This window comes from Schistocerca cancellata, chromosome 3, assembly GCF_023864275.1.
Source record: "Schistocerca cancellata isolate TAMUIC-IGC-003103 chromosome 3, iqSchCanc2.1, whole genome shotgun sequence".
NCBI classification, from domain to species: Eukaryota; Metazoa; Arthropoda; class Insecta; order Orthoptera; family Acrididae; genus Schistocerca; species Schistocerca cancellata.
Window position 1 is genome coordinate 297,068,473 of NC_064628.1, and position 288,358 is coordinate 297,356,830.

Consider the following 288,358-nt stretch of genomic DNA (forward strand, 5'->3'; position numbering starts at 1 on the left):
ATCAAACCTAGATGTGGACTTGATTTTTTGTGTGGCACTGCAAAGAAGTCTGTCATAAAGAGTTCAGAGCAAAGAACCACAGAGAATGAAGTCAATAAAACTGTTCAAAAACTAAAAAATAAAAAGTCAGTAGGCTTAGAGGAAGTACCAATGTATGTACTAAAACATTGCATAAAGATTATACAAGTCCCTTAACAAATATAATAAATGAATCCTTCACATCAGGGACATTTCCAGAGCAGTTAAAACAGGCAGGAGTTGTACCTTTGCTTAAGAAAGGTAATGCAGAAGACATTTAAAATTACTTGCCCACTTCCCTGCTGTCACCATTCTCAAAAATAATACAAGCAATTATGAAAGACAGATTAATGAATTACCTGAATAAATACAATCTTTTAGGCGAATCACAGTTTGGTTTCCAAAGTGGCAAAAGTACGGAGTCAGCCATAGTAGAATTCACAAAAGTTGTACTTGATGCTCTTGATAAAGATGAGTGTGTCACAGGCATATTTTTGGATCTTTCTAAGGCCTTTGATACAGTCAACCACAAGATCCTATTAAATAAATTAGAAGTGTTAGGAATAAGATGGGTAGCTAATGACTAGTTTCGATCATACTTAGCAGATAGGGTACAAAAAGTAGAGACACATACTTCAAATAGATCTAAACATTTAGTAAAACACTTCTCAGAACCAAAATACATTAATATATGGGTTCCGCAAGGCAGCATATTAGGGCCAATACTATTCCTGATATACATCAATGACTTTCCCAGTAGTGTTACTCATGGTGAAAAAAATTCTCTTTGCTGATGATAGCAATATTATACTCACTAAGAAAACAGGACAACTCCTCCTACAACAGCAAATGAAACTCTCAAGGAAGTTTACAATTGGTCAATAAGCAATAAAGTGACATTGAGCATAAATAAAACTAAAGCCACAAATTTCAGTTTGAAGAGGGAAAATGACAATGTTAAATTAAATTTAGATGGCACCTCTACAGACTGTGTAACAAATACAAAATTTCTAGGAATGAATATTGATTCTCAGTTGAAGTGGTGTGAACACACAAAGGTACTTGCAAACAGAATGTCATCAGCATGTTATGCCCTTAGAATCCTATCGTCAGTGTGTAACATGCAGTGTCTTTTAGTTACATACTATTCATATGTACACTCAGTTCTTAGCAATGGCATTCTGTTTTGGGGAACAAATTCACAAAATATAAACACAATTTTCAAACTCTGGAAAAGAGTCATAAGAATAATAACAAAAAATAGTAGTCAAGTTCATTGTAAAGATCTGTTCAAAACATTGGGGATTTTAACTGCACCATGTGAATACATTTACTGATCAGTTGAAAACATCAAAAATAACATTGGTAATTACTGCACAAACAGCTGTGTCCATGACCATGGAACAAGAGCTAGACTCAACTTACATTTACCTAGAAAAAATAAACATAACATTCAAAACAGTGTTTTCTACCAAGGAATAAAACTGTACAATAAACTACCAAAAGAGATTAGAGAAATTGCAAAAATACATTTATTTAAAAAGGCAGGGTGTGGGTTCCTGTAGTCATGTCCTAGTTCATGAACCACGGGCAACGTATGAGTGGCCAAGTAAGTGGTCCCGAGAGTCGGAATACCAATTACTTTGGAATAAGGTTGGGCATCTCGGACATATTCTGAGTCGTGGTCACCTTTGTGCTCATACGACAAAGACTACCAAATCCACCGGTTAGTCCCTCAACCGTTAGGGGTAAAACTCAATGGGACCCGGGGCAAGTAAGGCTAGAAACCTGCTTCCCTGGTACTTTAAATATGATGCTGGCAACAATCAGAGCAAAATGCCTCAGACCTTTGGAGGTGACGGAGTCCCACCTCTAACTGACAAACCAGGGACTCCTAAGATACGACTTGGTGAACAAATGGTAATGAGATGGGGAGCTATTAATATCAATGGGGGCTACTCTGGGAAGAAGGTAGAGCTGGCAGAGGCTGCAAGTAAGATGGGGCTGGACATTTTAGCTGTTAGTGACATTCGGGTAAGGGGTGAGAAAGAAGAGGAAGTGGGAGAATACAAGGTCTACCTGTCAGGAGTCAAAGCAGGAATAGCACAATGGGGTGTAGGGCTTTACATCAGGAAAGAAATGGAACCCAGTGTAGTTGCAATAAGGTATGTAAACGAACGACTGATGTGGATAGATTTGACAGTGTCTAGCAAGAAAATTAGGATTGTGTAAGTATATTCGCATTGTGAAGAGACAGATCAAGATAAGATGGATAGTTTTTATGAGGCACTCAGTGATGTAGTTGTTAGAGTAAAGGACAAGGACAGTGTTCTGTTCATGGGTGATTTTAATGCCAGGATTGGAAATCGAACAGAAGGGTATGAAATTTGGAGAGGATATGGAGGGCAACAGGAACGGGAAACAACTCTTGGATTTCTGTGCCAGTATGGGCTTAGTAATCACAAACTCCTTTTTTAAACATAAGAACATTCACCGGTATACTTGGGAAGGCAGGGGAACCAGATCTGTCATTGACTATATAATAACAGATCAGGAGTTCAGGAAGGCTGTGAGGGACACACGTGTATTGAGGGGATTCTTTGATGACACTGATCATTATTTAATCTGCTGTGAAATTGGGATTGTGAGGCCGAAAGTGCAGGAGGTCAGGTCCACATGTAGGAGGATAAGAGTGGAGAAAGTTCAAGATAAGGAAATCAGGCACAAGTACATAACAGTGATCTCAGAAAGGTACCAGTTAGTTGAATGTAGTCAATTACAGTCATTGGAAAAGGAATGGACAAGGTACAAGGACACAGTACTAGAAGTGGCTACAGAATGTCTTGGAACAGTAGTGTGTAAAAGTAGGATGAAGCAAACAGCTTGGTGGAATGACACAGTCAAGGCAGCCTGTAAAAGGAAAAAGAAGGCGTATCAAAAATGGCTACATACTAGAACTCAGGTAGACAGAGAAAGTTATGTTGAAGAAAGAAACAAAGCCAAACAGATAATTGCAGCATCCAAGAAAAAATCTTGGGAAGACTTTGGAAACAGGTTGGAGACTATGGGTCAAGCTGCTGGAAAACCATTCTGGAGTGTAATTAGCAGTTTTTGAAAGGGAAGTAAGAAGGAAATGACAAGTATTTTGGACAGGTCAGGAAAACTGCTCGTGAATCCTGTGGATTCCTTGGGCAAATGGAGGGAATATTTTGAAGAGTTGCTCAATGTAGGTGAAAATACTATTAGTAATGTTTCAGATTTCGAGGTACAATGGAAATAGGATCACACTTGAGGAAGTGGAGAAAATGGTCAGTAGATTGCAGTGCAATAAAGCAGCTGGGATGGATGAAATTAAGTCGGAACTCATCAAATACAGTGGAATGTCAGGTCTTAAATGGCTACACAGGATAATTGAAATGGCCTGGGAGTCGGGACAGGTTCCATCAGACTGGACAAAAGCAGTAATCACACCAATCTTTAAACATGGAAACAGAAAAGATTGTAACAACTATAGAGGTATCTCTTTAATCAGCGTTGTGGGTAAAATCTTCTCAGGTATTGTTGAAAGGAAAGTGCGAGTATTAATGAGGACCAATTGGATGGAAATCAGTGTGGGTTTAGGCCTCTTAGAGGTTGTCAGGACCAGATCTTTAGCTTACGGCAAATAATGGAGAAGTGCTATGAGTGGAACAGGGAATTGTATCTATGCTTTATAGATCTAGAAAAGGCATATGACCGGGTTCCTAGGAGGAAGTTATTGTCTGTTCTACGAGATTATGGAATAGGAGGCAAACTTTTGCAAGCAATTAAAGGTTTTTACATGGATAGTTAGGCAGCAGTTAGAGTGGACGGTAAATTGAGTTCATGGTTCAGAGTAGTTTCAGGGGTAAGACAAGGCTGCAACCTGTCTCCACTGTTGTTCATATTATTCATGGATCACATTTTGAATACAATAGACTGGCTGGGTGAGATTAAGATATGTGAACACAAAATAAGCAGTCTTGCATACGCGGATGACTTAGTTGTGATGGCAGATTCGATTGTAAGTTTGCAAAGTAATATTTCAGAGCTAGATCAGAAATGTAAGGACTATGGTATGAAGATTAGCATCTCCAAAACGAAAGTAATGTCAGTGGGAAAGAAATATAAACGGATTGACTGCCAAATAGGAGGAACAAAGTTAGAACAGGTGGACGGTTTCAAGTACTTAGGATGCATATTCTCACAGGATGGCAACATAGTGAAAGAACTGGAAGCGAGGTGTAGCAAAGCTAATGCAGTGAGTGCTCAGCTACGATCTACTCTCTTTTGCAAGAAGGAAGTCAGTACCAAGACTAAGTTATCTGTGCACCATTCAATCTTTCGACCAACTTTGTTGTATGGGAGCGAAAGCTAGGTGGATTCAGGTTACCGTATCAACAAGGTTGAGGTTATGGATATGAAAGTAGCTAGGATGATTGCAGGTACTAGTAGATGGTAACAATGGCAGGAGGGTGTCCACAATGATGAAATCAAAGAAAAACTGGGAATGAACTCTATAGAGGTAGCAGTCAGGGCAAACAGGCTTAGATGGTGGGGTCATGTTACATGCATGGGAGAAGCAAGGTTACCCAAGAGACTCATGGGTTCAGCAGTAGAGGGTAGGAGGAGTCGGGGCAGACCAAGGAGAAGGTACCTGGATTCGGTTAAGAATGATTTTTAAGTAATAGGTTTTACATCAGAAGAGGCACCAATGTTAGCATTGAATAGGGGATCATGGAGGAATTTTATATGGGGGCTATGCTCCAGACTGAACGCTGAAAGGCATAATCAGTCTTAAATGATGATGATGATGAGCTAAAAAGTACCTGTTACGCAATACATTTTATACATTGAAGGATTACTTTGATAAAACAGGGGAGGGGTTCGGAAAAAAAAGTTATACAAATAAATAATAGTAATGATTATAAAAGATCCAACATTCCACATACCACCTTCACACTATGTTTTTTCCCTTCTTTTTCCCTTTTCTATAAATACTTACCCCCCAAGCTATGCATAGCACAACACTAACACCTCTTCCTCTTTCTGAGCTCAACATTTCACTCATTGTAGAGGGATGCTGACTCATTTTTTCAGGATAGCAAATGGAAGTTATGGTACAGAAAATGGCCCAGAGATCACCACATGTGTGTGTGTGTGTGTGTGTGTTACGAAACAATGTGTGCATAGCGTGTGCAGTGACTGATGCTGAGATATGAGTGAACAATGCGGCATTACATTATTTAATAAGTTATTTGTAAGAAAAGTATTGTATACCAGGAGTAAAACTAATGACTGTCTCTACCTAGAACTCTGTAAATGTATGTGTATACGAATTAGCTTATTTTAAATTCGTCTACACTTGTAAACACTTTGACATGTCCAATACCCTTGTAAAAAGAGATCTACGGATGAATAAAGCTACTACTACTACTACTACTACTACTACATTACTCATTGCGGCAATGAGTCTCAACAGCGTGTCACGTACATATATACACCAATGATTCACATAAAATAGTTACACTGGTTGCAAACATTTTACTTACATCACTATGTGCTCCCATCATTGCTATGAGATGTCACTCCAAATGTTAATTCAAAATGCAACACATAACATGCTTCCACGCAACATTCCTGGCATGTGCAGCTTACATCACCTACGTTATACGAAAGTAATGATATTCACTTACTTGATTTTGTTCTCTGAGTTTTATTTCTAGCCTTAAATAAAATACACTATGCCAGAAAGTCATATGGCCTGAGGTGCTTAACGCTATGAGTGCAGCTGGGTCACTTATCTATAATAAAATATTATCTAAAAAAAGATGCACAAATATTGATTGGATTTCTCGTTGTGCAAAGAGTGGCAACTTGATTTAAGTTAAATGTTCATAAATGTAAAATTGTACACTTCATAAAATGAAAAAAATATAGTATTCTATGATTTGACACAAAAACCTGGGTGTCACAATTGTAGGGATAGGAAATGGAATGATAACATAGGGTCAGTCATAGGTAAAGCAGGTGGAAGACCTCAGTACACTGGCAGCTTGCTGGGAAAAAAATCTGTGAGTCTACATAGAAAACTTCTTGTGTATGCCATCTTAGAATATTGCTTAAATGTATGGGATAAATAAGGGAGATACGGAATATATGCAAATAAGGGTGGCATGAATGGTCACAAACTTGTTTGACTCATGAGAGAGAGCATCAAGGAAATGTAATCCTGAAGTGGCCGGCCCTTGAAGACGGACACCAGTTATCCTGAGAACGTCTACTTCAAAGTTTCGAGAAACAGTACTATGTAAGGACTCTAGAAAGATTCTGTCCCATAAGCATTGCTCCCATTGGAGTCATGAAGACAAGATTGGACTATTTACAGCACAGACCATGGAATTTAAGCAGTCAATCTTCCTACGTTTCAAACTCAATTGGAATGGGAAGAAACTCTATCATGTGGTACCACACTAAGTACCCTCTGCCATGCACTTTGGCTCTGGGCACATTTCCTGATAGAATTAAATATTCTGCAGTAATACTCATCAGCAAAACTGGAAGTAAGCACACAACCTCCACTGAAAGGACCATTTCATGACTTCTGTTTTTCAAAATTTTTTGAGAAACTGGGCTGTGAGAGAACACTGACACACTTTCCTGTGCAGTATTAACTACCTTCCATGTCACTTTCATACAATGTACTCCACAAACAAAGCCACACAAAACCTCATAAATGAAGTACTTGTAGAACTAAACAAGAAAAATCACTGTATGTCTTTCTTCAGGATTTTGAAGCATTGGCTTGTCCGAATTTGCAACTATCGTTATATTCTCTTGGTACTGAAAACATTGTCTTTACATTTGCTTGTATTCAAATGGTAAAACCATAAAATCCCTGAATTTAGTGATCCATAGTTTAACTGCATTGGTCCAGCATCACAGTCCATTGTCTGTGATATTACCACACTTGGTGATGCGTGTTGTATTCATGTGTGTGAAGTTTTTCCTTCATTATGAGCAAACAGTTTCTTGTTCAGTAAATACAACAGCTGCAGCTGCTGAAAGAACTGTTGCTTGCTTCAGGCAATCAGAGGAGCCACGTAAAATTTTTTTAAACATTTCCCGGTGTGTTGCAAGTCAAGTGGAATCACTGACCCAAATGGCTGAGTGGCTTGCTCTAGTCATTAAGTAGAAAACTTGTGATATGGTTTCAGTTTTGTGCCCCTTAGTTAACACTACTACCTTGTCTTTTATGTGATCTGTGACTTGTTGGCTAGCTGTAATAGCCAAATGTCTCACAGGCTTGAATTTAAATAAATTCTAAGCAATAGGATCAATCATACGCATTATAAGACCACAGACTAGCAAGACCTTTCCCAAAATTGTCATTTTTCATGCAAATCATATAACAAATATTATTCTGAATCATTAACTTGAACCATCAGCCTGTCTAGAGACCAACAGGAAAGTGTGATCCAAGCCTCTCGGCTCCTCTGACCTGTGCCTTATTGAAAAGCTTCAGATTGCCATGGTACAACAAGCATCTGAGGAAACAAGGGATGTAGTTGCCTTGTTTTATAGTCAGTGATGCACCCAACAATCAACATATGGCACAAATCTTCCTTATTCATCTCAGAGCCCACCATAATGTAGTACATAGGCAACATATGGTAGGTTACGGCATCACTACCCCATAAAATCACATGAACAACAAAATGACAGATATCAAAATTAAGTGTCCATGGTATACAAAAAGCTACTGAAATTGCTCAACAGAAGAAAGGCCATTGGACTTGATGGGACACCAGTACAATTCTACAGACTATGTGAAAGTAGTTGCTACTCTTCTACCAACAATGTACCACAAGTCACTACTGGACTAGAACTGTCTCCAGTGATGAGTCCTGCTAAGAAATTTGAGCTCCGATGACCAGAAGTGTCTGGAGACATCCCAGACAGCAGGGGGAAACCAATCTTACTGTCGTCCTTGCATGGCCTGACAGCAAGAAGTGGTGGTGTGTGGTGACATTTCATTTCATAGCATGACCCCTTTGGTTGTCATCTGCACCATTCTTACAGCACAGCAATACAGCCCATTCTGTTGCCCTTCATGGCAAGCTATCCTGGGCCTACAGTTCAGCAAGATAATGCTCACCTGCACATAGCAAAAATTTCTAGTGATTGTCATTGCGCTTGCCAAACTCTACTTTCACCAGCAATGTCACCAAATCTCTCCCCACTTGAGAACATTTCAAGCCTTACGGTCAAGGCTCTCCAACCAGCTCAGGATTTTGATGATTTAACACACCAACTGGGCAGAAATTTGCATGATATCCCTCAGCATGACATCCAACTCTATCTATCAATGCCAAACTAAATAACTGTTCACATAAGGCTAGAGGTCAACCAATGCCTTATTGACTTGCTCAATTTGTGAAACTCTTTTTCTTGAATAAATCAAACAATTTTTCTGAAATTATAATTATTTGAGTGTCTGTGCATGTACATCACATCCAATGATTTCCAACCCATTTGGATAATTCCTTTGTGGTGCTTGATTTTTTACATGGGCATTAAACATGGCTCAAAATTCTACAATAGATAGCTTTCAGAGATATATGCTTGTAGTTATGTGCATCCTTTCGACAACCCATCTTGAAAATGAGTATGACCTGCATCACTCTTCCAGTGACCTACGGTACACTGCTGCTAGAAGAGTAGCAATTTCTTTCATGCACTCTGTAGAATCATACTGGTGTCCCATCATGTGCAGTGCACTTTGTTCTGTTGAGCAATTTCAGTTGCTTTTTGTGTCTTGTGGTCTCTTATTTCAATATCTGTCTTTTGTTGTTCATGTGACTTCATGAGATAGTGATACCTGAACCTCTCACATATTGTCCGTGTAAGGCAAGATGATGGTCTCTCAGATGAATTAGGAAGATTTGTGCCTATGGACTGTTGACTGCAACACGGAGTATAAAACGAATCAGTAACATCACAAAATAAGAGTTGTGTGATTAGATTGAACAGTTTCTAGTAAACAGAACACAGTAAGTCATTGTCAACCAACAGAGAGAAATATTCAGATGTGAAAGTAACTTCGTGTGTACTCCGAGTGAGTGTTATGCTACTATAACTTTTCTTAGTATGTATAAATGATCTATTGAATAACATCAGAATTTCCATGAGGCTTTTTGCCGATGATGCTGTTGTGTACAGAGAAGTCACAATGCTAGGAAACTGTACTAAAATGCAGGAAGACCTGCAGTGAATCAGTGTTTGGTGCAGGGATTGGCAGTTGACCCTCAATGTAAACAGATGTAGTGTACTGTGCATAAATAGGCAGAAAGACCATTATTGTATGACTATACAATTGCAGAACCAGCAGTGGAAGCAGTTATATGTCTGTAATATATCTAGGAGTTCGTATATCAACTGGATGAATATGGAATCATCATCATCATCATCATCATCATCATTTAAGACTGATTATGCCTTTCAGCGTTCAGTCTGGAGCATAGCCCCCCTTATACATTTCCTCCATGATCCCCTTTTCAGTGCTAACATTGATGCCTCTTCTGATGTTGAACCTATTACTTCAAAATCATTCTTAACCGAATCCAGGTACCTTCTCCTCAGTCTGCCCTGACTCCTCCTACCCTCTACTGCTGAATCCATGAGTCTCTTGGGTAACCTTGCTTCTCCCATGCGTGTAACATGACCCCACCACCTAAGCCTGTTTGCCCTGACTGCTACCTCTATAGAGTTCATTCCCAGTTTTTCTTTGATTTCCTCATTGTGGACACCCTCCTGCCATTGTTCCCATCTGCTAGTACCTGCAATCATCCTAGCTACTTTCATATCCATAACCTCAACCTTGTTGATAAGGTAACCTGAATCCACCCAGCTTTCGCTCCCATACAACAAAGTTGGTCGAAAGATTGAACGGTGCACAGATAACTTAGTCTTGGTACTGACTTCCTTCTTGCAGAAGAGAGTAGATCGTAGCTGAGCGCACACTACATTAGCTTTGCTACACCTCGCTTCCAGTTCTTTCACTATGTTGCCATCCTGTGAGAATATGCATCCTAAGTACTTGAAACCGTCCACCTGTTCTAACTTTGTTCCTCCTATTTGGCACTCAATCCGTTTACATTTCTTTCCCACTGACATTACTTTCGTTTTGGAGATGCTAATCTTCATACCATAGTCCTTACATTTCTGATCTAGCTCTGAAATATTACTTTGCAAACTTTCAATCGAATCTGCCATCACAACTAAGTCATCCGCATATGCAAGACTGCTTATTTTGTGTTCACATACCTTAATCTCACCCAGCCAGTCTATTGTATTCAACATATGATCCATGAATAATATGAACAACAGTGGAGACAGGTTGCAGCCTTGTCTTACCCCTGAAACTACTCTGAACCATGAACTCAATTTACCGTCAACTCTAACTGCTGCCTGACTATCCATGTAAAGACATTTAATTGCTTGCAAAAGTTTGCCTCCTATTCCATAATCTTGTAGAACAGACAATAACTTCCTCCTAGGAACCCGGACATATGCCTTTTCTAGATCTATAAAGCATAGATGCAATTCCCTGTTCCACTCATAACACTTCTCCATTATTTGCCGTAAGCTAAAGATCTGGTCCTGACAACCTCTAAGAGGCCTAAACCCACACTGATTTTCATCCAATTGGTCCTCAACTAATACTCGCACTTTCCTTTCAACAATACCTGAGAAGATTTTACCCAACCAGTCCCGACTCCCAGGCCATTTCAATTATCCTGTGTAGCCATTTAAGACCTGACATTCCACTGTATTTGATGAGTTCCAACTTAATTTCATCCACCCCAGCCGGTTTATTGCACTGCAATCTATTGACCATTTTTTCCACTTCCTCAAATGTGATCCTATTTCCATCATCATTCCTATCCCATTCTACCTCGAAATCTGAAACATTACTGATCGCATTTTCACCTACATTCAGCAACTCTTCAAAATATTCCCTCCATCTGCCCAAGGCATCCGCAGGATTCACCAGCAGTTTTCCTGACCTGTCCAAAATACTTGTCATTTCCTTCTTACCTCCCTTTCGAAGACTGCTAATTACACTCCAGAATGGTTTTCCAGCAGCTTGACCCATAGTCTCCAACCTGTTTCCAAAGTCTTCCCACGATTTCTTCTTGGATGCTGCAATTATCTGTTTGGCTTTGTTTCTTTCTTCAACATAACTTTCTCTGTCTACCTGGGTTCTGGTATGTAGCCATTTTTGATACGCCTTCTTTTTCCTTTTACAGGCTGCCTTGACTGTATCATTCCACCAAGCTGTTTGCTTCATCCTGCTTTTACACACTACTGTTCCAAGACATTCTTTAGCCACTTCTAGTACTGTGTCCCTGTACCTTGTCCATTCCTTTTCCAATGACTGTAATTGGCTACATTCAACTAACTGGTACCTTTCTGAGATCGTTGTTATGTACTTGTGCCTGATTTCCTTATCCTGAAGTTTCTCCACTCTTAGCCTCCTACATATGGACCTGACCTCCTGCACTTTCGGCCTCACAATCCCGTGTGTCCCTCACAGCCTTCCTGAATATGGAATAGCCACATAAAATTAATCACAGGTAAGACTGATACCAGACTGATATTCACTGAAAGAAATATTGGCAAGTGGAGTCCATACAATGGAGGTAGTTTGAAAGTCCTTTTTAGATGCAGGTTTGGACTATCATCCTCCCGAATGCGAGTTGAGTGTACCAACCACTCTGCCACCTCGCTTGGTATTCTTAGTAGTAAATGAAGCGGTACCTACTAACATTTGTTGGCTTATAATACAGGTTATTTGTGACACATAAGTGTTGATAGAAGCTGTTTGTATTAATTTTCTTTTATTTATTCAAAATTTTTTGCCTGTCCAGTTTCACTTATTGGCATTAAAATGCAACATCTGCTTAGTCTCTTGTTATAAGCTCACATTTACAACACCTTGTTTGTTGGCTTATGTCTAGCAAGGTAAACATTGCACTTTGCACCATCCATGGTATTGTCACTGCATATATGTAAGCACAAGAAACCTTCTAACAACATGTGAAAGTAATTGGCAGTAATGTCTGAAACTGGTTTGACAAAAATTTAAATAAATAAAAGAACAGTAATATAGCTTTTGTCAACACTTATATATAAAAAATTGCTATCACATATTTCAAAGAGGCACAGCACCCAAGCATCAAAATTTTTAATTTAGAAGCTTTTATAGCATTCAGGTTTATAATTGATGAGCAAATTGACCTGGTGCCTTTGGTTGTCCTTTTGCACACTTGAACAAATTGTACATGCATTTCCAAAAACTGTTTCAGTTGTGTTAGGGCTGTGCTACGTATTTCAAAGCTCATATTGCATTAAAACCTTCCGTACAGCCCCATGAGCACGCCAAATTCCATGAGCTTTCCAGGTCACTATCAAAGCTGAACTCAACATCCTCCAGGAATCAGTTGTTACCACCCTCATTTTTTCTAGTCTGTGGACAGAACTTATGGTGCTTGTTCACAAATCTTGTGGGTAAATATGAATCTCAAGCAGCTTAAAAATGACTGACTACAAATCAATTTGCAACTGAGCATTCAGTTTTGCATCTGGAGACGTTACTAGTGAAACTATCTGGTGACCAATAATTTTCCAAAACTGGTAAGTGCCACTGTACAGTAACCACCAGATACACAGATATGACAGATTTTGTTGCTGAACACACCATCTGTATGTAACAGAAAAATCTTAAACCTTTTGGTGCTTCTAGTACATCAGCCATATTTCAGCAACATCTGAAACATTTAACCATAGTTGTCACTTATTGTGCAAATTAAGTGGATGACACTTCTGTCACAGTGTCCACTCAAGAGCAGCACCCAAAGACCTTAGTGTTGTTTAACAGGGCCTACAACAGAAAAACAAATTACGCTTCCAACCCCACAAATGAAAATTTTCAAGTCTACTATTAAGAGTTCGGCTGGATATTAAGTTGAGGCTGCCCTATATCTGCTTCAGACAATATGAAGGCCACCATTAACTTACCTGCACCTACAAACCAGAATTCAGTCAGTTCCTTGAAAAATTCTTTATGGTATTAAATTCATCCTTAAACTGGCTCTAATTACATACCTAATCAACAGACTTTGGAAAAGGAGGATCAAATTCAAATAATCCAAAGCCAATATTTCAAAACTGAAAAATGCAATTGATACTAGTACTACTGTTACCAAGTCACATTTATTATCAACACAGAAGTTAACACAGAATATAGGGCTTTAAATGCACCAAGTATTTATGTTACATCAGAAATATTTTACGACAAACTTTTATCAGTCTTCAAAACAGGATACACACTATACATCTTAACCTATCATTATTTTTAAAACTATTGATACAATCTTAGTACACATTACAACACAAAATGTCATATGCACTTTATATTATCAAAGAAAACAAGCTTGGAAGTACAGGTGATAATGGCACACATTTCTTTTAATGAATATCATTACTTCCAGTAATGGAGTACACCAGTATTTGTACCTGTAAGATTCTGTCTAAATAGCTCATGAATTTATCAGCTGTTAAATATATCTTCATTCAGTATGGAAAGGTAAACTATATTTCACAGCACAAAGTCACTCTCGGAATGAATTCCAAATTTGACTGTGATTGCAGATGAAAGAAAACTAACAATTAAAAAGAACACAGAATACCATTTAATCGTGAATTCACATGATTATGATGTTTATGTCTCTACAATAGTTTAAATAAAGCTTCAGCATCATGAGTTTTGTCAGTAATTAGTATGTTATCAGCAGTATCTAGTAGTTTCCTTATTTCCCATGTGAAAAAACATCAAAGTCTAAAATATTTCTTATTTACACAATAACTTGCATCCTTGCATCCTAATGACTCTATTCAAGTGACATTACAATCCTTTATTTTGAAAACTGTAGCAATTTATGCTGTAAGAAATTTATTCTAAGTAATTCGTGGCAATAATGGCATTTTCTCTATGAAGAAAATAGACACATTTGCATTATAAAATGAGAATCAAGGTATTAGAACATACCAAATATTAGGCCCATTTTAGTTTTAGCAGGTACAGAATTTCGGTATCTTGTTTAGAAAAATATCATGTATGGAATGATTCACTTGATATGATTCTTGTTGCAATATGCAAACTAAAGACTTCACAAAACTTCTTTTACATCAGTGTGAACTGTTTAACAGTAAACAAGTAAAAACTTTGTAAAGTAAGATATATAACACTGAAATACAACTTGCAGGAATCTCTAAAATATAACAATTTGGCAAGAAGCAGGAACTAAATTAGTTACAGAATAAATAATTGTAACACAGTACATCATTGCACATAACTCTTTGTTTTGAAAGACTTAACAGAAACAATAATACCCTAACAGTAGCGTTTTCAAGTAGCTCTTATCTGTAGTTAAATAATACTTTCATAAAAAGTAAAGTTCCTGCAAAATGATTAGGCCACAATAATATAGTTAACACGCATGCTGTAGTGGGCCAGCATGAGGCATGATTGCATGCAACTTACACTTGCTAACATGCACATCCACACATTAACAGCCTTAATTTCTCTGCTATACACAGGAGCTTGTACACACAACTAATGAAGCCTATGGGAACATATTCCCTATCTTTTATCCCACTTCCATAGCTATTTTGAGGTGCATTGTGTTAAATGGCGAATAAAAAGCCAACATCAGGGCTTTTTCATGGGCATGTGGGTAGGAAGAATGATAAGTTAACTGATGATTAGTTACTGGTTGTACTGAAAAACACTAGTAATGAGGTTATAAATATTATCAGAAAAATAAAGCTGGAATCTTGTGAATGCAGACACTTGGCACTGAGATGACTGTGTGCACTTGCACACTTCAGTTATGTGTATTTTGTAAAGTTGTGGAACTGACAGATGTGAGCCAAAAGAGAGAGTGTGTGTGTGTGTGTGTGTCCGAAAGCACAAGAATGAACACCATTTTGATCTTTTAGCCAATAAAAAAGAAACAGAGGAATTAAAGTCATTAGCTGCCAGTGGGCATTGATTTGTATCAATAGGAAAAGATGAAAATTTGTGTTGGGCTGGGATTTGACCCTCGGTCTCCTCCTTACAAGGCAGATGTGCTGACCTCTAGACTATCTGAACACAGTGGTTATGATAACCGCACACCACACACACACACACAAAACAAAGATGATGTGACTTACCAAACGAAAGTGCTGGCAGGTCGATATACACACAAACAAACACAAACATACACACAAAATTCTAGCTTTCGCAACCAACGGTTGCCTCGTCAGGAACGAGGGAAGGAGAGGGAAAGACAAAAGGATATGGGTTTTAAGGGAGAGGGTAAGGAGTCATTCCAATCCCGGGAGCAGAAAGAGCCTGAGGGTAGGGAAGGTGGTTTGGGGATCCTACCCCTGTAACCGCCCCCGGTGTAAAACCTGTCCCATGCACCCTCCCACCACCACCTATTCCAGTCCTGTAACCCGGAAGGTGTACACGATCAAAGGCAGAGCCACGTGTGAAAGCACCCACGTGATTTACCAACTGACCTGCCTACACTGTGAAGCTTTCTATGTGGGAATGACCAGCAACAAACTGTCCATTCGCATGAATGGACACAGGCAGACAGTGTTTGTTGGTAATGAGGATCACCCTGTGTCTAAACATGCCTTGGTGCACGGCCAGCACATCTTGGCACAGTGTTACACCGTCCGGGTTATCTGGATACTTCCCACTAACACCAAACTGTCAGAACTCCGGAGATGGGAACTTGCCCTTCAGCATATCCTCTATTCTCGCTATCCGCCAGGCCTCAATCTCCGCTAATTTCTAATTTCAATCTGCCGCCGCTCATACCTCACCTGTCTTTCAACATCATCTTTGCCTCTGTACTTCCGTCCCGACTGACATCTCTGCCCAAACTCTTTGCCTTTACAAATGTCTGCTTGTGTCTGTGTATATGCGGATGGATATGTGTGTGTGTGCGAGTGTATACCTGTCCTTTTTTCCCCCCTAAGGTAAGTCTTTCTGCTCCCGGGATTGGAATGACTCCTTACCCTCTCCCTTAAAACCCATATCCTTTTGTCTTTCCCTCTCCTTCCCTCTTTCCTGACGAGGCAACCGTTGGTTGCGAAAGCTAGAATTTTGTGTGAATGTTTGTGTTTGTTTGTGTGTCTATCGACCTGCCAGCGCTTTTGTTTGGTAAGTCTCATCATCTTTCTTTTTAAATATATTTTTCCCACGTGGAATGTTTCCCTCTATTTTTTTTATATATATATATATATATATATATATATATATATATATATATATATATATATATATATATATATATATATAGACACACACATTGAGCTCAAAATCGGTGAGATGCTGTGAGTAATTAGGCTAATGAGCGCGGACTCTACATTAGCAGTGCATGGTGTAAGTTGAGAACTTGGTTCTGGTGGTAGGCATGCTAGGGTATTCCATGCAGCTGTGATGACCACTGTGTGCAAATGGTATAGTGGTCATTGCAACTGCCTAGTAAGCAGGAGACGTGGGTTTGAATCCTACTCTGGCACAAATTTTCAACTTGCCCACTGGCAGATCACATCTTCAATTCCTTTGAGTCTTGATGCAGGCAATAATGGTGGTAATATTGATGATGATCAAAAACCAGTAATATCAAAAATAAACAAACTAAGTGATATTGGAGTAGAAAACTACATACAATGCAAAATTACCTGTTTACAAAATATGAATATTTGCATTTTCATCTTACTGCTAATACAGAAATATATTTCTTTATGTTGCTGCTTAAAAATGAGATGTTCAAGCATGTACTTGAGGGATCGAAGGACAATGTACAGAGTATCTTACTAAGCAGACATACAGAGGCCTCAGGATTTCACTTGAAATCTGTTACCATAGATGAAGCACCTGTCTCCTTGGGAATTTCATTACATACAGTAATACAAAACAGGTCTAAATATGAGGCTCACAAAAGGAAGATTTATTATCTGGAAATATAGGAATAATAATCAACATCAACAGACAGACATATGATCATTTTATGGTTATTATATTTTGACAAAAATTCAGCACCTGGACATCCAAGACCACATGATAAAATGTACCAAGCATAGTGTATCAAACCTCCCTCCCTTTTTTTTTTCTACAGCAAGCTGTCTCAGGCGTATTACACAGGAAGAGATCTATATTTTACACGAGTCCTTGATTCTCTGGAGGAGAGCATATCATTTAGAAAATGCATAAGAAACAAAATACATCCATGTGCCATCAAGAAGCCTTGCCAAATAAGTGAACTGTGTTTATGGGATGCCTGATGGTGTGGGAATCTTTTTGTATTTGTTGAATGAGAAGCTGTATGCTGACCATTACATCCATTTTGATAATTATTACCACAGCTTCTATCTAAAGCACCTTTGAAATTGAAAACACTTCACAACAGGACTGTTAAATCAAATTAACAAAGGATATAAGGTTAGGATTAAGGTTCTTTCAATAACAAAATCATTAGAGACAGGGCACAAGTTCTGACTGGACAAAAATGGAAAATAAATCAGCATTGTCCTCTTCAAATGAAGCAGCTCAGCACTTGCCTTAATGTATTTAGGGGAATAAAAGACCTAAATCTAGGTCAGACACAGATTTGACCCTACTCTCCCAAGTCCAAAGTCTTGCCTACTATATTCCTTGTCTGGTCTTAAATAAAAAGGACACTTGAATAGAAGCAATATCTGCAAAACTGAGATAAGGAAATGCTCCTTATCAACTTTCACAAGTTGTCACAATTTATGAATAGAGTGGTAAAAATACTGAATACATGCCAGCAAATCATTTAATAGCCACTGTCAGTTATGTCATCTGCACTGTCAGGTGGAAACAGCAGGTGATGTATTATTTATGTAACAAAAGAGTGTTCAGAAGTATCAAAACTTATTCTTTCACATAACTGTCAGTCCAAATTACAGTTTTCATATAAAACAGGATAAATATAACAAATAAATTATTTCCAGTCATGGGAATCAAAGAGGTATATAAAAGAGCCCTCAAGAACAAATAAACAATGCAAAAGTGAGAAACAACTGATGGGAAAAGATGCACAATCACAACAAGATCTAAGATATGTACATGATGAGATAAACATACAGAAACAAATTATCTGTGCAGAAAGTGCCCACATAAACATGCATTCTGCTTAAAGTACTGTGGCATTGCACTTGATTAGCAAATATTTCATATTATAATGGGATTTCTTTTATATGTGGATGAAGATTCTTTCCTCCACACACAAAATGTTTGACTATTTCTTCAGTAAACATTAAATAATTTTTTTAAATGCTTTGGATGGTTTACACTTACTCTGTGTCAAAGGGATACATGCTTTTCTTGTTTGAACTGGTAATAAAAGTATTAAATCAAAGATGTTGTTGAAATCACATGACATAATGTGACTCTTATAAGCTTCTTCAGATAGCATGCAGGCTTTATTGCGCAATCCCATGAGGCAGATGATTGTAAATGTTTCTGTATCTAGTCTCTCCTTGAGTTAAGAAATTATATTAGCAGTTAATAATATCAGCACAGAACATGAACTTCCAGACTTTGACATAATTATGATTTCATTTGTGCCGAAAGTTAATAAGTAGCATGCAGGCATACTGAAAGAAGACTATTATATCAGAGGCAATCTTCAGATGTAGGAAAACACACACAAACACAAACACACACACACACACACACACACACACACACACACGAACACACACACAAACACACACACGCACACATATTCACGAAAGTAGCCAAAGTCATCTTTGGGCATAAGGTTTCACGTGGCTCTAGTCTTTTTTCAATGTGCCTGTCTCCTTCTGTATGCGGTCACTAGCAATCTACCTTATTTCATACCATTGTTATTCCACACAGTATTTTACATTGTTTGAAAAGTTAATAAGTGTCAGCCACATGAGCTCACAGCTCACATTGATAAGCTACTCTGCTATCTACTCCATCTTATAAAAACAAGGTACACTAAAAGTGCATCAACAAAACTTTTTGGTGTATCCGAAGAGCAACCAAATCATGCCTAGTGAAATATGTCCCAATTAGTTGCTAAAAAACATAAACTGTTACACTTTTACTAAAATTCCTGTACATAGTCTTAAAAAGTATTGAATCTGACAATAAAACACTCATGAACTGTTCTTGATTTCCCCTGCTTCTATAAGTCTTCTCACTCTTCCAGGTTTAAAATTTGGCAACAATTAAAGCTTGTTTTGACATTCATAGCTGAAAACAAGTATACAGCTACAAAAAGTTCATTAAGGATCACATCTTTTTTTTGGCTAATTAGTCTGGATTGGAAATCTACTGAAAAAAAATGAGATGGGTATAACAGTTGAGTAGACACATATAAACCGCTAAATGCAGACCTGTTTTGCAGCATATAGTCAGTCTTGGAATTTACATTAGAACTAGGGTGGGAAAAAGTAAAATAGTACATGCTGCACACTAGACTGATCAATGTTAAGTACAGTAAAAACATAATTGCATATATCACAGATTACTGGCAGCATTGCAAGTAATATTTGGCCACATACTGGAAGGCATAGGTTGCTTTCTATAAAATACCAAGTATTGCGTCACAAGGCATTATTGTTATTTCATTTCGGAACAGCATGCACATGCTTGGTAGAGCCTAATGTTACCAATAGACTTTGGAGATTTCCTGAAGGTAGTGACAGTGGTGTTTTGATACAAATAATCAATAACTTTTATTAGCCCAAAAGTGAGTAATTATATACCTTCTAGGTTTTTAAACTCAGTTACATGGTAAGTTAACATCAAACTGGTCTTGTTCTTCATACAGAACTACTTTTCATATAGTCACTCTGGTCCTGATGATACTATTTAAGAATTGAAGTCTGATTTACCTTTCTTCTTTCTGTCTGGGAATTTAACACATTTTTAACTGAATTCTCCTTTTCAGCATAAAAATTATCCTGTAGAGCTAGACACACTGTTGTGAAATATGCCATAATCAGAGAGCTGTTGACATTTTTGAAAACTCTTCTGCAGAAATAGTGTGTACAGAACAAACAGAAGTTAGTTTTGTCCTTCAGAACTTTCATTATACACTCAATTTTTTGTTTATCTGTTTGATGGCACTATTTTGTTATTTGAGTTATTTTTAAAATATTGTACCATCATTAGAAATTGATGAGTAACATTATTTTTTCTTTGTAACACATCATTACCCATCCATCACAATCCAATCCATATACGTAATATGCTAAAATTAAATTACTAAGCAACAAAACATGAGATCAGGTGGAGCTTAATTTCAGCTGGAATGTGCTGTAACTGCGAAAAACACACACACACACACACACACACACACACACACACACACAGTTTTAGGGATTATAACATATTCTTTCACTTCTCTACAGCAAACTGTATGCTGCATAAAAATGATGAGGTAAAGCTGTACAAAAGTGGTGGTGTAGGCATTTATATTAGGAATAACATTCAGTGTGAAAATATACATTGGGTTGATTAACTTGCTGAAGAGATGGTCTTTGAACCAAAATCAGTAAATATAAATCTAAGCGAAAACAGCTTAAGAGTCATTTCTTGTGTAGATCACCAATGATGATGCAGGTGAATTCTTCTGTCATTTAGAAGAACTTCTGGATAAACTATCAACAAACAAAAGACAGGTTATAAGATAAGGAGATGTGACTACAGACTCTTTAAACTATTATGAAAATTATCTTAGGTATTCTGTCTTGTTACCGTACTGTAACCATATTCATGTAAATTCAGTACTAACCAGAATTAGATCACTATCCACAAAGATTAATACAGATTACAATATAGTTCCACGTCATGACTTACTGATTTATAAAAGAAAAATTGACCACATTTCCAACAGAGAGTGGGGCTATTTCTATGAAATATTTAATCATAGATTTAATATGTCCAATGGTAAAAAAGGGAAATAAAATGTACAAAGAATCTTAAAATTCCTCCAGTAATCCACAAACAAAAAGAAAACATGAAACACCTAATATATGCTATTAACGGATATGAAATTGTAGTAGTTCTTAAAAGCGCTAAAGCAGCAGAAAAAACATACAGGGAGTCCCTGAAGACTCTGGAAGTGCACTACTGCACTATTATGCTGAACAGATAAGTGAATCCAATAATGTTAGTTCAAGATTGTGGAGTATAGTCCGCAAAGAATATGGAAACAGGGACCATCCAGGTTGCAGTAATATAGCACTAGGAGAAAATGGAATGTTAGTGAGTGAGCCAAAGACAATATGTGAGGCTTTCTTAGAACATTTTAGTAAGTTATGCAAAGAAGAAACTGATGAATCAGCACTACAAATAAACTCAGTGAACATAAGTAATTCCTTTTGTTCTGAGAACCATAACAGAATGTGAGGCAAAGAAAACAATTTCAAAATAAAAACATCTGTTGGCTAGGATTACTATATACTCTACACTGCTTAAAGAATGAAGAAATGAATGAATAAAACTACTAACACATTCAATAAACTGTTCAGTTGGCCAGGAGATATTTCCTGACACTTTAAAAATTACTGAGATATGACATGTGTATAAAAAGGGAGCAACCATTGACATATACAATCACAGGCCAATTTCATTGACTTCAATGCTTCACAAGTTACTTGAAAGATAATTTCAGACCACATGAAATCTTTCTTATGTTAATACATCCCCCTAAACAACTTGCAGCATGTGTTTCAAAAAGAGCAGTTTGTAATAACAGATAGGATAAAGGAAACAAAGTTATTGGCACTTATCTTGATTTTTTTTTAAGGCCTCTGATTCTGTCCATCATCAAAATGGAAACTTAAGGTATGAGAATAGTAGCACTAAAGTTCTTATGTTTTTATTTCCAAGATAAAACCATTGTGCCAAACTATGTTACAGTATAAGAATGAAGCTAACATCCTAACAGGAAAAACAGCAGACAAGACTCAACTGTGGAGTCCTCAGGGAAGTGTTCTTGGGTCAGTTTTATTTCTTTTATACATTAATGATGTAAAAAAAGCTGCAAAACTCAAAGCAAGTGAAGGAAACTTATGATATAGTGTTTATTAGCTGGATCCATATTGAGCAACTAGCATTCCACAACAATAAAGAAAACTTCGAGCTGATCAGAGAATATCTTATCATGAAGAAACTTATACGGAATAAGGGAAAGATTGATGTGATGAAGTTCTTGTTACAGTATCTCTAATCTCAAGTGGACATAAATAATGAATCACTGTCCACAGCTGAAGCATTCGATAAAAATAAATTTTTTGGAATTGTTGTTGATGATCATCTTACAGCAAAAGAGTGTATCAGTCACATCTGTAACAATCTGTTTACTAAAATGCCTCCCAAATATAATAACTCCTCCTGTTGTTAACACTTTCACCACTATGTGTGTGGTGTCACCGCCAGACACCACACTTGCTAGGTGGTAGCCTTTAAATCGGCCGCGGTCCGCTAGTATACGTCAGACCCGCGTGTCGCCACTGTCAGTGATTGCAGACCGAGCGCCGCCACACGGCAGGTCTAGAGAGATGTCCTAGCACTCGCCCCAGTGGTACAGCCGACTTTGCTAGCGATGCTACACTGACAAATACGCTCTCATTTGCCGAGACGATGGTTAGCATAGCCTTCAGCTACATCATTTGCTACGACCTAGCAAGGCGCCATTACCAGTTTATATTGAGATTGTTATTAATGTACAGTCAGACCGATGTACACCCATTATGGATTAAAGTTAAGTATTACATCAACTACATACTTTATTTGCTACCATAAATTCCTTTACTTGTTCCAGACCTCACGCCAGTCTGCGTGAGCTTAAAAGCGTGCATTTCAGCCTCCTCTAGCAACACGGTGTTGGCTCTTCTGCCAACACATCAATGTGCATCATATTTGAAGTACATGGTTTTTTCCGTTTTCACCATGTGTATCATATTCTATCACATTAGGGTTTATGACTATTTCCCTGTGGTGCATACACGGTCACATTTGTATTGAAATCAAATGGGTGTTACATTATAATGGCCAGTGATAAAAGTATTGTGATGGTTTTGTAGTGGCAGCAATGGATGACAGGCAATTGTTACCTGTTTACGATGTAGTGTAGCTACTTGTTTAGCATTGTGTAGTGCTTGTTTTCAGTAAGATTTTGTGGATGTGAAAAATGAATTCATAAGAGGAGAGAATCTGAAAATGGTTGGAGGAATTGAGTTTACCTAATGAATCACTGTTTGGAAGTGGTAGTGGTTCCGACCCAGATTACTGTGTTCATTCCTTAAGCGAGAGTAATAGTGAAGATGAAGTAATTCCTTTGAAGAAACAAAAGATACATGTGCAAGGTATGAATAATAGGTCTACAAATGGAGAAAACAAAGTTTCATCTTCCACTGACAAAGACAAGTTTTGTTTTTTTCTGGTATCTGTGGAATAAGCAATCTGTCTACAAATATTTCTCCCTTTGACATCTGAATTTTTTTTCTTGATGAAGAAATGTGCAATTTCATAGTTAATGAAACAAACCGTTATGCTGAGCAAAAGATTATTAGTGGAATAGCTGCAGGAACATTATGACAATCATCGAGACTGACTTTACGGAGTGATACCAGTGTTGATGATTTGAGGAAATTTATGGGGCTTATGTTGTGGAGGGGCTTGATCATAAGCCAAGAATGGAGGATTATTGGTGCCGGAATCTACTTTACAAAAACCATGTGTATTCTATTATGTCCCGAAATATGTCTGATTTGTCCCTCAGTTGCATACAATTTTTGTGAAAATGAAAACATAGATGAACATGACAAGGTGTTCAAAATTAGGAAGCTTGTGAATCGTCTGAACACAAAATTCCAGGAAGCTTTCAATTCCAGGTGAAGCCTTTTGTATCAATGAAACAATGGTTCCACAGTTCATGGAAGGTTATAATTTTGCTATTACACTTCTGGAAAATGTTTTAAATACGGAATGAAATTATACAAAGTTTGTGCTGTAGGTGGATATACTTGGAATGTTAAAGTGTATTTTGGAAAAAAGTTCATGTTATAGACATAACAACAGCACCTGTTTTAGAGTTAATGGATTCACTTTTGAATTCTGGAAGGACCCTCTTTGTAGATAACTTTTACACTTCTATGAAGTTGCTGCACCTTCTTCTAAAAAAAAAAAAAAAAATAAAATAAAAAAAAACCATCTGGTGGGAGCACACTGCACAAAAAGAAGGGGAAATAAAAAAACCAAACAAAAAGTTGAAGAACGGGGAAATGGTGATTGCTGAAAGCAATTCAAAGGTTGTTGGAAAGTGATGTGACAAGAGGGACATTATTTTTTTTGACAACCAAACACAAATCTGAGCTTGTGGCAGTGATTGATGATGTTCGGGAGACGTCAACTGATGGCAATCACAAACTAGTTGAAACTCCAGTGAGAAGATGTTGTAACAGCTGTTACCACAAACTCTCCAAAGCAGGTGGGCGAAAGCATGCTATCAAAATAGCAAACAGATGTCACTGAAATGCCAAATTTGTCCTCAGAGTTTCATGTGCATGGACTGTTGTTTTTTCTTTTCTTTTTTTTTTTTTTTTTTTTTTTTTGCAATGCACAAATCTGTAAAAATATAAGTTTTTTATTTTGATAATTAAAGCAATTATACAACAGCTAGTTGGAAATTTTATTTTCCAATAATAGCCTATTACTCAGATATATGAGTGTGCATCAGGAGTGATGCAGATGGCAATATAAAGCTTCTAGTTGCATCATAAGTTTAAAATGGGCCATGTGCATCATCACACCAAATTTATCAGGTTAAAACAGATTTTTTACAATTTCATGCATGATGAGATATATTAACTTCAATGTTTTAAAGCAACGTGTAGAAAAAGTAATGGCTCAAATGAAACCAAAATGTTGTCGGCGATAAAAGAGTTAAACAAAAATTATATGGATTAATCTGCTCACATTTGCAATATTGGACTCAAATTTTGAGTGGACCACACAATTCTACAGGGAAAGGTACTCAGGCTTTAGAAGAGAGAGGTTTGGATAAATCCTAGAATAAGAAAATTTCAATCCCATAGGAATTACATCATCAAGTAAAATTTACTGGCTGTGTGCTCACTGGATGTCCTTAATACAATTATGTTTGTTAAAAAGAATGATGAAATAAGTGTAATTAATAGAACCATTCATAATTACAGTACAAAAACTAAATGTGATTGATTTCTTTTAAGGGCAAACTGAAACAGTCATAAATACACATAGTTTATACTTACTCAAAGATTTCTGAACTCCATTATTCATAGCACTACTTTTGTATATTGCAATATATTAGTTGTGGCTCTAATGTCCCACTTGATGTATATATTCATTATATATACAGCATGATATCACTGTTGTAAATGCACAAAAAAATTACAATGTCCATGCCTGTAAAGTTATTATGGACAAATAAAGATGATGATTATTATATGAGAAATATATATACAAAAATAGCAAATTAACAAACCACAAGTGTTCACACTAAAAGCAAAAAAGATGTTCCACCATTACCCTGTTTGTAATTCATTGTTAACATTTAATTAACATTCTTACACTTTTTTATTATTATTATCATCATCATAATCATTTTGAATAGTGGTTTAGGTCAGAAAAATTCAGAAGTCTATAAAACTCTTGATGATGACATAATAAATTTCTCTGAAAGCCTTCCCACTTTACAAAAAATATACTTGTATAGAAACTTTCTGGGTTCCTAAATTCTTCAACCACTTGAAGTAAGTCTGTGAAGAAGCTATTACTGCCTTTTAAAACCATGTATTACAAAGCTTCCTTGACAAAAGAAGAGTGCAATGTTATTAAGAGTTCACTTGTGTTTTTCATGACTAGCACTCATAATGAGTTGAATTTATTAAAAGTCAGCCTTTTTCACAGTTATTAGACTGCTGCTATTTTATTTGGTTAAATTAAATGCTCCATGACAGCAGTGACATTTCTATCTATGACAGCGATTAAACCACCAACGGGGAACTTATTTTACTTATTCATTTATTTAGTTATTTACATATTTAGCAAAAAGTATAGGTGATTTCATTGTGTAAATCTCAGAGATGATGGCACTTTATGAAGATTTTAAATTCAGTTTTTCTTGTTTTTCCTGTCTGAGAAGTAGATTTAGATTTTTAAAAACATAGTAATGCTGCTCATTAACATCTCATAAAAGCAACAAACTGACACACTGAGCTCTGAGTGACCAACTGAGCTCTAAGTAACCAATAAGTGACCAATTCTGTTAAATATTCTGTCCGAAGAAATACCTATGATAAAATTAAGGGAAAAATGATAAAATTCTTTACGCTAAGAACTACACCATAGTAACGATATTTTTGCTGCTGATGAAGAGCAAGCTGTAGTTAAACAGAACAAAAACCTACAGAAGTCAATGTTTCTGTAACCTTACATACATGCATTAATTTCTGATAAAGAATCTCTATTCTAAAAATGCGAGTTTGTCTTTAAAAGTTGGATGTCACTGGTACCAATGTTTTACTTCATTTTGAATAGTACTTCAAAATGAGTATCCTATAGTCTCTATGTTCTATATGTTTACTTTCTACAAAAGTTAAATAACTGGTAAATCAGGAGAAACAATAAAAAGTGTAGACTGTCACAAAAAAAATTTTGAAAATTCTTGTTGATGAGACCAGTGCAAAGCTTGTCTTTTTTCTAAAAATTCAGGTGGATTAATAACCATCCTCATCATAATTTTTGCCCTAGCACTATGTAACTCCATTCAATCTGCAATGAAATCATGCATAGACCTCCACATTGTTGTAAAAACTATCTGATCTGTTTAAAAAGCACGGTGATTGGCACTTATTGCAAAGGCAATTAAAAATAAATTTTAGCTTAGTAAAGACACTCTCATCAAGCATAAGCGCTTAATGTCGACAAAACATTTAGTGGCTAGCACAGCAAAACAACACAAATAAATGTACCCCATTATTCAGCCACAAAGTTGAGAAATAATAAATATACCAGTTCACAATCCTTTTAGTTCTTGAGAATTAAGACAATTTTCCTTCTTTTTTTCGTGACAAAGATGTGTGTGAAAGTTTAATGTATCTTCCATTCATTTGATTTTTTCTTAGAAAACTCATGCACTTGCATGCACATAAACAACAACAACAACAACAACAATCACACACACACACACACACACACACACACACACACACACACACACACACAAAACATCAGTCTTTCAGACACATACAGTTATCCAGTTATCAGTTTGCCTAAGATACCTGTGTCCTGGAACACACCAACATCTACAGCCAAAATAGTTCCAATGATTCATCAAGTGAGGAAAATAGAGTAAAATATTCACTTAATCATAACTATTGACTGGTGGCTATTGTTGCTGTACACATTTATAATGATTGTTCAGTGATCACTTTCCTCATCTTGGATAGCTTTGTCTAAACAGGCATCTGTTGCAAGGGAGGAGCTACTTGGCACATCTTCCTTAGTGCTTTTATTTTGTACAGGGAGCATTCTGAAATCCACACAGCAGTTTATTTCAGTATTTTGTTTCTCTAGTTGATAACTGAAAGGTATGATTTGCCCTCGGTCATGTGGAGACTGAGGTCTACAGTTACTGTCCGTTTCATTGGAAACATTTGATGATGATGTTATATTTGCCGTGATAGGTTCTTCTTCAACCTGACCCATTACAATTTTCTCTTTACCAGCTAAACAGGGCTCCTCACTATAAGAGCCAAAATTATTGTTTCTCTCCACATGAACCTCCTCAGGGAATCTCCTATGCATGCTAGTGCATGTTTCAGCCACAACTTCAGCCTCTGAGTTAGAATTCCTGACTGTTTCTAGTTCAGTCTTTGCTTCTGAAAACATATCACTTGCATTATTAATTGAACTGTTCACTACATCTTCAGGGGCACAATTGCTGGGCATAGAGGCTGCTTCATCAACTTTTTGACTTTGGTTCTCAGCTCTTATAGGATCTGGAGTTCTGCTGGAGGTCTCATTTTTCACTTTTGGAATATCTATCACTCGTGATGAGCACAGTGGACAACTGTCTTGTACGTAAAGCCATTTTCTTAAACAAGATGGGTGGAAGAGGTGCTGACATGGTGTGACACAGGCAGAAGTCATCTCAATGTAGCAAACTGGACAAACATCATGAGCACGCGCTGCCAGCTGTTCACAAGTCGCCACTGGCAACCCTCCCACACGACGTGACGCTTCCCTGCGGAGCAGGAAACTCTGCCAGCCTGACTGTAACCTCAGATACACATTGTAGTAGCAGTGCACCAGCAATACAGAACTGTTTACCCATGACCAAGGCTGGCCATCCGTTGTCATCAGTACTGATTCATGGAAGCCTAGAACAAAATTAAATTACTTTCACTAAATCCATACTGTATACTATTTTTGTCATTTACTGTTTAATTTTGTATGCCTGCTTCTGTTAAGTGTGAAATCTGGAGACAGCATGAAAGAGTAAACAACATACACAATACAAATCACTAAACATCATGCTACAATCTTCACTGCTAATTCCATTAACTTGTTAACCACTGAGTATGTACTATTTCTGGAAGATGGGTAAATATAAGAAAAACAAAACAATAAACAGAGGAAGTAGAAAAATACAAATTATTCCTCTCTGTAGAAACTGAGTGAACCTTACACGAGAAATATAAGTGGGATAGAGGATCAATGGGAATACATGTAGAAAACTAAAATAAATAATTAAACATGAAATGATTTATTCTTTCTGTCATTCAAAGACATCTATTAAATGACCAGAAAAATGTTGTATAGTGACTGTGAGGAGTACTATTTTGGTCTGAACATAAGCTGCACCCTTAGTTCTGAGTGGAGCGGGCAACGTAGGGGGCAGGGAGAGGAAGACGGAAACACTCTCACATTATTCATTTGTAAAATCTGTTCACAATTTTTTAAATGTAGTACCACAGATAAATGACACAGAAATACTTGCCTGCTAATCACAGTCTTTATTGATGTTACTTTTAGCTTCACTACCTACATTTGCTTCGTCACTGTCACTATTTCTACAACTACACACTGTTAAAAACTTCGAAATGCATGGCAAAGAATATTTCCCATTGTACCACTTATTAGGACTTCTCCCCCATTTCATTCATATTTGAAATGTTGGAAGAATAATTGCTTAAATGATTCTATGTGCACTGTAATCAGCGTTATCTTCGAGGTCCGCAAGAGAACAATACATAGGAGGTGGTTGTATATTTATAGATTTCTCACGTAAAGCTAGGTCTTGAAATTTTGTATGTAGGCTTTCATAGGATTGTTTGCATCTATCTTCAACAGTACGATAGTTTTTTTCAGTCATTCTTTGTAGTATACATTCAATATCCCCTGTTTGCCATATCTGGTAGAGGCCACACATTTAATCAATATTCTAGGATGGGCAACATGAGTGATTTGTAAGCTCTCTCTTTCGTACACTGATTGCATTTCCTTACTCTTGTACCAATGAGCCAAAGGCTCTCACCTGCATTACTCATGACTAAGCCTATGCCATCATTTTATTTGGTATCTCTACAAATTAGTACACCCAGATACTTGGATGAGTATAGTTCTTTCTGTTTTGTGCAGCGTCCAGTTTCACATTTCCGAATATTTAGATCAAGTTGCCAATCTTTGCACTAATTTGGAATCTCATTAATATCTGACTGAATATTTGTGCAACTTTTTCAGACAATACACAACTGTGATATTTGCATAAAGTTTGAGGTTACTATTAATATTGTCTGCAGCGTCACTAAGACCCAATATGAACAGTAATTGTTGTATTACCCTGTGACATCCATGAAGTTACTTCTACAAATGTCGATGACACTCTGTACAGAATAACATAATGATTCCTTGCTACCAAGGAATCCTCAATCCAGTCACAAATTTCGCTTGACATGCCCCATATGGTCTTACTTCCAATAACAATCATGGGCTGAGGTACTGGGTCAAGCGCTTTTCAGAGATCAAGAAGCACTGCAACTGCCTGTTACCTTGATCCATTGTTTTTGATGTCACGTGATAAAAGTATAAGTTGGGTTTTGCATAACCAACGTTTTTGGAATTCACGCTGGTCGACATGGAGAAGGTCGTCCTGTCTGAGTTATCATATTTGAGCTCAGAATCTGTTCAAAGATTCTACAACAAATGGATATCAAGGAAAAACTGGACAGCATTTTCCTGGACTACTTCTGTCATCATTCTCATAGACATGTATGAGTTGTGATTTCTTCCATCTCAAGGGCACAGTTTTTAATTCATGGGCTCTAAATATTTAATGGGGAAAAGAGGTAAAATGTTTGTGGAAATTGATAAGATCTCTATTAGGCCCTAGAAATTTATTCAGTTTGATCGATTTCAGCTATATCTCAACACCATTGACACCAATATGTGTGACTCATCTTTGTAGTGGTGTGACAAACTGGGACAAGACTCCTCAATTTTCCTTTGTAAAACAGATGTCAATTTCTGCTTTTGTGTTGCCACCCTCAATCTTAGTTCCCGTGTCATTCATGATTGCTTGGACACTTAACTTTGGTGCCACTGACAACCTTCATACTAGAATATGTTAGGGTTTTGTGAGTGAACTTTCAATGATGTTCTGCTATTGTACTCAGTGAAGGCTTTACTCATTGCTCTATTGACAGCCAATGTGTTTTATTTCGCATTTTTTTATCTATAGACCTACACTTTGTTTCACATCTGTTGTGCAGTAGTTTCTGTTTCCTTAGAAGTTTTGTTCAATACTGTATATCAAGTTTCTTATTGAGATGTAAAAATACTGCTTTTTTACCTAGTATACTGAACATATAAATGTTCTTACTTGTTTTAACTGTCCTTGATAACCACTGTTGCTATGACTGCTTCATGGTCCCTAATGTCAGTTTCAATGTGGACATCTTCCTAGACATCAGATGTATTTGTTGCCATTAGATCAAATACATATCCCTCATGAGTGGGCTTCTGGGTAGTTTTCAAGATCTCATCAAGCCCACCACTTACCCAAATGTAATTATTGCAATTGACTGTTGGAAGATTAAAGTCCTCTCCAATGGAAACCGTGTGGTTGGGAATGTACTTCCCTGCAAACAAATTTTGGCTTACATCCAGAGGTGAGTCTGTTCTTCTAAAACTGTCATTATCTAGATTAGATAGTCACCTAGTCTAAAACAAATCTAGTTTGCACCTCACACATAGTCAGCTAGATAGCAGCCTCTGAACTGCAGAGCACACCAGACCCATTTGGACAGACCCTGTAGTTTTCAACCCTATGACTGAAGTACAGGAAGTCATGGGCTTGCTTGTCAGAGAAAGTTCTAAATCTCTGGTTCAGGCCTTTCACTTGATTCACAAAGAATCCTTTGAGTGCGGGGTAGCAAGTCTAGCCCTTGCAAGACCATGCACTTAAGAAAGGGAGGAGAACATCTCCAACTTCTTGCAGTACAATAAATAACTTTCCAGCCAATTTACCATCCAGATTAATCATTGACATAATCGTGTATGAATGTGTTAAGGCATTGTTGTTAGTTGATTTTGATACAACTCTCTTGGTACGTCTAATTTCCACAGTTCCTTTTGTATGCATTTCCTCTTCGAAACCTAACTGATCAGAGTTGAAAACAATTTCCTTACTGAACAATACGTTTGTTTATCTCATCTACAAATTTTTGGGCTGATTCCATGGCTTGTTGTTTTTTGTCTAATTGAAGCTTTGCTTGAAATTTTGTTATCTTATGTTTTCCAATTCTGTAGCATTGTTCGAAGTTATGCAACCATCCACTGCTCTCCTTGAAATCAAAGTAATCTTTGTCATGCACAATTTGATGTGCATAATGTAGTAGGTCACTAACACGCACATCCTGTAAATTGTATCGAGTGTCCTTGTAACACACACACACACACACACACACACACACCAGTTTTTGTAACAAGTGTGCACTGTTCTCCCTTGAACATCCACAGTTTTTGTTATAAACTACACAGTGATATTTTTGTGGACAATTCAAAATCTGTTCACAACTGTTTTTTCACTACACTGTGGATAATCTTCCAAGTATGTAATTATGTTTAGTACCCATTCCTTGGACAGCGATTGTCCTTTACTACATTTCACACTGGAAACAGCATCTGTGGCTTCTTGTCCAACGACGATGATGAACTACACGGTTCAACATGTGCTTCAGTACTACTTTCGTTTGTTAAGAACATATCGTCATCATTGTACTCCTCATATACAGTGTCCACACCTTCGAGCACATACGGCACCACATGTTCCACTCACTCACCTCGCAGAAATGTTAATATTTCGTCTACCACTTCTTTCTCACTCTGCAACATTCCTTTGGTTTTTTCTGACAAAACATCAACTTCAGCAACTGTTGTTGTAGCTATAATGCAATTTTTGCTTTGTTTATCACTGCCATTGTTCTGCACTGTATCAAACACCAGTAGCACTGAAGCACTGTTTTGAGTCACTTGCCGACTAAGCAGTTCAACTATGTTCACCATTGGATACTTGCAGTCCAACACCCTGTTGACATTAGCAGCCAGTGTTGTGACTGCATGGTAGACAATATGTGGGATGTCGAATGCCCGTAAACATCACTGCCTTTTGTGACCTCGCACTCAAGGGGTTCCTTGTCAGACCCAGGTTGCCATGATCCGTTCTGGGGAGAATGCTGCAGATTGTGTCCTTCGTTAATATCACTGGCCAAGGCTGATCTTCACCATCTTCTCTGCCACAGTTGTTGGAATGAACCAGTTACGATCTTGGAGATCAGATGACAGGCACCATTTGTTCCTATGTGCTGCACAATCTGCAGTTGGTTGTACCTGGTTCACTCAATGACTGCAAAATAGCCTGTTCAGCATTTTGAATGAAGCCTCCAGGCATACACACTGAATGTGCAATATGTCTGTTCCCATCCTCACTGCCTTTCGCCAATATATGTTGTCCTTGCTTCCTTTCAAGGCACAAGATATCTGATCAAATGAACATCTGCAATTGAGGAAAATACTTATAGAATAAAGGTCCGCTGCAGTTGCCAGTAATTTCTTGATTTATTCCAAGACTGGTTTCAAAGCATGAAGTTTAATCTTCAGGTGCCACCAACAGTTATGGGAACATAAATGTGTGGTGGTTGGGCCAGTCAGTCATGAGGGGTCACACCAATGGCAAACAAATGCATGGGAGCATAGGACCAGCAACCAGAGTGCCTGCCTGGACAGCATGACACAAAAGTCATGCATAAAAAAAAATGCATGGGAGCATGGAACGAGCAACCACCTGGACAGCTTGACATAGAAGTCGTTCTGACATGGGTGTGACCTCCATGACTGACTGGCCCAACCACCAAACATTTATGCTCCCACAATTATTTTGTGGCACATGAAGGTGAAGCTTTATGATTCAAAACTGGTCATGGAAAACATTAAGAAATTACTGCCAACTGAAGAGGTTTTTTTATTTTATAGGTCCTTTAAAGGCAGCACTTTTAAAACCTTTTGTTGATCAAATCAGGTCATATTGTGCACCATAGGAAGAAACCATTCACGCTGAAGGCTGACCACTGACAATCTTGCCTGATGGAGTGAATGTGTGATCCCCTTCTAAGACCCAATTGTAACAGTGTTTTTAGAGATGGTCTTTAAGTGCTGGTTTATGACAAAAACAAGCATCGGCAGTTTCAGAGCCATATCTCAAGTTAGTATGTTCTCAATTATATTCCTTTCTCCAGGTGTGAAGTGACCTTTAAGTGTCTCCAACTTTAACACATCTCTCTGACTGACTGGTGCACCAGTTATACAATTCCAAACAGTAACTAAGCAAAAGATAAAGGTTAGCTAAAGAAACACCCTGAGGAAGGCCACCAGCAGCAGTGCTTCACCAGGAAAGAGGGAAGGAGAGGAAAAGACGAAAGGATGTGGGTTTTAATGGAGAGGGTAAGGAGTCATTCCAATCCCGGGAGCAGAAAGACTTACCTTAGGGGGAAAAAAGAACAGGTACACACTCACGCGCACACACACACATATCCATCCGCACATATACAGACACAGGCAGACATATGTAAATTCCATTAAAATATATATTGAAAAATATAGCCTATGTGTATTTGGATGTTTATTAGAGCTTCGTGTAAAAATCTCAAAGACAACTGGTTGAGTACTTTTCAAGATTTTTGGTAGTAACTTATTGAATATAATGGGAATCTGTGGATGGAACAACAGATGAAGTAAGGGAAAGACAACCAGTCACCTATAGCAGGTTGATGTGTGATGCAAAAACACACATAACAGGAAACAGCGTTCACTGGCTTTCAAACTCAGGCTTTTTTTGCAGCACACACATTCACACATGAAGCTACACAGACACCCAAAAGTGGCTGCAGTAGTGTGTTTGGGTGCGTGTGTAAATGTGTGTACTTTCCAGTGGAGGAGGGGGGGGGGGCAGAGTTTGAAAGCTAGTGGACACTATTTTCTGTTATGTGTATCTATGGATCAAACATCTGTTTGCTGTAGGGGAGTGGTTGCCTTTCTTTTATTTTACATTTAGTTTGACATCAAGTGTTATAATACCTTCATAGTTTTGACACTTTTATTCAGAGGTTCTCTCTTGACTACAGAATTTATGATGTGAGCAGGGGAGCATGTATGTGGGCTTGATATGTATTATGTGCAATGTCGAACTAAAATGTGATGAAAATAATGTCATGTAAAGTTATATTGTTATATCATTTTATCTAAATGATCCTAATGGTTCTGTTTTCAAGGAGGTAGGTGGGAATCTGTACATTATCTTATTTCATTTTATTGTAGCAAATTGTGTATAACAACTATTAAAATTGTAGTACTGAACAATTTATATTTTGATAGTTTTAGTTGTGATTGGTGTGCAGAAAATAAAGCGAAAATAATCCTTCATTTTTTCCCTTGCAAATATTTATCTTAATATTGTAGATAGCATAGGCATAGACCACGTTTAGGGCATGTCCATCCGCACAGGGTTTTTCTTTGACTTATTTGCCATGAGGTGTCACTGTGCACAGTACAGTGCTACCTGACAATAGTAAATGGCATAGTTGTGTTTTAGTGTTCTTATAGTACCGAATATCATGTGTGCAGCTTTTAAGCCCAGTAATGTGGTAAACCACTTTATTACATGTTGTTTCCAACTACTGCCTATGTAATATTTTTACTTGTACTACATGTTTAGTTTTTATTTACAATATTGTGTATCAGGCCAATCATGGACTGCCTATAAACATGACTGTAACCCACATCATATGTATTTAATGGGTTAAATACTGTAACTGCTGTTTTTATTCTGTTTTAAGACAGACTTTATCCTGGTAAAAACAACTTATGGTTGCTTTGTAATCGGTATTCTAATTTTCTGATTTCTATGCAGTAACTTGAGAACTGCTGCAAAGCTGAAATGTTATAGTACACAAAATAAAAATAAAATGGAAATAAATAACAGCCGATACAGGAAACTTATTTCTTTCAAGGAAAAAAATCTGGTAAATAACTGCATCAGAATCAATGATGACAAAATGAAACAAAATAAATGGAACAGATGAAGAGTTTGTTGCTAATCTTACCAAAAATCTCAGTAATTGGCAGTTTCAGTTATGTCTACTGATAAAACACCAACATACTATAAGCAAACCCTGCAGTTATATGCATAGAGCACATTAGACATTTCACAAAATAAATAAAAATAAAAATTAAAAAAGGAAAGAAAGAAAGAAAGAAATCAGCTGATACTTAATATTTTCACATAGTTAATGGCACACAAAATTCCTCTCTAAATAGAATTACTTTACATTTAAAACTATGTTTTACAATACAGAAAAAATAGTGTTTTATGTGACATACACAGCACATGGCAGTAAATTGCAGTAGTTTACTGGAAAATGCATTTTTGCATGCTGCAAAATAATTTTTATTTTATTTATGTACCCTGACACATTTTGTCCTTTTAACAAGACATAAATGAAATAAAAAAGCTTAATGTGAAAAAAGTCATTTTTTAGTACTCTACTGCAATTTACATACAGCTGCTGCAAAAAGTGACCACCAATCAAAATTTTCATGAAAGTAGTTTATACAATATTGAAAAAAAAAAAAAATAGCTATTAAGTTAATGAAAGAAACATAAATACCTGCTCCAACTACAAGAACTGCAACAAGAAACTCCAATACTCTTGTAACAGCTCTAGCATAGTAAACAAGATCATCCAATGCTTCCCATGAAGAATCTTTGTACAGGTTATCAAACATGAATAAACAATAAACAACGATTGATCCTGCAACCTGTAAAAAAAAATATTTTTAGTGAGAGTAAGTTAAAGTATTATTGAAATAAAGCTACAAGTGCAATTTTTGTGGAAAATCTTGATTTCTCAAGGAATTTTTAATGATTAAGTGTAGATACCCAACTGTTCATTAACTGAAACTAATGTACGAGTCACTTTTTTTTAACAAAGTCTCTGTGAGACTCTGCTTTGAAAAGCGATTTGTTGTGAAGTCTTCACATTTGGATGAGTAACACAGAGCACTGTCTTAATTGCATTATCAGTCATTCAACATATGAAATCTCTCATACTGACCATGATATTTCAGTCTAGCAGTTCTATTTTCCTTTTCTTGACTGCAAGTGTAATACGCACATAAAAATTTGTAAAGTAGATTCTATTATTACTATGGATATATTTGAACAGATTTGGTTTCTTGGTTGGCAATGAATATTTTTCATTAGCTATAAACCACTTCTTTATTAAAACTAAATCTTTCAATCAAACAATCGACAATGCTCAAGTATCTATATGTAATGACAAAGAGCATAATTAGATGCAATGATAACAAATATGGACTTTGAAGATGAAAGACCGAGAAAGGCTGGAGGCGTTTGAGATGTGGACATGGCGGAGAATGGAAAGGGTAAGTTTGGTGGACAGAGTAAAAAATGAAGAGGTACTGAGAAGAATGGGAGAGAAAAGACAGTTATTAGATGTAATAAAAATAAGGAAAAGAAATTGGATTGGTCATATATTAAGACAGAATGATGGACTGATAAAAACAGTTTTAGAAAGTTATGTAGAAGGGAAAAGGAAGCGAGGAAGGAAGAGATTTCAGATACTGGATGACATGATGGATGGTACAACATACAGCAGCCTTAAGAACGAAGCAAAGGATCGCAGAAAATGGAGAGGTGATGGACCTGCTAATATAGTAGAAAACTGATGATGATGATGATGATGATCACAAACCAAAAAAGTCATCATGTATGTCCATGAAACATTCAGCACACAACCTATGCTTATGACAACTGACGTGACAATTCACATCAAACCAATGTTATACATTAATTACATCAAAATTACACAATTCAGTAGCAGATTAATACATTAGGCAAAATATTTTCATTGCTAAATGCAAGTCAGACTTAAGTTGCATATACAATAGCAATACAAGGTAGATCTCTGGGAGGGGATTCGAGAAGTAGAATATCAAATTTATGAAAAAGAAAGTACAGATGAATGTAGAGGAATATATAACCTATGAAAAAGGAAGTACAGATAAATGTTGAATACATAATGTCTCTGTTGCTTGGTTTCCTTCCTTCCTATGCTTTATATCTTACTATTCAAATTTTTTGTCAACACCAGAGACAAACCTTGTATGACTATATCCACAGAAATCATCTTTGGAATGACTTCTACAATCACTTACACTCTTTTTCCGATTAAGTAGAATATGCCACTTCTGTCAGGTCTTGTGCTCCACATTAACAAAATTTTGTGTACCAAATAAATCACATACTTCCCCTGTATTCCATAATTTCAGTAACTTATAGTTAATGCATAAAATTGATCTAGATACAAAAAATCATGTTTAAACTGGTTACCTGTTATTAATGCCATTCTTTAGAAGTACATTTATGCAAACAATGTCGTGTCCATGTATGAAAGGTTCAGAATAAAAGATTAACCATTTGATTTAGGTACATTGTTTTCAAGCTTTAGGTATCTATATATACAGCCAAACTCTGAAAACTGTGAGAACTGTATGGGAACGTATGTCATACTGTATCAGTCATTAGGGCTTTTTCCCAAGCCATTTACCTATGGAGGGCAGGAAGAATGATTGGTTAAATTCCTCTGCACACAGTAATTAGTGTAATCTTGTTTTCACAATCTCCATGGGAGTGACATGTAGGGGGTTGTAAAATATTCCTAGGTTCATAATTATACGTTGGTTCTAGAAACTTTAGGTGTAGGGTTTCACAGTGTAGATTGTGTGTATCTTGTGTGTATCTTCAAGTGGCTGCCAGTTCAGTTTGTTCAGCATTTTCACGGCACTCTCCAAAGGGTCAAACAAACTTTTAACCATCCATGCTGCCCTTATTTATATCCATTCAGTATCCCCCGTCACTCTTATCTGGTACAGATCCCACACACTAGAGCAATATTCCAGGACGGGGCACACAAGCTGTCACGAAGCAAGCTGGGATATTTTTACTTCCCCTCTAGTTTTGCCGTCTGCCTTTTTAAAATTTATTTTTTCAATTTTAACTATTACCATTAACATACGTAAGTTCTACTCTGCATTTTCATAAAAGAGAAAGGATGGCTCTCAGTTTTAAAGAATGTAACACCAGATCTAATTTTCTGCTTAATTTTATGTATGTAATGGATTTTCTAATTTATTTTGAATATTCCTAGTTAGTATCTTTTGTTATAGGATGAAATCAGTAATCATTTCATAACTTAAATTCTATTGTTGACATATAAACAAATTAAATTTTGTAATAATTGTAAACATTTGGAAGATGAAATGCTAGTATTCTTAAAGTATCTATTTGGCTCTAGTTGAAAACATGTTAGCAAAACCAGCCCTTCATTAATTCCAAAGTAACTAATGGTTTTGTCAAAAGTATTGTTTACATAACCACATAAGTTAATTTCATCATTTAAACAAATAATTCAGTTTAGCTCTTGTAACAGAAGAAACTGTTAAAAAGATGTAACTTAATTTAAAGAGTTAAGTTTAAATTGTAATTTCTGTAAATTAAACTTCGAACAATGTGTAGTTTCAGCACCTATTACTGTGATGATATACAAGGGCCTGAATTTTGGTCATGGTGACAGTCAGTCCACGCCCAAGTTTCAGACGAAGAACCTGTGTTGGTTAGAACAACAACAATGCATCAACTTAGCAGTGTAATAAGTGTTACACAATTAGGCCGTGTGTTAAAACAGTGACAATGTCTGCTCCATGCATACCTTTCTACTCTTCAAGAACTGTGAACTTTGTGGTTAGGCTTTTACTGCTCTTAGATGTTCAACAGGAAGCTATTTTAGCAGTATGTGGATGTTCGCCTGCAACCTATTAATGAGGCTTATCGAAAGTTAAACAATAGTGCATTGGCCAGATATAACTGTGTATTATTCAGGGGTTGCGAAAAGTGAAAGTAAAAGTAAAATACTGTGAAATGCAACTTTGCATCTGTTGCCTACATCATTCAAAGCAGTCAGTGTTTACTTCCAAACCCCATTTTTCAGCCAGTGTTCCAACACAGTACCTTGACACTAAGGACAATCAACAAGCAAAGAAATAAACAAATCTGGTGAACCATTACAAAACGTTGTGTTTGCAGTCTCCTTTCATAGATTAACTGGATTTCCCTAATATTCTACAGCCAATGAAGTGTTTAAATGAACCATTATGCTACATTATGTCAATTAACTCATTACAGTGATTGACTGTAAGAATAAAATGTAACTATGTACAAGACTTGGTTCGCTAATCCTATGAAACTTTAAAAATGTGTGTGACATGAAATTTATCATTAGTATTGATTTTATATCATGATATATATTGATTTGTTTCCTGTAACTTTAACACATAAATCTCTTGTACCCTCAGTTTTCACAGAGGTGATACTTAGAAAGACTGTAATACATTTACACTTGTCACAACTGTGTAACTCAGTAATTATTGTACATTGACTTTCCACTTAGTTATGGATTTTTCCCAAGTTTTGGTGCTTAGTAATTTGTTTCTGGACATTAAAATGGCTGTGAAAGTAGGCATATTCTTCTTTGCTCATTTTATGAGTTTAATCCTATCCCCTGCCACATGAATTTATTGTCCGATTTTACTAGCTTTTTCCAATATAAATTGTTTAATAAAATCGAATTCCCATGTTTGAGACACTTCAAATCTATAGTTTCTATTTTCAGGTACAGAACTTGAATTAGATTTAGCAGTGTCAGGGCCACTCTGATATTTTAATTTCGTCCAGTGCACAAGTCCAGAAACAGAAGAACATGCATAAAGTTTCTGGCATTTTCAAGAAAAGGAAGAAAAATTCATTGCAAGTACAAATTTAATTTATCAAAGGCCTTCGACACTATTGGCCACAATATTCCACTGCTCAGACTCAAAGCTGTACAGGTGTTTCTGTGCCTGCTGTTGAAATTATCTGATAGAATTCAAACAGTTCACTTCAACAACCAATATTCTATTTTCATGCCTGTTAACTAAGGTGTCTCTTCAAGGGTCATCTTCGCCCCACTTTTGTTCATATTATATGTGAATGACATACCAAGCAATATAATATGTTGTTGTTGTTGTTGTGGTCTTCAGTCCTGAGACTGGTTTGATGCAGCTCTCCATGCTACTCTATCCTGTGCAAGCTTCTTCATCTCCCAGTACCTACTGCAACCTACATCCTTCTGAATCTGCTTAGTGTATTCATCTCTTGGTCTCCCTCTACGATTTTTACCCTCTACACTGCCCTCCAATACTAAATTGGTGATCCCTTGATGCCTCAGAACATGTCCTACCAACCGATCCCTTCTTCTGGTCAAGTTGTGCCACAAACTTCTCTTCTCCCCAATCCTATTCAATACTTCCTCATTAGTTATGTGATCTACCCATCTAATCTTCAGCATTCTTCTGTAGCACCACATTTCGAAAGCTTCTATTCTCTTCTTGTCTAAACTATTTATCGTCCATGTTTCACTTCCATACGTGGCTACACTCCATACAACTACTATCAGAAACGACTTCCTGACACTTAAATCTATACTCGATGTTAACAAATTTCTCTTCTTCAGAAACTCTTTCCTTGCCATTGTCAGTCTACATTTTATATCCTCTCTACTTCGACCATCATCAGTTATTTTGTTCCCAAAATAGCAAAACTCTTTTACTACTTTAAGTGTCTCATTTCCTAATCTAATTCCCTCAGCATCACTCGACTTAATTCGACTACATTCCATTATCCTCATTTTGAAGTTTTTATTTCTTCTCCATGGATTTTAATATCTACTCCAAATTTTTCTTTTTCATATAATATACGATTCATCAAACTGTTAAGAAATGATGTGAAATCTCCTACTCACCATTGCACTCATATCATAGCTGTTTGTGAAAAGCTGGTCTAAAAAAGTACCCCCTCTCTCTCTCCATCTCTCAAAGTGGGTGGGGGGAAGCACCACGAAGGAATTATCAGAATGAGATGAAAATTGGTAGATGTTATGTACATGTAAAAAACAACAGATGCAGTTATTTGGCTTGGGATTGATTGACAGAGTTGTTGGATGTCCTCCTGAGGGATGTCACGCTAATTTCTGTCCAATTGGCGCATTATTTCATTAAAATTCTGAGCTGGTTGGAGGGCTCTGCCCATAATGTCTTAAACATTCTCAACTAGCGAAAGATACGGCCACCTTTCTGAGCAAGGTAGGATTTGGCAAGCATGATGACAAACAGTAGAAACCCTTGCTGTGTGTGGATGGGCAACATCTCTCAAACTGGTCCTGCTATGAAATGTAATGGCAAGCCACACCATCACTCCTGGCTATTGGGCCATATGGTGGGCAACAGTGGGCTTGGTAACCTCCTGATGTCCAGGGTGTCTCCAGACATGTCGCTGCTGGCCAATGGGATTCAGTTCAAAGCAGGACTCATCACTAAAGAAAATTCTACTCCGGTCAATGAGATTCCAGGCTGAATGTGCCTGACACCAATGCAAACGGTCTTGTTGGTGTACAGAGGTCAGTGGTAGCTGATGCAGGGGGTGCCGTGAGCTCAGCCCCCTTCCTGTGAACTGTCTATTAATGGTCCTTGGGGTCACTGAAGCACCAGTGCCATGTCAGATCAATGATAATGAGGAATCTGGCACTCTGAATGCCTCTCTGACAATTGCTCGATCCTCATGTTTGGTTGTTCCTGTAGGTCAACCACTTGTTTCTTGATGCTGTGTTTGGCCATAATTCACCCGTTACTGGCAACATCATCAGATAGTGGCAACACTCAGATTCAAATGTCGAGATTATGCCCTGGTATTGACAGTCCTCTTTTTCCTATCCTTGCCAGCTGTGTGGTGAAACTGTGCTGCAACATCACACTTTCATCCATTGGCCACTGAAGTTTACTATTTTGCATTTCCTGTCAATACCTGTATGAATATCAATTTCTGACCAATTTGTATAACTCCTTCATGGAGGGCTGCCTTTTTTTCTCGGAGTGCACATAATGGAAGAAGGTTATAACATATTTTACAGAATTTTTTAATCAAAACTACAGTTAGGAGGCCATTTTGAAATGTGGGCCATTTTCACAAACTGGGAACTGGGATCACGAGACAAGGTGGCTTGTAAGTTCGCAAACACTACAACATTTTCATTCATAAATCATTTTTATTTACTGGAATTTTGCATGCAAATATTTTACAAATCAATAATAAAAGTGATTAGGAAGTGTTACACCCCCCCCCCCCCTTCCCACCCAACATCACAAGTTTTACCATCTTAATTTTTGTTTCACATAATGCATATTTTCATACTTTTAAATAGAAAAAAAAATTCAGAAGGGCATTTTCCCTGTCTTGCTAGTTCTCATGCTTTTTCAATAAAACAGCTTTGACTGTTGCATCAAATGGCTAAAGTACTCCTAATTTTAGCTGGTAGTAGAACTGTGACTGTTGTGTCATGGCAACAGTTTTATAATTGTTCTCACTCTGAGCTTTCTAAATTAATATTTCTGGCATATCAGATGGAAATCTTATTTGTTTCCTAACATCAAGAGTTCACATAAAATAGTAATTAACTCTTTCTTGTTTCCCCTTACAAATTTTCATAAAAAGCACTGACAGATCAATGTTTCAGAAAAACTTCAAATCATCCAGTCCTTTCCTACGACATACACACTTGCTTTATAAATCATTATGGAAAACAAACGTTCTGTAGATTTTATGTCAGTAGAGATACGTTAGAAGAAAAGCAGTAGTAGTAAAGCTATTGTTTTAATAGACATGTCAAGGAATAGTCAAACTGATATTGAACTACTGAAGCTAAGAAGTGTCTGTGAAAATACTGACAGTGTTCATTCTTCTCTTGAAATGTTCTATTTGGGAACATTTGAAGATGGACAAAGAAGTTGTTGTGACCCTTTTAACGAGCATGTTAAGAAATCTAAAATTTTTGGAACATTGTCCAGGAAACAGCGAACTATTAATATTAATATTTATTTAGTAAACGCCAGTACAGACAAGCCTCCTCCACACCAGGGATTCCTACTACCACCAAGGAATTTTGATCTGTCGCTTATTTCTGTAGTAGATCGAAATCAGTCATCCACAAATGAAAAGTAACACCTGTATGTGACCACAAGGGTGTTTACTAAATAAAATGCTAGGAAATCATTGAAAGTTGTTTCTTTAGCAATGGCAAAGAAATGAAAAAGTCTTGGACTCATCAAAGGTACTAAGTTTTGTATAACATCCCATAAGGCCATTTTATCTCCTACGTCATATAGCTTGCAAGGGATGGCTCCTTATGAAGTTGACAATCCAAGATGTACACCAGCCTGATCTACAGCTTCTGTGAATATTTAATGAAAGTTGTGAATTACTTGAAATTTTACCAATTAACCTATTAACTGCTATCAACATATGTATCAGTGCACAGTCGTCATGCTTCCAGTGCTAATGCCGTATATACGCAACAGGAGCAGAGCATGCCACGAGTGCTGAAGGTGGATATAAACATTTCGAGGTTTTTTTTTAAGTAAATGCTAGCACCATGGTAACACATGACTTGTAGAATTCCAAACAGTTTGGAGGATTACTAGTGGGTCCTCGATGTGACTCAGATGGCACAAGTGGCACTTTGTTGCCTCATGGCTTGCTTTGTATTGTTTCACTGAGTTTGAAAATTTATAAGCGTGTGGTGTGTTTCTCTTTCTTCATCTGAAACTGAAGACACCATGCCTCTTGATTCTTATCCATCAACATCTCAAGGGCAGGAAAGATTTTTCTTGTTGCATACCTTTGCTTTGCTGAAGTACAACTTACAGCAATATTGAAGATGAAAATGATGTGCCCCTGGCAAAGAAAGCCAAGCTTGTGGACAAATTTCAGTGGTATAGGAAGAAGCTGACTCCCAGGGTTTATGATTTTGATGCACTGCTTTCAGGTGTGACTATTACATTTCCAGAAGCCCTTAGTGTGCTACAAGTGTTTCACACATTGTTCACAAATGAATTATTGTAGACAAGGATAATACTTACTACACTGTTCAGGCTAATATGCTTTATGAGAAGTTTCCTGGCAGCAACTCTTCTTATGGCAACAACTAAAACACTGAAGTATTCTGAATAATGGTTAAATGATCCACTCCTCAAAACTCTGATTACTGATGAAATAAGATCTCGAAACAGATATATATTGTTAGTCTGAATGCTGCATATTTTGCAATCACAATGTTCCTGTTCAAGATGATAGGCTGTAGAAAATGAGCTCAGTTGTTTCATACGTGAAAGGGAAGTCAGAAGAGCACTCATTCCACTCCAAAAAGTTTCATGTTGTTCAAGAGACTCTTAGCTTTCAAACAGTACATTCCATCTAAAGAATCAGGGCTATAATATAGAGTGTGACCTAATAAAAATCACATCTGCAATGGGCGATACATAACTTTTTTTATGCGGTATAATCAGCCCCAATTGATTAGTTCTGTCAGAAGGGTCAATATGGAGTTAGATCAGCTGCTTCAGACAGCTGCTTTGTTAGTCATGGGTTTGGTTCCTATTGATACTATTGGTAGGTAGGACTTCACGACTTCACAAGGCATCTCAATAGCTTTGGGGGGGGGGATGATGCTAAAACTCATGGGAGTACCTCTTTTTTAGGCTAAGACCAGTGTCCAGTGATTCAATGTAGAATGAAATTAAGCTTAATGAAAAGCTCAGACAGGCAGGTACAAGAGATGTTAAAATATCACAAGATTCTCATAAAAGTACAGTAGAAAAATAATGTAGGTATTTTACATCAAAATATCAGGGGATTAAAAACTAAGCAATTGAGCTTCTCACTTGTTTAGAAGATTTAGAAACTGAGGGTGGACTGCATGTACGAAGCCTCTCTGATCATCATATAGTCACAGATACGGAAATGGTAAATGTAAGTGGATATAAGATTTCAGCACACGTAAGTAGAGACACTATGGAGAGGAGTTGCCAAGTATGTTAAAATTTATCATAGTGTGAAAAATTTAGAAACTAAAAAACTTTGTGTAGAGCAACATACAAAAGCATGTGCTTGTGATTTTAAACTAAATAATGGTGCTTTTATAATTGTAGGTGTGTACACATTCCCCCTGGGAAATATTCAGCTTTCTAAACAAACATGAATTCTTTGTTGTTTTATCTGACGGACAGAGGGCAGCAAATTATTGTTTGTGAGGATTTCAATGTACATTTTCTGAAAGAGTCTGACACAAAGAACAACCTTGAAGTATTACTTGTTTCTTTCAATTTGACATCAGTTACTGATTTTCTTACTCGGATCGTACAGGAAAGCAGCACACTGATAGAAAATGTTTTTATAGCCCAAGATAAATTCAATCAAATAAAAGCTTTTCCCACTAAGAATGGTCTTTCTGATTATGATGCACAGTTAGTTACAGAATCTGACATAACTCCATACAGTAATGTGAAACAGTCCCCCAAAATAGTGCACTGAATTACCAATTTAATAACTGCAATATTTCATCATACCTTTGTGGGTACATTTGCAAATAGTTTCCCTAAGAAAACAGTGAAACATAATTGTAAGAAACAGTTTTAAAATGCTGTCGCTAACTAAAGGGATAAAAATATCATTTAAACAGAAAAGGGAAATGTACCTTATAGCTAGAAGGAGTAATGATCCAGATACAACCAAACATTATAAAAACTACTGCACTGTATTATGAAGAAAAAGTATTAAATAATCCACAAGTATATGCATAATGTTTAACATTAGCATCTCTGATAATAAAATTAAAACAATTTGGAATATTCTTAAAAAGGGAAACAGGGCAACCAAGAGCACATGAAGACTGTATCCCTATCAGACTCCATGAAAAGTTTGTGAACAAAAACTCAGAAGTAGAAAATATTTTTAATAATAATTTTTGAGTGTTTGGAGGAAGTAGAAACCAGCTGTCCATTAGAAAATGCAAGGCTGTATATGGAAGAGGAAATACCTAAGCAATTTGATAAAATGAAATTCAACCCACCTCTCTTACTGAAACTAGGAAAATAATAAATTCACTCACACATAAAAGCTTGCATGGAACTGGGGGCATTTTCAACAAAGTACTAAAAGCTTGTTCTTAAAAGAGAAGTAGGATTCTCAGCCAGATATGTAGTAGCTCACTGAAAAAGAGCATTTTTCTGGATACACTGAAATATGCTACTGTTAAACCATTGCATAAAGTGAGGGATAGATCCGATGTGAACAATTATCACCCAATATCATTTCTGACAGCTTCACCAAAATTCTTGAAAAAGTAATGTATTCAGGAGTAGCATCATGTATTTGTAAAAATGGGGTACCAACAAATTGTCAATTTGGTTTTCAGAAAGGTTTTTCCAACAGACAATACTACATATGCTTTCACTGATCATATATTAAGGCACTGAATAACCAAACATCACCCACTGGGATTTTTTGTGATCTCTCAAAGGCTTTTGACTGTGTAAATCATGATTTTTTTCTAGATAAGTTGAAGTATTGTTGTCAGAGTGGGACAGTGCACAAATGGTTTAATTCATATTTAATTGGAAGAATGCAGAAAGTTGAAATTAACAGTACAGACAGTCTGCAATAATCAGCAGATTCCTCTAACTGGGGAGGTATCAAGAACTGTGTCCCACAGGGTTCAGTCTTGGGTTCCTTATTGTTCTTAATAAACATTAATGGGTTGCCACTATATTCATAAAGATGCAAAGCTATTTCTTTTTGTAGATGATACAAGTACAGTAATCATGCCCAACAAAAAAGAATTAGCTGAGGAAATTGTAAATAATATCTTTCAGAAAATTATTAAGTTGTCCTCTGCAAATGGACTCTCATTAAATTTTAAGAAAACACAGTATATACCGTTTTGTACAGAAACATAGACTTTGGATAGAAGTGTGTTGTTAAGGTAAAATATTCCAAATTACTGGGTATGTGCACTGATGAGAAACTGAATCTGAAGGAGCACATTGATGATCTGCTGAAACATTTGAGTTCAGCTACTTACACTATTAGGGTTATTGCAAATTTTGGTGATAAATACACGACTAAGCTATCCTACTATGCCTATTTTCATTCACTACTTTCATAGGGGATTATATTTTGGGGCATAGCATTAAAAGTCTGACAGATAGCCAACCAGCACTTAAAAACAAATTAAAAGAATTTCAGAAAGAGAACTCCTTCCACTCAACAGTGGAATTTTTAGATGTGAAGTAGTAATTGTGAGGGAAAAAAGAAAGAATCAAAGAAAAAAAATTATATCATATAAAGAAACTTTATGTTAAACTAACACGTTCCATGTCATTATGAAATATGTAGTGCAATGTAGGTCAAAAGACACTGATGGTTTTGATGTACCGGGCGATCAAAAAGTCACTATAAATTTGAAAACTGAATAAATCACGGAATAATGTAGATAGAGAGGTACAAATTGACACACATGCTTGGAATGACATGGGGTTTTATTAGAACCAAAAACAAATACAAAAGTTCACAAAATTTCCGACAGATGGCGCTTCATCTGATCAGAATAGCAATAATTACCATAACAAAGTAAGACAAAGCAAAGATGATGTTCTTTACAGGAAATGCTCAATATGTCCACCATCATTCCTCAACAATAGCTGTAGTCGAGGAATAATGTTGTGAAAGCACTGTAAAGCATGTCCGGAGTTATTGTGAGGCACTGGCGTCGGGTGTTGTCTTTCAGCATCCCTAGAGATGTCTGTCGATCACGATACACTTGCGACTTCAGGTAATCCCAAAGCCAATAATCGCACGGACTGAGGTCTGGGGACCTGGGAGGCCATGCATGACGAAAGTGGCGGCTGAGCACACGATCATCACCAAACAACGTGCGCAAGACATCTTTCATGCGTATAGCAATTTTTATTTTATTTTTTGTTCTAATAAAACCCCATATCATTCCAAGCATGTGTGTCAATTTTTACCTCTCTATCTACATTATTCCGTGGTTTATTAAGGTTTCAAATTTATACTGACTTTTTGATCACCCTGTATGACAGAGACCTATGTGTGCTTTTGACATGCCATATGGCTGGAATGAAATTCAATCAGCTGGGAAATTGGACAACCAAACCAACACCAAAAAATTTAAACCAAAACACTAGAATGGTGCAAAAACTCCTTTTTTCACTCCTTAGGCATATGCTTGCTAAAATACCACATTATTTACAAGGTACAAACCAGAAAGGTTATTTCAATCACTACATTTCATCTCATCATCATTCGTGAGATTTTAGAGAGGTATCACTAAGAGAGGTAAGCACAAGGAGATTGTCGATCAGATAAGGAAAACCATTGCAGCTTCGAGAAAGCATTGTTGAAACATCAGTGAAACAGCATGTGCCTGAAGTAGGTGCATCATAAACAATATGATGTGGGACGTGTGTTGTGGCTTTTCTCAGAATATATCACACACACAAAAAAAAAGAAGAAAAATCCTGAAAGGTGCTTCTGTGCTTTTGTTATCTAGCTTTAGGAACTTTGCCAATAAAGAATACTCAAAGTACACTTTATTTTAAGAATTTACTCATCACAATAAATACAGAAGATCCTGCAATGATAACAGCTCAGTGCAGCAGGCACTGCAATTCTCAGTGCCATATTGTGTCCAGCAGGGCAGGCATTGCTGTGTGGAGAGGCTTGGCCTCATGGATGTGTGCACTGTTATGGTACACTCAGCAGTGAAAGGTTAAGGTGGCCACAAGAATACAAGACAGGCATCCAGAATACCTTTGGTCCAAGTCCCATTAGCATTAAAATTCGAGCAAACAGCATTGGAATGCTACATGATCCAGTGGAAAATGTGTTTTATGAACAAAGACGTGCTGAATGCACAGACTGTAACAGTTTAATCGAAATACTTAATGAGAAACTTGGCAGAAGTTGTGTTACAGGAGGACTGCAAATACTTTTTGTAGAACCAACTTCGTGCAGGAAAAACTACAATGGACCAATGGGCTGCCATCGTCAGGTGAATATTCTGGTACACTGAGTTACCAACAGAATCAGCAGCTCCTTTATGTACCATGGATGGCCCACCATGCATTTGCGAACAGCAGCACTGCTACCAGAGAAAATTGGATTCCATGTCTAGCTTTAAGTGAAGAACTTATCCCTGTTAATAACATTATCAGCTTATTGAATCTCAATGGATTCCTTCAGAGCGCATTCACAGAAACAGGAAACAGGAGCAATCGTTTATGCCTTATTATACAATATCTTATGTCCCTCATGAACACAATGTTCTGCAACCGCAGCTTTCTCTGGCTGGAGAAAACGAGTGTGACAGTGCAATTCTACACATTGGTCCTGAATACCACAGATAGTTCGACGAATATGAAGTATCTCACAAAGACAAGGAATTTTGTGTACTTTGGGTTTTCTTAGTCCCAAGTCATCCTTTACTGATCCAAGAAGGCTGTAATCTTAGCCAGTGTAGTGATGTGAGCCAGGCAAATGCCCAGTGGGTGGGACATTTATAAATGGGCATTTGCCCGAAAATTTGCCCAAAGCAGTTTTAAATGCCGAAACTCTGGGCATTTATAAAAAAAGCACTTTTTAAAGTTTTTGCTGCTAGAATGATGCATAATGTTCCAGTTAAAATAAGGGAATGATACTCCTGATATTAAAAGTTAGTAAATGTTTATACTTTGCTTTATTACTATGAATAAAAGGAAATATACATTAAAAGTTAGTAAATGTTTATACTTTGCTTTATTACTATGAATAAAAGGAAATATACATATTATAAAGTGTGTGTGTGCGCGCACGCGCACACACACACACATGCACACACACACACACACACACACACACACACACACTAACGTAAAAGAGATTTAATAACAAAGAAGTCAACTGGTGGTGTTCAATTCTGATGCTAGTCGATTCCTACAGAACCCACGATTCTTGGAATTATGGGATCGGAATCGATATGTGACATATTCCTAACTAAAATCATTATGGATGACTTTTTTTACTGTAATTCCAGTTATTTTAAGTAAATGTTAGTGCTACTGCTATTATTGCAAATAAGTAGTAGATGAAATTCTGAGTGAGTGATTTATAATTTCAAGTAAATCATGTCATTCTTTGGGTTATTTAGGTACTTGGATTTGGCATTACTGGTCTGACTGTCTGAAAGTCATTCATGTCTATGTGGTTGACTGAGCAGCAACACAACCTTGTCTTTTTGTTATTTACAGTTTTATAGGCAAAAGTCTATTGAACAGTTCCAAGAAGGTTAAGAAAAAAGGACTTGTTTGGAAGTTTTTCAGTTTAAATGGGAAAAGAGTACCTTGCAAATATTGTTAAGCAATGCAAACAGTCAAAAAATGGGAACGCATATCAAGAAGTGTTCCAAGTGCCCCCAGAATTTGAAAAAAGTACTTGAGTTAGGTACAGTGATGGACAAAAACTATTTTTTTTCAGTAGCATAGTATAAGTAGAAATATTACCAACAGGCTAGCTACTTAATATGAACTATACTTTATTTCAAAAATTACTTCTTTACTGAGTATCATCTTCCTTTTTGATTATGTACTATCCCCAGAATTGATTTCATTAAAGATGTAAAAAGTTATGTTTATAGTCCAATTTATTTCCCCTAATACCCCTCCCCTAATTCTCAAGCAGCTTTCTCAACTTGGTTACCCAACCACTGATGAAGCTGTGTTTGAAAACCCCTTTTTCAATACAAAATTTCAGCTTAAATTTTTTATATCTTTTTTTAATCCATTAATCTTTAAAATGCATAAATGTCTGGGCATTTATGACTGCTGGGCATTTGTCCAGGCATTTATTGTGGGGCATTTGCCCCCTGACTTATAATACCCAGGCATTTTACACCAATAAGCCGGTGGCATAAATACACTTTAAATGTTGTATCTTCTATAAATTTTTGAAATTTTCAAGCAGGTGAAAAGGCAACTGATTTATAAGTATCCTCTGAGGATTTCCCTGTAGTCCAAACTGAACAGCAATATTTCTTGGTCAGTGTAACCATTCTGCTTGAAAACAACTTTAGGATCGATTGTATTCACCATACATGGCCCTCAGTAACTTCTTTCTATTCGTGAGGCTGAAGAGAACCTTGAAAGGACATCCTTTTGCCACCACTGATGAAGTAACAACAGAATCGCTCAAGGAGCTGAACAAAATAACAGAAAGTGATTTGCAGAAGTGCTCCAAAGATAGTAAAATAGGCTAGCACAAGTGTATTATATGTGACAGAGGATTACTTTTGAGGTGAGAATGCTAATGTTGATGAACAAACAAAGATTATTTACGAAAACCAAAAGTTCCCATCACTTTCTGATCACACCACATACACCTGAAAATGACAGCCACCTGGTCTGCTGAAATAGTGTGTCAAGATGAGTAAATTACCTGGCAGCATACTCGAGAAGATTATCACAAGATGAGGTTTTGTCAAAAGCTATAAAGTGGGAAACTGAATAGCTAAGAATGTGGAAAGACATCTCCAGTTTTTTCACTATGATGACAATAGAAGTATAATTTCTTTTACTATATGAGATTGTCTACCTGTCCTTTCAGAAAATGTCAAAGAGTGTATAAGACAAAAAAAAAAATTCACTTTGCATAATCTGAACGATAAGTTCTTTATCCTTCCGATAAGACTACTTTTACTAAGTTTTGCGAACTCTGTCCACTAGAATGTGTTACTGTAAACAGTTAGGGGATGCATAAGATATGTGTATGCATGTATCACCAAAATGTAAAACTGATGATGCATGTTGCACATGTAAAACAACCATACACAGAACTTTTACAGAAACTTGTCTGCAATCTGGAAAATGAAGAGTGCATGTTGCATTGCTGTTATTAGTGTCCTCAAGAATATGAACTGCTTAATCTTTTAGTGGAGCTGGAATCCTCAGATGATGCGGAAAATTTTATTTTCAAGCAATGGATTCAAACTGATTGATCTACACTGGCCACTTTAATGAAGACAATTAGTGAGGTTGTTGAGTACATCTCACCCAAAAACTTTGAAACTTATCACAACATATTAGATATCAAAACCTCACCTTGCTACTTAAAATCAACCAAGGAAATGTCATCATGCATCATTAAAGTGAATTTTGCAGGAAACTATACATGTTTCCTTCAGAATGCTGCACAAGAGTCATAGTGGTGGAAAATTCAAATTACTCTTCATCGTTTTGTTGTGTGCTATAAAACAGAGGATTCGATAAAGTTAATGTCATTGTGTTATACACGTGATTGCTTGTAGCATGATACAAAACACATTCTATATTTTCCAGAAATATATACTGGAAGAAATGCCACACATGCAACATGTCATTTACTTCAGTCATGGCAGTTCTGCACATCATAAAAACTTTAAGAACTTTGTAAATTTGTGCCATCACAAGCAAGGTCAAGGAGTAACTGTGGAATGGAAATTTTTTGTCACTAGTCATGGCAAAAATGAACATGATGGAGTTGAGGGAAATGTTAAACATTTAGCCACAACAGCAAATTTACAGCATCCATATAACAATCACATTTTGAGTCCAAAAGATCTGTTTATATTTGCCAAAACTCATACTACAGGAATGCCAACATTTTATGTTATGAACAAGGATATAACAAGAATCACAAATATGTTACAAAAATGAGATGAAACTGGTTCTAGCATTCCTGGGACAAGAGTTAATCATTTATTTCAAACCACTGAATGAAAGTAAGTTGCTGATAAAGTGTTTTTCATCATCCACTAAATTCATACAAGTTGGTTCAAACCAAGACATTTATCTCCATTAAAAAAGAAACTTTCTTGCAGCTATCTTCAATAAGCTAAGGTGTTATGTGACTGGAGGCTTTCCCGGTGCATTTGTTGTTTCCAGGGCTCCAGCCCAGTCCCACGAAATTTCTGCGAATAACCTTTCCGCCATCATCAGGTGGTGACTTCAATGACTGCATCCAGCTGGACACCCAAGAGCCCTGGAAACAAGCTAAAGTGGCTTGGAAAAATTGTGGAGATCAATTAAGAACCCAGATGAAAAGGCTAAATTCATGAGACCAAACAGACTTCCCTCACTTTATTCAGGGCCACTTCATGCCTATGTTTGCTGGATCCCCTATGAAAATATTTTAATGAGTTTGATTGCTCCTAGTGCAAGTACAAGGCCTCAGTGCTTAAATACTTTTGGAACAGACACAATATTCCCCAGCGAAAACTTATTTAAAAGAATGAACACTTTTAGAATGTTATGGACATATTTTATGTGAACTGAGTCATTCACTGTACACTTGATAAAAGTCACAAAATAAAACAAGTATTTGTTTTCTTTCTGACAGAGCTGGCGGTCATGTTTTCATGAGATGTGCTTGCTTGTGTGAATGAATGGTGTGTGTTTCTCTTTTTCCAATGAAGGCTGAAGCCTAAAGCTTATGCGTAAGTATCTTTTAATTGTGACTTTATGCAACTTAGCATGTTATATCTTGAGGTTAAGTAGCAATCTATATTTTCTTACAAAGAGAAGTATATGTTAGGACTGCTGAGTGCTGAAACAAAGATATTTTCACAGTGACACAGAAAGGGTAGCCACTACATGAATTATTTTCACTACTGTTTTTCAATGTTTTGTTCATTTAACTAGAATTTTCCCAGCAGCTCTGCCTACATATGCATTTGACTCATACACCAAACACACCTCCTCCTCACCCCTTGGTTCCGCCTCTTTCTCCGTAAGTCTGTTCACCTTATCCTCTCCTGTCTATGCCTCTTCAACTCCTCCTCCCCATCTTTGTCCATTTCCTCCCACCCTCTTTCAGATCATATATCCCCCCCCTCTCCTTCCCTCCTTCTGACTACAGCCTCTTCCCTTCTCTCTTTGCATCTCTGCCTCTTTCTGTTCCTTTCCCACATGCCCACAACCCTGCCATCTACACCTACCAGCTGCTTAAAGCTCCTCCCCCTCCACCCTGCTCTCTGCCCATTTCCCCTCCCCCTCGATCTGTCCATTCTCTCCTATATCTGTACCAACCTGTCCCCAACCGTACTCATCAGCATGTGTAGCCCCTGCAATACTTTTCAATAAAGCAGAATACAGCTCCAACAAATGCCTGTCGTGTAGGGCAGGATACATTTCAGAGCTTGAAAATCATTTATTTGCCCCTGATGTACAGGCCACCCTGTAAAGCAGGTCAATAAAGTAGAACGATACTACTACAACACAACACACCTGTCATGCAGGGAAGTCAACATGTTGGGGTCTGGAAAAGTTTCTTGTCCCTGACATGTAGGCTGCCCTGGAAACCACGTTGATTTTCCAGGTTGATATTGTTCCCATGCACCCGTGGACTAGGAGTAGCACCTTTGATTAGTAATAAAAATGTCCTTGGTCCTGGCTTTGAAACCTGCCACTGCTTAAATTCTGATCAATAATCAGCATTGGTGGCTGAAGACTTCAGGTGTAAGAAGTCACCCTCATTCTGAAAGTGGCCTTATCAAAGAGAGTGGAGGAGCAGACAGGTTCAGGGCACTCTCGTCCTTGGGGTGGGCAACTGCCCCTAAAGGCGGAAGAATCAGCAATGATCAACGGCATGAGGATGCAGAACACAATGGAAACTACTGCATTAAATACACATAATATGTATCCACAGGTCGTGTGGCCTGCAACTGAAAAAGTGTCATGATGATCTCTCCATTGGCAAAAGATTCCGGACTGGTCACTCATTTGGACCTCTAGGGGGAGACTGCCAAGAGGGAGGTCACCACGAGAAGAAGACTGAATAACCAGTGAAAGGATTATGTTCTATGAGTCGAGGCATGGAATGTCAGAAGCTTGAATGTGATAGGGAAGCTAGAAAATCTGAAAAGGGAAATGCAAAGGCTCAGTCTCAGAGATATAGTAGGGCTCAGTGAAGTGAAATTGAAAGAAGACAAGGATGTCTGGTCAGATGAGTATAGGGTAATATCAACCGCACCAGAAAATGGTACAATGGGAGGAGAATTCATTATGAATGAGGACGTAGGAGAGAGAGTGTGATACTGTGAACAGTTCAGTGATAGGGTTGTTCTTATCACAGTCAACGGAAAACCAACACGAACAACAATAGTTCAGGTACACATGTCAAAGTCACAAGCTGAATATGAAGAGACAGAGAAAGTATATGAGGGTATTGAAAGGAGAAAACAGTACATAAAGGGAGATGAAAATCTAACACGAGGGACTGGAATGCAGTTGTAGGGGAAGGAGTAGAAGAAAAGGTTGCCGGAGAATAAGGGCTTGGAACAAAGAACGAGAGAGGTGTGAGGTAACAGGTGAGTCATCACGCCCTGAAAATATTCTAAGTTTGGAGGAAGCAGTTGCCGCACGAGCCATTTGGAGGGCACGGGCCGCTCGGCAGGCTGATGACATGGTGCCAGACGCTGGCCGAAGCAAGAGGGGTCCAGCGGCCGTGTGGCTGGGAATTCCATGTTGACACTGTGACGAGGATGGTGCTTTGTGTCGATGAAGGAGATTTCTATGCTAGGAGTGCCAAAGAGGGTGGACTTCATGAAACCTTAATGGCAGGCATTTCACAGTTCATATAGAAATTAATAGTAGCCAGAGGAATCAAGATACCTCAAAAAGGAACATCTACATTACCATTATTTGCACGACAATTCTGACGGTGTAATCAGATTTTCAATATCTTTATTAGTTTAAAGTTTAATACCTGACTGTAAATTATACAAGTAACACCCAGCAACGAATTTCCAAAATATAAATGCTTCATCCGATTTTGTCAATCGCCATGTCTTTAGAAAGCTATTAGTGTAAACCTAAATTGGTATGAATTACAGGCATGTAACTTTAATAGACATGAGTTATAGGAGGTCAAAGTGGCCGATTACTATCGATCGCGTCAGGCCATAAGTACTCCACAGTCACATGAAAAAAACGGTAGCAGCATGCTTATAAATTTATTTATTCATCTATGTCTTTGTTTATATCCGATATACACTATTCATGAAATTGGAAGCACGAGGTAGTTATGAGCAGTGTGGCAGTTCTGGAGAGTACGGCACAGGACGGGAGGTGCTGGACGCGACTGTGTGGCAGATGCATGGTCGCGAGAGAGACTTGGAGTGTGGAGCGGCTTGTGCGTGGTCGCGAGAGATTGAAATACTTCGGCGTGTGGACTTGTGAACTTCCGAGGCTTCTACAGTGAAGACGTAGTGTGCATTTAGAAGTGAATATCTTGTGAGCTATGTTGTTGTTCATAACTAATTATGTGCAGTAGGAATCTATTGTTTCCCTGTTATTCACCTTATATTTTATTTAATTGCTGGACCATCGACACCAGTAAGTGTTCTGCAAAAATACACAGCACTCTCAAAAGTACTTCTACTATCGTACTCATCATTCAAAGCCTTTAACATACTACCTGCAGATTTTATTTAATTGCAATCTTTCATCTATAAATTTATATGTTACATTCATAATTCGCAACTGCCAAGTGATAGGAACCTTCGACCATTTGATTCATGTGTATATTCATATTGTGTACTGTAGACTCAGCAGTATTTGGCCTGTAATGCAGCAACTGCGTATCCCAGCCCCTAGACAACAAAACCAGCCAAAACTTTCAATATTACAATTCTGAGTCGGAGGGTACGTAGTTGAGGGCCATCACATCTTTCATTATTATATTCTGAAAGCCCACAGAGGAGAGAGACTAATTATTTCAGCTGGTAATAGCAATAAATCTGTTCCAAGAAGTACAACAGGAGGAGGTATACTTGGAAAAGGCCAGGTGATATGGGAAGATTTTAGTCAGATTACATCATGATCAGACAGATTCTGAAATCAGATACTGGACTGTACAGCACTCCCAGCAGCAGATATAGACTCAGATCACAATTTAATATGATGTGGAGTTTTGGCCAAAGTTTAAGAGACCTGTCGGGAAGAATCAATACACTACGAAGTGGGATAAGGAAGTATTAAATAATGACAATATAAACTCAAAGTTCTCTACTGGTGTAGATACAACAATTAGGAATAGCTCAGTAGGCAGTACAGTGGAAGAGGCATGGACGTCTCTAAAAATTGAAATCATGGAAGTTGGAAAGAATAAAATAGGTACAAAGATGGTAACTGCGAAGAAACTATGGGCAACAGAAGAAATACTTCAGTTGATCTATGAAAGAAGGAAGTACAAAAATGTTCAGGGAAATTCATGAATACGGAAATATAAGTCACTGAGGAATGAAATAAACAGGAAGTGCAGGGAAGCTAAGATGAAATGGCTGCATGAAAAATGTGAAGACATCAGAAAAAAAAAAAAAAAAAGAAATTGTTGGAAGACTGATTCAGCATACAGGAAATGCAAAATAACCTTCAGTGAAATTAAAAGCAACATTAAGAGTGCAACAGGAATTTCACTGTTAAATACAGAGGAGTGAGCAGATAGGTGAAAAGAGTACATTGAAATGATAATTAAATCAAGACCCTATGCTGTCGATAAATCTCAATCTGTGCTGATTAAGGTAGTATCATCCACATAGTAGATAACTTACTCACACCCAACATAAGATGGCAAATCATTAATTGCAACAATGAAGAAGAAAGGACCAAGGACAGACCCCTGAGGTACACCAGATGTGACATTATTCATAGAAGAGTGTTTGTTTTGAATTTACACAAATTTTTTCCTATTTTGTATATAAGAGTTGATTTTCTAACTCTGTATTATTTATACCATAATACTTTAGTCTGGCTAGTAGGATGTCGAAGGGGATACAATCGAACGTCTTACTCAGATCACAATGCTGCTAATGTCTGATTAACTATTTCAAGGACTGCAGAGATGGTATTTTTCACTTGTTGAAAACTGTGCCCCCACCATACCCCACACATGCTCAACTGGAGACAAGTCTGGAGATCATGCTGGCCAGGGAAGTCACTGCACATGTTGTAGAGAACTTCATGTGCAGTATGTGGGTCAGCATTATCATTTTGGAACAACACATCACCTTCCTGTTGCAACAATCGAAAAAGAACAGGTCTAACAACATTCTGCATGTACCAAGTGCTGGTAAGCATTCCCTCCAGAAACACCAAAGGTTAATGACAGTTCTACCTTATTGCACCACAGACCATAAGGGCTGTGGTGTGGCCACTGTGTCTTCGGCGAATGTGCTCTACAAGATAGTGCTCACCAGGTCTATGTCGTACATGCAAATGACCATCATTTGCATATGGGCAGAATCTGCTTTCATCACTGAAGACCATGGCGGGTCATTCCATTTTCCAAGTGATCCTCTGACTGTACAGTTGAGCCGTGCACATCTCATGTCAAGATGGCGGCGATTGAGAAGTTTAGTGAATTTGTGCCTCCAGTTATTTCGAATTTTCAAATGTTATCCAGCATCAATAGCAAGAAGATAATCAACAAAAGTGCTTTGCAAAGTTTCAAGTCTAGTGCCACGCAAAAAACCTGCAGTGAAAAATCATCCAAATCAAAATGTAAGTGTGTAACATGTGAATTCCATCCTGACAAAGCAAAACTAGTTGAAACTATTAATTCATTGCAAGAAATTGTGCGCAGATCCTTGGCAGAAAACAGAGTGTTAGCTGATAGACTCAAATGTCTTGAAAATGATCATGGAAAACTAAAAACCGCCGAGCAGGGTGTAAGTGAATTCGACAGAAATAAAGTGTACACAGTAACCGATGATTCCGTTGCCATTTCAAGTTTTCCAACACATTCTGGGTGTACCGGTAACGCAAACCATAGCGAAATCATTTCGTCGTCTTTAGTAATAAATTCTCCTGCTGTGCTCCAAACGGTAGGCCTATCTACAAAAGATCAAATCGTGCACCATCTGAAAGAAAAGCCTGTTATTAAGCAAAATGTGGAACCTACACAACAGAGTCCGTGTAAAATAAAGTGTGCAGATATCGTAAATAGTGTTTCTTCTTCAGTAATAGCTCAAAAAAACAAATTCGATATCCTACTACAAAACGATGGTCATTGTGAAAAAAAAACTTCTGCTGCATACAATAAATTTGCTCCCAAGACTGCAAAGTTAACACAGGTTCATAGTTATCAAAAAAGGTTACCGAATATCCAAAAACAGAATATATCTACACAGCAAAAACACATTTCAAAACCTTCTACCCCCAAAACTGTGATGAACAAAAAAATTTGTGTGCTTGGTGACAGTCATGGACGTGGAATTTCAGCACTATTGAAAGACAAATGTAATTTAATGGTAACAGGTTTTGTGAAGCCAGGAGCGCAGTTTTGTGAGGTAAATAAAGTAACAAACTCTACTGATGTATCTCACTTAAGTAATTGTGATTTTGTCGTGCTTCTAGGTGGTTCAAACGATATATATAGGAATGAAACAAAAGGGTTTGCAAAAGAAATGAAGGAATGCTTAAACAACCTATTACATACAAATGTACTCGTTGTTAACATTCCTCATCGTTATGATTTGCCTTCCTGGTCCTGTGTCAACCAAGAAATTTGCATTGCAAACAAACTGATATCAGAAATATGTTCTACATTTCATAACGTAGAGATGATTGATACATACAATTTAGGAAGAAGATTTCATACATCTCATGGACTACATTTAAATATGTTAGGAAAAGACCAAATAGTAGAAAAACTCCGAAATCATATCCTGAAGAAATCAGCTCCAAGTATCAAGATCGCCAAACAACCACAAATTACAAAATGGTTTAGGCCAAAAACAGAAGCTTTGATGGAAGCAGAACTGTGTCAACCACTCAAAACCATCTCTGCTACTGAAAACTGCGTGCAAGAAGCCACACACAAAAATAAAATCTCGGCAAATATTTAGGGTAAGTGCTGTGTCAGAAATACCTTTAGAAAAGAAATTAATTAAACCCTTAACTGAAAAGTCACAAAGTCCATCATTTCTTGTATTACACCATAATGTCCAGTCATTCAGAAATAAGATTCAAATGCTGGAAGTGTTACTTCAGTCTCAAATAAATCCAGATGTAATATGTATTACCGAACACTGGCTGTCTAAAGAAGAAATTCAGTCAACCTCTATTCCAAGGTACTCATTAACAAGCTTCTATTGTAGGAATTTCTCCACACATGGCGGTACTGCTATATTTGTAAAGGACCAGATAAAATTCAGTGAGGTAGGCCTAATGAACAGATTGCATTATCTGAAGATAAGGAATTTGAGCTTTCTATGGTTAAGCTGCCTGAACTAAACTATATAATTATAAATATAATAGAGGGAAACATTCCACGTGGGAAAAATATATCTAAAAAGAAAGATGATGAGACTTACCAAACAAAAGCGCTGGCAGGTCGATAGACGAAAGGATGATTCGTCTTTCCCCCTCCTTCCCTCTTTCCTGACGAAGCAGCCGTTGGTTGCGAAAGCTAGAATTTTGTGTGTATGTTTGTGTTTGTTTGTGTGTCTATCGACCTGCCAGCGCTTTTGTTTGGTAAGTCTCATCATCTTTCTTTTTAGATATATATAATTATAAATGTATACAGAGCACCAAGTAGTAATATTCCAAATTTTATGCCCAAATTAGAAGTCCTGCTGAATAGTGTCAGCTCATTAAATATGAGAATAATACTTTGTGGTGATTTTAACATTTATTTATCAAAAAACAGTAATGCTAAACTTGATTTGTTAAACATTACCAAATCCTTTAATATGATCCCCACAATACACTCTCCAACAAGATCAACAGAGCATACTGATTCAATAATTGATCAAATCTTCATAACTGATACTTGTTACAAATTCACTGGCGAAGTACTGAGCATGGGATACAGTGACCATGATGCTCAGCTACTGAGCGTTGACATGGAAAATAGTAAAATCAGCCCCAAAAAAGTATTTCAAAGAAGAAACTTTTCAGATGGCAATATTAGGATTTTTAACTTCCTATTAGCTAAGGAAAATTGGGACAGTGTTTACATGCAAACAACTGTTGATAATATGTTCTTAAGCTTCCATAACACCTTCCTTTATTACTTTAATACAGCATTTCCTTTTGAAACAAAAACTTCAAGCAATCAAAATAGAAAGTCGTGGGTAACAAAAGGAATCAAAATTTCTAGTGAGAGAAACAGATTTCTCCAATATTGCTCCAAAAAATACATAGTCACTGAAGAATTTTCTGACTATTGTAAAGCCTACAAAAAAACTTCTCTTAGAGTGATTAGACAGGCAAAACTTTTATGGAATGACAATTTCATAAGAAACTCTTCAAACAAAATGAAAGCTATGTGGAAAGTTATTAAAAAAGAAACTTGTAGTTCAACACCTAAAAAGGAAAACATTTCTCTAACACTTAATGACTCTAAGGTCACAAATCCATACACAGTTGTAAACAAGTTCAATGAATATTTCACCTCACTAGCAGAAGATCTCATTCAGGCAAACTGCAAGGTATCGTTCTTCAGTTCCACCAATACGTCAAACAGCACTAATGCTACAATGTTTGTTTATGAAACAAACCCTGATGAAATTATGAACATAATAAAATTGTTATGCAATAAAATCTCTAGTGGCTATGATGAAGTACCTGACCTCATAGTAAAGGTGTGTGCTCCCCATATAGTAAAGCCATTATCAACCATCTACAACCAATCATTAAAAACTGGCATTTTTCCAGATTCTCTCAAAATAGCTAAAGTCTCACCATTACTAAAAAAAGGTTCCCATGATTTAGTATCCAATTATAGACCATTATCCATATTAAGCATCTTTTCAAAAATCCTGGAAAAACTTTATGAAAGGCTTATAAATTTCATAAAAAACCACGCACCAATCAGCATTCAACAACATGGTTTTAGTGAATCTTTATCCACACAGACAGCAATTTTTGAACTGTTGGACCAAATACTGAAATCAATTGACCAACATAATATAGCTGCAGGTATAAGAGGTGTGGCTCACAACTGGCTATTCTCTTACCTACAAAACCGCAGACAGAAGGTATCACTTCAATACGATATTAATGTACAGAATAAAATAAATAACACAGTTTTCCTCTTGGAGGAAAGAACAATAAGATATGGTGTTCCCCAGGGTTCTATTCTAGGGCCATTACTTTTCCTCATTTACATAGATGATCTTGTTGAACGTATGAGCCCACAAAAAACTATCCTGTTTGCTGATGATACAACCATAGTGTTGACTGGATCTAGCCCTGAATCCCTTCAAACAATATCTGATAACTCTATGAAAAAACTTTGAGTGGTTTAACAAAAATGGCCTAATTGTTAATAGTGGGAAAACTGTATGTATCAACTTCCATCTAATTCCCACATCCAGTCAAAAAACTATCCAAGTAAAGTTAAATAATGATAAAATTGAAAATGTAAATGCAAGGTAATTTTTGGGTCTATGGGTCCAACAAAATTTAAAATGGGACACATATATAAACAACTTATCAAAGAAACTCTCATTATTGTGCTGTGAACTAAGAATACTAAAATCTACTACAAGTAAATCCACACTAATGCAAGCATACCATGCGCAGTTCCACTCATTGCTCTGCTATGGAATCATCTTTTGGGGAAATTCAACTCACAGCACAAATATATTTAAACTACAAAAAAGAGCACTGAGGATAATCTGTGGCCTCAAAAAGCTGGAATCCTGTAAATGTCAATTTATAAAACTTAATGTTCTAAGCATCCCATCCCTATTCATTCAAGAAACAATCCTATTCACCAGGGAATACCTCTCAAGAGCAGGCAAATTAATCCAAAACAATGATATACACGCTCATTATACCAGAGGGCAATCTAATATCCATCAAATTTTTTCAAGGACATCATCATACCAAAAATATATAACTCATCTGGGTGTCGTATTACACAATAAAATTCCAGAACAAATAAAAACTGCTCCAGATCCAATATTTAAAAATAAACTAAAGGCATTTCTGACAAAGCACTGTTTCTATTCAGTACAAGAATTCCTGGAAATGAAAAATTATAAAGTTCCTTTGTAAAATACTGTGATTAGAGTAAAACATTCTGTAGGCAAAATAATAACCTAATTTCTACTATACACAACTATGTTTCAGTTTCACTTCCCAAAATTTTTCAACTCGCTTTTTGAATGTACAAGTACACATCCTATTGGTATTAAAACTTAATTGTCTGTGAAATCTCAATGTTACTTTCATGTTTAATGTAGTTTTTAAATGACATTGTCCTTCTGTTGTGTTTCCAGTTGACATTTTCACTATTCTGTAATCTCAGTGATTATTTGTGTAAATTTAAAGTAGCACTACATTGCCTACATGTTTCTTAGTTCCCCATGTAAATTGTTTGTATTCTCTGTATGTGAAGTTACTATATTCATCAATGAAGAATTTTGTGTACATTTTTTTAAATGATATTTGTTAAGAAAAATGACTTGTCCTATATCACGTGTACTTTGTACAATATGTGATCCACAGGATAAATAAATAAATACAAATACAAATACAGATACTATGGCATGAGTGGAGGACAGGCTAAAGTTGCGCATGCCTGTAGTCCCACTGCTAATAACTGATTCACAACAGTTTGCATTGACATGTCTGGGCTTACAAGCTGTCTTTCCTGTGCTGTGATAGCTGTACAATCTGCCACTGCAATCCTGGAAGGTTTCCATTTTGCGTAGATGTCCAGAACATCATCTGCGGGTGTGAGAAAGTTCATGTGACTACTGATATGAGCATCACTGTACTATGACAATTCTCTGAAAGGACCATCTTGTCAGTCCATAATCTGACCTATTTCAAACTCACTCAGTTAGCTGTAGGAAGCACTAGTGAGTCTCCTTAGCATGACTGCCTGCTTGCTTCATATGTTTGCACCACACTGAGCCTTCTAGCTGTGAGCATTCCCTATTAAAGGGTAGACACAGTAGGCACTCTGGTAGCTATGCCACTACGCTATCTATTGTGGATAAAACCATGTTGAAACCATTATCAGTACATCTGCTACTGCCGGGTGCCATATGCCACCATTTAATCACAATCAATGTCATCTTGCCAGGTGTACTAATTTTTTTCTGAAATATATGTGTAATACAGATAAGAAATTTTTGGAATAACAATTATAATGATGACATTTGAACAATGTAGTACATAGCTGGCAACAGAAAATAAAGATAGTCTGTTGACTAGCAATCACTGTTTCGGTTTGTGCAGGATGTAATATGCAATGTTATGTTAGTATTTCAACAATGTTTAATTCAAAAGAAATAATATTCAATTAGAACTGTTCAAGCATGAAGAGTTTCTACAGTTGGAATATTTCATAATCTTTACAGAACTGTATGTGAAATGGTGGTCTGGCAGGCAGTAGTTCTTTTGACTAAAGAGATCAGACACATGGTACAGCTAATGGGGAAGCAGGCACAGCACATATTGTGGTCTTTTGGTTGTTGTGCTCAGTCGGGTAAAATGTTAAGAACTTGAGCAGCCTGTGGGCTTAGTGTGTGTTAAAGTACTAGCATGGGGTGCAGCTAGATTGAACATATTCATTTCAGTGCATCGTTTTGCAACTTGATCACGTGTATTCATTATGAGTTAATACAGACTTTGCATAATGAACGTTGTTGGTCATGAACTGGTATACAGAAAAACTTGAGTGAACTACTGAATGTGGGAATTTGTTCAGGTTAATGTTCTGGTGCACTGCACAATGGCACTGGCACACGTTAAACTTTGCCTGTGCATGTTCTCCTTGGTTTAACTGCAATGCTATTATATATAATGTTTAAAAAATCTATTCACCAAGTGACAGCAGGAGAACACACATATAAAAGGCATTAAAGTTGCCAAGCTTTTGGAGCCAGTGGCTCCTTCTACTGTCAGAATGGTTGCAGGGGAATAAAGAGGGTTGAAAGAAAGAGACTGATGAGGTTTAGTGAAAGGGTTAGAGTTTGGAAAAGTCACCCAGAATCCGAGGTCAGGTGAGACTGACTAGATGGGATGACAAGGAAAGATTGATTTTTGGGGATTGCACTGGATGAGTTTGGAAAATTGAGAACTTAGAGCTATGCAGATGGGAACTGGTGCTACATGTCCTTGGTTCTCGCCACCCACCTGGCCTTAATTTAACTTAATTTCTTTGGTCTCAGCATTTCTTCGCACTAACTATTCCTTTCTTTTGTTTTCTACATCCCTTTTGTTTTCTACATCTTTCAGTTTCTGAGCTGCATATTTTTCATTGACCTCCCTCCCTCCCACCTCCACCAAATACAATACACTTAGCTTTTTGCTCTTATTAATTCATGCATGATGTTTCGGCAGTAATCTCTTTCTTGCATATTACCCAATTTTCCACCTTTAAGCTCTTAGGTTTTCAAAATTCATCCAGTGTAGTGCCCGGTCAATCAGTCTTTGCTTCTCATCCTGTCTGGTAAATCTCCACTGACCTGGGTTCAGGGTGACTTTTCCAAACTCCGTCCCTTTTCCTAAACTTCATCAGTCCTTTTTCTTCATCCCTCTTCCTTCTCCTTCAACCCTTCCGCTAGAAGAAGGAGCCACTGGCTCTGAAAGCTTGCAGATTTAATACATTTTATAAGTGTGTTCTCCTGCCACCGCTTGGTGAGTGGATTTTCTTATCTATCCATTTACATTATATTTTCTGAAATTGAATATTTCCATTGATTTACATACAATATTTGTTTCACAGCATACATATAGGCTCTGTACGGCCACCATTCGATATGTCTTGTTTCTTGAGCTACATAGAATTGTGAAAGAAATTTATAACATTGTCAGGGTACATCCTTGTCCTAACAGACTATTTACATATCATCTTATTTAACATTTTTCACAAACATCTGTAGGGAAACAAGATGTCTTAGGAGCCTTAAGTGTTCCAAGTTCTGTCAATAATAGCAAAGATGCTTCTACCTCACTCAAAGTAGATATACACTCCTGGAAATTGAAATAAGAACACCGTGAATTCATTGTCCCAGGAAGGGGAAACTTTATTGACACATTCCTGGGGTCAGATACATCACATGATCACACTGACAGAACCACAGGCACATAGACACAGGCAACAGAGCATGCACAATGTCGGCACTAGTACAGTGTATATCCACCTTTCGCAGCAATGCAGGCTGCTATTCTCCCATGGAGACGATCATAGAGATGCTGGATGTAGTCCTGTGGAACGGCTTGCCATGCCATTTCCACCTGGCGCCTCAGTTGGACCAGCGTTCGTGCTGGACGTGCAGACCGTGTGAGACGACGCTTCATCCAGTCCCAAACATGCTCAATGGGGGACAGATCCGGAGATCTTGCTGGCCAGGGTAGTTGACTTACACCTTCTAGAGCACGTTGGGTGGCACGGAATACATGCGGACGTGCATTGTCCTGTTGGAACAGCAAGTTCCCTTGCCGGTCTAGGAATGGTAGAACGATGGGTTCGATGACGGTTTGGATGTACCGTGCACTATTCAGTGTCCCCTCGACGATCACCAGTGGTGTACGGCCAGTGTAGGAGATCGCTCCCCACACCATGATGCCGGGTGTTGGCCCTGTGTGCCTCGGTCGTATGCAGTCCTGATTGTGGCGCTCACCTGCACGGCGCCAAACACGCATACGACCATCATTGGCACCAAGGCAGAAGCGACTCTCATCGCTGAAGACGACACGTCTCCATTCGTCCCTCCATTCACGCCTGTCGCGACACCACTGGAGGCGGGCTGCACGATGTTGGGGCGTGAGCGGAAGACGGCCTAACGGTGTGCGGGACCGTAGCCCAGCTTCATGGAGACGGTTGCGAATGGTCCTCGCCGATACCCCAGGAGCAACAGTGTCCCTGATTTGCTGGGAAGTGGCGGTGCGGTCCCCTACGGCACTGCGTAGGATCCTACGGTCTTGGCGTGCATCCGTGCGTCGCTGCGGTCCAGTCCCAGGTCGACGGGCACGTGCACCTTCCGCCGACCACTGGCGACAACATCGATGTACTGTGGAGACCTCACGCCCCACGTGTTGAGCAATTCGGCGGTACGTCCACCCGGCCTCCCGCATGCCCACTATACGACCTCGCTCAAAGTCCGTCAACTGCACATACGGTTCATGTCCACGCCGCGGCATGCTACCAGTGTTAAAGACTGCGATGGAGCTCCTTATGCCACGGCAAACTGGCTGACACTGACGGCGGCGGTGCACAAATGCTGCGCAGCTAGTGCCATTCGACGGCCAACACCGCGGTTCCTGGTGTGTCCGCTGTGCCGTGCGTGTGATCTTTGCTTGCACAGCCCTCTCGCAGTGTCCGGAGCAAGTATGGTGGGTCTGACACACCGGTGTCAATGTGTTCTTTTTTCCATTTCCAGGAGTGTAGTTTCTGTCTATCAACACAGAAAAAAGTCAGGAATTAATTATTGCCTACAACAGCAGGACCACCTTAGAGAATGTACCCACAATGTTTCTTGGCACTGTTCTGCACAATAATTTTGATGTGATACGCACAAGTAAATTATTTAGCGCCAAAAATGTCTAAGGTAATCTTTATGATCACAAAGTTACAAACAATAGTAGATGAGAGGATTTTGCTTCCTATCTATTACACTTATATTAATTCTCATTTGAGATATAGGACGTATTGTGGGGAAATAACTGTTATTCTAAATGAAACAATCCATAGTTCAGGAAAGAATAATGATAATATATGTGTAAAGAGATTGCTACACACCATATAGAGAAGGCGCTGAGTTGCAAACAGGCACAATGAAAAGACTCCAGACAAATAAGTCCTCCTTCAGAAATAGGAAAACACACACACACACACACACACACACACACACACACGTTCACACAAGTGCAACTCAGACACTCATGGCCACTGTCTCTGATCACTGTAGCCTGACTAAACTCCTTGTAAATGTTTGTTTATAGCTGAGAAAAGAGCTGTCAAACTGATCTGCAAAATCCTAGCTAGAACCCACTGTAGAGATTCATTTATTACATTTAGCATTATGACATTAGCTTTCATGTAAATTTTTCAATGTCTCATATATATTTAGAAAAACTTGTCTAGGTTTCCTCTAAATTCAAACAATGGAAAATCCAGGAAGGAATGTAACAGTATTATGAGAAGGAAAGTTGCTACTCACCATATAGCGGAAATGCTGAGTCACAGATAGGCACAACAAAAAGATTGTAGCAAATAAAGCTTTTGGCCAGTAAGGCCTTCATCAGCAATAGATCACACACACACACACACACACACACACACACACACACACACTTGCAGAAACACAACTCACACACAACTACAGTCTCAGGCAACTGAAACCACACTGTGAGCAGCAGCACCAGTGCATAATGGGAGTGGCAACTGGGTGGGAGGTAAAGAGGAGGCTGGTGCGGGGAGGGGAAGGATAGCATTGTAGAGGTGGCAGATAGTGAAATGCTGCTGGTTAGACTGTGGGCAGGGGAGAGGTAGGGGGGGGGGGGAGGATAGTGGAAAACGAGAGGAATAAAAAGACTTGCTGTGGTGGTGGAATGACAGCTGTGTAGTGCTGTAATGGGAACAGGGAAGGGGCTGGATGGGTGAGGACAGTAACTAAAGAAGGTTGAGGCCAGGAGGGTTACGGGAATGTAGGTTGTATTGCAGCTTTCTGGATGTCATAACCACATAGAATGCAGCACATTGGTTGCGGCTTAGCTTGTAGATCACACAACTGGTTTCACAAGTAGCCCTGCCATTGATTAGGTGAAGTTTGAGACCAGACTGGAGTAGGTGGTGGTGAGAGGATGTACGGGTCAGGTCTTCCATCTAGGTCTATTATCCTTCCCACCCCTCCCACAGTGGTATTCCGCCGTCCGCCATCCACCGAACCTACACAATATGTTCATCCATCCTTACACAACCCCTGCTGCCAACCCCTTACTTCATGTCTCATACCTGTGTAATAGACCTGGAGGCAAGACCTGTCCCATACATCCTCCCACCACCATCTACTCAAGTCCAGTCACAGATATCACCTATCCCATCAAAGGCAGGGCTAATTGTGAAACCAGTCATGTGATCTACAAGGTAAGCTGAAACCAGTGTGCTGCATTCTAGATGGACAAGCTATCTGTCCGCATGAATGGCCACCAACAAACTGTGGCCAAGAAACAAGTGACAAGTGGACCACCCTGTTGTTGAGCACGCTGCCAAACATGACATCCTTCATTTCAAACGGTTCAAATGGCTCTGAGCACTATGGGACTTAACTTCTATGGTCATCAGTCCCCTAGAACTTAGAACTACTTAAACCTAACTAACCTAAGGACAGCACACAACACCCAGCCATCACGAGGCAGAGAAAATCCCTGACCCCGCCGGGAATCGAACCTGGGAACCCGGGCGTGGGAAGCAAGAACGCTACCGCACGACCACGAGATGCGGGCTCCTTCATTTCCATGACTGCTTCACAGCCTGTACCATATGGATCCTTTCCACCAACACCAATTTTTCTGAATTGCACAAATGGGAACTCTCCCTGCAATACATCCTACATTCCCATAACTCACTTGGTCTCAACCTTTGTTAGCCAGTGTCCTCCAACCTCCAGCCCCTTCCCTGTTCCCATTCCAGCACCACACAGCCGTAATTTCACCATCACACCCAGTCGTTTTACTTCTTTTCTGCTACTTCCCCCCCCCCCCCCCCCGTCCCCCGCTCCCCACCTCACCCAGCCCACGGTCTAACCTGCAGCACTTCACTGTCCGCCACCCCTACCGTACTACCGCCCCTCCCCCCTTCCCGCCCCAGACTTCTACTTTCCCCACCCAGTCGCCACTCCCATAATGCAATCGTGTTGCTGCTCACAGCGTGGTTTCAGTTTCCTGATACTGCAGTCGTGTGTGTGTGTGTGTGTGTGTGTGTGTGTGTTTGGTCGTCTATTGTTGACAATGGCCTTACTGGCCGAAAGTTTTATTTGTGATAGTCTTTTTGTTGTGTCTATCTGCAACTCAACATCTCTGCTATATGGTGAGCAGCAACTTTCTTTCTCCTAATATTCCCTCTAAATTCTGATGCCCACAGCTATAATGCACAACACTGTAAAAATACTTCTGTTTTTGCAATAAATCTCTAAACAGCAGCAAACTCTCACTAGGTAGGTTATTTAAAAAGCTTCTTAAGTCAGTTACAGTGTCTGGAGCGCATGGAGTTTAGGAAATCTTTAATGAATTTGTTAACTGGGAGACTTCTCTAAATTCCACATGGGAAAAATATATCTAAAAACAAAGATGATGTGACTTACCAAACGAAAGCGCTGGCACGTCGATAGACACACAAACAAACACAAACATACACACAAAATTCTAGCTTTCGCAACCAGCGGTTGCTTCATCAGGAAAGAGGGAAGGAGAGAGAAAGACGAAAGGATGTGGGTTTTAAGGGAGAGGGTAAGGAGTCATTCCAATCCCGGGAGCGGCAAGACTTACCTTAGGGGGAAAAAAGGATGGGTATATACTCGCGCACACACACACATATCCATCCACACATATGCAGACACACAGACAAGCCCAAACTCTTTGCCTCTGCATATGTCTGCTTGTGTCTGTATATGTGTGGATGGATATGTGTGTGTGTGCGCAATTGTATACCCGTCCTTTTTTCCCCCTAAGGTAAGTCTTTCCACTCCCGGGATTGGAATGACTCCTTACCCTCTCCCTTAAAACCCACATCCTTTCGTCTTTCCCTCTCCTTTCCTCTTTCTGGACGAAGCAACCGCTGGTTGCGAAAGCTAGAATTTTGTGTGTATGTTTTTGTGTCTATCGACGCACCAGTGCTTTCGTTTGGTAAGTCACATCATCTTTGTTTTTTATATATATATATATATATATATATATATATATATATATATATATATATATATATATATATATATATACAAGATGATGTGACTTACCAAATGAAAGTGCTGGCAGGTCGACAGACACACAAACGAACACAAACATACACACAAAATTCAAGCTTTCGCAACAAACTGTTGCCTCATCAGGAAAGAGGGAAGGAGAGGGAAAGACGAAAGGATGTGGGTTTTAAGGGAGAGGGTAAGGAGTCATTCCAGTCCCGGGAGCGGAAAGACTTACCTTAGGGGGAAAAAAGGACGGGTATACACTCGCACACACACACATATCCATCCACACATATACAGACACAAGCAGACATATTTAAAGACAACTCTTTGTCTTTAAATATGTCTGCTTGTGTCTGTATATATGTGGATGGATATGTGTGTGTGTGCGCGCGCGAGTGTATACCCGTCCTTTTTTCCCCCTAAGGTAAGTCTTTCCGCTCCCGGGACTGGAATGACTCCTTACCCTCTCCCTTAAAACCCACATCCTTTCGTCTTTCCCTCTCCTTCCCTCTTTCCTGATGAGGCAACAGTTTGTTGCGAAAGCTTGAATTTTGTGTGTATGTTTGTGTTCGTTTGTGTGTCTGCCGGCCTGCCAGCACTTTCATTTGGTAAGTCACATCATCTTTGTTTTTAGATATATTTTTCCTACATGGAATGTTTCCTTCTATTATATATATATATATATATATATATATATATATATATATATATATATATATATATATATATATACAAAAACAAAGATGATGTGACTTACCAAATGAAAGTGCTGGCAGGTCGACAGACACACAAACGAACACAAACATACACACAAAATTCAAGCTTTCGCAACAAACTGTTGCCTCATCAGGAAAGAGGGAAGGAGAGGGAAAGACGAAAGGATGTGGGTTTTAAGGGAGAGGGTAAGGAGTCATTCCAGTCCCGGGAGCGGAAAGACTTACCTTAGGGGGAAAAAAGGACGGGTACACACTCGCACACACACACATATCCATCCACACATCTACAGTCACAAGCAGACATATTAAAAGACAAAGAGTTTGGGCAGAGATGTCAGTCGAGGCAGAAGTGCAGAGGCAAAGATGTTGTTGAATGATAGGTGAGGTATGAGTGGCGGCAACTTGAAATTAGCGGAGATTGAGGCCTGGTGGATAAGAGAGGATATATTGAAGAGCAAGTTCCCATCTCCGGAGTTCGGATAGGTTGGTATTAGTAGGAAGTATATATATATATATATATATATATATATATACTGTGCTTAGAGAAGTCTCCCAGAGTATAAAAACAATTTTCAGCTAAAAAATTGAGCGATGGGACAAAGCATCTCTGAGGTAGCAATGAAGTGGGCATTTTCCCCTACAACCACTTAACAAGTGTACAGTGAACATCAGAACCCTGTAAAACATAAAATCTTCAACATCTTTGTGGCCAGAATAGATCCTGCAAGAACGGGACCAATGATGACTGAACAGAATTGTTCAATGTGACAGACATGCAACCCTTTCACAAACTGCTGCAGATTTCAATGCTGGCCCATCAACAGGTGTCAGCATGTGAACCATTCAACGAAACATGATCAATATGAGCTTTTGGAGCCAAAGGCCCACTTGTGTAGCCTCGATGACTGCATGACACAAAGCTTTACGCCTTCCCTGGGCCCATCAACACTGACATTGGACTGTTGATGACTGGAAAGATATTGCCTGGTTGGACCAGTCTCATTTCAAATTGCATCGAGCAGATGGACCTGTATGGCTGTGGAGACAACCTCATGAACCATGGACCCTGTATGTTAGCAGGGGACTGTTCAAGCTGCTGGAAGCTCCGTAATGGTGTGGGGAATGTGCAGTTGGAGTGATATGGGCCCTTTGACATGTCTAGATATGACTCTGACAGGTGACATGTATGTAAGAATCCTGTCTTATCACCTGCATCCATTCATGTCCATTGGGAATTCCTAAGGACTTGGGCAATTCCAGCTTGACAATGCGACATCCCGCACGTCCAGAATTGCTGCAGGGTGGCTCCAGTAACAATCTTCTGAGTTTAAACACTTCTGCTGGCCACCAAACTCCCCAGACATGAACATTATTGAGCATATTTGGCATGCCTTGCAATATGCTGTTCAGAAGAGACCTCTATCCCCTCGTACTCTTATGGATTTATAGACAGCCCTGCAGGATTCGTGGTGTCAGTTCCTTCCAGCACTACTTCAGACATTATTCAAGACCATGCCATGTCATGTTGCACCACTTCTGTGTTCTCATGGGGGCCCTAAGCGATATTAGGCAGGTGTGCCAGTTTCTTTGGCTCTTCAGTGTACATTTGCCTTTTTTCATTCTATAGTCTATAATATGTTGTAGAGTCAATATAGCCTCACTTGCTTCTCTGTTTGTCCAGAACCCAATGTGGGTTGCTTATTCACTGAAGTATTTTTCAACCATGACTTATTAAACTGATGGTTTGGTAATACACCTGGAGGCATCTGCTTTCTTTCATATTAAAATTTTACAGTTTTGTGTGTATGATGCTAATTCCTCAGTCACTGAAGCTAACTGTGACTTTTCTTTGATATCAGGTCTGTCTTTGTAACCAAACAGGACATTTTTAAATTTTAGTGATATGGAATATGGAGAAGGTACCTGGATTCGGTTAAGAATGATTTTGAAGTAATAGGTTTAACATCAGAAGAGGCACCAATGTTAGCACTGAATAGGGGATCATGGAGGAACTGTATAAGGGGGGCTATGCTCCAGACTGAATGCTGAAAGGCATAATCAGTCTTAAATGATGATGATGATGATGATGATGATGATGATGATGAAGATGATGATGGAATATGGTTCCTTACTTTCTGATGATGATGGAATATGGTTCATTACTTTCTGAAGCTTCCTCACTGGTAGTTTTCTGTGATGATATGTCAGATATCTGATGTGGTGTATCTGTCAGTAAAAGGGAGAATAGAGTGTAACATCCCATTGATGGCACGGTCATAGAGATGGAGCACAACCTCAGACTAAGAAAGGATGGGAACGGAAATCAGCCATACCAATTTCAAAGAAACCATCCTGGCATTTGCGTGCAGTGATTTAGGGAAATCAAAGAGAATCTAAATTTTGATGGCCAAACATAGATTTTAACCATTATCATCCTGAATAGGAGTCCATTGTGTTTGTGGTTCACTGTTGTAGTCTATAGGCTGTTTCCTTCAGTGCTTAAACATGTATGTCAAAGTACTGTATCTCTATAGCTACTAGTTCATATTTGTTTCTCATACATGCTCATGCTCATGCTCATGCTCACATGTGAATTAGTGAGAGATAGTGAAATGTGCATGTAAATTTAAAAACAATTTGCTGGGCCCTGCACACAAACTGGAAGCAGAGTCAGTGTAAAATAGATGTAACAAGTTCGTAGGAAGTTATCACTGAGAATGCTTCAAAAATATACTAACAAAAATGCATATAGCTAGTGTTTAAAAGTGTTTCATTTAGTCATGAAAATGAATCTCACATAAAAGGAATTACTGTTCACATTGTATCCACTCACTGAAAGACTCTCAGTGATAAGTTTGAAAATATCTCAATTTTTTTTTTTAAACAGTCATTCTTGTTAGATAATTAAAGCAATTAACAAGCACTACTTTTGAAGTATTACAACCAGAACTGCTATATTTAATTGATCTTGTTTCATAAATATCTGTCAACAGAGAGATTCTACTTTCCTTTATTGGAATTTTTAATTTCTAATACTTAGCCAACACAGGTGTCACCTGTATGCTACTTACAAATGTGTGTTCTTATATTTATAACCAGACTATTCAGTCATTATTTTTTTAGATCCCATTAGGAAGATAACCTTCGGGCATGTTGAACAAGTCAAATCATACTTTATCACAATGATTCAGATGTTAGCAACTCCAATAAACTACTAGAACCATTTGAGTTTACTGAAGCAAGGGTACATAGTGAAATTGACAATAAAATCACTGCCTCCTGAAAATGTTGTCTCCTTAGTTATAATAGAAAGCTGTTGTTTACCTCATTTTGCTACCTACATAATTACAAGATCATACTAATATTTATTTTCATTGCAACCCGAGTCTAAAAATCCAGGACTGTTTACAACAAAAATTTCTACTTCTTTTGCAAGTAATAGGAATTTTCAGTTCTTGAATCTGAGGATTCTAAATTTCTTGCTTTATATGAGATGAGAGCTAGTGCAAGATTTCAGAAACACATTTTCAATTTCTGATAAGAAACCAAAGCATAGATGGGAACTGCATAGTCTCAATAAAAGACAGAAGATTACAGTTGAGCTGAAATTGATTTCTATTATTAGCAATAGATTAAGGGTAAATTCACTGAGATGTGGGTGCAAGAGTTTCAACAGCTTTGAAGTTGACTGCAATAGATGTGAGGTTATCTAATTTACAAAGCATTCTTGATATTCTATTTTGTTGAGTGAACACTTTTTTTTTACTTTAGCTACAGTGCCTCAAAAAGATAATCCTGCAAGACAAAAAGGGAGTGATGACATGCAAAATTAAGTTAGTACCCTGTTCTTCGGGGTCAACAGAACACACTACACTGTATTATCAGTACAAACACGGTGAATTGAATGCACTACTGTGTCGCCTTTACAAACTGCTTACACTTCAGCAAGCTAGATTCTGCCCTGGTAAAAGCTGCACAGGTCAATTACTCGGTCTTACACAGTTCATAGAAGATTGTTTTGAAGCCTGTAAGGTGACAGAAGAAATATTTGTGGACTTGACAGCATTATATGACACTGACAACCATCAGTTGCTATTAAACAAGGTCTGCAACCTAATCAAGGATTTCAGCCTCACCAGGCTCATCGCCATCTTCTGCAGAACCAAAGATTCTTCATTGACCTCCATGGACAGAATAGCCAATGGATGTTACAGAAATATGGCCTTCTCCAGGGAAGTGTGTTGGCTCCAGTTATGTTCAATATATACACTAAGGACAACCCATAGTCCCCATCTGCAGGCATTTCTTGTATGCTTATGATCTTGCTCTGGCAACCCAAAGCACAAACTTCGATTTAATAGAAATCACCCTGAAGAGTGCTCTTGAAGATCTGTCAAAATACTGCAGAATAAACTAGCTTAAACCCAATCCATCAAACACACAAGTGTGCGCTATCCATTTGAGAAACAGAGATCCACCTGTAAGTTACAAGACTGCTCTGTGATAAGTATGAAAATATCTCAAAATGGTCAGGGGTTAAATTGGAACACTCTGACACTCCAAAATACCATGGAATAACATGATGTCCAACATTCAAAAAACACTGCATGGATTTCAAATAAAAGATCTCCCCCAGGAACAACCTACTAAGAAAACAGGCTGGACCACAGTGAGGCAGTCAAGCTGAAACCATCTGAACTGCTGCATTGGCATTGTGCTACTCCACTGCAGGCTATGCCTGCACTGTCTGGTATAGGCCAACACATGCCAAACAGGTGGACATTGCCCTAAACAACACATGCAGAATTACAACAGGCTGCTTGACATCAACTTTAGTTGAATGGCTCTACCCCACTTGTGAATCGCGCCATCTCCTGTTTGTGGAGAAATAGCAGCGAACAGGGAAAGAACGAAACTGGACCAAGAAAAATGTGCATCCCATGCATAGACAACAACCCTACCCACAATAACTAAGGTCAAGGAAAAGTTTCCTCAGAACATCGAAGAAACTAACAACCCTGATGAAGTCAGGCTGCAACTATGGAGGGCAGAGACATCTCAACCCCCTGGTTGGAAAAGATTTCCAGAATCTTTACCCCCTGGGCATGATGAGAATAGGCCAACCTGAAAGTTCTTCAATAGGCTGAGGTCAGGAGTGGACAGATAATGGGTTAACCTGACAAAATTGGGATAAATTGAAGAAAACAAAACCCAATGTGACTGCAGGGAAGAACAAACTGTTCAACATATGCTTCGGTGTCAACTGTGTCCAGCCACCTGCACCTCCACCAGGCAATGGAAAATGCACTGGAAGTGGCCAAATTTTGGTCAAAGATTATGTAAACTGTGCTGATCTTTCAAAAATTGTATAAATTGTGTTTTATGTATGTTTGTGACATGGGAATAATAATGGTGAATTGAACTGATTGATTACTTTTATTTGAGTGAAATAGCACATTAGTAGCCTTTGTGAGATAAAGACTCAAACTGTCAGCTGTGAAACAGTTGTGGCATAGTTGGACCCTTGATTAGTATGATTGTGTCATAAGCAAACTTTGCAGTTTCAGTAGACTGATTTAAAGTCCCTCAAATAAATGCCAGTTGTTTTGGTAACCAACATCCATTCTCCATTTTCTATTTCCCTATCATGAGTTTAGTTTCATTTGAAGAGATTGTAGGGAATTAAATGCACCCACAAAAGATGTTTTTCTTATGTACATTTTTCTCTGCAGATGCCTCTACTACACATGTCAGTCATTGACTAATTACAAAGATAGCATGGGGATGGTCCTATTAAATCAACGCAGGATTTAAATGCTCTGCTACAGATGCTGCCATAGCCCAACATATTACCACTAATTAATGATATAATTTATGTATGGGTTGTAATTTTGGAATAATGTCTGCCAGAGTAAATGTAAAGCGATTGTGTTAGCTTATTTGTTATCATGTGCAATGCCACTATGAGGAAGTAATCACAGAAATGTCCAATGATTTCAATGTCATCATTTCTGCCACAGCTACTGAGAACTTGGTTTCATTTGTCTCACAATTTTTTATTTAAGATAAGATACTTTATTGTCACATAACATGTTCTTATACAACCATTCGACTGAGAACATTGGTGACTCGTCAGTCTTTAACTTAAGTTGTTACAGTATTTTATATACTACAGGGAATACGTCATACATACATTGCTTATTATAATAAAAATACAACATTATATTTTAAATCTTTTCGTAAATCATCGAATCATTACTATAGCCTTCACACACCTATATGGAGTATGGATGTACAGAACGGGATACAAACCGCCATATAATTCTATATATAAACATAAATATAAAGTGAACGTGTATACTTTGTATCTATATGGCTTCGAAAGTATACCATTTGTACTTGCACCTTTACTCCCTATTCCTATTTATAAATTCTTCTAAACTATAATATTGCTTTTTATTCATTTAGAACTTCTTCTAGACTATATTAACGTTTGCTTTTTAGGTATGTGCCAATGGTCCCCAATGTGGATTCACCAAATATTGACCTTATCTTATTTCTGATCTTCAGAGCCATGTAATATGGAGTATTTTCATATACTGTGAGTCATTTTTTTCGATGTTCAAAGATTCTCCACAATTTCATACACTTCTAGAGATAACACAGCTTTAGCTCTTATTTCAGACATGATATTTTTTAATTCCTAATTTCATACACTTATTTTCCCTACATGTGAGTAACTCCACCTTTATTTGTTCCAGGAGGGAAAAGACTCACTAATATGAAAGAATATATTTGTGAAGAAGTTAAATTTTCATGAATACAGTGTGCCCCCTTTCCAGTTCTGTAAGTTTACTGTAAACAAGTCATTGATTATATTTCTGTTATGATTTACACATATCAAAAAAAGTTTTGCATCACCTCAATTCCAAAACCTGTACAGGAAGTTGAAATAGAGATCAACATAAACATCATTTCCGCCCTTTTTAATGCTCATGAAAACCACACATTGCATGTTGTACCAGCATACAGCGAGACCTTCAGAGGTGGTGGTCCAGACTGCTGTACATACCGGTACCTCTAATACCCAGTAGCATGTCCTCTTGCCTGTATTCGTCATGGCATACTATCCACTAGTTCATCAAGCCACTTTTGGTCCAGATTGTCCCATTCCTCAACCGTGATTTGGCTTGGATCCCTCAGAGTGGTTGGTGGGTCATGTTGTCTATAAATAGCCCTTTTCAATCTGTCCCAGCCATTTTTGATAGGGTTCAAGTCTGGAGAACATGCTGGCCACTCCATTCGAGTGATGTCATTATCATGAAGGAAGTCATTCACAAAATGTGCACAATGGGGGTGCGAACTGTCATCCATGGAGATGAATGCCTCGCCAATATGCTGCCAATATGGTTGCACTATCAGTCGAAGGATGGCATTCTCGTATCTTATAGCCAGTACAGTGCCTTCCATGACCACTAGCAGCATACTTTGACCCCACATAATGCCACCCCAAAAAAGCAGGTAGCCTCCACCTTGCTGCACTCGCTGGACAGTGTGTGTAAGGCATTCAGCCTGACCAGGTTGCCTCCAAACACGTCTTCAATGATTTTCTGGTTGAAGGCATATGCGACACTCATCCCTGAAGAGAAACTGATGCCAATCCCGAGAGGTCCATTCGGCATATTGTTTGGCCCATCTGTACCACACTGCATGGTGTTGTGGTTGCAAAGATGGACCTCGCCATGGATGTCGGGAGTGAAGTTGCGCATCATGCAGCCTATTGCGCACAGTTTGAGTCATAACTCGACGTCCTGAGGCTGCACGAAAAGCATTATTCAACATGGTGGTGTTGCTGCCACAATCCGTAGGTAGCAGTCATCCACTGCAGTAGTAGCCCTTGGGCGGCCTGAACGAGGCATGTCATCAACAGTTCCTGTCTCTCTGTATCTCCTCCATGTCCGAACAGCATCGCTTTGGTTCACTCTGAGACACCAAGACACCTCCCTTGTTGAGAGCCCTTTCTGGCACAAAGTAACAATATGGATGTGATCGAACCATGGTATTGACCATCTAGGCATGGTTGAACTGCAGACAACACGAGCCATGTACCTCCTTCCTGGTGGAATGACTGGAACTGATCGGCTGTCAGACCCCCTCTGTCTAATAGGCACTGCTCATGCATGCTTGTTTACATCTTTGGGCAGGTTTAGTGACGTCTCTGAACAGTCAAAGGGACTGTGTCTGTGATACAATATTCACAGTCAATGTCTATATTCAGGAGTTCTGGGAACCGCGGTGATGCTAAACATTTTTTGATTTGTGTATTATTCTTTCATGATCCGAATCTAAATTCTTGGCATGTTTTATTGTCAGTGTTTGAACATCAGGAGCAGATAAATCATAAGCTTGGGCTGTAAATTTAAATCACTGAAGATATTTGGATCTAAAGATAAGTTCTCAATGGCACTTGCACTATGGACCTTCAATTCTCAGTTTGAGATATACTGTGGGAAATATTATAACGTTGGCTGTCAATTATTCTTGGTGTCCTTGATCATACCTATCAGATGCAAAAACTATATTTCAAGTCCCTACAAATAATGACACCCTATTTAATTTTGTGTTACCTTATTAACATGCTTCCTCTAAATGCTTGATGAAACTTAATTTTTTTTTTCTGCTACTTGAATATAAAATGCCAGTATTACTGCTTCTCAAGTCACTGTTGTGACACAGCACTGAAAACATCATTCATATTTACCAACCTTTACATCACAGAATTTAACATTATTTTTTGTAAATACAATCCACTTCCAATACCTATTTTACTGGTTCTGCAGCAGTATGATATTAGCTGAGTTGTTATTTCATAATACATAGCTTACAGCAATGGCCCATATTAATGCAAATACATTACATCATGTAACAACAGGAATCAAACCCAAATTCCATGTATTGAGAACTACCAACTGACAAAACTAATTTTAATTTAATATGAAAAGTACTTGCCTGCACAGAAGTAAGAGCACATGTGGAGACAACAACAAGTGCCCAGAAGTCAACCTTGAAGAGAGAGCACAAAAAGTACGTCATGTACAATGGAAATGTTAAAAGGAAAAGGCAGAGGAATAAAAGACGGATGTGCCGAAACTTTGACACATTTCTCGATGCACAAAGACGCATTAGCAAGGGCTCTGTCATTTCATGCATTGACTGGATGAGGGAGCCCAACACAATGAAAAGCACCACAGACATGGCTCCAACTCGCTGTGGCATTGCCAAACGAGTCATTCCTGTCTGTAGAGAAAGCAGTGCCATAGTAATGCCTTCACCTACTCCAGCACGTGGATGCTCACGAATTAAACCTGAATCCCATTTCCCTGCAACAAAACATCAATTTTAGGAACACATAATGTGCACAAAAAACTAGTGTGCTTTCTGCTTTTTTCATATCTATTGGAAAATGAACAAAGCTAAGGTATCAGTACAATAATATTTTCAATACTGTACATGCCAGGCTTTAGATAATGGAAAAGTTAATGAATGCTTCTAAACCAACAATACTCTTTATTGATCTTTCTGTGTAGTAATGACTTGCTGTTTTTACTCAAAAAACTATCATGAATGTCTTTGCAAATCTGTTAAATTGATCTAATAAACTTCAGTTGATCTCATAAATGTAGCATAAAATAAGTGGACATTTATATTGTTTTGTTCTGCAAAAACCTACCACAACATTGCAAAAACATGAAAAGTAGACCATCCATTAGTATACAAATTCCTGATCAATTCTGATGAAGAGTTATAACATAAAATCTTCATAAATATTTTACATGACAAGTAGACTCACAGTGAAAAGAAAAGTAGAAGATTTTTGTTATGCTAAATTACATGACTCATTCTTTACTTTTTAAGATTCAAACTAACTTTCAGCAGGTAATGCGTTTCAGCAGGTAACGCGGTGTCTGTATTCATTTTTGCTAATTTTGTAAGTGTCTTAATCTCTGTGTGGCTCATGACAGCCCTTATTTTATTGGTTCTGCATACAGACAAACATAAATAGTAACTCAGTGCTGAAGTTCTACATAATATTATCAGGCATATTATATTACTCAAATTATTTTAGAAATAACATCTTAGAAAGGCATAAAACAAGGGAAGCAACTTTTTCTCTGAATGTAGCATTTAACATAAAAGTGCTCTTTCATTAATTTATCAGTAAAATTTCTGACATTCTCTTATTTTTTGTCATTTTCTTTCATAAAGCATGTCATTTGCAGAACTGGAATATGAAATATAATTAATAACATTGTAACACAAAGGTTCCTAAAAAGTAATATTCGTAACAGATTATTTATTTTATCATAAGTGGTAATATTTTGAACCATTCTGCTATAGCAACAGCAAAACAAGTTTCCTAAACTGTCCAAAGTTCACAAGCAATGCATTACAAAAAGCAAATGTTGATGCATGAAACAATCAGGATGCGATTATCACACAGGGCAACTGGACTTCCTAATCATTCACTATGTAGTGACTGTAAATAGCAGCTCTAACTCCTCCACCTGTCAGCCATGAGGTTCAGGTTTCTGAATGCACACACAATGCAGTGCCAATAAAATTCATGTCAGCTCTATCTAGGGCATGGGAGGAATGTAATGACCAAACAAATAGTATACTGTTGCTGCAGCCCACTTTATGCCGCCAGCTCCTTCATTCATACATATTGGTGGACACTGATATTTATGAGGTTTATGATTTGAGTAGCAACCAGCCACAAAAGGTTTAAAACATTTTTGTTTATGGTTTGAGTTAAATAAACGTTTTTAAACCATACTTTTGGCTAGTTGCTGCTTAAATTGTAGACTTTATAACCATAGTACTACCACATTTCAACTTTTGACAAGACTACATACTGATGTTTACTTTGAACCAATATGGGATCTAAAACAGGCAATGCAGAACAAGAGCTATGGGACATTCAGTTCAAGAATTAAGTTAAACCCAACAATATTCATCCACATAAACAATGTACAAAACAATTCAGATGTTTTACTGTTTGACCATTTATCCCACAGTCCCAAACTGTTTCCCATGAATGTCTGGTCTTTATAACATATGACACAGGCCCTCTTCTACAGTTTCACAAAGATAAAATAACACATTCTTCATGTGTTGGTTCTTGTTCCACGCAACAGAGCTCTAAAACACAAATTGCAAAAGTGGACCTGAAGGAATGATGAGCATCACAATTTTTGTGGGGCATATGTTAACAATTGGTTTAATGATTACTTTATCTACATCTACATCCATACTCCGCAAGCCACCTGACGGTGTGTGGCGGAGGGTACCTTGAGTACTTCTATCGCTTCTCCCTTCTATTCCGGTCTCGTATTGCTCGTGGAAAGAAGGATTGTCAGTATGCCTCTGTGTGGGCTCTAATCTCTCTGGTTTTATCCTCATGGTCTCTTTGCGAGTTATATGTAGGAGGGAGCAATATACTGCTTGACTCCTCGGTGAAGGTATGTTCTCGAAACTTCAACAAAATCCCATACCGAGCTACTGAGCGTCTCTTCTGCAGATTCTTCCACTGGAATTTATCTGTCATCTCCGTAACGCTTTCACGATTACTAAATGATCCTGTAACAAAGTGCGCTGCTCTCCGTTAGATCTTCTCTCTCTCTTCTATCAACCCTATCTGGTATGGATCCCACACTGCTGAGCAGTATTCAAGCAGTGGGAGAACAAGCGTACTGTAACCTACTTCCTTTGTTTTCAGATTGCATTTCCTTATGATTCTTCCAATAAATCTAATCTGTTCTAATAAATGATCTTTTAGTTTATTACTAAGGCAATTTATTCCTTTGGCTACAAAACTGATCTGCCATATCTTCCCAGTAATTATGTTGCACTTTTCAAAAGTGTAACCTTTGATAACTGCTATTTCCTCAGGTACTTTCCTATTCTTCTGAAGTAACACTGGCTACACTAAAATTTTAACCGTGTTTCAAATGTTTCAGTTTTAATTCTACTTTTTTATATTCTAAATAAATTATTCTTATATCTAACATGTGCATAGCCTTTTTTTATACTCTTTATTTTCCCTTTACAGTTACCAAAGTTGAAAAGTTGGAGTCAACAGCAAAAATGTATTACCACTCCTGCTGCTTATCCCTCCTGTTACGTTTTCAAGAGTGTATTAGTTAACACAGAAAGTCTGACCATAAGTACTGTGCAACTGGAAGAGTACAATAACTGACATGGTACAAATGTCAATAGAATGGGCTGTAAGATAATCGTGCTCTGCAACTGTCATGTCATAATAATGTAGCTCAACTCATTATTCTGGTTTGCCATCATTAGTTCATGGCACAGTTATTTACTGATCCCCGCATCAATTGTTTGTTACAGCAAACCAATCCATATAAAATAGGCATTCATATATCTTGAAATAAGTTAGATTAACTGAAAAATAGGGGTTAAGTCATGCAAGAATCTTACAAATCTTTTTTTCTGAATTTTCATTTCTCATAAATTCCAGTCTGTGGATAAAAAGTTTGTAAGTCATTGTTGTATACTACTGCCAATTAGGAAGAACAAATTTTTTATACTAATAGAAATACATTTAAATTTCTGCTCTGTTCTTCTTCTTCTTCTTCTTCTTCTTCTTCAGAAGAGACTACAGCCTTGAACTGCCAGGTCCTGGATGGTTTTTATTTCATTTGCTCAATACTCAAATTAAGATCGTAGTGGGGCAATATTTACTTCAAATCTCACCATATAGCGGAGATGCTGAGTCACTATAGACACAATGAAAAGATATTTTCATTGAGTCTATCGCGACTCAGCATTTCCGCTATATGGTGAGTAGCAACTTTCCTTCTCTGGTATTGTTACATTCCATCCTGGATTTTCCATTGTTTGATTTACTTCTAATCTGGTGGAAGAAATTAAATGTTGTCATGATGATGATGATGATGATGATGATGATAATTATTATTATTATTATTATTCAGAACCATATAACAGTGAAACTGTCAGAAAAAAAGCATGTACCTTGCAAAAGGTGGGGTAGAAGATTTTATTTTTTTAACTCGCTCATATTGTTGGAAAGGTTAGAAAACCAAGTTTTGCCAACAAAATTTCTCTTGGGAAAACTTTCTGCAGTCAAAAAACTTCGAAAATTTTTTGGACTATTTTCAGTTTTTTCAAAATATCTCAGTTTCATTTGCTCCTATCACTTTGATGTCAATTTTATTTTTAAAGAGCACAAAATTCTCTACAAATTTGATTCTTACCATTTTTTTCTACTCCCAGTATCTGAGGCACTACAGTGTATCAAAAAATACTAGTTTTTCAAATTTCGAGCAAAGTGGCAGATTACCTAATTTTTGAACACTGTTATTTCAGTTTCTATTTGTGTAGTATAAACATATTACTCATCATGTTATTCATTGGAATTTACTATCTCACTCTGCTGCAGGGCCAGGACAAACAGCATCATATTCAGTAACTACGAACACATTCACGTCGGACTGCGTGAAGTTTATTTGTGTTAACAATATGTAATATGATTGCAAGCAGGTGCCGTACATTTTCTACAGTTGGTTGACGTTAATGATCAGTTATAAGAAAAATTATGTAGGAATTGTTTTTTAGCAGACAAAAGCATATTTATTCTTTGGTGGGCGGAAGGCGATTATCTCTGGTGATTGTTCACAGTGCGCTGACAGCTATTAGCACACAACAATAAGAGTCCTACAGTTTGGAGTCGCTTCCATTCATTTATATGTTGTGGTGCTGAAAATGAGTATGTCTGACATGAATTTGTGTTTCATTTGCGAAAAAACTGGTGGACGCAATGTGAAAAAGAAAGGACTGAGCACACTTATTGATTGTAGTGCTAAATGCAGGGAGTCTGCTCACACCTGTTTTTTGAAAACGCTCAGTGAAGTGATGGTGCATGAAGCATGCTACAAGAAGTACATTAATGAGAGAATGATAGCAGCTAGCCTTCGACATCCTCAGGAACCAACAGGCACTCTACGTCGGTCGCAGGAAAAAGGTCAGTTCAATTTCAAAGAGAAATGCTTCTTATGTGCAAAAGGGAATTCTGATGACTTTTTAACCAAGCAGTTAAGATTGCCATATGCCAAACGAAATTTTGTTTACAAAGTAATGAAATAGGAAGTGCAATCGACAGTATTAAAACAGGCTATACGACGTGGTGATGAATTTGGTCAACAAGTGATACAGCGGATTCAAAATGTAAATGATTTGGTTGCTGCAGATGGGTGGTACCACAGATTTTGCTACAGAAAGTTCTTTCAGCGTGTTTCAGCTACTGGACAGAAACGAGGTTACTGACCTGCAACACAAGTAGATGAAGGCATGGAGGCTATATTTGCCTACCTGGAAACCAATATGGAAGAACGTCAGTTTTCTACGGACCATCTGTTAGAGCAAACACCCACATCACCTCCTCCTGATATTCGAACTGTCAAGGCTCGCCTCTCCCAGAAATATGGTGACGATGTGGTGATAGCTGAAACAGCTTCAAAGCCAGCAGTTGTATGTTTCAAGAATGTTGGGCACCAACTACTCAGTGAAAATTGGTACACCAAAAGAAATTCAGATCCTCAGCAAGAAAGACTACGAATTGTCAAAGCAGCTGCAAATATCATATTAGACGATATAAGATCAGTAGTGTACGATGTAAAACAGTACCCTCCCTCTGATAATTTTTTATGTGATGTAGAATCTGTCATACCAGAACCTGTGAGACTGCTCTTTGAAACTATAATTTTGGAACACAAGCGATCTCCCAGAAAATGGGAGAAAATGTGTGTTTCTCTTGCTCATGCACTCATAAGTGCTGCGAGGCCACATTCATTTATTTCATCACTTTTGACTGCTATTAGTGCATACTTGTGGCATACTTGTACCGGAAGTTTGGCTCAAAACATCTCATCCAGGTTTTGTCTTTCCTTGACTTTGCAGCATCTTGTACAGAAGCTGCCCTATTGGAAGTGTATTCAATCCTTCAGCTTGACAACGAAAGACAACGAAGTGACACATTTTGCCAATTTGTGTTTGATAATGCAGATTTCAATGTAAACAGTGCTTTGCATGTTCAATAAACCACATGCTACCCATGAAGAAATAATAACAGCGGGAGAACAGGTTACTATCGCATTGTATAGTGGAGGTGTCAGTAGTTCCCACACACTAGACCATTTGCGATACCAACTATTCGCCAAGTCTGACACAAAAAGCAAACTGAATCTTGCACAGTTGCCTCCTACAAAAGATGATGCACAACATCATTCATTGCGGACTTACCAACAAGTCCAAAGTTGGATGGGAAACTGGAAACCTCCTGAGAAATGGGGCTGGAATCACAGTGACCACGGTCCAATGCCCGTTATAATGAGCCAAGATCCAGCACCTGAAGCACTTCTTCACATTGTTTCATGCTCATGCGAGCTGAACTGTGGCGGAGCGTGCTCCTGCAGAAAAGCGGGTTTGAAATGTTCTTCAATTTGCAAGAAATGTATTGGGGTCACCTGTGAAAACGTGCCAAAATTTTTATATGAAGACAGTGAAGAAGATGTTATGGATGATGTTGAGGAAACTGCTGATGAAATCAACGAACTTGCTGAGGCTGACTCGCTGTTTAAAGAAGAGGTCAATGTGGTGTCACCGCCAGACACCACACTTGCTAGGTGGTAGCCTTTAAATCAGCCGCGGTCCGTTAGTATATGTCGGACCCGCGTGTTGCCACTATCAGTGATTGCAGACCGAGCGCCGCTACACAGCAGGTCTAGAGAGACTTCCTAGCACTCGCCCCAGTTGTACAGCCAACTTTGCTAGCGATGGTTCACTGACAAATTACGCTCTCATTTGCCGAGACGATAGTTAGCATAGCCTTCAGCTACTTCATTTGCTACGACCTAACAAGGTGCCATTATCAGTTACTATTGATGCTGTAAAACATGTACCGTCAAGAGCGATGTTCACCAATTATGGATTAAAGTTAAGTATTCTACCAGTTACCTCCTTTTTTCTGAAGTCTAAAATCCCTGTCCTGTTCCAGACCTCACGCCAGCCTGCGTGAGCTTAAACGCGTGCCTTTTGGCTTCCTCCTAGTGGATTGGCTGTCTTGCCAGTCCACAACAGTCAATCTGGGATCAACTCTAGGTACAGACCCTGAATCCGGAACTCAAGGTATTTCTGGTGACACTGAGGAACCTGGCCCATCAAAACATTGGAAGTGATGCTCATATCTGTCTCAAGTGCGCTAATGTGCGATATTACAAGTATTACACACCAAGAACTGTCAACATTTTTTAGTAACTGACAATGCATTTTAACTGTTATAAAGCTACTTATTTTTAATGTCAACTGTGTAGCTCTTATACACAAGAATAATTACCTACCTAGTTAGATTGCCTATTGCAGTTTCCTGAGACAATTTATTTTGTGTGTGTGTGTGTGTGTGTGTGTGTGTGTGTGTGTGTGTGTCTGTGTCTCTTAATGATGTATTTTTATATTTATAGTTTTACAAATACCAGGGCTGAGGTGGCCCATAGTGAACTTCAGGTAGTGATGTAAGAATCACAATAGTTGGGTGCCCAGCAATCCTCATTTTTCATACAGAGAAATTGAATACCTGAAAGTGAGGTGGTAAATTCCAACATATAGCATGGTGTATAATGTATTTATACTACACAAACAGAAACTGAAAAAAATAGTGTTCAAAAATAAGGTATCTTGCTACTATGCTCAAAATTTGAAAAATTGGTATTTTTTTAGGCACTGTAGCACCTTAGATATTGGGAGTAGAAAAAATGGCAAGAATCAAATTTATAGAGAATTTTGTGCTCTTTAAAAAGGAAAATAGGCGTTAAAGTGATAGGAGCAAAAAAACTGAGATATTTTGAAAAAACTGAAAAAAGTCCCAAATTTTCCAAGTTTTTTGACTGCAGAAAGTTTTCCCAAGCGAAATTTTGTTGGCAAACCTCGGTTTTCTAATCTTTCCAACAATATGAACAAGTTGAAAAAATAAACTCTTCTAACCCACCTTTTGCAAGGTATATCTGCTATTTGACTGGACTAATAAATACAATCCTCAGAATAATATTGTTTCAGGACAGCATACAGATTATTCTTCTGAATATATCAGAACAAGAATATTGAATTTTATAATTTCTAAACTAAAGTTCTGAATTAAACAATGAATTTTACATTTAAATACATTTTACATTTTTTAATACATAAGAAACAGTGTTACAATTCTTTTCAATTACCATTAAATTGCTTGTGAATTACCAAATGCTATGAGCCTAAAATACTTACAAAGCATTTACATCTACATCTATACTCAGAAAACCAACTTATGGTATGTGGTGGAGAGCACTTCTTGTACCAGTGTTACTTTCCCCTTTTTCCTGTACCAGTCACATATAGTTTAAGGGAACAATGATTGCTGGAAAGCCTTCATGTGGGCTCCAATCCCTCTAATTAAATCTTGATGATCTTTTCAGGAGATATACGTAGGAGGATGTGCTCTTTAAGTGAAGACCAGATGGCGCACGAGGACACACTGTCTACTGTAAAGTGACACAGACTTGTACTTGGATGCCTCCATCTGTCACATCTCTTCACAACAAGAATGTGTCTTCATCAGCACACTAGTGCATAGAGCATGCAAAATCTCGGACCATGACAGACTAGCAGATGAACTGCAGCTTTTACAGGCTCTGTTCCATACAAGCAGTTACACAACTGCCAGATACAACATGCCTTAAGATGGAAGAAGCAAAGAGTACAGCCTGCTGAATATTAAGATAAAGCATTTGCAACAACTCTTATTCCATACATCGGTAACACACCAGCAAAAATCAGAGTAATACTCTAAAAACAAGACATCAAGTGTGTGTTCCGCCCAACAGACACGACGAAAACCGTATTGGGATTAGTCAAGTATGACTTAGCACTCCCAAAGCCAGGAGTCTATTTCATCCCTCACCAATGTGAAAAATGTATGAGGCCAGTCTATCTCAACAGCACAGGAGAGATGCTCTGAGCACAAACATCACACTGAAGATGTTCAGCCAACAAAGTCTGCTGTCACAGAACACTGCATCTCCCATGGACATACCACAAATTATGAGGACACCAAGTTGTTGCAACAATACACCTTCTGGGATGGTGTTCTCAAAGAAGCTGAGGAGATTGAACTACGTGATGGACTTATACGGATGGCAGCTTCAATTAAGGAAGGCCTGGGACCCAGCATTGAGCACAATCAAAGGACAGCTGCAATCTATGTGGAGGACACTTCTCTCATGCCAACTGAAGAGGATGAAGAATCACTGTTGCCATGCCAACAGAGACCTGCATTTGGCACCTGCTGCAGAGCTACTGATGTCATAGATCAATGCTCAACGTCATGCTAACCCCCACCATTGCACCAGGTCTGCACCCGGAGGCGATTGGCTGGAAATGGTGGAAAGGGAGAGGGGAGGGTAGGGGCAGAAAATAAAGACAGCACCCAGCAGTTACCACTCAGTCATCAGAATTGCCTGAAGATGGCGAAGAAGTCGGCTTGCCGAAATATCACACCTTTTGGACGACACAACACTGAATACCTGAGAACTATTCAAGATTTCCCTATGCTAGGAAAACCTAAAATCACAGAATACATTGACTGGCTCTTCTATGAATGTATGCTCTTGGAAATTTAACAATAAACGATACTGTGACACAGAATGCCTGTTTTGTAGCATCTGCCACTGGAATTGGATGGGCATTACCACACTTTCGCACTTATTAAATGAGCCTGTAATAAAACTTGCTGCTCTTCTTTGGTTCTTCTATATTTCCTCCATCAGACCTATGATAAAGATCCCATACTGATTAGCAATATTCAATTATGGGTCTAACAAGTGTTTGGTAAGCTACTTCCTATGCTGATGGGTTACTTTTCCTGAGGATTCTTTCAATGACTCATGGTCTGGTATCTGCCTTACTTATGATTAATTTTATGTGGCTGTTCCACTACAAATTGCTCTGTATGCATACTCTTATATATTCTATGAAAATAAAGTAACTGCTCCCAGTGATTTTTCTACAATTTTGTAAATGTACAATAAAATGTTTTTGCCTATGTATTCTGTATGTATGTTATTGTATGTTATATCTGTTTACGCTGAATGTCAGTTGCCATTCCTTGCACTAAGCGCTAATCCTCTGCAGTTCTTCCTACATTTCTATTTATTTTTCATGAAATCAAGGAACACCCACAGAATAAAATCGATTTTCTATTGAAATTCTTTTAAGTTGGTGTTTTACTTTGGTGACAGGTTGCACAGTGATTTTTTAGGTAGTGCATTGGCTAATTTCATCCCAGAATGAAGTGCATTTTTTTCATCTAATGCTGTTAAGTGACAAACTATGGATACTGCAAAAAGATGGGAATTTAAGGAGATGGGACCTGGATAAAGTGAAAGAACCAGGGGTTGCTGAGCATTTCAGATGGAGCATTAGGGAATAACTGACAAGAACAGGGGAAAGGAATACAGTAGAAGAATAGATAGCTTTGAGAGCAAAATAGTGAAGGAAGCAGAGGACCAAGTATGTAAAAAGATGAGGGCTACTATAAATCTTTGGGTAAAACAAGAGATATTGAATTTAATAAATGAAAGGAGAAAATATAACAATTCAATAAATGAGACGGGTAAAATGGAATATGAATGTCTAAAAAATGAGACTGACAGGAAGTGCGCAATGGTTAAGCAGGAATGGCTAGAGGATACAAGTAAGGACGTAGAAGCATGTATCACTAGTGGTAAGATGGATGCAAGAAAGTTAAAGAGACTTTTAGAGAAAAGAGAACCACCCATATGAATATCAACAGCTCAGATGAAAAACCAGTCCTAAGCAAAGAAGGGGAAGCAGAAAGGTGGAAGGAGCATAGAGAGAGTATGTACAAGGAAGATTTACTTGAGGCCAGTATTATGGAAATGGAAGAGGACGTAGATGAAGGTAAGAAGGGAGATATGATACTGCATGGAGAATTTGACAAAGCACTGAAAGACTTTACAAGCCCCAGGAATAGAAACATACCATTAAAGCTATATGTAGCCTTGGAAGAGCCTGCCATGAAAATCTCTTCCATCTGGTGAACAAGATGTATGAGACAGGTGAAATAACTGTAGACTTCAAGAAGAATTTATTAATTCCAATTCCAAATCAAGCAGATGCTGAGAGGTGTAAAACTACCTATCAGTTTAATAAGTCAGAGTTGCAAAATACTAACACGCATCATTTACAGAAGAATGGAAAAACAGTAGAAGCTGACCTCGGGGAATATCAGTATGGATTCTGGACAAATGTAGGAATACGTGAGGCAATACTGACTCTACAACTTCTCCAAAGATAGGTTACAGAAAGAGAAACCTATGTTTATAGCATTTGTAGGCTTAGAGGATGCTTTTGACAATGTTGACTGGAATACTCTCTTTCAAATTCTAAAGGTGGCAGAAGTAAAATACAAGAAGCAAAATGAAGTTATTAAGAGTCAAGGGGCATGAAAGGGAAGCAGTGGTTGAGAAGGGAGTGAGGCAGGACTGCAGCCTATCCCGATGTTACTCAATCTGTAAATACAAAAGGAAAATTTGGAGCAGGAATTGCAGTGCAGGGAGAAGGACTTTGAAGTGCAGTTGAATGGAATGGGCAGTGTCTTGAAAGGGGGATATAAAATAAACATCAACGAAAGGAAAATGAGGATAATGGAATGTAGTCAAATTAAATCAGGTGATGCTGAGGGAATTAGATCGGGAAACAAGACCCTTAAAGCAGCAGATGAGTTTTGTTATTTGGGAAGCAAAATAACTGATGATAGTCGAAGTAGGGAGGATATAAAATGTGGACTGGCAATGGCAAGGAAAGCATTTATGAAGAAGAGAAATTTGTTAACATTGAATAAAGATTTGAGTGCCATGAAGTCCTTTATGAAAGTATTTGTATAAAGCATACCCATGTATGGAAGTGAAACATGGACGATAAACAGTTTAGACAAGAAGAGCATACAAGCTTTTAAGATGTGGTGCTACAGAAGAACGCTTAAGATCAGATGGTTGATCACATAACTAAGGAGGAGGTACTGAACAGAATTGGGGAGAAGGCAAATTTGTGGTACAACCTGACTACAAGAAGGGATCAATTGGTAGGACACATCTAAGGCATCAAGGGATCACCAATTTAATACTGGACAGAACTGTATGGGGGTGGGGGAGGACGGGGTGATAAAAATCATAGAGGGAGACCAAGAGATGAATACAGTAAGCAGATACATAAGGATGTAGATTGCAGTAGTTACTCAGTCAGGTTTGCACAGGATAGAGCTGCATGGAGAGCTCCATCAAACCAGTCTTTGTATTGAAGGCAAGCGCGCGCGCGCACACACACACACACACACACACACACACACACACACACACACACACACACTTGTAAAGGTAAGCTCACCTAATTTTGGAAGCAGGTTTTGATGAAATTCTCTTTCTAGGTTTGGCATTCAGAAATAATTCTGGCAGCTTTTGTCTGCAGTGTTAGTAATGAGTAGAGACTGGGTTACATGCATTTGAATGTTGCATATGCATTTGCATGTTTGGCTCCTTTTCAGTAGTTACTGCATATTTTAACTAAAAACTAGTGACACTGCAAATTTTTGCTCTATGTTTACCATATTTTAAAAATTTAGATGGGCAGTCTCTAGCTCGATCTAGTTTTCATATCTCACACATTGACCATGACCGAAAACTGCATGCAATCACTAACCGAGAGGCCACTGCATAGTGAAATCATTACAGAAGATGAACAGGAACAGGAAGAGGGAGTCACAGCTCCTGCGCCCACTCCCCTGGTTAACCCATCTGTTGTCATACCGTACGCATTTCAACAATCATATTAAACTATGCAAGCTTTTTGTCACATGTCCATTGTTTCAGTTTATCTTTCTATTTACTTGTACACAGTTGAACATGTTTACGATGTGTATTACTCCACATGGCAAGAGAAGAGCTCTGGCAGTTGATGCGGCCTTGGTGCATGAGCTTCGCGCATCCACGATGGCCAATCAGATTTTGAGCTTTTGTTTATATTACCATGGCAAAGACCCAGTGTTGCCGTAGTGCTGGGTGGCCGCTGCTTTCAGTCAATTGTACCACATGCTGCATTCAGGTTTGTGTGTATATGTGTGCATTCCGCTACTTCTGTGAGTACCTTGCCTTGTGTAGAAGTGTAAAAGTGTGTATATGCATGTATAAGTGGAAAATGGCTGCCTGTTGTGCAGAGAAGAGGGCTTTCAGGAAAGGAACTACGCTGAAATCCCAAGCATGCAAATTTTTATACAGATTGGGTGTTTACTTTAAAAGGGAAAGGTACAGTGGTGGGCCTTTGATATTGGTAAGTAAAGTGGTTGGCAGAATGGCAGAAGCATTGAACATCTCTACAGCAACAGAAAAGATAACCACAAATGATAAAGAGGCTGCCAATTCAGCTGTGGGCCCTGTTATTGTGATGCCTGGAAAGTCAAGGAAGAGATCATGATGTGTGGCTGAAACAGACAACTTTGACAAAAGTGCTATCAGGCAACACATATTCGCATACTACAGCATGAAGAAGTATCCGACACTGAAAAACTTGATCACATCACTGTCTGACAGTTGTTTGTTCATAGACAGAACGACAAGTCTCTCCATTGTTTTGAAAAAAAATTGGCTTCCATTGGAAAAAGTTCTCAGGATGAAAGGTATTAATGGTATGCAGAGACATTGTAGCAAGGAGATATTGTTTCCTGCGCAAGTTGCTACCAATGAATCCAGGAAATGTAATACGGACTAATGAAACATGGGTCAACATGTGTCATGCATGTTCCATGGCATGGACAGATGACACGCGCCACAGAACTATGAGTGTGCCAACTGGTAAGGGAGGGCGACTACTTATAGTTCATGCTGGCTCTATGAACGGTTTTATGTTGGGTGCTATGATGATGTTTCGATAAAAAAACTGTCAACTACCATGAGGAGATGAATGCAGATACATTCAAAGACTGGTTTGTTACTCGGCTGCTACCAACAGTAAGCTCTGGTAGTGTTTTTGTAATGGACAACGTGCCATACCGTTCTGTACAATTAAATAACACATGAACGGCTGCTCGCAAGAAGAGAGAAAATAGTCAGCTGGTTGAAAGATAGTAAAAAAAGTTTCGAATAGACCAGCATGTCAAGACAAGTCTTCATACCACAGGAATGCAGAAGGAAGGACCATGACAACAACTTCTGACAACAGCAAGTTGCAGTAGCAGGGATTTGTCCAAAGGTAACCAAAAAAAGTCAGTTTAACATGGATCTATGTGAAGCATTCATTGCAAGCAATATTCCTCTTCACAAGTTTACAAAAACTATCTTCAAAGGCTTCCTGTGCAAATATTGTTTAAATCAAAATATACCAGATGAATCAACATTGTGTAAAAATTACATACTGACAATTTACGTAAATGTTCTGGAAAAAAATATGCAATGAACTTAAGGATGGCATTATCTGGATTTCAGTTGACAAAACTGCAGACACTTGTGGCCATTACATTGCAAATTTAATTATTGGTGCTTTAAAAGAAGAGCCTTCTTCTTCCTATTTCGCAGCCTGTGAAGAACTCCAAAAAATTAATCATTCTGTGAACACCAGATTTGTGAATGAGGGTACTAGAAAAATATTTCCAGAATCTTCTGCAGATGAAAGGGTGTTTGTATATCCTACATCCTACACGATCAAAGCAGGAAAAGCCCTCCCAGTATTTTATCCCAACTTGATTCGTGTGACATGCTTTTTCATGGAGTACATTGCCTTGTTGAAGAAGTATGTTCCACATTTGTGAATGTAAATAAACTGATTTCATCCACGAAGAAAGTGTTTCTAAAGGCTCCTGCTCGCATCAAGATCTAAAAAGAAAAACTACCCAAATGTGCCTGTACCCCCCAAACCAGTGGTAACTCATTGGGGTACATGGGTCGAAGCTGTGTTATTTTACAATGAATATTTTGAGGCCATTAGAGGGGTAGTAAATGGCTTCCATAGTACAGAGGCTTTGGCAGTTTGTCAAAGAAGCTTTCAATGATTCCTCTATTAAAAAAGACATAGCTCTGATTAGCACACATTTTTCCCACATACCTGCAAGTATTAAAAAGCTTGAGATTCAAGGTTTGGTGGTAATGAATCTATTCAGTTAATGAATAAAACTATTCCAGTGGACTGCACATTGCCAGAGGTATTCCTAAGGAAACGTAAAGGAAAGTCTGAAAACATTGTAAACAATAACCCAAGCTTTGAACCCTTGATCCAAATTGATAGTTTTATTAATGGGATGGGTGAACTTTTACCAGAAACGATAAGTGCCAACATAGCATTCAAATTCAAATACTGCCCAGTTATTTCAGTTGATGTAGAATGGTCCTTTCCTGCTCATAAAAATGTTTTGAGTGATGGAAGACACAATCTTACTACCAAACATCTAGAACAGTACATGGTTGTTTATGTTTACAATAGACAAAAAATGTAAAATAAATTGTAAATCGTGCTTTGATCCTATTGTATTAACTAACAGTTAATGCTGTTCAAAAAATTCATGATTGTATGTTGTTTTTTTGAACAACAGGTTACAGAGTTTTTGAGCATGCCCTTCTGCATGCGATGTATCTCGAAGTTGGTCCTGTACATATTTACTGTTTCTTCAACTCTCTCGCATCGCATCCACTTATTACCGACAACAATAGCAAAGAAAAACAATTCCTGAACAGGGTATGGGTCCACATTTTGAAAATTTTTAGAAAATAATCCCAGAAAGGTCCCCTTCCTAACCTCAACCATGAAGTATTCAGGAAATGATATCAGCATTCTAAATGTGCCAATTTTTCACGTGGACGTCACTCTTCCTTGTAACTGATATGCACAGGTTCGACTGAGATATAATGCATGCAGTAACTACCATGCTTTTCTGTTATTTGATCTTGCATATTTCGACACTTTTCATGCATTTTTCATGCATATTTGCATGTGCATTTTAAGGTTTTATTATGCATATAATCCAGTCTCTAATAATAAATTTATGTTATTTTGTGTTGTTGCATCCCATACTTCTGCGGCGTAGTTCAAGTTAGATGAGAACAATTAATTATACAGTTTTTAGCATATATATATCATTGCAATATTTGTTACACATGTTTATGACAAATACGCTTTTAGACAGCTTACAGGCTAAGGAATCTATATGCATGTTCCACTTCACATTGTCTTGGACTTTGATTCCCAAGAATTTTGGTCACTTTCCCCTTTTTTACTATGCTTTGCCTATGTGTGATTTCTAAATTCCACTGTGGAAGTCTTTGAAACACTTAGAACTAGATAGCTTTCACTTAAGTGACTATTTCTACAGTGCTGTAAAATACTATGGGTCACACATCTATGAATACCCACAAAAGATCAATATCAATATTCTGCAGATTTAGCAATTATCAAACTGAGACAGAAAAGAAAAATAATGTTGAGAAACACCTTAAATCAGAGGAGCACTCTGTCCACAGGGGGTAAAATGCTGCTGCTTCTCAGCAGAAACGATCATTTGTTGAAAACTTAAATTCAGCCAGAAGAAGGAAAGACCATTCCAGACAAAAACTGTTCAGATTTTTGCAAAAGCATAGAATCCAGTCAAAAAGCTCCCTAATGACTACTTTCTTAACAGCAGTTTCAAAGTAGTAATGCTTTGTCTTCATTCAAGTACAATGACAACCTTTTTAATTTGTACGCCTCATTATTTAAAAATCCAATTTTTGCCAAAAGCAGATGCGAATTTTTCCAAAAATAGGTGCTATGTTTTCAAGTCCTGTTGCACAGCACCTCTAGACTGTTGTAAGCTTTGTAAATGCACATAATTGATATATTTTCTGCATACAATTAGAGGAGCAGTACTTTGTATCATAACAATCAAATCCTTTAAATACTCTTTCTATGGCAGTTACTGTTTTGTCTATTAACTGTGCTGAAGCTACTGAAGTTTACTTGTTTTTCATAACGCCGTTCTGACTTTTGAATATTAGATCGTGTTGACTCAAGAATGTCATTGGTCAAGTGAAAATAACGTTCTCAATTACATTGGTAAAGGCATGTAAGATTGAAATGGGTCCACAGCTTTCAATGTTACATTTATCATCTTTCTTCTAAACTGGGATTACATGTGCTGTTTTTAGGTTGTTTGGGAAGCTACCAGAAGCAATTACATCATTTGCTGCTGTTAGTACCTGCTTGCTGTTTGCAGAGCCAAATATATGCTCTGCGTAACTGGAATGACCTTGTATCTGTACAAAAGATTGCTGAAGTGGTCATTGAGGAGTTTTCCAACAGAAGAATTGTGCTTTTTAAAAACATTTGCAACTGATATTGGCACTGATGACATTCCCTTTAAAATGGTTGGTAAGATCACTAGCTGATTTTTTCTTACAGTCTGTGAGGCTATTCATAGCTTCTAAACAACTATGCTAGTGTTAATTGCATTCCTTAATGTTGTAGCTACATATTTCTTTCTATTTTCTAATAGCGGATCTCTGTAATAATCAGGATAGTTCTTAAATTCTACCATTAGTCTGTGATTATTGCCATCCTTTAGTGTAGCACATTGGAAAAATTGCTTTTCCTTTGTTCTTTCCACTTCTTGATTTATCTAGTTACCTTCTTTTTTTTCCCTCCCTTTTAATTTACTGGTGAGGCAAAGTGACATGCTGACACAACAATAAAAGTCTGATTGGGTTGTTTTCAGACAGGAGACCTGGCAGTGAGGTCATCGGTCTCATTAGGGAAAAACGGGGAAGGAAGTCGGCCATGCCCTTTCAAAGGAACCATTTGCCTGAAGTGATTTAGGGAAGTCACGGAAAACCTAAATCAGGATTGCCAGACACAGCATTGAACCGTTGTCCTCCCAAATGAGAGTCCAGTGTGCTAACCACTGCACCACCTTGCTCGGTAATAAAAGTCTAAGGCAAAGTGACTCAAAGTAATGCAGCTGTTCTCATACCATTGTAAGTTTCCTAGCATACTGCTGATATTTTCAACACTGTTGTCACTGGTGATTCTTTTTGTCACACTTTTTTCCCTTAATGCTACTGAAGTAATGATTTCAGTTTCTGTCAGTAGCTGAACAGAATGTTGGACAGAGATGACAGGCTTCAGAGCTGATGTTATGTATGAGGTTTGTCCGAAAAATACGTATAAAAGTTGAATAATGTCTTCATGTTCAATGGCTCTGAGCACTATGGGACTTAACTGTCTTCATGTTACAAGTTGCAGTCACCGCCAGGTGGGACTACTGCTGTAATCAATCCCATCAACGCTCAATTCGAGTCAGAGCACTCTGCATGAAGGTGGGAGTGTGCGGCAGCTTGTTGACAGTTACCCTTTTTCAACTGCCGTCGGCATCGGGCTCTCTATGAGGAACAGCATGTCAACATCAAGTTTCTTGCAAAGCCAAGCAAGAATGGCTGTGAGATTTTTGAGTGTCTGAAACAGGTTTACAGAGACAATTCTCTGAAGGAACCAACCGTGAACAAGTGGTTAAAAAGGTTCTGGGATGGCCGAGAAGAAGTGAACGATGACCCTCGCCCAGGACGCCCGTCGACATCAAGTTCCGATGCAAATGTTGAACGATTTCAGGCTTGTGTTCTTAAAGACCGCAGATTGACAGTCAGAATGATTGCTGACGAGCTGTCAATCCCCAAAATAATCGTTCACAAAATCCTGGCACAAAAACTTGAAATGAAGAAATTGTGTGCAAAAATCATACCGAAGCGCTTGATGCCAGAACAGAACGCAAAGAGGGTTGAGTGCTGTGAGGATTGGTTGGAAGCAGAGGAACAAGGGGACTTTCTCAACATCACTGGAGACGAGTCCTGGTTTTACAAATTCGATGTGGAGCTCGAATCTCAAAGCAAGGAATGAAAACTAGCAGGAGAATCAAGAACAAAAAAGTTGTGAAAATCAAGGTCCAATGTGAAGACAATGTTGATTGTTTTCTTTGATTCTAGGGGCATTGTTCACAAGAACTTTGTCCCTCCCGGCCAGAGAGAGAACGGAAATTTTTACGTTGAAGTTCTGACACGTCTCAGTGCTCGTGTGGCCCGAGTTTGACCGGAGTTGGCAAAAGGGGGCAGGTGGATCCTTCATCACGACAATGCGCCTGCTCACACGTCGCTCGTTGTGCGTGAGTTTTTGGCCCGAAGTTCAATCACCGTGACAGACCACCCACCTTATTCACTCTATTTAGCCCCGTGTGACTTCTTCATGTTCCCGAAATGCAAAATGGTGCTTCGGGGGTGGCACTTGGGAGATGTGGAAGCCATCAAGGTGGAAACGACACTGCAACTGAACAACATCACAACTGAAGACTTTCAGCAATGTTATCAACAGTGGAAACGGCGTTGGCAGAAGTGTATCGCATCTCAGGGCGAGCACTTTGAAGGAGACCATATTGTAATACCTGAATAATTGTAAAATAAAGTTATTATTCAACTTTTATACGTATTTTCCGGACAAACCTTGTATGTACTGTAAGTAACACACATTAAATTAAAATGTCAGTGCACGATTTGCTGCTACTGACCTCTCTCGTGGGCTCGTTCATCAGAAAAGTAAAATTAAACTGATCTAGTACTAGAATTAGGGTTGTTATTTTGTTTCAGTGTGGAGTCTGTAGTGTTATGCCACAAATAACTGAGTGCAGAAGAGTAAAATTAAAACACTTGCCACAGACAATATAAAACAATGCGATAAGCAGGTCAGACCACATGCAGACCGAATGATATTAACTGAGAGCTGCTTGCTGATACAACAGGAACTTCCATTACAAGAATGGGCACTTGCCACATAGCAGGTGCAGCCAAGGAAAATCTCACTAACCCAGCAAGAAGGCAGGACCACTGCAGCATTAGTGGTCCAGTTATTTTATGTCCTACTGTGGCTTATGAGACCAAAACCAATGCTACAGTAACACTAGGATGGCCCACGACTGAATAAATACTCATCATTTTTAGTCACAGGGATCACAGTCTGCCACCAGCCTGCAGTCCAAAGGCGGAATCTACATCAGTCTACGAATCTTTGTGGTTCAACTAGTCGTACGCTCCGAACTCTGCTGCCACTAGCTGCAGCTGTGTTGCTGGTGCCAAGTCTGATGCCATAGAATTAATGCTATCCAACCAGCAGGCCACATGGGGGCCTATTTCAGCTGCTCCTACCCTTGTGGTCTAAGCTTGAGCCCAGGGCTGTGCAGCCATTCAACTGCCATCGCCTCTGCAACCAAATTCCTTGCTGCCTGCCTCTGCTTGTGTGGGCAATCACCACCACTGCTGGAAGCTCTCATCCATCTTGGAACTATGATATTTTCTGCACACATCTGCATGCTATGTCCTAGGCTTCCAGGCAATCTCTAGTCTGCATTGATCTTGTTGACTGCTGACTATATTGTTAGTAAAAATGGCCAGGTCATCTGCAAAGGCCAAGCAGTCAATATACACCCCATATGTTTTGGCCCTTTTGTTTTCTTTTGTTCAAGGCCATGGTAAATATAACCGGGGTGTGGATACAAATCTGAAGGTGCCATTATCTGAAAATTCATGAAACCAGAGGAATGTGCAGGCTTGTCACAGTTTAAAGGGAACGATAAAGAATATTATTTATGGCCAGTGAGATGCCAGTATTGTAATTTAGCAGGCCATGAATTACCAGTATGTAAACATATGGTACATGTTAATGTTATGGATGTGAAACACATCAGTGCTCAGAGTCTCGATGGGCTACAGCCCATCATAGGAATTAGTGTCATTTTCTTGTACATCTGCCCTGCTGTTTGTGGTAAATGTCCTCGCATTATGGTGTAGTTTAAGTACAGGGTGTTTATAAATGAATAGCAGGGTTTTGACACTTTATAATATTTATTATATTAAACTTACAGTTATAAATGATATGTCAAATGAAAGATCAACTCAAACAGTTTTACCAAGAACCTTATAAATGGTCAATGTGGGCACCATTTGTCACACAGGACACATCAAGTCTATAGCCGAGTTCTTCCCAAACGTTGATAAGTGTGTCTTCAGTGACTGTAGCAACAGCTGCTTCAATCTAGTTTCTTAATTCAGCGAGGTCTGCTGGTAGCGGAGGCACGTACACATGATTCTTGACGAATCCCCACAGGAAAAAGGAAAAAATCGCATGGCATTAGGTCGGGTGAACATGGAGGCCATGCAAAACAAGCCCTGTCACTGGGCCCCTTGCAGCCTATCAAGCGCTTAGGTACAGTGAAGTTCAACCTGTCTAGTGGATTGTGGCAGAAACACTGCATGCTGCACATGTGGAATGGTGCCAAACACAACTGTTTGAGTTGCTCTTTCATTTGACATATCATTTATAACTGTAAGTTTAATGTAATAAATACTATAAAGCATTAAAACCCCGATATATTGTATTTCATTGTTAGGCAGCAGTTACACAAATGGCAGAAACACAAGCAATGACAAAGTAGCCAAAGGTAGGTGGTCACTCATGGTAGATAGTGAGTGTAGTGAAGTCACAATGGTATTGGGTAATAGCTTTGGTCAGATTCCTGTTCTTCCTATGGATCCTACTGCCACTAGTCTAGTGACTTCTTTTCAGGTCAACTGACTGACGATGAGTCAGAATATTGAGAATCTGGTACCAGTTGCTAGTCAGGGTAATTGGCCAGATGGTGTAGATTTGCATATGGATTAGTTACAATTAGTAGGTGACATAAATGCGTACATCATGTATTATGAGGGGTTAAAAGAGATGTATATTTAGTCTCGTGTGTGCTTTGGTAGTTTAGTTTTGAATCTCTGCGTGTTAATCAAATTTATCAGACACAGTTCTCTACAGTAGAGTTTTATAGCGCATGTTTATAGTCATTTGTTTATCTCCGTAGTGTAATTTTCCATCATCTTTAGTATGGATGGGGACTGTGACTGCTTTGTGCATATGTGAGCTGAGTTGATGACACTTCACTCTCGGCTCCAGGTTGTGTTGGCCTCTATTACAGAACTTGAGGCTGCAATGGATGGGCATCACTGTTGTGGACCAGCCATGGGGATCCAACAGACATCCATTCAACCCATGAGTCCGTCGATCGGTCCACACCAGTGGCCAACCTAGTTACTTCTTGCACTGAGGTAGACACCTCACCCGTGGTCAAGTGGGAGGTTCCCTCAGAGCATGGCACGCTGTGGCTTACTTGGGCACTGAATGTAAGGTCTCCCCAGTTAGTCTGACAAAAAAGTTCCAGGTGCTATCTGTGGCTGACAATGCCCCCTCAATCCGATGCAGTTGCTTGTTCTGTTTCAGAGGAAACCTCTTAGCCTGCAGGATACAGACAGTCACAGAGGATGGGATTATTGGTAGCTGGGAGCTAGTATGTTATGCATGTTATGGGGACCCTTAGGGACACGACTTCCAAAGGGGAAAGAAGGCCAATGTGCACTCAATGTGCATACAGGGTGGAGTCATTCCAGACATGGAACAGGTCCTTCTGGATGCCATGAAGAGAACAGGGTGCATCCAACTGCAGATTTTGGTTCATGTTGCTTTGGATTGGAACAGATTCTCTCTGGTTTAGAGCGGCTATCAGATGTGGTAAAGGCTGCCAGTCTTGCTTACAAGATGAAAGCATGGCTCACCATTTACAGCATAGTTGACAGGACCAACCGTGGATCTCTGGTACAGAGCCAAGTGGAGGGTCTGAATCAGAATTTCAAAAGCTGGTAGAAAATCCAAAGAGCTTCTGATCGTTTGTAAAGTATGCTAGCAGCAAGACATACCAATGCCTTCTCTGCATGACAGCAAAGGAAATACTGTCGATGACAGTGCTGCTAAAGCAGAATTACTAAACATGAGCCTCCTAAAACTCCTTTACCAAAGAAGATGAAGTAAATAGTCGAGAATTCGAATCTAGAACAGCTGCTGACATGAGCAACTTAGAAGTAGATATCCTCGCAATAGTGAAGCAACTTAAACCACTTAATAACAGCAAGTCTCCCGGTCCAGACTGAATACCAATTACCTTCCTTCCAATGCAATAGATCCATACTTAACAATTATATATAACCACTCACTCAACAGAAGATTCGTACCCAAAGACTGGAAAGTTGCACAGGTCACACCAATATACAAGAAAGGTAGTAGGAATAATCCACTAAATTACATGACCATACCATTAATGTTGAAATGCAGGAGGATTTTGGAACACGTACTGTGTTCAAACATTATGAATTGTCTCGAAGAGAACGGTCTATTGACACACAGTCAACACTGGTTTAGCTAACGCAGTGCTTGTGGAACACAACTAGCCCTTTACTTACATGAAGAAATGAGTGCTACTGACAAAAAATTTCATATTGATTCTGTATTTCTAGATTTCCAGAAGGCTTTTGACACCATATCTCAAAAGCGGCTTGTAATCAAATTGTGTGCTTATGGAATATAGTCTCAGTTGCGTGACTGGATTCTTGATTTTCTGTCAGAGGGGTCACAGTTCGTAGTAACTGACAGAAAGCCATCAAGTAAAACAAGTGGTTTCTGGCATTCCCCAAGGTAGTGTTACAGATGATTTAGGAGATAATCTGAGCAGCCATCTTAGGTTGTTTGCAGATGACACTGCCATTTACCACCTAGTAAGATCAAACCCAATTGCAAAATGATTTTGATAATATATCTGTATGGTGCAAAAGTTGACAATTGACCCTAAATAATGAAAGGTGTGATGTCGTCCACATGAGTGCTAGAAGAAATAGTGTTTAAAGGCTGTAAATTCAACGAATTACCTAGGAATTACAATTACAAACAACTCAAATTGGAAAGAACACAGACAATGTTGTAGGAAACATGAACCAGAGACTGCGTTTTATTGGCAGAACACTTAAAAGATACAACAGATCTATTAAAGAGACTGCCTACACTATGTTTGTTCATTCTTTTTTGGAGTACTGCTGCATGATGTGGGGTCCTTACCAGATAGGATTAACAGAGTACATCAAGGAATGTTTACAGAAGGGCAGTACATTTTGTGTTACCAAGAAACATGGGGGAGAGTGTCATGGACATGATTCAGGGTTTGGGGTAGACATCATTAAAACAAAGACTTTTCTCCTTGCAGTGGGAACTTCTCATGAAATTTCAATCACCAACTCTCCTCTGAATGTGAAAATACTTTGTTGAGCCATGTAGATGGAGATGTGGACATACAATTGAACTTAAGAATGGACTCAGTCAGCATTACCGCAAATAGAATAGTGCTAGATCCTTCAGGGAACAATGTAGTGCGATGCCTCAGAAACAAAACATGCTGGTTGATGCATTCTTGGATATAATTATGAAAATCAATTCAAAATCTTATGTATTAATGCAAAATTAAAAGGCAGATAAAATTATTTGTCGTGATGCAGGACACAAGTGCTAGATGTGTTTTTGAGCTGACTTCTACCCAATATGTGAAGGAGAATATGGACTGAAAATCCAAAGGATTTGGCTGCTGCCATTAGGGTTGCTACATAGCCTGAAAATGTGGACATAACAACTGAGGTGAAGGTAAATGAAGTATTTTTTACCTCAGAGATAAAACGGTATGTATGCCAACATATGGGTCACATTACAAAATATTGCCGCCAAACACAATGTTATGAATGTGGAGTGATGGTCAGCTGACTATCAAAATAGAAGACAAATTGAACAGTACCATGACAAGCATTTATTAAAAGGCAACAGGAATGTCTCTACCGCTGGATGGCATTCTCAGTATAACAATATGCTACAAAATCATATGCAGAGGTGGAGTGCTGCTTGGTACACAATGGTAAACAGAAATTAACATATGTGTTTTGTGGGCACACGGAAACACTTGTTGGCAACCAGTCTGGACCTCCTGGGTAGAGAAAGACCGAAGTCCACAAAATACAGGTTACATGGAACAGGTGACAATGATGTTGCACAACAGGGGTCAGCACTGCTCAATTTCTGTATGAGAGTAAGGAATTTCCATGAACATACAGGAACACTGCAAAGAGTCTGCTGGGATACTGCAAAATCCTACAGCTGGATCCTCTGAATAAGAATCATACAAAAATTGATCTTTTGCAGCATACCATCAACCTCAGTCAGCTGTTGTTCCTGCTGAAAATGACAGCTGCAAGTGATACATTGTCACAAGATTGGGCTGCAGATTCCTTGACTTGCGCCATAGGGTGGTGGGGTTTCGGGTTCCGCTGGATAGGTCAGGAGTCCACTACACGCAGCAAGCGGCTACACGGGTAGCAGGGGTTGTGTGGTGTGGATTGGGCGGTTTTTTAGGTTAGATGGCCTCTGGCAAGTACAGAAAGGGCAACAGCCTCAACGGGTGCGGGGCAAAGTCAGGACATGCGGGGACCAAGCAGCAATCGGTATTGTAAACTGTCGAAGCTGCGTTGGTAAAGTACCAGAACTTCAAGCGCTGATAGAAAGCACTGAAGCTGAAATCGTTATAGGTACAGAAAGCTGTCTGAAGTCAGAGATAAATTCTGCCGAAATTTTTACAAAGGCACAGACAGTGTTTAGAAAGGATAGATTGCATGCGACCGGTGGTGGACAGGAAAAACCCACCGTGGTTCAACAACAAAATTAGGAAACTACTGCGAAAGCAAAGAGACTTTCACTCCAAGTTTAAATGCAGCCAAAACCTCTCAGACAAACAGAACCTAAACGATGTCAAAGTTAGCGTAAGGAGGGCTATGCGTGAAGCGTTCAGTGAATTCTAAAGTAAAATTCTATGTACCGACTTGACAGAAAATCCTAGGAAGTACTGGTCTTACGTTAAATCAGTAAGTGGTTTGAAACAGCATATCCAGACACTCCGGGATGATGATGGCATTGAAACAGAGGATGACACGCATAAAGCTGAAATACTAAACACCTTTTTCCAAAGCTGTTTCACAGAGGAAGACCACACTGCAGTTCCTTCTCTAAATCCTCGCACAAACGAAAAAATGGCTGACATCGAAATAAGTTTCCCAGGAATAGAAAAGCAACTGGAATCACTCAACAGAGGAAAGCCCACTGGACCTGATGGGATACCAATTCGATTCTACACAGAGTACGCGAAAGAACTTGCTCCCCTTCTAACAGCCGTGTACCGCAAGTCTCTAGTGGAACGGAAGGTTCCAAATGATTGGAAAAGAGCACAGGTAGTCCCAGTCTTCAAGAAGGGTCGTTGAGCAGATGTGCAAAACTATAGACCTATATCTCTGACGTCGATCTGTTGTAGAATTTTAGAACATGTTTTTTGCTCGAGTATCATGTCGTTTTTGGAAACCCAGAATCTACTCTGTAGGAATCAACATGGATTCCGGAAACAGCGATCGTGTGAGACCCAACTCGCTTTATTTGTTCATGAGACCCAGAAAATATTAGATACAGGCTCCCAGGTAGATGCTATTTTCCTTGACTTCCGGAAGGCGTTCGATACAGTTCCACACTGCCGCCTGATAAACAAAGTAAGAGCCTACGGAATATCAGACCAGCTGTGTGGCTGGATTGAAGAGTTTTTGGCAAACAGAACACAGCATGTTGTTATCAATGGAGAGACATCTACAGACGTTAAAGTAATCTCTGGCGTGCCACAGGGGAGTGTTATGGGACCATTGCTTTTCACAATATATATAAATGACCTAGTAGATAGTGTCGGAAGTTCCATGCGGCTTTTCGCGGATGATGCTGTAGTATACAGAGAAGTTGCAGCATTAGAAAATTGTAGCAAAATGCAGGAAGATCTGCAGTGGATAGGCACTTGGTTCAGGGAGTGGCAACTGACCCTTAACATAGACAAATGTAATGTATTGCGAATACATAGAAAGAAGGATCCTTTATTGTATGATTATATGATAGCGGAACAAACACTGGTAGCAGTTACTTCTGTAAAATATCTGGGAGTATGCGTGCGGAACGATTTGAAGTGGAATGATCATATAAAATTAATTGTTGGTAAGGCGAGTACCAGGTTGAGATTCATTGGGAGAGTCCTTAGAAAATGTAGTCCATCAACAAAGGAAGTGGCTTACAAAACACTCGTTCGACCTATACTTGAGTATTGCTCATCAGTGTGGGATCCGTACCAGATCGGGTTGACGAAGGAGATAGAGAAGATCCAAAGAAGAGCGGCGCGTTTTGTCACAGGGTTATTTGGTAACCGTGATAGCGTTACGGAGATGTTTAGCAAACTCAAGTGGCAGACTCTGCAAGAGAGGCGCTCTGCACCGCGGTGTAGCTTGCTCGCCAGGCTTCGAGAGGGTGCGTATCTGGATGAGGTATTGAATATATTGCTTCCCCCTACTTATACCTCCCGAGGAGATCACGAATGTAAAATTAGAGAGATTCGAGCGCGCACGGAGGCTTTCAGACAGTCGTTCCTCCCGCAAACCATACGCGACTGGAACATAAAAGGGAGGTAATGACAGTGGCACGTGAAGTGCCCTCCGCCACACACCGTTGGGTGGCTTGCGGAGTATAAATGTAGATGTAGATGTAGAAGATTCATCAATCATTTCAAGGTGAAACCAAAAAAACTGATACACATTCATTAACTCTAACAATACCAATGGGAAGGTACTTTATACCCACCCACTGTAAATGTTGTAATCTAGTCATGTACTTTATATTTGAAAATTCTGAAGAAAATATTTATTGTTTCTGATAAAATTTTTAATTTTTTTCAGTTAAACTTAATAAAAAAAATGAAGTCTGATGTGTAATAGTAAATGCATCTTTTCAAAACATGTCATATTCAATTGTTTCAGGTTCTGGGCCCAAATTAGATATTAGTACCCTTTAACAAATATTTTGTTAATAAGAGTTATAATGAATCCTCCTCCTCTAACATTACCTTTTTTCTATAGAAATAACCAGTACCAGGATTAATCTCGAATCTTGTGTAGGTGAACATTATCTCGCCTGTTTCACTAAAAGAATTCATATGATTCTATACACAATGTATTATATTTCAGGCTAAAAAGAATAAAAAGAAATTAATGTGTTACAATCAATATGTACTAACAGTTAAAATTACTCTTCTTTTAAGAATAATTGAAATTACAAAATTTCTGGCATACTTAAAATTCATGTTATTAATTGCACAAAAAAAGATATAATTTGGTAAAAATTCTTTTCCTGTTGAGAAAGTTTGTAAATTCTTTTGCTTTGAAAACTCTTTGGAAATTGTGAGTACCACAGAAAGTAACTAGTAGTGGGCATGCCTCAGATGGAAGTAGACGTTTTTATACGTTTGTCACCAACAGTGTAATTCTTGTTTTTTTGAATGTGGGAATTATAAAATTCGTGTGATTTAGAAGAATGGGATAAAATAAAAAGATATTCATAGCAATGGGCAACTCTTCATCAGTTATTTCATCTTCAAGAACCTGCAACATCAAATCAAAATTTTCAGCAGCAAGAATATACTCCTAGACACAACAATATTTTGAGCCAGCAACAACAACGAGATAATCAAGATAAGTAAAAAGGTTCTTCTTTTGTGATGTTACTCTTCTCAAACATTTCAAAATTTTTGCAAAGAATGGGAACTTCAATGGCGATGTGTGGGTGGGTATGATTACAGAGTCAACAACATTTAACGAAATTTACATTTAAATTGTTTTGTGATAAGCATAAAGTACTTCCCCACTGTAGTCTATGTTATGGAAAAGACCTTGGGTTTGCTACGGTTAAAGCGCAATTTGCATGATGAAGTATTGAAACATACAGGGAAATTAATCTTTGGTACTGACCTTTCAAAAAATGTGCTGCGTGTGATATTGATTTTAGAATAAAATGATGAATTGGATACTCCACATTGTTTTCTTCATAGAAACATGGTATACATGTAGGAAATAGATGGAAATTATGTGGTTCCAGTCCGTGTTGCCACGTATCATCGGGATTGTCTTGAATTTCCAGTTGAAAACCCAACTCCCAATTAAACCTTGTTGGGATAGGTAAAAGTTTTACCACACAAAAATGGACAATCTTTCATATAATATTATGTCTCCCCTTTAAATGGTTCATTATAGGTTTAAAATTGAGATTTAAAATTCTCCTTTTCGGTCAAGTCAGAGAGTTAAGTTGGCAAATCTGACTAAACAGTCATTGTTTTCGAGTGGCAAGTCAGAAGTCAATTGTAACAGTGCTTAAAGTCATTCTCTGTAAGAACAACTAAGTAGTGTTGTGCAGTTTCCTTCATGAAACATTTTTACAAATATGGATTTCTCATCAGACAGCAAAACAAAAGAAGTGTTGGTGCCAAAAAAGAAACAAAAGTTGAAAATTAAACTCAAGAATGAATAGTGTAAAGTTAACTCTTGGCTTCAAAAAGGTAAAGATGACGAAAATGTTCATTGTACTGTATACCCCTCATATCTCAGAGTTTCACGTGGAGGAGAAAATTGCATTAAAAACATGCAAACAATGCAACACAAAGAACTTCTCTTCAACAATTGGCCTCAAAAACCATTCATGGGAGTGTAAGATGAGAAAAAGTAATAACAGCTGCAGAAGCATCCTTTGTGTTTCACTCAGTTAAGCCCAGCCATAGTTAGGTTTCTGGAGATTGCGCCAGCAGTTTGTTCCTGCAGTTGTTTTAAAATTCAAAAATATCTGACAAATATTCATGTGGATGCACAAAGGCAATGAAAATGATTTCATAAGTATTCAAAAGAGTGAACAATCAAGCAGCTGGACAACTATGTTTATTATTCTGTTTCTTTGGATCCATCCAACAAAGGACATATCTTTCCACTGGCAGTACGTTATTTTTTGTGTGAAGAAGGAGTATGTACAAAACCTCTCATTTTGTAGCTGTGATAGTGATACATCTGACTCAATTGTGATAGGAATTAAAAATGAGTTTACCAAAGCACCTATGCTGCTGAAGAATATCAGCAGTTTTTTGACTGAAAATGCCTCTTTTAATTTTGTGAAGAATAAAAGTGTGTATGTCGAGCTGTGCAAAGAAAATCCAAACTTGATTGCAGCAGCATGTAACTGTCATCTTTTGAACAACACTGAAGCAAGCAGCAAATGCGCTTTGAACTGCAACCAATTGTTATTAAGATATGTAAAGAATACCATCTGTCTGCTAAAAGAGTCAGTGAGCTAAAGGAATTTTTTGCTTGGATGGACATTGAACTGCAAGAGATTTTAAAACACCAACCCACTGGCTATCTCTCACTCCAGCTGTAGAGCAATAGTGAAAAACTTTGAATAAATCCAATTATCCATATCAGTAACAATGTGATGCTCAGACAGGCATAGTATATCTATTTCATCCTCAGCTTCTAAATCTTCTAAACAAACCAGAAGCTCATCTATTTTATTCTTTAAACTCCCAATATTTTGATGAAATATACGTACATAATTTCTAATTATACTTTTATGAGAACCTTTCCTTATCCTAACATTTGCAGTACTCTCCTGTCTGAGTTTCTCATTGTGCTTAGGCCTAGTTGCTATACCAGTGGTCACATGGTGTTCAGAGAGGCAGATTATATCAACTGGGTTGGGTGACTTTAATTCGTCAATGCAATTACCTAGGACTGAGATACAACTTGGTGGAGATAAAATTTCTGGTGATTGGTGAAAATTTATAATTGACAGCTGTGATTGGTGATCCAATGTGCTAGAATTGTGCTGTTTAACTTCTTTCCTAAACTGAAGATTTGTTTCAATCCTGACCTCTCGTAGAACTTGACATCTTTCTGTCTTATCTATCCTAAAAAAGGTGCTGCTCCAACACCTGTAACCACTGGTATTTTACCATTCATGGCAGTGCCTCCCCCCCTTAAATTTCCTGCTATTACCCCAGCCAGTTTCCCCTTCCCTTTCCTGTTGAGATGTAGGTCGTGCCTGGTATAGTCCCACCTACTGAGAGAATCAACAGGAACCACACCAATATGAGCCCCTGCACCCGACCCAAGCAGCCGTTCCAACTCCAAATTAACTCTCCCAACAGAAGAGTTCAAATGAGGCCGGTCATGGCGTCTCAGGACAGATACCAATTCAACATTGGTGTGTCTCGATGCCGACGCAATCTTTACCAGGTCACACTCTATACTGTACCCACGATCTCTGTCGATGCTGTTCCCTGGCCCTCCCACAATAACCACGGTGTCTTCCCTGGTAAATCCTTTACAGAGTGAACCTAAATCCTCTGTCACCTGATCCAGACTAGCACTTAGTTTGAAAAAATTTGTGACCTGGTATTCTGGTCCTAATTCCTCCTGCAGAAGTTGGCCTACACCTCTGGCATGAGAACTGCCTAACAACAAAACTTTCTTCCTTTTCGATGGCTTTCCTACATTCTTTTTCAATTTCCTGTTGAAAGTTTGTTGTGTCCTGTCTACACCTACCTCTGCTTGAGGCTCATCATTCTCTAACTGAAGCAACAGGTCAAACTTATTTTTGATATTCACCACAAAACTGTCAGACTTAGTTCTAGGCCTGTTCCTTCTGCTACCTGTTGCCACTTCCCACCTCTCTTTGCCCTTCTCCCTCCTTAACCTGTCCAGATCTTCCCTAGCCTGATCTAGCTCAGCCTGAAGGGCAGCAATTTTCCCCTCCTGTTCCACTATCTTCCTATCTCTGCTGCAAATCCTACATAACCACTGATGAGCCTGATCCACTTTCCCGACACCCACGCCACTGCAGTCCCCCCAGTGAAAAAAACCACTGCATCCATCACACCAAATCCCGGAACTAACAATTCTACGGCAAGTCAGGCACTTCTCACTCATGGCAAAAATAATACTTTAGCTAGAATAAATCAATTAAATTACCGAAAATCAAAAAAGACGTAACAAGAATTAAGCCTATTCACAAATGTATATAAGCAAGTTTCTGATTTAAAATTCCGCTGATTTTCTGAGATCTGTATTAAAACAATGAAGGTATACGCTATTTATTTTAAATTTCACTCGATGGAATGAAAAAAGGACAATTAAACGAGATACTTTAACTTTGATTCTCCAAAAACGTTACGAGAATTAGGCCTATAAACAAATGTATATAAGCAAGTTCCTGATATAAAGTTACGCTGTTTTTCTGAAATCTGTATTGAAACAATGAAGTTATACGCTATTTACAGTAGTTTACTTATTTGTTACCGAGAAATTAGTTAAATTACCGTGCAACAAGAAACAAACACGTTTACAAAATTTAAGCGTAAGCGCGACTTCGCGAAGTTACGATCTTTTCGTGTTTTCTGAAAAAATACGCAAAGAAAAGTCAAACCTTTAACGGCAAGACTAAATGATACACTAATGCATGTATTTAATTTGTTGTCGGCGTTAAACTAAATTATATTCCTGTCTAAATCACTTAACTTTCTGGAAATGGTTTCTGGCGTCACTTACTCGGTGGCCATCTTGGAAGTCCGTCTGAACAGCTTTCGCATCCTGCAACTACCCTCCCGACCTGGTACGGAAGCAAATAACCAGAGCCACTTCTTCACCCCCTCAAACCCAGAACCTCCCACAGAAGAACCACAAAAGTGCCCCACTTGTGACAGGATACTTTCTGGGACTGGATCAGACTGTGAATGTGGCTCTCCAGCAGGGATATGACTTCCTCAAATCCTGCCCTGAAATGAGATCCATCCTTCATGAAATCCTCCCCACTCCACCAAGAGTGTCTTTCCGCCGTCCACCTAACCTTCGTAACCTCTTAGTTCATCCCTATGAAATCCCCAAACCAACTTCCCTACCCTCTGGCTCCTACCCTTGTAACTTCCCTACCCTCCTAACGCAGTCCCTCAGCCACATACTCCCGACGATCAAGTACCACAGTCGTGGAACCCTTGTCCGCCGGAAGAATGACGATGGATTGGTCAGCCTTCAGATCACGCATAGCTTGGGCTTCAGCAGTGGTGATGTTGGGAGTAGGATTGAGGTTTTTTAAGAAGGATTGAGAGGCAAGGCTGGAAGTCAGAAATTCCTGGAAGGTTTGGAGAGGGTGATTTTGAGGAAGAGGAGGTGGGTCCCGCTGTGACGGAGGACGGAACTGTTCCAGGCAGGGTTCAATTTGGATAGTGTCTTGGGGAGTTGGATCATTAGGGGTAGGATTAGGATCGTTTTTCTTTGTGGCAAAGTGATACTTCCAGCAGAGAGTACGAGTGTAGGACAGTAAATCTTTGACGAGGGCTGTTTGGTTGAATCTGGGAGTGGGGCTGAAGGTGAGGCCTTTGGATAGGACAGAGGTTTCGGATTGGGAGAGAGGTTTGGAGGAAAGGTTAACTACTGAATTAGGGTGTTGTGGTACCAGATTGTGTTGATTGGAATTTTGAGGTTTTGGAGGGAGTGGAGCTGGAAGTGGGAGATTGAGTAGATGGGAGAGACTGGGTTTGTGTGCAATGAGAGGAGGTTGAGGTTTGCTGGAAAGGTTGTGAAGGGCGAGTGAGTTGCCTTTCTGGAGGTGGGAAACCAGGAGATTGGATAGTTTTTTGAGGTGAAAGGTGGCATGCTGTTCTAATTTGCGGTTGGCCTGTAGGAGGATGCTCTGAACAGCCGGTGTGGATGTGGGAGAGGAAAGATTAAGGACTTTTATTAAGGATAGGAGTTGACAGCTGTGTTCATTGGCTGAGTTGATGTGTAGGCGAATGATTAGATGGGTGAGGGCAATGGATTGTTCAGTTTGGAACTGGTATAGGGACTGATGGAAAGAAGGGTTGCAGCCAGAGGTGGGAACTTTAAGTGTGAGGCCTTTGGGGGTAATGCCAAATGTCAGACAAGCCTGAGAAAATAAAATATGCGAGCGTAATCTGGCTAGGGTGAAGGCATGTTTGCGGAGGGAATGTAAATAAAACTTAATGGGGTCGTTGTGGGGGTGTTGTGAGGGTGACATGGTATTAGAAGGTGGAAAGTGTAACATGAGGTTGAAATGAAAATGAAAATAACTGGAGAAAGTAACTGGAGATCTGTTGTGAAAAAAGGCGAAAAAGTGTTGGTTAAAGCTGGGCTATGTTAATCCTGTGGTGAACTTGGGTTGGTAGACAACGATGTGCACAGAGGTTAGGTGGTTGTGTTGCCGCCAAAACACGTTAAACGATGGAGAAATTCGGGAAAATTTCATAAAAACTGCGTGTAAATGTATTAAAAGGAATGGTTTTGTGGTGGCAGATTATGAAAATGAGGCTAACAATTGTCTGGCGTAGAAATAATGACGTTAAAACCCGTGGGAAGCGGCTAAAAATTATCACTGATGTGCGAAAAACAGAAATGGAAATAAAGCAAAAGTTATCAGAACTAGACGAAATGGTTGTTTAATGGGTGAAAGGAACTGTTTGTGGACTAGAAGCGGTGGATTTTATAGCAGCGGTAGTGTTGAAAGCGGAAAAAAATTTTTTTTTTTTTTTTTTTTTTTTTGCTTATGGTTTGGAAGTGGGTGATGTATTGTTGAGTATATATAGGCGGGATAAAATTGTATAGTGGATTACGGTAAAAAGGAGAAGGTCAGTACAAAGTGAAACTACTGGCAAAAACAAAAAGAGAAAATAAGACGACAGAAAAGATTTCGAAATGCAACAGTGACAATAACAAACGTTATTGTTGAGTTCAAATTAATTATATGAATATAATAGAAGGAAACATTCCACGTGGGAAAAAATATGTATCTAAAAACAAAGATGATGTGACTTACCAAACGAAAGCGCTGGCATGTCGATAGACACACAAACATACACACAAAATTCTAGCTTTCGCAACCAACGGTTGCCTTGTCAGGAAAGAGGGAAGGAGAGGGAAAGACGAAAGGATTTGGTTTTTAAGGGAGAGGGTAAGGAGTCATTCCAATCCCAGGAGCAGAAAGACTTACCTTAGGGGGGAAAAAGGACGCGCACACACACACACACACACACACACACACACACACACACACACACACACATCCATCCACACATTTACAGACACAAGCAGACATATACAGAGGTAAAGAGTTTGGGCAGAGATGTCAGTCGAGGCGGAAGTGCAGAGGCAAAGATGTTAATCCTACTCCCAACATCACCACTGCTGAAGCCCAGGCTATCCGTGATCTGAAGGCTGACCGGTCCATCGTCATTCTTCCGGCGGACAAGGGTTCCATGACCGTGGTACTTGATCGTCGGGAGTATGTGGCGTCAGCTTTCAGAAAACACCACATACAAAGTTTGCCAAGGTAATCCCATTCCTGATATCCAGGCGGAGCTTCAAGGAATCCTCAGAACCTTAGGCCCCCTACAAAACCTTTCGCCTGACTCCATCAACCTCCTGACCCCACCGACACCCCGCACCCCTACCTTCTACATTCTTCCTAAAATTCACAAACCCAATCATCCCGGCCGCCCCATTGTAGCTGGTTACCAAGCCCCCACAGAACGTATCTCTGCCTACGTAGATCAACACCTTCAACCCATTACATGCAGTCTCCCATCCTTCATCAAAGACACCAACCACTTTCTCGAATGCCTGGAATCCTTACCCAATCCGTTACCCCCAGAAACCATCCTTGTAACCATTGATGCCACTTCCTTATACACAAATATCCCGCACGTCCAGGGCCTTGCTGCGATGGAGCACTTCCTTTCACGCCGATCACCTGCCACCCTACCTAAAACCTCTTTCCTCATTACCTTAGCCAGCTTCATCCTGACCCACAACTTCTTCACTTTTGAAGACCAGACATACCAACAATTAAAGGGAACAGCCATGGGTACCAGGATGGCCCCCTCGTACACCAACCTATTCATGGGTCGCTTAGAGGAAGCCTTCTTGGTTACCCAGGCCAGCCAACCCAAAGTTTGGTACAGATTTATTGATGACATCTTCATGATCTGGACTCACAGTGAAGAAGAACTCCAGAATTTCCTCTCCAACCTCAACTCCTTTGGTTCCATCAGATTCACCTGGTCCTACTCCAAATCCCATGCCACTTCCCTTGATGTTGACCTCCACCTGTCCAATGGCCAGCTTCACACATCCGTCCACGTCAAACCCACCAACAAGCAACAGTACCTCCATTATGACAGCTGCCACCCATTCCACATCAAACGGTCCCTTCCCTACAGCCTAGGTCTTCGTGGCAAACGAATCTGCTCCAGTCCAGAATCCCTGAACCATTACACCAACAACCTGACAACAGCTTTCGCATCCCGCAACTACCCTCCCGACCTGGTACAAAAGCAAATAACCAGAGCCTATTCCTCATCCTCTCAAACCCAGAACCTCCCACAGAACCACCACAAAAGTGCCCCACTTGTGACAGGATACTTTCCGGGACTGGATCAGACTGTGAATGTGGCTCTCCAGCAGGGATATGACTTCCTCAAATCCTGCCCTGAAATGAGATCCATCCTTCATGAAATCCTCCCCACTCCACCAAGAGTGTCTTTCCGCCGTCCACCTAACCTTCGTAACCTCTTAGTTAATCCCTATGAAATCCACAAACCACCTTCCCTACCCTCTGGCTCCTACCCTTGTAACTGCCCCCGGTGTAAAACCTGTCCCATGCACCCTCCCACCACCACCTACTCCAGTCCTGTAACCCGGAAGGTGTACACGATCAAAGGCAGAGCCACGTGTGAAAGCACCCACGTGATCTACCAACTGACCTGCCTACACTGTGACGCATTCTATGTGGGAATGACCAGCAACAAACTGTCCATTTGCATGAATGGACACAGGCAGACAGTGTTTGTTGGTAATGAGGATCACCCTGTGGCTAAACATGCCTTGGTGCATGGCCAGCATTTCTTGGCACAGTGTTACACCGTCCGGGTTATCTGGATACTTCCCACTAACACCAACCCATCCGAACTTCGGAGATGGGAACTTGCTCTTCAATATATCCTCTCTTCCCATTATCCACCAGGCCTCAATCTCCGCTAATTTCAAGTTGCCGCCACTCATACCTCACCTGTCATTCAACAACATCCTTGCCTCTGCACTTCCGCCTCGACTGACATCTCTGCCCAAACTCTTTGCCTTTTAATATGTCTGCTTGTGTCTGTATATGTGTGGATGGATATGTGTGTGTGTGTGTGTGTGTGTGTGTGTGTGTGTGTGTGTGTGTGTGTGTCTCTCTCTCTCTCTCTCTCTCTCTCTCTCTCTCTCTCTCTCCCGGGATTGGAATGACTCCTTACCCTCTCCCTTAAAACCCAAATCCTTTCGTCTTTCCCTCTCCTTCCCTCTTTCCTGATGAGGCAACCGTTGGTTGCGAAAGCTTGAATTTTGTGTGTATGTTTGTGTTTGTTTGTGTGTCTATCGACCTGCCAGCACTTTTGTTTGGTAAGTCTCATCATCTTTCTTTATATATATATATATATATATATATATTCTTCCCCTAAAGATCTCAAGGAGCATGTGCAATGACCGTAGGAAATGTTTAAGAGATTGTGTTATTTAATGTTAAGTATTGAAAAGTGTCTTTTCACATCCACAGAGATAAACCATCTAGATCATACGATTAGCCAAGATGCCATGAGACTGACCCAAGGCTGATATGTGCTGTCTGTGATCTCTTACTGCCACAAACAACAAACCAATGTAAATCACTTTTAGGATTGTTAATTATGATAGGAAATCCATCAAAGGCTTTGGTGAAATAGCCAGAGCGTTTACTCATTTGTTAAAAATAGGTGTGAAATATCAGTGGCCAATCAACTATCAGAGTAAGTTTGATACATTGGGGCATTAACGACTAGCCCAGTATTAATATTTCCATATTACAAGGAGGAATTTATTCTATCCTGTAATCCCAACGATCAGGTGATTAGATTTATTCTAAGTCAGATTACAGATGGTAAGGCACACCCAATAGTGTATGCACCGAGCCAGTTGAACAATGCTGAACAGAAATACTCACATGGAGAAAGAGATGTTGAGTGTTAAGTAAGGCATTACCTATTACCATTGTTACTTCTATGGTAGGAAATTCAAAGTTATAATACACCATATGGTAACGGTTACTAACAAGGAGAGATCACCAGTGGTGTGATCGACTTTTTCAAATTATCTGTACACTGATCTAGGTTAAGAGACCACGTATCACACATTGCAGCCATTCAGCCCGGTAGGTCCTTGTTTGTGAGTAGTTGATGAAAAAAACACGAGATTTTGAGTGTCATTCAGTAACATTGAAAAAGCTGCATAATACTGTCTGTTTGTGTGGTATAATGAATAGGATAATACCTTCATATTCAGAAGGTTGTGGGTTCGAATCTCCTCAATTGCACTAAATTTTCCTTATTTTTAAATCTTTATTGAAATGACTTCGATCATCATTTTTATTCAGTTAACTGATTTACAAATATGATTTTTAAATTCCATTCTTTTGTTGCATAATTTTAATCATAGCATCAACTTCTTCATTTCCTCTTATTTTTCTTCCTATCATTCTTCCTCCACTCGAATACTTTGCTCATGTGCTTTTAATTAATTTTCTGTATTAGTTTCAATTTAATTCCTTTGTTTTATCACCCTGTTTTTTGTCCACATTATTGTGTTCATTATAACAACTTCTCATTTTGCTTTAATTTAATTTCACTTATAAACCTGTTTTTAGTTTAAATCGTCAACTGCGTTATTTTGTCGGTAGTGCAATAGGGTTGTTTTACAAGCAACCTCCACGACACTGTGTCATGTGCTAATGCCAGAATTTGGGGGGGGGGGGGGGGGGGGGGGGTGACTTAAATGGTAACTTTTTCTCAGTATTAGTCTTACAAAACAGTGATAATAGTAATGATCTTTTACAAATATTTTAGCGTCATGACCAAAACACAACTGAACACATTTGTCTTTACCATCATAAAACTGAATTTCCCCTCTCAGGAGGTTACTACTCCCAGGCTTAATTACTACAACACTTATTAATTCTGAAAATCTTATTCAGTGAAGCGAAAAATAAAAAGAGCTGGTTGGCATTCTTTGCATCTAATAATCAGAATGATTAATCAAGCTTTAATGTTAAGTGTATAATGTGCAATAGCTTGAAAGAAATTACAGCAAAAAACCCTTTTTACACTTTTCAGTGGACTGACCCATAAAAATGGAAAATGTAGAAAAGAGTAAAATGCAAAAAAACATACAAAACACACCACGTAAAAATGAATAAATTACTCTTATTGTCATTCCTTTATATTGCACAACATATAAAATTAAAACAATTTAAATTCTGTCTATTTAAAAAAATCTGAAATCATTGTTTTTATTTCTTTCTAACAGCAATTAGCTCTATTTGTCTCTCTCCATAGCATACAAAGCATCAGCCACAAAGGCAATAGCTGAGCGCTGAACATACAAATGTGCGCAAATGTTTCCCTCTTCATTCCGACTATGTCCAATGTTGAAAATAAAAAATGGAAACAAAAGTCACTCATGAAACCACATACAACATATATTCATGTTGTAATGTGAAATATATTGATAAAAATTATGAAGTTATGGTAAATAAAATGCTAAAGTTGGCAGTCTTCATAAATAGAGAACAACAGGCACGAAATCTACAGTTTGTTGCAGACAAGGAGGTCACTTGGCTCAGGGATGTCCTGGGTGAGAAAGAGAGTGGAAATTATAGTCATGTTATGGAGCATCTTGAGGAGGAATTTTTTGTCTGACCAAGTCATACCAACCTAAAACTGCATGCCTAGTACGGATTAGTGTATTTCACATGGAAACAATGATTCGTGAAGAGTTGACCAGCTTCAAAAGTGGTGTTTATTTGCATAAATTAAATTAAAGCTGTTGTAATACAATGCAATGATCAGAAGGAAGGTTGCTCCTAGTGACACTATTGTCAGATTGTGATTCACATTAATGTAGTGACGCAGCACATTTTCCCATGCTTCCAAACACTGTGAACTTAAAATATCGACAGCCGTGACCCAACAAGTTGACGACAAAAATCTTGCTTACCACACTAATACTATGTTTCATGATCAATAACTTTGCATATTATCCTTATAATATTGCATCAGATTATTTGAGGACAGGGGGGTAAGCTTAAAGAGGTGCGTACTTGTGTTGAAGAATTAAAGGTGAGCAAACCACTTTAATCTGCCTCTCTGAACATGGTGTGACCACTGTTACAGATACGTTACATGTTACAGGATTCAAGTTAGCATTTTACTTCTGTAGGAGAAAAAAAATGGAGAAAGGAGAAATTGCCACATTTGCAAGTACGGAAACTGTTTTAATTTCAAGACTACTGATATCAAAATATTTCGCTCAGAGCAGTACTTAGAAGCTTATGCAATAAAAGCAGTATTTCATAATAAGTCCTTTATAATGGTAAATATATACAAGGCACCTTCAGGAAACTTTAATTTCTTCATAAAAAATATCTGTAAGCTCTGTTGTCCTATCTCACAGTAAAAAACAAGAAAATAGTGCTTCCTGGTGATTTTATTGTGGATTTATTAAAAAGCTCTGTCGGTGAACAATTATTGCAATCAGTAACACTGTTATTCTGTTTAATTCATGCTGTGAACTTTGCAACTAGGTTGTGTAAATGCTCTGAAATTGCTATTGATAACATCTTAGTAGACAAATCTAGGGAAGAAAGTCACATCACAAAATCAATAGTAAATGGGCTAGATGATCATGACATGCAGCATCTGATGTTACATGCTGAAACTTGTCAGGATACAAAATATATTAAATCTGGGTACAAGAGGGTTATAAATCAGTCGAAATTGAGAACTGTACGAGATTGCTCAAAGACCTGAACTGGATAGATGTTTACAATACTTCTGACTCAAATAAAAAAAATGTATTAATTAATAAAGTTACTTCCTCTTTTGAAAATTGTTTTCCCCTAGAGGTAACTCAAATCAAACAGAAGTCTAAAAATGAACCATAGATTACAAAAGGAATAAAGGTATCACATTGGACAAAAAGGAAGCTGTATAGACTGTATGGGAACAGCTCTGATGTTAGCATTGTAATGCATTGCAAATAATACTGCAAAATACTGAAGCAGGTAACCCAAAAATCTAAGCAGCTTTACTATGAGAAAAAGATAATTATATCAAGCAACAAAATAACAACTATATGGGATATAGTGACGTCAGAGATGGGTTGGGTCACAAAGGAAGAGAAACAAATAGTCCTGAACACACAGTTCTAAAAATAAATGAGACATTGGTAACAAGTGCCTGTAGTGTTGCAAATCTCTTAAACAACTATTTTGTTTCTGTTACTGACTGGGTAGTGTTATCAGGTTCAAAAAACAGTGAATTGAAATTTCTGAAATCAGCCTCTACAGGTAACTTCAGTAAAATGAAAATTACACTCTCCCAAAGTAGTAGCATCTATCATAACATCCTTAAAATCAAAGTATTCTAGTGGTTATAGTGACATATCGATGAAGTTAATAAAAGATTATTCACATGAGCTGAGTTCTATCTTAAGTTATTTGTGTAATCTATCTCTCATCGTAGGAACATTGCCAGGCTGACTAAAATATGCTGAGGTTAAGCCTCTTTAGAAGAATGGGAATTAAGAGATACTGTCAAACTATCGGCCAATTTCACTTTTGCTGTTTTTCTGTTTTTACCTAAAAATATTTGAAAACATTGTGTTCAAACATCTTCTTAAGCATCTGACTGCAAATAATATATTGTCCAAGTCACAGTTGCTTAAGGATTCAGATATAGAGAAGGCTATTTGCACATATAGTGAGTATATACTTCATTCATTAGATTACAGATTAGAGGTTACTGGCATTTTCTGTGGCCTGTCAAATACCTTTGACTATGTGAATCATAGCAGTCTCTTATGTAAATTAGAATATTATGGTGTCACTGACAGTGCTGCAAAATGGTCCAGGTCTTACCAAACTGAAATGAAACAAAGCATGTCATTGCAAAATACCTGTGGAGTACGCAGTCTTCATCTGACAGAATTAATTACAAGTGGTGTTCCTCAAGGTTCCATCTTGGGACCATTGTTTTCTCTGCTGTACATTAATGACTTGTCCGTTACACCGCCAGATGTTAAATTTGTCTTTGTTTGCATATGATATGAACGTTGAAATAAATAGTAATTCAAGTACAGAGTTAGAAATGGTTGCTCATCAAATTTTCATTGACATTAATAAACATTTTAAAGCTAATTCACTGTCATTAAACTTTGACCTTCCAAATGCAGTTCAGCACCTGTAAGAGATTTCCTTCCAGCATGTGTATAACACATGAAGACATGTGGACAGAAGAGACTGACAGTGTTAAATTTCTGGGATTACAGCTTAATACATTCAATTCGGAAGAACATACCACAGAACTGCCAATGCACCTAAACAGGTATCATTTGTAATGTTAATGATGTCAGATATACGAGATACAAAAAAGCTTGCATACCTTGCTTACTTTCATTTTACTATGCCATATGGAATCATATGTTTGGTGTAACTCGTCAAACCAGGAAAAAGCTTTTAAGAGTACAGAAGCATATAATAAGACTAATTTGTCGTGTAAATTCAAGATCATCGTTGATAAACCTGTTAAAGGAACTGAGAAGACTAAACATTGCTTCTCAGTATATTTATTCCTTAATGAACTTTGACACAAATAATATGTGTCTATATCCAACCAATAGCTCAATATACGAGGTGTGATTGGGAAGTTTTAAGAATGGGTCTGCTACTGCTTACTGGTTTGGCGGGCAGGTACACAGAGGGTAGGGAGTGAATCATTGCCTTGTCCTTGAATGCCCTCTGACAGGAAACAGCATTTCCTTTATTCAGTTTGTTGTGGCAGCTGGTTGAGTGCGAGTCTGTTAGGGCTTGTTGCTGGATTCCGTTTGCGTGAATATGGACATAAAACGAACGAAAATGTTGTGAAAGTTCACGACTTAGTGCGCTCTGATCATAAACTTACAATTACGAAGATGGCTGATGAACTTAATTTAAGTTTCTATGCAGTTAACTCAATTTTAACTGAAGTTTGGTTTCAGATAAAGCTCAGTTTAAAAAGAGTTTGAAAGACTTCTTGATACGCAACTGAAGTGTCCGCAAAATACATTCCAACAGTGTTGTCAAGTGACCAGAGACAATACTGACTTGAAGTGTGCCAAGGGCTGATTAATTGGACTAAAAATGACCCAGATTTGTTAAATAGAGTAATTACAAGTGACGAATCATGGGTATACGGATATGATCCTGAAGCAAAAGTGCAGTCTTCGCAGTGGAAGACTCCAGGTTCACCATGACTGAAAAAAGCACGGCAAAGGCGGTCAAAGGTGAAGACAATGTTGTTGATTTATTTCGATTCTACCAGCACTGTGCATCATAAATTTACCCGTGAAGGACAGACAATTACCAGGAATACTAAAAATGTGTCCTTGAGCGTTTGCGTGAAAAGGTGTGGAAGAAAAGGCCTGCATTGTGGAAAGACAGGAGTTGGGTGCTACATCATGACAATGCTCCAGCTCATTGTGCCTTCTCCATCGTTGAATTTTTGACCAAATTCAAAATTCCTGTGCTTCTACAACAATCATATTCCTGATTTGGCCCCTGCGCATTTCTACCTGGTTCGTAAACTGAAATTTTCACTGAAAGGGAAGCGATTTGACTCGACTGAAGACATACAGGCAAATATGGAGAGCGTCCTTAACACACTACAGGGAAAAAAATTCCAGGAATGTTTCCAAAGGTGGAAACACCGTGGGAGTCCGAGTGTTCAGTCAGAAGGTGACTATTTTGAAGGAGATGCATCCCAGTAGCATGCAAGTACCACCATTGTACAATTACAAGCCCATTCTTAAAACTTTCGAATCACACCTCGTATAGTATCAATGCTAGGAATAAGATCAATGTAAATGAAGACCAAAAATCACTCACCTTGGTCCAAAAAGGAGTCCAACATTCAGAAATATGCATTTTCTGTAAATTGCCAGCAACCATTAAAAACTTGGTTTCAGATAAAGCACAGTTTAAAAAGAGTTTGAAAGACTTTTTGATACGCAACTCCTTCTACTCTATAGATGAATATGTTAACAAGGACTGTTAGACTAGCTTAAGTAAAAATGTCTGTTATATTTCAGTTTCGACAGCACTTGGTCACAACATTGAAGGTTGGGGTTCTGTGTATGATAAACTTATGAAAAGTTTCATTCTGACAGTGTATTAATTCTGTAATTATTAGCAGTTTCAGTTTACTGTAATGTGTTCACATATTTTGACAATCTCCTGAAAATGATCGGGGAGGTTAGGATTATATTCAAATGTTCTATGCTTTTATGTTATACTTTCTGAAATGTTCCACACCCATGAGATTCATCTCATTTTGGGCTTATGGGATGAAAACTGAATCTGATCTAATCTAAACTGTTTTTTCTGCTTTGTTGCAAAGCTGACTTTGAGCAGGAAAACAATGCAATTTTGCAGAAATCTGTATGAAAATCAATGTTAAAGGTCTTGATAATATCTAAGAAAACTTAAAATGTAGGAAATGCTGTAACATGATAGTCATAATGGCAGGAAAGCATTGTACTGAGAGAACAGGACGTTTGTTGGGGCTGACAAAAATTAACACAAAAATGGAAGAAAAGGAAAATGCTGGAACTTCAAAGCAGGGTTTTACTGTAATTGCATAGAATCCACTTAAAATATGCAAAATATCAATTTTGTGTTTACATCAAATTATGCACAGGACAAGATTGCCAAAACAATCTTTGTGCGAACAGACAGGTGCTGCCTCTGGATATTACTACTGTGAAGAGAATCAGTACAGTCCTGTGACAGATAGTATTGTTTAGTTACCTTTCTTACTTACAAAAATATGTGGTGTCACATGAAAGTGGTCACAAATACAAGTAACATTCTTCACTATTATGTCACTCATATTCCATGTGATATGCTGTGTTGGACATGCACTTAATTTTTGACACATGGATCTAATAGATCCCAGATCTTCTGCTCATAATCTTTGGTCTTCATTACAATGGTCGCATTTCCCTTATTGGTAGGCAGTACCAATACAGTCTTGTTGGTATTAAGATTCTTAATAGCTTGTACTTCTCCTTTCTTCAGATCACAAGCTGATGGATTTGCTCGGTGCAGTATCCTGTCTGTTTCAGTGCATATTTCCTTGGCTCTTTCACAAGGAAGGGTCTGAATGGCTGATTCAGTATTAGCAATGATGTCCTCAATAGATATAGTTCTCAGGGATGACAGTGAAAGTCCATCCTTTTGAAGAACAGATATTTCCTCCTTAGTCAATTGTTCTTCAGCAATGTCGGCCAATGTGAGTGGCATGTCGGGAATCAACTTGTCTGGCATCTTGCAAACTTTTTCTTCTGTCACTCTGTGCAGCACTCTCTGCTCCAGCATCACATGGGGAAGACTGACACAAACATAGAGGACTCAGGATATTTCATTGAGAAGCTGAACAAACTAAAACTTTCACCAAACAACAACATGGTCAGCTCTGATGTAGTTTCTTTGTTTATGAAAGTGCTGCTCAGTGACTCTCTGGAGCATATCAGTTCCATTTTTCCACAAGGCATCACAAAGCTCTTTCATGCATGTCTCACCATGAACTATTTCACATGGAATGGCAATTTCTACAAACAGCTCACAGTCGCAGTTTCGAATCCTGCCTCGGGCATGGATGTGTGTGATGTCCTTAGGTTAGTTAGGTTTAAGTAGTTCTCAGTTCTAGGGGGCTGATGACCTTAGAAGTTAAGTCACATAGTGCTCAGAGCCATTTGAACCATTTTTACAAACAGCTCAAAGACATCGCCATGGGTAGTCCTCTTAGTCCAGTAGAGGCAAACTTCTTCATGAAACATTTCGAAGCAAAGGCACTGGACTTGACACCTTGTAAACCTAAGGTGTGGTACAGATATGTCGATCATATGTCGATGATATGTCGATGATACTTTCGTTGTATGGAGCCACGATGAAGAATAGCTCAGTGACTTCCTAAGACACTTGAACAGCCTTCATGCCAACACAAAATTTACCACAAAAGTAGAAAAGGACAAAAAAATACCATTTCTAGATGAGCTAGTCACAAGGGATGGCGAAAACTGGGATACAGCATGTATCGAAAACCGACACACATGGACCGATACCTGCACAAACTATCAAACCACCACCCGAGTCAGAAAATAGGCATGATTAATACACTTGTAATGTCAGCTAGACAAATATGTGAGCTGCAGCACATCAGATGCCAAATGCAACACCTGGAAAGTTTTCTGAGGATCAATGGATACTCCACATGTTATATTAGAAGTATAACAGAGCCAAACACTCAACGAAGTGACAAATAAGAAAAAGAAATGTCTAGTATGGCCTTTCTGCTATACACTCCCAGAGTGACAGACAGAATCAGATGCATATTGTGCAAACATGGCATAAATACTATTTTCAAACCAACAAAGAAGATCAAAGAGTGTCTTAGATCAGCAAAGCCGAAAAGGGCCCCATTTGAAATGTTGGGAATATATCGCATACAACATGCATGTAGAAAAGTTAATGTTGGAATGGCTGGACAATCAAACAGCACCAGGATCACAGAACATAAGCAACATTGCAGGTTGGGGCAGGTGGAGAGATTGGTCATGGGGGTAGCACGCACTGGGGAGGCAACCACGTAGTAAAATTCACTGACACAGAAGTTCTGGCTGCAGAGAAGAACTATCACACCTGCTTGTTCAGAGAAGCTATAGAAATACACAAACACAAGAATAGCTTCAACACAAAAGAAGAAAGCCTCATGGCAAGTGGATCCTGGCTTCCCATGCTGCAGTGAACAACCATTGCAGGTGGCAAGAGAACCGCGCCAGAAATGACCACAGAGAAGCCCTTTGATGTTGGCACACATGGTTCTTATAGTCTGCGAATCTACCAGCAATGGAGAGTGAAACTTTGACAATTCCCACCACTTGTACTAGCAAAATGTCAGAAAAATCATCAGACAAATGTCAGCTGAAGAACCAAAGACAGAAGCCAATGGCCAGTTTGTCAGCAGCTGCTCTCATCACTAAACATAGCTTTGTGGCACTGATTGTTCTAGTTCCCACTATCATGAATGGACTTCAAGATAAGATGCAGGAGGAAACCTTCCTTGTAACCCAGCTTCCAACAAGCTGTTCTAAATGCTCCTAGGTGACACTCTGAGTACAACATTTTTCGTAACTTGCAACACCTTCAATGTGTGCTCATTTGATGCAAATATAAATTGGTGTGCAGCTGCTGTCCAACTATAATATTGGAAGCTTGTGCACTTTCCTGAGATTGATGGTATTAGCTTTCAAATATAGCTAATAACTTCATCCAATTTTTGAATAACATCATTCAACAAGACAATCCTGTTTTGGTTTCATTTGCTTGAGACTGCAGACCTACGTGCGAGTTGCATTTGCATGTGTGTGTGTGTGTGTGTGTGTGTGTGTGTGTGTGTGTGTGTGTGTGTGTGTGTATTGTTGACAAAAGCCTTAATGGCTGAAAGCTCTAATTGTGGGAATCTTTTTGTTGTGCCTATCGCGACTCAGCATCTCCACTATATGATGAGTAGCAACTTTCAACATATTCATGAAGAGGCAAAGTTAGTTCTCTTTGCTGATGATACAAGTATAGTAATCACACCTGACAAACAAGACTTAACTGATGAAATTGTCAATACTGTCTTTCAGAAAATTACTAAATGGTTCGTTGTAAACAGACTCTCACTGAATTTTGATAAGACACAGTACATACAGTTCCGTACAGTGAATGGTATGATGCCATTAATAAATATAGACCTTAATCAGAAGCATATATCTAAGGTAGAATATTCCAAATTTTTAGGTGTGGCCACTGATGAGAGATTAAATTGGAAGAAACACATTGATGATCTGCTGAAACGTTTGAGTTCAGCTACTTATGCAATAAGGGTCATTGCAAATTTTGGTGATAAACATCTTAGTAAATTAGCTTACTACGCCTATTTTCACTCGTTGCTTTCATATGGCATCATATTTTGGGGTAATTCATCACTGAGGAATAAAGTATTTATTGCACAAAAGCGTGTAATCAGAATAATAGCTGGAGTCCACCCAAGATCATCCTGCAGACATTTATTTAAGGATCTAGGGATATTCACAGTAGCTTCTCAGTATATATACTCTCTTATGAAATTTGTTGTTAACAACCAAACCCAATTCAAAAGTAATAGCAGTGTGCATAACTACAATACTAGGAGAAAGCATGATCTTCACTATTCAAGATTAAATCTAACTTTGGCACAGAAAGGGGTGAATTATACTGGCACTAAAGTCTTTGGTCACTTACCAAATAGTATCAAAAGTCTGACAGATAACCAACAAGTATTTAAGAAGAAATTAAAAGAATTTCTGAATGACAACTCCTTCTATTCCATAGAGGAATTTTTAGATATAAATTAAAATAAAACAAAAAAATATTAATAAAAAATAAAAAATAAAAAAATAAATAAAAAACACAAAAAATGAAAAAGTTGTTATATTAACTTAAGTATGTTGTTAAATTAACTTAATTATGTCATGTATTGGAAAATTTGACTCGTTCCACATCATTACGAAACATCGTATTCATGATCCATGGAACTAGTATTAATCTAATCTAATCTAATCTAATCTTCCTTCTCTAATATTGTTACAATCCTGTTTCCAGTAGATATACTATGTAACTCCATTAAAATTCAGTTAATTGCACTAATTGTGCTCACTGAGGCAATCCTAAATGCTTACAATGTATATTAACCACATATGAAACAACAGATAACAGATCAGTATTTTGCCAAGTCAAAACTGCTATTATATGCACATTACCTATACTGCCCACAGCATAGCACTTTGAATTATTGTCTTTACTGCCATGTTCCAATGCCCCACATACTACTAGTGTCTTTGTCATTTCTTTAGTGATGTATTTTTACCTTTTGTTTTACTATGTTTAATGTCATATATGGTGCATGATATGTAACACAGAAGTATGTTTCATATTCCAGTAATCTCATTAATTCATTCACCCATGAAGTCCCATACATACTATCATTAAGTTATACATTATACATTAAGCTATACATTAACAGGCGGCTACTTCTGTAAAGTATACTAATAATGAATCAGTGTTTAATAATTTGAAGCCATATTGAACATTAATCAACCACAGCTGTTTCAAAAACACGAAAAGGTTTTTAAGTACTGCTACCAGTCACAAATTTGTTGACTGCTAAATTATTTATTTAGAGCCATGTTTCAAGGTGATACATATCACCAGGCTATAGCAGCATTACAAAGACATTTAACATAAGTGTATACAGACATTAAAGCCTTTTTCTTTTCTTTTCTTTTTTTTTTTTTTTTTGCATGACTGCTGTGATCAACCTGCAGAGAGTGAAGGATAACCTGATAAGAGGCACCTCGTACTATGTGATCCTCCTCTCTCTCCACAGAATGATCACAACAGTCATGTAAAGAAACCTTAATGTCTGTACACATGTTAAATGTTTTTGAAATGCCCCTATAGTCTGATGATGAGGTATTACCTTGAAACATGTTGCTAAATAAATAATTTAGTAGTCAACAAAATGACAACTGGTAGTGGTATCTGGAAACCTTTTCATATCATTAGTGTTAATCTACTCACACTGATTATTATGAAACGTTACAATACATAATTATGTATCTTAAGAAAAAAAAATACTTTGAACGAAGTTCTGTGCCTCCCCTTAAACCACTCAGCTTCTGATTTCAACTACATACTAAACATTTATGTATTTCAACATGAATAAAGGAGCTAGATATGGTGACACTATCTGCACAATGCTTCTCAATTTGATCTTCGAAGTAACTGTACAAAAACTGTGAAGCAACTATACAAAAACTGTAAATATCTGGACACATGGGTGTAAGAATCACAATGTTGGCTGCATATGTTGACTTTGCAGTTATTAGTAGATGAAGGATGTCATTGTGTAGAGTATTGGTGGCAATGAAAGAGGCCGCACAGCATAGGGGACTGGAAACTAATGAATATAAAACTAAATATATGAAATTCCATAGAACAGGGGATAATAAGCTGGATAATTTGTCAGCAAACTGGTTTTAATTTTCAGCATTTAAGGAATTTTGAATACCTAGTGGCTAACTTTGATAAAGTCAATTCCATGTCCACTGAAACAAAAGGCCGCATTTTGAATGTTAATAAGTATTATCATACATTTAAATAGCTTATGACATCTCGGATGGTAAACCGACAGCTCAAAATCACAATATATAAGGTTCTGATTAGGCCATGGTTATTTATGAATGTGAAGCAAAGACGCTAACCAGGACTGACGAACAACTCAGAGTATTTGAATGAGGAATACTATGGAAAATTTCTTGAGGGATCCAAAATAATGATGGTACCTGGGAAGCAAGGACAAGTTATTTAATATATTATCTCATACAAGGAGCTGATATTTTAGGGCAAATTAAAAGTAAAAGAACAGTTCGGTTGGGAAATATCCTAAGGATGGAGGACACAAGAACTACACAGAAGGTCTTCCAATGGAAAACAACACAAAGAACATGTAAGCAATGACTGGACAACGTGGAAGAAAACATCAGAGACTAGGAATCGGAGGATGGAGAGCAAAAGTAAACGAGTGGGCAGAATGGAAGAAAATTGTTAAGCAGGTAAAGACCTACACAGGGCTTTCAAGCCATAAAAAGGAGACTATCCATTTATATATCTAAAAACAAAGATGGGATGGAGGACACAAGAACTACACAGAAGGTCTTCCAATGGAAAACAGCACAAAGAATATGTAAGCGATGACTGGACAATGTGGAAGAAAACATCAGAGACTAGGAATCGAAGGATGGAGAGCAAAAGTAAACGAGTGGGCAGAATGGAAGAAAATTGTTAAGCAGGTAAAGACCCACACAGGGCTTTCAAGCCATAAAAAGGAGACTATCCATTTATATATCTAAAAGCAAAGATGGGATGGAGGACACAAGAACTACACAGAAGGTCTTCCAATGGAAAACAACACAAAGGACATGTAAGCGATGACTGGACAACGTGGAAGAAAACATCAGAGACTAGGAATCGGAGGATGGAGAGCAAAAGTAAACGAGTGGGCAGAATGGAAGAAAATTGTTAAGCAGGTAAAGACCCACACAGGGCTTTCAAGCCATAAGAAGGAGACTATCCATTTATATATCTAAAAACAAAGATGGGATGGAGGACACAAGAACTACACAGAAGGTCTTCCAATGGAAAACAACACAAAGAACATGTAAGCGATGACTGGACAACGTGGAAGAAAACATCAGAGACTAGGAATCGGAGGATGGAGAGCAAAAGTAAACGAGTGGGCAGAATGGAAGAAAATTGTTAAGCAGGTAAAGACCCACACAGGGCTTTCAAGCCATAAGAAGGAGACTATCCATTTATATATCTAAAAACAAAGATGATGTAACTTACCAAACGAAAGCGTTGGTATGTTGATAGACACACAAACAAACAAACACAAACACAAAATTTATGTACATATGTCCATTTATGTACATATAAAGATTTCCGTGACTATTACAGTTGTCTATGCACTAGAAAAGTTAAAAATCTGTGTGATACAAATGTTAGTGTTAACTAGAAGTTTTATCTCAGAGTTAAAATATTCTTATAAATTGCAGGAAGACTGGATAACAAGGTACTATTTTTAATTATTTATTTATTTGTACTTCTGGAGATAAGAGAAGAAAAAAATTACTCACCTTGAGCAAAAACATTTGTAAACAACAAAACAAAACGTGCTATGTATGTCACTGCAATGCAGCTAGCTGCCAGACTGAACGGAGATGCACAGACTTCTGACACTGCATATAACAACATCAAATACCACTCCTGTTCCAGCAATAAGGCACCCCTTGGGCTGCCACCAATTGCCTAAAAAAGATAAAGGTTCTGTCACAAGCATATTTACTGAAAAGAATTTGGGAAAAAAATCATTTAATATGCTTATTGTATGAATCTAATTTCTATATGCTTCTCTCGTCAATAAATCAGGTGTTATACATAATATCACGAAACTGAATATTCAGCACCTGCATCAAGAAAATCTATATTGCTGTCAGTGAACACTAAATTGATTTTGGTATTGAAGAAGCCAACTGCAGCTAATAAAATATAATCTCTCCAGTTAAATTAGGAATGGGTGTCACTGTAGTCTGAATATGAAACTGACACAAATATAAGTTATGATACTTCCTGACAACTTAAAACTGTATGACAGCCCAAGATTATAACTCTTAATCACATTTATTGTGAGCAAAGTATCAATGAGGCATCAAGGAATGAATCATGGCCCACCTAACAGTGTTAACAACTCACTACCTCTCTCCTAGTTCTCTAACTCCTGAAAAGCTCACTAGCCTGCCTTCCTGAACTAGCACTCCCAAATGAAAGGATGTAGTTGGGAATGTACTTTTTAGCACACTCATAATTGTACACAATTTATTTCTTGAGTTAATCATTTTTCAATCCATCATCAGCAGGAAGTTTTTTGGTTCTATGTAATCAAATTAGCACAACATGCCAGATAGCTTTATTCATGAAAAGTATTCATGCTTGAAAGCTCAGTTCAGTGATACTAACTTGGTACCACATTTTCACTAAACATGCTTTAGTTGACTTTGTTTCTCCAATTTATGATTGATCAGAAGCATTGTGAAGTTTACCATTCAATCTAATTTTAAAGACCTGTGTAAATCACTTTTTACCTGATAAGTCTCAGCTGGTCATTTACAAACAACTTGTGTGGTATATCCGAGTCACATAGTATACTCTGTTGTATAAAAAATCTTAACGAAATAGTGGGCTAATCTGTTATATGAAATGAATTGGTTGTCATTCTTGAGTAGCATGAAGTTGTTTTGACAGCTGCTTAATGACACAAAGCGGACATAGGCAAATGTACTGGGTAAAATACGATAAATAAAATATTAGAGTTACTGCAAGTCTATAAATAACTATTCGCTCTCATACACACTGCTCAATTTTCATAAATGTCTACTCTCTATATAACAGCTGCTCACTTTGTGCTACACTGAAAATGGCATGTCAATGGCAGGTCTATGAACATCTCACAGACAGGACTACTGCTAAGGAGAACTTAATGTATGATGTCTGATCACTTTAACTACACAGCCTATTACTTTTCATGCTCAATGAAACATATGTCAAGAGCCCACTAATGTTAAAGATGTGAATAAATGTCAACTGCAACATCAATCACAGAAACTGGAAAAATGACATACTTTTAATGGAGAAATCCTACTGATACTTATAATGCAATTATCCCAGAAGCTAGAAAGCAAAACATACAACTAGATAAAAACTGTAGCCCAAACCACAGCAAAATTATTCTTATCACCTGGACCTTGAGCTCATGTTGGTTCTTCCTGGTCAATGGCAGATAAACTGAACAGTGGTTCAAGATATGTTCAAGGCATTTGTTAAAGTCAACGAACTGCACCATTAGACCTGAAACTAGCCCTCTAATGTTGAGCCAGATTGGAAGTGTGAATCAGAAATCATTTATAATATGACTGTAGACTTTTCTGGCACATACAGGTGATGAAATCTTCTCTGGCTTTCACGTGGGTGACTGCATTGAAAATCCATGATGTTTTGATGAGTGTCACTCTCATTATCTTCCAGCAATGTGTAGAAAGTGTGCAGGGGTCCCTTATATATACCTGAGTGGTGGCCATCTCTCCTCACTCCTTATTTGAGACATGGGGTTCAGTGATATATGCTAAGAGAGAGACAGGCCACCGTTTGACTCTCAATGCTGAATGCATTGAGAGTCTTGCCCAGGCCTGTGAAGTGTCAACTGCTGGGGGCGTTCTTGGCATACAGCTGCTAGTGCTTTGTCCCATGCCAAATTTAGTTGATAGCTCTCCTGCCTGTTGGTGTGATTGTCATGGAATGTTATCTCAAATGATTCATTGATGATGCTCTACCAAAAGTCACCAGCTTAGCTCAATATTTTTATTTTAAATTCGATGTACGTCCCTCTTCAGACTGTGTTCTGCCACTGCTGATGTATCTTAATGCTTTATTTTCTTTAAAATCAGAAACATCTAGTGGGTATGATGAAATATCAACAAAGTTAATTAAAGAATGTGATTCTGAGCTAAGTAACATATTAAGCTATCTGTGTAACCAGCCATTTATCAGTGGAATATTTCCTGAATGGTTGAAATATGCTCAAGTTAAGCCACTATTTAAGAAGGGAGATAAAGAAATAGCATCAAATTTCCATCCAATTTCACTGTTGCCAGCATTCTCAAAATTTTAGAAAAAGTGATGTACAATCGGCTTTATAACCATCTTATCTCAAATAACATACTGTCAAAGTCACAGTTTGGATTTATAAAGGGTTCTGATATTGAGAATCACAATATCCTTTTAAATAAATTAGAATATTATTGTGTAACAGAAAATGCAGTAAAATGGTTCAAATCATATATCTCTGGCAGGAAACATAGGGTGTTATTAGGAAAGAGACATGTATCAAGGTATCAGGCATCATCCAACTGGGGACTAATTACATGTGGGGTCCCACAATGTTCCATTTTGGGGCCTTTACTTATTCTTGTGTATATCAATGACCTTTCATCAGGAACATTACCAGATGACAAGTTTGTTTTGTTTGCCGATGATACAAACATTCCAATAAATTGCAAATCAAGTGTAGTCTTAGAAAGATCACCTAATAAAATATTTGTGGATATTAATCACTGGTTCCTAGCCAATTCTTTGTCACTAAACTTTGAAAAAACACACTACATGCAGTTCAGAACTTGTAAGAGGTGTCCCACGAGTATATGCTTAACATACGATGATAAGAAGACAGAAGAAGTGGACAGTGTTAAATTCTTGAGATGACAGCTTGATGATAAATTCAACTGGGAGGAGCACACCACAGAACTGCTGAAGTGTCTTAACAAATCTCTATTTGCAATGCGAATTGTGTCAGACATAGGGGATATAAATGAAAAAGCTGGCATACTATGCTTAGTTTCACTCCACAATGTCATATGGGATTATTTTTTGGGGTAATTCATTAAGCCAAGCTAAAGTTTTCCGGGCACAAAAACGTGCAGTAAGAGTTATATGTGATGTGAACTCAAGAACATCCTGCAGAAACTTGTTTAGGGAACTAGGGATACTAGCTACTGCTTCCCAATATATTTATTCCTTAATTAAATTTGTCATTAAAAATATATCATTTTTTCAAACCAACAGCTCAATTCATGGAATCAATACTAGAAATAAGAATAATCTTCCCAAGGATTTAAAGTCACTTAGTCTTGAACAAAAAGGTGTGCATTATTCAGGAACACAAATTTTCAATAACTTGCCAGCAGCAGCTTAACAACCAATGAAATTCAGTTTAAGAGAAGCCTAAAGGATTTATTGGTGGCCAACTCCTTTTACTTCATTGATGAATTTCTCAGTAAAACCAACTGATTTGCGTACATATATTGCAGTAATGCGTTCATTGTGTGTGTGTGTGTGTGTGTGTGTGTGTGTGTGTGTGTGTGTAAGTATAATCTAACTTCTGCACCATTTCAGTGCAGTAATGCGTTCATTGTAAATAAGTAATATAGTAGTTGTATTACACGTTTATTACCTTATAAATAAATAAATAAAATTTTATTTTAAATTCAGTGCATTAGTATTTGTAAAATGACTCTTTCATATAGCGTTCATTAAAAAAGGACAATCATTCCACTTGGGACCTGTGGAATGGTACATTAGCTTACTTGTTTTAGTTGCAAATATTTGTCATGTATTGTTGTTTTTCTGACATGTTCTACATCCTGGATGACCACCTCACTACGGATCAAATGGAATGAAAGTAAATCTAATCTAGTCTAATGCCCCAGACATACGTAGCTAACGTGTTCCATGTAGCATTCCAAGATGGATGCAGCCCTGTGCTCGCCCGATGTACTGACAGCCACACTCACAAGGAATGCTAAAAAGAAAGATGATGAGACTTACCAAACAAAAGCGCTGGCAGGTCGATAGACACACAAACAAACACAAACATACACACAAAATTCAAGCTTTCGCAACCAACGGTTGCCTCATCAGGAAAGAGGGAAGGAGAGGGAAAGACGAAAGGATTTGGGTTTTAAGGGAGAGGGTAAGGAGTCATTCCAATCCCGGGAGCGGAAAGACTTACCTTAGGGGGAAAAAATGACAGGTATACACACACACACACACACACACACACACACACACACATATCCATCCATATATATATATATATATATATATATATATATGCAGATGGATATGTGTGTGTGTGTGCGCGCGCGAGTGTATACCCGTCCTTTTTTCCCCCTAAGGTAAGTCTTTCCACTCCCGGGACTGGAATGACTCCTTACCCTCTCCCTTAAAACCCACATCCTTTCGTCTTTCCCTCTCCTTCCCTCTTTCCTGATGAGGCAACAGTTTGTTGTGAAAGCTTGAATTTTGTGTGTATGTTTGTGTTCGTTTGTGTGTCTGTCGACCTGCCAGCACTTTCATTTGGTAAGTCACATCATCTTTGTTTTTAGGTATATTTTTCCTATGTGGAATGTTTCCTTCTATTAACTATATATATATATATATATATATATATATATATATATATAAAGAAAGATGATGAGACTTACCAAACAAAAGCGCTGGCAGGTCGATAGACACACAAACAAACACAAACATACACACAAAATCTAGCTTTCGCAACCAACGGTTGCCTCGTCAGGAAAGAGGGAAGGAGAAGGAAAGACAAAAGGATATGGGTTTTAAGGGAGAGGGTAAGGAGTCATTCCAATCCCGGGAGCGGAAAGACTTACCTTAGGGGGAAAAAAGGACAGGTATACACTCGCACACACACACATATCCATCCATACATACAAGACACAAGCAGACATTTGTAAAGGCAAAGAGTTTGAGCAGAGATGTCAGTCGGGACGGAAGTATAGAGGCAAAGATGATGTTGAAAGACAGGTGAGGTATGAGCGGCGGCAGATTGAAATTAGGAATTAGCGGAGATTGAGGCCTGGCGGATAGCGAGAAGAGAGGATATGCTGAAGGGCAAGTTCCCATCTCCGGAGTTCTGACAGGTTGGTGTTAGTGGGAAGTATCCAGATAACCCGGACGGTGTAACACTGTGCCAAGACGTGCTGGCCGTGCACCAAGGCATGTTTAGCCACAGGGTGATCCTCATTACCAACAAACACTGTCTGCCTGTGTCCATTCATGCGAATGGACAGTTTGTTGCTGGTCATTCCCACATAGAACGCTTCACAGTGTAGGCAGGTCAGTTGGTAAATCACGTGGGTGCTTTCACACGTGGCTCTGCCTTTGATCGTGTACACCTTCCGGGTTACAGGACTGGAATAGGTGGTGGTGGGAGGGTGCATGGGACAGGTTTTACACCGGGGACGGTTACAGGGGTAGGAGCCAGAGGGTAGGGAAGGTGGTTTGGGGATTTCATAGGGATGAACTAAGAGGTTACGAAGGTTGGGTGGACGGCGGAAAGACACTCTTGGTGGAGTGGGGAGGATTTCATGAAGGATGGATCTCATTTCAGGGCAGGATTTGAGGAAGTCGTATCCCTGCTGGAGAGCCACATTCAGAATCTGATCCAGTCCCGGAAAGTATCCTGTCACAAGTGGGGCACTTTTGGGGTTCTTCTGTGGAGGGTTCCGGGTTTGAGGAGATGAGGAAGTGGCTCTGGTTATTTGCTTCTGTACAAGGTCGGGAGGGTAGTTACGGGATGCAAAAGCTGTTTTCAGGTTGTTGGTGTAATGGTTCAAGGATTCCGGACTGGAGCAGATTCGTTTGCCACGAAGACCTAGGCTGTAGGGAAGGGACCGTTTGATGTGGAATGGGTGGCAGCTGTCGTAATGGAGGTACTGTTGCTTGTTGGTGGGTTTGATGTGGACGGACGTGTGAAGCTGGCCATTGGACAGGTGGAGGTCAACGTCAAGGAAAGTGGCATGGGATTTAGAGTAGGGCCAGGTGAATCCGATGGAACCAAAGGAGTTGAGGTTGGAGAGGAAATTCTGGAGTTCTTCTTCACTGTGAGACCAGATCATGAAAATGTCATCAATAAATCTGTACCAAACTTTGGGTTGGCAGGCCTGGGTAACCAAGAAGGCTTCCTCTAAGCGACCCATGAATAGGTTGGCGTACGAGGGGGCCATCCTGGTACCCATGGCTGTTCCCTTTAATTGTTGGTATGTCTGGCCTTCAAAAGTGAAGAAGTTGTGGGTCAGGATGAAGCTGGCTAAGGTAATGAGGAAAGAGGTTTTAGGTAGGGCGGCAGGTGATCGGCGTGAAAGGAAGTGCTCCATCGCAGCGAGGCCCTGGACATGCAGAATATTTGTGTATAAGGAAGTGGCATCAATGGTTACAAGGATGGTTTCCGGGGGTAACAGACTGGGTAGGGATTCCAGGCGTTCGAGAAAGTGGTTGGTGTCTTTGATGAAGGATGGGAGACTGCATGTAATGGGTTGAAGGTGTTGATCTACGTAGGCAGAGATGCGTTCTGTGGGGGCTTGGTAACCAGCTACAATGGGACGGCCGGGATGATTGGGTTTGTGAATTTTGGGAAGAAGGTAGAAGGTAGGGGTGCGGGGTGTTGGTGGGGTCAGGAGGTTGATGGAGTCAGGTGAAAGGTTTTGTAGGGGGCCTAAGGTTCTGAGGATTCCTTGAAGCTCCGCCTGGACATCAGGAATGGGATTACCATGGCAAACTTTGTAAGTGGTGTTGTCTGAAAGCTGACGCAGTCCCTCAGCCACATACTCCCGACGATCAAGTACCACAGTCGTGGAACCCTTGTCCGCCGGAAGAATGACGATGGATTGGTCAGCCTTCAGATCACGCATAGCTTGGGCTTCAGCAGTGGTGATGTTGGGAGTAGGATTGTTGCTTCATTTCCATAATCTGCCACCACCAAACCACCCTTTTAATACATCCTCACGTAGTTTTTTCGAAATTTTCCCGTATTTCTCCACCCTTTAACGTGTTTTGGCGGCACTAACCTTTATGCACATCATTATCTACCTACACAAGTTCACCACAGGATCAACATAGCCCAGATCTAACCAACCCTTTTTCGCCTTTTTTCACACCAGATCTCCATTTGCTTTCTAGTTTTACCTTTATCTCTCCCCATATATTTTTATATTTATTTTCATTTTCATTTCAGCCTCGTGTTCCACTTTCCACCTTCTAGTACCATGTCACCCTCACAACACCTCCACAACGACCCCATTAAGTTTTATTTACATTCCCTCCGCAAACATGTCTTCGCCCTAGCCAGATTACACTCCCATATTTTATTTTCTTGGGCTTGTCTGACATTTGGCATCACCCCCAAAGGCCTCACACTTAAAGTTCCCATCTCTGGCTGCAACCCTTCTTTCCATCAGTCCCTATACCAGTTCCAAACCGAACAATCCATTGCCCTCACCCACCTAATCCTTCACCTACACATCCACTCAGCCAATCAACACACCCATCAACTCCTGTCCCTAATAAAAGTCCTCAATCTTTCCTCTCCCACATCCACACCAGTTGTTCAGAGCATCCTCCTACAGGCCAACCGCAAATTAGAAAAACATGCCACCCTCCACCTTAAAAAACTATCCAATCTCCTGGTTTCCCACCTCTGGAAAGGCAACTCACTCACCCTTCACAACCTTTCCAGCAAACCTCAACCTCCTCTCATTGCACACAAACCCAGTCTCTCCCATCTACTCAATCTCCCACTTCCAGCTACACTCCCTCCAAAACCTCAAAATTCTAATCAACACACTCTGGAACCACAACACCCCAATTCAGTAGTTAACCTCTCCTCCAAACCTCTCTCCCAATCCGAAACCTCTGTCCTATCCAAAGGCCTCACCTTCAGCCCCACTCCCAGATTTAACCAAACAGCCCTTGTCAAACATTTACTGTCCTACACCCGTACTCTCTGCTGGAAATATCACTTTGCCACGAAGAAAAATGATCCTAATCCTACTCCTAATGATCCAACTCCCCAAGATACTATCCAAATTGAACCATGCCTGGAACAGTTCCGTCCTCCGTCACAGTGGGACCCACCTCCTCTTCCTCAAAATCACCCTCTCCAAACCTTCCAGGAATTTCTGACTTCCAGCCTTGCCTCTCAATCCTTCTTAAAAAACCTCAATCCTACTCCCAACATCACCACTGCTGAAGCCCAAGCTATGCGTGATCTGAAGGCTGACCAATCCATCGTCATTCTTCCGGCGGACAAGGGTTCCACGACTGTGGTACTTGATCGTCGGGAGTATGTGGCTGAGGGACTGCGTCAGCTTTCAGACAACACCACTTACAAAGTTTGCCATGGTAACCCCATTCCTGATGTCCAGGCGGAGCTTCAAGGAATCCTCAGAACCTTAGGCCCCCTACAAAACCTTTCACCTGACTCCATCAACCTCCTGACCCCACCAACACCCCGCACCCCTACCTTCTACCTTCTTCCCAAAATTCACAAACCCAATCATCCCGGCCGTCCCATTGTAGCTGGTTACCAAGCCCCCACAGAACGCATCTCTGCCTACGTAGATCAACACCTTCAACCCATTACATGCAGTCTCCCATCCTTCATCAAAGACACCAACCACTTTCTCGAACGCCTGGAATCCCTACCCAGTCTGTTACCCCCGGAAACCATCCTTGTAACCATTGATGCCACTTCCTTATACACAAATATTCTGCATGTCCAGGGCCTCGCTGCGATGGAGCACTTCCTTTCACGCCGATCACCTGCCGCCCTACCTAAAACCTCTTTCCTCATTACCTTAGCCAGCTTCATCCTGACCCACAACTTCTTCACTTTTGAAGGCCAGACATACCAACAATTAAAGGGAACAGCCATGGGTACCAGGATGGCCCCCTCGTACGCCAACCTATTCATGGGTCGCTTAGAGGAAGCCTTCTTGGTTACCCAGGCCTGCCAACCCAAAGTTTGGTACAGATTTATTGATGACATTTTCATGATCTGGTCTCACAGTGAAGAAGAACTCCAGAATTTCCTCTCCAACCTCAACTCCTTTGGTTCCATCGGATTCACCTGGCCCTACTCTAAATCCCATGCCACTTTCCTTGACGTTGACCTCCACCTGTCCAATGGCCAGCTTCACACGTCCGTCCACATCAAACCCACCAACAAGCAACAGTACCTCCATTACGACAGCTGCCACCCATTCCACATCAAACGGTCCCTTCCCTACAGCCTAGGTCTTCGTGGCAAACGAATCTGCTCCAGTCCGGAATCCTTGAACCATTACACCAACAACCTGAAAACAGCTTTTGCATCCCGTAACTACCCTCCCGACCTTGTACAGAAGCAAATAACCAGAGCCACTTCCTCATCTCCTCAAACCCGGAACCCTCCACAGAAGAACCCCAAAAGTGCCCCACTTGTGACAGGATACTTTCCGGGACTGGATCAGATTCTGAATGTGGCTCTCCAGCAGGGATACGACTTCCTCAAATCCTGCCCTGAAATGAGATCCATCCTTCATGAAATCCTCCCCACTCCACCAAGAGTGTCTTTCCGCCGTCCACCCAACCTTCGTAACCTCTTAGTTCATCCCTATGAAATCCCCAAACCACCTTCCCTACCCTCTGGCTCCTACCCCTGTAACCGTCCCCGGTGTAAAACCTCTCCCATGCACCCTCCCACCACCACCTATTCCAGTCCTGTAACCCGGAAGGTGTACACGATCAAAGGCAGAGCCACGTGTGAAAGCACCCACGTGATTTACCAACTGACCTGCCTACACTGTGAAGCGTTCTATGTGGGAATGACCAGCAACAAACTGTCCATTCGCATGAATGGACACAGGCAGACAGTGTTTGTTGGTAATGAGGATCACCCTGTGGCTAAACATGCCTTGGTGCACGGCCAGCACATCTTGGCACAGTGTTACACCGTCCGGGTTATCTGGATACTTCCCACTAACACCAACCTGTCAGAACTCCGGAGATGGGAACTTGCCCTTCAGCATATCCTCTCTTCTCGCTATCCGCCAGGCCTCAATCTCCGCTAATTCCTAATTTCAATCTGCCGCCGCTCATACCTCACCTGTCTTTCAACATCATCTTTGCCTCTATACTTCCGTCCCGACTGACATCTCTGCTCAAACTCTTTGCCTTTACAAATGTCTGCTTGTGTCTTGTATGTATGGATGGATATGTGTGTGTGTGCGAGTGTATACCTGTCCTTTTTTCCCCCTAAGGTAAGTCTTTCCGCTCCCGGGATTGGAATGACTCCTTACCCTCTCCCTTAAAACCCATATCCTTTTGTCTTTCCTTCTCCTTCCCTCTTTCCTGACGAGGCAACCGTTGGTTGCGAAAGCTAGATTTTGTGTGTATGTTTGTGTTTGTTTGTGTGTCTATCGACCTGCCAGCGCTTTTGTTTGGTAAGTCTCATCATCTTTCTTTTTAAATATATTTTTCCCACGTGGAATGTTTCCCTCTATTATATATATATATATATATATATATATATATATATATATATATATATACCTAAAAACAAAGATGATGTGACTTGCCAAATGAAAGTGCTGGCAGGTCGACAGACACACAAACGAACACAAACACACACACAAAATTCAAGCTTTCGCAACAAACTGTTGCCTCATCAGGAAAGAGGGAAGGAGAGGGAAAGACGAAAGGATGTGGGTTTTAAGGGAGAGGGTAAGGAGTCATTCCAGTCCCGGGAGCGGAAAGACTTACCTTAGGGGGAAAAAAGGACGGGTATACACTCGCACACACACACACATATCCATCCACACATATACAGACACAAGCAGACATATTTAAAGACAAAGAGTTTGTCTTTAAATATGTCTGCTTGTGTCTGTATATGTGTGGATGGATATGTGTGTGTGTGCGCGAGTGTATACCCGTCCTTTTTTCCCCCTAAGGTAAGTCTTTCCGCTCCCGGGACTGGAATGACTCCTTACCCTCTCCCTTAAAACCCACATCCTTTCGTCTTTCCCTCTTCTTCCCTCTTTCCTGATAAGGCAACAGTTTGTTGCGAAAGCTTGAATTTTGTGTGTATGTTTGTGTTCGTTTGTGTGTCTGTCGACCTGCCAGCACTTTCATTTGGCAAGTCACATCATCTTTGTTTTTAGGTATATTTTTCCTATGTGGAATGTTTCCTTCTATTATAACCATATATATATATATATATATATATATATATATATACATACACACACACACACACACACACACACACACACACACACACACACACACACAGGATATTTGCAGTTGCAGCTTGGTAGCTTGTCCTTTACCAAGCCAAGTATATCTTTTGTTTACCATGGTGCTCAAAAGATGGCCTAAATGTTCTCACAATTTTGACTGAGGGAGGCCAAATATAGCGGATAAAGGTGAGTTTCTCTTCCTCTTTTTCTACCTGTTTATTTCCTCCTTCTTTGCAGATCACTGTACCATTTGATCTCTTCACTGTACTCGTTTTGGAGGAACACGTGTCTAAGAGATTGCAGTTTATCTGGGAAGCTTTCCTTTGTCACAGATGGTACATGCTCTGTGTATGCAGTTATTAGAACAGCATAAGGCTGCATCAACGACAGCTCATTACATAAAGGTACAAATTTGTGTGTTAGGAACCAAGCGAGGTGGAACAGTGGTTGGCAGACTGGACTCACATTCGACAGGACGACAGTTCAAACGCACATCCTGCCTTTCAGATTTAGGTTTTATGTGATTTCTCTAATCACTCCAGGCAAATGCCGGGATGGAAAGGGCAAGGCCAATTTCCTTCCCTGTCCTTGACACAATCCAAGCCTTTGCTCCATCTGTAATGACCTCAATGTCGATGGGGCATTAACCCAATCTTCCATTCTTCTGTCCTGTGTGCCAGGAACTCATTCAGAGTCTCTCTACCATGTTCCCACAGAACAAAGGTGTCATCTACCTAACAACAGAAGTGTTTGGGTTTGAGCCATGAAGTTTTTTTAGTGCTCCACATACAGATTCACAATCCTGGGGGCATGTGGATAGCCCATGGCTACTCAACTTGTTCACAGAACTCCTCACCACATGTGAAGTAGGTTGTGGTGAGTACCTGCCCAAATGATTTCAATGTTTGGGCCTCAAAATGATCTGCTAAGAGTTCCAAGGTGTTGAAGTGAGGCCATTCCATTTAACTAATCTTGACCTCCCTGATCAAACATCTCAAATTTCATTGAAATTTTATGTGTACATTCACACATGTCCCCAATGAACACTGGTAAAGTTCAACACTCATTGAAGCAATACTGGCTGAGATACAGTCGTTGCCTGATTCTGTGTGCTACTCTAGGCAGAGCAAGTGTGAATTTCTGGTGATTTTGAGCTGTTATTTCTTGGGCAATATTTTGTTGAAAGAAATGAAATGGCCATATTCTACAACTTTCTGCACTCTCTTCAGAGTAATAATGATCAGAATTTTACCAACAATGTTCAGCCAGAAAGGTTCAGGCGAAATTGCAAAATATAAATGTTATAACTTCCAGTTGAACAAATATATTTCAAGGACAACACAATACATGAAAGTCACAGATCAAGTAAACAGAGTAAGACGTGTGTCACTTTAACAGTCAAATCGTAACTGAGTCAGAGTCTAGCGGCCGCTGGCTGGCTGGCCGCTTAGGCGGCGCTGCTGCTGTATGGCTGGCAGATAGTGCCGCACGTAGAGGACGCGCGTAACCGCACGGCGGCACTTTGAAAGATCAGCAAGTCACAACACTTTTCCCCCCTTTGAAGTTTTTGCACAGGTCTTGATGGAGGTGGCCTGTAGATTGCCAACGTCCATAGGTGTTGTTTGACTGGCCATAAAGTCTCGAGGAGGAGGCTTCCCGTATGGATGGAAGTGTCCCCGATGATAACGGGTTGAGATGACAGGAGATGTGGGGGGTGAATCTGCTGGGGCCCCGTGCACCAATCTGCCCGTTGCGGCAAGTCCAGGAGACATGGGCAATGTGCCTGCGTCCATAGGAGAAGGAGGCGAGTAGAGTTGCTCTGACAGATGATGGTCATCTGGTTCCTGCATGGGCACGTCTCCTGGTGGCGTCAGTTCTTGTGCTGGCACCGATATGATGGTGAGAGGACTGTGTTGCGAGTAATGAGAGATTCCAGTATCCCGAGCATCAGGTAGAGCCGAAGGTGGTGTAGCGGCATCTGGAACAGGCGTTGCCGGCACATGAGGCCGTAGCTGGTCCGAATGATGCACTGCAACACCCGTGTCCATCTGGATTTCATACAGGCGTAGGCCATGGTGTCTTAAGATGCGGCCAGGACTCCATTTTGGCTGCCTGCCATATCCCCATACCCATACAAGGTCGCCGGCGGTGAACCGGCCTAGCGAAGGCACCCGCGGCCATGAGGTGGAAGGCCACAGAAGATGAAGGAGCATGCGGGGCTGTAGTTCACGTAAGAGCTCAGCCGGTCTGTGGTCGCCCATGGGGATGAAACAGTAAGAAGCCAGAAATTGGAGAAGCGCAGCAGAAGTCAGGAATTTCCTCACCTGAGCCTTAAATGTGCGGACCAGTCGTTCAGCCTCACCGTTTGACTGTGGATAGAACGGAGGTGCCGTGACATGCATGAAGGGAACAAAAATCCGCAAAATCAGAAGAGGCAAATTGCGGACCATTATCAATAACAAGAGTAGAGGGAAGGCCTTCCAAAGAGAAAATGCGAGCTAGAGCACTGGTGGTTGCCGCGGCGGTAGGCGACGTGAAATGGACAATGAAAGGAAAGTTAGAGTAGGCGTCAATAACAAGAAGCCAATAAGTACCTAAAAAAGGTCCCGTGAAGTCAGCATGAATACGCTCCCAGGGCTTCTCAGACTAAGGCCACGGTGACAAAAATGACTTCAGGGCTGCGGCCTGTGACGCACAAGGGCCGCAGGCAGTGACCATGTGTGCAATTTCAGAGTCGATGCCGGGCCAGTACACATGACGGCGCGCCAGAGATTTTGTGCAAGAGATACCCCAGTGCCCTTGGTGAAGGAGGCGCAAGACCGAAGCACGCAAAGACGCAGATACCACAACATGTGCCGAAGCATTTTCGGTGGAAAGGAGGATAACACCATCCCTAGCCGTGAGGAGGTAACGCAAAGCGCAGTAGTTCTGCAATGGATCAGAAGTCTTAGCGGATGGACAATCTGGCCAACCCGTCTGAATACAGCGCAAAACCCAGGAGAGGGTAGGGTCAGAATGCGTAGCAGCCGCCAGCCAGTCCCCGGTGATGGGGAACCCGTCCACAACCCGCTGCTCGGCAGCATCCAGGTGGAAACACTAAAGTTCGTTCCTATCGAATGCCAGATCAGGAGCCAAGGGAAGGCCGTCAGCCGGAAATGAATCTCATAATTGAAACGAGACAAGTAAAGAGCCCAATGCTGGATGTGGTGTGCAGCCTTGTCGCGAAGTGACGTTGATGGATGAAACAAGGAAACAAGTGATTTGTGATGCGTAACAAGATGAAATTTGGATCCATAGAGAAAAGACACCAAACTTATGAAGAGCATAAATAATGGCCAAAGCTGTTTTTCAATTTGAGAATACTTTTGTTGGGCAACCGTGAGTGTTTTGGAGCCATAAGCAATGGGTTGTTCAGAACCGTCAGAACAACGGTGCGCAAGGACTGCACCAACCCCATATTGAGAGGCGTCCGTTGCAAGAACAAGATGTTGGCCAGGTCAATAAGTAGCCAGGCACAGGGCCTGTTTCAGCACAGTCTTCAATTTCTGGAAAGCCGCATTGCATGACGCGGACCAGTGAAAAGGCACATTTTTATGCAACAGGCGATGCAACGGCTGAGCCACCGAAGCAACAGACAGTAAAAACCTGTGATAGTATGCTATTTTCCCCAAGAAGGCCTGCAGTTCCTTAACAGATGTAGGGCGAGGAAGGGCATCAATCGCAGTGACAGTTTGCTGAAGCAGACAAATAGCATCCCGAGAGAGTTGAAACCCCAAGTATGTGATAGATGCCTGAAAAAATTTTGATTTCTGAAGATTTCACTTAAGACCGGCAGTCTTTAACACATGAAAAAGTATGCAGAGATTCTGAAGCTGTTCTTCAGTGGTGGAGCCAGTGACAACAATGTCGTCCATGTAATTTATACACCCAGGGACAGTGAGCAATAAATGTTCCAAGAATCGCTGAAAGAGAGCAGGGGCGCTGGCAACCGTGAATGGCAATCGTTGGTATTGATAGAGACTGAAAGGCGTGTTAAGGACCAGAAACTGCAGGGAAGCAGCGTCGAGAGGAAGTTGATTATAAGCTTCTGACAGGTCAAGTTTAGAAAAATACTGGCCTCCAGCAAGTTTAGTGAAAAATTCTTCAGGTCGAGGCATAGGGTAAGTGTCGATAAGGCATTGAGCATTTACAGTGGCTTTGAAATCACCACAGAGATGAATATCACCATTTGGCTTAGCAACGACAACGACAGGAGAGAATCACTCACTGGAAGTGACAGGAAGCAAGACCCCTGATGCAGTGAGACGATCCAGCTCCCATTTGACCTGATCACGAAGGGCCACAGGAATGGACTAAGCCCATAAAAACTTAGGCCGAGCAGTGGGTTTGAGAGTGATGTGAGCTTCAAAGTCGTTAGCACAGCCTAACCCAGGACAAAAAAGGGATGAAAATGTCGTCGACAAGGAATCCAATTGAGCATAAGGAATAGCATCAGAGACGATATTGACAGAGTCATCTATGGAGAACCCAAAAACGCGAAAGGCATCAAAACCAAAAAGATTCTCTGTGTTACTACTGTCGACCACAAATATGAGAACAGTGCGAACAACAGATTTGTAAGATACCTCAGCATCAAATTCTCTGAAGAGAGAAATCTTCTGTTTATTGTAAGTCCGTAATTGCCTAGTGACAGGTGACAGGATTGGGGAACCCAACTGAAGATATGTCTGAGAACTGATGATAGTGGCAGCAGAACCAGTATCCACCTGCATGCGAACATCTCGACCAAGTATTTGGACAGTGAGGAATAACTTCCCTGAAAGGGAAGAAGTACAATTGACAGACAACACAGAATCAGAATCAGCGCCATGTTCATGAACATCATGTATGCGGTCGGATTTGCACACAGATGACACATGACCATTTTTTTTGCATTTGTGACATACGCCCCAACGTTGTGGACAATCCTCTCGTGAATGTTTCGTAAAACACCGCAGACATGAAGGAAGTTGCCTTGGGTTTTGCTGCAATTTCTTAGAGGTTTGTTTACGGTTAGGCCGCGGCTGCGCTTGGGAGCATACTGTGGCCATGTCGGCTGGCGGGGACACGCCACACGCTTCGTCAACAGCGCACAGAAGTTGTATTTCCCTGACGTTACCCCATGCCTTTATTTGCGCTCCAGCGACGCAAGAAATTTCGAAAGACTGGGCGATGGATAGGACTTCATCTAGAGTCAGATTTGCCAACTGAAGGGCATGTTGCCTAACTTCTTTGTCAGGTGTCGACCGGATAATAGCATCCCATACCATGGAATCTGCGTAGGATTCTTTGTGAACTTCAGTAACAAATTGACACTTCCTACTGAGGCCGTGAAGTTCAGCAGGCCAAGCGTGATAGGGTTGATTCGGTTGTTTTTGACAACGATAAAAGGCAATATGAGAGGCTACCACATGCATATGCTTTTGAAAATAGACGGACAGAAATGAGCACATTTCAGCAAAGGACAGAGATACAGGATCTTTCAAAGGAGCCAATTGCGACAACAACCGATACATTTGAGGTGAAATCCATGAAAGGAACAGAGACTTACATGTTTGTTCATACACGACATGAAATGCCAAGAAGTGCTGTCGAAGACGTTTTTCGTAATCAGACCAGTCTTCCGCTGTCTCGTCGTAAGGAGGAAAAGGATGTAGAGACAACGACGAGAGGCGCCCTGCATTTGATGCTGTGACGAAATCACGAATTGCATTTGTGAGAAGCATTTGCTGTTCTATGAGACCTTGCAATAGTTGCTCTAAAGTAGCCATGGAAACACGTGGGTCAACGATGAAAAAGAAAAATTCACTACCTCGTCGCCAATTGTTATAACTTCCAGTTGAACAAATATATTTCAAGGACAACACAATACATGAAAGTCACAGATCAAGTAAACAGAGTAAGACGTGTGTCACTTTAACAGTCAAATCATAACTGAGTCCGAGTCTAGCGGCCGCTGGCTGGCTGGCCGCTTAAGAGGCGCTGCTGCTGCGTGGCTGGCAGACAGTGCCGCATGTAGAGGATGCGCGTAACTGCGCGGCGGCACTTTGAAAGATCGGCGAGTCACAACAATAAGGTTTTTCAGTATAAAATATCATTCACATGCAGCTTTCTAAATTGCAGGAAAATCAGTTCAAACCTGATTTCCATAAAAATTTCAGAATAGGTCACAGTCAATTTTCTAAAAGAAAATTTGTTTTCTGTGACTAATTTCAAACTAATCACAATTGGAAAGAGCATGTGGTCAAGCATCCAGAAAATCATTTTGAATTTTCCAATATGCGCTAACAATAACTGAAAATGACCGACAAGTTTGAGGGAATGGCCATGGCAACAGGCTATACCGCAGAAACCTGTTGCCCATGTTACACTGTGGTTTCCATTTTAAACTGACAAGTAATATCTCAAAATATTGTGTTGGTCCATGGTGATATTGTCACTACCTGTCCAAAATATGAACTGGCAACCCAATCGGTATAGGAGTCAAGCATACAAGCCACGAGTGTGTTTCTTTATCCAGGTTCTCAAGCCTGTAAATTGGTTTCTTAATTTATATTCATAAGCCAGGTGGTGTCACCTGTCTGCTTCAAAGCCATTTGCTAAGTACTTTATCTCCGATCTTCAAATCTATTGGGGTATCTTACATTGGTGACAAGCAAGAAGTAATATCAAATTTGATTTTAAACTTCTCAACAATGTAGTTTACATTATTTGAAATTTTTTAGCTAGTTTCTCCTGTACACTGTCTGGGAATTAATACTATCATACAGATGATGATACTGAAGGAAAAGAGGGCAAGGAAATGAGGTACCCAACAACTAGCCTGTCTTTTGGCCCAATAAAATGAAAAAGCTGGGCCTTGAGGATGTATAAATTTTATCAGAGCATCATTTTGTTCCGCTGATATGTCAATGTTGCCAACCCACTTTATCACATATACAAGCAATGTAATGGCCAAGTAACAACTCCAGTTTGGTTGCAAAAGTTTAATAGATCTTTTGGCATCAATGTTTGATTTGTTGATGGCCTCTGTAGGCTTGCATAAGTAGCCAATTGCTTGGTTGTGCCACCAATCCCATCAAACAGAGTTTTTCCATGGCTGGTGCCCAAAAATGTTCTATTCCATATAAATGTTAAAATCATTTTCTTATAATTTTTATATTGTGAGTCAGCAAAAAGTCAATCCATTTTCAAATGAACACATGTGCATGTACCATATCATTACCTAAAAAATGCAACAATGAACAATTTACAGCATTCCTCCATTAACATAATAAGCTACAAAAGGTTGTAATGTAGCTTGCAAATTTTCCCAATGACACCCATAACCAGCATCTTGCACAACAAACTAAGAATTTTAATAAGTCTTCAGTACATAAATTAGGAAACCAAATTACAGGCTTGGAAATCTGGATGAAAAAACCCATTGATATCTGGTACTGCACGGCCCCAATGCTGACTGGGTTACTGGTTCGTGACCCTGAATGGATAGTGAGAATGGTACCATGGATCAACACAATATAGTGAGATATTACTTGTCATTTTAAAAATAGAAGCCACATGTAATGTAACATAGGGATGAGTTCATCTCAAATCAAACAGGTCATGTCAATTTGTGGTCATGAATTTTTCTGTAAAAAATATATATTAGACCTCTATATCATATGTGTTAAGAAATAAGCTATTTTTGTTTTACCTTAATTTTTGTAAATGGTACAGCCCTCTGAAAAATGTATATTTTGTAAGTAACTCTTAAAACAGTAGAGTGGAAAAAACCCTGATAAACCAAAAGTACTGGAGACATGGCACACGTTTCGTGTCTAAGCTCCCTCTTAATGTGTTGAAATTTAGTTGACACCCACACATTTATGGGCTTCCTTTAAATTACAAATTTCAGGTGAAAGTATGAAATTTAAGTTAATTTTTCCACTTAAAAAAATCTAATTTGGAAAGTCACAGAACACTATCTTTTCTGTCGCATTACCAGATACTACTGATGTTAATATAAACAGTATCTTTTCTGCTCCAGCTATATGTATTATGTAAATATTTATTATTAAAAATGTAAAAAATTGTATTCACAAGTTTTAAATTATTTACTCAAAAACCTACACCTGAAAACTTTTGAGAATTACACAAAATATTGTTTATTTAATATGTTAGTAGTCAATGCAAACTCAGTGAGCAATATTTTTCTGTGTAAAGTGTTAAAAATTTTTCAACATCCTGCACATTTCGCATCACTGAATTTATAGTGTAAAATATGCATGCTGGTAACACTGTTTCCAGTTCTCTTCTGTTTCTAATAAATGAGTGCAAACTTGCAGATAAACAATTCTGCATCAAACTTTGTACTTGGTTTAAAATTTTTGTTAGATACAATGTCAGTGAGGAAACACAGTAGTGAAAAGAATGAGGTGTGTGGACTACGAAAACAGACACAAGAAGGCAGTGTTTAAGAAAAGTGAAAAGCACTTCACAGTTGTTAGAAATCTGTCAGAGGTATCTTGGTCCTCAAGTAAAGGTATTAGCATCACATCCATTGTGCATGGATTGCTGTACTCACTACAAGAAGAGATTTAGTGACAACCCACCTAAACGATCACATCACAGAATGTGAAACTGAAGCAGACAGTGCAGATGTTTATATTCCTGGGTGTGAAGTTGTTGATGTGTTGAATGTTAGCATTTCTGCTGTAGCCCCAACTATATCTCCCCTTAAATATCCAGGGAAGGTAAGAAGCACAAGAAGAAAACAGTATGTAAAAAGGAAAGTGGAAGAAATCGAAACAAGTTTTACACAAGCAACATCTTCAAAACTTTGTGAAGTGTATAATGTACATGCAATTTGTGCAGCACCTGAGGATAGTGATATGTGCACGAAATGTGATGTGCGGTTTCAAAACCTAAATACTGCTATCTCAGTAGCCACCTATACTGAGAAGGTACAGTTACTCACACTGATACCAGGTAACTACTATATGCAGCAGTTACAGAAATACATACTCACTTCCTCACATTATTTGATTTGAAAAGCTCATAAAATAATAAATGAGAAAGGTATTTGGGCATGCCCAGTTTCTTTCTGTGGGCATCTGTAGCAAGATGATACACGTACTGTTGCTCTGGATGATGACAAAGATTACAACAGGCAAAATCCTAACCAGGCTGATGCTATCTCTGTTAGTAAAAATAGTGAAAAAGTTAAAAAGGTAAAAAGATATATGACAAGATCAACAGGAGAAGCAAATCTCCTAATGAAAATAGAGAACCTGAATTTAAAAGTTGGTCTCACAAAATTCTACTACTTACGACCAAATTGAGTAAAACACCAGCCAGTGAAGGAAGTATGCACATGTATTTACTGCACAATTTGAAACTTGTTTGTTTCAACATAAGCAATGTCACAGGAAAGAAGTACATAGAGATGGACCTGATGCTTTTGTCTGTATGTCAAGAGTTGCAAGATAAATGTTGATTGCAGGAGTGTGCAATGTGTTCTGGTACTGAAGTGATGACTCTTGAAGCAGGACACCTTCAGGATACTGACACTGATGTAACCTGTGGATTGTGGTAGGGAGGAGAGTTGGTGAAGAAGACAGTAGAGGCAGAGAAACTGGTTACAGAGATTAGACATTGGGTCATGAAATGAGTAGCTCACCATCAAATCCAGAGGATTCAGATATAGATCATGGCAGAAGTAAAATCAGGCACATCCCAGAATATTGACACATTAGTTCTTCATTTCAACTTTGCTGAGAACTGGTCTTTTGCTTTTGAGAACAAAATTCAAAGTTCCCAATGGCACAGTTCACATTATCAATATTCACATGTGTTGCTCACTTCCTTGGAACATTACGCTGTTTTGCTATTGTCAATGATGATCTCATTCATGACAGTGCACATCCATGCTATGCTGTCAGCATGATAATTGATGACATACCCTCCAGAGGCCATGCATTTCCTAAACATGCGTATGTGACTGATGGTGCAGCATCTCATTTTAAAAACCACTTTCAGCTTTATGAGCTTGGTCAACACTGTAGTAAAGAAATTAAGACAAAAAATAGATATTTTCAGCAACAAGCCATGGAAAACGTGCATGTGACAGGGTAGAAGACCTCTGTACCCATCTTGCAACAAGAATCTCCAGCATGAAGCTATTCATGCAATAAGAGATACTACTGAATTTGTACACACCATACCAACATTAGTAACAAACATGAAACTCTTAATTCTAAATGAAAGTACATTATGGAAATTCCATTTAAAAAAGAGAGAAAGTGGTCTGCTATGAAGCCTGTGGTAGGAATTCAATCCAGTCACTACTGGGTTGCATCCCAGAGTGGCATATACATTGTAAGGAAGGTTCTCAACGAAATGCAGCCTATTACTGTGCGTGAAATGCAGAGGCCACAGTACACATTAGAAGACTTTGTAGTGAGCAACTTCATTTCTTGTGTGTATGACAATCACTGGTGGGTGGGACAGATAATAAGTGTCTCTCATGAGCTGTAAGATATAACCATCTCCTTTATGACTCCTCATGGTCTTGCTAATGCTTTCAAGTGGCCATCATCAAAAGATCAGTGTGCAGATCCCATTTCCCAAGTACTGCTCTTGTTGGATCATCCTTGTCCATGTGCAAATTCAGCTTGGCTATACAAGTTCCATGAGAAGCAGATGAAAAAAATAAAAAACAAATGAACTCTTTTCAACAGTGCAGTGTTGATTGTTACACTGTAGGCAATTTCAATTCATGGAAAGTCATAAGAAGTAAAATCATGACAGAAGACAATAATAACTATTGAATAATATAACAAGAAAAACAGGTATAAGTATTCCATATATCTCATTTTTGTTATAAAATGCTTTCAAACAAAACTATGAATTGCTTTTCCACTCATTTATAATGTTGTAAAGTAATTATTTTGGTTAATAAATACCAGTTTTGCATGACATTTACTTAAAATCAGTGATCAATTTAAATATTTAGTCCATGATTTTCTGACCTTGGGAGTAGAGCTAGGCCTACTCATAAAATTTCTCACATTTTGTACAGACAAGTATTGCTCACTCTGATTGTACTGTCCCTAAGCACAATGACCAACTAACGTATGATGAAACTTTTAGAACATTTAGGATGGGGGTTTTGGAGAAAATTGTTTCTAAAATAACCAAATAATTTCAGATTCTTTCACCTTTATGTACAAATATTTTGACAGTTTAAGAATTTCATGCATTAATGTCATAGCTGACAGTTAGCAGTCCTTCCACTTTATCATTTCTCAAGACAGTTAACATCCTGTGACTTTTCATATTTTAAAAACATATTTTTGAAATTTGCAAAAGTTATAAATTTTTATAGTTTATTTTTCCAAAAAAAAAAATGAAAAAAAAAAAAAAACAGAAGTGAGTATGTATTGATCACGTCACATAGTATTGGGAACAAAGTATTTACTGAAAATAAATTCAGATTTCTGTCACTTTTGGTTTCTTTATTCCAATTTTTCAATTTTTACTTTAGTTATTACATTTTCACAAATAACTCTCCTTTAGAAAGGTCTATAGCATTTTAACAAATCATCAGAAAATCAAAATACTGCAAAATACTGTAGTTTTGGAGAAGAATCATGTGGAACTTCAACATATATTTTTTTCAGCAAACTTTTAAATGGTGATATGACATGTTCACTCCTGATCTGTATGATTTGAGATGAAATCACCCATAGACAACAACCAGTTGCTGCAGTGTAGCCTGTTGCCAAGTTACATTCCTCCAAATCTGCCCATCATTTTCAGGTACTGTTAGTGCATGCTGGAAAATTGAATGTGATTTTCTGGGTGCTTGACCACATGCTTTTTCCAACTGTGATTACTTTGGAAACAGTCATAGAAAACAAATTTTCTTAAAGCAAACTGAATGAGATCTGTTTTTGTAATTTTTACAGAAATAAAGTTTAAACTGATTTTGCATGAAACTGAGAAGCAACTGATGTTTTATACTGGAAAACCTTAAGCTGCTAAATTGTTGCATCCAAAGTGTCATGTTTATCATGCCTTTAATCTATGATATATAAGAAGCCAACTTTAAAACTTTATTAACAACTACTGCTTGAGTGATTTTTTTTTTTTTTTTTTTTGGGGGGGGGGGGCATATAGTACATGTTATTTTGAATGAGACTGCTTTTGAAGCTTTAATTTAAAAAAATGGTATTTACAAAAGAAGTGTCACATAAAGACTATTTACACCATTTCACAAAAATCACCCCTTTTTCAACAAATTTGTTGATTATTGGAAAAGAGTAGGTGGATGTATTTTATATTCTACATTGTTGTGTTACCGGACTATTTCGTATGAAGTTTTATGTTCAGTGCATCTTTACTCTACAGGATATAAGAATTGGAATTTTACATTTTTTTCATGCTGCAATTTTTGCACCCAACTTTAATTCAAATAATGTAGCATTGCTAGCTGCATTGGATAATCAAATACACCTTGTTTTGTTGTTCAAACCATGATCTTTCTAATGAGCCTAGTTTGGAGAGCTTTATAGATCACAGTTTTCCGCAAAATCAAGTCTAAAATACCAAATATTTTACATTTTTCCAAAATCAATGTTGCACTTAAAATTATTCAGTTTTGAGGGTGGTATAAAAATTAAACTTATTATTTCAGAACTTTGTGTTGTTAGGTTCATGCCAAGTTTCTTGTTTGTCATCCTTTTAGTCCCCGGTTCATGATGCCTAACTTCGACATTTTCTCGGGTGCTGATTTTTTTGGGTGATTTTACATAAAATTTTCTGGCTGAATATCACTTGTAAAATAATTTTCACTATTATTTTATAAGAGAATGCATGAAGTTGTACAAGATGGCCAAATTTTCTATAAAAAAATATTGCCTGAGATATAACAGCTCAAAACCGTCAGAAATTCATGCTCACTCTACACAGGTCATGCATGATGTCAAACAAATGACTATGTCTCAGCCAGTATTGCTTCGATTAACATTAATCTTCACCAATGTTCACTGCAGACATGTGTAAATGTTCACATAAAATTTCATTGAAATCTGTGAATGACAAGTATGAAAATGTTGGAAATTAGGCGATTTCACATGGAATGACATGGGGTCTCTAGTGGAAAGACATGTCACATCGAAGCCCAGAAGCAGATCATCCTTCGTGCAGCTAATCTCTTTCAGTAAGGCTAAGAATTTGGCTGAGTTCTTCACATGATGGTTTTAGTGCCCCCAAGGATTTCAGCAGTGAAGCTAGATATATGGCCACTCCATACAGCATGTAGGGGCATTAACAGCATTCGCTACAGGACACATTGGTACACACTTCTTCATGAATTTTATGCAGTCCTTACAAGCATGGCCCAATGGCCTTGCCACAGTGGTAACATGGTTCTCATCATAACACCAAAGTTAAGTGCTTGGCTACCATTTGGGTGGGTGACCATCCGGGTTTGCCGAGCACTGTTGGCATGCGAGGTGCACTCAGCCCTTGTGAAGCCATTTGAGGGGCTAATTGATTGAGAAGAACATGCTCCAGTCACAAAAACTGACAACAGCCGGGAGAGCAGTGTGCTGATCACATGCCCCTTCATATAAACATCCTGTGAAGCCTGTCAGCTGAGGATGACACAGTGGTCTGTCAGTTCTGTTGGGGCTTCTGAGGCCTGTTTGGACAGAGTTACAAGCATGGACGTGCTGGAGCCTTTGGATGGAACCACTTCATATCTCTTCTCATTAAAGCTGACTCGTGGAGGAAAGCTCCTGTTTATATTGTCATCTTTGGTGCTGGGTCTCACTTAGTTTCTGATGGTAGTGATCAGCAAACAATCTTTCCTTTGTCAGCAGATAAGAGTGCCGTGTTCTCTCTCTTACCAGTCTTATTGCAATCCATTTTGTTGATCTCATATTTGGTTTCAAAAGTTGGGATTCCAAGCACATTACTGAAATAGGACATTATTATTGATGCCAAAGGAGGAATCCATGTCCTGCCATCAGAGATGGTGAAGTAAATAATGTGGGAAATTCAGGATCATAGATAAATCCGACTTTCAAAACCAAATATGGCAGCAGCAGAATGGAGAACACCAACATTACTAATGATAACACAATAGTCCTACCAGCTGACAAGGGAGATATGAGAGTACTATTGTGTGCTGATGACTACCACCAGAAAATTAGCACACTCTGACTTTTCAGCATTTCCCACTGGAGCTGTTGGAAATACACTTCTCGGGTTTGCAGCAGGATAACACTGCCCAAGTCCCACAATATTTCATCAATGCAACTGTTCAAAATTTTCAGGTTGCGGTAGTTTGCTGTTGCCAAACTGCTGCAAGCTGCAAGGGATGACAATCATGTGGCAGTATCTAAATTTATCTGGCCAGAATCAGGAAATGTGTGTGCAAGGTGAATTACATCTTTATGACGCACTGTGTCTGGCTGTGAATCAGAGGTTCTTGTTTCTCTTGTTTTAATTTATTGGCAGTTAGTGCTGGATTACAAGCAGTGCTTAGTTGAAAACCTGGATCCCTGTTGATAGACTTGTCTCCCAGAGGAATATGTGCTGCCTCCTTAAAAATACAATCACAGAACCATGATACTGGTGATACAACTTCACTCTTCTCATAAAACATGAGACGCCCTGTATTCAGAGAGTGCTCTGTTACTGCTAATTTATTACGTTGGCTCAGATGTGTGTGACAATGGTGTTCATCACAAAAATTTTTACACCATTAGACATGTCCATTCACTATAAGATTTCCATTGGAATGGGATCATATATATGACATTCTTTCTAAGGTCAGGATTACCTTTGACAAAACCAACGAATTCCTCAATTTTGCTGGTGGATGAAAACCACAATTGATATCATGTCTCTTAAGGCTTATTTCTATTCTTGACGACATGATCAAAAGACAAGATACAAAGTGAGGTTTACATACACCAGCAAAATTGAGGAATTTGGTCAGAGACATTCTTGGCCTTAGACAGCATGTCGTATATAATGTCCTATACCAATGTGGGAAATCTTACACTGGGCAGATATATTGGTTGAAATGTGCACGAATGTTATGCTAAACACCACTGTAAAGCAAGCTGGGCCAACCTGGTAAATCAGTGCGAGCGGAGCATTGTCTGAACATGAGGCATTGCATGTTTAGTGATAAGACTGAAGTTTTATCCTCAGTATCATCATTCTGGAGTCATGTTTTTAAGGAAGCTATATGTATTCTTAAGGCAGACAATATTATCAAGAGGAATGTCGGCTTTCAAATAAGCCCAGCCTGGAATCCAACACTGACTGCCATTAAATTAAAACAGAAGAAATAAGAACCTCTGATTCATGACCAGATGCAGCACAGTGTAGGGCAGCACAGTCACTGCCTACTTTGCACGTGCCAAAGCCCTCTCTTTGGCTTCTGGTAGGGGGTTACTACAAGTGCTGCTTTCATCCAACTGTGAGTGCCATACAGCACACGCTTATTTCCTGCTCCCGGCCTGATAAATTTCAATGCTGCCACATGATTATCATCAGTATTGTCCTGCAGCAGTGACAACAGCAACAACCACCACCTGAAGATGTCGAACAATTATACCCATGAAATATTGTGGCACTTGCACAATATTATCCAGCAGTAAGACCAAGAAGTGTATTTGCAATTGGCACTCTCATACAGGATCTCTCATACAGGATCCAGCCTACAGCATGCTGCAGCCGGATTCAACACCAAAGACGATAAGAAAAACAAAAGCTTTGCTTCATGAGTCAGCTGTAAAGAAAAAAAGATAAGCACCAGCTCTATTGACATGCACTAGCACTTTTATGGACTGCCTAAAATTCATTCCTATAGTAAACACAATTAATGCACCCACATATGGAGTGGCCAAGTAACTAGCCTAACTTCTGAACCCCATAGTGGGACAATCCAGTCATTACATTAAGAACTCGGCCGAATTCATGGCCCTGCTGAAAGAGGTGTGGCTGCAGAAGGATGATCTGTGCTGAGCTTCAATGTAACATCTCTTTTCACGTGCATACCACTTCAAGGCAGCTCGGTACACTTACCAGATAAATTTGAGCCCCAAACAGTGAACCTATTTGCACATATACTCACCGCAAGCTACTTCACATGTAGTGGAGAATTCTATAAACAAGTTGATGGAGTAGGCATGGGTTCACCACATGGCGCTGGGATTGCCAGTCCCTATACAGAACACTTAGAGGAGATGGCACTAAAACTGTGTGACTCACACTGAAAAACTTCTTCCATTGGGTGGATGACACCTTCGTCATGTGGGAGCAGGGCGGAGAGGCCCTGAATGAGTTCCTAGACCACCAGCACATCCATCAAAACACAGTTCTCAATGGAGCTAGAACAGAATGGAGTCTTCCATTTTTTGAAATCCTAATGAAGAAAAGCAGACAGTGCCCTTGGACATGCAGTCCACAGAAGAAGATCCACACAGATATGTACCTTCATGCAACAAGCTGTTGTCACTGGCACAGCAGTACATTGTTCCAACAACTCTAGATACAGGGCATGTGCCATCTGTGACAAAGGCAGCCTCCCAGCAGAGCTGCAATGCCTTAGACACGTGTTCCACCAAAAGAGCAGACTAGACATGCATTGACGAAATCATATGATACAGCCATCTGCAAAGAAGGGGGAGAGAAACTGGTAAAGAACGAGGAGGAGAAACTCACCTTCATCCCCTACAACAGACCTCCCTAAATCAAAATTGCAAAAATCCTTGGAAAAAAAACATCAAGGCCATTTTTGACTGCCACAAGAAATGAAAGATGTGCTTGACTTGATACAGGGTAAACTACAATCATAAAGACCCAGTACATACAGCATCCCCTGTGAGTGTGGCTGCCAGTTCAAAGAGCAAACACAGCACTCAATCTTGCAATGCTGCATGGAACATGTTAGCTGCATATATCTGTGGCATAAAGATACATTATCAGAGGCAGAAGATAGCCTCAGTGAGGACAGTGACTTTTAGGAGAGCATCACCAAAGAAACTGCATGACAGTCTCATCAACAGGGACAAGGGATCATAACTAAGTTCGGCATGGAATTCTGCACTATTAGCTATACGCCAATAATTTAACGCTTCATGAGTCAGAGCAACACTGAATGCACTGAGAGTTGAATGGCAGTTCACACCTGCACAACAGGATGCCGACACCTGTGCCTGGAGAAAGGGGTGGGGAGAGCCAGTCGCCGCTCGGGTATATTTATATAGCATGCCCCACACAATCTTGACATTCATCAGAAAATGGTGAGAGTAACACTCATCAAAACATCATGGAATTTCTACACAGCCACTTGGAAGGAAGCCTGAGGAGATTTCATCAGTGGGCAGCAATGACAATGTGATTTGAATAAAGGACCTTAACAATGTAGGATGATTGTGTGACTTTACAATACAAATAGCCATATCATAAGAGTAACCACATCAGAGCGAGTAGACCAACATGTGGTTCCTGAAGCGGACCATTTAAGCAGTCACAGAGGCACCAGTCTGTATGACTGACTGAGATGCCCTAGTGACATTAGGTGACATGGCCTTGCTGCATTGGCACTGCTAACGGCCAAAAGCAAGGGGAAGCTACAGCTATTATATTTGCTGAGGACACGCGGGTCTCCTGTATGGATTAATGATGATGCCATGTTCTAGGATAAAATATTCTGGGGGTAAAATAGTTTCCCATTCAGATCCCTGGCCAGGGACCACTCATGACATGTTATCAAGAGAAACAAAACTGGCATTCTACAGGTCAGAGCACGGAATATTGGATCCCTTAATGATGTCGGTAGTTTGAGAATTTAGAAAGAGAGAGAGAGAGATATGCTGAAGTCAGATATAATGGGATTATATCCACTATTCTGTGAAGTCCTCTTCATCTCTGTATAACCACTGCAACATACATCTACTTGAATCTGTTTCCAATAGTCCAGCCTTGGTCTCCCCCTACAGTCAACAGTTGTTCCACCTACACTTACTTCCACAGCCGAACTGACTACTGTCGATGCCTTCTTATAGATAAGCCAAGCCACAAATTTCTTTTCTGTTTTTTTCCCCCCAATTTGATTCAGTACCTTCTCATCGTTATTCAATCTAGCCATCTGTGCTGCAGCCTTCTTCTACAGCACCACATTTCAAAAGCTTCTATCCCCTTATTCCATGTACTGTTCATGCTTCACTTCCTTAAAAGGCTACACTTTATATAAATACCTCCAGAAAATACTTCCTGACTTTTAAATTTATATTCAAAGTAAGCAAATTTCTCTTTTACTGATATGTTTTTCTCGCTTTCCTTGTCTGCATTTTATATCCTCACAATAGTACCACATTTCAAAAGCTTCTACCCTCTTCTTGTATGCACTGCTTAATTCCTCCTTGAGTTCCTTTACTACTTGTTCAATGTGCAGACGGAGTACCACTGAAGAGAGGCTATAATGCCATCTCTCTCGTTTCTTAACTGCTTCTTCCCTGGAAGGGAAGGCAGGCTGCCTTCTGTCCAAACTGCAGATACAATTTTCCGGAAACCCAAAATTATCTTCCCTGAGATCGCTTTTACCAACTTTTTCAACTGTTCTGTAAATAATTCATGTCAGTATTCTGCCACCATGACTTAATAAAAAGTGTTTGATAATATTCACACCTGTCAGAACCAGAGTTCTTTGGAACAGGAATTATTACACTCTTCTAGAAATGTGAGGGTAATTATTTCTTCACGAAAGGTGTCAATACTGTTTACTGCCCACACAATGAGTCTCAATTAACCAAGTCTCAAATGCAAAACACTTAAAATGGGTTCATGACGCAAGTGCCAATTTCAAAATCTACTAAGTGTGAAGTACATCCTGTAGTGGAATGAGGAGAGAATTTTCTGGACTTCATTCTAATCTTTGATGAGACTTGGACAGTTCACCCCACACATAAAAATAAATGTCAATCAATGGATGGCTTCATACACATTCAGCAAATAATGATGGAAAAGTATTTAAAAGTTCAGTTTCATACTGAGGAATGATAACAGCCACTTTTCCTGGCAGAAGTCTATTCCTAATCGAATTTTTGTCTGTAGAAGTTACTATCAATATTGATATTTTCTGTGAAACACTTCATTCAACTGTTGAAAATAAAGAGGAAGGCACTCAGGAAATGTGCAGTGCTACATCTGACATACAATCCATAATATGCATAGTGTAAGAACTCTACACTGAACTTTGGCCGTATATCTACCCCCTTCAGCAAAATAAATCGGCAGTGGCTAAGCATCACATTTCCACTGTCAAATGTCAACAGATCAAACACAGAAAAATTATATACAACTAAAAATAATATTTATATGGCTACATTGTGACTATATACATTTTGACTATATACATTTTTTAATAGAAAGAGTTCTCAAGGAGAAACATCTTTAACTCTGAAAACACTTCTGATATCTGTCATACATTTTACTTCAACATCGGTGGATTCTTGAAAGCTGCATATTTCACCCCTTTCTACACCAAAGTTAGATTCATTAAAGGGCAATACAGGTCTTTTTTCCATTAAGCATATGGACTTGTGAATATTTCTATTACTCTCAAACTTAGATGGATTGTTTGATAACAAATTTCATAAATGCACTACAAGGCTGTTGTTGATACTCCCAGCTGCTTAAACAGATAGATGCAGGATGTTCGTATGTGAACTCCACCCGTAACTCTTAATCATGTCCTTTTGTGTAATGAATACTTTTGGACCAAGCAAATAATTACCACAGAATATTATCACATAAGGAATCAATAAATGAAAGTATGCAAAATATGTTAACTTACTGATTCCTATATCCCTAAAGTCAGCAATTATTCTTATGGTAAAAGTCGATGAACCTTAACATTTTACCAGGTTTTCATTAATATGCATACCTAAAAAATTTAATAATTTTCAATGCTCTTTACTATTTCTTGTTGATATAATAGGTTAATTGGAGGCGAGATATTTTTGACAGTACAAAACTGGATGAACTATGTTTTGTCAATGACTAAACCTAGTCCATTTGTGCAAAAACAATCAGTAACTTTCACAAATATATCATTTACTATTTTGTCTGTTGACCCCAGTTAACCCTGATTCTTTGAAGAATTCAATTCCCATGTATAAAATAGTTTCAAAATTCCAATTATTTCACAAATGAGTCAATATGGTAATATTTGACATTTAGCACATAAGTGAAAAAAAGTTCAGAAAATGTATAAAAATTATGTTTAAAGTTTGCTGGATGTTGCCAACTGCTCTTATTATCAAACAATACATGGGTACATTCTGGATAATTTGTGCTCAGTTTTAGCATAATGCAGATGAATCCTGAGCTTGCTTATGTTTCATGTACCACTCATTCATTACAAACAGATCTCAAGATAACTCATTTTTTCTACATGCTATCTGCAGATGTCATTTGCTGTGATATATTTTGATTATTTCACCTATTTAGGTGTTTGCACCAACAGTCAATGTATCAAACTTGGGGCCTTCATGTACTTTTCACTTATTTTACATTTTTATTGTATTTGGATATTTCAAATAGTTACTATTTTTGTCCTGAATTTCCTCCTTTTTTTTGAGATGATCCTGTTCAGAAAACTGAGGGAAATTAATGGATCTGAAGTACTTTCAGAGGTTTTTGAATGTGTGAAGATGGTTATTCGGATATTCCTAGTGAGAACAAAAATCCTGATGACTATGTGAATGAATGCCTTTATGGTTCTGAGGACAATTCCACTGAAAGTGAAACTAAAGAAGTGTAGTGGCAGTGTTATCAAGTGATTCTGACCATAATGATGAAGGCAATTCTGTTCTTGTGACTGATTCGTTGTGTCTTAATGTTCTTGATTCTCACTTGGGCACTGACTATGCCAGTTCTTGAGTGAGACTCTAAGGACATCTTCAGTTTGTTAAGCAAAATTTAGTTTTTCACGCACCCACCGTTTTTGACTTCATATCTCCTGAACTATGTGTCATAGAATGATATAATTTTGCAGATACATTCCGTGTGTTATGAGTACAGTTAGTAGTGAAGTAGTAATAAATTAAAACATGTCTGATGCGATAGTTTTACCTCATGAACAGTGAAAATACAGTAAGCGATAAACTCTTTTCCTTTCAGCATTTTGTGGAGGGTGTGTGAGAAAGAGTTCCACAACGGTTTGAAATTGTGAGTAAAATTCGTTCCAAGCCACCAAGCGGTCAGTCTCAAATAGTAGATGAATATAGCCTGAGTATTTGCGCATTGTAAGTTATGCTGTCTCAAGACATATACACAGTTTGTAACTCTAATATTTGTCTTACTATGTTGAACCATTCACATAAGATTATACCTCTAAATAAGGAGATTACATCAGGATTCTAAATTTTTGAAAATAAAATTTTTTTTGTCCCTGGAAGCTGTTAGTAAGTAACCTGCAACTAGGACTGGATTCCATAGCCCGGGATAGTCGTTTAGTTGGCTTCACGATGATACTTGTATCGTCTGCAAAAAGGGATAATTCAGCCTCTTGATTCAAATACAATGGAATATCATTAACATGAAGCAAGGAAAGTGGTGGGTCAATGATTGACCCCAGTGGGAGTCCCACTGTAATTTCTGCCTATGCAGATGATGTGGCATCCCTCTGTGTATTACTCAAACATCCTAAGATGACTCAACATTCTGTTTCTTAAATAAGAACTAAACGAGACATTTGTTGAAGTACATATTCTGTAAAAGCTTAACTTCTATAATAGAAGTTTGTGATTGACACCTCTATGTCAATATACATACCGTGCAATGCACTGTACGGTGAGTGGCAGAGGATACCCTGTATCACTACTAGTCATATTTCCTGTTCCATTCACAAATAGAGCAATGGGGAAACAACTGTTTACATGCCTCTGTACCAGCCCTAATGTCTCTTACATTACATTCATGTCTGTAATGCGCAATGTGCTTTAGCACCAGTCAGTTTTAAATACTGGTTCTCTAAATTTTGTCAATAGTGTTCCTCGAAAAGAATGTCGCCTGCCCCCAGGGATTCCCATTTGAGTTCCCAAAACATCTCTGCAACACTTGCATGTTATTTGGATCTACTAGTAACAAATCTAGCAGCACACCTCTGAACTACTTTGCTGTCTTCCTGGTACAGCTCCCAAACACACACGCTGTACTCAGGAACAGGTCAGTCCTAGACCTGGTCTCCTTTACAGATGAACTACACTTTCCTGAAGTTCTCCCAATAAACCAAACTCAATCATTAGCTTTCCCTAATACAATCCTTAGTTGCTCGTTCCATTTTGCATCACTTTGCAAGGTTACATCTAGATATTTAATCAACTAACGCTGTATTTGAACACTACAGGTTTGTTTTTCTCACTCATCTGCATTAACTTATATTTTTCTACATTTAGAGCTAGCTATCAGAGAGAAAATGGAGAAAGAGGGAAAGTATGAAATGATGTATAGACTGGCTAGTGAGATTAATTTTTGAATGTAAAAGAAAGAGGAATAACATGGAAATAGAAAGAGTGGATCGTACTCTAGCAGAAGACCCACAGGAGGTTTTGAACAGATGGCAAGAATATATTGAATGTCTGTATAAGGGGGATGAAATGCAAAGCGAAATTAAGGTTGAAGAGGAGCAACATGTGCTGGAAGATGAAGAGGGATTCACCATCTTGGAAGCAGAAGTAGAAAGGGCACTGAAGGAGATGAAGAATAGGAAGGCACATGGAAATGATGATTTGCCAGCAGAACAGTTGAAGAGTCTGGGAAACAAGGCAAGAAAAGAAATAGTCTACCTCTGTAGCGAGATACATGACAAAGGGGAATGGCCTGAGGACTTCGTTGCAACAGTTATGATACCAATAGAGAGAAAGAGAAATACTAAAAGATGTGAAGAGCATTGGACCATCAGTCTAATTTCTCATGCAGCTTAAGTCTTGCTGATTGTGTTGAATAGAAGGCTATATGGCAAGCTGGATAGAGGGATTGCAGAGGAGCAGTTTGGGTTTAGAAGAGGAAAAGGGACAAGAGATGCTATTGGCCTGTTGAGAACTATAGGGGAAAGATATATGGAAAAAGGTACAGAAATCTTTGCTGGTTTTATAGATTTAGAAAAGGCTTTTGAAAGAGTTCAATGGAACAAGCTGATGGATATTTTGAAGAGGAAAGGAGTAGATTGGAAAGAGAGATGACTGATACAGAATCTATATTTACACTGGAAAGTAAGGATAAGGACTGGAAATGAAATGTCAGAAGGAAGCAGCATTGGACGAGGTGTCAGACAAAGTTGTTGCCTTTCCCCACTGTTGTTCAATGCGTACCTTGAAGAGATTATTGTGAAAGGCTTAGATGGAAAAAGAGGAATATGTATTGGTGGAAAGAGAATAGAATGTATAAGATTTGCTGATAACATGGCATTAGTGGCAGAAAGTGAGCAGGCAGTGAATAAGATGCTGAAAGACCTGAATGAAGCTTGTGTGGAATATGGGATGCAAATAAACACAGTAAAAACAAAGAGTACGGTCAGCAGTACAAGACTATTAAAATAGGACAATCTACCATTAGCCAAGTAAGTGCATTTAAATATCTTGTAAGCACAATAACTGAAGACTTGAGATGTCACCCGGAGGTGAAAACTCGAATTGCCACAGCAAAGGAGGCATTCAACAGAAAGAGGAGACTTTTATGTGACAAATTAGATAAAGGTCTAACGAAAAGGCTTGGCAAATGTTTTGTCTGGAGTGTGGCACTATATGGGGGAGAAACATGGATGCTGAGACAAGAGGATGAAAAAAGGTTAGAAGCATTTGAGATGTGGATGTGGAGGAGAATGGAGAGAATAAGCTGGATGGAAAGAGTGAGTAATGAAAGAGTATTGGAAAGGGTTGGCAAGAGAAGATGTCTGCTGAAGGTTGTATGAGAAAGGAAACAGAACTGGTTGGGACATTCATTGAGAAGGAAGTGCTTGCTAGCAGATGCTTTGGAAGGATTGGTTTGTGGGTGAAGACTGAGAGGCAGAAGGAGATACAAGATGATAGATGACATAAAGGGAAGAGGAAATTATGCAGACTTGAAGAGGATGGCAGAAGATTGGACAGCCTGGAGAACTACCATGTGAAAACCTGCCTTTTGGCAGAACACTGTTGATGATGATGATGATGTCATTCTTCACACCAAATAGAAATTTTAACTAAGTCGTCTTGTAACCTCCTACAGTCGTTCAACTTTGTCACCTTCCCATGCACTACCGAATCAACAGCAAACAGCTGCTCACCCTGTCCACCATATCATTTATGCATACAGAAAATAAGAGTGGTCCTATCAAACTTTCCTGGGGCACCCCTCACTATACCCTTGTCTCTGATGAACATACTGCTGAACACTCACCATCTTACACAATAAGTCTCCAAGCCACTCACATATCTGCGAATCTATTCCATATGTTCATACCTTCATGAACAGTCTGCAGTGGAGCACCATGTAAAATGCTTTTAGGAAATCTAGGAATATGGAATCTGCCTGTTCCCTTTCATGGAATATCATGTGGTAAAAGGTCAACTTGCATTTCACATAAGCGATGCTATCTAAAACTATGCTGATTTGCGGACAGAGGTTTTTATGTCTCAAAGAAATTTATTATATTAGAACTGAGAATATGTTCAAGAATTCTGCAGCAAACCAATGTCAAGGATAATGGTCTGTAATTTTGCAGGTCCACTACTTTGCACACCTTATGTACGGGTGACACCTACACTTTTTTCCAGTCATTTAGAACTTTGTGTTGCGTGGGAGATTCATGACAAATGCAAGTTAAGAGGCCAGCCAATGCTGTAGAGCACTCTTTGTAAAACTGAATTGAGTTTCCATCTGGTCCAGGTGTCTTATTTGTTTTCAACTCTTTCAGTTGTTTCGCTACACCAGGATGCTTATTACTATGTGTATGGAATGGTCAAATGACGGTATGTTTGTATGATACTCCTGCATAAATGATTTTTTAAATGTGAAATTTAAAACTTCGATTTTCAGAACAGAAGAATGGCATATTTCATTCTTTTGTGAAAACACCCTGAGTTAATGATGCATTACGTAAGTCACTAGGAATGTTGCATATTATAGGATCATAAATTTTTTAGTTGTTATTGGAGGTATATCCACCCCATATGAACTTCAACTTTTGGAGTCATGATGACCTTCCGTATTTCAGATGGAAATGTGAGATCAATTTTTATTTCTCTAAATTTCCTCCGCATTGCTTCTTCTGTATACTTTTTTGCTTTCTCTTCTGAACTATTTTTATCAATTTTCTCACCTATTTTTAAAATCTAATTAAAAATATCTGTTATACATGAACTGTATTTTGTAGTGTTGCCACTCTGTTTAACAGAAATCGTGTTATCTTGCATGCCATTTGTAATCCATTTTCTGAAACATAAATTCCAAAACAAGATATCACTGTGAATTAGCATTATGACAGCTTTATATCTCTCTGTATAACCTCATCATCCTACACCTCACTGTACTGTGGGTGTATCTTCATCACCAGCAAAGCTTTCAAAAAAAGTGAATTGTTTGTTGGCAAAGTAAGTGCATTTATCCTCTGTTGTCCATTGCTCAGACTACTAAGACTAATGTGAAGCTATATATAACACATCCCACAATAGAAACAACTGCTACCGTCAGTTCTTATTTACACCATTTTTGTATTTTATGTAAAACTTTTAAAAATAAACAACCCTTTCAGATTCTGAACATGACTTCATTTATTTGCAGTCGGATAAGCTATCCATTGCACCACTGAATGCATGCTGGATGCACCATCTCGGCTGAGTGTCTTCTACTGAAGAAATCAGCACTAAGTTTTGCCAAGAATAATTTTATTGTACTTTGAATCATAGCTCTTGACTGACAATCAACAATCTATTTATAATATATGAACAGATTTGCAAAGGTTCTTCAAATACTTAGTTTTGGGCAAGTTTAATGATGTTGCAGGCAGCAGGGAAAAGAATGCCCTTCACTGAATATATTGCCGCTCTAAATGGGTGGAGCATAATGCATCAACTTTTGCAAGGCTTCCATTATCAGTGTTCACAAAATTCCTTTCTATTGTTACTTGTAACTGTGTTTTCCATCACTAAATAGCTAAACTGTCTGCAGAAAAAGTATGTACAAATCTCGTGATTTCAGCTAATGCTCCTTTATCTCCTATAATAAATGCTATTTAATTGTTAACCAATCAGAACAACAACAATCTGAACTGTATTTTTAACACAGGAAAATAATGAGGTAATAAGTTTGCCCAACTTACCTGTGGGTTGCAGTAATTGTAGAGCTGCACCACAACAAGCAAACACCAGAAAATGAACAGCTGCTGCATTAGATAATACTGCTGCCACACAATTACAGGGACATAAAAGACACGTCCCCCAAAAACTACAAAACGATAGAGATGGACAAAATGTGCAAACAAATCTGGAAGTTTCACAAGTACATAACTAAGAAACCATACTCCAATAGTAATATTTGCACAGAAGTGAAGTGTAGGGAGACAATATACTGGTGCCCCCACAATTCGGGCTGATGGTGGCAGAGTATAGGCAGCTAGTAGGGTGCGATGGCTGTTCCCTTCCAAGTCCAACAGTGATGTTATGGCTGCCGACACACATATGTGGAACAGCAGTGCTTCAAAATTCCGTGTGGAAGTGCCAGTTTCAGCTTCATTTCCAGGTTCTGACGTCTCCTTAATCACATAGTGAAGTGAATAAGCTTTAGAGACAGCAAGCAATGTTGCACTCAAGAGATGCATATAAAATGTGATTAGGTGCTCCATTGGTAGTGTTATCATGATCAGTGCCACAAACACAACTGTAAATAAGAAACATAAGTGTAAGTATTTCAACATTTCATAAATGAAATGTATTTGAAGCCTTACTAGTATTAATTTCTCAGGAAAATTATCTACAGCCAGTGTAATGTAAGCTTAAAAATTTTCAGTCTTACATGGGAAATTTAAGTGAAGGAAGGATAGTGCTCACTTTACTATATGCTTTGCACAGCTTTACATCAACTTAATAGTATTTAATTTCCATCATTAGTCCCTGGATAGTGAATTTACTAACAAGGGAACCTCCCCATCGCACCCCCCTCAGATTTAGTTATATGTTGGCACAGTGGATAGGCCTCGAAAAACGGAACACAGATCAGTCGAGAAAACAGGAAGAAGTTGTGTGGAACTATGAAAAAAATAAGCAAAATATACAAACTGAGTAGCCCATGCGCAAGATAGGCAACATTAAGGATAGTCTCAGCCCAGGAACGCCGTGGTCCCGTGGTTAGCGTGAGTAGCTGCGGAACGAGAGGTCCTTGGTTCAAGTCTTCCCTCGAGTGACAACATTACTTTATTTATTTTCGCAAAGTTTTGATCTGTCCGTTCGTTCACTGACGTCTCTGTTCACTGTAATGAGTTAAGTGTCTGTGTTTTGTGACCGCACCGCAAAACTGTGCGATTAGTAGACGAAAGGACGTGCCTCTCCAATGGGAACCGAAAACATTTGATCGCAAGGTCATAGGTCAACCGATTCCTCCACAGGAAAACACGTCTGATATATTCTATACGACACTGGTGACAGCATGTGCGTCACATGACAGGAATATGTTGTCGAATGGCGAATGGATAAAAAGATTCTTCTACCATGCCCGATTTAGGATTTCTTGTGGATGTGATAATCACTCCCAAAAAAGTGATGAAAACATAATGGACGAACAGATAATAATTGTCTGAAAAAAAAAATTAAAATTTTTCACTAGAGGGCAGACCTGAACCAAGGACCTCTGGTTCCACAGCTGCTCACGCTAACCACGGGGCCACAGCTCTCCTGAGCCTACACACTCCTTGATGTTGCCTATCTTGCACATGGACTACTCAGTTTGTATATTTTACTTATTTTTTCATAGTTCCACACAACTTCTTCCTGTTTTCTAGATTGCTCTGTGTTCAGCTTTTCAAGGCCTATCCACTGTGCAACTTATAACTAAATCTGAGGGGGGTGCGATGGGGAGGTTCCCTTGTAAGTAATGAAAGGAGTACCACATTATAAACCAAGTCTATGATATTAATGGAACCTTCTCTCACTTCTTCACTGAATAATTTCATGTTTGAGGTTGAAAAAACAGCAAAATTAATTGTTCCACTTACAATTAGAGGAACAAAATGCGCAGTTACTTGCTTTACAACTTTTAAAACTCTATGATGATATCAGCAGTAAATAGATACTATTGATAAATGAAATGATCCAAATCTGCACTACATAAGAAGACATTAATACGTTTTTATTATAAAAGAAAAGGTCATGCCTTTCCCATATTTATACACACTGTATCATTTTGATAAGCACCTTTTCTCTTTTCTACAAACTTAAATGATATAAAATGCTGCTAATCATAATTACAAGAAAAGTATACAAATAAGAGCTTATGTAGCAGTCTAAAACACAGCTGTATGTGGATACCAGTGCTCCCAGTTGGTGCACATTGACAGGGCAGAATGATACGTATATAGCTTCTTTTCTGTGTTTACTTCATAGATTCTTACTTAAATTGCGTGTGAGTTTTGTATAGGAGGTGTAATTTCGAGTTTTAGTTACTGTAATCGTAAGTTCAGGCAGATTGTAGCGCAGTCATTAGGCATTTGTACAGGTTAGTTCATACATTCTTTGCATGTTTCCCTTGCATTATCTAGGCATGGACTAGTGTTTCAGTAACTGTTGTTCAACATCGATTAGAATGGACAGGGACTGTGACTGCTGTGTTCGGATGAGGGCTGAGTTGGCATCCCTTCGCTCACAGCTGCAGGCGGCGCTGACTTCAGTCGCGCAGCTTGAGACTGTTGCCAATGGGTACCACTGTGGGGAGCCAGACTTGGGTATCACGGGGATGTCAACCTCGTCCCGCCTGTCCCCAGATTGGTCTGCTGCTGTGGTTGCCCCGGTTGCTGCCCACAGTTGGGCTCAGCCCTTGCCTGTGGTTGATTGGGAGGTCGTTCCAAGGCGTGGCAGGCAGCGAAAGATGTCTCCGGAGGCTGATCAGAAAGCCTCCCCGGTGTGTCTGACAAACAGGTTTCAGGTACTGTCTCTGGCTGAGCCAGATGCAGTTGCCTGCCCTGTTTCAGAGGATGATTCTCAGCCTTCAAGGTCTGGGCAATCACAGAGGGTGGGCTTATTGGTAGTTGGGAGCTCCAATGTTAGGCGCGTAATGGGGCCCCTTAGGGATATGGCGGCTAAGGAGGGGAAGAAATCCAGTGTACACTCCGTGTGCATGCCGGGTGGAGTCATTCCTGATGATATGGAAAGGGTCCTTCCGGATGCCATGAAGAGCACAGGGTGCAGCCAGCTGCAGGTGGTGGCACATGTCAGCACTAATGACTTGTGTCGCTTTGGATCTGAGGAAATTCTCTCTGGATTCCAGTGGCTATCTGATTTGGTGAAGGCTGCCGGTCTTGCTTACGAGATGAAGGCAGAGCTCACCATCTGCAGCATCGTTGACAGAACCGACTGCGGACCTTTTGTGCAGAGCCGGGTGGAGGGTCTGAATCAGAGGCTCAGACGGTTTTGCAACCGTGTTGGCTGCAGATTCCTTGACTTGCTCCACAGGGTGGTGGGGTTTTGGGTTCCGCTGAATAGGTCAGGAGTTCACTACACTCAGCTGGTGGCTACACGGGTAGCGGAGGCTGTGTGGCGTGGACTGGGCGGTTTTTTAGGTTAGAAGGCCTCGGGAAAGTACGGAGTGGGCTGCAATCTCAAAGGGTGCATGGCAAATACAGGACGTGCTTGGATCAAGGAACAGTCGGAATTGTAAATTGTTGTAGTTGTACTGGGAAAGTCCCTGAGCTTCAAGCGCTAATAGAAAGCACAGAAGCTGAAATCGTTATAGGTACAGAAAGCTGGCTAAAGCCTGAAATAAGTTGTGCAGATAATTTTTACGAAGACTCAGATGGTGTTCAGGAAAGATAGATAAGGCAAAATTGGTGGTGGAGTGTTTGTGTCTGTCAGTAGTGGTTTATTTTGTAGTGAAGTTGAAGTAGATACTTCGTGCGAATTGGTATGGGTTGAGGTTATACTTAACAGCCGAACTAAGTTAATAATTGGCTCCTTCTACCGACCCCCAGACTCCGATGATGTAGCTGCTAAACAGTTCTGAGAAAAATTGAGTCTCGTAACAAATAAATACCCCACTCATACGGTTATAGTTGGTGGGGACTTCCATCTTCCCTCGATATGTTGGCAAAAATACTTGTTAAAAACCGGTGGTAGGCAGAAAACATCTTCCAAGATTGTCCTAAATGCTTTCTCCGAAAATTATTTCGAGCAGTTAGTCCACGAACCCATGCGAATTGTAAATGGTTGCGAAAACACACTTGACCTCTCAGCCACAAACAATCCAGAGCTAATAGAGAGCATCATGACTGATACAGGGATTAGTGATCACAAGGTCGTTGTAGCTAGGCTCAATACCGTTTCTTCCAAATCCACCAGAAACAAACGTAAAATAATTTTATTTAAAAAAGCAGATAAAGTGTCACTAGAAGCCTTCCTAAGAGACAATCTCCATTCCTTCCGAACTGACTATGCAAATGTAGACGAGATGTGGCTCAAATTCAAAGATATAGTAGCAACAGCAATTGAGAGATTCATACCTCATAAATTGGTAAGAGATGGAACAGATCCCCCGTGGTACACAAAACAGGTTCGAACACTGTTGCAGAGGCAACGGAAAAAGCATGCGAAGTCCAGAAGAACGCGAAATCCCGAAGATTGTCTAAAATTTACAGACGCGCGAAATTTGGCACAGACTTCAATGCGAGATGCCTTTAATAGGTTCCACAACGAAACATTGTCTCGAAATTTGGTAGAAGATCCGAAGAAATTCTGGTCGTATTTAAGTACACAAGTGGCAAGACGCAGTCAATACCTTCGCTGCGCAGTGCCGATGGTACTGTTATCGACCACTGTGCCGCTAAAGCGGAGTTATTGAACGCAGTTTTCCGAAATTCCTTCACCAGGGAAGATGACTGGAATATTCAAGAATTTGAAACACGAACAGCTGCTAGCATGAGTTTCTTAGAAGTAGATACCTTAGGGGTTGCGAAGCAACTCAAATCGCTTGATACGGGCAAGTCTTCAGGTCCAGATTGTATACCGATTAGGTTCCTTTCAGATTACACTGATACAATAGCTCCCTATTTAGCAATCATATACAACCGCTCGCTCACCGATAGTACCTGTACCTACAGATTGGAAAATTGCGAAGGTCGCACCAGTGTTTAAGAAGGGTAGTAGGAGTAATCCATTGAATTACAGACCTATACCATTGACGTCGGTTTGCAGTAGGGTTTTAGAGTATATACTGTATTCAAACATTATGAATCACCTCGAAGGGAACGATCTATTGATACATAATCAGCATGGTTTCAGAAAACATCGTTCTTGTGCAACGCAGCTAGCTCTTTATTCGCACAAAGTAAAGGCCGCTATCGACAGGGAATCTCAAGTTGATTCCGTATTTCTAGATTTCCGGGAAGCTTTTGACACCGTTCCTCACAAGCAACTTCTAATCAAGCTGCGGGCCTATGGGGTATTGTCTCAGTTGTGCGACTGGATTAGGGATTTCCTGTCAGGAAGGTCGCAGTTCATAGTAATAGATGGCAAATCATCGAGTAAAACTGAAGTGATATCAGGTGTTCCCCAGGGAAGCATCCTGGGACCTCTGCTGTTTCTGATCTATATAAAGGACCTGGGTGACAATCTGAGCAGTTCTCTTAGGTTGTTTGCAGATGATGCTGTAATTTACCGTCTAGTAAGGTCATCCAAAGACTATAGTTCAATTCTTATATCTTGGCGGTTCGTGCATGCCCGCCCAGACGCGGGAGAATGCTGTGTTGCCAGTTGTACGCGCCAAGAGAAGCAGCGCCATAGCATAGTTCGCAAACTTACGTTTAGGGGGGAGCGTGCAGTTTAAGAAGTAATGCCACCACGGCCGCATTAACCCTTTTGCTGCTACAGAGATGTGCTCCCCGCTTTCAGCGATAAGCGTGATTTTGTCATCATTGCACTGCTCGCCTGCGCAGACACATGGTGTTTCGACTGCTTTGACACAATTTATCATTCGATTTCACAAAAACTATTTGGCCCAAAAATTTGATTTTTACACATCTTCTTGACTGATACCTTCCTCCCATAAATGACTTAATTTTGTTTCGAGGAGGAGGAGGAGGAGGATATTAGTGTTTAACGTCCCGTCGACAACGAGGTCATTAGAGACGGAGCGCAAGCTCGGGTGAGGGAAGGATGGGGAAGGAAATCGGCCGTGCCCTTTCAAAGGAACCATCCCGGCATTTGCCTGAAGCGATTTATGGAAATCATGGAAAACCTAAATCAGGATGGCCGGAGACGGGATTGAACCGTCGTCCTCCCGAATGCGAGTCCAGTGTGCTAACCACTGCGCCACCTCGCTCGGTTTTTGTTTCGATGTTCAAAGCAGTTATTGTACAGCAATAGATGTAGTAAACCATTGCACGAAATTTTGAAGAGTTTGCGGAGGTAAAAGTCCATAGTGTATACTTTCTGTATGGTCGATTTTAGTTGCCACTAGAAATTTCAAAAAATTACATTCAAATGAATAAAATTCATGAAGTAAGACACTTCGATATTGTTTTTAAAATAAAGAAAATATAAAGAGCCGATCAAGGTTTGAACTCAGAACCTTTCACTTAGCAGCCATACACTTTAACCATTTTTTTTTTTTTTTTTTTTAATCTCATTTTGTTCATTTTCGTTCGTTGTATCTGCTCGGGGTGGACGTCGCAAGACATCCATTTCAGTTCGTCATTGTTCCATTAACTCAGTTTTTTTTATTACAGAGGGCAGCTAACCCTCTGACCGAACACGCTGAGTTACCGTGCCGGCTTACCGCTGTTCTTTATTGCAAAAAAGTGGTTAGTGAGAATGATACAAATACCTTTCCTTGCTATCGCCTGAATTAGGAGGCTTATTGCTTGTTTGGTTTAATTAATTAATAGAATATGAACCAATTGGTATAAAGAATGCTTTTTCCAAATTTTCTATAAAAGAAAGTTTGCTATCAAGACACTGACTTTGTTCAATTACATTATTTATGACTGAACGTTTCTAAAACTGAAGACACTCGTCCGTACTCTGCACTGCAGTTGAGCACTGGCAACGTCGTTCTCTTTCATTGGCTGACTGTGTTTTGTGACGTCAGATGCGCAGAACAAACCTAAACTCGGCCGCCGTCAAAAATGACGCGCACTTTAGTATCAGTTGCAAAGCGATTTAGAAAAGATTGCTGTATGGTGTGGCAGGTGGCAGTTGACGCTAAATAACGAAAAGTGTGACGTGATCCACAAGAGTTCCAAAAGAAATCCGTTGGAATTCGATTACTCGATAAATAGTACAATTATCAAGGCTGCCAATTCAACTAAGTGCCTGGGTGTTAAAATTACGAACAACTTAAGTTGGAAAGACCACATAGATAATATCATGGGGAAGGCGAGCCAAAGGTTGCGTTTCATTGGCAGGACACTTACAAGATACAACAAGTCCACTAAAGAGACAGCTTACACTACACTCGTTCGTCCTCTGTTAGAATATTGCTGCGCGGTGTGGGATTCTTACCAGGTGGGATTGACGGAGGACATCGAAAGGGTGCAAGAAAGGGCAGGTCATTTTGTATTATCACGTAATAGGGGGGAGAGTGTGGCAGATATGATACGCGAATTGGGATGGAAGTCATTAAAGCAAAGACATTTTTCGTTGCGGCGAGATCTATTTACGAAATTTCAGTCACCAACGATCTCTTCCGAATGCGAAAATATTTTGTTGAGCTCAACCTACATACGTAAGAAAGATCATCAAAATAAAACAAGAGAAATCAGAGCTCGAACAGAAATGTTTAGGTGTTCGTTTTTCCCACGCGCTGTTCGGGAGTGGAATGGTAGAGAGATAGTATGATTGTGGTTTGATGAACCCTCTGCCAAGCACTTGAATGTGAATTGCAGAGTAATCATGCAGATGTAGATGTAGATGTGTGAAAATCTCTTGCCAACATCGTTGGCGATGATTGCATGCTGAGCTGCCACTTCCATCATGTTTGGGCTCCCAGGTCCTCTGACCTCAATCCGTGTGATTACTGATTGTGGAGTTACCAGAAGTTGCAAGTCTACTGCAATCATCTGGCTTTATCAGGCGTTCTAAAGGACAACATCCGATGGTAATATCTCACATACCAATTGATATGCTGTACAGTGCTGTTCATAACATTGTCCCTCAATGACTGATTGCTGCCATGTTGAACATTTGCTATAAATAACATCATCCAAAAATCAATTGTTATGCTAGTTACTGATTTTTTTGTTATATGTAGAGCATAACATGCCCATACCAACATAGTCTGGATATGCTGATTCTGTGTAAAATGGATGTCTTGGTTCTAGCTTTCTTCTTCACCACCTCTGCAATAGCTGGGGAGAAAAACAAAGGTCAATCACTGAAGATGACCCTGTAGATGTAGGAAAGAGTGTCTTTTCATGTCTGGTGAGATGACAAGACACTCTCTCAGTGGATGACTCGCTCAATAATTTGACTCTGGGAGTGAGTGGTAGCCTAGCCCCAAAGCACAATCTGTGCACTAAAGTCTCCCTTGATAAGGAATGAGTGGGGAGCAATCTGTTGGTCACTTTGGCTTCCACTGTAACTTCTTGTGTGGCCTTGATAAGAGGGAAAGGAGAGGAGTGGCATCTGTAATCAACAAAAACAGCCCTTCCATCCCCAGCCCTGTCTCAAGCAACATCATCCTTGTGTAGGGGTGTGGCTCCTTAACACAGGTGTTCTGGTGACTTTAAAATGAGTTTTTTTATAAACAGATGTGAAACTCTCTCTCTCTCTCTCTCTCTCTCTCTCTCTCTCTCTGGCCAGGAACTGTAATTCTTCCAAATGCATCGGCATTCATTTATATTCCGCTGCAACAGAGAAGTCCCTGGGGGAACCACTGATTAGTGATGGTTGTACTTGTTGTTATCCCTCAGTGGTGGTGATTTACCCGAGAGATCAGGGGGGACATTTGACAGTGCCTGGCTCTCCAGTACCTCCATGCACGTATCAGTATTCTTAACAGTAAAATCACCATTGGAAAGAGAGAGCTCACTGATACAACAGTTTAACTGCCACTTTCTTTGATTTAAAATAACTATTGTGTGCCTTTTTCCTCACGTAATGGGAGGAGTTGCTTGTATAGATAGAGAGGACGGCTTAATGGGTTCCTGACAGTGTGCAATAGTACTAGGCTGAGGTTCCAAGAGTGTGGTCGATGGCTTCCGAATGATTTCAGCTTCAAGTGTAACTTTTCCCCCCCACAGGTACACTGGCATGTGCATGTACTCATACTTGAGTCTGTAGGGGCTAGCTGATGGTACACCTGTACGTCAGGAGTAGATCTGAACTGAAGTTGCTCCACAGGGATCCCATGAGTGACTACGGAAACAAATATTGACCCAGATAGAGCTCCACATGCCTAAGTAAGCTTTATACAATGGGGGCAGCAGGTGCCCCAGAGGTTACATCACTAGAGATTGTTTTAACTCAAAAGCCATTCATCTCATCAGCATGTAGCAAACCTTGAGGTTAAGTTGTTCCTCCCCCCCCCCCTCCCCTTCCGTTCAATAGAGGTGTGTACCCTCCTTAAAGTCCAGTGAAGCCAAAACCATCTTTCCCCAAAACACACAATGATCCACCACTGGGCCTAGCAATGGTGCCTGAAGAATGCAGAGTTAGAAGAGGTATGGTAGCAATGACCAGTCTCCCAGATAGGGAAACCCGGGGTCTTGTACCCATACTCAACAACTGCTGGCATAGCTCCCTGAGAAAAACAGAGCCCTCCCTTCCCTAAGTTGTCAGACGCTTTTTGTCAAACCCTTCTGCTGCGGCCTTTCCAGCTTGGGTGACCTCGCCAGTAGCTATGGTACCACCAGCATAGCCCTCAACGTTGTTGAGGCACACAAATCCTCCCGCCCAGCACTAAAGGTGTCTTCGATAAGGCAGTTTCCTCCAGAAGGACCTAAAAGAATAATGTGTTCATTAATTTTAAAACTAATTATGAATACATATCCTGTAAACTGTCCATGTTGGGGACACCCAGCTCCTAAAACATCACGAGGCTCCCTAAAACTCGACCCAGGGCAAGCAGAGTTTGAGCCCTATAATACTTATGGGTGTTGAAGTCTCCCAGTAGGAAAATGAATGAGGGAGTTGTTCTATAAGATCAGTCTGAGCCTCAGGAACTATTGCCTTTTGTGGTGATCAGTACGGAGAGCATATAGTAATCCTCTGACCGACAAGAATTTCAGCTGTAACTGCTTGCAGGTCAGTAACCAAGGACACAATAGAGGAGCGGTGTTTGTCACATGCAAACATGTTTACCCTTCTTTGGCCCTTTCCTCCCATCATGCCATCTTTGTGGTGGACAGTAAAACCTCATAGCATATGACTGTCAGTCAAGTTTAAAATGTGTTTCCTGTAAACAAAACCATAGGGGATTTTCTTATGCTACAAGTTTTACTTTCTCCACAAGTGTACTGAACCCACTGATGTACTATTATACTATGGCAAACATTATGTTTGCGAGGCTCATCTTTCACCATTTCGATCCACAAGTGTGAGGATTCTGCCATGTTTGGAGGTTTAGTGAAGGGGCTAATAGTTGTCCCAAGCACATTTTGTATATCGCTGTCTCAGAAGTGTAATTATTAGAAACACCAAACAAAATGAGATCCACACGGTCTGATAGTTAATAGCCTGTCTTTTTCTGTGGTTGATGATTCCCCTTTGGTTTGTTTGTCAGAGGAGACTTCAGAGGAACATTCATGGCACTGAAGACTGCCTTTTGAGGTGTTGAAAGCTCTATAACGTCAGCAACCATGGTGTTCTCTGATTATCTGGAGGGAGTTAAATAGTATTCACAATAACAGCAGCTTACAACTGCTCTTACACAAGTATTGGTGCTGGCACTATTTACTTCCATTTGAAGAAGCATCAGCTTTCTGAATAGGCTTTTTGAGACCTGAAGCAAATGAAGTGGCGAGAGTGGGAGGTCGTATTGCTTTATAGATCTTTTATGTCTCACCAAACAAAATACATGCTGTTGTTTTAAGCTCATGTTTGGTATGCCCACCAGAATGTATGATGAGTTGTTTGTGGCCGAAATTCTGAGTGATCCATGACTCCACTGAAAGCAGTGAGACAGTTGGTACCATTGGGCATTGCCTCCAGTGTCGTAGCTCCCCTGTTGTGACCAAAGCGGACTCCGAAAACAATCAAATGCTAGCATTAGCCCAGATCTGGTTTATTCAGCCTCCACTTGCATTGCACAAGTATTCTCAACTCTCCATTCTGTCACACTCTTACCATTTCTGTTTTGTTCCTGACTGAGCTTTAAGACTCTCTGATCACCAGTAAAGTTGACATCTGGTGTTTTTTGTGGGTGCAATACATCATGGTATGCTGCACTTATGCCAAAAAGTTTTTTGTTAATGCTATCCTCTCATTATGCAAGTTACAACATCCTTTATCTTCCTTCCTTCCTTCAAGGTAGACAAGGTAGTTTCTATTCCACACAGGGTGATCCCCAGAGCAATTACTGTACTTGCAGGATGAACAAATGACCCCTTCGTGGGCAGCTCTAGCCTACCACATTTGCTGCAAGTAGCTTCTCCCTTACAAAGGATCAGAGTCAATTGGGTAGGCTATGTGAGGTCTCATCTTAAAGTGAATGAAAGCTACTTTGATGAACTCTGGAGATGGTGTGCTGCTAAATGGAACAATAAAGGCATCTATTTTTACCAGTTCGTCAGCCTCCATAGTTGAGGGTCAGCTGACTTATAGGCAGGGGACCCATCTTCGATTCCTGATACTGCCAGGAATTTTTCCTTGTTGGGAGGACTGGAATAGCGACCACTCAGCCTGATAAGGCCAACTGAGGGCTACTTGAATGAGAAGTAGCGCCACAATATGTGCTAACCCAACAATGGCTGTAAGAGCAATGTGCTGAACCCACAACCCTCCAGACAGCATCGGTCATGGCATGACTGAGGATGATACTGCAGTTAGTCAGGACTGATTGGCCCCTCTGCGGCCAGAATGGCAGCGCTTTTCTTTCTACCAGTTTGCTGTCTACCCTTTTCATAATATTTTGTATGTCAATCACACCTTCTTGAGCCCACGTATCTGTCAGTTGTTCTTTGGGAATATCTACAATACCCTTTCATGACAAAAAATCTTTGCTGTAGTTCAAGGAGTTGTGTGGCTCTGTTTTGACGTCACTTTACCCAATGCATTTAGCTGCCTGGAAGTCTGTTGCTTGCTGGGAACTAGATATTCCAACCAATACCGTTCCATTTCTCAATGGCTTCACAGACTATAAGGTGCCTCCACACAACCAGAATGAAGAAAGGTGAAACTTTCTCGAAGGTTTTCTTTCTAACTATTAAAAATACATTCTATCTAGCAGCATGAACTGAAGTTTTCTGAATAATCCTTGCTTCAGGAGGACTGGCTACATGAGCCTTCTTGTTGGGTGGGGTGTTGATATCCACTAGCAGTACACTCATTCACATAGGAGTTCAGTTGGAAAAGTTCAATGGTTCCACTTTGGGCACACAAGCAGCTAGCGAATTAAGGGTCTACCCAAACTGAGCTCCACTTGGCTGGGTAAGCCTTGTACTTCTGAGGTTCAGCAGGTTCTCCAGAGGTTGTCCACAAACAGATGTTCTGCCTCAGCTGCTAAAAGTCTTAACAGCATGAAGCACACTTTGAGATTGGAGTTTTTATTTTCTTAGGTGTTTATGTTGTCCTCATGGTCCAGGCAGTTAAACCAAGATCCCCGGTCACTGTGGCACACAATGTTCCACCACTGTGCTGCATGAAGGTCACTGTAGTATGCCAAGGCCTCATGGTTAAAGAGGAATTGCTGCACTCACCAGTCCCGACCTCAGAAAACATGAGCTCATCAAACACACACACGGCCAATGATGGCTGATCTACCTGAGGTGCTTGCCAATTAGAATGATGCAGGGGGACACATATGGCTTTATCAAGGATACCATGGATACAGCAGACATTACACCCTTTTTCCATATGTCAACTGTGACATTCTGGTGACAGAAGGGTAGATCATTCTGGAAGGCTGCCTTCCTCTACTGGAATCTATGCTCAAGTTATGAGATGAAATGTCTGGACAGCTATTCAAAACATCCTACATTGTGGCCCCATTGGTCCAAGACTGCCAAGAAGCAGTAACAGACACAACCCCAACTACTACTGCTTTGAGAAAATATCTACGAGGGGCATTTGAAAAGTCCATGCAAAGTCCGAGAATGGCACCACCAGCACGTATTGAGGTCATGTTTAGTTAGTAGCATCTTTGGAAAGAACGCACACCAAGTTTCAGCCATATTGGTCTATTTCTTTGCGTTTGGCATTTGTGTCAATCAAGGAAGTCGGGTAACTGTCAAAAAATGGATGAAAAAGAATTTTGTGTGATGATGAAGCATTACTTTATGAAAGACAAAACACCTCAGGAGACTAAGAGAAGCTTTACAAACACTGCAGTGACTCTGCACCTTCAATTAGAACAGTTTATAAGTGGTCACCATCTGGGCACAAGTGATGCTGAATGTTCTGGATGCCCTGTGGAGGTTACGACTTCAGAAATCATTGATAAAATCCATGATATGGTGATGGATGACAGAAGAGTTAAGGTGCGTGAGATTGCTAGTGCTGTGGGCATCTCAAATGAATGGGTACATAATATTTGGTGTAAACATTTGGACATGAGAAAGCTATCTGCAAGATGGGTTCCATGAATTCTCATGCTTGACCAAAAACGGAATCATGTGAAGTGTTGCAAGGATGTTTTTCAGCTGTTCAGGAAGAATTCGCAGGACTTTAAGCATTGTTTTGTCACTGTGGATGAAACATGGATACATTACTATACTCCTGAGACCAAACAACAATCTAAACAATAGGTTACCAAGGGAGAATCTGCAGCAAAAAAAGATGAAGACCATTCCTTCAGCCGGAATGGTTATGGCGACCGTCTTTTGGGATTCACAAGGAATAATCCTCATCGACCATCTGGAAAAGGGTAAAACTATTACAGGTGCATGTTATTCATCGTTATTGGACCGTTTGAAAACTGAGCTGCAAGAAAAACGCCGGTGATTAGATTGCAAAAAAGTACTTTTCCATCATGACAATGCACCAGCGGACACCTCAACAGTTGTTGTCATAAAATTAATGGAAATAGGATTCCAACTTGTTCACATCCCCCCTATTCTCCAGACTTGGCTCCCTCGGACTACTATTTGTTCCCCAATTTGAAGAAATGGCTGGCAGGACAAAGATTTTATTCAAACGAAGAGGTTATTGCAGCAACTAATAGCTATTTTGCAGACTTGGACAATTCCTATTATTCGGAAGGGACCAATAAATTGAAACAGCATTGGACGAAGTGTATAAGTCTAAAAGGAGACTATGTCGAAAAATAAAAAAGGTTTTCCCCAAACATGTGAGTAGCTTTTATTTTTGCACGGACTTTTTAAACACCCCTCATATTGGAGTCCCTGCTAAAAACAGATGACTCCTTATGAAGAAGGCAGCACTGTCTCTGTGCCAGAGTGACTATTTTGACCACTCAGTTCAAAAAGAATGGTTTTGCAGTAGTCGTAAGAACTAAAAATGTCAAGGAGAATGGCACTGCTGTGGTGGATCATGTAGCGGCTCAAGTATAGAAAGCTGAAACACAAGTGAAGAAGAAGAAGACCTAGACTTTCCCATGGAACAGAAAAGCAAAACTAGTTAGCATCAGAGAGATTTACTAAAGCACAATTGGATGTGTTTGTCTACTTGTTCAAAATATACAGGAATAGAAGAGAAATCTAATCCACTAGCTTTTTGGAAGAAGTACCAGAAGTCCAAGTCATCTTTGTCCAATGCTGCTTTAAAGATCGGTTAGTTAGTTAGCACTCTGTCTTCAGGCGACAAGTGGCCCACCGGGACCATCCAACCGCTGTGTCCTTCTCAGCTGAGGATGTGGATAGGAGGGTCGTGTGGTCAGCACACTGTTCTCCCAGTCGTTACAATAGTTTTCTTTGAACAGAGCCACTACTATTCAGTTGAATAGCTTCTCAATTGGCATCATGAGGCTGAGTGCACCCTGAAAAATGGCAACAGCTCATGGCGACCCGGATGGTGACCCATCCAAGTGTCGGCTACGGCCAACAGCACTTAACTTCGGTGATCTGACGGGAACCGGTGTATCCACTGCTGCAAGGCCATTGCCGCTTTAAAGTACAGGATGTACATAAAGTCCAGGAACACTTTCAATTATTTACTGCACAAGAGCCAAACATTGTACAGACATCATACATATGTCATTTTGAAGAGAAACCCTGAAAGTTCTTTTTTTTATGTATACCACCACAGCTTAGTTTGGTAATTTGCCGATAGTCAGCTCTAGTCGCCAAACATGGCGAGTTCAGGTGTGGAGCGAGCTTTCTGTGTGTTGGAGTTTGACAAAAACAAGTGTACTACAGCTGCTCAAAGGATGTTTAGAAACATATTTGATAAGAAGCCACTAACAAAGAAGGCCATTTACCACTGGCACAACAAATTTGTTATGACAGGTTGTTTGTGCCCAGCAAAGAGAAGTAAATGTCCCAGTGCGAGTGAAGTGAATGTGGAGTGCATACAGAGACATTTATAAGGAGTCCAAAGAAATCAGCGTGTCATGCATCCCGTGAACTCGAAATGGCTCCAATGACAGTGTGGGAAGTGCTGCGACAGAAGCTGTCTATGAAACCATTCAAATTGGAGCTAGTGCAGAAGCTCAATGACAACAACAAGGACAAGTACTTTTAGTTTTGTTTGCAGTTGCAACAACTGAATGAGGATGGGGATGCCATTGTGGATCGCTTAATTTTTAGCGACAAAGCCACTTTTCACACTAATGGGAAAGTGAACAGGCATAATTGTCAAATCTGGGGTACAAAGCATCCACATGAATGATTTGAACTTGAGCGTGATACCCGAAAGGTAAATGTTTTTTGTGCCTTGTCACGTCAAAAACTGTATGGGCCATTCTTCTTCACCAAGATCACTGTCACTGGATATTCCTCCTTGGACATGTTGCAGCAATGGTTGATGCCTCAAATGCAATCAGAATCTCCGTCCATCTTTCAGCAGGATGGGGCTCCACCCCATTTTCATCGTGAAGTCACTCCATGTGACTTTTTTCTGTGGGGTCACATTAAAGATCTGGTGTATGTGCTGCCTCTACCCATGTGAAGTAGCAGAGTTCCAGGAGAGAATATGGGAAGGGACTGCCACAGTCAACGATGCCATGCCCATGCTGGGACGGGTATGGCAAGAATTCGATTACCGTATTGACGTCTGCTGGATCATTCATAGTTTGCATATCAAATGTTTGTAAAAAAAATAAATAAATAAATAAATAAATAAAAAATAAAAAAAAAAACTTTCAGAGTTTCTCTTCAAAATGCAATACGTATGACATCTGTACAATGTTGAGTTTTTGTACAATAAATAGTTGAAAGTGTTCCCAGACTTTATATACACCCTGTATTTGTGTGCTCCGGCCACTTTGATTCCTAAAAGAGTGTTTTTACAAAGGCCTGACAAGTCCACACAAAGGGGAGGAACTGGTTGTAAATGAAGAACATGAACAAGATATTGTTTTAAATGCTTAGCAGAAGTATACTGTTAAAATAAAAAATCTGTAGTATCACCACATGGCATCTATGATTTGGTTAACTTTGTTAAGACTTCTATTGTAAATGAAATGTGGTTAACACTAGAACCACGACTTCTTAATTCTTTCGTTTGCCACTTTACGCCTTGTTGCCTAAAGTGCTGAACTTCTATGACTTTTATGAAATAAAGTAACTAGCAATTATGCTTAATTTTGCAAACCTTAAGAGAGAAATATGAAGATTCACCTAGAACTGAAGATGGATCAGTTTTGGGCCCTCTACTACAGTCGCTGTTACAATCGCATTTTTCGATTAGTTTCAGCTCATTGTTAGGTTGTGTTTGGTCAAGAATCACAAAGCGCCCTTTTAACTCACTGCCTGATGGTCTGATGGCTTTGCAGTTTTCCAGCAGGGGAGGAGAGGGATTGCAGGTTGAAACACGTTTGACCATGTACATAAGTATTGCGCAGGCAGTGCTTTGTTTCATGAAATATGGTTTTAGTAGAGCATTCTAACCATGTAAATAGTGCTTGCAACATACAAATTTATTATAGCCAAACATCTATGAACAGAAGAGGACATTTTAAATGCGCTAAATGAGATTTTGGATCAAGTCTTAGAGTATGAGCCACTGGAGTCTTCATCTGAGGAAGAATTACCATCACCTGTAGTTCTGGCGTGAGATGATGATGTTACTCCCGAGGATGTTCTACTAAATACCAAAGAGAAAGGTATGTATATTTATGTGCTTGTTTTTATAATAATTATTGCTCATGATGTGCTGCATTAACATGAATTCCAATTACAACACTGATGTTTATACATTGTTCCTTTCTTGAGTTTTTACAAGTCTTACATCACATTTGTGAAGGTGTGTTTTTGTTCTAATATTCCACAATATATTGAACATAAATACATGTTGCAATACTAATTACTACTATTACAAGAACAGCTGTAAAAAAGGCTTTCTTACAGGTAGAGATATTGTAGCACCAGATGGAACAACCTGGAAAGTGGGAGTTACAGGTGACTGTTCGACTGGCAGATATGGACAACAGAGTTTTTTCAAAGACCATGCATGACCAACTCCCCATGCAAAACGAAATGTGAATGAGACCTCCTACAATGCTTGGCATCTTATGATAGTGGAAAAAGTTTTGAGACACTTTGTACAAAGCACTGAGACCGAAGCACGTCGAAAACTGGGTTCAGATGATTGAACTATGTTTAAGAACTGGAAGCTTTTACAGCTATACTGTAGGTCCATGGTGCTATACAAGCAAAGATCTTGTGGTCATCAAAGTGGGGAAATAATTTTGTGAAGTCAACAGTGGCTTATGACAGATTCAGAGAGATAATGTGTTACGTCAGATTTGACATTAGATCCACAAGATCAGAACAACTGAAAGAAGACAAGTTTGCTTTGCTATCAGAAGTCTGGTATGAGTTCATTACAAATGCACAATGTAGCAACATACAGGATCCATATATAACAATTGATGAACAGGTTTGTCTTCCAAAGTGCTGTTGCAGATTCACACAGTTCATGACCTCAAAACTGGACAAATATGGGCAAAAGTAATGGATGGCAGTAGCTAAAGACACCAAATATATTGCGAATGCTTTTCCTTATCTAGGAGAGCGTGACACAAGGCTGAATGGTGAGCGTATTGGTGATTTTGTTGTGAAAAAATTTATGTAACCTTACCTCAGTAAAGGAAGAAATGTGACATGTGACAATTTTTCCACCTCCTTGGCTCCGTCTGACACCTTGGAAGCAAATGCTACAAGTCTACTGGGTACCATACCTCAATCTCACAGGGAATGTCCAGTCTTTATGAAGAAGGAGAAAGAAGTGTTAAGCAGCACAGTATTGTTGAAAAAGAATGATACCACAATGACAGTTTATCAGGGAAAAGGCAACAAGAATGTCCTGATTCTCAGCACTACACATCCTTACATTCAACTTGAAGACTGTTTGAAAAAGAAGCCAGTTACAGTTACATTTTATAATGGCTCTAAATATGAAGTATATATTGTCGACCACATGGCTCTCAAATACTCTGTCAAAGCACCATTGAGATGTTGGCCTGGTCTCACATTTTACAACTTGCTGGATTTGGCTGTGATAAATGCTTGGGTATTGTACAATGCTCTAAACAAGGAACACAGAGACTTCATACCACAGCTAGAGAAGGAGCCCGCTGAGAAGTATGCAACAACCAGGAAGACTAGTACCTCCCTCACACCTGAAGATATTCCTGAGACACACAAGAAGCGAACATGTTGCCATGTGAAGTCTAACTGTTAAGGAAAACTGTCTGCAATAAATGTGCATCAAAAGATTATTATTTGTGCTCATTATGTGATGGTAGCTAATAAAGTCACCTAGCAAATGTATGTAAGTTTTTTAAAATAATAAATGATAATTTGTGAAGAGCTATTTTATTTTTGTTGACTGCATAATAAAATTTCCAGCAGTTCAAAAACAGATTCATTAGTAGTAGCAATAACCCATCAACCCAGCCACAGTTCAAGGTATATCCAAATATCAGTGATTCTAGTGTTAAATAATATTTTGCACTTTCATAAAAAAATCAGTATCCATACAAACATTTTGTGCTGTATGAAATAAACCAAAACTGCTTAAAAACCTAATGACACCAATTTCTAACGTACCCCTTACCCAGTTAACTGACATGTATTGAACAAGTTCACTCACAGCTTATTAGAAAAAGGATACATTATGTTGTAACACAATTCAGCTGAATAATTTTGATATGTAATTTTAAGAGGGTGTCGTGGTAGCTGCGTATTGTGTCTGCATGCTGTGTGCCAAACTTGGTATGCTGAGGGCTGTCTCAGTTTCATTCCCCCTTTGTTTTGAGTCAGTTCTGCCAGTCAACCTGAGTGTGCTTTTTAAGTGGTTTCCCCACACTCATCTAGGCTTATACTGAGATGGTTAACCACTTCCTTCTCAGTTACAGGGCACAACATGTAAACATATCTAAATAACAACACTAATTTGCAGTGACAGCTCAACACATGTAACCCTATGTTGCACCACCCAGATTTTTATGTTTCAATTGTTGTATGCGTGTCGTTCAATAAGTAATGCCCATATTATTTTTTTTTTTTAAAAAGCCATTAATATACACAGACAAACATCCTTGTTCGTGCTTCACAATTGATGTTTTTTTCTGTGGGACCAGTGAAGTTCCAATCCATTCTGGCAGATGGTAGAGCTGTAGTACAACATCAAAATGGCTTCTACACACAACTCACGTTACAAGCAGTGTGCCATTATTGAGTTCTTGTGCGCAGAAAAAGAAACCATGATGAACATTAATAAATGTTTGTGTGCAGTGTATGGTGATGCTGCAGTTGATAAGATTACATTTGGGTGATGGGTAAAGAAAGTTACAGCCTCAGGAAATGCAGAAACAGAGCTCCACAATCAGCCATGCTCGGGATGTCCTGTCACAGCCACTGTTCCAGACATGCTGAATTGTGAGGATACCATTATTTGTGCTGACCGGCATATCACAGCTTGGCAATTGTCTCTACAGTTGTTGGTCAGCATTGGAAGTGCATCCGCAATGATCGAGGCTCTCGGATATTCAAAGAGGTGCTCACAATGGGTTCCACAAATGCTCACAGCAGACCACAAGATTAAAAGAAAGGCCATTTCGTCTGATTTGTTGGAGTGTTTTGTGACCAACGGAGAGGCTTTTCTGTCATGGATCGTTACGGGGGATGAAAGCTCTTTGCACCACTTTGTGCTGGAAACAAGTCCAGGGAGTGGCATCATCCTCATTAACCACAAAAGAAGAAATTCAAGGCAACCTCTTCTGCCAGAAAAGTCATGGTGACAGCCATCTGGGACTGTGATGGATGTGATGCCAAGAGGGTCAACCATCAATTAGAGTCATATGTGAAGACTCTGAATAAACTCGAGAAAAATTTACGACATGTTCGATCGGACAAGAGTCCACCAGAGATCTTGCTCCAACATGATAATGCGTCTCCACACAAAAGTCTGAGAATCCGAGAACACATTGCCAAATTGGGTTGGACACTGATGCCTCATTCACCCTACAGTCCAGATCTGGCATCCTCGGACTTGCATCTCTTTGGGGTGCTTAAAGATTCTCTACGGGGAACACACTTTGAAGATTGTGGGAGTGTCAATCATGCAATGAAAACATGGCTAAACCTAAAGGACAAGAACTTTTACCAGCACAGAAAACATGTTCTTCCACAATGTTGGCATACGGCCATACAATGTGATGGAGACTACATAGAAAAACAGGACATGGAAGAGACATATTGATGTATATTGTCACCAAATTCTGACTCTTAACAATAAATATGTTCTGAGAAAAAAATGTGGGGCATTACTTATTGAATAACCCTCGTAAAAAGTTTGGAATTTATAAATGTATGTTGTTCTTTAATGCAACTTAAAAGGCAACAAATAATAAGACAAGTGATTCTGATTTACCAGTAAGTCTGATGAAAACAAAGAAGCATATAAATGTAAACATGAATGAAAGGAAAAATATAACTGGATAAAAAATTATCATCAAGGTAAACTCAATTGACACACAAAATCTGCAAGGATGATTCATATTCCAAAGCTATATTAATTTAAGAAATCCAAGGAAAATTAATGAACAATGATGAAAAAATACTTCCAACAAGTGGTAGTACATGATTGCAAAATCAGTGATTAAGTGCCCAAACAATTAAAAATTGTATCCTATATACTATCTTTTCAAATCACCTCAGTGTTTATCGAAAGAGGATTGTTGGTGAAATGTAAAGAGCTGAGGAAGGAGAGAGCTTCAATAATTTTAAATAAAGGAGGTTCATTATTTAACATAAATTTACCATGTAGCATCAGTTATAAACTTTTCGAACCAACTTAAAATAGATATTTTTTGCCAGAAGTATGAAAAATTTGTACTTAAATAAATACACACATTTTGAAAATGCTTCATTTGCTAGAAATAAGCCATTTATTTGCCTTTTCTTGAAATAAGAAATGTTATTTGTCTGTATAAAATCTGGCAACGCTAGCCATGACTCACGTATAACCAAAAAGGTTGAACAGCATGTCAGTGGAAACACTCCTACCCAAAGACAAAGTGAAAACATTCAAACAATTGATGAAACAGTCTCGAAAAGGATAGCTGCAGCTGAAGCCAGACTACAAGCAGCAACGCATGATGGGAGAGGCAACCAGGTGGGGGTAAGGAGAAAGATGGGGTGGGGAGTGGGAGGGATAGCAGGGTAGGGCTCAGGGGCCAGTAAACTGCAGTTAGTGGGGGGCGTGCTGGGACGAGGTGGAGAGAGGGTAGGCAAGCTAGAGTGCAGTCCAGAGGTTGGATGGTGGGTGGCAGAGACGTGGGAGGGGGGCGGCGGGGGGGGGGGGGGGGGGGCAGCGGAAAAAGAAAGAAGGAAAAAGATTGGGTTTGTTGGTGGAACAGAAGGCTATTTAGTGCTGGAATGGGAACAGGGTGGACTGATGAGGACAATGATGGATGAAGACTGAGGCCATGAGGGTTATGGGAATGTAAGATATATTGCAGGGAGAGATCTCACCTGTGTAATTTAGAAAAGCTGCTGTTGGTGGGAAGAATCCAGATGGCACAGTCTGTGAAGTGGTCACTGAAATGAAGAACGTTGTGTTGGGCAGCATGCTCAGCACAAGGTGGTCCAGTTGTTTCTTGGCCACAGTCTGTTGGAGGCCAGCCATACAAATCAAATCAAATCAATGCAGCACAGTGGTTGCACCCTTGTAGATCACATGACTTGTTTCACAGGTAGCCCTGCCTTTGATGGGATAGGTAATGTTTGTGACCGGACTAGTGTAGGTGGTGGTGGGAGGATGTATGAGACAGGTCTTGCATCTAGGTCTATTAAAGGGATATGAGCCATGAGGAAGAGTTTGGGAGCAGGGGTTGTGCAGGGATGGATGAGGACATTGTGTAGGTCCGGTGGGCAATGGAATACCATTGCTGGAGCGGTAGGAAAGATAGCGGATAGAACATTTCTCATTTCAAGACACAATGAGAGGTAGTCAAAATCCTAGCAGAGAATGCAATTCAGTTGCTCCAGCCCTGGGTGGTACTGAGTCACCAGGCGAATGCTCCTCTGTGGCTGGATGGCAGAACTTTGGGAGGTGGACGGTGACAAGAAAGATAAGGCATGGAAGATCTGTTTTTGTACAAGGCTGGGAGGGTAATTACAATCTGTGAAGACCTCAGTGAGACATTCAGTATATTTTGAGTGGGACTGCTCATCACTGAAAATACAATGGCCATTATGGTTAGGCCATATAGAAGGAACTTCTTGGTATGGAGTAGGTGGCAGCTGTCAAAGTAGAGGTACTGCAGGTGGTGGGTAGGTTCGATATGGACAGAGGTACTGATGTAGCCATCTTTGAGGTGGAAGTCAATAACGAGGAAGATGGCTTTTTGGACTGACTAGGACCAGGTGATGCGAATGGGGGAGAAGGTGTTGAGGTTCTGGAGGAATATGGATAGGGTGTCCTCACCCATGATCCAGATCACAAAGGTGTCATCAATCACCTGAGTGTCTCATCACAAACCTTTAACATTTCCAACTATGTCATTAAATTACACTCTGGGTATTATACATAACTCATATTTCACGAGAGTTTTTAACAATTACTTTGCAGTACAAAATCAGTGATATAAAGCCTTATAAAATCTACTTAGACAATGCTCTTATTATGCCAGCAAATTCATGGGTCTGAAATGCTCCCTACAAAATACCAATTCTTGAAAAACAGTCCATTAAACCATTAGCATCCAGTGTCTTAGTTACAGAACAGTTGTTTTACATTGTTGAATCATGCAATAATGAATGCTGCATAATCTCTGTAAGTATTCATTGCTGCCTCCATACTTTCAACTACAACTACAGTCCATTTGGAGACCAAGTTTCTTGTTGTTGTTGTGGTCTTCAGTCCTGAGACTGGTTTGATGCAGCTCTCCATGCTACTCTATCCTGTGCAAGCTTCTTCATCTCCCAGTATCTACTGCAACCTACATCCTTCTGAATCTGCTTAGTGTATTCATCTCTTGGTCTCCCTCTACGATTTTTACCCTCCACGCTGCCCTCCAATGCTAAATTTGTGATCCCTTGATGCCTCAAAACATGTCCTACTATCCGATCCCTTCTTCTAGTCAATTTGTGCCACAAACTTCTCTTCTCCCCAATCCTATTCAATACCTCCTCATTAGTTACGTGATCTACCCACCTTATCTTCAGCATTCTTCTGTAGCACCACATTTCGAAAGCTTCTATTCTCTTCTTGTCCAAACTAGTTATCGTCCATGTTTCACTTCCATACATGGCTACACTCCATACAAATACTTTCAGAAACGACTTTCTGACACTTAAATCTATACTCGATGTTAACAAATTCCTCTTCTTGAGAAACGCTTTCCTTGCCACTGCCAGTCTACATTTTATATCCTCTCTACTTCGACCATCATCAGTTATTTTACTCCCCAAATAGCAAAACTCCTTTACTACTTTAAGTGTCTCATTTCCTAATCTAATTCCCTCAGCATCACCCGACTTAATTTGACTACATTCCATTATCCTCGTTTTGCTTTTGTTGATGTTCATCGTATATCCTCCTTTCAAGACACTGTCCATTCCGTTCAACTGCTCTTCCAAGTCCTTTGCTGTCTCTGACAGAATTACAATGTCATCGGCGAACCTCAAAGTTTTTACTTCTTCTCCATGAATTTTAATACCTACTCCGAATTTTTCTTTTGTTCCCTTTACTGCTTGCTCAATATACAGATTGAATAACATCGGGGAGAGGCTACAACCCTGTCTTACTCCTTTCCCAACCACTGCTTCCCTTTCATGCCCCTCGACTCTTATAACTGCCATCTGGTTTCTGTACAAACTGTAAATAGCCTTTCGCTCCCTGTATTTTACCCCTGCCACCTTCAGAATTTGAAAGAGAGTATTCCAATTAACATTGTCAAAAGCTTTCTCTAAGTCTACAAATGCTAGAAACGTAGGTTTGCCTTTTCTTAATCTTTCTTCTAAGATAAGTCGTAAGGTCAGTATTGCCTCACGTGTTCCAACATTTCTACGGAATCCAAACTGATCTTCCCCGAGGTCGGCTTCTACCAGTTTTTCCATTCGTCTGTAAAGAATTCGCGTTAGTATTTTGCAGCTGTGACTTATTAAACTGATAGTTCGGTAATTTTCACATCTGTCAGCACCTGCTTTCTTTGGGATTGGAATTATTATATTCTTCTTGAAGTCTGAGGGTATTTCGCCTGTCTCTGTCTCACCAGATGGTAGAGTTTTTTCATGACTGGCTCTCCCGAGGCCATCAGTAGTTCAAATGGAATGTTGTCTACTCCCGGGGCCTTGTTTCGACTCAGGTCTTTCAGTGCTCTATCAAACTCTTCACGCAGTATCTTATCTCCCATTTCGTCTTCATCTACATCCTCTTCCATTTCCATAATATTGTCCTCAAGTACATCGCCCTTGTATAAACCCTCTATATACTCCTTCCACCTTTCTGCTTTCCCTTCTTTGCTTAGAACTGGGTTGCCATCTGAGCTCTTGATATTCATACAAGTGGTTCTCTTCTCTCCAAAGGTCTCTTTAATTTTCCTGTAGGCAGTATCTATCTTACCCCTAGTGAGACAAGCCTCTACATCCTTACATTTGTCCTCTAGCCATCCCTGCTTAGCCATTTTGCACTTCCTGTCGATCTCATTTTTGAGACGTTTGTATTCCTTTTTGCCTGCTTCATTTACTGCATTTTTATATTTTCTCCTTTCATCAATTAAATTCAATATTTCTTCTGTTACCCAAGGATTTCTATTAGCCCTCGTCTTTTTACCTACTTGATCCTCTGCTGCCTTCACTACTTCATCCCTCAGAGCTACCCATTCTTCTTCTACTGTATTTCTTTCCCCCATTCCTGTCAATTGTTCCCTTATGCTCTCCCTGAAACTCTCTACAACCTCTGGTTCTTTCAGTTTATCCAGGTCCCATCTCCTTAAATTCCCACCTTTTTGCAGTTTCTTCAGTTTCAATCTGCAGTTCATAACCAATAGATTGTGGTCAGAATCCACATCTGCCCCAGGAAATGTCTTACAATTTAAAACCTGGTTCCTAAATCTCTGACTTACCATTATATAATCTATCTGATACCTTTTAGTATCTCCAGGATTCTTCCAGGTATACAACCTTCTTTTATGATTCTTGAACCAAGTGTTGGCTATGATTAAGTTATGCTATGTGCAAAATTCTACAAGGCGGCTTCCTCTTTCATTCCTTCCCCCCAATCCATATTCACCTACTATGTTTCCTTCTCTCCCTTTTCCTACTGACGAATTCCAGTCACCCATGACTATTAAATTTTCGTCTCCCTTCACTACCTGAATAATTTCTTTTATCTCGTCATACATTTCATCTATTTCTTCATCATCTGCAGAGGTAGTTGGCATATAAACTTGTACTACTGTAGTAGGCATGGGCTTTGTGTCTATCTTGGCCACAATAATGCGTTCACTATGCTGTTTGTAGTAGCTAACCCGCACTCCTATTTTTTTATTCATTATTAAACCTACTCCTGCATTACCCCTATTTGATTTTGTATTTATAACCCTGTAATCACCTGACCAAAAGTCTTGTTCCTCCTGCCACTGAACTTCACTAATTCCCACTATATCTAACTTTAACCTATCCATTTCCCTTTTTAAATTTTCTAACCTACCTGCCCGATTAAGGGATCTGACATTCCACGCTCCGATCCGTAGAACGCCAGTTTTCTTTCTCCTGATAACGACGTCCTCCTGAGTAGTCCCCGCCCGGAGATCCGAATGGGGGACTATTTTACCTCCGGAATATTTTACCCAAGAGGACGCCATCATCAGTCTGTATTTATATATCTTTATGTCAACATTTGTGAATTTTTGCCCGTGCACATGATTTGCTTTCTGTTTCACTGGTAGTCTTACAAGAAGGGTAAGTAAATTAGCTTACTTAGTAGTTGAATGTTGAAAGTCTATTTATGCTAGCTGTATAAAATACCAGATGAAAACCTGTAATCTTGTACCAAAAACTTTGAGTTGCAAATGATGTCCTACAACTAGCATGCTGGGCTGTTATTATACCTATGACCAGTTTCCTTTTCTTTCAGGAATTCTAATATGTACTGGCAAAAAACATTCAAATCAGCTGAGGAGGCTGTGGAATACTTGTTTTCTGAGAAGATAGAGGCAGATGTGGTTGCATTACCACTTAGTGTCAATGAACTAACAAATGAGTGTAGTTTTGATGATGATGAAACAGGATGTCCTATGGTGCAAGATATTCCAGGGACAGTAGAAATCAATGTGCTGGAGGACAACAACATTCCCAGCTATTCTACATCATCTTCATCTAGTGCCACCAAGGAAACTAAAGTTCAGTCCCAACTGCAGAATCATTTCTCTAAAACGAAGAAGAGTGAACCAACAGCAATACAGTCTAGGACATACCATAATTACAGTTTTGGCAATGGAGGTAGCCTGGCACAAACTAACCATGAAAATATTGTCAAAGCTCTACAAGGTTATATGCCACAGGCCATTTTTGACGAGTTGCTTACTTCTGAGTTGTGAAATAGCACTATGAAAGAAAAACAAGCCACAGTATTATACCTTAGTTGACGAACTGAAAGTTTTTATTGATTTCTTAATTTTATCTGGATACCACACATTGTGCAGCCAGAGAGATTAATTATTGGTCTGAAGATGATGATCTCATGGTGCCCTTGTAAAAAGTGGCATACCACATAAAAAAATAACTTTAACTAAAAGTAATGTATCATTTTGTACATAATAATTAAGCAAATGATAACAAAAGTGGTTAATTTTTGGTGCAAATCTCTCAATTTCTAAAAGAGAAACCCATTAGGTTTCAGCATAAATTTTGGGCTTTGTGTGGAAGTGGTGGCTGTTGATATAAATTTGGTCTGTATTGTGGGAAGATGTCTCTGAAGATTCTTAACCTTTGGGAAATCAAGTCGTGAGAAAAATGCTATAATGTGTCGCTGACCCAAACAGATGTAATATGTATTTTGATAACTTTTTTTGGTTCATATTATCTGCTTGTAGAACTAAAACAGTTAGAGTTCCATGCCACAGGAGTAGTAAGACAAAACAGGACTGCTCATTGCCCTTTCAAATCAGATAAAATCTTAACATAGAAAGACTGAAGAAGTTATGATTCCCATTTCAACACAACCAACCAAATCACCATGGTAAAGTGGAATGACAACCCCTGTGTCTAACTGGCAACAAATTTTGATCTAATCAAGCTTCTGGTTTCAGTTTCTAGATAACAAAAAGGACAAAATGAAAAGCAGCTCATCAAACAGCCTTATTTTGTGAGTCAGTATAACAAATATAGGGGCAACAGCATAGACCACCATGACTGGCTTCTGGAGAAACATACGATTGCAGTTCCTGGGAAAAAAGATGGTATTGGCTACTTTTCATTATAATTGTTAACATGGCTATTGTAAACACATATGTCCTCTACAACAATGTATCTCAGGGATCCAAAGCATCAAGGATATGATTGGCTGGTTTAAAAGAAGGGGAAGGGCCCAAACTACAAAGTCATCAGTCCCTTGTTCTTAATAAAACAATGCCAAAACTGTGAGAATAAAACATCCGAGACTTATAACACAAAACACAAAGAATGGGAAAGGCAATGAACACTAAAAGGAACAAAAGAGGATAAGAAAACAACTGAGAGATGCAAGAAACAGTTCGAAGAGAGTAAAACAAGGAAACAGATTACAGTGGCTGGCCGACCACGGAAATAAAAAGGAAAAGCCAGCCACTCTGCAACACATTAAAACCTCCACCCTAAAAGCACTATGGTGGAGGACATATAGGGACAAAGGGCATGCGCTAAAACTCAGATTGAATGATAAAACACTCACTCACAGATGAAACATAAAACCAAATCAGCCAATGAGATGTTGCCTGCTAAAATCAATGATAACGAGTCCGGCAACCGAAGATGAAGTCGCAGGGCAGCCAAAGAAGGAGAGAGCAGAAGAATATGGGTCACTGTCAACCGGGCACCACACCAACACTGAGGTGGGTCTTTACGGTGCAGGAGGTAGCTGTGGGTCACCCAGGCTTGGCCAATGCGGAACTGGCAGAGAACCACGGAGTCCCTGCGAGAGGCCCTCATCGAGGACTTCCACACATTCATGGACCCCTTAATGGCTCGCAGTTTGTTGTGCATACTGAGATTTTGCCATTCCGTCTCCCAAAGCTGAAAAACCTTGCAGCATAATAATGAATGCAGATCAGTAGTGGCGATGCCCATCTCCAGAAGTGGTTACTGTGTAGCCTGTTTGGCAAGCCTGTCAGCAAGTTCATTTCCTGGGATTCTGATGTGACCAGGGGTGCAGACGAACACCATTGAACCACTGGACCGTTCCAGGGCATAGATAGATGGACTCCTGGATGGATACTACCAATGGATGACGAGGGTAGCACTGGTTGATAGTTTTCAGGCTGCTCAAGGAGTCAGCACACAAAAGAAAAGACTCCCCAGGGCATGAACGGAGATGCTGAAGTGCACGAGAAATGGCCACCAGCTCTGCAGTGAATAAACTGCAGCCATCGGGCTGTCGGTGTAAAGCACTTCAGAGCCCCCGAACACGTCGAGAGTAAGTGACAGTGGAGAGCCGCAGGGTGAACGGAGTCCTTAGGGCCATGTGAAAGGTCAAGACAAAGCTGTGGCCGAGACGTACACCATGGAGGTGTACGTGAATGGACCTCGAGGAGAGGTGGTACAGGCAAGGACTCCAGTTCACACAGAAGTGATGCTCAGGAGAACTAAGAATGTGTGCTACGTAACTGGTGAGCAGTTGTGCATGTCTGATCTGTAATGGATGGACCCTAGCCTCCACCAGTACGCTGGTCACTGGACTCGTCCTAAAAGCTCCTGTCACTAGTCGAGACCCGCAGTGGTACACAGAGTTGAGTAAATGCAACGCTAAGGGCGCAGCTGAACCATAAACCACACTCCCATAGTTAATTCAGGATTGGACAAGGGCTCTGTAGAGCCACAGCAGTGTAGAGAGATCTGCACCCCAATTGGTGCTGCTCAGGCAACGGAAGGCACTGAGGTGCTGCCAGCACATCTGCTTAAGCTGACGAAGATGAGGAAGCCAAGTCAATCGAGCATCGAAAACCAGTCCTAATAATCAATATGTCTCCACTACAGTGAGTGGACCATCATGAAGGTAAAGTTCTGGGTCTGGATGAACAGTACGACGCCGACAGAAGTGCATGACACACAACTTTGTGGCTGAAAACTGGATGCCATGGGCTAGAGCCCATGACTGTGTCTTGTGGATGGCTCCCTGTAGGCGATGCTCAGCAACACCAGCACTGGAGCAGCAGTATGAAACGCAGAAGTCATCTGCATACAGAGAAGGTGACACTAAAAATAGAGAGCCACTCAATACAGAGCCCTGTGGGACTCCATTCTCCTGGATATGGATGGAACTATGGGAGGCACCAACTTGGACATGGAAAGTACTGAGCGAGAGGAAGTTTTGGATAAAAATCAGGAGTGGGCCCCGGAGACTCCATTCATACAATGTGGCAAGGACATAATATCACCAGGTCGTGTCATACGCTTTTCATAAATAAAAAAAGACAGCAACCAGGTGTTGGCGTCTGGAAAAGGCTGTTCGGATGGCAGACTCGAGGGACACAAGATTATCAGTGGTAGAGCAACCCTGGTGGACGCCGCCCTGACATGGAGCCAGTAGGCAACGTGAATCCAGGACCCGACCCAACCCAACCGCCGACATACCATACCTTCCAGCAGCTTAGAAAGAACGTTGGTGAGGCTGATGGGCTGATAGCTATCCACATCAAGCGAGTTTTTGCCAGGTTTGGGCACCGAAATGATGGTGCACTCCTGCCACTGTGATGAAAAGATGCCATCGCACCATATCAGGTTGAAGATGATTAGGAGATGTCGCTTGTAGTCAGATGAGAGATGTTTAATCATTTGGATGTGGATGCGATCAGGCTCAGGAGCTGAATCGGGGCAATGTGCAAGGGCACTGAGGGGCTCCCACTCTGTAAATGGGGTGTTATAAGATTCACTGCAGCATTAAGTGAATGAGAGGATATTCCCTTCCAGCCGCTGTCTGAGAGTGCGAAAGGCTGGGAGGGGTAATTCTCCTATGCAGAGGCTCGAGCATAGTGCTCAGCGAAGTGCACGGCGATTGTGTTTGTGCGGTAAATAACACACCATTTATGGTAACACTGGGAAAACCTGTCGGGGTCTGGTACCTAAAAAGACATTTGATCTCTGTCCAGACTTGGGAAGGCGATGTATGGCATCCAATGGTCGAGACGTATCTCTCCCAACGCTCCTGCTTCCGTCATTTGGTAAGTTGGCGAACACGGGCGCGGAGCCATTTAAAGTCTATGAGGTGCTCCAGGGCAGGGTGCTGCTTACGCCACTTCAGAGCTCACTGACACTCCTTAATTGCTTCAGCCACTTCCAGCACCCTACTTCGTGCACCCTACAAAGCAAGGGATCGCATTTTCTGCCACAGAAACAATTGTTGCAGCCACCTGCTCAACCATCAAATCGATGTTACCGTGTGGGGTAGATTCAACGGTGACAGCAGAGGTGAAAGTTTCTCAGTCTGCCTTGTTCAAAGCCCATCTGGGCTGGCATCCATGGGCCTGAGGCTGGGGCAGCGACAGGAAGATGGGGAAGTGGTCACTACCACACAGGTCGTCATGTGCTCTCCAGTGGATAGATGGGAGAAGTCCTGGACTGCAAAGTGATAAAACAATGACCGAGTAACTACCATGAGCCACATTGAAATGTGTGGTGGCCCCAGTATTTAAGAGGCAGAGGTCAAATTGAGACAGTAAAGTTTTGACATCTCTGCCTCGGCCAGTAAGCACGGTGTCACACCACAAGGGGTTATGGGCTTTAAATTTCTCCCAAAAGTAGGAAAGGTGTACAGAGTTGATCAATCAGTGCAGCTAATACATTCAGGGGTATTGCATGATCTGGAGGAAGATATACATTGCAGTTATTTCCTGCGTCATCCTTATTCTGACAGCCACAGCTTCAAGAGGGGTTTGAAGGGGCACAGGTTCATTACAGACTGAGTTTAGGACATAAACGCAAACTCCACCTGACACTCAATTATAGTCGCTATGGTTCCTGTAACATCCCTTACAGCTGCGGAGGGGCCAGTGTCCGCATTGCCAGGAACCGGGTTTCCTGGAGGGCAATACAGATAGCAGGTGTAAAGCTTAACAGTTGCCATAGCTCAGCCAGGCGGTGGAAAAAACCACCGCAATTTTACTAGAGGATGATGTCATCTTGAGACTGGGAAGGCATGGAACATTCAATGAGGTAGTTTACACCTCAGATTCACCAGCTGTCACTGATTTATTGCCTGAGCAGTCTATAACCATTGCGTCTGAGGGTCTGGCGAGATCTAGGTCCTCAGCAGATGCCAAAATCTCCATCCCATCCTCAGGCACAGAGCTTGTAGGTAGCAGTGGTGTGGGTGCCACTGCAATTTCCTTGGTCTTAGGGGGTTTTCTTTTTGGATTTCTCTCAGTGCCCCTTGGGTTTCCCTAGCTGGGAGGACTTCACTGGCTCAGTCACCGGGACTGAGGATGAGCGTGATGCCCTGCAATCGTCTGCTTTCGGGCTCTTCAGCTGCTGGCAGGTGTCATTTTTCCCACTAGCAGAACCCTGGGAAGGGAGTGACCCAAGGAACCCCTTCCTAGCGAGAGAAGCCGAAGAAGACTTATGCTTCTCTGGCTTAGAAGTGGGGATGGGCATCTCTGATGGTTGGGGGGGGGGGGGGGGGTGTTGCTCCTGAAGTAGGTGGTGCAGGAGCAACAGTGAGGGAAATACCCCCCACCATCAAGGGGGCAAGTGTGGTCTTCTGGCTCTGAGAGGTGACTGGGATTGGAGCTGATGATGCCAGAACTGCTGTAGTGGCAGCATAAGATGATGTCATATGCACAGGATGCAGGCATTCAAATTTTTTTTTAGCTTGAATGTAGGTCAGTCAGTCCAGGGTCTTGTACTCCATGATTTTCCTTTCTTTCTGGAGAATCCTGCAGTCTGGTGAGCAAGGCAAATGGTGCTCTCCACGGTTGACACAGATGGGATACGGGGCACATGGAGTATTGGGATGTGATGGACATCCGCAATCCCGACATGTGATGCTGTAAGTACAGCAGGAATACATATGGCCGAACTTCCAGCACTTAAAGCACCACATTGGGGGAGGTATATAGGGCTTTACATCACAGCCGTATAGAATCACCTTGACCTTGTCAGGCAATGTACCACCCTCAAACGCCAAGATGAAGAAACCGGTGGCAACCTGATTATCCTTCGGACCCTGGTGGACACACCGGACAAAATGTGCACCTTGTCGCTCTAAATGGTGCGCAGCTCATCATTAGACTGCAAAAGAAGGTCCCTGTGAAATATAATACCATGGACCATATCCAAGCTCTTATTGGGCGTAATGGTTACAGAAACGTCCCCTAGCTTGTCCCAAGTGAGTAATCCCCATGACTGGGCTGTGGATGCTGTTTTGATCAAGACTGACCCAGATCTCATTTTGGACAAGCCCTCCACCTCCCCAAACTTGTCCTCTAAATGCTCAACAAAAAACTGAGGCTTCATTGTCATGAAAGATTTCCCATCAGCTCTCGAACATACAAGGTACCGGGGCGAATAGGATCTGCTGCCATACTTAGCCTGACCTTCCTCCCATGGTGTCGTCAGGGAGGGGAATGATTTGGGGTAGTACTTCTGTGCGTTGAATTGAGCTTGTGAATGCTTAGAGATTGCTGGTGTTTCACCACCAGCAAGAGATGATGGACTACGCTCCATCGCGTGTCATCCGCCCTGATGCCACCCACTCCGACCAGGGGCCCTCCCCACGGGCACCACCCAGCCGCAGCAAAGGCCACCTTGCAGGTTGGCCATTGCCAGGAGTCCTGATGCCCCAGGGGGATGGGCATCTACCCCTTGGCATACATGGTGAGTTAACGGTGCAGGCATCAGCTGAGCAATCCATGTGTGGTCAGGAGGCTACAACCAACAGGGTACATGGTGGCCCCACCACAACAGACTGGCTACCATGCTGGATATCTGGTGCAAAGAAGTCCATGGTCATCGTCGGTGGAGAAAGCAATACTGCATAGTGCATGGTGGAAAACGGACCCAGAAAGGTGTCCTTGCCGAAGAGATGGAAAATGGGCAGGACTGCAATGTGACGGCGAGAAAATGGGCTAAAGATCTCAATACACAATGCACCATGTAAGGCGCCCTTCCCCAATTGGCTCGCTCTTTGGGAAAATTTTGAAGAATGGAGGTCAAACCCTACAGGGGACCATCACATAAAGGCCACAATGTGTGAAACTCCTTTTAGTTGCCTCTTACAACAGGCAGGAATAACTCAGGCCTATTCTAACCCCCAGATCCGCAGGGGAGCATCAAGGATATCTGAAGATATATTGCCACCTCAAATTCAAAAATCAGGCAGAATGCAGGAAGAAGCACCGACAGATGAATATCACTGCAGACCTCCAGGAAGAAAGTTTTGGATTCTGTGCAACTGGATGGGAGAGGCCACATTATTGGATAAAGAGAAAAGCTCAGAAGATGTCCACTCCAAAATTGTTCAAGGAAGCCTCTAACATTCTGTACTAAATGTTTGTTTTGTTTTGTTTTTAGGGCACAAAAACTTCTAGGGTCATACGCACCCATGTCAGAACTGTACAACACAAGGACAAAGAGAGGAGTTAAAAGTGACTACACATTAATCCCAATCGACAGAAGAGAAGGCAGCTAAAAACAGGAATGTGGAGAAATGTCTATAAGATATGTCATAAATAAACCAATGCCCTGAACTAATTAAATAAGCTTCACCATATTTCTACAATGGATAAAAAGTAAAATGTGGTTGACAGTCCGAGCACCATTTGCTAAAACAGCCGATAACTCAGACAGCAAATACAAACGAGAACCTAAGTGCTTAAGGAAAGGCCATTCTGTCAGAAATGGTGAACCATCACAGATGGCAATGAGCACAAAGTTGTGGGGGAGCACCATTTAAAAAATGGTGATGGCTAAAAATACAGTGCCCAATACACAACCTAGCTAAAATGATCTCCTCATGATGAGAAGGCTGAGAAGAGGCTGTCCAAGCCGCTGGGAAAGGCTTACAACCCCGGAGCCTGTTCCCATGAAGGAAAGACCTGTGATGATGCCAAAGTGAATCCACCTGCTGACAGATGGCAACAAAGAGATCATCAGAAGGAATTAAGAACTAGCAGGCTGAGGTACGAGGACTGCAGCCTTGGCAGCAGCATCAGTGGCCTCATTTCCTGTCAGACTGATGTAACCAGGAGCCCACATAAAATATCACTGTGGCTCCATTATGAGTGAGCAAGTGATAGCTGAACTGGACCCTTTCACTAAGGGATGGACAGTGTACAGCACATAGGGGCTTCAAAGGGCACTGAGTGATTTAGAGCAGATTATGCAATTGAAAAGCCTGTGTCGCCGGATGTCCTCAATGGGCTGATACAGAGCGAAGAGCTCTATAGTACTCGTAAATACTGAGCAGTATTCTGGAAGCCAATACTGAAAAACATTGGTGCCAATGAAGAAGGCACATCTGATAATACGGTCAGTCTGAGAGCCATCAATGTACACAAAGGTACTACGCGGAGTTCCATGCAAAGGTCGTGAAACTGAACGCGGCAGTGAGGCTGGAGCAGTGTCCTTAGAAAGCAAATGAAGACCGAGGCGGTGAAGGGTTCACATCCATCAGAGCATGAAGTTAAGAAGCTGGAGCAAGAGCCAAAAGTTAACTCCAGGAGGTAACAGAGAAGAGGGGTGGGCCCTCTACTGGTGATCAAAGGAGTCATAGAAGAATGAGGCTTGTATGGGTTGCCACACATGGCAGACAAATGCATGCATATTTGCTGAGGAGAAAGTCACGGTGGTAGGGCACTGCTACTTTGGCATCATCTGCATACACTCTCAATGGGGCTGTGTACAAGGTGCCAGTGGCCAAATGGATGCCACAATGACGGATAGTTTTGAGATGGCGTAAGAGGGACAGATGTGCAAATGCATAAACGAAACACCCATAGTCTAGTTTTTAACGGACAAGAGGCTGGTACAAATGGAGGAGTATGGTTTGATCTGCTCCCCAGGAAGTACCACTGAGGACACATAGGACATAGAGGGACCTCGTACAGCAGGCTATCAGTTAAGACACATGGGAGGACCAAGAAAGTTTCCTATCGAGCAGGAGCCCCAGGAATTTCACAGTTTCAACAAACAGAAGAGCAACAGGCCCAAGATGTAAAGATGGTGGAAGAAACCAATTTTGCCTTCGGAAATTCACACAAATTGTTCTGTCAGTGGAAAAATGAAAGCCACTGTCTATGCTCCACGAGTAAAGACAATCGAGACATCACTGAAGATGCTGCTCAATGAGACAAGTCTTTGGAGAACTGTGATGGATGGCAAAATCATTAATGAAAAGAGAGCCTGAGATGCCCAGTGGGAGCCAGGCCATTATAGGGTAAATGACGATAGCAAAGAGAGGGACGTTTAGTGCGGAATCCTGAGGGATACCATTCTCCTGGATAAAGGTGGCTGGCAAGGCAGAACCCACATGTACCTCAAAACCCCAGTCTTTTAAAAATTCCTGAAGGAAATGGAGCATGTGGCCATGGAAGCCCCACGTGTAGAAAGTACAGAGGATACAAGTCCTCCAACAGGTGTTGCAGGCTTTCTCTAAATCAAAGAAACATGGCCACCATCTGGAATTTCCTCAGAAAATCATTCATGACATGGGTGGACAAAGTGACATAATGGTCAATTACAGAATGGCACGCTTGAAATCCACATTGTGGAGTGGTTAGTAAACTGCGAGACTTGAGCCACCATACCAGCCAGGCGTAAATCGTACGTTCCATCACCTCGTAAACAGAGCTGGTGAGAGAAATGGGGCGGTAGCTCAAAGGAAGATGTTTGTCCTTACCGAGCTTAGGTATGGGTATGACAGTGGCTTCACGCCAGTGTCTGGGAAATGTGCCCAGATGTGGTTGTACGTATGAAGCAGAAAGTGCTTGCATGCAAGAGAAAGGTGCTGCTACATCTGAATGTATCATCTGGCCATGGGGCAGAAGATTGGGATGATGTGAGAGCATGATCTAGCTCCCTCATAGTAAAGGCGACATTGTAGCACTCTCAATTCTGAGAAGAAAACAGTATCGCCTGAGCCCCCTCTGCTCACTTCTAATGGAGGAAGGCAGGGTGATAGTGAGAGGAGCTCAAAATCTCCACATAATGGTGGCTAAGTTGTTGGAAATAGCAATAGCACTATGAGATCATCTGCTACTGTCAAGCCGGAGATTGGATAATGGATCTTGGTTCAGAGAGCCATTAGAGGTTGGACCACACGATGGAAGAGGGAGCTGAACTATTGAAAGAACTAGTGAATGAAATCCAGCTGCCTTTTTTGCTATCCCGAAGGACACAAAGAGACTGTGCATGCAAACATTTATAATGAACGTAGTTTGTCATTGTAGGTTGATGTTAAAAACGCAGAGAGCATGTCTCCACATGCAAAATGCATCATGCCACGTCTCAGCCCACCATGGGACATGGTGTGGTAAAGAGGAATTGTGAGGAATGGAACATTCTGCGGCAGTAAGGATAACATTTGTAAGGTATTGTACCTGATCGTCAGAACTGGAAAAATGTTGTTCGTTGAAGGTCGCCAGTAAGCTGCCATTTGAATGTGCACGTAGGTGGGGTGGGTGTCAGAAAATGGGGAGCACACAGGAAATGGTCACTTGATCATTTGTCAGAGAAAATGAACCACTCAAGACGATGGACAAGCTGGGCTGTGCAAAAGGACAGGTCCAAATCGGAATAGGTGTGTGTGCAGTCTGAAAGGAACATGGGTGCTCCCGTGTTAAGGCAGGAGGAGGTTAAGTTGACTGAGAAGGTCAGTCACGAGGGCTCCTCTTGGACAGATTCTGGGAGAACCTGTCTGGGAAGGTCAAAACAGACTGGGAAGTAATGTGAGAGTTCAAAGCGGTCATGAGGCTGCAATTTTGTTTCCTGGAGGATGAGAACAAGCAGACTCTGCTATTATAAGAGCAGCCATAAATCCTCTGATTGAAGCCCACAAACATTCCATTGAAGGAGAGTCATATTGAGGAAAGGGGAGAAGGGAAAAAATGAAGGGGTGTCACCTTGGCGGCTTCCGAGTGCCAGCCTTCGAACACTCAATGCTACAGGGTGCAGAGGCTGCAGGATCTTGCTCCATGAGATCTGCAGAGGTCTCAGCATTCTCCCTCTGTCGATCTGCGGAGCCCAGGGCAGAAAAACATCTGGCAGTGCGCACCAACAACACGGAGGTTGGCCAGGTGAGGGTATCACATGGTGACACCATCAAAATGGAACTCTGAGTTGGTGAAGGACAAGACTATTTGCCTTTGGTTGACTTCTTGGAGCCTTTTCTGTTAGCAGAGAAAGACTCAGATGTTTGTTGGCTGGAGGGGAATAGGAAGTCTTCGCAGGAGTATTCCTTCTGTCCACTCCGCACTGCTGGTTGCATAGCAGGTGACTTCAGCCTGTGAGGTGAAAGTTTGGTGGCTTGTTGCACAGCTGGATGAGGAGACAGCAATGCTACCGTGACACTGGGCGATTTCACAAATGCAGTGCTGAATTTCAGGTCACATGTTTGCGTGGCCATGTCCTTCGTGGAGTGAGATGTAGCAAGAACTGTACTGTAAGTTCCAGATGGTAGAATACAGTGTCTGCAACTAGCCAATAACTTGTGAGTGACCAGGCAAAGCACTATTTCCTTTACCCACATCTCCTGGACAGCCTGCTCATTGAGAGACATTGGACAATCTTGAGAGGAGGCAGCATGGTCGCCATTGAGTTGATACAGCAGGGAGAAGAAGACAGACAGTCACCCTTGTGAGCATCCCTACCACAGGTTACACATTTGGCCGGTGTCAATAGGACTTTCGAGTGTGATTGAAACAATGACACTCGTAGCACTGCATCGGGTTCAGAATGTATGGTCAGACTGTAATAACTTCATAGCCTGCTTTGATCTTGGATGGAAGCACCACTCTATCAAAAGGGCAAAAAAGAGCACATGTGGGCATTAAGGATGCATCTACCTTTTTCATCACCTGACGGACTGCAAAGACACCCTGATCAAAGAGATACGTTTGGATTTCTGCCTCAGTCACACCAATGAGCAGCCTATTGTAAATAACACTGCAGGAAATGCAGGAAGCTCCAAAAGCAAAGTGCCATTGTGTAAATCAGAGCAGGATTTCACAGGGCCAGTAACTACACCAACACCTTTCTGAATAAGTAACGGATTTATCATTGCAGAGAACTGACTGTCTTCAGTATGTGAAACCACATGGAACCATGGTGCAGCTGGAAGAGTCTTCCAATTGGGGCTGCATTCTGTTTATGTTTAGTAGACACTGACTGTGAAAATGAAGACTGGCTCATTGTGAGAAAAATCACCATGGCTGCCAGCATCTCCAATGGTGCGCTCCTTCCTACTGGGGGGCCCCTTCAGAGGAGGCCTCACCTGCCTTATGTTATTGTTCACACCTCAGGTGATACCTGCCGAACGGGTGACACGGGGGCCAATCGGCAATTTGGGTAGGTAGTAGCTCAGGCAATCACCCCCCTCCCCCCCCCAGGGCCTGGACTGTATCAGGGGGTGCATGCGAACCCTACCTGTTGACCCGAGGCTGGGAATTCCGTAATTACACAGTCGCCTGTTATGCATCAGATGCTTGGGCCGGCCTTCAGGAGCGTACAAGGAGGAACAAGAAAAAGAGGAACTCAAATGCCAAAGCGGAGGAAGGATAGGAGAAGATGACCAAGAACGGGGAAAAAAAGGAATGAAAAACAATGGTGAGCCTGTTCAGATGTCAGCTCACGAAAATGTGGAACACATTCCAAAAAACATCACAGACATGTTTCCCAAGAGAAGAGAAAAGGAGTAGCAAGAGGACAGACATGCAACATGGAAGGGAAAAATGATGTAAAGACTGGGAGCCCGTGGTAGCCAAGCACAAATCCGCCAAAGAGTGGCGAGCCTCCTGGGGGTACGTACTAAATGTGATTTAACTTTATGTACTCCTTGTTTTCCAAAATTTCATAACCAACCAGACTTCCCACACAGTTGACTGGTTGTAACTGTACCATCTCACTAGTTACTAATTTCTATGAATACTTGCTTTTGCAACACTTAGATCAATAATAACGAGATTCAACATTTTTAGTAAGTGTAACTCACTAGGCCTGGTAGGTTCTACAGACTAACCTTCATAGATAATCACAATTACCCTTGTACAGCAAGTTATGAGTGGCATGTCTCCATTTAGAGTCTAACTACAGAAAACCATAAATTATTTCTCACAATCTTTCAAGAGTGCTGAATTTATGTTTAATTTGAGCATTTAAATAAATCTTTCCCACTTTGAAATTCAGTGTTTTGTTTCTAATCTATCTCCTTAAAAAATAAAGTGTACACAAATTGTAAAACAGGAAAGAAAAGCTGAAGAAAGATTGTTTTCTTTATTGGACACTGCATGTGGTCAACGTCCTATTTATAGGACAGTGATTAATTTTATTTCTGTCTGAAGGAATCATTTTAAACTTCAGCTACTTGTTATTTTAGACCCTTCAAACACTTCCTTAAATTTTTTTAAAGAATCACACTAAAAAAAAAAAAGAATTCACTGCTAATGGGTTAACAGCAAAAAGGGATTTCATCACATGAATAATTTAAGCCATTAATTTCAAGAAGATCAAAATGACAGACTGGTACTCACCATACAGCAGAAATGTTGAGTTGGAAATAGGCATAACAAAAGACTGTCAAACACGTAAGCTTTCGGCCATAAAGGCCTTCATCAGAATTTAACAACGCACACACTCAAGCAAATGCAACTCCTGCATGTATTTTTGTGTGTGTGTGTGTGTGTGTGTGTGTGTGTGTGTAATTCTGATGAAGGATTATTGGCCAAAACCTTACTTGTTGAGAGTCTTTCGTTGTACCTAACTGCGACTCTACATTTACATTATGTGGTGAGAAGCAATCTGTCCTTTTCAAAATATTGCCATTATTCCATCATGGATTTTCCATTGTTAGTTTAATCTATTAATTTGGCAGCGAATATGGAATAGCTATTACGCTAACATCAGGCACAAAGATAAAAGTGCGTGGGTGTGAAAATTTTGTAGGATCAAAGATTTTAAACTATTTCAGTTGGCTTCCAAAGATGACAACTGTCATGATACTCCGAAAAATTCACAGCCACACATATTTCTCTTTATACTTGACAATGTTGGAACAGACAAAAACTGGTTCGTAAAATAAAATTATGAATACTGTAGAAAATTACACCAGCATTGTGCGTGTTTTCTTTCATAATGTATATCAGCTTTGTTTGCAATACATAGAGCAGCTATACCTGTGAACCACATTTTCTGTTTAGGATATTGCATTCCTTCTGGCTTTGACTGCAAAGGTACTCCCAATTACAGAAAATGCTTTATGAATTATTCTGTGTTTATGTCATTTATATAGATGAATAAGATAAATTCAAACAATGGAATATACAGGATGGAATAACAACAATATTATGAAAAGGACAGATTGCTACTCACCGCATGGAGGAGACGCCGAGTTGAGTTGCAGGCAGGTACCACAGAAAAAGGCCTTTTGGGTGAAAGCAAATTTGTTGTGCCTGTCTGCAACTCAGAGTCTCCTCTACAAGATAAGTAGCAATCTATCCTTTTCATAAAATTGTTGATGAGTAAGGTAAGTTGTGTGTTGATATGTGTTGCCAGTTTTTAAGAATATACTGTACTCACAATACAATACAATACAATACAATACAATACAATAAGTACATATTGCTCAAAAAGTGTCTGACCATGTGCAGTTGTCAGTAAAAAAGGTAAATACATCAATAACATTGTTTAAGGAGTGGGTGTTCCAAACCTAAGTATATACATGAGAAGCATGTTATAAAAAGGGATTGACACATGACTCTCACAGTGCAGGTGAGCTCTGTGGTTTCTCTTTTATCTAGCAATTTGATGTCTTGTGAGGCTTCCTTAGGACAATGCAAATATTTACACACACATGCAGCTATGTAATGTATACATCACAATGGGCCACTTACATGTCATGAATGAAATTATGCAACAAACCACTGGTTCTACATATACACATAAAAATGTAAATGTGGCGAGTTTCAGCATATTTGGAAATTTATAATTGAAAACTAAATGAGGTATGACTATTTTTTTTTTCAAAAAACTATCCTTAGCGGTCTTAGAAGAACTCTTCAGAGATCTGAACTGGGGATGAGAAGAAGTACTGTGTGTTGCCCATCATTTTTGCTTGTGAGACTGTACTAGCCCATAAAATGCAAAAATTAATGCTGGAACTTAACATAGTTAAAACATAGCTTAATGGAACTGTATAAATTTAAAATATGTCTGAAAGTATAGTTACAAAAAATAGTTTTTGCCCTGCTCAAGAGTTCATGTCACAGAAATGATTACAAATAAATACTCAGCTGACCAATAACAAAGTAGCCAAAGCTAGTTCACTTTATGTTGATACAAAACACACTACACATCTAGCTTGAAAAATTATTCCATGTAATATAAAAACCAAGCTGTATAATTTCTCTCGTTTGAATGAGGTTCTTTCTGATTCTTTAATCTTGCCTTGTGTAATTCAGCAATATATAGCATATGTATGTACCTATATTCCGAGTTTCCCACATGAATGCTTTTTTTACCCCTTACTCTTATCTTATGTACCTCTGTATAAAAAATGCATTTGTAAAATTATGACATCCATACAAAGAAATTTGTCTATGGATCAATGAATAAAAATAAATAAGCAATAGACGGGAGTAGGTGGCAAATATATCCATGCACATCAGCAAGGAAGCTTTTGCTGAAAACTAAGAGGAAAGGAATAACTGAAGAGGAGTAGTGGATGGTGGGTAGGTGACTACAGAAAACATTCAGACTCAAAATGGATACATGTCACTACAGACTAGCCTATAATGCACATAAACATCTAGAGGAAGCCTTTATCAGACATGGAAAATGACTGATGACCACGACAACTCAGTAATATTTATTTTAGGCAACAGATCATCTAATAGAAAATGAGCTTTATTACTAATTAAGAACGTTTGAATTTCTGATACAAACTGTGTACCGTAATGGTCTGCACTTGCACAGTGGCAAAATTGTAATGCTAATGAACAGCAACTCATGGATTTTTCACTAGTCCTTGACTCACTTTATACCCCTGTGGGTCCTCGGTATTGATGGATAGCAGCAGTGTTTGTAGCTTGTGCAGTTTTCAATGATTTTGATTCACAAAGCATTTCCCTAACAGATTACTTGCACTGCCCACGTCAAAAGGGCTTTATACACATTTTTAAATCTTAAAAATGTGCGAGACGTAAATGACGCAAATTTGCAGTGTCGACACTGTAGGTTCATGGGTTTTATGTTGCACAATAAATGTTCAAGGCGTCAATGGAAACATTGTAGTCAATTATAGGGTTACATATGGTAACACTGGTGTCCACACCAACAGTTTTAGGCATGCTTATATTCATCTGGAATAGCTGTATATTCTCAAAAATAAGGAATGCTTACTCAAAATATGAGCGGCCCTTGGGATTGCCACGATGAAAGTCTGCTCTTCATCTTCAGTATCCTGCGTCATCTGGTAATATGAGTCCAATAGAAACAATCCTGGCAAACGCAGTATTATACATATTGCTATCTCCACTTGCTCGTCTTGAATCATATTTCTCAGACGTAGCATCATCCCGCTGGAATATTAAGCAGCTGTTTATTTACTTGCAGAACTTCCACCGGTTAATACCGACATATTAAGTCCAGTTTATAATTCACCTTCGAGATAATTTGCCGATTGCAAATGTGTAATAATTACTTTATAGAAGGTTAGTTCGCATAATTTCAAAATAGAAATGCAATGCCGAAAAGCAATACCGGCTGTCATTTACGAGCCAAGTGCTGGGTATCTCAGCCGTCTCTTTGCAACTGTTAACCTTGTATAACATATTACTTCAGTAATCACACATAAGAACTGAGCTAACTCGGTAACTCATTTTAAATGGAAGCATGTGCTATTCAAACTACTGTAATTCCTAATCACATAACCTCCACACAAATAACACGCATTATCTGTTAACTCAGTAAACGTGCCAGTGTCTAACAAGTAGCCTCGATTTGTAGCATTAACGCGGTTTATTGCTTCACAACTGATCAAATTCCATATTGACTCTATATTACAGCTGAATTCCTACTCAAATACAGTGCTATGCTCGCCATGCGCTTAGCATTTTTTTAGTGTTGTCAGTTTACTAATCTCTCTCTCTCTACTGGGACAGTCATTTGTTTAAGTTCTGTTGATCAACCGGCATTGCCAAGGTTGCACATGCAATTACGAACGCGGACCAACGCGTTTTCACCTCAGTTTGTTGCGTAGACCGTGTGTGTTGCGTTGCACATGCACTTACGAACGCGGGCCAACGCGTTTTCGCCTCAGTTCGTTGCGTAGACCGTGTGTGTTGCGATATGCCGTAGCGACTGACAGGAGGTATTTGACAGTCGTTTGCAAATGTGGACGATTTTTTAAAATCTTTCGTGTGGCTGGTACCCGTTCAGAACTTGCTGCCAGGGTGACTTAATGTTAACTCAATAATTGTTTTACAACACTACGTGCTAAGTTTTCAGAAAACTCCCAGTAAAGAAGTCCATAAATATTTGCAAAAATGCTTCGTAGGTGTTGTCTATGAAATTTTTGTGATTGTGAAGTGTTTTCCTGATGAGATGTCGTATAATTAGTGTTGCGTTGCTACAATTAACAGCCGTCTGTTTTAACTTCGATGATGGGTTGGATACAATACTGCTCTCAGGTAAATATTTACCCTTTGCTTTACATTCCAGATTCTCAGTAGGAAATGATCACTATTACAGAATAAAGCTATTAGCAATACCGCAACAATGAACGCAAAACAGATATGACAGTTCGCATTGTTTTGGTACTTTTCAGGTTCCAGGGAATAATTGCTGTAAACAGATCATATTTAAGGTAAACCTTCAAGATGCCATCTGAATTTAGTTAAGTTCTCTCCCAGCATAACAGGGGCAAGCATAGATGTAGCCCTTGACAGATTTAATGCTTCCGTAGTTTGTAGCAACATTAGACAAGTGCATTGCTTACGAAGAAATTGTATTAGCTGAGTATTGCAGTTATAAACTTACTTGTGCTTCTTAGAATACATGTTTTATTGACATTTAACCTGCAAATTTTAGGTGCTTCATACATGAAGGAATCCTGAAATGACAGTATGCAGCATGATGTTAAAATGCTTTTGGAATTTCGTCTCAAAGGTGATCCCTCCGTGGCTGTACTCATCAGACTTCTTCCTTTGTTCATTTGGTGGTTCTGTTCACATGTCTAGTTCATATACTTGCAAAAGTAACACTCTGTGTCTCACAATGAAAAGTGACAGATTTCTGAATGTCATTATCTTTTTGTTCATTATAACATGCATAAATGAGGCAAACCATGTTTCTAGTCGATGTATCAATGTTACTATTTGTTTTCATAACTTGAAATACATATATTTTGATGCACATAATTATTTCAGTACTGTTGAAATGATTTCTCTTCGTCATATCTGACTCCCACTCCCTTTCCTGTGTGCCATCCATTTTCTTATTCCTCGGTAAGTGTGGCTTAGTAGGCTAAAGTTACATATTGGACCCCCTCCCCCCCTTTGAAATCTTGGTTGTTGTAACAGATTGACCTGTAACAGCCAGAGGTCTAGGTCAGGTTGTGGTAATAGATTGACCAGCAGCATATTGAAAAGTGCAAGTGGAGTCCAATATGTTACTTGTACTGGATTAGTGCACTTGGCTTAAAGCCTCCTGCCATATCATTAATGTCAGAATTGCTACTACCATTACCATGTAATCTGCTCATTATAATTTCATTTCTGCTCATTATAATTTCATTCTGCCTTTTGTTTGTGGGCTTTATTTATTCCAGTTTCTTGCAATCAACAGAAATGTTCATGCATCATAGTTTGCCACCATTAAAAGTGAAAATACATTTATTGCCATTGACAGTGAAGTGTGCAAACAAATCTGAACCATTGAATGTTGCAGTAATTTTGTTGTATTTCACATTGAAGCACACACCATACTCTAAGCAATTAGTCTGTGTCTTCAGACATGGAAAAGAACAGTTGAATATACTGCTTTATTACCTAGCTTAACTAGTGTGTGTGGCTCTTGTCTATGAGAGATTTATTTGCTAATTTCAAGTAGTGGGGAAAGATATTAAGCTGTGCAGTGAAGATATAAAGGACTTTTTTTATATACCTTAACGATGTGATTGATTTAAAAGAGACTGTGCTGTTGAAGGTACAATAAGTGGGTATATTTCTGTCACCTTTAAGTCGTGAGGCAGTACTCTAGACGTACAAAGATTCTGATAGAAACACATTTAGCCCTTTGAGATAGGCATGTTCAACATAATATCATATTAGACAGTGGTTATTCCTTTGAAGAATAAGTGCCTTAAATGAAATGCTGTTGGACAGAAATAGTAGAGATCCCACATTATTTGTGTTCAGCATAATACCTGATATTGAACATTGGTTATTCCAAACACCATAATTAACATAATGCACTTTCAGTCATGATGATTCAGTTACATGGAAAGTATTAGGCCTATATACTTATTTCCATTGTTTTGTGGTGAACGTAGAGCAAGCAAGGTCACTTGCAGTTAGAACCTATTAACATGAAGGATCTAAGATATGAGCCATTGGCATTTTCTTTTAAGTGTGATGTATGTTATATAGATAGCATCTGGTATGTTTTTGTTTGTGTTACAGATTTTGATTGTATGTTTCATGTGTAATGTGTTAATTTCATAGATTTAGTGGACAGATGATCCATTGAGGAAACAGTGTCTCAAATTGTATTCGATACTATGCCTACACAGGTTGTATTTATGTTTTTATGTGATTGCAGTGACAAATTTAACTATAGGGTAATGTATCCTCTGGTGTAGGTTAAGTTGGAAGATTATTCTTTGGCTGTGAGGAGGCAAAGCAAACAAATATGTCATAAATCCTGTTGCTTTATGGGCCTACATTGTGCATTCGATGGTTACAGTTACATGTCTGATAAAAACCCTTATTTTCTCATTGTAATCTGGTACATAGACATTTTTAACATGTTTGATGTCATCAATAACAAGAACATTCCTGGCCAAAAGACCCTTATTTCCATGGAGTCTCACTAGTTTTCTGATTTTATTACGATATTACATGTTGTGAATGATGTCAGCTGTTGCTTGTTTCTTAAAGCTTGTATCTCTGCTATGTTAATGGTGTTATAAGTCTGTTGGCATGGTATTGCATGGTTAATTAATCCCAACATCAAATGTTTAGCAAGTAAGTAATCATTTCATTTAAAATATAGTTAGGCCTACATAGTGGAAATCAGCTGTAGTTAATTTTTCAATGTTGACCTAGTTCCTCAGCTTGAAAAAGTATCGAGTCTATTAATTTAACAGTGTCAGTAATCTTAATTCATAATTATTGGCAGTACAATTTTTTATGAACCATTCTTACACCATCAGTCTATTATGTTCAAGCCATATTGTACACATAAAAGGGTAAAGTTGTCATTACCCCAGAGGTTGACTTGACCCCACATTGCTTTACTATCCTATTGGAAGTGGTTTACCATTGCCTTCCTCCAATCTTTGAACAGATTTACTCACTCAGTCACAGGTGGGCCCACAGTTAAATATGGACTCCAAACCATCACATAGTTTAAATTAACAAAAACTACCAGAGTTGAAAGAAGTCATCCGTATATATATATATATATATATATATATATATATATATATATATATATATATATATATATATAAGCTTTGTTAGAACACAGAACTGAAACTCACTCAAAAACTTACAATGTTGTGAGGAGTGAGAAAAAATTATTTCTATATGTAAATGGTGGAAGGGAATGGGGGTTTACTACTGCGGGACCTGTGTGGTGTCTTCCCTTTCATAGGAACAGACATCATGCATTCATATTAAAAAAAAAAAAAAAAAAAATATTTTGTTGATTGCTTATTCAGCACAAGGTTATCACTCACATTCCTTTAGGGCCAAAATTATCCAGAGGGATCGATGGTCCTCAGTTGAGAATTTTGACATAAAGAACCAACAGTGAGAAGTAAATATTTGAAGTGGTATAAGGTTTTGAATGAGTAGTGTGTTGAGGCACATATTTATGAACTGGTTGTCTTTCATTACAAATAATTCACTGCTACATTAGTGGTGGTGGGACTTGAAGAACAGTACACAATTAATTATGATGTGCCCTGGGTATAGGCCTGCGGTTCAAGATACATGATTGGTTGTTGGAGATGGAGTATTATTTGTTGCAGGAACTTGCAGACATACATTAAATGTATGTGTAGCAGAATGTTGTGTGCAGAACACTGAAAGAATGTACAGAGAAAAGTTTAGCAACAAGCAACAGCCTAATTTATCATTAAGAGCAGAAATTTTTGAGAAACTGAATTCATCAAGTGACAGAGCTGGCCAAGATTATATACAAATAATTCTTTACACAAGAGATTATGCCAAAATGGGTTTAAATGGGAGCAAATTCATCAATAATCACCCATGAACTTGCATGTGAAATGCACACTTTGAAGAATACAGGGGAGAGTACTTCTAGAGCAGCAGTCTCACAAGTCATAAATAGTGTCAATAAAAAGCTGAATAATTATTTCTGACCAGTAGTTCCTTATCACAAAAATACACTGTTCAGGGTCTTCTTGCCATCTTCATAAGTTTGTCTTTAAAAGTTTGAGAAACCCTAAATGAAAAGAACTAATCATAACTTCACATTGCCCAGTGATGGGGCAGCAACTAGCTGTGACCTTTCCAATGGAACCATCCTTGGCTTTATCTTAGGTGATTTAACTGTGCATAATGTGAATCTGAATGATTCTATAGTGATGAAACACGCTCCCTTTTAATGTGAGTCCTTAATGCTGTGCTGCCTTATTCCATTGTTTTTCCCATGTGGTAGCAAGCATGTTTATCATACCTGCACCTAATGACTGAGTAATTTACAGCATAAACAAATTAAACTCATATTTACATTGTAAATTTTTCTTTCTTAAATTTATACGTACAACTGTCCCCCAACCCCACATTGGCTAGAAATGTGTTAGTCTTCCTTTATCAGACTCACCTTGCTGAGTAGCAGCTTTTAAGATTGCTGCAACCACAGTAGAAGTGAGCTGCAGACATACTCTTGTGTGGAGTACAGTTACTATCAGTATTTAAACACACTCCCCAGGTTTCACAAGTCTTACTTGCAGGTATGAGTTTGTTTCACTTATTCAACATGTGGAGTGCCTGTGACGGTTCCACCTGCTCGTTTGTTGTCCACGGTGTCGTCGTACTACGTTGCTCCACTGGCTGAAAAATGGGTTGTGGATTCAGACACTGACCACTGTAAATTATGTAGCAGATAGGTGCACAGTTGTGTTTCACAGTACTTTAATTTCACTGTTCACAACTCCCCAATAATACACAGTTATATGGCCAGTGCACTATTGTTTAAACTTTCATAAGCCTCATTAATAGTTTGCAGGAGAAACTCCACATACTGCTACAATAGTTTGCTGTTGAACAACTATGAGTAGTTAAACCTATCCACAAAGTTCACAGTTCTTGAAGAATAAACAGGTATTTATGGAGCAGACAATGTCACTGTCACTATTGGTGTAATGCGTATTTCACTGTTAAATTGATCATTGTTGTCGTTCTAACCAACACAGGTTCCTCATTTGAAAATCGTCCGTGGACTGACTGTCTCGTGACCAAAAATCGGGCCCTTATATATCATCACAATAATAGGTGCTGAAACTACTCATTGTTCGAAGTTAAATTTACAGAAATTACAATTAAAACTTAACTCATTACATTAACTGAATACATCAAAACATTGGTTCTTTTGAACAGTTTCTTCTGCTACAAGGGTTAAGACAAATTATTTGTGTAAATGATGAAATTAATATAGTATATGGTTATGTAAACAATACTTTTGACAGAACAGTTAACTACTTTGGAATTAATGAAGGACTGGTTTTGCTAACACGTTTTCGACTAGAGCCAAATAAATAGTTTAAGAATACTAGCATTTCGTCTTCCAAATGCTTCCAATTATTACAGAATTTATACTTGTTTATATGTCAACAGTAGAATTTAAGTTATGAAACAATCACTGATTTCACCCTATAACAAACTATATTTTAACTAGGAATAGTCAAAATAAATTAGAAAATCAATTACATACTTAAAACTAAGTACAGAATCAGGTCTGGTGTTATGTTCTTTAAAACTAAGGGCCAATGTTTCTCTTTTATGAAAATACAGATTATCTTCATGTATGTTAATGGTAATTAGTTAAAATTGAAATAATAAATGTAAGGAGGCAAATGACAAAACAAGAGGGGAATTAAAATTATCACAGCTTGCTTTGTCACCTGCCCTACAGTGATTTTTTTTGGGAGGTACTGTTATTATTCATAATTATGATGTGATGCATCTAGAGCTCTTTACTGTAGAGAAATGACTGGACATGTACACACAGGGAGGCAATGAAAGTGCAGATGGTGCTTCTTTATTGGCTGCTGTGATAGTAACTAGATACCTACCAGTTGAGTATTTTGTAAATTGTTACACATTCAAGACAGACATAAGTGTGTCCAAGTGTGAAACCAAGGATGGTGCATAAGCAGTTCCCCAAAGCAAGATTGATTACAGCAACACATCCTCTCTGGTATCACATGTTGGCACAGTATTTGACACCAGCTGTGCAGTATGAGTGGTAGGCATGGATTTTCCTGAAGATTGTTTTAAGTAGCTTGTCAGCAGCCATATATTCTAGTTAGGATATTCACAGGTTGTTGCATTATTGCTGATCCAAAAAAGGCCAACCCTGCAATAGTCCATTGGTTGTGACAGCAGATTTGTCAGATTAAAGTGACTTCATATGAACAGACTATTCTGCATAATGTGCCATTAACTTCCACTACAATGTTCAACTGACTTCCACAGGATCATTCAGAATTCTTATTACACAGTTATAGGTGCTTTAGAGGAGACCCAGGGTGACAATATTTGGTAATAAACCCACGTCCATAAACACACTGTTTGACAGATAAACGACTTTGAATGATGGAAGGCAATACTCATTGACAGAGGTTAGTGTCTTGTTTCACATGATGTCGTGTATGACATGTATCATCAAAGAACAAACCAATGAACTGAAGCACATGTCCATCAGTTGCCACTATGAGGTCAAGAAATACAGTGCAGTGCAGAGTACACATTTTCCAAGTACACTAACATGTTGCTCATCCACGGTTAAAGTAGATGAAACTTCGATTAGCTAATTGCTTGTATCACGAACAATTTCTGGGTCATGCTGGCCATCACATGCCTTCTTTGCAAGATTGGAACAATGGCTTTGGGAAACAAGTACCTTCAATACTAATAGGGTCATTTGTGGTTGTGGCCAGACACGGTGCACTACTGATATGGAAGAGGAAGTCCTCCAACTGACCGATTGGTGAATATCCTCAATATTGCAGGTTCTGTGGATGTATCCCAGGCAGTGTCTGGCAGGTTATCCATGAACAGCAACTTTAACCATACCATGCGTGGTTTCTGCACGATTGTGTCAACATTCCAAGACTTTCCTCGGCTCATTATTTTCACAGATGAAGCACATTTCTCAAATGAAGGCCTCAACCATTGTTACAGCCACATTTGGGATGAGGAAAACCCTTATGCCACACATCCCCATGAATTTCAACATTTTTTTGGTATTAGTGTGTGGGCTGGTATTATCCATGTTCATCTAATAGGTCTGTGTATTAATGCAAGACATACTAGTGCAGCATTTGGTGGATGTGCCATTGCATATAAATTGCATGATGTGGTTATGTGCCGGCCCACTTTTTACCAGACATTTGTCAGCACCTTCGCTAAACATTCAGGGACAAGTGGATAGGTTGCGTTGTACCAATCCATTGGCCACTACAATTGCCTCTCGACTTTTTCCTGTGTTTACAAGACTTCTGTGGCGTCACAGGACACTCTCCGTGCTTGTGTAATGGCTGCAGTGGAGGCCATTCAGGACACTCCAAGACTTTTCAATTGTGTGTATGTGAACACAGTTCACAGGTACACTTTGTGCAACGAAACTCGTGGTTGCCACTTACCTCCACAACACATATAACCATGTTGTAGGAATTCTGAATCACCCTGTTTATTTTGTTACATTGGAAAAAGCAGACTGTCACTAGATTTTATATTCCAAGCTTTCCTCAGTTAGTAGATAGATTTTTGTTTTTATCAGTTAATCTCGAGTATCTTCTTCCTTACCAAAAATAGCTCATTTTAGCTGAAACTGAAGTAAACAAATGACTGAAACTTCCTTTAAGTACATGCAGTTTAATCTTGCTGTCTATCAAATGAGAGGCATGACTTCAATATTACAATTTCTGTTATAGTGTGTCTATTCTTTTAAAGGCCAGACAGAACCAACCATTTTGAATATTTAGGCAGCTTATGATTTTCATTTTTGGTGACCAATATTAAAAAAGTATGATTCCACATTTTAAGATGTGACAATAGAGACCAAAACAAGAAGAAATGTCTAGTAATCGTAGGCTCTAGCATGCATACCCTGTGAGGTATGAGGGCTTGTTCACCTTCACTACTCTGAAACACATTTCTTCTATTGCACACACTTTGCTATTATGGACAATCTGCAGAATGCAGTAAATCAGTGACAACTCATTATTTTGTTACTGTGAAACAGCGATGTAATCTGTTGGTGTTACATATGACCTGCACTTGTGCACCATCACTAAAGGATGATTGAGGATTGATATGGTGTCCATCCATAGTAAGGAACACTTTATCTAACATCTCTTAAAAAATGCAGGTTGGTCACGGATGTGCTTGTGTGTTCCTGTGGTGTTAGTATATCATTAATGGGACTTGCACGTACCAGAGAGTTCAGATATCCCCACAGTAAAAAATCTAAGGTATTAAGATTGGTGGTATGAGCCTGCCAACATATTAAGCCTCCCTGACCAATCCATTGCCCATAAAAGGCCTTCTTGGACATTTTGGAGAAAATGGGCTGGTGCTCCATCATACATGAACATCATCTCCAGTTGTTGAAATGGTACTTTCTATGGCAGGAAGGGTAAATTGTTTGATAGAAACTGGCAATATCTTGCTCTAGCCAACCTGTTTGATAGTATGTAAGGTCCTTTTTGTCTGACAACAATAAATTCTGCCCATACATCAGTTAAAAATTGGCTCTGATGCCTTGCTTCTCCAACTGCCTGTGATTTGCATCAACCCAGGTATGTTGGTTACGAAAACTGACAAGCCCATGTCGTGTGAAACCAGCCTCGTCTGAGAGAAGTATCTTTATTGTGAAAAGTGGATCTTCCCCACACCTATGCAACAGCCATTGGCAGAACAGCATTCTGTCAGGCTGACATTGTGGCCACAGGGCTTGGACATGCTGTACAAGTTATACGCATAGCAACTGTTCATGCAGGTTCACTCAGATTAGAAGATGACTGCCATGAGAAATGGTGAAATTCTAGGTACACTAGTCCTAGGATCTTCTTCAACTCGACTTGTTCCAATGCTCCACAACAGGAGTACGAAGGGTGTGAGGCCTGCCATGATTCACTGTTGTTGGAGCTCTGGAGCCAGAGTCTGCTAGTTGCTGAAAATGAAGCTGAATAATTGTGCAGATGGTACCCTGTGTTTTGGATATTTTTCAGCATACAGGACATGGACTGAGCAGTTGCTTCAGTTTGTTAGACCATAGAAGAAGAACAAGTCTGCTCTCTCTTGTATGGAGTAATAGGCTGCCATTATATTGGTAAGTGCAAAGATAAAAGTACAGTGTAAAAATGTTTTACAGACTGCTCAGAACACAGACTGGTTCCATTAAAAGTAATTTATACTTTTAATTTACCCAGAACTGTGAGTGTGATTAGCGGTACCAACACTAACAGATATTTACCGAATGCTGTATCCATGGACAACAGCAGAGGAATGTGATCTCATTTGCATATTGCGTTATGTGGTTCATTCATAATAGCAAAGATTGTGCAGTAAAAGAGATGTGTTTCACTGTAGTGGAGATGAACAAGTGCTCACAGTTCTTAAGTTACTAGAATGAGATTTTCACTCTGCAGCAGAGTGTGCGCTGATATGAAACTTCCTGGCAGATTAAAACTGTGTGCCCGACCGAGACTCGAACTCGGGACCTTTGCCTTTCGCGGGCAAGCGCTCTACCATCTGAGCTACCGAAGCACGACTCACGCCCGGTACTCACAGCTTTACTTCTGCCAGTACCTCGTCTCCTACCTTCCAAACTTTACAGAAGCTCTCCTGCGAACCTTGCAGAACTAGCACTCCTGAAAGAAAGGATATTGCGGAGACATGGCTTAGCCACAGCCTGGGGGATGTTTCCAGAATGAGATTTTCACTCTGCAGCGGAGTGTGCGCTGATATGAAACTTCCTGGCAGATTAAAACTGTGTGCCCGACCGAGACTCGAACTCGGGACCTTTGCCTTTCGCGGGCAAGCGCTCTACCATCTGAGCTACCGAAGCACGACTCACGCCCGGTACTCACAGCTTTACTACTGCCAGTACCTCGTCTCCTACCTTCCAAACTTTACAGAAGCTCTCCTGCGAACCTTGCAGAACTAGCACTCCTGAAAGAAAGGATATTGCGGAGACATGGCTTAGCCACAGCCTGGGGGATGTTTCCATAATGAGATTTTCACTCTGCAGCGGAGTGTGCGCTGATATGAAACTTCCTGGCAGATTAAAACTGTGTGCCCGACCGAGACTCGAACTCGGGACCTTTGCCTTTCGCGGGCAAGCGCTCTACCATCTGAGCTACCGAAGCACGACTCACGCCCGGTACTCACAGCTTTACTACTGCCAGTACCTCGTCTCCTACCTTCCAAACTTTACAGAAGCTCTCCTGCGAACCTTGCAGAACTAGCACTCCTGAAAGAAAGGATATTGCGGAGACATGGCTTAGCCACAGCCTGGGGGATGTTTCCAGAATGAGATTTTCACTCTGCAGCGGAGTGTGCGCTGATATGAAACTTCCTGGCAGATTAAAACTGTGTGCCCGACCGAGACTCGAACTCGGGACCTTTGCCTTTCGCGGGCAAGCGCTCTACCATCTGAGCTACCGAAGCACGACTCACGCCCGGTACTCACAGCTTTACTTCTGCTAGTACCTCGTCTCCTACCTTCCAAACTTTACAGAAGCTCTCCTGCGAACCTTGCAGAACTAGCACTCCTGAAAGAAAGGATATTGCGGAGACATGGCCTTAGCCACAGCCTGGGGGATGTTTCCAGAATGAGATTTTCACTCTGCAGCGGAGTGTGCGCTGATATGAAACTTCCTGGCAGATTAAAACTGTGTGCCCGACCGAGACTCGAACTCGGGACCTTTGCCTTTCGCGGGCAAGCGCTCTACCATCTGAGCTACCGAAGCACGACTCACGCCCGGTACTCACAGCTTTACTACTGCCAGTACCTCGTCTCCTACCTTCCAAACTTTACAGAAGCTCTCCTGCGAACCTTGCAGAACTAGCACTCCTGAAAGAAAGGATATTGCGGAGACATGGCCTTAGCCACAGCCTGGGGGATGTTTCCAGAATGAGATTTTCACTCTGCAGCGGAGTGTGCGCTGATATGAAACTTCCTGGCAGATTAAAACTGTGTGCCCGACCGAGACTCGAACTCGGGACCTTTGCCTTTCGCGGGCAAGCGCTCTACCATCTGAGCTACCGAAGCACGACTCACGCCCGGTACTCACAGCTTTACTTCTGCCAGTACCTCGTCTCCTACCTTCCAAACTTTACAGAAGCTCTCCTGCGAACCTTGCAGAACTAGCACTCCTGAAAGAAAGGATATTGCGGAGACATGGCTTAGCCACAGCCTGGGGGATGTTTCCAGAATGAGATTTTCACTCTGCAGCGGAGTGTGCGCTGATATGAAACTTCCTGGCAGATTAAAACTGTGTGCCCGACCGAGACTCGAACTCGGGACCTTTGCCTTTCGCGGGCAAGCGCTCTACCATCTGAGCTACCGAAGCACGACTCACGCCCGGTACTCACAGCTTTACTACTGCCAGTACCTCGTCTCCTACCTTCCAAACTTTACAGAAGCTCTCCTGCGAACCTTGCAGAACTAGCACTCCTGAAAGAAAGGATATTGCGGAGACATGGCTTAGCCACAGCCTGGGGGATGTTTCCAGAATGAGATTTTCACTCTGCAGCGGAGTGTGCGCTGATATGAAACTTCCTGGCAGATTAAAACTGTGTGCCCGACCGAGACTCGAACTCGGGACCTTTGCCTTTCGCGGGCAAGCGCTCTACCATCTGAGCTACCGAAGCACGACTCACGCCCGGTACTCACAGCTTTACTTCTGCCAGTACCTCGTCTCCTACCTTCCAAACTTTACAGAAGCTCTCCTGCGAACCTTGCAGAACTAGCACTCCTGAAAGAAAGGATATTGCGGAGACATGGCTTAGCCACAGCCTGGGGGATGTTTCCAGAATGAGATTTTCACTCTGCAGCGGAGTGTGCGCTGATATGAAACTTCCTGGCAGATTAAAACTGTGTGCCCGACCGAGACTCGAACTCGGGACCTTTGCCTTTCGCGGGCAAGCGCTCTACCATCTGAGCTACCGAAGCACGACTCACGCCCGGTACTCACAGCTTTACTTCTGCCAGTACCTCGTCTCCTACCTTCCAAACTTTACAGAAGCTCTCCTGCGAACCTTGCAGAACTAGCACTCCTGAAAGAAAGGCAAAGGTCCCGAGTTCGAGTCTCGGTCGGGCACACAGTTTTAATCTGCCAGGAAGTTTCATATCAGCGCACACTCCGCTGCAGAGTGAAAATCTCATTCTGGAAACATCCCCCAGGCTGTGGCTAAGCCATGTCTCCGCAATATCCTTTCTTTCAGGAGTGCTAGTTCTGCAAGGTTCGCAGGAGAGCTTCTGTAAAGTTTGGAAGGTAGGAGACGAGGTACTGGCAGAAGTAAAGCTGTGAGTACCGGGCGTGAGTCGTGCTTCGGTAGCTCAGATGGTAGAGCGCTTGCCCGCGAAAGGCAAAGGTCCCGAGTTCGAGTCTCGGTCGGGCACACAGTTTTAATCTGCCAGGAAGTTTCATATCAGCGCACACTCCGCTGCAGAGTGAAAATCTCATTCTGGAAACATCCCCCAGGCTGTGGCTAAGCCATGTCTCCGCAATATCCTTTCTTTCAGGAGTGCTAGTTCTGCAAGGTTCGCAGGAGAGCTTCTGTAAAGTTTGGAAGGTAGGAGACGAGGTACTGGCAGAAGTAAAGCTGTGAGTACCGGGCGTGAGTCGTGCTTCGGTAGCTCAGATGGTAGAGCGCTTGCCCGCGAAAGGCAAAGGTCCCGAGTTCGAGTCTCGGTCGGGCACACAGTTTTAATCTGCCAGGAAGTTTCTTAAGTTACTGTTTTAGAGTCTTTATTTACTGGTAATTTTTTCCTTGTTACAGTCCATATTACAAAATAAGTAAATCTTTTAACACTCTTTATATAGAACTAACTGTTTAGTTCCATCTTTGCCCCAAAGCCACACTGGACAAAAACTGGAAGCAAGCTACCTGGCTACAGGTTGTTGGTGCCTATCACACTGGACCATTGTTGTGAATGTGCCTCTGTTGTCCTTTGGGGTAGGACAGAACAGCGAAAGGTTCAGCTTAAGTGAAAGCTCCATCTGCTGGCTTATAACATGTGGAATGAATCAGACATTTCCTTCAACTGCATTGGTGGAGGTTTTAAGTCAGTGTCATGCTAGTTTATTGTATAAGAAAATGTTCATTGTAGTAGCTTTTATTGGAGTATGCTGGAGTCTAAAAAGACAATCTAATGGTGCGATATATAAAATGATGAAAGTAATAAAAGTTCTACTTTTAATGTTCTTTAATCTACCATTAAAATTTTCCATAAAGATAGACTTTTGTAATGTGGAGAAAATCTGAGACTATGCTAAGAAAGAAGTAGAAGTAGGAAAACTGAAAGGCTAGTTTGCAGAAAAGGGAAAAATTCCATTTTCACATCTGGAACTATTACTGATGGTGTCAGCATATCAACATGACCCTATTTTAGTTTGTTGATGTTTATAAAGAACATTTTTATGTTGTTGTTGTTTCTAAAGTACATTCATATCATGGAGATGTCTTCAGAAAATTTATTCAAAGACATGACTTCACAATCATGTGACACACTGTCTCCAGTTTCTGAGGTGCCATTAGTGGGAGGTTGCCAGGTGTGTGATGTAGATAACCATCACAGAGCACAGATGATTTTTCTGAGGAGACTTAAGACAAAACAAGTGGAATGAATTGCTGTTACTTTTGATCTCACTGTCACCCAATTGATGCAAGCATAGAAATCAAAAAGATGAAAAACATAAAAGACAGTACTGGCTCTAGCCCCCTGAGACAGATATTCTCTCTCTCTCTCTCTCTCTCTCTCTCTCTCTCTCTGTGTGTGTGTGTGTGTGTGTGTGTGTGTGTGTGTGTGTGTGTGAGAGAGAGAGAGAGAGAGAGAGAGAGAGAGAGAGAGAGAGAGAGAGAGAAACTCTACACCTCCACTGTATGGTGAATAGCAGTCTATCCTTTCTAAATTATTGTTGTTCCGTCCTGGACTTTCAGTTATTTAAAACATCTGTGAGAAGTAGTGTGGCAAAAGCATCAACATTTGTTGGGCAAGTTGTGTGCAAAGACGTGCAGATGACAAAAAAGAAAAATTTTTCTTTAAAAATTTATTAGGTCTCATAATTGTATTTCTGCAATGGAATAAATTATTATTTAGGAACTGCATACAAGAAATGAAGCAGAAGTTTGCTTATCTGCTTCGCCCTCCATCTGACATAACTGAGTCATGTTCTAGTGCCCACAGTCCACAGTATTAAAAATATTTAATAATTACAGCATATCATGATTACTGACTCAAATAGGTCACAAACAAGTTTGTTCTACTTTGCGTGCACCTGTGTATTTTTGTTCTTGGTTTTGAGAATTGAGTTTTGTAGTGATGAAGTGTAAAATATTTTGCTCTCAAGATCAGTTTTACAAGTATCGTTTAGAATCACACTTTTTTATCTCATTGCTATAGCTGGTACATTATTGATGTTGTCTGTAGTACGAAAATATACCAGGGTATGCAAATGATGAGATCTAACATTACTGTACAAGGGTGTATGGATAATTCTGGTAAAATTTCGTGAAAGAATGGAACATTCTTGCTACACCTTCATGGTTGGTAAGCTTGATTATTTCAAGGATTGTACGAAGAATTTCAACAATGTACACAACACAGTTCGTTGTTGATAGCCGTCTGAATAGGTCAGTGTGTCATCTATGACTGAAAATTGGCCACTGTCATTTGAGATTCACATAGAACAGTCTTCATAGATTACTTTGAAAAAGGCAGAACCATAACTGGGCCCAATTATTTTTCATTGTTGATTCATTTCAAATTTGTGTTCACTGAAGAAAGACTAAGGTTAGGACACAAAAACATGCTTCAACTGGAGGAATAGGGTCCAGCCAGAAGTAAACCAACAAATCGTTAATTCTTACAGATCATGTAACAACCTAAAACCAATCATGAAATCAAAGGTAATGTCAAAGAAAGCTAAAATGAAGGCATGTGATAACAATAATTGCCCCTGTGCTCTTGCATGGCATAGAAACATTGAGTTCCAGCAAGATTGATAGAGAAAAACTGATGGTTTTTGAGAGAAAGCTCACGTGAAATTTTTTTATGCTAGTGAAGAAAGAAAGAGCGTGGCGGAAACTGCAAAACGAAGAACTGTATGATATTGTGAACCAGCTCAGTATTGTACAAAAGCAAAAGTTAAGGGACTGCAATGGGCTGGACATGTTGTGAGGATGACAGGTGATGCTATTCCAGATATACTGTTGGTAGGGAGGCTATAGGGAAAGTGCCCCCAGGGAAAGTCAGGTGCAAGATAGTGCATGGAAAGACCAGCAATGACGAAGATTCACGGGAAAGAGTGGACGGAAGCTGCAGAGGGCAGGCTCTGCTGGAGGCCGTTCCTAAGGTCAGTGCATGATCTGTAAGGCCCCCGATCTCCAATTAAGTAAGTATATGTTAATGTTTCTTTAAGGTGATTCGTAACTAGCTGATATTATGTTTCGTTTTTTCAGTCCACATCAATACTTGCTAATCTATATAATGAACACATTTCTAAGGTGTCCCTTCACACTCTGATTTTGTCTGTGTCAAGCTAGAAAATTTCCAGGACCCTGATACTTTACCCACCTTACTGTTTCAACAGCTCTCTTAGTCGTCATTTCATTCCTCTCTTGATTTGGTTGATTTGGGGGAGGTGACCAAACCGTGAAGTCATCGGATGAGGGAAAGACGGGGAGAAAAGTCGGTCGTGCCCATTCAAAGGAACCCTCTCGGCATTTGCCTGAAGCGATTTAGGAAAATCACGTTCCTAAAAACGAGTTCAGTGCGGTAACCACTACGCCAACTCGCTCGGTGTCTTGTTTGGAGCCGTGAACATAAATACAGGGTGATTTTGTGATGACGTTGCAAACTCTTCCGCGAAAATGGAGAAGGATAAATGCATCAACTTGACGTAAGGGATCTGGGTAAGTCATCATCAGGTTATCTCGTGTTGTCATTCATAGCAGGATAGAATAAGACCACACTCAAACTGTGAGCACGCCTCGGAACTAAGTGCCGAGGTCCGAGCCGCACTCGCGCAGTTACTGACATTGTGTGAAATCCGGCATTCTGTAGAATGCCCAGGTAAAGGTATAGAATGCCTAAAATTGAACGTCAGAATATGAAAATATTAATATTTTACACATTGCATAGGCATTGTATACTCTGCCGGATTGTCTGCTGCCGAAGTATGTACACTACTGGCCATTAAAATTGCTACACCAAGAAGAAATCCAGATGATAAACGGGTATTCATTGGACAAATATATTATACTAGAACCTGCATGTGATTACATTTTCACGCAATTTAGGTGCATAGATCCTGAGAAATCAGTACCCAGAACAACCACGTCTGGCCGTAATAATGGCCTTGATACGCCTGGACATTGAGTCAAACAGAGCTTGCATGGCGTGTACAGGTACAGCTGCCCATGCAGCTTCAACACGATACCACAGTTCATCAAGAGTAGTGACTGGCGTATTGTGACGAGCCAGTTGCTTGGCCACCATTGACCAGACGTTTTCAATTGGTGAGAGATCCGGAGAATGTGCTGGCCAGGGCAGCAGTCGAACATTTTCTGTATCCAGAAAGGCTCGTACAGGACCTGCAACATGTGGTCGTGCATTATCCTGCTGAAATGTAGGGTTTCGCAGGGATCGAATGAAGGGTAGAGCCACGGGTCGTAACACATCTGAAATATAACGTCCACTGTTGAAAGTGCCATCAATGCGAACAAGAGGTGACCGAGACGTGTAACCAATGGCACCCCATACCATCACGCCGGGTGATACGCCAGTATGGCGATGACGAATACACACTTCCGATGCGCGCTCACCGCGATGTCGCGAAACACGGATGCCACTATCAAGATGCTGTAAACAGAACCTGGATTCATCGGAAAAAATGTTTTGCCATTCGTGCACCCAGGTTCGTCGTTGAGTACACCATCGCAGGCGCCCCTGTCTGTGATGCAGCGTCAAGGGTAACCGCAGCCATGGTCTCCGAGCTGATAGTCCATGCTGCTGGAAACGCCGTAGAACTGTTCGTGCAGATGGTTGTTGTCTTGCAAACGTCCCCATCTGTTGACTCAGGGATCTACACGTGGCTGCACGATCCGGTACAGCCATGCGGATAAGATGCCTGTTATCTCGACTGCTAGTGATACGAGGCCGTTGGGATCCAGCACGGCGTTCCGTATTACCCTCCTGAACCCACCGATTCCATATTCTGCTAACAGTCATTGAATCTCGACCAACGCGAGCAGCAATGTCGCGATACGATAAACCGCAATCGCTGTAGGCTACAATCCGACCTTTATCAAAGTCGGAAACATGATGGTACGCGTTTCTCCTCCTTACACGAGGCATCATAACAACGTTTCACCAGGCAACGCTGGTGAACTGCTGTTTGTGTATGAGGAATCGGTTGGAAACTTTCCTCATGTCAGCACGTTGTAGGTGTCGCCACCGGCGCCAAACGTGTGTGAATGCTCTGAAAAGCTAATCATTTGCATATCACAGCATCATCTTGCTGTCGGTTAAATTTCGCGTCTGTAGCACGTCATCTTCGTGGTGTAGCAATTTTAATGGCCAATAGTGTAGTACGCCTAATGGTTGCAATGACAGCGTATTTTTGTACCACACTCAACTATCACGCAACGGATATCGCCATAATTGTTTTCCAGTGTCTAGCATCCAGCTAATTTCTAATGACGCCCTCCTGTCATCCTGTCCCGTGGTTCTTTTATCACCATGTCGGAAGGGAATGTAGTACCAAGACAGGAAGCACGCCCTGATGACATCAACGGCAGCTCTGCGACGAATTATCTCAAGTAATTGCCAATGTTGCTAAAAACTGAGTTTCTCTAACCGAAACCAGTTACCAAAAGTTGGTCAACGATGTGAAAAAGGCTAAGACGACCATGAAGAAGGAACCACGGGATTGTTGGCTGATGAAAGACTATGACGTAATGATGATCGAGAATAAAACTGAGTTGACCTATCTTCTTAAAGAAGGTACGAGTGCTATTCAATTTTACGTGGCGGACTCCCGTGTCATTTGATATACTCTATAAGGCCCATCTGGCTATTGGTTATGGAGGGTGGAACAAGATGTTAAAAGAACTTTCACACAAGTATAAGAACATTACACGTCATGATATCGAGCTGTATATTCACCTTGCCAAAAGAAGCAATAAGGTTTTGTGGTCTAGCCAATGTTTTTTTCGGAATTCAGTTCACGTTGTCAGGTAGATCTCATTGATTTTCAGTCCCATCCTGATAGAGAGCACAATTATACAGTGGTCGATCAAGATCATCTCAGTAAGTTTGTAGTTCTCAGGGCTCTGAAATCAAAAAGGGCGGAAGTAGTCGTCTACAAACTCATCGAAATATTTACCTTGCTTGGTGCTCCAACGGTTCTACAGCCAGATAACTGCAGGGAATTTGCAAACAATGTGGTAAGCAAGCTAAAGGAGTATTGGCCCACCTTTAAGATCGCCCTTGGTAAGCTGCGCCACTGACCAAGTCAAGGGAGAATCGAAAGAGCAAACCAGGACTTTGAAAATATGTTGTGTGCTTGGATGCAAGCTGGAAAAAAAAGACTGGGTGCTGGTGTGATGGAGTGCAGTTCGTCCAACTTATGAAAAACAGAGCCTATCATTCTAGAATTAACAGGTCACCATACGAAGCTTTGTTTGGCTGCAAAGCTGTAGGTCTTACGGCATCGTCTCTACCTGACGACGTTATACAAGAGGGAGAGCTGGAAAAAATAGAGAGCATACATCCAACACAACAGCAGAAAAAAGACGAGATGAATCGATGGAGGAAGCACAGCTCCCTGCAGAAGACATACGAGGTGCGACAATAAAGCAATGAGACTGATGTGAAAAAAAATTTCTTATCGTTTTAGTCAAGTTTAGTGTTGTCTCCCTTCTGATTGAACGAACTTTTTCCAGCGCTTCTGCCGTTGATGGTAACATTTCTGGAACTCATCTTCTGTAATATGCTCCAAGACCCTCATAACAGCTTTTTGGACATCTTGTGTTGTCTGAAAATGGTGTCCCTTGACCGCCGTTTTGACTCTTGGAAATAGAAAAAAGTCGCACGGAGCGATATCTGGTGAATAAGGTGGCTGTGGTGGTACAGAAATTGCTGTACTGACAGAGCAGTATGGGATGGTGCATTATCGTGATGCAGAATCCAATTATCAGCAATGTTATTATTAGACGAACCGTTTCTCGATTGATGTTCAGTTCTTCTGCAATCATTTTCACAGATAATCTTCAATCAGATCGTACGAGTTCACGCACCCTGGCCAAGTTTACATCCGTCTGTCAGCTTGATGGTCGTCCACTGCGGTCTTCATCTTCAACATTCGTTCTGCCTCCACTAAGCATTTGATGTCAACGAAGAACTTGAGCTCTTGACATAACCTCCTTTCCAAAAGCCTTCTGAAGCTTACCGTAAGTTGTCGTCGCGTTTTCACCCAATTTAACCAAAAAGAAATGGCATACCGTTGCGCAATATTATGCGGTTCCATTTCCGTGATGAGAGACACAAACGCGTGTTAACTTATTACAGCACAACTCACGACTGAGCAGTTGCATCGAAGTGCCGCTTGGACTAGAAGCAGCTTATAGACCAAGGTCAAAGATAGTGTGCCTACACAAGCCTGCAAGGTTGCCACATCTTGCAAAGAAAATAAGTCTCATTACTTTATTGTTGCACCTCGTAGATGAGAACACAAGGAAATCAAAACAGTGATGAAGCCATGATTATCTAAGAGTATTCCATTCTGTGTTTACCAGAAATCAGTCTCTCTCTGATATCTGTTGTTATGCTTAAAAGACACGAGCGATGATCATACACAAAAAAATTCCTTTTGTGCCTTTCAGTGCCACTGCGAAATCAGATTCCCGAAGTCATCAAAGGGCAGGGTGACTCAGGCAGTTAGTTGGAATTTGTTATGAACGTTACAGAAGATGGCTTTTACCGACTTGTAGCTGCAGAAGGAACCTTGAAGCAGCTCTATGCAAGATCAGAATTCAATTTATGTCCAAAGCTCTTAATGAGAATTGACGTTTATTTTCCACAAAGCACGTTATAGCTACTTGGGAAGCAGATATTAGTTACTAGTATACTAATGCAAGTAAGGCATAAAGACAGAACTTGCGTAAATATCTGCGCGCTTCGGTACAGGATCATTTAGTAATCTCGAAAGCGTTACGGAGATGATAGATAAACTCCAGTGAAAGACTCTGCAAGAGAGACGCTCAGTAGCTCGGTACGGGCTTTTGTTGAAGTTTCGAGAACATACCTTCACCGAGGAGTCAAACAGTATATTGCCCCCTCCTACGTATATCTCGCGAAGAGACCACGATGATAAAATCAGAGAGATTAGAGCCCACACAGAGGCATACCGACAATCCTTTCTTTCCACGAACAATACGAGACTGGAATAGAAGGGAGAACAGATAGAGGTACTCAAGGTACCCTCCGCCACATACCGTCAGGTGGCTTGCGGAGTATGGATGTGGATGTGGATGTAGATGTAGATGTAGATGTAGAATGGTAGAGGGGAAATTGATTTTTAGTAGTCCTGTATACCAGCTGTAGTGACTTCCTCCGCTATGAACACCGTTCGATTTTTAGTTTACAGATTGACTATAACTCCCAAGAATTTCCTGTCCAGTTCGCTCATGTGAATAGACAAAATAACCCCACTGTGAACGTTTTTACAGTATAAAGAGAAGCTATTTTCAGTTTATTAAATGACTTCCTTTTTGCAGTTATTAAGCGAGCTTTTATGTAATAGACGTGCCTGTGTGTTTAAATTGTAAGTGTGATGTTTTCTGTGACCTATGTAGTACTGATGAGAAAGGCATTGGATTGGTAAAAGTGGCACCTTGCTGCTGTCCCCGTTGAAATGTTGTAAACGCATGTAATTGTGTTTTAGTCAGTTGCTGGTGAATCCACGAATGACGAAGACCGCTCTTCTCTCACCTTTAATTGTACTAGTGGTAGACCGCATAAATTTTCCATTCCGGAATTGCTGGCCCTTGTAGAGTTGGCAGCACTGACAGGACCCAGTTATCACACAGCCACAGTATATCTTCCATGTCTAGAACAGTAATTTTCTGTAATGCATTACTTGACTTACGTTGGAATATCGGAAGTTTTCTGTCCCCTGGGCGCTCTATTCCTATTGCAAAAGGAGGAATCTAACCTTTTGGGGTTCTTTAGATTTTGGGAGAGCAGAGGCTGAGATTATGTATTTGATACCTTATGCTGTAAAAGGTTCCAGACAGCAATAGTGGAGACACTGAAATATACATTTTTTGAATACATGTTGAGAGCATGTTACACTTGGAAAAGTGTCTTCAGTATGGCGAAATTGTGACGACGGCTCCAGCCGTTTTACATAGCAGATCACTTAACAACCACAACTAAGTACTCAATGAACTGAAAGTAACTCCACTGTATAAATACAAGCTCACTGAAGTTATTTTGTCTGTTCACGTAAGACAGTTGCCCTGCTGGGGAGCTATAGACTGGTTGTAAACTGAAAAGTGAGCAATTCTCGTGGTGGGGGAAGTTGCCTTTCTTGGAAGAACGCTACAGCTGCCGAGAAAAATGATTAAGGATTCTTTTTCCCTCTGGCAGCATAGAACAGTGTGCAAATATTTACGTAGATGATGTCTATATTTGTTACTTGCGTTAGTGAGTAATATCTGCTTTCCATTTAGCGTTAACGCACTTTGTGCATAGTAAACGCCTCCCACCCCTGCTCCCTCCCCCCTGTCATGTTTGTGCACTGTGTCACTAGTAATTCGTAAGGCACGCTGTGGAGGGTCCGTTCAACTTCGAGAAACACCCTGTAGTTGCTTACTGCAATATAATGGGAAGGTAGAGTGAGAAGTCACCTGCTTGACCTTCAGTTTGTAGACCTGTGAAGGAGGGAAATGTATGAACACAATCCGACTACCTACCTTATCTTTCCTTGCACTTCTACCTCATACATGTCCCCCCTCCATCCTCTTACACTCCTCTACTGCACTTAGATGTACATACATGGTGCGTGCCGTAAGTAATGCGACCAAATTCATAAAAAATCATTTATTCAATATATTCGTACAAATAATCAAATATTTTCAAAATAACACCCTCTTGCGTCGTTACACTTCTGGAGGCGCTGTTTCCATGCCTAGACGGCATCATGGAATGCCTTTTCCGGAATATCCTTTAGAGCTGAGGTAACATGCACCTAGATGCTTTCACTCGTGACCCAATGTTTTCTTTTCATGACTCCTATTAACCGAGGAAACAAAAGTCAGCGGGAGCCAGGTCAGGACTGTAGAGAGGCTGGGGAACAAATGGGGTCTTGGTCCTGGCCAGGAAGTCGTTGACAATGAAGGCGCTGTGACTCGGCGCGTTGTCGTGGTGAACTTTCCACGTGTCCTTGATGTCGCTTCGGCAGCGCGAGACCCTCCTTTTCAGTCTTTTGAGCACTTCCAGGTAGAAAGCTGAGTCCACTGTAGTCCCGGTAGGTACGAATTCGTGGTGGACAATGCCACTGACGTCAAAAAAGACGATGAGCATGGTTTTGATCCTGGACTTGCTCATGCGTGCCTTCTTGGGACGGGGCGACGATGGGGTGTGCCACTCTGAACTCTGCCTTTTTGTCTCAGGATCGTAATTAAAAATCTACGACTCATCACCAGTGATAACTGAGTTTACAAAAGGAAGATCATTTTCACACATTTCCAACATTTTTCGGCACCGAAGCACTCGCATGTGCATGTGTTCGTCGGTCAACATTTTTGGGACGAGTTTGGCACACACCTTTCTCATGTTCAAATCTTCGGTCACAATGCGGAAAACGGTTGTTTTTGACATGTTTAGAGTTTGTGCTATCAATTAAAGGCTCATCCGTCTGTCAGAGTTCAAACAATCGCTCACACGCGTCACATTTTTGTCGACCCGTGTGGTTGATGGCCGTCTACTGCGAAGTTCGTCGGTGATCTCCTCTCGGTCCTCCAGGAAAGACTTGTGCCATCGGAAAACTTGTGATTTGGACAAGCAATCAGTCCAAAAGGCATGCTGAAGTAATGGAAACGTTTCGGTGGCGGACTTCTCAAGTTTAGCGCAAAATTTGATAGCGTACCGTTGCTCTACAGAATGCTCCATTGTGCCGTGTTACATAAACTCAATACGGGGTTGAACTCACAGCTGAATGAGACAAAGAGCGTTTTGAAGCTAACAACTTAGCCCAGCCGGTTACAACACTCTGTGGTGTACCGTTGCGTCAGAAAAAAAATGGTCGCATTACTTATGGAACGCACTCTGTACATTTAATATACTTCATTTAAAGAAAATCATGCATTCCCTGGAAAGCAGATAGACAGAGAGGGTCCTGTTCTCACCCCACTTGATTTCTGCGTGGGTGGGGCCATATGAAAAGTGTTGTGTATGAGATGCTTATCGAGACCGAAGAGTGTCTCCTGGCAAGAATTCACGCTGCCTGCAACACTGTTCAGGTGACACCGGGGTACTAGAATGGGTGCGACAGAGTTCTGTACGACAATCACATGTCTGCATTGGCACTGGCGAACGCCATTTTGAACAACTGTTGTAAAGCTAGCAGCTTGTGAAACTTGTGCAGGTAAATGTAACTCATTATTATTGTACCATAGACTTAGTATTTTCGGTCTCACTGACATCAAGTTACATATGCTGTTACTAATCCATAACAGGGAAAATTGTCTGAAGATATTGGGGAGTATTAAGCGGAAATTCTGTAAGTTATGATCTGGATTCGGAAATTGTAGTCTTCAGTTCGAGCACTGCGTGAAAGAAGCTAAGGCGGCACCTCAGCAGATTTTTGCTTGTATCTTTCGACTGTCACTTCCAGGCCAGGGCCCTTACCTCAAGATGATAAATTTACCTTTTTCCATCGTCTCTGAAAGTTTGTGACGTCATCTCAGTAGCACCCTGTGTATCTGTGTGCTGAAAATATACATTCCTGTTGAATCTAAACAGTATTCTATAATTTATTTATGGTTGTTGTTACTTTGACTGCTCTTCATAACCGCCGTCCTTATAAATAACTAATAGCAATAAGCGATGAAGAGCCAAATATCCTAGCATCGGATGAAATCCAGTATTGCATTAAGTGGGTAGCTAGTGGTTTCTAGCACAATGCTTGGAGTCTGTAGTCAGAGGAACAGTGTGTTCATAAGGGGCAGCGCAGCACACAGCTACAACAAGTCGATAGCATGTGAGACGTTAAGCGGCAGTGGCGTCATCATCCTTAAGCTCAGTTACCTCCAGCACCTCGTCAACAAATCTCAGGAGTTGAAAGGCTGTGACCTGCCCTTCACTGAAACGAAACCGCTCGATCACAAGCAAATGCTTGGCTTCCACTAGGCACCAGTGGACTACCCTCTCAGGTGACTTCAACATAGTAGGAAGCTGGCTGATAGGCTGGTAAGTCTTCGATAAGTGAAAATATTTACCAGTCTGATATGAGTACTACGTCAAAGGGCTGTCAGCTTCCTGGAAAGATTCATGTGTTGCTGTTGATAGAACATACCAGATTCTCAGCTGCAAGAGCCGAAATTTGTCGTACCTGACCAGATGTGTTACTTGGTCAACCATGATCAAACGCCACTATCATGTCTTGAGCAACCAGAATTATGAAACACATTCATCCATATGGAAAACGTATCAGTGATCGACTGGAAAGAAATTTTCCACAAACGTGCCAGCAAAGACATTTTCCATAGCATCTGGTTCGTCACATCACCCAAAAAGAAGGTCAGGTTCCTCTGTGTACGCCACTGTGGTGATAACTAAGGTAGTTTTGGCCACTGACAGGGCAGACATTGTGCACGGGGATGGCTCTGACAAGAGGAAACGTGGGCAGCTACGTTGTTGTCAGCAAGGAGCCTCCCCATGAGGAAGGTGCATACACATAGTTCGCTGTGACCACACTTTTCCCGGACTTCAAGTAAGCTGACTGATATTGCCTCACAAACTCAATGTCTCGACTTCATAAGACCTCATGGTTTTGGTTGTGATGTAGGTTGTTTCTGCGATCTTCTGGGTATGTGGTTAGTTCGCTTCACATGTTGTTGTGTCCTCTCGTATTCGAATTGTTCCTCTTTTGTTGCAGCAGGGCATAGAATTACTCCAACAAAAGATCCAGCCATTTGTGGTCCATCTGAGGTGCACGCTCAGCTGGCAGCAATTCTGTAAAATCGAGATATGATATGATCTTGTGAAACTGTCACAGTGGACAATTGTGAGGAAGATCCGATGTGAGCAACAATGCTGTTGTGTGTGGTCAGAGATCATTTATGCAGCAAAGTAAGCGCCCAAAAGAAAAGCAAACAAATAAGAGAGAGGCAAAGCAATAGTCAACACAGGATGATGTGTTTGGAAGATGTGGAGTTAGCTCACACACCAGCCAGTAAGATATAATTTTTTATAATAAGCAGTTTACTTACCTTTCCTCAATCAGTATCATTTTCATTTCACTGCCCCTTGCATGTATTAACATTCCATTTGCAGTGTCTTGAGGCACGGTACAATCTTGGATTGTACAATCCCTCCTCCTCCTCCTCCTCCTCCTCCTCCTCCTCCTCTCTCTCTTCCCCCTCTCTCCCTCTCTCTCTTCCCCCCTCTCCCTCTCTCTCTTCCCCCCTCTTCCTCTTTCCCTTCCCCTCTCTCCCCCTTCCCCTTCCCCCTCTCTCCCTCCCTCCCTCCCTCCCTCCCTCCCTCCCTCTCTCCCTTCCCCCTCTCTCCCTCCCCCCTATTCCCCCTCTCTCCCTTCCCTCTCCCTCCCCCCCCTCTCTCTCTCCTCCCTTCCCTCTCCCTCCCCCCTCTCTCTCCTCCCTTCCCTCTCCCTCTCCCTTCCCTCTCTCTTCCCTCTCCCTCTCTCTTCCCTCTCCCACCCCCTCAACCCTAACTCCCCGTCTCTCCCTCCCTCTCCCCCTCCTTCCCTCCATTTTATAAACACCACCATTAGCATTAATTGATTCAGGGAAACTTGCTCAAACGCTGCCTGATACTCAACTCAAATGACTCTACCAGTCTTGCTTTCCATCTATCATGAAGCCAAGGTGAAATCAACACAGTGCCATAACCTACGCAGAATAGCACCTTTTCTGCAGCCCAGCCGCAAGGCCACCCAATTAAGCATACTGCGAAGTAACTTCCATGCAAATGCACGGACTCCAGGCAGGGCCGAACCAACCGCCATGATCGCTTATCGTTACAAAAGGTACACTGAAACAGGTTGACATAGCTTCACTAGCACTGCTAATCATGTATCCTGTTCCACGCAGCATTGCCCACAACATGTATCACTATGCACAAGTACTGTGCTAGAAAAACTGCATTCAGGTTCGCTTGATGGTCCAGACGTACTCACTGCGTCGAGACGGTCTGTGAGCGCTCCTCACACCTCTGCGGCTCCACCTCGCCCGCCCCACCCCTATTGGTGAGAAACTTCAGCATAAGGAAGTTAATGGTGCCATCTACCACAGACCTTCTCAACCTTCCCCCTAGAACCAGAACCAGGAGGGGGGAGGGGGGCGGTGGAAGTAGCAGTGAGTCACTACATCCTAACATTAACATTGTCTTAACTATCAGGCTTTATTTGATTAATAGGGACCCACATGTGTTTCTTGGTTTTAATATGCTGCACTCAGAAACTGACAGGTGAAATCTTTTCCATGACCATAAACCGATCCACAAAACGAGAAAGCAACTTCTGTGTAATCCCATCACTGTCTTTGCTTTGAGCCCAGAAGTTACACACGTAAACTAAATCTCCCACCTGGAGGCAGCACTCACATGCCTGTCTGATGTGCTCAAGCAGTGTTCCGCTGGGCCATGCCCCACTTGACCTTAATATCAAAGCAGTCAATCTTCTCTGATAAGAGATCACCAATTGTCCACAGGTTGGAAAGGGGGGAGTTAACAGGATAGCCGAGCATCAACTTTTTTTTTTTTTTGTGGTTTTAGGGCGCACAACTTCAATGGTCATTAGCGCCCTGACTACTCTAAGAATGCACCGCGAGGCACAAGTTGACAACAACAACTAAAAGGGAAAACACGATAAAAGACAGACTGACAGGCATAGGATTAAAAAACAGCATCATCAAATGTCCTTAGCGAGGTTTGTCAAATTGATAAAACGAAGAACACGAGCAGCTGCTCGTGGGTCATCCGCTAAAATGGCATCGAAAGTATTTGGCAGGTGAAGATCGAGGCGCAGTGTGTTAAGATCTGGACAGGACATTAAAATGTGTCTAACCGTCAGCAAGTGCCCACATGGGCGAGCATCAACTGTGCAGGTATAAATCTATGTGCTTCATGAAGAGTGGTTGTTAAAGGCTAATCCCAACGACCTTACCAACCTATCCCAGCATGATTGACTCTTGGCGTGATATATGTTTAAAGTTACTTAAATTGTGGTTAATGTGCTGAGTGAAGGATGGCCGGAGATAGTACGTTATGATGGTAACATGCTTGATAGCATAATAGAAAAAACTTATTGACGTGCGCCGACAGAAACGTGACCACGTTATCAGAAACTAGGATCTTACGGAGACTAAAATTGGAGAAAATATGGGTGAGGTGGTTAATGGTGGCGCAAGCCATGACTAATCTACTGAGGTAAGCCACATAAACGACTAACTGCATCAACGGCCCCAAATACTTGTTGATAACCGTATTTAGTAAGAGGCAAAGGACTAACATAATAAATAGCTTATCCATGGGGCTTTCCTCCCGTGAGGAACGTAACAGTCCCTGCTGGTGTTCCAGTTCATCTGAGCCATCTTACAAACTCGCATTGCACCATCAACTTCTTAATGTCCTTTACCAAACCATTCCACGGAACATGCTGTTTAATCCTATTAGGTGTTTTAGCTAAATCCAAACGTACACAACACAGGGAAGCATGAAAATAATTAAAAATATTTGAGACCAGACTCTTAGGAAGACAATCTTCAGTTTCTGATCGTAGAGGATGCGGTAATAAAGAATGCCTCGGGACAGCAATTACGGTTCCAAGGCTTCGCCCTTATCGATCCATTCGCAGACCTGGACCAAATCAGGGTCTTGACACTGCTGTTCCTTCAAATTGCCAAACAGCAAGGACACCTCCGTTGAAACTGCACCAACCCCCTCTTTGACCATGCCGCATTCTACAGCTTCATGATATTCCCCACCTTCGTCCTCCTGGAACATCCTACTCAGTGCGTCCGCCATCTGGTTTTTGTGCCACGTACTGGATGGCCCAGCGTGCGATCCACCCGGACTTTCATGGTCTAGCCAGCACCGAAGTCGGCGCTTGATTGTCTCATGGAAGAAAGACTTATGCTCCAGATGAAAGCGGAATTTCTCAAGAGCAAACAAAACAGCCAGCGCTTCCAATTCATAAACGGAGTATTTACTGTCTGCCTTGGACAAACTGTGTGACGCATACGCCAGAGGTCTCCACCCGCCCTGTTCCCCTTGAAGAAGCACCGCAGCTGCTCCCGAATGGGAAGCATCGGTCTGCACAATAGCGGTCGCGCGGTTCCAGACTGCAGCGCCTAGAACCGTTCGGTCACAACGGCCGGCAGCTGATTAAGTGGGGCAGCTATTAAAGTTAGGAATATACTTTCTAAAAAAAATTACCATCCTAATAAAATTTCTTATCTCTGGGACGATTGAAGTCATAAATGGTTTGGGTTCGAGACTGATCAATCGCCACGCCTGCACTCTAAACACCACGTCCCAAAAATGAAATCTGACAAGGTTCACCTTGGACGGCTTAACTCCGGCCTCCTTGAGCCTATTTAAAACCTGAGACAAGCGATGCAGGTGTTCCTCAAAGCTCTGGCTATATGACCACGCCATCTAAGTAATTATAAACGCAGCTAAACTGGAGTCTGGTAGCACTGAATCAAGTAGCCGCGAGAATACTGCTGCTGCGAGGCCAAAAGGGATACGATGAAACTCATGCAAAATTAAATCGGTGCAAAACGCGTTGATATTTTTTGATTCCTCAGCTAACTGTATCTGGTAGTATGCGTGATTGAGATCAGTGACATTGAGAAACGTAGTACGCGAAAACCGCTAAAGAGACTGATGTAAATCAGGCATGGAGAAAGATTCCAAGACAACTTTCTGATTAAGAGCTCTGTAATCAACAACCGGCGTGTACCCTGCTCCCTCAGTCTTAAGCACCATGAAAATCGGAAGCGCAAGATGAGACTGATGGTTTAACGACATCATCCTCCAACAGTTGGTCAATAATTCGACGAAGCTCTCTCATTTTGGAGGTGAGAACCTACACAAGGTCTGCCACATAGGGACGGAATTAGTCAACTGAATCTGATATTAATGCGGCTGGTAACCCCTAGCCGGTCAGTAAGGATTTCAGGAAACTGTTGTAAAACGTCCAAAACACGCTCTCCTTAAAGTGGACTTAGATGGCTCAAATCTAAGAGCCCCTCTTCTCATGAGCACCAGGCTGCAATTTATGGTGCCACCGTGGAATCTTAGGGTCACTGGGCCAAACCCTCCCACGCTACGATAGCAGTGATAAAATTTGCTATCCACCAATGATACCGAACAGCCAGAATCCAGTACTGTACACACTGGTTCGGAATTCAGACTTACACAAGTGAATGCCATGTATGTTATACAAGCGATGCGGCGGCACGCGCTTATGCTTCCTACGCGCCCACATACCGTGGCATCACTGGTCCCCCCCGTGACTGCATACGATCCCTAACCAAATGCCCTGAAAACCTGCCCTCTCCTGCCGATCAGTTTCAGGCGGCGGCCACACTTCGCTCGAGGCCTGTTTCTCAGGTAACACAAAACTGTCACTAGTATTATCCACAAGTTTACTATTCTGCTGTTGAAACCATAAAACAAACCAACAAATGACTTTGGTATTTCTCAGAGCACTAGACAACTGCCGTCGCATTCCTTCTATAATTACGCGAACCACATCACTTTCAGGTAAATCCAGTTCGAGAGTGGAACAAGAAATGCGCACGCTTTCAGTATAACAACTCAAAGCTTCACGCACTCCTTGAACCCTGAAACAATAAATTCTCTCTCATACGAAACCCTATGTTTCTTTGATAACTAATTTACGAATATCAGAAAATGAATTTTGTTTCTGAAAAGCCTCTGCTAATACTCTGTACAACAGACCTCTCGCCAGAGGGAAAATAATTTGCAACATAAATGCTCGTGGCAGCTGTATGAGGAGAGCCTCCTCTTCTAATCTCATAGTCAATTGCAAAAACGTCGTCATAGCCAGACCACGCTCTACTGACAAGGACTTATAATTACTTAAAATAGCTAACGAAGGATTCGGTTACTTAGCAAACCGCTACCAAAAATCAGTTTTGTTATCACACTCGTCCCCTGATTCCCTTGTAAAGTCCCAGACTCGCCATCATCCCGCCAACTTAAAAGACCGATACATTGTTGTAAGGCGCATAAGTCTATTAGAATTTGCAAAATCTGTAAACGATTGGCAGCTTCTGTAAATACTGAGAAGAGATCCATAATTCTACCACACAAATGCTGGCAATGTGCGTACAAAAGGACAATTTGCGAGCGCGACACTCCCAGCTGTTCTAAAACCTCAGCAAGCATTTCAGCTCGAGAGACGCAAGGAGTACTTACCTCGCTCAACGTATCCGCCGACAACTGTAGCGGCCGACATAATGGCCCCTCAACCGTTGCGCGAGGTCAGCGGCACTTCGTTCAAGTGGGGCTCCGCGGATTTGTAACTCGAAATTAGACACGCTCTATATGAGTAGCTGATTCCCATGACAGGTCTAGGTGCAGTCCCCATCTATGTAACAAGCAGCTGCTTTACACAGTGCCACTTCTTGTACATCTAAATCTCTTATGGCCTCTAGGATTCGTATTTACTCCTCTACCAGTGAGATACACGGACTTGGACAACTCCAGCAGGACAATGCAACACCCCACACGCCCAGAAATGCTACAGAGTGGCTGCAGAAACGCTCTTCTGAGTTTTAACACTTCCCCTGGCCACCAGACTCCCCAGACATGAACGTTATTGAGCATATCTGTGATGCCTTACAACGTGCAGTTCAGAAGAGATCTGCACCCCTCGTACTCTTACGGATTTATGGGCAGCCCTGCAGGACTCATGGTGTCAGTTTTCTCCATCACTATTTCAGACATTAGTCGAGTCCATGCCACGTCGTGTTGCTGCACTTATGCATACTCGCGGAGGCCCTATACGATATTAGGCAGGTGTACCAGTTTCTTTGGCTCCTCAGTGGCAATTTTAAATAACAGCAGCAAGGCAGCTAGGGTGTCAGTTACGTCAACGAATGTTTCCTGTTTATGATCGTGCAACAGAAATAAAATTTACACAGTACCACAAATTTCAGATTAGATTTAGGTAACAGTAATAGCTTAATAACTGCAAGGCCCACCAAGTTTAAAAACTCCGAGCTTAAATTTTAAAAACACTTAAAAGCTTTAAAACAAAGTTTAACACCATTAGCGGTTACTTAATATGACTACTGAAACAGGAGCTACCAAAACGTTGCCGGCGCCAGCAAGCCTGGTACTTGCGTTCTATCAGTATGTAAGATAGGTGCCTACCATGGTCAATGGTGCTGTGAAGTACAACTCAAATGACTCCATCAGTCTCGCACTCCACCCATCCAGAAGCCAAGGTAACCTCCGCAAAATAGCACTTTTTCTGCAGCACAGCGGCAAGCCTGCCCCAATTAAGCGTACTGCGATGTTTACTTCCGTACAAATGCACCGAATCCAGAAGGGGCCGAACCAACAGCCGTTATCGCTTGTCTTTAGACAAGGTACAGTGTAACAGGTTTACATAACTTCACTAGCACTGCTAATCATGTACCCCATTCCACGTAGCGTAGTCCACAGCATGTATCTGCCAGGAAAACCACCTTCAGACTTGCTTGATGGTCCGGACACACTGTGTCGAGACAGTCTGTGAACGCTCTTCAAACCACTGCGGCCCCACCGCGCCCCCTGACGGTGAGGCAAACCTCGCGCGTAACGAAATTATCGCTACCATCTATCACTGACCGTCTCAACAACAAAGTCGTAGAAAAGGTGTGGTCGGTTGTTTGCGGAGACGTTTAATGGTGTCAAAGTGCTAGCAAAGAGTGTCATGTAACGCTTAGCCCGAAAATGGTATCAGACAGGATCTGTTTTGAAGAAGTCAAAAGACATTCTGAAACCTGCCTGCACTCCAGAAAATGTGGCTATAGTTCACCAGAAAATACTTCAAAGTCCTACAAAATCAACCCTTCGCCTGTCGCAAGAGAACTGCATATCACGTCGATCATGCGGACGAATACTTCGCCTGGATCTGCATATACTTCGCTACCGAGTGTCTGTTGTTCACACAGTAAAACCAGCTGATGCTCCTCAGCGCCTCCGGTTTTGTGAGTGGCTGTTCTCTGAGACAACAATGAATGGCTTGTGCATGGATCTGTACTTTATGTCTGAGGAACCCTGGTTCACGTGAGTGGTTATGTCAACTCACAGGATCACACGTTCTGGGCAGCAGAGAATCCGCATAACTTCCACGAAACATTATTGCATAATCGGAAGGTTGGGGGTTTTGAGTGCAATGTCTGCACCAATAATGGTGCCATCTAGTTTCATCAAACGCTGACTTCAGTGCGTTACCTTGCGAATATTTTTAAGCCATATTTGGCAGCTTTACTGGAGGAGGAAGAGACAGTTAATTCCAACAGAATGGAGCAACTGGCCTTACATCCGGCCGAACAGTGGTGCACATTTACATAATGTTCACACCTGACGGAGTTGTTAGCAGAGGTCAGTCTGGTCACAGCTCTAGCTGGCTTTCTGATTCACCTCATCTGCCAGTGTGTGATTACTTTGTGTTGGGAGCCCGAAGTCTAAGATGTATCGCAACAATCCTCATAGTTTTCAAGAACTGGAACAGAACATTTTGGATGAGACTGCCGCAATTCCAGCAGTCCAGCTCCGATCTGTCATCAACAATTTGCTGAGAAGGATCCAAAAGTGCCAAGAGATGAGTGGCTGTCACGTTCAACACCTGCTACAGTCAGGTTAGTACTGTATTTCCTTTCCTCTGCTGTGTTTCTTTGTACCATGAAACTCTGTTCTCCGGGTTACTTTTATTTTCCCCACCCTGTATGAAGTCATGTTAAGAATTTTATACAACCGTTGTAAAGATCAACTAAAAAACTGTGAGAATACCAAGGTGGATCTGGACCTTGGAGAGGGTGCCCAGGACAGGTAATCACTTTTAAATTGGTAATGGATTACTGTAAAAGAAGACAAAAACAACAAGTCATGACATTTATTGACTTTAAAAGAGCTTGTGATTGCATCCACAGACGTTCAATGATGAAGATACTAAGGAATTTCGGACTCCATCCTAAATTAACAAAATGATAAACTTGCCTCTAACAAACAACAAATCTAAGGTAAAGTTCGGAAATATCTGAGATATTTACGATTAAAACAGGGTTAAGACAGCGAGATGGTTTAGTGTTCAGCAGTATGCTGAATGTATTCGACCTCCAATTGCGACTATGGAATGATGATAGATATATGAGGAGAGGTATGGAGAGATATATGAGGAGAGGTATGGAGGACAGCAGTAACTATGAAATATGGCGTGTGAAGTTCACGTCGCCGGCATACAAGGTCGCATCCACCGTAACTGAGCGTAAGGAGGATTGACGTGATGAAACAACCGAATGTTACAGACGTACTTTAAGGGGCATTCATAGCCAGCTATTGCTTGGTGTTTCACTGTGCCTCTTGAACTACATCACAGTAATTAATATATGGCGAAATTTACGAATAGACTAGTTTATTTTGAATGGAAATATTTTTTTCTAAATTTTAGGCACTATTGTGTACTATTTGAAATTTCTGCTAGAGCGTAGCCTTCAATTGTGTCTAATTCGTGATTTTTAAACTTGTCTTGAGCATCAAAATGAGGTTTGCGACCTTGTCAAAAATTATGTCACTTATGCGGATGTCCGCAGAACTGAACCGGGTCCGCAATTGTGTCACGCACAGGAATCGAGTGTGTCGCGGAGATCGGGAGCACAAGGGCTGGCGCACAGAAGTAATTTTGTCGATTTCAGATTATTACAAATTTCGTTTGTATCTTCACTGTAACTACGCAGATATGTTGCGTTACCGAATGGAAGCCGTACTTTATCCCCAAAATTCGACGATCCTACAAATACCGGTATATTTTGACGTCATATAAACTTCAACGGAAATGCTCGTTCTTTACTTGGAAGTGGAGCAAAAGTGTCGCTAGTGTTTGGAAATTACGAGAGGCGTTTTGAAAAGTCCGTGCAGAGTCCGAGAGATGGCACCACCGGCGCGTATCGGGGTCATGTTTAGTTAGTAGCAACTTTGGAAAGAACGCACACCAAGTTTCAGCCATATTGGTCTATTTCTTTGTGTTTGGCATTCGTGTGAATGAAGTAGAGTGATCGTCAAGAAATAAAAGAAAAAGAATTTCGTGTAGTGATTACTTTATGAAAGGCAAAACGCCTCAGGAGACTAAAGAGAAGCTTGATAAACACTACGGTGACTCTGCACCTTCGATTAGAACAGTTTATACGTTTAAATTTTCCGAGTGGCCTCATGGGTACAAGTGATGCTGAACGTTCTGGACGCCCTGTGGAGGTTACGACTCCAGAAATCATTGATAAAATCCATGATACGGTGATGGATGACAGGAGAGTTAAGGTGCATGTGATTGCTAGAGCTGTGGGCATCTCGAATGAACGGATACATAATATTTTGCATTAACATTTGGACATGAGAAAGCTATCCGCAAGATGGGTTCCGCGATTGCTCACGCTTGACCAAAAACGGAATCTGGGAAGTGTTGCAAGGATGTTTGCAGCTGTTCGGGAAGAATCCGCAGGACTTTAAGCGTCGTTTCGTCACTGTGGATCTAACATGGATACATTACTATACTCCTGAGACCAAACAACAATCTAAACAATGGGTTACCAAGGGAGAATCCGCACCAAAAAAAGGCGAAGACTATTCCTTCGGCTGGAAAAGTTTGGCGACTATCTTTTGTGATTCGCAAGGGATAATCCTCATCGACTATATGGAAAAGGGTAAAACTATTACAGGTGCATAGTATTCATCGTTACTGGACCGTTTGAAAACCTAGCTGCAAACTCCGGTGATTCGACCGCAAAAAAGTCATTTTCCATCACGACAGTGCACCAGCACACACCTCAGCAGTTGTGGTCGCAAAATTAATGGAAATAGGATTCCAACTGGTTTCACATTCCCCCTGTTCTCCAGACTTGGCTCCCTCAGAGTACTATTTGTTCCCCAGTTTCAAGAAATGGCTGGCGGAACAAAGATTTTATTCAAACGAGGTGGTGATTGCAGCAAATAATAGCTATTTTGCAGACTTGGACAATTTCTATTATTCGGAAGGGATCAACAAATTAGAACAGTGTTAGACGAAGTGTATAAGTCTAAAATGAGACTATGTCGAAAAATAAAAAAGGTTTACCCCAAACATGTAAGTAGTTTTTATTTTTGCATGGACTTCTCAAACGCCCCTCGTAATAGCTATACAGGGTGCGGCACGGGAATTTCATTATTTTAAAAGACCATAAAACAAAGTATTGGAGATATCAGTTTAACTCTATTTTCCTTACATAGAGGTACATTTAAACTTTTATTTCATTAGGTTTTGAAAACGATATCTTGAAGTGAACTCCGTTCTACTCAAGACACCTAGAAAGTTGAAATGGGAAGTTTCGGTTCACTTTGTTCAGCATTCCTCTGTTTATGTTTGTAGCAGCAGCACAAAAAATAATACTGTTTAGCAGCACAAGCAGGGTTCGTGGACGATTGGTACTTGCATGAAGAATTTAAGATGGCCTCATAAGAAAAAGTCGCGTTCGGCTAAATCTGGCGAGCCTGCTGGCCGCTGAAGATCATCGCGCAGAAAGATGAGACGTTCAGGGAAGTGTCCGAACAAAAGGATCATTCAGATTCATGTCGTGTGAGCTGTGGCGCTATGCTGTTGGAACTAAACATATCCCGTATCCATTTCTTCAAGTGTGGGAAGAAAAAAAAAACGCCTAAATCATGTAGACATAACGCTCAGAAGTGACTGCACCTGCACTATCGTTCTCTACGAAAAACCAGGGCCAATAATACCAATTTTGGTTAATAAACACCAAATAGTCACACGTTCTTCAGAGGCTGTTCATGAAATTCCCCGGGGTTCGTGCCACTCCAGTATCGCATGTTTTGTTTATTCGCGTATCCAGACAAACGAAAATGTGTCTTGTCGCTTCTTGAACACAAGGGCGTCATGGGGCAGGTTTTTAGTCAAAGCTTCACATGCATTTAAAAAAAAACCGCGTGTGTTAAGTGTTTGCACCATTGCCAGTTTGTATGGATGAAATTTATGGGTTGCATGAAAAATTTCTCTCACTGCGCGATCAGAAATTGCAAGAGCTGCTGCATGTTGCGTGCACACAGCCTTGGATATTCAAAACCGCCAATCTTACTATTCGACGTTTTCTCGTGTTCTGTTGTTCCTGAAGGTCTTGTTTTCTTTTTCTGTACACTGCCTATATCCATTAACGTGTCCACCCAAACAATAATCTATTTTGGCCGGCCGGAGTGGCCGTGCGGTTCCAGGCGCTACAGTCTGGAACTGAGCGACCGCTGCGGTCGCAGGTTCGAATCGTGCCTTGGGCATGGATGTGTGTGATGTCCTTAGGTTAGTTAGGTTTAATTAGTTCTAAGTTCTAGGCGACTGATGACCTCAGAAGTTAAGTCACATAGTGCTCAGAGCCATTTGAACCAATAATCTATTTTTGATCGGAGACACAACCTGCAGGCACGATATTAAACTGTTCCCTGAATACACGCAGGGTTCGATGAGCGAACGACCATTGGAAAAGAAGTCGCCACTGCGAACGCGCGCTCCTCTCTCATTGCCCGCCTGATCACTACTAAACTGCCCTTTAAAAGAAGTTTAGGTTCTGCCATTTCGAATGCGTTCAACCCCACACAACAGAAGTAACAGCCGCTGTGTGGCGCGCGTTTCAAATAATGAAGTCCCTGCGCCACACCTGTTGACGTTTCATGTTGTTAGGACTACCACAGTAATTTATCAATAGGTCACAGGACCGTTATCCGTCAGGTAAGGAGTAAAATTTAATTTTCAGATAGAGGTGACGTCGAAAGAAAATCATAAATCTGTGGTGTGCGTACTGTAAGACCTTCGGTACACACACCATCAGATTATTTGACTTGTCGCTCTATCGAAGTAGGCGAGTGTCAGCAATATGTCTCGTGCTCGTATCGTGGCGTCTTTATCTTCTGCCGTTAGGTCAGACGATAGAAATGCCACTTGCATGCTTAGAGTAGCAGATTGACGGTGACCAACTTTAAACAGAACTTTATTAATTTTTACACACATTTATTAAAATAATAACAATCATAAACCTTACTTAACTTGATTCTGGATGCTATTTACAATTGACAATCTGAAGTTCCTTTGGTCTTGGTACGTTAATCTTATTCTCACATATCTCTGATACTTGACAAAGTGTCTATACATTTATCTTCATGGCTATGTACAGGAATATGATAATCTTATTAGGCGCAGACTGAAACTTGACTATAGACTAACGCAGACTAATGCAGACTGACTGATTGGAGGTCTGTACTCTCGTTATAATACCTCGAGCGTTCAGGTATCACTGCGCGAGTGTGATCCGCAAGGAGAAAAGGTTCTATGTTAGCAGCAATCTCACTGGCTGCGTTACATATTAATACGCGGAACGGCGGAAGCAGAATTTGGTCCGTCTCTAAGACAGCGCCATCTCGTAGTGCGGAGACGGACGAGCGCTGCGTCTGCGCTGTTGTGCTTAGCGGGGCGCGCTCTAGTGGGAAAGTTATGTACGCGCTGACTACGCGGAACTATGTACACAATAAAAACTTAAGAAGTCGGCGCAGTTATTTAGCGAAAATATAGTCTGAAGGAATCTAATGGGTAGTGTTGGAACGCAGTAAGCTGCAAACTGTCGTTTCATCAAGAAAATTCTACAGAGGGTCAAAATCTGAGAGATATCCTGAACTTGAAGCCAGTGTCGTTTTCTTTGTATAAAATAAAAGGTAATATGATATACACTCCTGGAAATTGAAGTAACAACACCGTGAATTCATTGTCCCAGGAAGGGGAAACTTTATTGACACATTCCTGGGGTCAGATACATCACATGATCACACTGACAGAACCACAGGCACATAGACACAGGCAACAGAGCATGCACAATGTCGGCACTAGTACAGTGTATATCCACCTTTCGCAGCAATGCAGGCTGCTATTCTCCCAAGGAGACGATCGTAGACATGCTGGATGTAGTCCTGTGGAACGGCTTGCCATGCCATTTCCACCTGGCGCCTCCGTTGGACCAGCGTTCGTGCTGGACGTGCAGACCGCGTGAGACGACGCTTCATCCAGTCCCAAACATGCTCAATGGGGGACAGATCCGGAGATCTTGCTGGCCAGGGTAGTTGACTTACACCTTCTAGAGCACGTTGGGTGGCACGGGATACATGCGGACGTGCATTGTCCTGTTGGAACAGCAAGTTCCCTTGCCGGTCTAGGAATGGTAGAACGATGGGTTCGATGACGGTTTGGATTTACCGTGCACTATTCAGTGTCCCCTCGACGATCACCAGTGGTGTACGGCCAGTGTAGGAGATCGCTCCCCACACCATGATGCCGGGTGTTGGCCCTGTGTGCCTCGGTCGTATGCAGTCCTGATTGTGGCGCTCACCTGCACGGCGCCAAACACGCATACGACCATCATTGGCACCAAGGCAGAAGCGACTCTCATCGCTGAAGACGACACGTCTCCATTCGTCCCTCCATTCACGCCTGTCGCGACACCACTGGAGGCGGGCTGCACGATGTTGGGGCGTGAGCGGAAGACGGCCTAACGGTGTGCGGGACCGTAGCCCAGCTTCATGGAGACGGTTGCGAATGGTCCTCGCCGATACCCCAGGAGCAACAGTGTCCCTAATTTACTGGAAGTGGCGGTGCGTTCCCCTACGGCACTGCGTAGGATCCTACGGTCTTGGCGTGCATCCGTGCGTCGCTGCGGTCCGGTCCCAGGTCGACGGGCACGTGCACCTTCCGCCGACCACTGGCGACAACATCGATATACTGTGGAGACCTCACGCCCCACGTGTTGAGCAATTCGGCGGTACGTCCACCCGGCCTCCCGCATGCCCACTATACGCCATCGCTCAAAGTCCGTCAACTGCACATACGGTTCACGTCCACGCTGTCGCGGCATGCTACCAGTGTTAAAGACTGCGATGGAGCTCCGTATGCCACGGCAAACTGGCTGACACTGACGGCGGCGGTGCACAAATGCTGCGCAGCTAGCGCCATTCGACGGCCAACACCGCGGTTCCTGGTGTGTCCGCTGTGCCGTGCGTGTGATCATTGCTTGTACAGCCCTCTCGCAGTGTCCGGAGCAAGTATGGTGGGTCTGACACACCGGTGTCAATGTGTTCTTTTTTCCATTTCCAGGAGTGTATATATATATATATCTTCACGCAGTTAAAGGGTTTGGAAATTGCAAAGATCTTTAAACATACCAGAGGCAGAATTAGAGTCCGCACAGGATACGGTGGCCGATGAGCAAGGACCAACTTTCGTCCAAAGAGCTGGACGAGTTAATTCGCTTGTTTGGAACGGGAGACAGATAGTGTTTGCCATCTTTAGGCCGGGCGGCGATGGCAGTGTCGAGGCGCACATCCTGCAATCTTCCACAAACGATTGTATGGAAACTATTTGTTAAAAAAAAGTCCATTTTTGTGTTACTTATATCTTTATATATCATGTTCATGATGATGTGACCATCATTTAGTTAATGGTCATAGTTATTGTCGTATCTACATGGAAGGAAGACTGCGAGAAATTGGAAAAAGTAAGCAATGAAAAACAGGGATCGCCATGATTTTGCATTTGATGCATATTACATAATATGTTGCTGCGTATGAAATTTAGCTAACAAATCGAATTTTTCTTTAGACTTGGGTGGAGGTCTCAATCTGTCACCTGTCTCAAGAAAATTGATCTGATGTAGCACACTCATTTGCGTTCGCGCAGCGCGAGCATTGAAACCAGTGTGCAATAGCAACATTCCTCATATCTCATAAACGGTTTTAAATATCGACAAGTGATTTTGGGAAATGATAACATGCAAAGGTGAGAGTATTTTACTATGTGTTTATTGTGCAAAACTTCATTATGTGCCATGTTATTCCACTAACTAAAGACTTTTTTAATGAAAGAATGTAATTTGTAAGAGGTATCGATAGCTGGTGAAATGAGAAATATTACGGGCTTGGGAACAATATAATTGAAGAAATTACATGTTTATTTTGTTCTGACAAGGGAACCTACCCATCGCACCCCCCTCAGATTTAGTTATAATTTGGCACAGTGGATAGGCCTTGAAAAACTGAACGCAGGTCAATCGAGAAAAAAGGAAGAAGTTGTGTGGAACTATGAAAAAATAAGCAAAATATACAAACTGAGTAGTCCATGGACAACATAGGCAATATCAAGGAGAATGTCAGCACAAGAGCGCCGTGGTCCCGTGGTTAGCGTGAGCAGATGCAGAGCGAGAGGTCCTTGGTTCAAGTCTTACCTCGAGCGAAAAGTTTACTTACTTTATTTTTGCGAAGTTATGATCTATCCGTTCGTTCATTGACGTCTCTGTTCACTGTAATAAGTTTAGTGTCTGTGTCTTGCGACCGCACCGCAAAACCGTGCGATGAGTAGACGAAAGAATGTGCCTCTCCAATGGGAACCGAAAACATTTGATCCAGGAAAACACGTCTGATATATTCTATACGACACTGGTGAAGGTAGGTGCGTCACATGACAGGAATATGTTGTCGACCCACCTAACTTGCACACTTGGCGAATGGGTAAAAAGATTCTTCTACCTTGCCCGATTTAGGTTTTCTTATGTGTGTAATAATCACTCCCAAAAAAGTGATGAAAACATAAGAGTGTGTCACATAAACTGCAACAAATGGGTGCAACAGTTTCACAGTCGCACAGTTTTCTCTGTGCTCTGTCGAAACATATGTTTGTAACGTTTTCAAATTTTTCCGTGTGTAGACTGTCAAATCCTGCATATGTCCAAGCAAATCTGAACATGTTTTGGAGAGCGAAGTTGATTATGTGTGAGTGCCTGAACTCTGATAATTGTCTGAAAATAAAAATTTAAACTTTTCACTCGAGGGAAGACTTGAACCAAGGACCTCTCGTTCCGCAGCTGCTCACGCTAACCACGGGACCACGGCGCTCTTGAGCTCATATCATCCTTGATGTGACCTATGGACTACTCAGTTTGTATATTTTGCTTGTTTTTTCATAGTTCCACACAACTTCTTCCTGTTTTCACAATTGATCTGTGTTCAGTTTTTCAAGGCCTATCCACCGTGCCAACTTATAACTAAATCTGAGGTGGGTGCGATGGGGAGGTTCCCTTGTGAGGATGTGCTTTAACATAAGCCACTGACGTTACTTTTCCTCAGTTCCACATTTAATAAACATAATGAGCAACTGTTTCAAAATTCTCTCACAGTTTTACCTGTACAACATGTCAATGAGGTGTATTTTGTGAACACTGTTTTGGCAAAAGAAGCAAATTTTATCATGGCAACAAGAGAAATGTGTAGGTTTTACTCAAAATTCGCCACTCGTGACGCTTCTCTGAAAGCTACTATACAAATGGTTAACAAGCAAAGTAAAAATAAATCACTGCATTTTCAGCAGAATTTTTTTTAGATACTAACCAAAACAGAGGTGACAGATCTTTCTGAATGGTCACCATGCAAGTGTGGGCATGGAAGGGCTCCACTTAATGTTTACAAGGAACGTGAGCTTCAGTTTACAACGCCACTTCTCCTCCAGCACTCGGCATTTGCCCTACAGTGTCTGCCCGTAACCCCTACCACTACCACTCTCTTCATGCGTGCCCTGCCTACTGCGCATCTACCTGACACGGTATTTCGCATGGACTCTATATGGTGTGGTCGATTGGAGCCACAGGTTTATCCAAATACGTGACCTCTCTACCCAACAAAATACCCTGCTAGCACAGAGATTGCCAGAAGATTTTATAGAAAAAATCGGCAACTATGATATGCACATAATTCATATGTGGCAGCAGCACTCCTGCACCGGATCGAAAACGCTGGCAAATCACATATCTTTTGAGACAAGCAAAGCAATGTTAGAATTCTCTCGAAGCATTTGTGTCTTGAAAACGGCAGGGTGCGCATCTGTCGAAATATCAGCAGTTGTCGATGATGTGACCCAGCTGCATTCCTGTAAGTTATCTCTACAAATACTACAGTGTACTACAAAGGGGGGAAAGTACCTTATTAAGAACAAGAAAAAAAAGAATTATCGTGATATTAGCAGTTATTGCAGAGGGAGGAATGTTGCCTATTTTATTGTGAAGCCAGAGAAAAATTTCTGTAAGGGATTACTGACACGTCGCTATAGGCTGGATGACAACAGAATCAATTATGTAGTGGCCAGCTATTGGCTGGAATCTCAGACCTGATGCGCTGCTGAGTAAGAGAGATGCTAGGGTTGGATGCTTTTAATTTTAAAACTCGTCTCACACCTGCAGTAAAGAATAAAGTTCTTACATTAAAGACCTAGACCTTTTGTCCGGAAGTATGATTCAAAACTACAGGTGCTTGATGTCTTCAGAAACAAGCCATTTACAGACCGTCTCCGAAAACGATGCTCCAATGGTTTGGCTTTTAGATGGGGATCATGCACTCAGTCCATCTGGAAAAGCCACCAGTCATCTTCCTGTATGAGTGAATTCTCCCATCGCGGCACACAATAGCACCAGATCATCAAAGACTTCAAAAGGTGCTGCGTGTACAGTGTTCTGGAAAGAAACGGGGAAGACGTAAGGATGAGAAAACTGACCCGTTAAAAACGATACCGGTGTTTTACTTCTGAAAAACCGGTATTTAACGGTATTTGTTTGTTCTCCGTTATAACATTCCATTTTAATTTTTACTAATAACTGAGTAAAAAAAACGAAATATCAATTATCCATAGCAGAACAGCAGTGCTAAAATTTTGGTCTTAAAAGAAATCTTTTTTAAAAAAAAGATGTAATTTTTATTCAAAAAATTTGCTTTGGTTTGAAATATTGCGTTATTATAGAAAATGGGAAATGGGAAAAGTGATCAGTGCTATTTTACTAACAGTGCTGACGGAAACGAGCAGCAAACACGTGGAATTATAATTGGTACAGCGTTACTGAGACAATAATGATCCTGTTGCCGCGTGTCTTCATTTAAGGTACACGTGTACTACAGTGTTCAAGACTTGCCTCCATCTTAGGGTTGCCATCCGTCTGCGATATATGGGAACCGTCACCATTATGGACATTCTTGCCCCGACATCCCGACAAGACCCAGTTTTGTCACGATTTTGCAAAATACCGTTACGGGCTTGGCTCAAGTAGCATAGTAAAGCCATATGTTAGCGCAGCTTCTAAATACAGCCTCAGTTAGTTTTATTTATGTCAACAAGTTTATGTTGACAAGGTCGTATCACAGATGGCGTTGCATGTTGCGTATCTTGTATCGACGATGCAAGCACCTTCTAGATCTAGCGCCATCATTCGAGAAAATACCAGACTTCTTCAGTAGTAAGGGGCCGGAACTATTTAAGCAGCGCCACGCGGAAGAAACGGGCAGTTCCCATTTGAATAGCGATCTGACAGGAAGACTCACTATAAACGTAATACGAACAGCGAGTGCAATTTAGCGATGTTTGACGTGTTTACTGCGGATACATAGTGTATAGCGACATGTACTTCGATGACTAAAGTGTTATTCTGACTCTTTACATAAACTGATAAGTTTACCATACGGTAAACGCCTAAGGATGGAAAGTGTCACTTTTCGGATGATTACAAAAAAAAAGTGGTATTTTGTCTAGAAAGGACATACGGATTAAGAAGCGTTGCGTGAGATTTTTAGCTGCAGCTCACGTAGGTAAGGCAGATGTGAGGCATAACATTTCCATGAAGAATTATACAAATAGATCCACGTTAGCATTGGCGTCAAAGGCTATTTAGACAATCATGACTGCAGAACTAACAACAGCTTACAAGTTGTCAAGCATTATCAATCCTTCAGTTCTCCTGACTGTACCGCAAAACTGAATGCCGTAATGTATCGTGACTCCAGTCGCCGCAAAGCAGGGTACAGCCAGTACCAAACCTTCAGCGCTTGCCAAAAATATTCTCTCACCACTCTCCGCGTCCGAACGCGTAAAACAGTTTCAAGAAGTTTCATTTTACGGCATAGGCCACGACGCGTCGAACAACAAAGCTGAAAAGCTGTTTCTTTCAGCTGTTCAATACGTTACTGAAACTGACGGAATCCATTAGAAGGTGTTGAAGTTTGATTAACTGAATAACGAAACCTCGGAGACAAATGCAAACTTTTGTCTAGACAACTGCAAATACCATTAGCTAAATTAATCGATTTGTGTGAAGACAATACCAATACCAACTTCGGAGAGCTGCATCGACGCGGCCAGCGGAATGTGTTCTACCAAACTAAAGAAGAACTATGAACAAAATATAGAAGGAACTGTATGCCCTGCCCATATTCTCCACAATAGTATGCTGATGGAGTCCTAACTGTCGACAGTGAAATAATCGTCCTGAAAATATTTAATTGTTTTTCAGTATATACCATAAGGACAGAGAATCTGGAAGAGTTCTGCTTATACGTTGATGTCAATCATCAGACCCTTCTATCTCATTCAAAAACAAGATAACTGTCGTTAGTGCTTGGATTCCTTTAAAACAATTTTTTGACGCCGAAGACAGGCCTCTTAAAATAATTTGAGATTTTTTCGTCAGTCCGATCAGTGAAATTTACCTCATGTTTCTGCTGTCAAGCTTGACTCTGTTCGAAAAAAAAAAGACACAAATCATGCAGAAATATAAAGTTTCGATAACTGCACTAAGAAGTACACTGGAGAGCCAAAGAAACTTGTACATCTGCCTAACATCGTGTATGGCCCCTGCGAGCACGCAGACGTGCCGCAACACGACGTGGCATGGTGTTGCATGGACTCCACTGATGCCTGAAGTTGTGCCGGAGAGAATTGACACCATGAATCCTGCAGGGCTGTCCATAAATCCTAAGAGCTCGAGGGGGTGGAGTTCACTTCTGAGCAGCAAGTTGCAATGCATCCCAGATATGTTCAATAATGTTCATGTCTGGGGAGTTTAGTGGCCAGTGGAAGTGTTTAAACTCATAAGAGTGTTCCTGGAACCACTCTGTAGGAATTCTGGACGTGTGGGGTGTCGCGTTTTCCTGCTGGAATTGCACAAGTCCGTCGGAATGCACAATGGACTTGAATGGATGCAGGTGATCAGACAGGATGCTTACGTACGTGTCACATGTGAGAGCCATATCTAGACGTATCAGGGGTCCGATAATCCTCCAACTGCACACGCTCCACATCGTTGCACAGTCTCCACCAGCTTGAACAGTCTCCGCTGACCTGCAGAGTCCATGGAGTCATGAGGTTCTCTCCATATCCGCACACGCCCATCCGCTCGACACAATTTGAAACGAGACTCATCCGACCAGGCAACATGTTTCAGTTGTCAACAATCCAATGTCGGTGTTGACTGGCCCAGGCGAGGCGTAAAGCTTCATGTCGTGCAGTCATCAAGCATACACGAGAGGGCCTTCGGCTCCAAAATGCCATATCGATGACGTTTCGTTGAGCGGTTCACACGCTGACGTTTGCTGGTGGCCCGGCATTGAAACCTGTAGCAATTTGCGAAAGAGTTGCACTTGTGTCATGTTGAACGATTCTCTTCAGGCGTCATTTGTCTCGCTCTTGCGGTATCTTTTTTCGGCCGCAACGATGTCGGAGATTTGATGTTTTACCGGATTCCTGATATTCCCAGTACACTCGTGGAATGATCGTACTGGAAAAATCCCCACTTCATGGCTACCTCGGAGATGCTGTAACACATCGTTCGTGCGCCGACTATTAGACCACGTTCCAACTCACTTAAATCTTGATAACCTGCTATTGTAGCAGCAGTAATCGATCTAAAAACTGTGACAGACACTTGTTGTCTTTTATAGGCGTTACCGACAGCTGCGCCATATTCTGCCAGTTTACATATCTCTGTATTTGAATTTGCTTGCCTATACCAGTTTCTTTGGCGCTTCAGTGTATATTAATCGACTCACAGATATGTCTGGATTAAAGGCCGACTGCCAGTTTTATTGGCAATGAAATCAAGGTAAATTCGAACAAATTAAATAACGAGAAGACTAACCAAGAAATTATTAGCTTGATTTCGAAATTTGAGGAAGAGAGAATGGCTTTCGATACTGTAGCATTTGATTACTTAGAGAAATGGGCTATTTCTTGTAACAAATATCATGTATCTAATTGGCTGACGCTATCTGAAACCCCAGATTGAGTGTTTATTGAAAACACAATTATATACCTGACTGAAAACGGTGTGAAGATTTCAGGCGATAATTGTTTTCAGAAATATGTGTGTCTGGAGAGCTTTTTAGAAACTAATCGTGACTTGTTTAGAATGTGTGTCTAAACCCTCCGTGGACGAAAGGTGGGTTTACTTTCTTAAGGAAACCGAAAATCCTGAACGCAACTGGAAGCTGCTAAAATTATGCGAGAATTTGTTGTCTGTTCCCGCACACAACGCTACTGTGGAAAAAGTAAATTCGCTGATGTCGGCCAGTGGACTGATGAAAGAAATCGACTGCTGCCAGGGACTGTGGAATGTATCAACAGTGCCAGTTTAACTACGAGCTGACTTGCATGGAGTTTTATAAATGCGTAAAAGCGAAAAATTTGGGGTATCAACTACTTTGCCTGCAACAAGTTCCATGTAATTGTGTTCTAAATAAAAAATTATATTACATAAATTTTTTACTTCATTTCCACTTCCTCGTATCAGAGGGTTCCGGCGAGATTCCAGTTAGATATGGTAACCCTACCCCGTCTGCTCTATGCGGTAGTTTCTCGCTGCTCTCGCCGGACAGCAGCTGCATTGCACAATGGCATCAACCATAATCTGCAAATATTTTTGCGAAGTGACGTAACAGTGAAGCACAATGCTTCATTTAATGTAAAAGATACATTTGTCTGCTATTTCTGTGAAACAATAAAAAGGAAAGGAAATTATGGTGACAGAACGAATTTAAAAACTCAACAATAATTCATTCATAGTGTACAATGAAGTGGTCCTTGAAAACGGACAAATTAACACGAAAAACGGAGTTCTTGAACCTTAGTTTCCACGCATTAGCGCTGAGTATTCTTAATGTCCAAATAGTGGTATTGACCCCGATTACAACGTGATTTCTGAGCATAGTTTCAAAAAAATAGAACCAATAGCAGAATGCCGGTGAATTTTTGTAGCAGTCAAGTATTTATCACTTTTCGAGAAAAACAGCGAATGGCGGACGGACCAAGTTTTCTTTTATTTGGCTCTTTAATTTAGTATTTTGATTCTGTGTATCTTGAAACTGAGAGGGTCAAAATTATTCAATCTTTGTTCGACATGTATTTTTATTAAAAAGTAGTAATAGGAATAAAAGAGCGAAAATCGGTTATCCCAGAAAGCAGTTACTTTGAGCGGTTGTAACGGTCAGGTTTAACTGGCGTCGGAAAAAAAACCGATATAACAGAAAACCCGTTGTTTCAGCGATAGCCGCCATCCCTAGGACAACGTATTTTGAGAGAAGAGTGAGGAAATATTGACAGTGATTAAACAAATGCCGAGAGGGAAGTTATTGATCACATTAATGAAGACTGATTAGAAGTCGGGTGTTCCTTTTAATTTATCAACATTGCAACAAAAAAAATGTGGTTGGGAGTGTCCATATTGTGGTCAGTTTTGTAGCTGAGTAATGTAACAATTTTTTCCACTGAGTTTAACTCTCTTTTTCCCTCTCAGAAAAGGCTTGTATTTGGGCCAATACGATAGTTACTTACACGAAGGGAAAGGACAAAGATCAATCTTCGTACTCGTTGGTAACACGTGCGAACAGCAAGGCCTTCGCAGAGTTCGTATGGTAAAGTACTTCGTAGCTTTATAGGAGTGGCTCACACAGCATCTTGCTAATTCTCGCGGCAGGTGCTAATAAAGTATTGAGTCATCGCGTGCCAAGGCGTTCCTGCGTCTTAACCAGCATCATCCACGAGTGGAACGTTCTGTCCCTATGAAGAAGCAGGGTTTCTTGTTTCTTTTACAAAACTTAGTTACCTCAACCCTCGCGGTCAATGCATTGTTTCAGATCTGTTATCCTCTCGCGCAGTCCATGTATCATTTTCTTTTGACTCAGAAACTGTTTAAAAATTGTTCAGATGGCTCTGAGCCCTATGAGACTTAACATCTTAGGTCATCAGTCCCCTAGACCTAGAACTACTTAAACCTAACTAACCTAAGGACCTCACACACATCCATGCCCGAGGCAGGATTCGAAACTGCGACCGTAGCAGCAGCGCGGTTCCGGACTGAAGCGCCTAGAACCGCTCGGCCACATCGGCCGGCTCAGAAATTGTTTAAAGCACTTCATTCTGAATCGTTTGACTTTATTCTCCGCTGGTAGACTACACTGTAGTGTACTACCTGCTTCGTAGTTACAATTTTGACACTAGAGTGTGGGGGTAATTACATTTATGCAGTACGTTTCCTTCCATCCGATTTTGTTTACGTTACGAGTTGTGTATACGTTGCAAGTTTGCTAGACTCCTTACGGAATCATTCAAAACCAAACAGCAGAGGAGAAAACGTAAAAAAAAAGGTATCATGTATTCCAGGTAACACGATGCCATTTTCAAATAAATGAGAAATCGAAGAAAATTTTCCGTAAGTCTTGATGGACAAATGGCACTGTAGAAACCATCGCTCCATTTCCCGAACCAAATATGTGAAATCGCCTCTATACCATAATGTCGGGCTGTCCGGTGTAACAGACCAACGAAAATTCACCGGCTCATTCGGTTCAGCCCTATATCAGCTTGTCGCGAATGCCACCGCTCCGCAAGTTAAGCAGGTGCCTTGCGCTGTGAGTGCTATCAGTATACATTATAAAGGGTGGTTCAGCGATGATGTTACAAACCTTCAGGGATGACGGACAAGGGTAAATGTATGAATTTCAGGTAAGCGACCCTGGTCCGGAAACCACCGAGTAGAAAGTTATAAATGAAAATCCTCCTGATACCACTGGCAATGGAGTACATGTACAGGTATTATTATAGCCAATACAGCAGGGTAGACACCTTTCAGAGGTGGAAGTGTGGACGAAAACAAGAAGTGTCTAGAAAAGAAGGGCTCTGAAATACATACCTTACGGTGGGGTCCATAAAATTGACTGAAAATGTGGATTTTCTGTTCATTTTTTATTTATTTGTAGAAGTCATCGACAATAAGGTCCAAAACATTCAATGATGGAATTGCATCCGAAGTACCTGAAAAATAATTTAATGTGTGACGCGACCATCCTACCGCGCCCACTTTTTTAAACAACACTTCCAACACTTCAATACTAGCTCAGTGAATTACCTTTCCTTGGATTACTTTCGAGCAGACTAACACGGTATGCCTCTAGAAAGTTGTGACATACTCTTTGGTTTTGTAGATCATCTGTGTCTCTGTTCCGTATATTAGAAACAATAACAAACCAGCTGCTTTGTTTATGAGGAAGCAATTCTCGCTTTGCCTTGTACGACTGACAGATTTACGCAAGCGTTCGATTCTTCTGTGTAAGAAGGATGGGAGCATAGGGAGTACGAATGTAATAGAGAGAATTGGCTTTAAGATAGGAGCCGGCCGGTGTGGCCGAGCGGTTCTAGGCACTGCAGTCTGGAACCGCGCTGCTGCTACGGTCGCAGGTTCGAATCCTGCCTCGGGCATGGATGTGTGTGATGTCCTTAGGTTAGTTAGGTTTAAGTAGTTCTAAGTTCTAGGGGACTGATGACCTCAGATGTTAAGTCCCATAGTGCTCAGAGCCATTTGAACCATTTTTTTAAGATAGGAAATTTCACTCAAGACATCTTGAGAATAATAGATTAACAGCGCCTCTCTGCATCCGAAAAGTCAGTTGAAGACCTGGTTATGGGAAGAAGGCACAAAACAAAAAACCAGAAGAGAAGCCTTGAAGGGAACGAGAACCCTGAGTCCAAATCTGAGGCCTTACGAAGAGATAACGTAAGGAAAAACGTTAGGTTGAATTTTAAATTGCTTTTCCTGAAAATTATGTTTAAGGTTTATGTACCTTTTCCTCAGAATCTGTGAAAGCTAGGATTATGAAATTTCGTCCTCTTATTTATATAAACCCTATTTTGTCTCAAGAGTAAGCTCAGATATGGGGCAAAGCGCTAGGAATTTTGCATGAATTTTATGTTATACTTACAAAATTATAATTAAATATATTAAAATTCTCCTATTCGATATATTCAAAGAGATTAAACAGTGAAAATTTTGCAGAAATCTCCTGAGTAGTTTGAGAAAAAGGTACATATAATAATTTCTGAAAATAAAATTTTTAAATTCTACAAAAAAGGTAAATATATTTAAGTCAAGGAACTTGATACCAAATGTATTATTTTAATTTAAAGCATGGTACAAAATTTGATTGCCGCATCTTCAAGTGTGGAATTGGAGCATCTTTTAAATAGTGTTTTTCATAAACGTCCGCCCGTGAAACCTATGCCTACTTGTTCAATAGAAGAGCTGTATTTCACAGTAGCAACGACGAACAAGTGCTCATAGCTTTCAGGTATACATTTTAGTGCCCATGTTTACCAGACAGTTTTTCTTGTTACTACCACGTCTGAATGTTACCTATCTTGCAGTCTTAGCAGCAATATTGCCGGTGCATCTGTTACACTGTCGCTTATAACTTTTGGACTCGGTCGTTTCCGGAAAAGGCTCCCTTACCTCAAATTGAATATTTACCCTTCGTCTTCATTCCTGAAAGCGTGTATCACCACCCCGGAATCGCTCTATATAATTAAATGGTGACAAATGTTGCTCCGCTTTATACCAGCACTGTAATCGCAGATTAGCTTACATACATAATACCTGGATGGCGAAAACTTTTCAGAAAAATGCCGATGCATTTCTGTTACGTTTTGGTTGCGAAAAGACGCGTTTCACCGTAACCTACAATGTTTCCCATTGGTATGTGTTCATTACGTAGCCTAATATTCCCCAATCTACATTTTCATTTCCCCTTTGTAGAAGGGTAGTCAAGGCTTGAATCATCGTTTTGAATACATAAATAATACTATGTAATAAAGTTTTTGTTTGTACACGTCTACATGTACATTTTCATGAATACTCTGCAATTCACCATTAAGTCCGTGGCGGAGGGTTCATAGAACCACTTTCAAACTATTGTACATAAATACTCTCCATCGGCGCGCGGGAAAGACGAGCACTTAAATCTTTGTCTGCGAGCTGTGATTGATTTTATTTTTACCATGATGATCATTTCGCCCTATGTAAATGGGCACCATCAGACTATTTTCGCAACCGTAGAAGAAAGTTAGTGATCGAAATTTCACGAGAGGATCCTTCTGCGACGAAAAACGCCTTTGTTTTAATGACTGCCACCGGAGTTGACGTATCATGTCTGTGGCGTTCTCCCCCTATTTCGCGATGATACAGTACGAGTTGCCCTTCTTTGAACTCTTTTGATGTCCTTCGTTAATCCTATCTGATGTGGATCCCACACTCCAGAAGAGGGCGGACAAGCGTGTTGTAAGCAGCCTCTTCAGTGGATCTGTTGCACTTTGTAAGTATTCTGCCAATAAATCACAGTCTTCGGTTTGCTTTACTCACATCATTATCTATGTGACCTTTCCACTTTAAGTTATTCTTGATGGTAATCGCTAAGTACTTGGTTGGATTTACAGCCCTTAGATTTGTTCGATTTTCCGTGTAACTGAAGTTTCGCTGATTTCTAATGTGGGTGACTTCAGAGTCAGTTATCACTTTTCGCACCATACGGATATCTTGCCTAAATATTTTTGCTATTGTTTTAGATTATCTGAAGACGGTAAATGACAGCATCATCAGCAAACAAGCTGAGATGGCTGCTCAGATTCTCCCTGGGTTGGTTATGTCCATCAGGATCGGCAGAGGGGCCTGTATCAGTTTCTTTGGAAACTCCAGATATTAATTCTGTTTTACTCGACGGCTTTCTGTCAGTTGCTGCGATATGAGAGGATCTCATGTATCCAGTCACACAACGGAGGTGATACTCCATAGGGACGCAATTTGATTGGAAGACGCTTATGAGGAATGACATCAAATGCCTTCTGGAAATCTATATAGTCCTGGTACAAGTTGAAATGCCCGCGTCACAGTGCCGTAGCTCGCCGATAGAGGAGGCAAAAAGTGCATCCCGTTCATAAAGTGGAAGATGTACAGTAATTTGCCGAGCAGCAGAGATGTTGCAACTGTATCAGGCCAGACCAGACCGTTAAAGGAGTTACCTAGTCATTCTAGTGGCGTGTCGCGGTAATGCGACGCCTGGATTTCAGTGTTTACCACAGCTGCAGACATGTACCTGTAAACGAGAAAAACGTTCCCGAATGAAATTTTACTTCTGCAGCGGAGCATGCGGATAGGCTGGTATGAAACTTCCTGGCAGATTAAAACTGCATGCCGGACAGAGACTCGAACTAGAGACCTTTGCCTTTTGCGGGCAGGTGCTCTACCAGCAGAGCTACCCAAGCACGACTAATCCCGTCCCACAGCTTTACTTCCACCACTACGGAGACGAGATACTACCGGAAGTTGAACTGTGGGGAGAGGTCGTGAGTCGTGCTTGGGTAGCTCAGATGGTCACTTGCCCGCGAAAGCAAAGGTTTCGAGTTCGGGTCTCCGTCCGGCGCACAGTTTTAATCCGCCAAAAAGTTTCAAACAAAACATTAATTACATGGCTTTATTTTTTAGAGGTAATAATCAAAACTTCATGACTACCCCTCGTACACTGGAACGCTTCCATTTATGTCTACCGTAGTGATCTATTGCACAGTCAGCCCCTCAGCTGAGTGATCACCTGAGGAAGTTCGCACCCCCGCGGTCGCTGCCGGCGCCCCGTTAGCCCCCAGCCACGACCCGCTGCCTCTCCTACAGAACGTCTAAAACGCAGTGCTTCTGTGTGGTGCGAGATTTGTTTTTGTGTTGAGTGCCATCGAATGTCGTCGCCAGTACAAGTGAACAGTGAATAGCATGGAAAAGAGGAATCAAAAGAAAAAAAAATATTAATAATCCCTCACTGCCAAATAAGTGACATTTTCACCAAAAAGTTTAGTGCTTTGTTAATAGTCGCAAGTTTAAATTAAGCCTGTGTTAAAAATATTAGTATGGTAAAACACACCCCTTACAAAAAACTAAATTTAACTCTGAAATCTCATACATGAAGTGATTGATTTAAACTACCCTCAATATGTGTTTCCCCACATTTCCTTTATTGAGTTATTACTATGCAGCATAGTCTCCATATCAACTTCGTAATAATATTAAAACTGGAAGCCATATTATAACCATGAAATGCTTTTTGTTTTCATTGCCCTGATGGTAAATGTCACCGTCATCTTTTCCACATAAAATAAGGACCGTTAAACTCTGAAGTGTAGTCCTCGAAAGATTAAAATATACTAAATTCCACTGCAAACTAGTAACAGTGCAGACATTCAGCATACTTTGACACCCTTTGTCTCCTAAAAAATTTGTGCGCTATTAACGTAAAATTATTTATTTGTTAACATTAATCGCCAAATAAATAGTCATACAGAATGAGGAAAGAAGTCAAGAAACGTAACACGAAAAATTCACAAGAAAACTGAAAGCATTCCAAAAACAGACACAAGGAAAAATATGGTAAAGCCAAAAACAAAACGAAATCTCAAATCCGAAAAAATATTCAATGAAAATGTAATAAAAGAGGAAAATTTTAAAAGGAAGACCTGAAACGAAATATAATGTAACATTTCTTAATAATATGTGCTATTTGCGTGTATATACTGAACTTAATAAGTCCTATGATTTTTTTTTTTTAAAGAAAAAGGTTCGATTCCCGCCGGATCGAACGAAACCGTTTCCCAAAGCAAAGAGACACGCAGCGACGTGGATCACTGCACATACATTGCATATCATTTTTGGACTTAAATTAACTGACACAGTATCTAACAAACGGTATGAACACGAGAAAGTAACTCGTCGTCCTACATACACGATTAGGTAAGCGAAGCTTCTCAAGATTCCAACATGTAAATCTTATAATATTTTAACATAAAACCTCACGTAATAAAAATGCAATGCGAATTCCACAAAAGTGTCAACTAAGAAATAACTCAATGGACAATTTGTTGCAGAGTTCCGTACAAATGACTGAAATGTGAATGTGTTGTAATGTATGTTTATTTTAATATGAGTTTGTTTTCTGTTCCTATGTGAAACTGTTAAATGATAAATAAATATTTTTTAAAAAAAGGTTGAAGATTTTCTCCGCTCGGGGACTGGGTGTTGTGTTGTCCTCATTATCATTTCATCATCGACAATGAGGTCGCCCAATGTCGCGTCAACTAAAAAGATTTGCAACCTGCCGGCCGAACTTCCCCGGGTGGAGGCTTCCAACTATCTGTGCTATACAATTTGTTCATCTATTGCGCACTCATTTCGATCGTTTCTAATACTAAAGTGTGTAATCAAGTAAAATAAGGAGGATTATAATTTAATGGCCATGTCATCAGAGACTGACCACAGGTTTAGTTAGGCAATTACGAGGAACGAATCAGTCATGACTTTGCCGAGGTAACCATCCCTGGATCAAGCGTATCGTACGAGTCTAGTTTGGTAGCCGCGGCGCCACTCCGTTCGACGAAAAAGGAAAGTACCACGGTATGTCGTTCCAAGTACTTTTTGTGTCTCGCGTATATTTTGTGACCAGCCTGAAACTTTAAGGGATTCAGACCAGCCCCAAAATTGTATCGTTAAAATAACAAGAGACTGTTGATAGACATGAAGCTCGTAAATGTTGTATTTCGACGCAATTTAGCCGAGTTCAATCCTGTTAGAGTACGGGAGAAACCACGCAAGTGCTGGATAGCGAACAGCACAGCGACGGCGATATGCAGCTGCTTAGTGGCGCCAATCGATTCGTCGCTTCTTCGGTAATTTTGTCATACGGAAGCAGAGATAATTATTACATCTGAAGTGAATGAATTTGGCTACATCAGTTTCAGACGTAACTTCTTGCGCGTCAATTGGAGAAGAGACCCGTTACTACTCATTTACGCTATTGGTGTTAAACCTTTGGGAACAATGACAACAGTAACATGCCACGGAGCAGCTGTCCGGATCGACCTAAAGTGAAATGACTGCATAAAACTAATTGTAGGAAAAGTGGATGCCTGGCAGAGATTCTCTGGAAGCGTATTAAGTCTAGTCTGAGACCCTTGTCAGACTGGTTTAATAGAACGCACATAGAAGACCCAACATAGAACGTAGCGTCTCTCGTAGGCATGAGAGTGGTACAATGAGGCGTTGTGTATCACGGAGAGGTTTACTGTTGGAATTCTGAGAGCGTTCGTTCGAGGAAGAGTGGGACGATGTTCAAAATGGCTCTGAGCACTATGGGACTTAACATCTGAGGTCATCAGTCCCCTAGATCTTAGAACTACTTAAACCTAACTAACCTATGCACATCACACACATCCATGCCCGAGGTAGGATTCGAACCTGCGACCGTAGCAGTCACGCGGTTCCGGACTGAAGCGCCTAGAACCGCACGGCCACCGCGGCCGGCGTGGGACGATGTCTGTTCTACAGTTCTGAAACTTGTTTCATGCTCGCGTATAGTGAGATTTCTGGAGACCGTGAGTCTCCTCTAGGTATCAACATTGATTCCGAAAACAACGATCGTGTGAAACCCTTCTCGCTCTGTTCGTCTACGAGACGCAGAAAGCAGTAAATATCAGCGCCCAGGTAGATGCCGTGTTCCTTGACTTCCACAAAGCGTTCGATAGAATTCAGCACTGTCCTCTAATCAACGAAATTCGAGCGTACGCAGGATTCGAACCTGCGACCGTAGCGGTCGCGCGGTTCCAGACTGTAGCGCCTAGAACCGCTCGGCCATCCCGGTCGGCAAACCAACTGTATGATTCGACTGAAGAGTTTCTGACAAACAGAACAAAGTATGTCACTATCAATGGATAAACGTCTTCAGACGTAAAAGTAACTTCTACCTTACCTCAAGGCGTGCTATAGGTTCACTAATATCACAATATTACTTTTATTAAACACATTTTTCCGAAATTCTTTCACCAAAGAAGATTAATTATTCCAGTATTCGAATCGAGAACAACTGCCAAAACAAGTAACTGAGAAGTAGATATTCTCAGTGTGGTGATGCAGCTTAAAGCACTAATCAAAACCAAGTCTCCTGGTCCAGACAGCATACCAGTAAGGTTTCTTTCAGTGTATGCTGATGCAATAGTCCCATACTATCGTATACAGCCGCTCGCTCGACGAAAGACCCGTACCAAGAGGTTGGGAAGTTTCACAGGTCATGTCAACATTCAAGAAAGAGAACAGGAGTAATCCGCTGAATTACAGATCCATATTACTAACGTCGATTTGCAGTTAGACTGTGTTCGAACATAATGAATTACCTGGAAGGTAACGGCCTATTGACACACAATTAGCACGGATTCAGAGAACATCGTTCTTGCGAAACACGACTAGCTCTTTATTCATGCGAAATACTGAGTGCTATCGACAGGGGACGTCAAATTCATTCCATATTTGTAGATTTCCAGCAGGTTTTTGACACTGTTCCTCACAAGAGACTTCTAATCGAATTGCGCGCCTGTTGTGGGACTGGATTCGTGATTTCCTCTCGGAAAGGTCGCAGTACGTAATAATTACTGACGGAAAGTCATCGAGTAAAACAGGAGTGATATGCGGCCTTCCCCAAGGGCGTGTAAAAAGCCCTTTGTTGTTCCTAATCTACATAAATGATTTAGGAAACAACGTGAGCAGTTCTCTTTGATTATTTGCAGATGATGCGGTCATTTACCATGTAGTAAAGTCATCAGAAGATCAAAACCAATTGCAAAATGACTTAGGCACGATATCTGTATGGTGCGGAAAGCAGCAATTGTCTTTCGATACGGAGAAGTGTAAGGTCACCTACACGAGTACAACAAGAAATTCGTTGAATTTCGGTTACACTATAAATCACCCAAATTTAAAGACTATCAATGCCACTAAATATCTAGGAATTACAACTGCGAACGACTTAAATTAGAATCATCACAAAAGTAATGTTGTGGGGAAGACAAACCAAATACTATTTTTTTATTTTTTTATTTTTTATTTTTTTTATTTTTTTATTTCTTTTTAGCAGAACGCTTAGATGGTGGTGCAGGTCTACTAAAGAGACTGCTTCTTCGTCCTCTGCTAGATCAATGCTCTGCTTATGGGATCCTTGCCAGATAGAATTGACGGATGGCATCGAAAAAGTTCAAAGAATGAGAGCTCATTTTGTATTACCGTAAAATAGGAGAGGGAGTGTCTCGAATATCATAGCCGAGTTGGCATTGCAACTATTAAAACAAATTTGTTTTCTGTTGCGGCGAGATCTTTTCCAGAAATTTTAATCACCAACTTTCTCCTCTGAGCGTGAAAAGAGTTTACTGTCGCCAACATACATAGGGAGAAATGATCATCAAGCTACAATAAGAGACATCAGAGACCGTGCAAAAGATTTAAGTGTTCATTTTCCGCATGTCCGAACGGTAGAGAAATAGTCTGCCAAGCACTTGCGTGTGAATTGCAGAGAGGATTTACTTGCCAATAAAAGAAAACTGCACTACACATTTTGTAATTTGCAGTTCTAAGCAATACTAGAAGGTGTATTAAAAGTCATAAGCTGAACTGTTGGTGTAGTGTTTGCTTTGACATTTCTTTTTGCCGGATTTTGAGCCCAAGGCAAGCTGACATATCACAGGAATAATACGGACTGTATTGCCATGGTTCATGTCGTCCTCTCACCAATCTGCCACCCTCGTTGTCCTTTCCCCTTAGGAAACTGCAGTATATTGAAAGGGGATGATCTCTAAAATTTCTCCTTGGTCCTCCTTGAAACTCATCGCCCTGCTGCTTCCGGAAGTTGACTGCCTTCTCTTCGTTCCTTTCGTGGTTGTGCTGAACGGCGTGTTGTAGTCTTTCTCTCAGCCTATAAGCCTGCAGTTCCTGCTACGGTTTGTAACATCTTGCCGCTTGACACAATCGTAGACGATGTGGTCCGAGGTATCGATTTCCTCACATTGACAGATCTCCTTGATATGTAGAATTATCCTTAGTAAATACATGTGGTATGATTCAAGGCCTAATCTGTTAGTGGATTAAAACTTTATGAGGCGAACTATATGACACTTGGACCTTTCATTTACATTAGGAAGGGATTGATCAGCTGTCCCCCTCCTTCCTCTTCCAGTTTTCCATATTCGCCCTTTGCGAGCCAGTAGAGAAGATCATACCCATCTATTCCTAGGTCTAATGACAGCATGTCTTAGTATCGCCAGGAGCATTTCAGTTGTGTAGTTTTACACGTTACCTTCGGGAGTGTGCTTCGTTGCGGTCGTCAAAAGGTTTACGCTGATGTTATCTTTCGGGCGTTGTGCGCTCATACACTGGCGCCGGGGCCCACAATACCATGAGCATAACGCTGTGAAATATTCCTCTCTGAGCATTATGGGAGTAAACTTCTGAGGTCATCAGTCCCCTAGAACTCAGAACTACTTAAACCTAACTAACCTAAGGACATCACACACATCCATGCCCGAAGTATTCCTACTAACTACAGTTTCAGGCAGCTGAAAATTCCGTCGGCCCAGTCGATGCTGTTTTGTTAAGGATTCTAACGTCTCTCTGGCAAACTATTTCCTCGTTTGCCTGTTTCTCGTCGACATTTATACTCAGGTATTTATAAGTTCTTTTCTTTCACCATTCGGTCATGTAATCTGTTTTCTGGGGTTAATCGCTCTTGTGAATTATCCTTTTAGCAATATGTAAACTGTTTCGCATACTGCTACCGCTTGTTCTCTACCCATGAATGGATTTAATGTGCTGAGAACTTGGATTCTGCTTAGTTTGTTTTTTCTACATTAATTTCAGCCAGATGTTACAGGTCATTATTATTGGCAGGCATTATTATCGGTAGGCTTCAGTGTTTCTCATATCGTGGAGGTGACGTCGCAAAATACTCTGCCAGATACGGTGCATTGTGGACAGCTTTGATGATGTTCTATACTGTTTAATTGCTGTGGCATTCCAGTTTTACCTGTATGTCTCTGAAGCAATCTGGCAGGCTGTTACAGAGACACCTGGCCCAATCCGTCTACTTCCTTCTATCGAAAAAAGCAGGCCACTATGAATTACCAAATGCTCCAGCTACATCAACCACTCATTATGTGTATGGCGTATTTCGGACAAGCGGGGGACAAGCCGACTAGCTTTTTGGGATACGCACTTGCCAAGTATATCGGCGTTTAACAATTGGACGCTCTCTGGTTTTTGTCTTCCGCCACATTCTTGCTGTAATTGTAATTGAAGTCTTCTAAATGCTGGACACACATCCCTGCGAAGTATATTCGTTTAACAATGCTGTCTAACGTGGAAATAAATTGCTCAAAAACATTTGGCACCACCTTCACAATATCCCTTTTTTTCAGGCTTCCGTACCTCAGTCGGTAAAAACGTAACCTTTGCATATTCGATCACTGTGTTGTCTGTTTGTCTGACTGTCAAAAACCCTTTTTCTCAGGAACGGGAAGATATGTCTAGTTGAAAATTAGGTGACAAACTAAGGTCTATAGTCCCTTGGCGGTGTAATAAATGTAGGCTTCTAAGTCGATGCAATCAAAAGATAGGCTATTTATGTCAATCAGAAACTCACTCATCAAAACCTATAGGGTACTTCCAGTTGATCTAGAATCATGAAATTTGGCAAGAAGCAAGGTTTCGCAGTACAAGTAAAGGAAAAAATCCAAAAAACCTTAGTTTGCAATTACATCACAGGAAAAAAATATTTCTTTTGTCATTTGTCTGAAATTAAAACACTCTTAAGTCCTTGAATTCTCTGAACCGATAGCTTGTCAGTACCATTGACAATAACAGGAAAAAAATCTTCGTATTTCTCGATTCCCGGTGTGGATGAACTGTCTATATATGTAATTAAGTTTGTACGGAACCCTGAGAGCGCGAAACCACTCGCGCGCCTTGCCAGTTTTTTTACCGGAAACCTCACTCTCAAGACCCCTTTGACCACAAGAGATTGTATTTTACGACCTGCAGTGAAGGTCATAGATTATCAGCGCAATTTAGCAAAGCGAGCTGTGTCTCTCGGTTGTGACTGGGCTAGTGCACCCTTGTGTACTCAGTTCAGTCTGGCTACATGCATTGAAGGGTCGTTTCTGGCTTAGAGCGTACGCGCGTTGCCAGTTTTCAGCAAGTGGGGCTTTCTATCAGCACAATGTAACATGATAGGCAGGTGGGTGTAACATACGGTGGTATCTGATACTAATCAGGACAAAGGCGAGCATAGGCACGAGAAGGTGGATGTACCGACCACGAAGTGATCCGCGGCTGTCACAAGGAGAGCAGGCAAATTGAATGGTTACTCTGTGTGGTTTTCCCTTACGCAAGTGGCCATTGCAGGGCTGTGTGTGGCATTTGGAGCCGTCATATCGTAAAACTCAAATTGTTTCACGGCCGCCCCATGAGCGAAACTAGTATCGATGAAGCCACCTAACAGTAAACAGAAAACCGAGACGTAGAAATACGTTTGAAGGCCCTCTCTGTAGGTGAAATAATACCTCATCTCGGGACAATGGCAGATGTGGATGTAACTTTTCTGTTTAAAAATCAATAAATTCAAAATGCTTTAAGCGATGATAACAAACAAAGCTTGAACAGTACTTTCGAAAGTCAGTAGCAGATTTTTTAATTGAAGCAGTGCATTTGAATAATGAGACAGAATGTTGATGCCAGTGATTAAGAAATGCACTGAAGTATAAAGTAATTTGAAAGACAGTATATACAGGGTGAAAAGTATTTAAACCGACAAACTCTGGGAGGTTGTAGGGGACATCAAAACAAATATTTTTCCCTAATTTCATTTTTTCCTATGAGGAGTATTTAAACCGGCAGAGGAAGATTTCTTTGGCGGCAAATTAACTAAACCAACAAACACTTCCATTTTTTATGGCCAAGAGACAACACATTAACACAACCCATATTCAATTACAGTAGCTTTTCAAAACCGCCTCCACTGACACGTAATCAAAGGCTACTCCGTCGGATCATGTTCTGTCTGACGCGGCCAAAAACCCCAGGAGTATCCTGAATTGTTCCTGCTGCTGCTACTATCCGGGCAATTTAATCGTCTTCTGATGCAACAGGAGTTGCGTTAACAAAGTTGCGTATCTCTCCCCACACAAAAAAGTCCAGAGGGGACATATCTGGGGATCGAGCAGGCCATGGTACAGGACCACCTCTGCCAATCCACGTTTCTGGGAACCGTCGGTCCAGGAATCGACGCACACAACGACTGAAATGTGCCGGCGCTAGTAACTGTGGCATTTGGGTTATCCTCCCTCCAAACATGCGAATTGTGCATGTTGAAGACTATCACGCCCGAACGTTGCTTCATCCGTAAACAACACAGTTTGGAAGATAGGAGACGAGGTACTGGCAGAAATAAAGCTGTGAGGACGGGGCGTGAGTCGTGCTTGGGTAGCTCAGTCGGTAGAGCACTTGCCCGCGAAAGGCATAGGTCCCGAGTTCGAGTCTCGGCCCGGCACACAGTTTTAATCTGCCAGGAAGTTTCAACACAGAAGATGGAAATGTAGGATGCATTTCACACTGTTCCAGGTACCACTGCGAAAATTTTGCTCTGGGTGGATAATCAACTGGTTTCAGGTTGTGGACACGCTGTAAGTGAAATGGACGTAACAACTGCTCTCGAAGGACTGTTCTTACCTGGGGATGAGGCGAACCAGTAGATGGGTCCCCAGGGCGCTGACCGGACGGCACCGTCGCTGAAAGCAGACGGGGAGCGGCAGAACCCGGGCGACGACAGAGGCGCAGCTGATTGAGATGCCGACGCACCTCACCAGAGGCCCCCAAACCCAGACACATAGCGCGGCCGAGGCAGCGAAGAATGCGCCCTGCGAGCCAACGCCGTGAACCGCGATAGTTGCGATAATATACAACGTCTCCGGGAGCAAATGCAGGTGTCTGCCGCTGCACAGGAAGCTGATGCGGCGGATGTAGCAAAGACATCAAGGTTCGATGAGGGCGACCATGAAGCAACTCAGCCGGCGAGCGACCATCTCGGGGCTGAGAGTGATACGGGGACAAAAAGAGCAATAACGCGTCCTCCCGAGAATGCGACTCTTTCAACTTCAAAATCTGTGACATGAAAGTCCGGACCAATCGTTCAGCGGCACCGTTTGACTGTGGCGAAAACGGCGCGGACGTCAGATGTTGAATACCATTAGCCTTGCAGAATGACTGAAATTCTGCAGACATGAATTGTGGGCCATTGTCGGAAACAATAGTCTGCGGAAGACCTTCAATGCAAAAGATAGCAGATAACGCTTGGATGGTGGCAGAAGACGTCGTGGAAGACATCCGGACAACAAAAGGAAAATTACTGAAGGAATCGACCACAACCAACCATCGAGCATTCCAGAATGGACCAGCAAAATCGTTGTGTAAGTGTTGCCAAGGGGAAGTGGCTTTCGGCCATGCAAAGAATTTCCGCGGTGGTGCGGATTGTTGTTCGGAACACGCCATGCAAGAATAGCACATATGCGTAATCGCAGCATCGATTCCGAACCAAGTACAGTGCTGACGAGCAAGTTGTTTCGTTCTCACTATACCCCAATGTCCTTGGTGGAGAAGCCGTAAGACAGAGGACTGTAATGAACGTGGGACCACGACCGTGGACTGATCATTATCAGGACGCAACAGCAAAACACCACGTCGTACAAAAAGTCTCTCCTTGTGAGCAAAAAATCGGTGAACCAACGGATCCTCGATCCGTGACTTTGACAAGGGCCATTGAGTAGCAACAAAAAGCAAAACGGTAGCAAGGACAGGGTCAGCAGCTGTGGCTGCAGCTACACGACGAAAATCAATCGGAAACGATTCGACCACGTCATCGGTTTCCGAATCAATGAACATGCAAGCAAGTTCGGAGGAATCGAATGCTCTATCCTCAGCAACAGGCAAACGGGACAACGCAGCGGCGTTTCCGTGCTTAGCAGTGGACCGATACAAGATATCGTAGCGGTACTGCGAGAGGAAAATAGACCAGCGAATGAATTTCTGCACTGTACGTGGAGGTACAGGCTTGTTCGGATGAAAAAGCGATGTCAAAGGTTTGTGGTCTGTGACGATGGTAAAGTGACGACCATACAAGAAAACATGAAACTTTGTAACACCAAATACGAGAGCCAAAGCTTCTTTCTCGATCTGTGAATAATTTCTCTGCGCTGACGAGAGCAATTTGGACGCAAAGGAAACAGGGCGATCATGCGAGCCATCTTTGTGCGCAAGCACAGCACCGATCCCGAAATCCGATGCATCAACCATCAACAAAAGGGGTTTCTGGGGATCGAATGGCGTAAGGCAAGTATTGGAAAGCAACGCCGATTTCAACTGGCGAAAGGCGCGTTCGCATTCCGTCGTCCAGACGAACGGAACACCTTTACGGCGTAAGCGATGAAGCGGAGCTGAAATGGAAGAGGCATGGGGAACATATTTGTGGTAATAATTGTTCCCAGCACACACTGTAGCTGTTTCAAATTCTGCGGCGAAGGCAAGTCTTGTATGGCACGGAGGTGCTCTGGACTGGGATGTATGCCTTTGGCACTGAGTACATGTCCCAGATATGGCAATTCACGAGCAAAAAACACACATTTGTCCTTCCGCAAGCGAAGACCATTTTGTCGCAAGACCTGAAATAATGTTCGGAGGTTGGCTAAATTTTGTTCTTCCGTCTTTCCGGAGATCACAATATCGTCCAGATAGTTTGCTGCAGTAGGTTCAAAATGGTTCAAATGGCTCTGAGCACTATGGGACTTAACATCTATGGTCATCAGTCCCCTAGAATTTAGAACTACTTAAACCTAACTAACCTAAGGACAGCACACAACACCCAGCCATCACGAGGCAGAGAAAATCCCTGACCCCGCCGGGAATCGAACCCGGGAACCCGGGCGTGGGAAGCGAGAACGCTACTGCACGACCACGAGATGCGGGCTTGCTGCAGTAGGGACCGACGCACAAACAGTTTGTAAATATTGCTGAAACAATGCAGGGGCGGATGCACACCCGAATGGCAGTCTTTTGAATCGGTACAATCCAAGATGCGTGTTAACCACCAATACACGCTGGGATTCTTCGTCCACCGGTATCTGCAAGTACGCATCCGCTAGGTCCAACTTCGAAAAATATTTACCCGGGCACAGTTTGTCAAAAAGATATTCCGGGCGGGGCAACGGAAAAGTCGCAGTCACTAGTTGTGGATTCACTGTTGCCTTGAAGTCCACACAAAGTCTCAATTTTCCGGAAGGTTTTTGCAAAATTACTAAGGGCGAGGCCCAGAGAGAAGCATGCACACGTTCAATGACACCTTGTGATTCCAAATCGTGTAACGTGTTTGCGACCTCATCACGCAATGCGTGGGGAACATTGCTCGCTCTGAAAAATTTCGGTTGCGCGTTGACTTTCAGTTCCAAATGTGCTTTTAGTTCTTAGCGCAACCGAGGCCCGGTGCAAAAATGTCTGCAAAGTCTTCACACAAACGAGAAACACTGGCTGAAGGCACAGTCTGGTTCACCGATAGGACCTGATTGACTATAGGCAAGTTAAACAACTGAAATAAATCCAAACCAAACAAGTTCACTGCAGAAGAAGAACGAAGGACGTAAAATGACACAAGTTTTGTTTGTCCCTTGTATGTTGCAAGAAGGCTGCACTGTCCTAACACAGGGATATGCTGTCCTGAATAACTCGTGAGCTTAACATTTGCGGCACGCAACGGAGGTTTGCCCACTTGTTTGTATGTGTCGTGATTGATTAGTGAAACTGCAGCTCCGGTATCGAGCTGGAATGGTATCACGTTTCCGTCAAAGTCCAAATCTACAAAAAGTTTATTGTCCTGCTGACGACAAGAGCGACTGTCTCGTGCAACATGAACTGACACTGATACAGAATCACTTGCGACTTGACGGGATTTCCGTCGATGTCGACGCACACTTTTTGTGGGACGAACACAGTCACTGTTAGAGAGAGAAGCACTGGGCGGAGTGGAATTTACTACATGAATTTCCATGGGCGAAGGTTCACGAGCCCGAGTATTCTTGGTTCGATTCCGGCGCGAAGCAAAGGGCCTGGAATGGTTGTGAGTGTCCGATCGAAGCTTTTTCAGGCAAACACTCTGAACATGTCCTTTTTTTATTACAGAAAAAGCAAATAGCTTGGCGTGACAGGCAATTCTCACGCGAATGTCTAGTAGCACACCGCGGGCATGATTTTATCACTGCATTTGCTTGCTTATGCGGCACACGTGGCTGCGCGGAAGGGCGCGAGGGCTGTTTACTGTTCCGTGCAGCTCACCTGGCGGGCCGGTTAACGTGACACACGGCTGGCGAAGTTTCAAATGCTTCCTGAGCAAAGTCAAGTGTGTCTTGCCTATCCAATATGTCCATCACTTGTTGAAGGGAGGGATTGACTAGTTTCAAAATCTGTTCCCGTATACGAACATCAGAAACGTTCTGTGCAATTGCATCACGCACCATAGTATCCGAATAAGGGAGTCCACATTCACACTCCTAAGCACAATCCCTAGTAAGGCCTTGCAAAGTTGCAACCCACTCCCGATTAGTTTGACCTGCCGTACATTTTGTACGAAAGAATGTATACCTTTTGGCAACTACATTAACTGATTCTTTGAAATAGGCATCCAATTCAGACAAAATTTCTTCGTAGGACAGAGTTGCTACGTCGCGTCGGGGAAACAATTTCACTATCACATGGTAGGTGGACACACCTACACAAGAAAGGAGATGAGGCTGCCGCTCGGTACCTTGAATTCTGTAGGCGGCGAGATGGAATCCAAATTGGCGTGACCACTCCGTCCAGCTTTCCATTGCAGCATCAAATTGACGAAAAGGTGGTGCAACTGCGTGTTGTGGCTGCTGTAGCGATGAAGCGGCGGCGACCGCATCGTTTTGCATTGCACGTTGACCCTGTACGAGCTGTCCAAGGGCATCCAATAAGGCCTGCGTCTGCTGATTCTGCAAGCGATAAAATTCGGACAGTACATCTGGAGATTGTGGCGAAGCCATGACACAAATAAATTAGGGCAAACGCAAGACAAACGCTAAATCCTCGTTGCCATGTGATGTGTTGGCAGAAGAGCCAACACCGTATAGCTAGAGGAGGCCGAAATGCACGCGCTTAAGCTCACGCAGACTGGCGTGAGGTCTGGAACAGTTAAAGGAGTTAATATAGCAAATAAAGTGCTTAGTTGATGTAATACTTAACTTTATTCCATAATTGGTGAACATCGGTCTGACGGTACAGGCTTATTAAGGTAACCAGCAAAAGATAAATGGCGCCTTGCTAGGGTGTAGCAAATGACGTAGCTGAATGCTATGCCAACTATCGTCTCGGCAAATGAGAGCGTATTTGTCAGTGTAGCATCGCTAGCAAAGTCGGCTGTACAACTGGGCCGAGTGCTAGGACGTGTCTCTAGACCTGCCGTGTGGCGGCGCTCGGTCTGCAATCACTGACAGTGGCGACACGCGGGTCCGTCGTATAGTAGCGGACCGCGGCCGATTTAAAAGCTACCACCTAGCAAGTGTGGTGTCTGGCGGTGACACCACAGAATACACAGAAATAAGCTGTCCCAGGCTCCCAGTCCGCCATGGTTACAGTACACCGTATGGTCACACTGTGCTGAAACTTTCTAATAGGACGATAGGTTGCACACACTGCAACAATAATAATTATAGCCACACACTAGAATGACGTCTAAAGTTATGTGTGAACTGCGTTTGGAGAACAGCTTTGTATGGCAGTGTGAAAACTGGAAAAGATGCGAATCGAATCATTTGAAAAGTTGTGCTACAGAAGAATTTCTCAAAATCAGGTGGACTGATAAGTTAAGGATTGGGGACGTTCTCCACAGAATCGGCGAGGAAAGGATTATATGGAAAACACTGATAAGCAGAACGAACAGGATGGTAGAACTTCCGTTAAGACACTACAGAGTAACTTCCATGGTACTAGAGGAAGCTGTAGATGGTAAAAACTGTAGAGGAAAAAAGAAATTGGAATAAAGCCAGCAAGTAATTAAGGATGTAGGTTGCAAGTGCTACCCTGAGATCAAGAGGTTGGCATTGCAGAGGAATTTATGGCGGGCCATATCAAACCAGTCAGAAGACTGATGACTCAAAATATAAATAAATAAAATGAAATGAGCTGCCAAACTGTAAACATGAGCTATGCACCAGCATTATAATTTCCTGTGTGTGCGTGAGAGAGAGAGAGAGAGAGAGAGAGAGAGAGAGAGACTGAGTACCTCTAACAACCACAGTCTGAACGTTCAGTGACAAAAGTGTGGCTCTTCAGTACAACATATACACTCCTGGAAATTGAAATAAGAACACCGTGAATTCATTGTCCCAGGAAGGGGAAACTTTATTGACACATTCCTGGGGTCAGATACATCACATGATCACACTGACAGAACCACAGGCACATAGACACAGGCAACAGAGCATGCACAATGTCGGCACTAGTACAGTGTATACCCACCTTTCGCAGCAATGCAGGCTGCTATTCTCCCATGGAGACGATCGTAGAGATGCTGGATGTAGTCCTGTGGAACGGCTTGCCATGCCATTTCCACCTGGCGCCTCAGTTGGACCAGCGTTCGTGCTGGACGTGCAGACCGCGTGAGACGACGCTTCATCCAGTCCCAAACATGCTCAATGGGGGACAGATCCGGAGATCTTGCTGGCCAGGGTAGTTGACTTACACCTTCTAGAGCACGTTGGGTGGCACGGGATACATGCGGACGTGCATTGTCCTGTTGGAACAGCAAGTTCCCTTGCCGGTCTAGGAATGGTAGAACGATGGGTTCGATGACGGTTTGGATGTACCGTGCACTATTCAGTGTCCCCTCGACGATCACCAGTGGTGTACGGCCAGTGTAGGAGATCGCTCCCCACACCATGATGCCGGGTATTGGCCCTGTGTGCCTCGGTCGTATGCAGTCCTGATTGTGGCGCTCACCTGCACGGCGCCAGACACGCATACGACCATCATTGGCACCAAGGCAGAAGCGACTCTCATCGCTGAAGACGACACGTCTCCATTCGTCCCTCCATTCACGCCTGTCGCGACACCACTGGAGGCGGGCTGCACGATGTTGGGGCGTGAGCGGAAGACGGCCTAACGGTGTGCGGGACCGTAGCCCAGCTTCATGGAGACGGTTGCGAATGGTCCTCGCCGATACCCCAGGAGCAACAGTGTCCCTAATTTGCTGGGAAGTGGCGGTGCGGTCCCCTACGGCACTGCGTAGGATCCTACAGTCTTGGCGTGCATCCGTGCGTCGCTGCAGTCCGGTCCCAGGTCGACGGGCACGTGCACCTTCCGCCGACCACTGGCGACAACATCGATGTACTGTGGAGACCTCACGCCCCACGTGTTGAGCAATTCGGCGGTACGTCCACCCGGCCTCCCGCATGCCCACTATACGCCCTCGCTCAAAGTCCGTCAACTGCACATACGGTTCACGTCCATGCTGTCGCGGCATGCTACCAGTGTTAAAGACTGCGATGGAGCTCCGTATGCCACGGCAAACTGGCTGACACTGACGGCGGCGGTGTACAAATGCTGCGCAGCTAGCGCCATTCGACGGCCAACACCGCGGTTCGTGGTGTGTCCGCTGTGCCGTGCGTTTGCTCATTGCTTGTACAGCCCTCTCGCAGTGTCCGGAGCAAGTATGGTGGGTCTGACACACCGGTGTCAATGTGTTCTTTTTTCCATTTCCAGGAGTGTAATTCAAATATTAATAAGAGTAAATGTGTTCTGGTCAGAATGGCATCAAAACATCTGTTCAGTCTAGTGGTGGATTTCGGAAATACTCGATATTGTAGTGATAAAGTGACATTATCCAGCAGTAAGGTGCTCTATCTGTGCAATAATTCGATGCTAATGGCAGCCGTGTTCTGAAGGAATGCTCAAATTCCGTCATTGGTATTACACGACTATACTATCTGCAGCAGTGACTTCACATGCACAGTGAAAATATATGAGGCTACAAAATGAATTCATTTGTAAGAAAATACATTAAAAAATTTAATGCATGGAAACTATGGAATCCAGCGAGCTGTTGCTGAAGGCATCAGCTGGCAGTCATGTGTAAATAGCTTCTGTGAGAATCTGCGAAAGAATTTGGTGGAGCTTGCATATCAGAGTACACATCCGACAGAAGAAGCCATTACTGCCATTTTTCTGCATGCTGTGCATCAGTAGTAAAAACAATAATAATGATTTTACTACGCCAAATGTAGGCACAGAAGTAGAACCATATTTAAGCGTGTTCATATTTTCAGCTATACGCAGAAGTTTATATTGTATCTACGCACAGTACATAAAGGATGTGTTTCATGTGTTTTTTCTCCCTACAAAATCAATTTTCTGCTAATGTAGTCACATAACCAATACCATGATTGGATGAATAAAACACCCCATTGCCAGGGACTTCATAGTAACTGATTTGTTCAGGTCTGTCTAACAATGTACAATCGATAATTGGCGATAATTGTGGACATCAGATTCTAGCAAGACAAACGTCATCACATCATTTCTATTTCTTACACATCCTTGCCGGCCGGAGTGACCGAGCGGTTCTAGGCGCTACAGTCTGGAACCGCGCGAACGCTACTGTTGCAGGTTCGAATTCTGCCTCGGGCATGGGTGTGTGTGATGTCCTTAGGTTGATTAGGTTTAAGTAGTTCCAAGTTATAGGGGACTGATGACCCCACATGTTAAGTCCCATAGTGCTCAGAGCCATTTGAACCATTTGAACACATCCTTATGCAGTTCGCTTTGATCACGTACCTCTAGTTTCGAAAATATTATTTCTGCCCAGGTACTGGCTATTACAATAGGTGGTGTTAGGAACTGATGGTGCAAAATACAAGAAACGTAAAGCCCAATACTGTGTTTATATTTGATGCTGCTGTGAGATACCAGGAACAGATACAAAAATATTTATGTTTTGGTCATCACATGGGGTAGATATTTTTTGTGTCAAACACACTCAAGAATTCCAAAATACTGGTAAGGAATAACACGCACCTTATTATTGCTTCCAGACAGAATTTAAAACACATTTGTGAAGAATGTGTAGCAACTGACATGATGTTTAACGAATTTAAAACTATTTGGGAAGAGTGTAGGTGCGTGGTTACTGATAGAACGTAACAACTGAAAAACTGTGGGTGCAGATGAAACTTCAAGGAGTTTTTTGAAGATTGTGTAAGTGCCTTAGTACGTAGCACAAATAAGGTCGTATGTTGCTTCCTCGCTAAAGAACGTACATATAACTCAGGGATGAAATTAAAAATGTTATAAATCGATACAAAATATTAAATGTACATTCTAAGAAAAAAAAGATGCACTACGAAGGAATTATCTAAATTGTACAGAAATCGGAAATTTTTTTCTGAAATTGTAATCATGTGTTTGTACATGTACATCATACTTGCCAATTTCCATCTCATTTGGTTAATATCTTTCTCATGCATTGCTTTTTTTGTCTTATAGAGTCTTTATACAAAGCATATGATCAGCATTAGGAAGCTATGGAACGCAATAGAAGACTGGACGATGGATGTTAACATTAGCTAGGCTGAGAATGTAGTATATATAAGGTGGGCCAGAACTCGAGTGACAAAATTTGAGAGGTTGTTCAGGGATATTTCCAGAATGAAATTTTCACTCTGCAGCAGAGTGTGCCCTGATATGAAACTTCCGGGCAGATTAAAACTGTGTGCCAGACCGAGACGCGATCATTTGCCGGCAAGTGCTCCACCATCTGAGCTACCCAAGCACGATTTACGCCCCGTCTTCACAGCTTCACTTCCGCCAGTACCTCGTCTCCTACCTTCCAAAATTTACAGAAGCTCTGTCCGGCACACAGGTTTAATCTTCCAGGAAGTTTCATTTTCAGGGGTATTTTCTGAGTTAGGAAGTAATTACATTTCGTTAGATTTCTTGCCCTTTTTTTATCTTTGTATCCAGTACTGCACTGAAAATATCCGCATGACGCTGCAAACGTTGATGGTGTGCAATGTGTGTGTGTGTCTTGTTTGGTAACACTTGTTCCATTCATTCATGGTACTTGCTGCTGACAACAGTAACGCCCACTTTACTCTTCGACTTCAATATTGCATTCTGTACTGCTTGCTTCTGTCTCGTTCTTTTTTTCTGGCTAAGTTAGTTGTTCGTTAACACTGATACAGAGCGTATGGATATGTTTACTGATGGATAGTTTGCCGAAATGCAGCTTTTGTATGGGTTCACTGAGTGTAGTGGAGGAGCAGCACAACGACACCATGGTGAGATGTTTTCCCATGAATTGCAGCCATTTACACTACTTTTGCATCTGTTTAAGCGTTGCTGTATGACATTTGTTTTTATTGTATTACAGACGTTTTCACTATTATTAATATGTTGTGCCATAAATAAAAGCACACCCCAGCATATCCATCTGCATATTGACAAGAAATTTGAAACGATCAATGAAAGTATCAGGGTACTAAACTTCTGGGCAGAAAGCCATACTGGAATTGTTAACAAAAAGCTCCAGAGGAGTATTCAACTGATTAACACAAAATTCGAGGAACACTGGAGGCAATCAGTGTTAGCCACAAGGGTTGCGGTACCTGAAAACTCATTAGCAGAGATGAAGGACAAAAGAAAACACTAATTTGAAAATATATAACACACACACCGTCTCAAACTCTG

At 40.6% G+C, this 288,358-nt stretch overlaps 1 protein-coding gene and 1 long non-coding RNA gene across 3 annotated transcripts; one reads left to right on the top strand and one right to left on the bottom strand.

Moving 5' to 3' along the window:
- Nucleotides 1-19,498: 19,498 nt before the first annotated feature.
- Nucleotides 19,499-215,312, bottom strand: LOC126174997 (RING finger protein 145-like). Of its 2 annotated transcripts, none has more exons than XR_007535506.1 (7): nucleotides 214,713-215,312; nucleotides 171,306-171,862; nucleotides 133,346-133,517; nucleotides 81,462-81,832; nucleotides 36,439-36,589; nucleotides 27,496-28,596; nucleotides 19,499-20,826 (listed from the first exon to the last, which is right to left on the bottom strand). XR_007535506.1 is itself a non-coding variant. In XM_049921484.1 (7 exons), the coding sequence occupies exons 2-7, from the start codon at nucleotides 214,885-214,887 to the stop codon at nucleotides 27,635-27,637; spliced, it is 2,388 nt and encodes a 795-aa protein (XP_049777441.1). In that variant the 5' UTR covers nucleotides 214,888-214,891; nucleotides 214,974-215,312; the 3' UTR covers nucleotides 25,994-27,634. The 2 variants fall into 2 exon arrangements, 1 of the variants encoding a protein (XP_049777441.1); XM_049921484.1 differs by lacking the exon at nucleotides 19,499-20,826 and having other exon boundaries at nucleotides 25,994-28,596; nucleotides 214,713-214,891; nucleotides 214,974-215,312.
- A 189-nt stretch (nucleotides 215,313-215,501) lies between these two features.
- LOC126174998 (uncharacterized) lies at nucleotides 215,502-216,712 on the top strand. The gene is made up of 3 exons (XR_007535507.1): nucleotides 215,502-216,001; nucleotides 216,139-216,177; nucleotides 216,402-216,712. It is a non-coding gene; the product is annotated as an uncharacterized LOC126174998 (long non-coding RNA).
- Nucleotides 216,713-288,358: the final 71,646 nt, after the last annotated feature.

What these genes read in the sequence shown, in the direction of transcription:
- LOC126174997 (XM_049921484.1), bottom strand. Translation starts at nt 214,887, where the DNA reads ATGATGCTACGTCTGAGAAATATGATTCAAGACGAGCAAGTGGAGATA. An exon ending in TACAAATGTTTTTGCTCAAG is followed by an intron (nt 81,833 to 133,345) that starts GTGAGTAATTTT and finishes GTTTTGTTGCAG; the next exon opens with GGAAATGGGATTCAGGTTTA. An exon ending in GTGCTCTTACTTCTGTGCAG is followed by an intron (nt 36,590 to 81,461) that starts GCAAGTACTTTT and finishes TTTTTTTTACAG; the next exon opens with GTTGCAGGATCAATCGTTGT.